The sequence below is a fragment of the Cuculus canorus genome, chromosome 4 (genome assembly GCF_017976375.1).
Source record: "Cuculus canorus isolate bCucCan1 chromosome 4, bCucCan1.pri, whole genome shotgun sequence".
Lineage (NCBI taxonomy): Eukaryota > Metazoa > Chordata > Aves > Cuculiformes > Cuculidae > Cuculus > Cuculus canorus.
Genome location: NC_071404.1, coordinates 64,945,694 through 65,234,051, shown reverse-complemented (window position 1 = coordinate 65,234,051; position 288,358 = coordinate 64,945,694). Strand labels below are relative to the sequence as shown.

Below are 288,358 nucleotides of genomic sequence, written 5' to 3'. Positions count from 1 at the left end.
AGCTATAGGTCCATTATGGGACCCACAGGTAGCAGCAGTCTCCCTACAGACAAAGAAAGCCTTAGTCTACCTGTATAAATGCCAAGAAAAAGTACTGAAATGTATAACTTGAAATCAGAGCCGTCGTCACCAAGTTTCTTCAGGAAAACACCTGACTTTAATTCATTCCCTGAATATATGCTTCACAAGTATGCTTTTCACCATGAGGCAGATTTTGAGCTAGAAGTAGCCTACTTTCAGATACAGTTCAGGAATGTTTCAATGCAGTAGAAACCTGCTAAAGAGTGTACAGAGGTTACATCAAAATAAATGTAAAAACTCTTAGGATGGTATTCCAATATAGTCAACTCCTACCTCAATTTTGATGTCAAATTTCATTAATTCAGCCCTATCCTAATCCTAAACTGTATACACCTTTGCCTGGTGCCTCAATAGAGTGTACATTATATGTGAAACACCTGCATATTTAGAAGTCTAAGAGCCAGACATTAGAACCTTTGGCTCTTTCACCTTTAAATATACAAGAGTGTTTTTCAGAGCACTGCTGAACTGCTGTAAATCTTCAGTACAACTAAATCCAGTTACACTTCACTCCTGCTGGTGCACTTGATAACAGGTCACCAGAATCTTCAAATGTGCTGCCAGGACTGTTTACACTAACCTAAGCTCAGGCGCAGTGCCAAAAGCTGAGATCCTACCCTTTCCCAAGGTATGCATTCCACAGCCTCCCTCAGGTTTGACTCTGGCATTTGAGCAACCAGGAGATGTGACAGGTGACAAAACTGATCCGGCTGAAAACTGTGTCACCAGGAGAAAATTATCCATGAGTGGGGTGAGGTAGAACCATTTCTTTAAAAATTTAGATCATTTTAGCACAGTAATGATCCCGTAGGTTGGACCTTCTGTACTTCATGGGTAAGCACTTCCTGCCTTCTTTTTAAGCAGAAGATCTACATATTGAACAAACGTGCTGTCTAATTATTGCAGAAATGGAAGGGCAACTACAGTGCAGAACATACTATACAATAAGTATTTTTAAGCTAGTTGTGCACTGAAAATTTGCATGAGGAGGAAGATTCACATGTGAAAGATTATTTAAGATTCTAATTCAGATGGTCAAAGCTAATGAACTTTTTGCTGTAGCCACTAAGGTTTCTTAACCATGTGGAACAATGAGTAATGGCATGTGAGTAGGTTCTTATTTTGAGAATGTTGTTGCAACATAAATTTGTTTTACATGAATGCTACTGCCTAGCGACCTTTTTAATTGTAAATAAAAGAGCATTATTCAGGGGCCTCTAAAAGCATAATTCACAGGAAAAATATTTCATTTGATCTAATGCAGCAAATAATCTGCTATATTAGGTCATAAATGAAAATTAATGCATAGCGTCTGGTCTCTGACTATTCCCATCACCAGAGTATGAGATACTTTGGCAGAAGCCTATGCAAAGAATAATCTCTCCTCAAAAATTCTCGGGATAGTGATAGTGGGAATCTTACAACTCAACAGTGGGAATAGACTCATCAGTATTTGTGTGGGCACGCACAAAGTCTGTCTGTGCTAAGCTTGGCTGAAGCCACTGCTATGAGTCAGTCTCAAATTTAAACAAAAAGCATTGTGGAAGATTAAACAGAGACTGAATTAGGAGTTCGCAGCCTTCAGCTTGTGTATTTAAGATCTTGTTCATTTTACTTTAGATTCACAAGGGAACAAAACAAGGCAGCATTTAATAAGTGTTGCAAGACAAATGTCTTCAGTGTTCCAGGTTTTTCCTCATTCTCCCTTCTACTCCCCACAGCAATTTGAAGGCATCTGAAATAATTTGTTTAAAATGTATTGTCAGTAAGAGTTTTCTCATCAAAGACTCTCTTCACATTTCAGTGCAGTCAGCTGAGCTTTGTTGGTATAGTTGAGATCAAAGTTTGGGATGAATTTTTTTTCAATGCTTATTGACAAATATTTTGAAACTGTAAGTCTCATTGTGTTTCTTCCTGACTGAGGAAAGCACAGAATTTTGAGAAGGGAATTCTTCATGTTTGTAGGTGGAAAGACAGTGTAAGATGGTGCATTCTGACAACATTATATAAAACAGACAGGTAGAAAGCATCGACAGCTGATACGATGGCTGTATCATTCTGTTACTCTAACAGTAAGTACTGGTAGTTTCTGAAGGGTGTAGAAACACAGGGATTGATTCTTCACTATACTTGTTCTGGTTTTATAGATCTCTGATATTCAAGGCCTGAATATGCGATTTTCCAAAAACAGAGGTTTTCTAGATATCTTTAAAAAATAAGCATAATTTAATATCCTATGAAAAGGATCCTTTTAGGTGCCTTTTAGGTGACTGTCTAGTTAAGTTTGTACTTACCACCATGGATATGTACATATTTGTCAGCTGCCTCTCTGGAAGTAACAAATGCAAGAGATTGTTCCATTATCTTGTAAATTAAATTACATACTAGTTAGCTGAGCTGTGACACCACCAGTGCACTGCAGCACATAACTCAATCCAATTTCATTTTCCTCATCTTTGAGTGCCACTTGTAAAATCCAGATGCATTGCCAAGCTCTTCAAACACATTTCCAGCAGCAACACAAGCTGAACAAGAGCCTCTCATTCCTTGACAGACTCCTCGGGCAGTTGCGGGGGTGGCTTTGGAGTTTCTTTGTGGTCTTTCATGTGGTTGAGTTGCTGATGGGCTGTTTGTCTGCTTTGCCCTTCTGGGTATCAGTTCCCTTTGATTTTGAGGAATTTACACATCTTTATCCATCTGAGTTCTGTGTAAAACTCTTCTAAATTATGCCAAGTGTACTTCTTTATAAGAAAAAAATGTATCTTCTAAACCCATGGCCTGGATTACAGTTGGATTGCATAAAACTTTAAAATGTAACATTGAACATTTGCTTTCAATTATTTATTTATCTGTTTATAATAAGGGATGTCCTTTAAATGCTCAACTTGATTATAGTTTATGGAATATCAATAGAGGAACAAGAAATAGAAATGTTTTCCTGCAAATTTTGTCAAGCTAGATTTTGTGACTGCTGCATTCATACAAATCATATGTACAAGATAACAGTTGTGCAGAAGCAATGGCACCAAATTGTCTTTTTAAACATACTCCCAAATATTTCAAAAGCTGGCAAAATTTTAGGAGTCCTCTTCTCTCTCTTTCATCAGCTGCAGCTCCTGTCTGTGCTCCCAGGAGGGTAGAGGCACTGTTCATTTTTACCTGGTCACTAAATGGTACTATATGTAATCACATCAGCTCTTATATTTGCTTGGAAAAAAATATATACTATTTCCCTATGCATAATAGATAACACACAGCTAAACTGTGTACATAATATGCTAATGAGGATTAAAAAAATAGTTAAGAGTAGTCCCTCCCGGGCTCCTGAAAATCTTTGCTTTGAACTGCTAACATATGACAAACTGTTAGATGTGAAATCTTTGAGTGTTTGTTACCACCTGATAGCCTGTTATCACTGTTACCGAGGTGTGGACATTGACTTCTTCCCTTAGGGTGACTGTTAAAAAGAGGCTTTATCGGGACATGGTTCCTGGCATAACCATGTTTACCCTATAGCAAGAACAAATAAGTGCTCATGGCATCTGCAGATAAATACAGAGAATGTGAACTGTGATGACAGGAGGAGAATATGATATTTATGATAGTTCAGCTAATTACTATGACTAAATTAGAGACAGATGGGATAAACTGCAGCATACAGACTAGTATTTCTTTTGAGTGAGTTATTTTAGTTCAAATGATCTTTTAAGGGAAATGGAAGAAGCATTTGGACTGAACAAAGCACATTGCTGTAGTAAGTAGGATGTCTTAATAAATCTTTTTACCACTGTCTAACTCCTAAGCTACATTGTTCTAAGTCTTTATGATCTAGGGATACAGGGAGCTCTCTGACAATACAAAGGGTAGCATTGAGCTTGAGAATGTTTTTGTTTCTCTCTGATGGACCTGCTTTTGTCTACCACCAAAACTATGGTTTGGAGGCCTATTGCAATTATGATTCAGTAAAGTGGTTTACATTCCAGATATAATTTTTTTACATACTGTTTAAAAAAAGTCAAGCTCACAGTGAATTAAGAAGTCCTAAAGAACTGAATTTGTAAATGTGCACTTAACACAGCTCCATCATAATAATGGCACTCTCGGAGCTAGTTCTGTCCATCCATTAACTGCATAAACTGGGATTTGTTGAAAGGGTTGCAGCAAAAAGGTGGTTTGCAGGGCTGCTTTGATGTGCCAGTGAAACCAAGACTTACCCCTCCCCATCTCACACCATTGAAAGGTTTGTCTGGTTAAGATGACTACAGATGAGAACTGACTAAACATAAGTCTGAGGCAATGCTGGTCCACTGGAACCAGACAAAGGTAGGGTGAGAATTTCATCCATTTCTTTTATGGATGGCATATAGCTGCCACTTGTGTTCTCCGTCTGAATTGTCTGAGATACTGAATGGCAGTACAGCAAAGGCAGTCATTTGCAAAAAGGCTTGTGGTTTGTCTGTATCTAGTCAGAAAACAGGAATTGGCGTGGGCCTGTGTATCTTTAGCTATTCATGGGCAGATTATTGGAATATACAATATAGGAGCTTATTCTACATATCACCACAGCAGTGAAGAACTGATGCAGAAACTGCTTGTGCTGTGTTTTGTTAGGCTGCCTAAGCATTTAACTTGGGTCTGAATTAAAACTACGACAGTTATTGAGTGCTATTTCTCCTCTAGCAGAAGGGGGAAATAAAATAACTGCTAGTTCTGCCTTCTGACCAAATCTATTGACCAAAGCTGGCAGTAAGTACTCTTGAGCTGAGCGTGGTCATTATAATTTGTTGCTTGGTAGGCATGGTCTCTTTTCCTTTCATGGAGTAATGAAAAGGAGGAAAATTGGGGCCCAGAACTCATATCTCTGAGTGAAACTGCCTCTCAGTGCTTCCTTGGATAAATAAATGATTTTCTAATCTGCCCACCCATCTTATTATAGGAAGGCACCTTGAGCCTCTTAATAGGGAAGGCGTGGATGAGAGTAACAAATGCCTCAGCTGCTCTGTCAGAGAATGAAAAGGAATTACTAGAAATTTTATACTATAGCAGTTCTGTCTGTATTGATAATAGCTTCACCATCTAGCAGGCAGACTGTAAGGAGAACCCTTTTTCTAGTAATGGTGCATGGGCAATTGGATTTGGATCTGTGACACTATGGCTATGTGAGATATTCAGACACACTCTCTAAACCTGCATTTTTCAATTTGTTTCAGTGTTGTTTTCAGGCAGATGTTGTAAATTAGCTATAAAAATATTAAAGGCAGGCAAAAATCCCTTCTGGTAGTTTAAGAAAGTGATGTGGAATCCACGCAGACTTGCTTATACAGACAGTGAAACTGATATGACTCAGCAAACATTCTGAAGTGACTTGAAATGATTTTCTGCTGCCATTTGCCCACTTCTTGGCATGCAGCATCAGCCACACATCCTATTAGCTTCCCAGAAATCTGTGAAGTGTTTAGCTCTGATGCTTTCCCTCAGCCACAGAGACTTGAGTACTTTAACCATTAGTCTGCTTTAGCACAACCAAATAAATACAGTCTAGTGAAAGTCACAGGAAACTTGTCAATGTAGTGTTGCAGCACCATGGCAGTCACAGTTTAGAAGAAACATTCCTGTGATGTTTATAAAGTAACTTAAAAGTAATCAAGATTTTCCTCCCTCTGTTAAATAAACTTGACTAATTTACCTGGTAATTCACCAATGAAATATCAGATGTTGCTTATATGGGCAGGGAGGTCCCTGCCCATGGCAGGTGTGTTGGAACTAGATGATCTTTAAGGTCCTTTCCAACCCAAACGATTCTACGATTCTATGATTCTATTTAATACATAAAAGATTGTCTCCAGTTATGTTAAAACATGCACTCTGTTTTGATCAATATTGAAAGCAGCTATTGAAAGGATTTTAGCTGTATCTACTGACAGATAGATGTACATGAATAATGTACACATATAAACTTTTACTGCTCTGTCAACTTTCTCTTCTGTAAGCGTAGATACTGGTAATACCAAGTAGCTGTACAGTAAGCAGATGTTTGCTCCTATTATCCTGAATTGCTTGTACATAGAAGTCTAATAAGCACAGTCCAGATCATGGTCTTCTATTCAGCAGCTACAGCAGTATGGCCAAATTGTTAAGCAATTGAGTTTGAGCTTTGAAATAAAGTAAAACAAGTTTGTTTCCAGCCTTATACCTTACAGCACATGAAGTGTGTGATAGCTAGTGATAATCTGGTATGGACAATTGAATTTCCCTCTCATCTGTCCTCATAGTAAATTGCTGACAGGCTTTCCTGATTATCTCTTTCAAGTGGAAGAGGTGCCAATATTTTTAAAATACCAATTCTTCTGGGAAAAATCGAGTCAGAAAAGCAGGGACTCCATGAGCATAAAGCTACCATTTGAAAGCAGTTTGACTCACCACCTGTGTCAGTCCCAGAAGTGTCAGAAGACTAGAGTACTATGTGTAAGCAGCTTACCTCATCAGAAACCAAATGCTTGGGGCTGTTTATTTGCCTTACTTTCAGAGGAGGGATCAGGACATGAGTCTCAGTACCTTTATGGTTGTGGGTAGAAAGGCAGAGCTGCTGCTGTGAGTGAAGCCCACTACGTATCTCTGAAATTATCTCTAGAAAGTGTCTATTAAAGCTTAAGTTTCAAGAAGGTCAAGATTTTTACACATGAACTCAAGGTAATTTAGTAGTTTTTCTTCTAGCATCAGAGGACAGACTATGTTAGGATAGAGATGTAACTGGAGTCTAGAACAGCGTAAGTCCTTTCATTATTATAGTTGAGGCTTATCGGGTAGGAGAAGGGAACTAGTGGTAGTGCTGCTAACTAAATGTAGCACTCTGAAGGACATCAGTCAAATATTTTTCTTCAAAATTTTCTCGTTTGCTACTGTATTTATGACATACCTTCCAGATCACCTTGACGAAATGGACAATTTCCTTGCTTTCCCTTCCTTCAAGTGTGGTAATTATTGAGATTTCAACATAGCTAGAGATGGAGTTTATTCATGGACTTGGGGCAGCTTATCCTTGCAGAAAACAACAATATTTGAGTTAGCTGGCAACTATATTATAATTGTTTTCAACACACCTTGCAAACTATGAAGTGGGCTACCACATTCCTTGTTTATTGTGTGCTGTTGCTCTTATAAATGACTATGAAAATATCTCTTTAAGGAATTCAGTAATAAAAGTAACTGTCTTATAAGTGGTCAGTTTTGACTAACGGGAAGGAATCAAAAGCTTGCTTTAGTAACTGAGAGAAATAACTGGAATTCATAACACAAGGAGCACTTCTGTTAAGCCAGCAATTGCCATATGTACGTGTTGCTTGGAAGTGATGCCTACATAAACAGTGTTTCTAATAATGTATATCAAACGTTCTGTTATACACAAAGGGATGCTTATTTAGCTATGAAGGCCTAGCTTAGAATTTGCGACACTTAAAAACTAGGTAGTTAGCCCATCAGAATGGCTCAGAATACCTGTGTTAGGTGCCTAGACCTTGGGTAGCATTAGTGGAGAAAAAGACCTGTTTCTGGACATAATCAGATTTCTTTAGTGACAGTATGAGCATAACCTGTGCTTTTGTTATGGGATAGGGAGCATTTGTTCAACTCCTTGCTTAACACCACTGTGTCAAATCCTAAAAAGACCACAAACTGTGCACATTTTGGTTAGTATACCAACTTTCTGTATGGAATTGCACATTTAACTATGACCAGGAAGGGACAACTCTCCATGATCAACTCCCCATGACCAACTCTCCGTGGGACAGCTCTCAATGGGGACAACTGTCTGTGTGGACAACTGTCCTGGGACAGCCATTACAGTTGGGATTAGGCTTAGAGTCAGGCTCAGGGTTAGGGTTACAGGTGTTCCTGTAAAGGGGTGTCTACACGGAGAGTTTTCTCCACTGGAATTGTCTGTGTGGAGAGTTGTCACACAGGAGTTGTCCCATGGAGAGTTGGCTGTGAAGAGTTGCCCTTGAAGAGTTGCCCTAGACTGATGTGGGGAAGCTACCATGGTCATCACAGACCATTAAACATCTACTCTTGTAAATTCTTCCTAAACCTCCAATAAAGGCTGTCTTTGTTAAATATTTAATTTAACATCCTAAAGGCTGCTATTAGTCATGTAGTACCAGAACTGAAATGTATACTTTTAATCAATGTTTTTTCTGCCTTTTTTTTTTTTTCCTGTTATTTGGTCTGCATCTCTTTGATTCTGATTTTCCACTGAGCTTTTTTGTCTTGCAAACATAATGTCAGCAATTGCAATGACTTTTAAGTGCATCATAGATATATGTGTATATTATGCATGGTTGTAAAACCTGTGTCAGCCTTTGTGGGTTTTTTCTTCTGAGTAGAGTGGTGTATCTTTCTTCAGTTCATCTGCTATATAGAAGCTGTGTACATAAGTTCTCTGTTTTTATCAAAGGTTCTACCTTTTCTAGTGTTCTGCATGTCAAGAGATATAGGGAGAACTGGAGGTTGATGAGTTATATAAAATGGAGTAACGTTTATTTCTAGCTCTTCTTTTAGTGGCTTCCAACTCTATCCACATAATCTATGGATACCAAAACTTGTAAAAATATTAACACTGATAGTGTTTTTGAGATTTAGAGCCAATACTCAGCATAGGATGCTCGAGGCAGTAGTACAAACGATTTCTTAGTTACTTTTCCCAGTTAAAGTATCATTTATTAAGGTTAATTTTTACATAATTGCTTAAGAACAATGATATGCTTGCCATAAAATAAAGATCTGAAGTGTTTATTACATAAAAAGAAATATACTGAGGTTATAGCTAAACTGGCATGTCTGGAAACAACTGAAAATACAGAGGACTGTTTCATACTATGGAGATTTTCTTTATAAACAAAATAGCTAGGAATTTTCTTAAAACAGCGCCTAAGTTCTGTAGAGACTGGAATACCACAAGGAGGCTGTGAGAGAGATTTTATTATAATATATTATTAGCAATTGTTAATATATTTCTGTGTTTTCATGAAACTGGAAACAAAGTCTAGTAGCTTTTTAATTAGTTGGGGAAAAAGGTGTGAAGGTATTAACAGGACTGTCTCTTCATATTCTGCAAACAGGCAGTTTCAAAGAATGTTTATCAGTATGAAAATGGCTATTTATGTACATATGTACGAGTTCTGCCTGACAGAGCTAAATTACTTGACAGAGCTAAATGACTTGACAGCTATTTCTGATTCTAGATGCTTGTTTCTGATACCACAACTCACTTTCAATAAATGCACAAATGAAGTTTGAATTATTCTGCAAATGTTTCGCTTCAGTAAAAGGTAAGCTGCAGGCAGGATTTGCATTCATGAAGATTGTATGAACTGTTTGTTTCTCTCCTTTTTTAAACTAAGTCCCTCATTATCAAAAATGCCGTTTCAGAAAACAATATGAACCTAAGTATAAAGTTGAGCATTTTAAATCTCATTAGCTCCAGTAAATCTCATACAGGCTTTTTAAATTATTTGCTGAATAGGAGACAGAATTCTCAGCTGCATTAGGATTAATATGCTTTTCACTCTTAGCCTTTTTAAGCAGTTAATCCTGTGCAAAATCCACCTTCACTCTTCTGATAGCGCTCTATTTCTTTTGCTTGTTTATGGGAGCTTGTTGAGATTTTTTAGAATTCATTTGTGGATCTAAAATTATTGAGATATCTGCTTGGCTATCCCAGGTATAACGTCACTGCTGAGGTTTGGTTATGTGCCATGGGTCATGGAAAAAATGTAGCCATTCCACAGTGTTTTAAAATTAAAGCTTACTACCTTTGAATAGTACCCTAGCTGTCACATTCATATCTACTACTACTTTTTCTGTTTGTCTCATTTTATCAAAACCAGTTCAGACAAATATATGTGCATATTTATGAAAGAGATGAAACTTGTTTATTAGTCACAGAAATTCTGGTGTAAATACAGCTGTGGCCTCTAAGGAGAATATTATTACACACAAATATATATATCTAGGTTGTTTAAGACAGATATTTTTCTGTTTGTTTTATCCCTTCATTCTTGACTTAATCATATGGCTTTTCAAACTTGTTGCCTACATAGCGTTACAAGTTATAAAGAATAAACCCCTTACATTAAAGTCTTGTCTGTTCATTTTCCTGAATAATAAGTAACACTAAAAAATGTTATGTTCCAACTAAAACTAATAACTGCAGTAGTGAAAGCTCTTTAACAATACTGATATTTAAATTGATAGTGATAGGACTCAAGGCTAACACACAACAGTGACTTTGCAAAATTCTCTAGATGTTTCTGTACACGAACTTTGTACAGGCACAGGTGACTCTTCTGTAACTGTTGATAACAGTTTAGACCAGCCTTCGTTCTGCAGATTCACAAAACATTTCTTATGGCTGTGCAGCTGTCTGGCTTACAAACTTCCTTTCCCTGGTTTTCCTTCCTTATCTTTCTGTGACCCCCTGGAAGCAGTTCAGAGACATCTTTAATTCCACGAGTTCCTGCAGTTCTGTGGCTCACGGATTGAAAATTTGTTCTAGGCTCTAGGCCTATTCACAGAACTACTTAAAAAAATTGTCAGAAAGATTAAGTTATCTTTAAATCCCTTGCTGTTTCATACATGTGTGGACACAATCACTTTTGTTTTCAGTATAAAATGTTAACCGAGGTTGATCGAAGTTTGGTTAATTCTTTAGCTAGTTAAAATATGAAGAGGAAAAATCTATTGTTTTCCAGTTTATTTTATCTTGGTTTTAATCTGCATTTAAAACTACTAGATTTTAAGTAGGGAGCTTATGTTTTTAAATAAGCCGAAATAAAATGCTGCTAACATAAGTTAAAAAACTTCATACTGCTCTAGCTACAGACTTGAGGTTTTGCATTGAGATTTAAGAGATTTAAACCATTATCTCCCCCTAGATTTTGAGGTGACCCAGACAACAATAAAACTGCAGATGTCTCTGAAAATAATGCTCCATGCTTGCCCATGTAGCATTGTTGGCTAGAATAGCCGTTCAGGGTAATTGTGCATATATGAACTGTCTTCCAAAATAAATCAATGATTTTGTGGAATAAAAATGTCACAGTGGGGAGTCATTCCAGGCGTACACCATCAAAACTATTCCAGATAGGCTGCACTATTTGCTTTACCCATGCAGTCCTGCAGTGGTGTCCATGCTTTGTCCATGTTTTTTTGGCTTGTCTGATTGAAAGCTTCTATTTGCTGGTATAAACTAGATTTAAAAAATAAGAGAGCTACTACCGGAAACTTTGCTTTACACTAACAACAAATATTAGCTCAAAGGTTAGGTCATTTAAAAACAGTGTCTCTCTGAAAAGGTACTTCTCTCTTAATTGCTACTGTTTATATTCAGTGATGCTTTTTCTCCTAGCACGTATCAATTATGTGTTTCAGGTTGCATGCTCAGTATACATAAGGTGACTTTGCACAAACTGCACTGATGATGTGATTTGAGCAAAAGTCTTTGCTTAAAGCTAAAAGTATTATCTTGCATTATAACAATTCTAGGTATTTTCAAGGTGTGTAATTTCAGTATATTAATTATATTTTTTTGAAGTGTTAACAGAAAAACAGGAGGATATCTCAACACAGAAGCTGTGGAAGGCAATACGTATGGCTTATGACACCATCTCTGGGCAGGTGTGCTAAAATTAGCAGCTGATTAAAACCTTGAAAGACATTTGGAACATAGAATACCTGAGCATAAGAACTACTCACATGAAGACAGAGGAATGCATGTGGAGGGAGGTGATTCTGCCCCTTGTTCTTCTCTTGTGAGACCTCATCTGGAGTACTCTGCCCAGTTCTGGAATTATCAACATGAGAAGGATATGGAGCTGTTGGAACGGGTCCCTACAAGGATCATCAGAGGGCTGGAGCACCTCACCTAGGAAGACAGGCTGAGAGAGTTGCGGTTGTTCAGCCTGGAGAAGGGAAGGCTCCAAAGAGACCTTATAGCGACCTTCCAGTACCTGAAGGGGCTACAGGAAAGCTGTGGAGGGACTTTTTACAAAGTCATGTAGTGATAGGACTAGGGGCAATGGCTTTAAATTGGAGAGGGGCAGATTTAGACTAGACATAAGGAGGAGTTGCTTCACCATGAGAATGGTGAGGCACTGGCACAGGTTGCCCAGGGAAGCTGTGGCTGCCCCATCCCTGGAGGTGTTCAAGGCCAGGCTGGATGGGGCCTTGGGCAGCTGATCTAGTGGGAGGTGTCCCTGCCCATGGCAAGGAGGTTGGAAGTAGATGATCTTTAAGGTTGCTTCCAACCCAAATTATTCTTTGATTCTACATAGCCTAACTTCCATTTTGGAGCAACAGTGGCCAGTCTCAAATGCTCAGGATAAAGACAGTAAGAGTAAGCAAACACACAGTGGTATCTGCTTATTAATCCTCTGAGCCAGTCTGCCATCACATTCAAAACAAGCTGGAAATTCAGGTGACCCTTGCAGCAGTTACTAGAGCATTCTAAATACTTCACCAGTGTTGCCCCACTCAGAGGTTAAGTCAGGGTATGATATGCCAGTACAAACAGAGTCATCACACTGGATTTGGAAATTGATTCAGAAAGCTGATATGCCAAGGCCAAAGGGAGCCCAGTAAGATAAACCTGACTATTCAAAGTCAAAACGCAGGAAAATAATGACCATGTCATTCAGGCCAATTGCTGGAATGAGGTGGGCTGGGCTGGGGGTGTATTTAGCTGAATGCTGGGATTAGTTTTCCTGTCAGTTTGTATCTTGTTGTTTGACACAGTGTCCAAGAATGTGCAAGATCTGATTCAGATTTGTTTTTCTCCTAACTGAAGCAAAGTCCCAGGACAATATCCACAAAGGAAGACCCTGTGGATTCCAAGAGGTGTAATAATTTTGTGCTTCAGCCTTCCCCTGATACATACCCAATAGGCATATACAGAGACATATTTTCAGGTCTTTGTCCTTTGTGCATTCCCTTTCTGCATAAAATTTAGTAGGAATGTAATCACCTTGAGATCTCTGTGCTTTCTCAAACCTAGCTGCAGTTGCCCCATGGATGCAAAAGGTATTCATGTTGGGAGAAAGATATGTGCACAAACACTGTAGTTGTGATGTTTTTGTTTCCATTAGGACAAAGACTAAAGAGAAATTTTATTAGTAATTATTAAGAAGTTCAGGAACTCTTCAGCTTTCAGAAAATCTTACTGATAGAGGAAAAATTTCTTATGTATTAATGCAACATGCCTATCCTTTACCTTTTCTATAGTGGGCTTCATTGCAAAATGATCACAGCTGACATGAGGACAGTGGTTCAGCCTAAACCCAGAATTCCATTATTACAGTAAAAAAAATCTCTCATTCTCAGACTGTGTGCTTAGCTTAGTAACCACACGGAGGGGAGAGATATATTATTGCTGCAGTGGGAGGTATCAAAATTCTAGCAAGTAGCTGCTCGTCTGGAGTATTTTCACCCAGTATCAAATTGATTCCTCTCTTGTACTGAAATCATAAGAGTCGCATAGACAATGGATCTACAGTTAATAAAGAGGGTATGTGCATGCTATGAGTGGCATATAGGGGTGCTGGTAGTGTCTTGCCAGAGGGCAAGTTGTCACCACCAATGCTATTAACTGTATTTGAGAGAAATGGCTACATAGCATGATCTTGAACTCCAACCTGGGAAAGAAAAAGTACACTCTGAAACACAACTCTAGAAAGTTGTTAGTCCTTGTCTTCTTTGAGCCATATAGGTGTCTTTTTCATGTATCATTGATTAGATTATATTGATCTTCAGACTGGATGAGCTGCTGTGGGAGTTTTTGCTTAGAGATAGGATTTAGAAATGGACAGGTACAGCTGGACTTAATGCTATCAAAAGTCTTTTCCAGTCTAGGGATTCTATGATTCTATGATTTTCGATCTGACAGCAAAATCATTTTCACTATCATCACAGTTATTACCTTTGTAAGTAGTCAGAGTAGAAAGATCAAGTATTAACTGGAAGTGGAGGCTAGTATTTTGTAGATTACCAAAGTCTGTGACTGCCTATCTTCTCCAATTTGTAAGGCCTGGAAGATGAAAGAGATTTTAGAGTGTTTGTAGTCTCTCTCATTATGAAAACAGTCTTGAAAATATGGCATGACTTAAAAATAAGAAAATCGCCCACGTGGAAGACTCGTCACAGATTTTTCTGAGAGTTAATATGTTCTTTGCAGTTCTCCATGAGAAATTCAGTTCTGGAAAGAGAAACTTAGCTATGTGTCTCTGGGTTGCAAGGAAGGGATTCTGGGAGGCTATCAATCACAGCATGAGGCTACAGCAAGCTTCCTAATAAATAGCAGGAAGGAGCATCCCAGTAACGCGAGATAGGGTTTGAGCAGGTTGAGCAGACAGCACTGTTGGTAACTATCTGGCTAACCTAACTAATACATTCAAAGGACCTAGAATTGCCTTATGTATGGTATTATGATACTGATTACAAGATTTTCTTGTTCTGAACAGCACTTCAGGATAGGAAAGCTGGATTTTCTTCTACTATGGAAAAATAATTAAGGTTTCAGAACCTGTTTTGTACAGCAGTGTTGCAAATTTTGTAGGCACTGCACTTATAGAAGATTTAGGGCACAAATTAAAAGTGCTTCATTCTGGCAATAGGAAAATACGTTCTATATTGAGCTTTTAGTCTGAAACCAGGTATAGTTACGTTAAGAACAGCTCACCATTTGTGCTGCGCAGGCTCCTTTTTACACACAGATCTTCTTCTGTGTCTGTACAACTCTCCCCTGTGGGTACTCTGACCAACTCCACATTGCTGCTTGTGCACTAACAGGCTGCTCACAGCTGAAACTTGGGTGCAGTTTTAATTCTTAACTGGTATATCTGCAGCTACTAAATGTATATTGACTGGCTGTCCTTCTCTGTCCCTCTTGCCATCAGTCTCCTTACGGTCACTGTATCTTTGCCTGCCTGACTGCTTCTGCAAAAGGTGCTTTTCAATTGGCCAAGTGGACAAACACTAAGAGGCCAAAACCAAAATAGGCACGTTTGAAAATTTAGGCTCTCCATCTTTATCCTATGACAATATCATGGCATCATAGAATCATAGAATCACTAGGTTGGAAGGGACCCACTGGGTCATCAAGTCCAACCATTTCTAACACTCCCTATCAGTGTAATACTGAAAGGTTGCTGAAAGCCCTAAACCATTGCCACTGTTACTTTGTTGTCTCTTGGATTTCTTTAAAGTGCTGTTCATCATTTTCAGCCACTCTTGATGAAATATTTTTCCAGTCAGCAAGGCAACTGTATGTGTACTCCTGCCTGTCTTGCAAGCCAAGATACACAGCAGAATGGAGCTGATGCTACTCCACTAGGAACTGCCTGACATGACTTAGAAGCAAGAGCATAAGCTGAGTGATACAACCAATGCTACATGAAAAATACATGTAGAGGCAGCTCTGAAGACATCTGGGACCCGTTTCAAAACTATTGCTGTCATATGCTAGGGAAAGGGCAGAGCAGAAAAATTAGCTTCTCACATCTAAAGCAACAGCTGAGGATAGATACCAGTACATGCTGTGGAACTGGAAGTACCAAAGTTAGAGGAATGCATTTGTGTTGTGGACAATATCAACTATAAATCTTAATTGTCTATAGTGTTTAATAATGTAGAATTCGGCTGGATATGTAGGCAGCTTCTCTTCAGCTTCCACTGCTGTTAGCTCAGGCTCTGGCTTGTTTGGAGAGTTGTCATCTGAAAATATTATGTATGCTGGCAATTATGCCAGACTGTTCTGTCAGTAAAGTGGATTGAGTAGTCAAAATGATGCACTATTTACAAAGTGCTTAGTTTCTCATTTGCTTATTCCAGAGTATGAATAAACATCAAGCCGTGGTCTACGCTGAAGAAAAACTTTCCCACAAATACCTAACACTTCTAACCTCTATTTGTGGAAGAGATTTCAAAATCGTTGATGGTGTGCAGTTTCAGCTCTGGGGACACCCTACACTTGCAAAGTATTTATTGGGTTAGGAGACCCTTCCTCACACTTTTTCCATTACAGGATGCTAACGTCTCTCAGGCTTTGCTAACAAAAGGGTTTCCTTTCAACCACACTGTGGGAAAAACACAACTACATTTGAATATTGTCTGTATGACAGCTTCCTCAGGCTCTGCAGCTGACAGCTATCCCGATGAAGAGTTACAGGTTCAAAAAATCTCACAGTAGGCAAGACCCTGATGACTTTAATAGAAATTACTCACATGTTTACTAAAAAGTCAACGGTTGCTTTTTCCCATATAAAGACTTGTTTGAAAAAACAGGTTCTGAGGAAGACTTGTTTAAATACAAAACAAGAATTGGATTCAAAACAAGTAGAAGAAACTACTCAATTCACACCAGTACAAAGTCAGAATCATTGATTCAAGGATGTTTTTTTCTTTTCACTAGAACATAAGGTAGATTAGCAAAACAAAAGCATTCAAGGTCCTTTCTGCCTGTTGCAGCTTTTAAACAAACCCATTTCTGAGTTTCCCTTTGCACCTTTTTGCCTAGACTGATTAACCAATGTTTGTTGTCTGCAGTTTTGTAATTTCCACTCCTTGGAAGATATGTAAATTAAGGAAACTTTATTATCTTGGAGCTTTGTTTTTCCCTGAAAAAAAAGCAAAAGGCTTACTGTTAAGGTTATGTGTGAAAAGTCACCTTCTCATATGTAAAGAGCTCAGCCTTCTGTCTTTGTTTTGATGTGGGTGTGGATTAAGCATTTAACAAAAAGTGTTGGTAAAGTTCACACTACTTAATGCTTTTGTGAAGGCTTGCTTAAATTCAAAGTTTCTAAAATAAAATGTAATTCAAGTCTTCTCCATAAAAATATTGTAATTCCTTCTTTAGCTCATTGATACTCACCTGGGAGCCTTTGCTTCATTTAAACACTGTCTACATCAAAAAAGAGTCCTCTCTTTTAGAGTTGAAAGCCTGACATTTTTTCCCATCTCTAACACTTGGTCTATTAAAAGATGTCACTTCTTCCCACAAACCTTGCTTTATTATATTGTAAACAATAACAGAAAAAGAAGCAATTCAAGAGGTTATTACAGAGAGATTTCTGAATGATAGACCAAACTTCTTAAAAGGGGGAGGCCAATTCCTGACAGAGGTCCAACAAATCAAAATAAAGCATCAAGAAAACAAGTTGAGCACACCTGATTACCTCTGGCCCTCTCAGAATGTCAGAATAAAGATTTTACAACTAAACAGTAGATCAAAAATACAAGTGCTTGCACGTCACTGAGGGGAAAAAACCTTTTTTCTATGTTTTTACTTAAAATGTCCCTTGTCCTTACTGCCTATTATCTTCTGGTCTCTGTCACAAGGACAGATGGATTTTAATAATCATGTTTTTGCAAAGAATTTTCTGAGTTCTACAAAGACATTGAATTTATTCTGTCACTCAATGTAGCCTTCCAACTGAATGCTGATTTTATTTTCAGCTGCTCCCTGACATTTGCTCTGAGCCTGGGAGAAGGAGCAGCTTACAGTTTTCAACAGTGATCACTCCAGGAGCTGGCTCAGAAGCAGCACGGAGATGCCATCACCAGTTACATTTGCTGAGAGGAGATTTGTAGTGGGATTTAATATGATTATTCAGTTCTAACAAGCAGCTGCCTCTCTAGGGCATGGCACATCACACCACACATCACAGTGCAAAAAGAGACAGCACCCAACACTCCTTGGGTGCTAGCAGTCCTGCCCATATTTTCAGACATGTACTTATTGCCTTGTGTTCTGTTCTTTTTTATGTAGTCTGTAGGTTTTATCCTAGGTATGAAACTACTTCTTCTAGGCAGAAGAAGCAAAGTATCAATTGGTTTTCCCTTTCGGATAGCACTGAAGTAGCCAAAAATTAAAAGCCTTTTGCATCTCATTGGCCTGGAGATATATCTAGCGAATGCAAGTCTACATAGATCCTTCAGGGTAGACCACTGTCAACTGTACTGATGCCTGACAAGTTCTTTGCTCTGATCTGTTTTCATTGCACCAGTTTATAGCCTGGTGATCAGATTAAGGTTTGTATTTACTGTACTTCTGTTGAGTTGGAAATGCTGTTTGTGTTAATTTTAGCTTGATTTAGTACAGCAGCATCCAGCATTTTCTTTGAAATGTGAGAGATTAAGAGTTTTGTAAGGAAGCTTCTGTGGTTTGAAAACTTCTCAGAGAAAGGTTCACTTTCATTTCTTTCCCAGTCAGATTAAAGCCACTTCCTACATCTGCATGGTTATATCATTCATACTTAATGTACATAGGTAGGTCATCACGATTTGTAATTAGGACATGGTTTTGAGAACCAAGAAGGTCCTATTTTCCAACACCAGCTCTGGCACTGATCTAATGAATGATCGTGGGAAAATAATTTGGTCTTTCAAATTCAGTTGCTGCATTTATAAACAGGAATAACATCTGATGAAGTTGTGCATAAGTCTTGATTAGGAAGGCAGGCATAATTCTTTTCATCTTAAAAATGGTTGAAGTTTGTCTGATAGCTGTTACAGGCAGAATCATTACAGGCTATGAACTTTTTAGGATATCAATGGGCTTAGATTTGGGAATACCTTCCGAACTGTAACACTAAGGGGCTGACAATTTTGCTGTGGGCCTTTTTGTCTTTAATAGGAGGGAGATCCAAGCACATCTTACTCATACTTTTGATATCAATGTGACGGGTGTCTTGTGGCATGGGACCAGTGATTGGCCGAATAGGAGTAGTGAAGTATTGCCCTGTGAGGATAATTTTCTGTAGGGTATAAAGGAATTTTGTAATTTCTAGCAATGCTGCTGGCAACCATGGGGTGAAAAATATTGCACATAGGGCTTTCAAAACAGGAGCACATATTATTCCTTTTTATTTACAGCAACTTTATTAGAAATAAAAGAATTATATCCATAGTTCTTTGCATTAAAAATAGATTTGTAGGGGAAATGGGAATAGCCTGTTCAGGTTTTTCACGTTCACCAGGCTAAACCCGTCTGCCTAATTGCATACCTCAGTATCCAAACTGTAGAATTGTTTAAAACAAAACAAAACAAACCAAAACAAACAACAAACTTCTCATTGGAACTAGCTTATCCTGTGGCATTTAAAACATATCTTTGGAAAGCCTAGTAAAGCAAACACTTCAGCACTTTAGGAGTTATCAGGAATAATTAACTGTTAACAGTGTTCTCAGGAAAAGGGGGACATTTTGTTAATGTTCTATAGGAACATATAAATGTAACCAAGGGAGAAGTTTGTTGTGAACATCACAAAGGTAGGTGGCACAGAAGAACAGGGGTAGGTTGTAATGTGAGAGAAAAAGAAGGAAGGCTAATTACTAATGCATTTCCTGTCTTTCACCTTTATAGTCTCAAATCTTGTGGTAGCTTCCATCTTCCCACCTATGAAGAAATATAGCAGTCCAAGTCCCTTAAATTCAGTGAGTTTGCACTAAAGATTTGTTTAGTGGAAACTATTTTGTGTCAGAATGAGGGAATACTTCTTTTGACTTCTCAGAAGTAATTGCCTTTGCCAGGTGGATGATTTCTCTTTGACTTGCACAGAATTTTTATTTTGCTAGCTTAGGGAAAACTGCAGTAACTGCAAGTAATATTCCCATTTTGGTTTTCTGATACTGACTGTGGCCCATTTTAGAGGATATTCCTCTGCCAAGAAGAGGAGAAGGATTATGACAAAATGATACAAATATAGACAGCTTTTAAGTGCCAGGCCGCTGTCTCGCTAAAGACAACACTGCATATTCCCAGCAGGACACTGATCTTATGTGTATTTTGGTCTTGCAGTTCTGTTGGATAAGGCTATCACCTCCAGTGTGGTCTGCCTAATATTTTAAGAAGCTTTAAAGAGGAGAAAATAATATGCTTCTCCAGGGAGAGGACGAAAGAGAAACGGGAAAAGAGAAGAGGGAAAGGCAAGTGATTGGAGAAGTCATGGCAGTAAACAGAGTAGTAAGTTGAAACTGGTGTATAACATGGCTCATGGAAAAAGCCTTTACTTTCAAGCAGCTGGAGTCAGAGAAAATGGTGACAAATGCTAAATATATCTTAAAATGGTAAGCAAAAAGCTCTGTTGTTACTCTGCCTGTGATGCTAGTAGGTGCTTATGTTGGATGGCGTGGGAAGGAGTAGCTCCCCCAACGAGGATGCAGGAAGGCCACAAATATTCTCTCCAGCCTTTGTCTTTTCTCTCCTCATATTTTCTCTCTCGTTCTCCAACTCCCACGCAAAAATATCCTTCTTTCTGGCACTTTTGCAAAGAGTGTGACATTTCTACCAGCCCCCTCAGGATGACTAGAAAGGAGATGAATGAGAAGAAGAGTTGCAGTTGGGTCTGAGCTGCCTTCTATGCATGCAGCAATGCTAATGGACTGGGAAGAAACTGCCTCATCCCTGCGTGTGCTCTTGCCTCTCCTAGCCCAGGGTAAGTCATGCTGCTGCCATACTGCTGGAGGCCCAGCAGTGCTTCCTCTTCTGCTAGAGCCCAGGCTTACTGGTTTGGGCATGGCAGCTGTGGAACAGAGCAATGAAGAGCAAGGCTGTGGGGCAAGAGGCAGTTGTCTCAGGAGGTGCCTTTGCAAGCCAAAGATGCTGGTATTAGGGAAATGAGGGGAAGATCCTGGAGGCAGTGCTTTGATGAGGTTCTGAGGAGTGCAGAGAACCAGCCAGAGGTGCAAGGGGCCCCTGCTGGAACACAGGGAGTAAGATTTGAAGAGCTTTGCCTGGCTGGAGCCTGCACGTATTTTGCTATATAATTTCACATGCAAGGACTTGGCGCAGGGAGAACAGAAATGTTTCACTTGGAGAACTGAGACACACAGGTTGGCCAGGCAAGAATGTGGAGGTATGAATGAACAGGAACAGAACAAAGAAAGATAACAAAAGCACTGAAAATGTAAGCAATATTTTTGAAGAACTTGCAGGATTTGGAAAACTTCCCAAAGCTGAACCAATCATTATCTAAAGGTTGTATCAGCCTTGAACCCTTTTTTATCTCTAGTTTTCAGCAACAGGTGAAGACTGTTTTGGGAAGGAAGGCTGGACACAAAGAAACCACTGGTCAGTAGCTGGCTTAACTGAAGAAATGGAACAGCTTTCTGGCTAGCCAAGAATAGAAGAAGTAACTTCCCATGTCTTTGTTTCCCTACAGATGATGATTCTAGGACCCAAGTTCCCTTAGCTCAGTGAACAAATGTAGCTTTTCCAAATACCTTGCTGGGCTGATTTTGGTAGCGATAGAGTTAATTTTCTTCATAGAGGCTATTACGGGTCTAAGTTTTGGATTTGTGCTGAAAACAGTGTTGATAATACGAGGATGTTTTAGTTACTGCTAAGCAGTGCTTACAGAGAGTCAAGGACTTTTCCGCTCCTCACACCACCCCACCAGCGAGCAGGCTGGGAGTGCACAAGATAATGAGAGGGGACATAGCCGGGACAGCTGACCCCAACTGACCAAAGGGACATTCCATACCATCTGACATCATGCTCAGCATGTAAAGCTGGAGGAAGAAGGGGGGAAAGGGGGACGCTCAGAGTTATGATGTTTTGCCTTCCCAAGTAACTGTTAGGTGTGATGGAGCCCTGCTTTCCTGGAGATGGCTGAGCACATACCTGCTGATGGAAAGTAGTCTATGAATTCCTTGGTTTGCTTTGCTGTGTGCACGGGTTATGCTTTACATTTTAAACTGTCTTTGCCTCAACCCATGAGTTTTCTCACTTTTACACTTCCAATTCCCTTTCCTTCATCCTGCTGGGGGAGTGGAAGTGAACAAGCAGCTGTGTGGTGCTTAGTTGCAGACTGGTGTTAAACCACGATAGTGCTTTCTGGCTCCAAGTGTGTCCTTGAAGAATTTGATATAATGACATATTTGATTGGGATGTGGTAGATCAATTTATAGCTGTTATAGCTGTTTAGATATTAATCGACAGGCTGCTGTGCTTGCCATAGGGCTTGCTTGCCTTGCTGTATATTAGAGTCTAGTGGTCGTTAGTGGCTGCTTTTTTATTTCACTGCTTGCTGTACTGCTTATCATCTGACTCTGCTCTGCCTGGGAATATTTTGATAACAGCAATGGTGATGTGCCCGGGCTGGCAGATGGCTAGGGCATCGCTGTTGTTTCTGTGCTGCTGTGCTGAGCAGGCTGGAACTCCAGTGTGAACTCAAGTCAAAGGGACTGTGACCTGTGTATGAGTCTGTGTGGGAGCAGGACACTCCAAAGTGGCTGTGTCTGTGGATAAGTCCAGACTCAAGCAGGTATATCTTGAAGCATCTGTGGCCGTGGTTATGTCTCTGAAGCAATTGTGGCCCAATGATAAGTCCAGGCTGCAGCAGGTACACCTTGAAGCATCAGTGGAAGTGCATGAGGTCATGCTGGAGCACCTCAAAGCTATTGGCCATGGATAAATCCATGACAGAGCAAGTACTCTCCTAGCGGACTGCAATCTGTAGATAAGTCCAAGGCGGAGCAGGGGCAACAGGGGTGTTCATTGCAATGTCAGACCCTATAACCTGGCCCAAACAAACCAGGGATAAAGACTGCAATGGAAATACCTTTCAATTGTTGTAACTGGGGATTTGAATTGCTTGTTATGGGAACTGCTATAGCAGGAACCCCTTGTTGCTAGCCAGGCTAGGAGCAAGAGAAGGAATTCATTGCAATGATAAACTATATAACCTGGCCCAAAGGGATGAGTGGTGGCGATTGTAATGGAAATACCCTTAAATTGTTGAAACCCACTATTTGAGTTGCATGTTATAGGAATTACTATAGCAGGAACCATCTGAACTAATGGAGGAGAAGCCTTAGAAGAAGTAGTGCAGGTACACAGTGACCCAGACATGAACTGGCTTTGGTGCCCAGGAAATCCACATAATACATCACCACTTCTGTCCTGAGTGACCACCATAACAGATGGAGCCCAAAGTCATGGACTAAGTGAACTCAGTGGACATCTGTGGACACTTCACAGATGTTTTACAGAGCTGGTCCATAAACTAGGGGAATTATATCAATGGGTGGGAAGAAAGTGGTAGGTAATGAGAATATATTGGATAGTGTGGGACCTGAGCATGATGTAAATGGTATGGAATAAGGGCTGGAGAATGTGCTGGGTTTGGCCGGGACAGAGTTTAGAAGCTAGGATGAGCCTATGTCTTGAATTTGTGTTGAAAACTGTTGATAATACAGGGATGTTTTCGTTCCTGCTGAGCAGTGCTCACACCAAGTCAAGGCCTTTTCTACTCCTCACACCACTCCACCAGTGAGCAGGCTGTGGGTGTACAAGCTAATTGGAGGAGGCACAGCCAGGGGGCACCAGCAAACTCCAACTGACCAAAGGAATATTCCATACCATACGATTGCATGCTCACCACATAAAGCTGGGGAAAGGAGGAGGAAGGGGTGATATACAGAGTTAGAGTGTTTTGTCTTCCCAGGTAAGTGTTAGGTGTGATGAAGCTCCGCTTTCCTGGAGATGGCTGAACACCTACCTGCCAATGGGAAGTAGTGTATGAATTCCTCAGTTTGCTTTGCTTGTGTGAGTGGCATTTGCTTTACACTGTCTTTATCTCAACCCATGAGTTTTCTCACTTTTACCCCCCAATTCTCTTCCCTTCATCCTACTGGGGAGAGGAAGTGAAGAAGCGTCTGTCTGGTGCTTCGTTACTGTCTGGAGTTAAACCCTGACACTTCAAAGACCTGCATTTATATTTCTTAAAATAAATGGAATGTCCCACCTGCCTCAGTGGCTGCTATGTTGTGGGAGCAACAGTCAGTGGCAGGAGCAGAGGAATACTTTATGCCAACATTTCTGCAAAATCCACAGAGTTCTGTGAATCTGTGTGATTAAGGATCCTAAACTACTCTTCCATAGTGGCTAGATTAGAAAGTTCCTCAAAATCTTTCCTTCTTACTGACATCAGTTTCTTTTGAATTTGCAGATTACGTTTCCCACCCTTACTGATCTCTTGCTAATACTGTTTTTCTCATTGACTGTACCTATTTCTAAGCTGGAAACACAGAACCATGATTGAGTGGATCAGCACCTGTTTATAGGTAAAATCAGTACACAAGCCTGCAGAATCTCTCACTCTTTAGATGTGCTTGTCTAGACGTGGATAAAAGATGAATTTATTTGAACATTGAGAACAAAATTTGAGAACATGCTAGCTAGCTTCAACCTAATTTTCTAATCCCATGAACATGCTAATGAAGTTTGCCTTGTCAGTACCAGAAATTTAGACCATAGTTCACTCACCAACAAGTAATAAAATAGTTACTGTATTATTGCACCAAACCCAAAACTGGGCAAGTCTGGGGCGGGTGATATAAAGGAAAGGAAGGAATCTTGAATCTTACTGGGCTCTGAGTAGTAGAAAGATAATTATTGAAAACAATTCCCCACTTCCGTCACCCCAACCATGTGTTCTGCCCTCACTTATGAATCACATCTGATATACGTTGTATGCTTTTACGCTCTTCATTCAGATCACTTGCCCAGTAAAAAACTAGGCAAAACCTCCTTTTTCTCCTGGATCACTTTTCTTCTAGATTAGTGATCTGAACTGGCTCAGGAAACATGTCTGACAGGCTCTGAGGACAGCAGCAGGTAAACAGAGTAATAACACTGCTGGGAAAAGAGCAGGGAGACTAGATGAGCAGCAGTGGGGAGCTGTGAGCTGCTGAATCCTCTGACCTCAGATTGTGTAACTTCATTTCCAGAAAGGTATTGAACATTTTTGGAAGGCTTAACAAAGCAAAGCTGTTCTGACAGCGATGGAGTCCAGAGACTAGTTGATTATTCTCTTTTATGTCCTAGTCACAAAATGAGCCCTGTTCACAGGGATCATGAAAAGGCAATAGGCTGTGTTGCTACTTTGCTTGCTTGGACATCTTGATTTGGCTTGAATATATTTTGAGTTCCACTGAATTTATTTCTTGGGAGGCACAGAAATCAGGGTATCTCCCAAATATCATTTAACTGTGGCACCAGAACACGACATTGCTCATAATTAATTGAGGAGATCTGTGACTTTATCTTCTCTCTAGTGCTGAAATAGTTAACAGTGTTGACATGTAAATTATCCATACTATTTGTTTAATAAAGAGCAGAAATTGTCTCTTGCAAACAGTTCACCCAAGAAACTATTACACAAACACCCAGGACTTGCTCCTAGTTACTTGTTTGGTTAATTATATGCCCCACCTCTTCCTTATCAGGCTAGGAACCCTATTTCATCATCAGGAAAACTATCACAGACACAACAAAGCCAGCAGCGTTTAGCAGATAACTGCAATCCTTTATCTAACATGCACTGTTGGCCAACTCGTCATCAAAGTACACCGTCATACTCGCTGTGGACAGACCAGCCCAATGCAGAACCTGCCAATGTGCAAATTTCACCAGGGGTAAAACATTTGGACCTAGCAGAATTACCATCTCCACAGCTCACGTATTTTCCAGTCACACCTGTAAGCCCAGCAACTCTGCGATCAAAAAGTCTGACAACAGTAATGGGAAAAAAACTCTGACGGTATTTGCAGCTTCTCTATCTGTCCAAGTCAGATGAACAACTACCTGCCTTTGGGCTCCTGAGGTACTTCTGGAGCCTGTTTAACTGGTTTGGATATGCTGGATCTGCTCTGCCAAAGCCAATAATGCCTGAGGCACCCAGGACAGCCTGTTGTGCCTGTTGGTAGTGCAGAGGGTGCTTCACCCTTGCTCAGTAGCTTTTCTTTTCCATGCTGGATGATCTTCTTGAGAAGGTCACTACACTTTCAGAAGCTTTTGACTGTTTTGTGAGTGTTTGGGTGAGTTCTGGGACTGTTTTCAACCATGGCCTGTTTAAAAATACAACATTCCTGCTTAAATAACAAGGTGGATAGGGATTTTCTGCTTCTCAGAGCTGCGTACTATGATAGACTTTAACACAGAAATCAAATTGCCATTTTTCTGTCACAACGCAGGAACAAGCTCAAGGATGGGAATACATCATTGGGAAGTGAAAGAAACAGACGAGATCTCTATAAGGAAAATACCTAGGAATATCTTTTTAACAATGGCCTTGGTCATACTAGCATATCACACTGTGTACCTTTCCTGTGAACCAGAGAAGGGAACTAAACACCTTTAGTTCTTTTTCTTTCCTAAACTACATTACAATTTGGTAGGTCCTCTATTCCCATTCCCAGCACAGCCGTGCACACTGACACAAGGGAAAGGGTGCTGTAAATGAAACATGGGTAGCTATAAAGTGTGTATGTGTGCAGGAGGAGTGGATTACTGTGTTTGCCTATACAATGAGCCAGTATTACTGCTGAAACTACAGCTTGAGGCACTACCTCCCCCCCAAAAATAAAAGGAGACAACTGGGATAGTTTTATTGTGTCCGAGTTTGGTTATCAACTTTGCAGTGTAGCCCCACAAAGTGGCAAAGCTGGAGGGACAGGATGCAGCAGTATGAGGTCAGGACAAACCAAAGGGGGATACTGGGAGTTCCTGCAGCCGGCAGTGTCTGCACAGGGAACCACCACAGTCTTGGACCTCCAGCAAGCTGATGGAGAAATTTATGTGAAGACTTGGACAGTAACTCAACACAAATGAAGCTGTAGGTGTAATGATGTTTTGAATGAAAACAAACTAGTTCAAAATTTAAATCAATAACAAGTCCTTAAAGCTGTCATTCAGGAGAGAACTACTACTGGCATAATGGTCCACATTTTTTAAATGCAGAGCAGCGAACCTCTCTGAAGGCCGTTTGTTAGGCTTCCTGTGGAATTATATGTGGCTCCTGAGATAAGGGTTTAATGCAAAATGTTATCAGCATATTCTTAACTGTAGATATGTGAATTGCTTATTGAAGTCTTGCTTACCTACATGGCTGGAATGAGACACAGGATGTTATTCCACAACACTTTCAGCTGACACACACCAGCACTGCTGCCAAGAACAGTACAAGGGTGAAGTTAGAAGATCCAGTTGAGCCAAACTAAGGGGTCATTGCTGCTGAAAGCGGGTGGTTCTTCTGTCTTCCACCTTATCTGCCTCCCTGCTGTGCACTTTTTACACTTCTCTTGCCCTGGGTCTGCTACTCCTCTGATTCTCCAGTGAGCAGTTCCAGCCCCCACCCAGTTAAAGTATAACAACCATTGTCCCTAGGTTTAAGGAGCTGAGCTGACTCCCTGCAAGGTTGATAGACTTCAGGGCTGCACAGGGAAGGAGGACCTGGCTCCACAGCTGTAGGCAGGTGTAGAGGAGAAGGGAAGGAGGGTGTGAAACTGATGGTTTTAGCAGCAGCAAGCTATTGCCTTGGTTCAGCTGCATCTTTTATCTGCACCCGGAGCTAACTACGCTGCAGTCCCACCTGGCTCTTGTTTTTCCTTCCCCACCACCTCCCTCCTTGTGCCAGCACCAGCATTTACACAGCCAGCTGATAAACTGCACCAGGCATCAAAGCCAAACCCACAAAATCATTGTTTAGCTGTAACTAGGATCACCTTTACAGATGAGTGGCAAGGGGGTACAAAGGAGTGGGCTATGGGAGTGGATGGAAAGACTGTGGGGGGGGTTTTCAGCAGCAGTGACTGCTTCAGGTGTTGGTGAAAGTACATCCCTGGGGGCCTGATAATGTGGTTGAGCCCTAGAAAATGAGACATACGAAATTTCCAGAATGTATTTGCATGAAGCTCAGAGGGGAAAGGCAGTGGATTTCTGTTTCACATATTTTTCGCTGACTTCTTCCAAAGGGTAACTTGACCCAGTTATCCGTCTCAGGCAATCCCAGATTTCTCCTCCTATTAAAATCACCCTGTGATTTAGTAAGGAGCATGTAAATGATTCACCTTGTCAAGCAAGTGGAAAAACATACACTGTTTTTCACTTTTTGAAATACATCTGACCTGTTTGGTTGCTAGATATTTGTTTTAAAACATAATAACTGTTATTACTGCTGAGACAAACACAATATGATGCCAAAAACTAAACTGGATCTTCTGTCAATGTTGCATTTCCAAGTTCCAGTTACCCAGGCTGTCTGTTTTCAGTTCCAAATCATCACAAAACAACCAGATTTAACTTCTCAAGAATTGCTGGATTCACTTGAAAGAACTTTGTAGATATTAAGAGGTTGTTGGATGTGTTTTAATGTTGGCTGTAGTGATTGAAGTTTAAAAGCTTGAATTTTAGATTACATAAGGGTAAGTAGCATAGAGGAAAAAATAGACAAGCTGGACTGGTGATGAGAATGCAGCCTATGCATTGGGTACCCAGCTGAGTAAACAGTAACACTTTTTCTTAAAAATAGCCCCGATGAGTTACTCCTCAAAGAGTGACATGACATGACTGAGGAGGCAGCAGAGGGTGGGAATGGGATGGCGGGGTTGAAGAAGGAATGAGATAGCAGCCAGGCCCCTACAAGAAATATCTGTATGGCTGTAACCTGAGAGGACACCTGACTGGGCTGCAGTCAGAAAGAGAAAACAAGTAGTGATGCATAGGGTGCGAGCGGAAGCAGTGATACATTAAGCCTGACATGAAACACCATGTTCATACAATGGAATGGAATGGAATGGAATGGAATGGAATGAGTTGGAAGGGACCTTAAAGATCGCTGAGTTCTAACCCCCCTGCCCTGGACAGTAACACATTCCACTGGATCAGGTTGCTCAAAGCCTCATCCAGCCCAGCCTTCAATATCTCCAGGGATGGGACATCCATGTCTCTGGGCAACCTGTGCCAGTGCCTCGACACTCTCACAGTAAAACATTTCTTCCTAAGATGTAATCTAAATCTCCCCTCTTTCAGCCTAAAACCATTACCTCTCATTCTGTCCCTGCATTCCCTGTGATAGTCCCTCCCCAGCTTTCCTGTAGGCCCTCTTGAAGCACTAGAAGGCTGCTATAAGGTCTTCCTGAAACTTTCTCTTCAGAGAAACCTTACACCAACTATGTCCTTGTTTATGTATATTTCAGATACCTACTTTTCTATTTAAGGTTGGAGAAAAAAGTCACTTTGCCACATTACCACCTCTTTACTGCAATTCAGTAAAAAGAATGAGACCAACCACAAAAATAAGACCAACTACAGTAGCCTTTTTCTGGTCATGTGTTTTGTTGGTTCATTTCCTCTGACACTGAATTTTTTTTTACAACATTTTATGCACATTTATAAAGCTCTTTGTTGTTTGTCTTATGCCAGTGTTTAGTTGACTCTTATTGCCAAGTGTACTATTTTAATTTGCAGGTATTTTTTTCTGTCATGCATATCCTTGGATATGAAAATAAATTCAGCTTTTGCTGCCATTCCTGCAGGACACTGGAATTTGCTGTCTGTATAAATGTATATACAAATGTATACAAAATGCAGCTTCAGTGTTTATGGGGGAAAACAGAAGGGTCAAGGAAAAGGATGATGAAAATTAATTCTAAAATTTGAATTCACTTTTGGATTTGTATTTTTTTTTCTGCAGTAATCATGCTTCTGTGTTCCCTTGCTCTAAGTAATCTGCTGCATGGGTTGAATTTGTGTGTTTTCAATTTAACCCTTGAAATCACAGACTAGATGAGTTCAGGGTAATTTAAAGATGTATTTTATGATATTTGGAGCTATAGATATCACCAAATGAGATGCAAGAAATTATCAAAGTCAATTAAAACTTGGGCCAAGTAAGCCAAAATCCAAAGTATTCATTTCACGTGGAGTCCTCATCCTTAGCATTAGCTTAAGACAAAGTTGGCCATGAACGTGGATTTTTAGCATACTATAGAATGCTTGTAGGAATAGACTGTCTTTGTGCAAAGTTCAAGCTCTTTAAGAAGCAAGAAGAGAAGAACTTTTTCACTAAGGAAAGAAATATCAAGTGGTAGGCTCATATTACTGCATTACTAATGACAATGATGAAAATGATACTGCACGATATTAGAGCTATTTAGAAAGCATATCCTCCGTCAAAGCAGCTTGCTGGTTTCCTTTGACAAAGCTGTTAGATCCCTTCAGATTCTGCCCGTTCTAGGGAATTTAACTGTGCCATGCTGTCTGCTGCCAAGCACTTCCACTCCCTGTCCTCCGTGGAACTGAGGACACCAGCTCTCTACAGTAGCCTTTTTGTACATGGAAAGGCTTGTTTTTGCAAGACTATGCCCGTGGAGCAATGCTAAGCACTGCTTGCCAAGTAAAGTGCCAGGATGCTGTGGCAGCTCCAGTTTCTATTTGTACCAGTTCCTGATTGTTTCATTGCCCTGTAGAGTGGTCTGAGCCTGAGTGAAGTTTGTGTTCTCAGCAGCAATGTGCTTGCCTGCTTATGTTTTCAAGTGCCCTTTGACTGTCCATTTAGATATTACAGCGTGGGCCAAGTAAATTCCTCCTGAGCTTTTGCCAAGTTCCCTCTGAACTTGAATGTTTGACACACCACCATTGCTTCTGAATGATGGCCTTCTAGCTTATCAGACAGTACTGAAAGCAGGGGCTCCTTTGCCATCCGAACAATCCTGCTGCTGCGTGCTGTCGTTTGTCTGAGCTGTTCCATTTTGTTAATCCAGCAGAAAAGAAATTCAACAGAAAACAGTTTCCTGCCGCATAAGGAGTGTGTTTATTACCTTTCACATGTCACCACTACTTTTGTTTAGATTGTTTCTACAATCCCCTTCTATTCTTCTTCCTCTATGAAAACGTTATTTGCTTGCTAGAAGGTACAAGTTATATTGGTGGCTTTCCAGAGGCAATCACACAGAATCTCTTTACCTTGCCTAATGACTATAAATGGAAGTGGACCTTTTTTTCTTGTTTATGTCTGTGCATGCATGCGTGTTTGTCTGATTTTGGTTCTGCATGGCTTTGTGTCCATAAATCTCTTTGTACATTAAGATTGCATGAATTTGCACTGCCTATTTGAAACTTTTTTTTTTAACCTAAGATGTAGTTTGACAACATAAAGCTATGAAAGAATGCATTTTTTTAAAATAAATTAAAAGTTCAACAGCTCAAAATGAGGGCAGAAGCTATAGCATTTTATTTGGTTGAGGTTTTCTTATACAAGCTGAGACCATAATTTAAGAACAGCTTGCATATTTTGCAATAACATACAAATATCCCACTGGCACCTGAAGATTTAGAACTGTATTATTCAAGACTGTTATATTTTAGGGATTTTAGTAGTTTATGTCATGCCTGCTGATGAAATAAAGGCATGTTACACCTATGCAATTTCATCACCTTGTCATTTAGACTGGACCATAACATAACCTGAGATGATCCAGGCAAGGGAAATACAACATACCACTCATTTCACTAACTCAGAAGCCACATGCTGAAAAATGCTGCTACTCCTGTCGAATAACCCTGTCGTGCCCATTTCTATTAAGGTTTCACAGTTTAGTCTTTGGACGTCACTAGTGATGTTGAAAATGATGAAGGACTAAAATACCATATGAACTAAACTATGAGATTTCTCTCTGTCTTCTCACAGTCTGCGCCCAGCGTTGCTTTTCCTCACACATGGTGTTGTAAGGCAGTTAATATGACTTGAGTTTATTCATTTTGCTCATCCCTGAAGTATGAAGTTTCATGCAAGTATGCCAAACTTATTGTCTCATATACTGTAGTTCTGTTTACCCATGTTTGGAAGTTTCAGAGAGCTCATCAGAGGAAAATAGATATAGTTTTTCCATTGTGTAATGGAACAGGCACAGTGTTAGACCAATATATACCTATCACAAAGAGAGTATTATACCTGTGTCCCATTGTAGTATCTTTGGTAGTTTAAAAACTCCAGCTCCCTCAGGGAGTGTCACAAATCCATATAATGTCCCTTTGTGCGAGATTTTTGTATTTCCATCCCTGATTTAGTGGACAGATGTGAAAAAGCATATGAAGCCAGATAACTCCCTGGTAACTACACAGCTGCAGATGTGGAAGAGAACAAGTTATTCTGGCTAAGGTCAGTATTAATTTATGCTCAAAATTTTCTTTCCAGACATGCAATTTTTTGATGGTATAATATATCTTACAGTTATTTTGGGCTGATCCCTCCCACATTGATCAAACTTCTTCCCCATCTGTGGCCTCTTCTTGCATAAAATTTTGAAGCATGTAGATCCCAGTATTTACTTTTCCTGGGCAAGAAGAATAGTCTTAATTCACAGACAAAAGCAACAGTCGGTTAAGAAAGTCTCACGACAGCAGAATTTCAAGGCTTTATGATATCTTACATCTATGAGACTTTGCAAAAACAGTTTATTCTCTACATTCATTTTTCTGCTCAGAAGGGTAACCAGTCTTTGAGTCTTTTTAACAGAAAAAAATTCTAGTTTGCTTTTCTCACTGTCCAGATTCTGATTATTCATGCCTTTCCCCCCCCCCCTTTTTGATCTGTCTAAAAGTCTTACCGAATTCCCACTCTGCTATGATGCCAGGTTTTGGCACAACCACAAGTTAACTCTGTATAATATAAACAGATAGGACAAAATAAAGTGCTTCTTTATAGTCAATTAGCATTAGCTAATGGTCATTCACTGTATGATAACATGGTTGCCTAATGCTTTAAAATTTGAGGTGGCTTGGGTGACCATGAAGTTTTAAAACCTATTTTTAAACTATAAACTGACCTCATTTAGTTTGGACAACTGCCTTTCCCATCAAGAAGAACATAAGTTTTATTTTTTTAAGTGTATTTTAAAAGATTCTAAGTTAGTGAAGTCCATTCAGAAGTCTTACAGCTTCTTCTAGCATCTCTCTGAGTTATACAGAGGCCTTCCCACTTTTTTTCAAACCTCAGCTGGTCTTTTATGGGAAGGTTTCAAACTCAGCATGGTGCATTGTGGTCATATGCGTTTTTGCTATTAACAAGCCAACAAAGTTAAAGAGCTGCCCTAACTTGGCACCAACCCTAAGCCTTTTATCAGTTTGTGCTAGTTTCAGCTCAGGACCTTGCTAGTGAAACTTGCAGCATGTCTGGGAGCAAATTGTCATCTGCACAAAACGTGTTGTTTAAGTATACCTACAAAAGATTGCCCACATACACATCCTCCAATGCCAAATGAATGTATCACTTTAGGACAGTATCCCAAATATGATGTTATCTACTGGGAGTAGAGCAAGGGGAATTCATGTGGAAAGGAATCAATATAGGTTTGGAAAAAATTGCAAAAGACATGTCATAACCCATTGAAGCAGGCTAAGAATGGTAGCAATGCTACAGTTCTCCTTGGTATTATTTAATAGAAATGAATTATGCTTTGAAAAAAATGTATTTCTTAGGTGTTTATTTAGTCTTTATCTGAGTAAGGACTGTTTGTGCTGGGTTAAACCCTGATTTCTAACTTCTAATGTGACACTGCCAGTTTAAAATCACAAAACAAGAGAAATTTAAAAGGAAAGTTCATTCTGTTCTGTTATTACTCCTGTTTTCCTGTGTTAATATTGTGTTACATAAAGTGTTCAAGCTGCTTCTCCTTTCATATGACCTGTGAGCTTAGATTCCTTCCTTTCTCTAATAACCATTTTAGGCTACATCTCAATAAGGCAGAGGTTACTAAAGTGGGTCTTGGGCAGACCTAAATCTGAAACGTGAAAGCACTGTACATAATCTGCAACTTACTTCGTCCAAGTAAGCCCCAAAAGAATGTACGACAGAGCTGTTCTCCCCTTTGACTGTGTCTAGGCCTCTACCTTGTCATCAGGCAACTCTTCTGCTGGGATTGGGAGGGGGTGAAAGAGAATTTGGAGCATCCTATATGACATCTCTAGCCAGCACGCACGTTGCAGATCGTGAGGACAGCAGCAACAGTAGCATCTCTTCCTCCACTTCCCATCGCAAAATAATGATGCCTATTCAAAGGACTCCAGTTTGTGTGAGTGGAGGGTAGGTGTCTCACTCACAGCCCTGAGTAAATACTACTGAAGAGGAGAGGGATTTTAGAGGCATGCCCCAGCCTCAACATTTTCTAGCGGGGTATCCCAAGAGCATTCCCTAGTAAAAAATCCCGATTGTTTTTGAGGTTCCACTCAAAGGTCCACTCAAAGGTACACAAGGATAACATATACCAGCATAGTTCCTTTTGTTGCTCTACGAGATCAATAGGCATAAGCCAGCTCTGCTTAGTTTTTACCTAGCAAATACTAGCAAGCTCTGCTGAAATGCACGAATATCGGGCATATCCTTGTATTGACATGATTTCCATACCAGAGCTGACCCATAATCTGCTAGTTTGGGCAGGTAAAACATGGAAGTGTTTGTACCTGTCTGTGTAACATATGTCCTAACTCTTCCCTCATAAGGTATAGAAATACCAAGTTCCTCACTGAAGAATCTCAGTGCTGGGCCCATGCCCGCAGCACAGCCCACATTATTGTGGTGTACATGCCTGGTTTTGGGAATAGCTTTTATTTCTGCTGCTTACCAATTTTGCCTGTAGGTTTTCCTCCACAGACACAAAGGTTCAGTGTTTGCATACAAGGCACTGCAAGAGGATTTTTTGTTCCTTGTAACAACTTGCACTGGAAATTAGAAGAAAAAGTCATAAGAAAAATGTATGGTCTCAGGGAAAAAAAAGGTTTGTTTTGGAAAAAGTACGGTAAAATTTGAGCAGACTGTAATTCAGAGTTTGGTTATTTTGGTTTGGGTCATCAACACACAAAATCAAAGTATGTACTTTTTTTGAAATTAAAAATTTCACCTCAAGAAAGCTCTAAATTATCTAGAAAAAAATATAATGTAGCTCTAAAATTGCAATATCCAGCAGTTATAAATTATATCTCTATAAATAAAGCAATTGTATCTCTGTAAAAGTCACTAGAACAATTCACATTGATTCCCACTGAATTAAAGTCAGGGCTTACGGAACACCAACTTTAAGCATCTTAACTTTTAAATATTCCCTGGATTGAAAGCTGCCCTGTGGCATTGAGCAAATAGTAAATAGAAGTTGCTGAAGTAAAAATGGCTGGAGTGACAACTGTGCTCCTGGCCTTCCAGCCTTCTAGACCAGGAGCCTGGCCAAGGCGTGCCATGGTTCTCTCTCAGCTATTGTGCCTGTCTTTCTCTCTCTGCAGTGAAAGACAACATGGGAGCCTGATGAGTGCCTGTGTCTCGCTTGTATGTGAGACTGAAACATAGCTAGGATGCACATTCAGGTGTTTGAGTGTATTGTGGGGGCTCAAATTAAGGTGTAGTTACTGTGATCTTTGGGTACAATACACCGGGATATTAACTGAGTGGGTTTAGTATGGTTGTAGCCTTTTGCATTCTTTGGCCGTTGTTGTTTATTATTTTTGCTATTAATTATACTTTTATGAGAGAGCCTAGGTCCTCCTCAGTTTTAGTATTGTGTCTGCACTGTTTATGCCAGTGGTTTTATTTTATTCTCAGAGGTGTTACTTTGTCAATATACACTGTTCCTTAAAATCACTCTTATTTATTGACTACAACATACATGTAATGCCCATCTCTAATAATTGCAGGTGATCTCTCAAGAATACTGCCAGAATTCCAGGAAAGCTTCAGGATGGTCCCTCCTACTTGTTGGATATACTATATAATGGTGAACCCATTTCATAAATGCTTGCCATGTTTTTTCAGCTGTACACCTGCTTTGGAAAGAAATCTGAAGCGGAGCCTGATGTTGCCTTCACAAGACAGAGCATGCTCACCCCAGGTGCTCTACCTTGCTAGGCAAGCAGAGAGGCAGCAGCAGAAATTCCAGTTACCGTGTTTTGTAGATGCCAGATATTAAGCTTCATCTCTCTAGCTCTGAAGTGCAATGTGCTATGGATCTCATGCCAGAATTCAGGTTGCCTCTCCAGAGCATAGGCTTTCTTTCATGTTTGAAATTATGTCCAAGGAAGAACTGGAGATAAGACAGATTTTGGCACAGGGAGAGAGGAGAAGGGTGTTACTACATTTATTAGTCATGTTATTGAAGAAAGAAGAAAGATTTTATCATGTCTGTCTTGCTGAAAGCAAGGTTCTGGGTTCACAAGATCTGCTGGTAAATGTGCATGGCTGTGTCTACTTTCATACACTTCAGTGCTAGAAGGCTAACGTCACTTTCTTCACAATAAAGAGGACGAAAGTTCTGTCATCGAGGTGTCTGTTGCACGTGTGCCAATATATGCATGACCAGTAGGTGAGAATTAAGATGTCATTTGTTCTAACCTTTAATAAAATGTGACTGGGGGTGGGAAACATGGGGCTAATCTAAGCAGAAATGGGAGGAAAGCAATGTAATATATGCCCTGCTGGCTCAGCCCAATGAAAGGGCTGAAGTCCTCCTAGCTTCCCACTGCTTGCTAAATGTGTACCTGGTGATTAAAGTACTTATCATGAATAAAATAAAGACCAATGATGTGAAGATAGCTACTGATGGCAAGCCCTTTAATGGGGAAAAAAATGGAATTATTAAAGAATGGGTTTTGGGTTTTCCCTAGTGAGAGGAGCACGGTCTCTTTGAAAGTCTTGGCCTCCTTTTCTAAATGTTGTTGCAGAGCTGTGCCTCACCCCTGTTGCAGAAGCAACACCTGCATACCTGCAGGGCACCTTCTTCTTGATAGCTTGTATACCTCGATAATATATGTTGGTGGAGTGGTCTAGATTAGTGATGTTTAGACATCCATTTCATTAATGTAAGGACATTCACCTAACATATGCCAGATCCCCAGTGATGTATTAAATTATAGTGCTTCTCATATCCTTTTTGTGGCATTTGTGTTCTTGGTAGCCACCAGACTGATGAATTTTAAAGGAGAAAAAGACCCTCTCCCCTTCAACACACACAACTGGCAAATCCTAGCCTGAAGAATACAAAACGATTCGGGATAGCTGGACACTGTGGGAGCTATATGCAATAGTCTTCTCAGCAAAGTGATAGTGTTTCAGAGTGGTTTCTCAGTGTTGATTGACTGCTCATGACATATGTTAAGCTGAACTGGGGGTCTGTGCCATTGCTCTGGATACAGAAATGTATATGTCCAGGAATCCTCTAAGTACGGATCCTATGGGATCTGAGGAGGCCTAATGGATTTTAAGGAGGAGTGAGGCATTTAAGAGTGATACAGTCTTCAAGGCTTCCAGAAATCTTTCTTCACCAAGAAAAAGCATGTACGTGTATGGCTTTAAGAAGAAATAGTTAACTCGCAGAAGAAATTGCTGAGGATAATATTCTTTGCCTCTTGATATGCATGCTATCAATGTCATACGAGAGACCAGGCTGCTGCTCTTGGGAGCAGTGAGTTTACTAAAAGGCTTTAGGCTACTTCCAGCCATTTCTGTTTCTCACCATAGCACGGAAAGGGTGTGAGCAGAGCATTACTGCTGCATTATGATGGTTATCTGCTTCTACGAAGATCCACCAGAGCACAGCAGACATCCTCCAACAGCTATTTTGGGTCTTTCAGCACACTCAACACACAGGCAGTATATTGATAGATTAAGGTCCCATTTTCGTTGTTCAGTGGAGAGATGATGAACTGGAGGTCATTGCGTTTTCAGGTTTTTACCCATTTAAAATGTAAATGGAGTAAATAAAATATGCCTTTGAAAAAAATAATGAGATCTTCATTATGTGGGAAGGAGGGAGAGAAAGAACAAAAATCTTAGGAGTGAGACCAGGGAGGTAAACAAGCAGAGCAGAAAAATTATTACAGGCATAGCCACAATGTAGGCTGCAGAGAGAAGCAGAGGAGAAACAAATGTGGGGCTTACTAGGTTAGGACAGCAGGAGGCAGAGACGTGGCTGGCAGTGAAAAAATGAAGGCAAGTGCATGCCCAGCAGAAGGAGCTGCACAAATACGACCTGGGGAGAAGCTGCTCTTCCCATGCTTTACCAGATCAAAGAGCAAGTGCAGTATTTCAGTGTATGTTTAACATTTCTTTTGGTGTGTGTATAACAAAATGCAAATCCAGTCTTGATTAGTATTAAAAGATAGTGTCAACACAATCAAAAATCATCACATACAGGCCTCAGTAGGAAGGACAAGCCAAGGGCTCAGCAAACCACTGGCTGATCTAGTCCATCATTCCTTATTTTGTTCCCATTTATTCATAACAGAGGCAATTAGTGGCATGTTGTGGAACTGAGGTCATTAAGACTTAGATCTCTTTGCATCTTCTTCATCTAATTTTCAAACCAACTAGAGTGTTTTGCTACATTTCCCTTTTGTAAACAATGTCACCAAATTCAACACACACCCTTGCCCTTAATTTTGGCATTTGCACACTGTCACTACCACTAGTAGGGCTTCCTTCCAACACAGCGCAATGGTTGGAGATTTCCCAGCACAGAAGGGCTGCTTTTCTTTTTTATGGACTATAGTCCTTGTCTGGAGTAGCTGGGACCAGTACGAGATTCTGCCCGACATGCCTCACATGAAAAGGACCTCACTTGTTTGTACACTGAGAACTGAGTTGCACTACAGAAAACTTGAAGGATGGCAGACAGCTCTGGAAAAACAAACCAGCTTTAAAGAGCAACACACAGCATTTAGCTGGCTCCACACTGATAGCAAGCATTTACAATGACTAGATCATGAGAACTGCACCATGCAGGGATAATTGTCTGTTATAAATGGCACTGTAGTAAGCAGCAGACCAGCGATCTGTCTTTAACATGATTATATACCACAAATCAACGATAAAGCAGGCATTGCTTTTCTGATTCACTTTCATCAAAGATGAATGATCATAAGGCAAAGAAAAACAAAAATCAGAATAAAGCAAGCACATGGTATGTGGATGCTTTTCAGCCTAAAATAATGTAGAAATTAATTCTTTTGTAGACTGATAGACTGATATATCAGAGCAATATAACAACAGAGAGGATGAGAGGTTTGCAAATTCACTTTGGCCTTAGGATTCACTCTGCAGCATCATGAACCACACAGCACACAGGAGGTTTTACACTGTGAGGAAGATAGGAGAGCAGAGTCCTGACCACTTGCAATTATCAGAATCCTCACCAGCCCTTTCCTCTTTGGCCAGTGGTGTCATTTCCATGTCCTGGCTAAATTACAGTTTGATTAATTACATTCCGACTACTTAATTTCCCAAGAAGCATAGCTGTCATTGTCTCTAATTATTTCGAGATAAAAATTTGCATGGTTTGGGTTTTTTTGAGCATGACAGTTACACATAACATATTACATGCAAACTGTGTTTTACAGGCAAGGAAAAAGATATAGGATTTGAACCAAGGAGGTTAAAGTCAACATAAAGGTGAAACCACATTAGAACAGCATCTAGGGAAATGAGTTGAGGTAAAGGTCAGTAAGTAGGAGTGTGAATGGATGGGAAATGTAAATGTAAAGGAAAAGGAATTTATCTGTAAAGTGGTAGATTATATACTTTGCTTTATTTTGCATACGTCTCAATGGAAAGTTCTCATGATGTGTGCATTCTTAAAGGAATTCAAATGTCTTTCTTTTGGTGCAAGTATTGAAAAGCTTTAAAATGGGACGTTGCAGAGAGAGAGCACTATGAAGTTGTAGCAGGATCATAGAATCCAAACAAGCCCCCTTTGTCCATTTATGTTGCCTCAAAAAATGCCATATTCACAGGCAAAGATAAGACTGATTTATTTAATTAATCACACAGTATGATTGTACTTCTATTTCTCATATGAAAAATGAGAAATAGGGTCCCAGCTGTACAATGCCCATTCTACATGACAGACCGTGTTTTGGGTACCTCAGACACCTGGTAATTTAGCCTAAAACTGGGACAGTGCTGTAGCAGTTCTGTCAGCTGAATTCTAAATCTGAATCCTAAACTGCTTCTTACAGTATCTATGTTTTCTCTAGAGTGTATCTCATCTGAACACTGACCAAGCTTGACCTATTTTGTTCAAGATTTGATGAGATCACAGTGCAAGCCTGTCTAAGTGAAGGCCATAAATTGTTGTACTCCTCCAGCTGGTCCCTCTCTGACAAGTATATACGTTGCTAAAGCAGGGCGATATACTCTATCAGTGCCGACTTTTACACGAGCAGCTCCAGGCTGTGGGTTCACATACTGTTCAACTGGACTTTGCAGAAGGTGGACCAGCTATGCATTGACTGTAAGGCCACTTTCAGACTGCAAGTTTCCAGCTAGACTAAGGCATCGTTGCTGTCTCTTGATATTTGCAGTTTTCTAGGGATCTTCTGTGGTGATATCCATACTAAACATCTGAACGTTGCCTGTAAAGATGAGACTTTTAGACATCTAGATCAAATGCTCCACACGGAAAACAGCTTTATACCTAACTGCCTGCAGAGGCAAATAGGTACTTTCAGTTTTGAGCTGTGTTTTTTTTTCTCTCCCATTTTAAAGAGCCATTGACTGTGGTATTTAGAAAACTGCTTTTTTCCAAGCATTAGCAAGCCATGTAGTTCATTCCATTCTCTCTGACATCTCTGTCAACAGCAGAATCTCTGGATATGCGTAGCACACTTTGGTCCTTTAAACTATATTATTAGTGGGCTGAGGTCATCCCTTGTAATTCAGGTTGCCCAGTACTTCCTACATCGAGACTATGTTGATTTTATGTGTTTAGAACTTCATCAAATGTTAATTGTCCTCAGTGCATGCCTCAGGCAGAATATGTGTAGAAAATGTCAGTGAAACAGTTCAAGTGTTTCTGCAAATGGGATAAGGAATAACAAATTGATTTGCAAGGGCTGAAAATGCTAGAGAACTGATTTTGAGAGGCTCTAGTGATCCTGTCCACTCAGGATGAGAGATGGGATTTGGCAGGGAAAAGAAAGATGAATTTTGTGTCAAAAGATGAGCTATGAGCTGTAAGCCAGCCTCAGTTAAGTCTCAGTTTTGCAACTAAACATTGCAAAACCTGTTTTCATGTTGGCTAGCAGCAACATGAACCTGGAGAGAAAACAAAATCACTATCCATCATTTGACCACTGTTTTTTCTGTGCACTGAATGAGACAGGGGTCTTTAGGAAGGAACATAGGTAAGGATGCAATTAAAGACAGGTACCAGGATGCACCCAAACCGAATACTTAACTAAGATTATACCAGCAACATTAATTTTGATCAGATGCAAATTTTTAGTGCTTAATGTAATTTTTTTTTTTTTTACATTTTTACTTATAATGAGGATTTACAGATGCTATTTGTGCAATAGTATAAGGAGTGTAGAAGGAGGTGGCTTTTAAAGCTGCTCAAACTTGTTTGTCAAAAATTAGGATATTTTTGGTCAAGCAAGAAAATAGAAGAGGTTAAATTTGGTCTACATGCTCCTGTCACATGGGCAACCTTTTTCAACACTTTGTGTGACTGCCAAGATGTTTCAAGGTAATTTCCTCCTGAAAGTGCAAATGGAAATTAATACAATACATGTACTTTTATTGTCAGGGCTATCTGTTATTGAGAACTCACTAAGAACCCAGTGCCTTGGGATGACTAATTAAATACTGACTGACTTACTCTCCAGAGTTCAGTTCCTTCCACGCCTTGAGCAAAGAGCAAAAGAAAACTCTGGAACTGGAGAAGGCAGTAAAGAACAAAACGTGGGAATGCAGGCATACCCAGTGCTCAGGTATCGGCTTCTTTAAGCCAGCTGAGCAGAGTTCTGCCTTTTGAAGAGTCGATTATTAATTTTTGCCAGGATCCTTGTGATGCTTTGCTCTCTGTTGGTTCAAAACAGCAGAAGGACAACTTTTTTTTTTGCCTTTTACCACATAATGCAGTGTCCAACAGCTGCCTTTTCTAAGATGCAGTAGTCACACCAGCTCACTGAATTCCTCAGTCCTGTCCCGCTTTCTCCTACCCTTCTGTTACTCACAAATAAGCCTTCCTCCTACGCTTGGTGTAGCTCTTCTAAAACCATGTTTGCAGTTGTTCTCAAAATGAAATTATTTTGCTTTGGTTAAGAAAAGAAAGCTTACTCTGTCTGCCACATTTTCATACCCATCTTAAACTGGCTGAAGCCAACAACACTGTTGAAAAGATAAGTTTCACCCTTTATCGAGCCTCAGTCCTGCCCCTGCACAGGATCAGCACATGGATTTGGACAACCACACAATGAACCAGATCAGGGAACTGATCCAAATTAAAAATTAGCTTGGCCCCTGTAACATTTGTTTTCCCCAGCCAGATCAATTCCGTAGGCCTGTTCAGCCTGCAGCTGCACCAACAATGTGCCAGCACGGAGCAGGTGGGTGACATGGGGTTAGGGATGAGCAGCCGCTGTAGAGGAGGAAGGGTGGGATTGTTTTACTGTTGAATTATGGAGCCAAGAGTGACGCTGAATTCAGGCAATGTGCCCTGCACCAGTTTAGAAAAATTGAAAAGAGGTTTCTAAATTATACAAGATAATTTATATGGGGAATAAAAATAAGACATGGTGCTCTTTTCTTTTATGTTTTTAATCATTAAATAAAATGGGCTCAGTGTTTTGTCACAAAATATCTACAAAGTGTGGAAGTAATGGGATGCATTTAGATGCATGTTTGATTTTAGTGTAATATGGTGTAATACAGTTGTGTTCTCTTCAGATACACAGGGAATAGAGCCCTGTATCCAGACAGTTACTAGGATTTGCCTAGCCTTCATCCATCGCCGCAATCCAGTTCTACCCCAAGGCCTCTTTATCCCATGGACGCTAATGCAGCTGCATGACCACGGCACTCCCTAGCCCTACGTTCCAAGCTGTGACACACAGCCACCCACATCAGTGTGCTGGTTGTACAGCCAGTGCAACCGACTGACCAAGCTGTAAGAGCTCAGGATTGCCAAACCACCTTTGATTTCTTTTCTCATAGAGTTATTAGCTTTAATTTTCAATCTGCCACCTGTCTGAATAAATTTTAATATATCATTCTCTGGTGGTTTCTGCAACAAGATGTAACTGGGACAAGGACTGTAAGAACTTGAAAACAGTAATTAAAATGGGAGATAAGATTAATCTTAGCGGTGTCTTCCAAGAAACCAGTAATAGAACTAGGTTATTCCAGTTATGTAAATCTTTTTAAGCTTAGTGACTGAAGAGAAATTTAATTTTAAAAGAGCCAATAATGTTTGGTTACATAGACTCCACTATTGCTTAATGAGATGGTGGCCAGGAGAAAGTGAAACTGCCTTCAAAAGCTTCTACACAGAGACAGGCAAGATCGAAAGGAAGAATTTCATTATCTAGAGAGTATAATACTGGTGCAGTACAGTCGGCAAGAAGACTGTGCTTTGTGGCAACATGTGATTAGCCATCAGAACAGAGTGCAACCTCCCTTCTTTACCAGCAATGCCGTACTGCTGGAGCAAAGTCCTTACGTCAGTCTATAGAGGAAACAACCAATAAATGAGATAAGAGAGTGCCTTGCTCAGTGCTTTGTTTTGGCCCAAACCTTTTGGATTCATAACTTTTAATAAGGATCTTGGCAGCTTTAGCTGGGTACATTAATCTTAGGAAAGTAATGAATTTTGGTCTGATTCCCACCATTTCAAGAGTGGAAAGGATGAACAACTTCTCAATCTGACCAAAGCACTTTCTGGCATCTGCAGATAGATCTATGACAGAAGCCTTATTTAATGTAACAGAGGGAAATAAATGCAACAATGTTGTAAAATTATCAGTTCCACATTTATTCTATATAAATTCTATTTAATCCTGGTGGGCCAGTTTAGGAAGAACCTGTAAGAGTGAAATGGCTTCTTTGTTCTTTTGCATGTGAGAGCGAGCCAGGAAACTAAAGCAGGTCCCAAGTAGACATTTGACATTTCACCCTACAAACTCATGAAGAGTTCATTCGAGAAGATGGCTGGACACACCAAAGTGGGAGTATAAAGAGCCCTCACGTCACAGCTTCTGTCTTCAAGGACTTTTACAACTTAGTTCCTCTTTGTTTTTATGTAACCTACACAGTGCAGGCTCAAAGCTTCTCTTCAGTGAGGGAAAACTGAACCTTGGCACTCAAGGCTGAGGACAGATCAACTTCTGGCATAAGATAGCTTACTTTGGTTTCCACTGGGGGATGCAAAAATTACTTTTGTGAAGATGGCATCAGAACAGTTCCCCCAAGCACCAGCTTCTTTAAACAGCTCAAGGTACCACCACCCGTATATTTCTGCATCCTATTAAAGTGCTGGTGATGGGCCTCTGTGCTCAGCCCCTCTCAGTCAGCCCTGGGCAGGTGCTTGGGGCTGCTGAGACACTGTGCTTCTGCTGCTTACAGGGAGATCAGGGGAGCTGTAAGGAAGAGAGGTAGAGGGGAAGGGGAGCAGCCCCTTTACCCCAGCTGCCCATAGCTGCCAGCAGAACACTTGGCAGAGCAGGAGGGCAGCAAAGAGAGTGGACAGAAGGGCCACTGTGCCCTCTTTCATGGGGACGGGGTGTTGGGTGAGCAGCTCTGCTGCTTCTATTGGTTTGCTGCCCCGTTCTGCCTGTCTCCAGAAGCCACAGTTCAGTCAGCCCACGCCACCATACCGCTTCTGCAGTGGTGCAGGACTGAAGTATTTGAACTAGCTCAAATGCCTTTTTCAACAGTGGAAATCAGCTACAAACTCCACGCTACTGTGGTTAGACAGGTCCATGTACGGTTTGGAAAACCACAGGCAGCTCTACACAGTTATGATGACCTCCTAAAAATACTCCTTACCTTCTCCCACATGCTGTCTTCTGCCTGAGGCATCATTCCCAAACAGATTTGTGTAGTTGCTAAACAGTCTGTGTATCCTATTTTAATAACGCTGAGGTGGGAGGCTTGTTTAATACCTCACCTATTCAAAGAAGCATACATGCCGTGAAGGAGAGGGGTTGATAAATTTCACCACCCAGCCCAGGAAAGAAGGAAATAATGAAATCAGGTATCCTTAGAAAGCTATTATTCTGCCTCTTCTCTCTGAAAATACTGTTGGTGTTTTCCCACGCTAGGGCAACACTGTAATGGCCAAAAAGAAAATGACTCCAGGATTTTAATGTAAATAATAAGCTATGTGTTTGATACAATTTAATTATCTGTGAAACTCTACTTTCTGGCAGAAACCTGGTGTACATAAAGGTCAAACAAAGTTACAGAGTTTGAAGCTAAACCGTCTCCAGAAGGCACTCTGAATCCCTGGAACCTCTTGAATAAACCAGGTGAAGCCTGGCTGAGGTTATTAAGAAATACTAGATGATAATCTGCATATAAACTCTGATTTTAGAGGAAGATTGAAATCTCATAGTAGTAGTAGCAGTAGTATTAGTAGTATTTCTTAAATAGTTGTTACACAATATAATAGGATAAAATATGCAGCATAATGAATATCTTTTAGCGCTCTGCTTTCTGATAAGCTGTCTCAGACAGTTTTAAAGGCGATCAGGCAGGTGCTTGGTGAGATGTTAAAAAGTGTCTATGAGATTAAAGTTTCCTTTGAGAATCTTATTAGTTTACCTGTGTAAGTGCGCAAATCCCACTAAAATTCTGTTTTACATGCCTTATGGCTGATGGTGCCATTGGATTATACGCCCAATCTGAGGAAAAGTCAGGCTGTTTACAAAAGGGATGGTTCCTCTCTTTCTTCATTGCCCCAGTCTCATGGCCTGTTTTCCTTGCACCACTCTGGATGGTTATGTAGTCGCAGAGAAAAAAATAGTCTTTTATCTCTTAAGGTAGCAAGGTTATTCAGTCCAATGCACAGGAGAAACACTGTTGTAGGAGTAGCATCAAGCTAGGTACCCGAGTGTACATGAAATTTTTCAATTTCCTTATGTTATTCAGAAAATGAAGCAGATGCTACTGATGTTTACTTGGGGTATATTAAAAGTACCCAATGGAGTTAGAAGTGGTGAATGTACAGGTAAGACACTGCTGATACCAGTCAGACACAGAGGAATGGGTTTGGACAGTTAGCTATGAGTTGAACATCCTAAAGTGGACGGCAAATGTGAAGTTTTGACATGGCTGTGTACCAAAACAGCCTGGCCAGGGAAGCCCCACGGCAGATTGACCATTGCATGCTGTTTCTGCTAGCCCTCTGGTCTTCTCACGCAACTGATCTGTCTGAAGCCGGTTCTAACCAGCTCTCTCCAGAACAACCGTTCTAGTTAGTAAACATCAGTGAAAGGCCACACTAGGCTGTTTTATAACCCTTTTTAGGTAAAGGAGCATATTAATTTGATCCTCCCCAAGCCTCAACGTAAGTAGAAAATAATTTAATTCTCTCATGCCAAAGTGAACCAACCAGTCAATCCTAACAACAACAAAAGCAGTAAAAATGTGGTTCTAACAAGACACCTGACAAACTGCAGTGCTTCCTTAATTATCTTCTTGTCATATCTGGTTAGTGTGAATCATGCGCTGTGTAGATACTCGAGCAACAAGGATCCAGCGGATGGAGCTTGCCACCGGCCCAGTCCTGCCAAGTCAGCCTGCAGAGCAGAGCTCCGGCACATGTAAGGCCACTTCCAAGTATTTCTCTGTGTCAGACTGGATCAAGACTGCCAAGGTCTAGGGGCAGATACTACTGCTGTATCCACCACTCTTGACCCAGGATGCTTGGCCCTGATTTAAGCATTACCACAGTACAAAAAAACAGTGGCAGTCTCATGTTTTTTTATGTACCTTGCTTGCAAATATCTTCATTATATTGACAAAACTTAAAGACATTTTAGTTTGCCTTGAGATAAACCTTTACTGTTTTTTATCTGCAGGCCAGTGTCGCACTACAACTGTGTGTGATAGCACATAAGAAGAAAAGTTTACTTGCTACCTGAAATTGTGTACAGTGCAATCACAAAACGCAAGTTAAAGCTGATTACCAAAGTTCACTCATGTTGAATCCTGTAAGGTTCAAAAGGAGTAAAATACTAATTTTATTCCAGGCTTCTTTCTTCAATATTGTGGCATCATTTGGCATTCCTCACTACACTTCTGTTATAGCACGTTACTTAACAATGTAATATAATTTCCCTGTTTGCAATGTATGTAGTGTTTATCAGACAAAGAAATGGATGAATTTCAGATTTTGAAGTAAGAAAGCAGTGCCAATAGCTTCACAGCCATAAACCTGGCTATTTTTACCACTGCTGTCGTGCTCCTTCTGTGGAACGTGCCATTCCAGTTCTGTATCTTCAGACTCGTAATGCACCTGGGTGGGCAGGTGGGTAAGTCCAGGACTAATGTGCGTATGGCAAAACTCTCAGCGCCTTAACTTCTCTGTGCCTCAGTTTTGCTGGGTTTTAAAATTGAGTTAATGCGATACCTGGAACTTCACAGGCACGGGAATATTTACTGGCATAAGTACAGCAAAACAATTACATCAGTATAGGTGTATCATCATAATGTTTTGCCATGTAGAAATACCTTGCACTTCTTACTTCATATCTCCTTTCAGGAATGATGACTGGGTAAAAGCAAAAGTCTTTGTGGACGCATTAGTTTCAGTTCAACCCTACTCATGCTGTGCTCATCGAAGTCCTGTAACGATTCCTGGAAACACAGCAGGTAGAGAGACTCACCATCCCTCGGGTGGGCTGCAGACTTTCAGCGAGATCGACTTCCAAGCAGACGCTTGCAGATGCAAACACAGTTCACATTCATTTCAGGAGAGCTGTAGGGGTGAGGCTTCATTACTGTATATCTGATTGCACAGGGAACCTCACTACAAGAAGGATGTTGAGGCTCTGGAGTGTGTCCAGAGAAAAGCAGCAACAAAGCTGGTGAAGGGGCTCCAGAACAGCTCCTTGCGAGGAGTGGCTGAGAGAGCTGGGGTTGTTTAGCCTGGAGAAGAGGAGGCTGAGGGGAGACCTTATTGCTCTTTACAACTACCTGAAAGGAGGTTGTGGAGAGGAGGGAGCTGGCCTCTTCTCCTAAGTGACAGGGGACAGGACAAGGGGGAATAGCCTCAAGCTGTGCTACGGGAGGTTCAGACTGGATATCAGAAAAATTTTTTTCACAGAAAGGGTCCTTAGACACTGGCAGAGGCTGCCCAGGGAGGTGGTGGAGTCACCATCCCTGGAGACATTTAAAAGACGAATAGACGAGGTGCTCAGGGACATGGTTTAGTGGCAGATAGGAATGGTTGGACTCGATGATCCAAGAGGTCTTTTCCAACCTGGTGATTCTATGATTCCATGAACATCATGCACTTCAGCAGGTTTACTTGCATAAATTAGGAGTGACTGCAGCAGCTCCTATGGCCGGGATGAGATCTGCATGTACGGTACCTGCGGACAAAGGGTGGTCTGTTATCGGGAGCTATTGCAGCAATTACTTCAAAATTAAGAATAAGACCAAGTCAGGCGGCGAACCGCCTGTAAGCAAGAGGCGGGAAGGAACGCAGTTCAATCACAGCGCTGCAGGAATCAACTTTAATTGCAAATCTTGCAGTACATGCGGAGCTTTCCTTAAAGCCCCGGCAACCGGAGCATCTCGGCCGCTCTCCAGCGGGTAAAGCTGCGCCTTTCAAACCTCCGCCAGCCCCGAGAGCCTCCCAGCAAACGTGGCCGGGCCCTTGGGACTAAGGCACCGGGAAGAGGAGGAAGAGGAGGAGATGGAGGGAGGGGAATAAAACCACTCCGGCTCCGCCGCGCTCCGGGCGCAGCGCTCCTAGCGGGGCGGCGAATTTGGAGAGGATCCCTTGCCGGGCCGGTGCGTGTGTGTGTGTCTCTCTCTCGCTCGCTCTCTTTCTCTCTCTCTCTCTCTCTCTGTGTGTGTGTGTGTGTGTGAGTGAGCGGCGCTGGCAGCGGGGCGAGCGGCGGCTGGGCGGCTCCGACTCGCTGACGCCGCCGAGACCGGATCGATCCAGGCGCGGGGGCTGCTCAGCCGGGATCGGGACCCCCCACCCCCCTTCCTTGCCGCCCGGCACCCGGTAACAACTTTGCATCCCCTCGCTTCTCCCCGCCGTGCCTGCTCCTCCGGACTCCCCTCCCGGCTCCATCGGGGGGGCCCCAGGGGGGTTTGGCTCCCCTTTCCTCCTGCGGGGGCTCAGCTCTCCTTCCCCCCCGGGTCGTCGGCTGCTTTTCCACCCTGGGGGACTCAACTCTCTTTTTTCCGGAGGGGGTCTCAGCTCCCCTTTTCCCGGAGGGGCTCAGCTCTCCTGTTTCCCCCGGAGGGGCTCAGCTGCTTTCTCCCCCGGGGTCTCGGTTCTCCTTCCCCCCGGGGTGCTCGGCTCCCTTTTTCCCCGTGGTTTCGTCTCCCCTTCCCCTCCGGAGGGGCTCAGCTCCCCTTTTTCCTGGGGGGGCTGCTCAGTTCTCCTTTTCCCGGGGTGCTCCGCTCCGCTTTTTCCCCGGGGGCTGCTCAGCTCTCCTTCGCAGGATGCGGGGGGGAGCGCTGCTTTGCTCTCCTATTCCCCGCATGATGGCTTCCCTCCGGCAGCCCCGGGGAGACGCAGGGCTGCTTCCCTGCCGGCCTCTCTCCCCTCCCAAGTTCGTGGGTAGGTGCCTGGTCGGGCCCATGGGAGGGAGAACCCTTCCCTCCGCCACCAGCCCGGTCCCCGTCCAGCTCCCATTTTCCCCCTCGGAGTCCGCCCGACCCCGGGCAAGTCCCCTCTTTTGTTTTTTTTTTTTGGCTTAGGGGGAAAAAAGCCCCTCTCCTCCTCCCTCGGCCCATCCCTCTCCCTGTCCGGTTAGTGTGTGTGTTTTTCTCCCTTTCCTTTCTTCCTGCAGCCCCTTCCCCTCCTTTTTTAATGACAAATCTCTGCTTGGAGGTCAAGGAAAGTTCACTTAATTTTTTTTCTCCTCTTATTAGAAGGTTTGGATGCATGAGATCTTTCCCCTCCTCGATACAGTTTCTTCGTATACTACAGCCAAATAATCTTATCCCGAATATAGATCTTTAAAGCTTATTAAAATTTACTGGTGTGGAAATATTCAGTCATGCATTCAAAAGGATCTGGGCCAAATCCTGATGTTTTTTCTTTCTATAAACTGAAGTCAGTGGGAGTTCTGCCTGGGAAAGGGTTGCTGGGCTTGCTCTTTTGTTAGTAGATCAATCTGAAGAAGATATGCATGCTGACCTTATGGATTGCTTTTACAGTATATGAGTAATTAGACTCTCTTCTGAAAAAGAATTACAATTTTGATGTATTTCAGGGGAAAAAATGATGCTCACTGCATGCAAAAAAAGATATCAGCTTTAGTCGTGGAAGGAGGGGTATTGTTAGATCCAGGTGGGGAGGAGGAGAAGTAAATGTGTATTTCAGATACAGGCAAATGGAAAAGATCATTGTGCGAAACATGTCAGTGTTTAATGGATGTCAATATTTAAAGATACCGCATCTCGAAGCTAACATGCTGAGGAAAAAGCTGTATTTCAAACACATCACAGCGGATTGCGTGCAAAAGAGGTTTGAACCGAGAAGTTGAAAGAGAAAACTTTGATTTTTACCCCCTGAATATGTGTGTTTTTAAGCAGCACTCAAGAATAAGACTGAAGCTGAAGCTAGCCCAGTCCCCAGAGACCACTTCTCTTTGCAGGCGTGTGTCTGTAATTCTGCTGATCTTCATGGGGCTGACTGTCTGCACCTTGTCCTGTCAAACAATAGGAGCAAATCATGTGAGGGAGCCTGGGGTATTAACTCTGACTTAATTTTTCTTTTACTTGTCAGTGGTTACTCTGTCGAATTATGGGATAAGAGTTCGTTAGTTGCAACTGATTAATACTTGTTTCAGTTTTTTGCTTTTGGATGGAAGAGTGGTGTAATGAAGCTTTTTAGAGGTTCTCATTGGATGTTAGTGCACGTTTTGAGTGCTAGCTTGTTTACTGGGACTGGAAGAGCATCAGTGTGAAAATGAAAGATATCTAGCACTTTTTTAAGTTCTTGCTCTGGTCTTTGGGGTGAAATCTTGCGGTTTACTTCAGGCTGTAAGTAGGTGCTTCAGAGAAATTTCCCTTGATTTGGGCGATTCAGAAGGCTTCCTCAGCTACAAGACAGGATCAGTTCAAGGTGTGATCAGGTTACCCTGAGGGTAAGGATTTGTCCTTTCTTCGGTTTTGACCCCATCAACTATTGGGTATGTAATCAAATACATTTTTTCTTACTCTGTCCTGTTCAACTTGCCTTTTTGTGTACCCTTGAAGATGTGATGATCCAATACATTTGAGAAAAGTGACTGAATAAACAAACAAGAGATCTCTCTGTATAAATATTAACTATCAAATCCAGTGTTTGAAAGCTGATGAGTTTAGTGTTTGCTTTTCCTCTGTAGTTTGGACACTAAGTAAAGAGCTGAACATAAAGAAAAGCAATACAAAGGTTAGTGAAAGTACTGCTTGTGTTTCTGAATACTGGGAAATAATTCAGATTAAATGATGAGTTTCTTTGCTCAGTATAAAGATTTAAACTTAAAAAATGAAGAGTTTGCCTATTGCCTATAGCCAGTATTTGCTCTGTGAAGCCCAAGTTGTGTGTGTAAAATAAAAGCTCATTTGAGTAGTCTTACAAGCCTAATGGAGGCATCATCTCAGCTTTATAAATAATGTAAGTTGTGTATAATGTGGAGTCCCCAGAGACTGCAGAGAAAGCATCATTACCAGCCTTTTCAACCTGCTGGAGATCTTAAATTGATTTACAGCACTGAACTGGTGCAAAATGATACATCAGGATGACATGGGGTCAACCTGTAAAAGTCTATGATGTGAGCCCGTTAGTTCAGTCATCATAATTAAACCATACTATAAGGGAAGCAAAGCAAGTGTCTGTGACATGTCCTATTGTGCTTCAGATATGGGTGGTTTAAGAATCAAATAAAAAGAGCACTGTGTTTATTATTTAAGTTATGCAGAGAGTAGTTGAAATTAAAGTTTCTGGCCCCGTGAAGAATAAATACTGAACTAATTCAGGTTGACTCTTAACCTTTTTCGTGCAGTCATTAGCAAGTGAAATAGATGAAGGCATGTGCAGCTTGGAGGCGTGTCTGGGGGAAGTGACTGGGAGTGGATATCTCTGAATTTTATATATCCTTTCTCAAGCCTCAAAATGAGCTAGACTTCACTTGCAGACTGTGCTGTTGCGTATCAAAGGGACAAAAAGGCGAACAAACTAATGGTTTGGTGTGGTTTTTTTTCCTAGTCTTTTTATTCTGCTGAAGTTTGCAATTGCCTGTTGCAGTGTTCCTGCAGATTTGAGTTCTTGAGTAAGACTGAGCATCTTAGTCATATCTTGAAATATATGACCAAACTAATTTTAGAACAGAGACTGTAATTTTGAATATGTGTTGGCATAGGTTGCTCTACTTTTCTTAGGGAAGGCAGCTGTGCCTTCACATTCATGTTTCTGCACTGAATAGCTTAGAAAGTAGCACACCACAAATAGTAAAGCATTTATTATGTATTAAACAACTTAGATCACGCTGGTTCTGCTGATAAAATCACTGCGAAGTGTGCTGGGAAAATCCTGCTGAAAATCCTTTTTATTCCTTCTACTCCTCAGTGTGCTGCTGGGTGATTTGGAGGCTTTGCGTGTATTAGTGGTTAAAACCAACCTCATACCTGGATTGGTGTGAACTCTGCACTGCATCTCCTGAGCTTCTCTCAGGCAAGAAAGAAATACCTCTTATTTTTAGTTACAAATGTAACAAAAAAAAAATAATTCTGAGGGACACAAGATAAGCGAGGAAAATGAATAGTCTGTAGTGGTGAGAGATACATTAGTCTCCAGGTTCAGCTGCTTCTCAACAGAATGGGCTTTAGCACAGGTGCTTTCTGAGTGTGTCAGGTAAAAGAATAAAAAGCTCACTTTGGGGTGCAGTGTCTTATAAAATGTGGATATGGAGCTGTCATGCTGTTCAGTGCATATGAATAAATGAAACTACTGTACTGAAGTGAGCCATAAAATCTATGAAAATGAAAATCAGGTTTCACAAATTGCGTTATGTGAAGCAGTTACACTACTTTTTTTTTTATTTTATTTCTGGTTTAGATTTTAATGAGAAATTTGCCTAGCTGTGCTGTCAGAGTGGGGAAAGGCCTGTCCTGCTTATAAGAGCTTTGCTTGTTTCCCTCTTAATATCTGCAGACTGGTATTCTTCCACTGGCCTTTTTTTCTGGGTTATAACAGCATCTCAAAAAATTGAATGCATATAAGTCTTAATGAAGATATGTGGTTCCTAGAAGTTGTCAAGTGCACTGAACAGAAAATTCAAGTTTAAAACACGACCACTAAATTGACAAATGTGGCTTGAACTGCAGGTGACTTCAAGGCTCATGTGCGCAGGCGTCTTGCACTTCTCTAGTGATTTTGCATGAGCTAAGATGGAGTTACTTTAAAACAACATAGAGGATTTTTAAGTTAGGACAGTGGTTTACACTTGGCATGGGAAATAAGTTATTTTAAATTGATGCTTTTTAATTGATAAGAGTTGTATCTGTGGAGGCTGTTGTACAACTATTTCCATTAGAATGTCACTGTTCTTCAAGATTCAGGAACACCAGGGAAAATGTTAGATTTGGCCTTTTGTGAAGGGTTTTGCAGAGGATGGATTCAGCGGTGAGGAGAAGGATGCTTTTGGCTCCTAATGGCTACCACAAAGATCTGTACCCTCCTCCTCAGATAAATGTTAATTTGTATTACAGAAGCTTTTCAATTTTCTGTGTATTTGAGTTGGAGCATCTTTGTTTTTTAACAGGATAAAGAAGCCAAACATTTTGTAAAATAAGCAGGCTAAATTCAAGGAATGCAAAGCATTTTTCAACATGAACCCAGATTTTAGAGGATCTCTTCCTGCTTCGGTTTTACACCTGCGTGTGTTGGCTTTGGAGGTGCCTCTTAGTTGAACAGGAACAAAAATGGAGCACGCTATTTCTGATTAGACTGGGTGAGGTCAAGTGTTCAGTGCACGTAAGGCTGAACTCTGCTGAGTTGTGTAGCCGAGTCCATTTTTATGTGGTTTTGTGAAGGAGGGAGGATGTGTATAAGGTCCTGTGGCTCTGGAATTGCTTTGGGGGAAGTGTTGCACAGCTGTGTGACCAATGTACTGTCCCCAGTAGTGCCACTTTGTGTGTGACATGGTTGCTGGCTTGAGCCATCATTAAATTATGAAGGATCTTCTATGAGCATGGATCCCTTTGCTCGGCTGTACTCTTGTTGCAAGTGCTGCATCTTGGGAGACAGTGTAAAAGCTGACTTTAGATTAAGAGTTGAAGCTTTTTTTTGCTTTTTTTTTTCCTCTAGACTTCCCAGTGCAGGGAACCCGACCAATACAGCTTTTCTGGACGCTTGCACAATTCAGTCATCCTAACTTAGCTCTGTAATTGTTGTGAACAATATGTCACTTTTAATTCAAATATGGGGTATCCACTTGAGGGAGTGATAATGGAATAGATGTCATCAGTCTTTGTCATTTTGTTCTTCCCTCACCCTTTCCCTAGCATGCACAGGTGAAGTCTGGAGTACGAGGAGGAAACTAAATTATTTTTAAACTTGCCTTTATACACGTTGTCATTACAATTAGGCACTGTTCAAAGCAGTTATCATCCGAAGGCAACTATTATGTCGATTTAGCATGTAAGCAAATCATTAATGTGGTTCACCAGTATTTTCTGAAGCATTTTTTCATATTTCTGTGCTTGTAAAGGGAATGCTCTTCCCAACATGGCAGCAGATGAGACTGTCTGAATAAGTCAGTATAGACAGTCTGAATTATAGCACTTAGTGGTAGTCAGAAGTATTTAGCTTGCAAGTTTTTGTCATTAAAATCATTAAAATGCTAATCCACATCAAAGCGATCTGTGCAGCGTATCAATCCAATATTGGGTTACTTGGAAAGAAGTTACCCGTTAAAAAGGTATTACAGTACTAAAGTGATTATAGACAGAATTGTGAGGGTTTTCAATGTCTCCTTGCTTCTGTCCCCAGCACGGGTATAAGAATCATGTCTGCACTCCAGCTTTGACTGATGGACCTACTTCATGTACTCGCAAATGTGGCTAGAAGGGAAGCTGAAAATGTATCCTCTTAAAACAGATTTTGTGTGTGAGTAGAAGTTGCGTTTCAGGATTTACAGTGTTAGAGTTTCCTCTACAGAGGTTGCAAGACTGATGTTTGAAAACTTGTCTAGCTAGATGAAAGCAAAAAAAGCATGTGTGCACTCAGAACTGACACTTGACACTTATGTAACAGCCTAAAAAGTTTTTTATGAATGCAGGGAAACCTTTACCTTCAGCTTGCTTGGGACGTGCAGTGACTATAGTTTTTTTCCTCACTGTGTTCAGTATTGGGAATCGGTATCTCATTCTTCTCTGTTTACTTGAAAGTTATTTTCTGGTGATATTTTTCTTAAATTCAGGCTTCTGATTGCAAGCATTTTAGGGCATTGACACTAATAGTAGCATTCTCTCTGGCGTAGTGTGATGAAACTGCGGCGTGAGACTCTTAAAGATACTCTGTTCATGCACTGGTGTGTATGTAGAGTTATTCACACTTGACAGGTATGCTGTGTGCGCATGGGCACATAGGAACGCCTACATTAACATTCACTGCTGTTGAAAGTTAAATTATTTGGATCAGATAAAAGTACACTAAACCTATATATAATTGAGAAGTGCCTGTAAATTTATGAAGGTGTGCGCATGTAATAACTATTTATATATAAATACTTAAATGCTTCTTAAATGCTTGAAAGCATGAAATCAATTTTAGTTAAAGATGAAGTAAATAACTGGAGAATCATGTTGCAACAAATTGTGGCTTCCATTTAAATGTGTTTCTGAGGGCGATAGGAGGAGGAAGCATCTGCTGTTTGGTCAGATGCTGTTAATAAGCTGCATATTTGACTTTATTCTACTGATACATTTCACCTTTGTGTCTGTTAGGTTTCATTTGGATATCATTGTGGGAGGAATTAATGCAATGTCCTTGCTGTCTTGCTCTTCTCTTATTAATAAGGACTTCCATTCAGCTGACATGTCGAGTGACAAAATATGTGGCTTGTAATGAGCTGTATTTCCTAAGGCAGCGCAAGAGGGTTCTCAGAAATTTTCTCCTAGATAAATTTAGAAGTATGTGTGAGAGTTCGGAGGTGGCGTGGAACTGACATCTCCTGCTCTTTCCCTTGATGGTTTAATTCTCTGTGGTGTCCCTGTATATTAGAAAGCTGGACAATGGCAAAAGTGCACAGGTTGAGGTTTTTTGTTTTTTTAACTCTTTTTCCTTCTTTTATGTCTGTTCTTCCCAAGATGTTGCAAAACTAACTCTGCTGGTGTTTTGTAGGACAAAATTGTTGCTTGCTGTTGGCCCACTGTCTTTGTTCCAAGGGTGTCTGAGCTGTGTGGTATAAAACAAGAAAGCTGCTTCCACGTTAGGCCACTGGCATCTGCTTAAGAGTGCTGGTTCTGCTCTCACATCCTGAAAAACTACTTGAACTGCCTCATCAATGAATCACAGTTCTGTTTAATGAAAGATCTGTCGCTTGATATCTAAATGCTCCATTGTGAAATTTGATGTATTTTTACCACTGTTGTGGTTTCCTGACCAAGATCTAGTTTGGGGAAGGTGGTTTTGGTTTGGTTTTATTTTAACCTACGTAGGACTTTCTCTCTTCAGGTTCGTACAACCACAAGTTGTCTCATTTTTTTTTTCCTGTTGACCTTACTCAATGTAGACTAAAATAAGTCCATCCATCTTGGTTTTGCAAGGCTGGGAGACAAACACTAGGTGAATGTGACAAAGGTTAGTCGTGGTTGCTTAAGCTGTCCAGTGCTATAGTGGTAAGCATGGTATGAGAACCTCTGTAGATCAGATTCTTTCAGTAGCCCACAAGCAGTGAAAAAAGAGGTGGAAAAGTGGCTTCGTCACCAGGGCTGTGTGTGAAGCAAGGTGACACTGATGAGGATGAATGACTTGCATTTTAATGGAAGGGAGCCATACATGAAGCCAAACTTCAAGAGTAGAAGCAGTGAAGGAAGGATGAGTGAGGCAACTTTGAAAATTTGCAGAGGGATTATTTCTCATAGTGTTTTTCTATGATTTGCTTTCTGCTTTCCCTGATTTGGATTTGAAATTCTTAAAAGAAGTGTAGTAAGATCACAGACTATTTTAAATAGGACTTGGTGAAGTGATCAAAGTCAGGGAAACAGTGATCTGATTAAGATTTTCCTCATAGTTTCATATGAGAGTCTCTTCCTTGTAGAATTCTCCACAAATCTGTCCTCTGTTGAAATGTATGTGTTTTTTATTAACATCACTGAATCTCTTCAGTTTGACACTTTAAAAATTTAAACAGTTCTCTCGAGACTCTGCCTATGCAGAGTAGTGCTCGGTCCCTACCTCTGTCTCCTAGCACTTGATGTAATTTTGTGTTTGTGCTGAGGCAAGCAGAGCTCTATCCAGTTTTCCTGACCCAGTTGATTTTCTGATGTGGACCAAAATCTTCTTTTCAAATGATTAGCAGGTGGTTGTTTTGAGAACTTTACATCACAGGATGGTTGAGATTGGAAGGAACCTCTGGAGGTCATCTGGTCCAACCCCTTGCTCAGGCAGGGCCACCTAGACTGGCCAGGACCATCTCCAGACAGCTTCTTTTTTTCCAGTTGTATGAAAACAGCATTATTGTTTTGTCACAGCAATGATGAAAGTAGATTTGAAATTTACCTACACCTTCTTATAGACCTGACAACATGTAGGTGATGGCTTTAGGGATTGTTAGATGCATAATATGATTACACTGGTTTAACTTCAAATGTGTAGTTTTTCAGGAATCTCAAGCACAGCTAAAGCGTGTGTTTCCCTGCACTGGAAGGGAAGAGGGGGATGAGGGAGACAAAGACTTGACTTGTGTAAATTTACTGAGGTCTTACCATGAATCTCCAATGTTCAGGACTGGAGTTTCATCTCCCTTCATGCAGTCTCTTGATCTTTTGTCCTTTCATCAGACACTTATCCCTTTTAATCAGAGAGGACAGGGAGAGAGAGAGAGAGGGAGGGATGGATGGATAGATAGATAGATAGATAGATAAAGCAGACATTGGTTATGCCTTCATGCCTGTTAAATGCAGTGACAAAGTATACTATTTTGAGAAATGTGAGTTTTGAACTTGCTGAATGTCTTGGAAAACCTGGCTTACATGTAGATTGCTGTCTTGGCTATTATGTTTTCCTGTTTTGCATATTTGCCCACTGCTGGCATACTTAATAACAGGCTTTTTATTATCCTAGCATCAGTGTCAAGTGCTTCCACTTGGATTTAGTAGCTAAACAAAAACTCTTTGTCTTTATTAACTTAAAAACTTAAGATAATGTAGTTACAGTTTCTGTAATGTGTAATTTCATCTGGAAAATCTTGTATAAATATTCTTAGTTTATAACTCTATTGTGTACGGTATTTTGGGGCAGATAGATATGAAATCATTGGGTGTTTTTGTGAACGAAAACTGCTGTCTAGTTATCTGGAGCAGAAGATGGGTAGCAGAGGGGGATCGAAGTGCTTGCAGAAACACTCGGTTATTCAGTACTGGCTGGGGCAGAGCTCATTGCTCTGGGGATGAGATGAGGTTCTGCAAATTGAAGTACTCATCTCTAGCTGTTAGCAATCCTTGTCCTGGGTGTAATTTAAAATTAGGAGAATGGAAGCTCTGCAAGATGGAGAGAACTCTTTTAAAACAGTCTGGCTCCTCTCAACCCCAGCTGCAGATTTCTTCGCAGATGCTGGGTGGTTGACTCTTGTGCTCGTCCTGCTCTGAGCTGATCCAGCTGTTCTGCAGAACAGTTTTTTTGTTGTTGGTTTTGCCACGGTAGGAAGGTGAATTGGCTGACAGAGCGTAAGCAGAGAGGAAGGGTTGTTGGAGTATCAAAGCTGGCACGAAGGAGTAAAGGAAAATTTTTTCTCTTTGGGTGGGAGCAAGCTGCTAGAGCTACTCATCTGCTTGTGGACCTCTAGCAGCTGGCCCAAGGCAGCTGCTGGAGGTAGCCAGTTGTAAACTGTACTGTAGTCCTCCCAGATGAAGGCTTCCTTAACATGCTTGCCAAGGAAAGGTCTGATTTACAGGTCTTTTCCCAGATACTTCTGTTGGTGATTAGCATGGTGAGGTTTGACTGCCAACAGTCACGTCAATCACAAAGCCCCAGTGTAGTTACATTGCCAGCAAAACGACAATGATTAATGATACACCATATCTTACAGGGGTGAGGGAGGATTGGGTGGGAAGGAACACTTAGACAAGGTTTTCTGGTCAAGTGCTGTTTTGCTGGTATAAACTGCAAGCTATATTAAAAATGTTTTTCTAGTTTAATCCAGCCGTAAGAGCAGAGCACATCTAATATCTATATGCACGTTCTGTATGAGACAGGACAAATGTTTTTCCTCATGGGGAAAGGAATGTCCTCCAAGTTTACCTTCCTTTCTTCTTTAGAGGATGAAATTGAAACAACTGGCAGACCATGTACTGTTAGCAGCATTATCAAGAAATTAGTGAAAAGTTAAATATTTAATCCATTAAAATCTCTCCTGTAAAAGCAGGCTGGTGTTATGAGAAGTTGTTGCCAGTGAGTGCAGTTAGGGCACCTGAAGCTAATAGGTGTGGGAAACCTAATGCACTGCTTTCCTGGGTTCTGCAGTACTGCTGATGTCACTTGACATTTTTGACTTTCCGTCTGCTTTTCCCAAAAGAAATTTGGAAAGCACTTGTTTTAGTGGTATATGGTAAATGTGCTTCAAACCTCTTTTTTTGTGTTACTGCTAGGTATTTAACATCTTCAAGCATCTGTCATAGTGATAGATTTCTTAACTTAAAGGAATTAGACTATCTACAAGTTTTAAGTATAAGCTTTAGGTATTTTCCCTAGTGGCAGTGCTGGAGCGAGGTTCTCGCTGAATTCCCTTCCTAGCCTTCTGCAATGCCAAGGAACTACCCGGACCCTTGGACCCTCGGGAACCCGAATGTATTTTTTTTTTTTTTTTTTTTTCCTTCTGCCTTGCCTACAGACCTCTGAAATTTTGTTCTATGTGGAAAACATCACCTAAAATAACTGGCATAAACACTCCAGGGCAATTTACTACAGTTTCCTGGATAACTGTTCCCTTTGCCCTTGTCCCTGCTAGTTTATCAGCTGCGACTCTGGCTTATGGTCAGACTCACTGCATCTCTTGTGGTTTGTGAACTGGGAGCAGTTGAGAACTGGGAATGCTGGCGGCAGGCTGCTTTGGCTGAAGTCTGGTAATGCTGAATGAAGGCAGGTTTCCATCAGAGCTTTGCCTAGCTTCGTGCCTGTCCTGACTTAGGACACAAGGGCTCACAGTCTTCAAGGCCAGCCAGTAGTCAGGGTCCTTAGAGCCTAAAGGCTTATTATCATGAGAATCGGGGAGTACTGGTTTCAGCCCCACAATCAAAGGCTTCTAGATTGCCAGCTTAAAGACAAGGAGTCTGAAATCTTTGTGTGCCTTTTTTGTGTGCTGGCTTTCAGCCTAGAAGTAAGTAGTCTTGGAAAGCTTCAAGTCCTGGAAGCTCATCCTTGCAGTCTTACTTTGTGATGTATTTGGGGCTTGGAGTCCTTCTGTCCTCTGTGCTAGGACAGCTATCACTGTTTTGCCCAGTAGCAGGCAGCAGTGGAAAATTTGGGAAGCTTTCTGGCTGTTTTAGCTAGCCTGCTGCTGACCCAGCAGAGCATGTGGTGTTCGGGAAATACTGTGTTTGGGTGTCTCAGTACTGGTTTTAGTGTCTCATACTGTGTTTTGGTGTCTCAGTACTGGAATTTTGTAAAACCTCAATTTTGAAACTTTAAACTGGTCTTGGAAAATAATGGTGGAGTGAATAAAAAGTTGCCTTGATACCCTGTGCAGACTCATATCGGCTGTGTTAATAAAAAAGAGATTGCAGATAAGGAAAGGGTACTGAGTAATCGTTTGAGGCTTGATGTCTCTTCCAAAATCATAAAATCCTTACAAATAACCAGAGGATCAGATAAATAGATCACAGCCATTTACTCATTTTAAAACTTCCGTATTCCCAGTAAGCAATGTAGGAGGATATCTCTCACTTCCTTTCAAGCTATGTGGTTCCCAAGTGCTGTATGAGTTATCGATTCCTATCTGTGGGTTGAAGCCTTTGTACTAAACCCTCCAAAGCCTTGATCTCAGGAATATGAGAAACAAGTTTGATGTGAGATTCTGCAGATGTTCTGGCGCAGGGCTGTGACAGCAGCTTTTACCTCATCCCACAGGTTTTTTGGATCTCTCTGCCTCCTCACATATAGGCACATCCTTGTTGTGTGCTTTTAGAAGGGGAAAATGGTGTCTGTGACTTCTGGTCTGTGCTCTGCTGTTCCCTGTTGGCAGTAGTTAGGAGGCACTTCTGTTGGCTGTGATGAGTGGACTGGTGCTGGCACGTGCCCTAGTCTCAGCCCCGGTGCCTTGATCCTCTGGGCTCTCGCAGTGGTCATTGGTTCTTGCTTATGGCGGGCTGCCTCTGGCCAAGTGTCTTACTGTCCTCTTCCTCCGTATCGTGGAAGTGTTGCCTGGCATAATGGCACATTCTCTCACTGAGCTGTGTTGATGCCGTCTTGCCAGCAAAAGTTTTGTGCCGGGGGTCACTTCTCTGGCTTCCTTTGTCTAATACTTGCCTCTTAATCAGTAGCTTTCAAGAGTCTTGTTCTCTACTTGTTAGCAGAAGAAGCTGAGGCTCGGCATGAGGACGCAGCTTGCCCAAGGGAAATGGGAGTTGTGTCTCCTGAGCAGCAACCTCAAGACTCTTCGTCACAGTGCTCCTTCGGTTGACAAGGTTTTACAGGCTTACGTATGGCAGGGAAAAATTGCACTGACAGCAAATTCAGTCACAGTTAGTAGATGTCTTTGGGTTAAAATGCTCTTGACAACAGAGCTTTTGGTCTTCGTTGGTGAGCTGACTGTCACCTGGAAGGCTGTTGGTTTCCAACCACAATAACATTCAATACCTGTTTTGTTTCAAGTATGCCTGCCAGTTCAGGGGAAAGCTAGTGCTCCTAATGCCTGGTCTTCAGCTGAAACAAGAATTGTTCCTTTGGTTCTGTTGAACAATTGGATGAAAACGCTTTTAAAAGCAAGAGACCGTGTAAACACCTTTGTAGTTGTGTGTCAAAATTTATTCTTCCACCAGTACAGTTTTTAATATTGGTGAAATTGTACTCTGTTCTAGGATTACATTGTGGTATAGCTGAAGGCAGTTCAAGTTTTGTGTAGGCAAGCTCAGACTTGTACCTCACATGGCCTTGATCAACCTAGATCTGTGTTTCCTGGTATGTTTTAAACACAAACCCAAAGCTTTCTTGACCTGATCTTGGGAAGATTGCTATAAATTTGTGTTTGCCTGTAAGTTGTAATCTTTAAATAGTCTCATTTTCTTGTGTGTAATTTGAAAGAGCATATCTAAACACTGTGATCTTGGCTCCCTCCATTTGTAAAGAGTCTGGTGAGTACGGGTGGCTTGACAAATATCAAGATCCTGTCAGGGAATTTCTCCTCTGATGTGGTAGCAGAGCTGCTGCTCACTGTCCTGGGGACCAGGAGGACTGGGTTTTTGTGTCATCTGAAGTCCACTCCTGGTTGTCAGAAGGCCTCTAATGGCTTGCTGTAATTAAATGATGTTTCATTGGACAGTGGAAATCTGGCACATCTTGATGTTTGTTTCTGGCTTGTATAAACTTGGCTTGGAAAGCTGCATCATCTCTGAACACTTTCTCTGTCCAGGATGGTAGTTGTGAATTGCAGGACACTTCACATAATTTAACATCGAACTTTTGCTCTGCCTTTTGACATTTTAAAGACGTGATGAAGATGCAGTCTTTTAAAGGTCCTCTAATGGCAAAAAAAAAATACCTCCTTAGTTTTTGCAAATAAGGCAAAAATGAGGAAAGCTAGAGGAATCCTTTAAAAAGTGTGCATCTCATGAAATCCATTTAAATATCTTAAGTATTGGCAAACTGAGGAGTCTATTCTTATTTTAAGTGTATAAATGGTAGGTGGGGACTAATCTGTTTAAAGATTTATTTATTTTAATGACATTCCTTTCTTCTGGATTAATTTTCATTAGTTTATTCTGCTTTGCTGAGGCTTGACCTAATAACACTTTTACTAGCGAATAAGTAATTTTTCTTCCTCAGTTTTTGTTGTCTCGTGCTTTGGTGAAACATTCTGCTTTAAAGCTGGGGATCTTGAGCTGTAATTTAACATCTTTACTTAATTTCTGATAAATGAGGTCTGGGTCGCAGTCTTTAGAAGTGGTTTAATGCAGCTGATGTAACTGCACTGGTGCATGCTCTTGGTAGAATGAATCATTTGTAGGAGCAGTGGCTGCATAAGCTGAGCGTAAAGGGAGTGCACGTAGTGGGGTTCTCCCCTTAAAAATACAGAGCACTACTCTGGCTGGGGCTGACAAACCCCTTTCTATTATAAATCCATGCCGTCTCTGCCAGGCTGTGCTGTTCTGTGAAGACAAAACACATCTTGCATTTTGTGAGCTTTACCCAAAAATTTTGATGGCTGAGTGGTGATGGACATTTTTCTTTTTGTTTTTAAAGGTCTTCCTGTATGCTGCAGATGTTAAGTTGTAACTATGTTTTTTGGGTTTTTTTAAATCCCTGAAAGTGACCTGTGAGTAAATTTTTCCCGTCTCACCTGTGGAGGAAGTTTCTCCCGCCCTGTGCTGATGAATTGGAGGGAAATGCTTTTTTCAGCTGATAAAAAGAAATAAAATTCTGTGCCCTTCCCAAAGGAGGAATTCAACAATTGGACAAGTGGCCTGAGACCATGTGTTGGTTTGTAAAAGGATATAGTTTGTAAAGATGTTTCCTTTGATGCCTGTGATGAATATGGATGTGTTTCCGTTGGAGAGGGTTTTGATTAAATTATGCAATTAAAGCTGACCAGACAGATCTAAATATAGGAAGAGGTTTCAGTTATCCTGCCTTTGTGTGTATTAACACACCCACACAGATGGGTGTTTGTTATTGTTGTAAACAACACCTGTTTTCTAAAGACAGTTCAAAAAGTCAGGGAAGGGAATGGTCTTTGTGGAAAAAAGGGAATTATACAGAAGTTTTATGATGAAAGGGGAAAAAAAACCCCTGTTTTCCCTAGCTTTTTGACCTTTTAGAAAAGGACTTTAAGCTTACTTTAGTAGCTGGACTTGTCATAGCATCTTTATGAACATGCAATATCCACAGAGCCACGTAACCAGTTCTCTGAACTGGTCTCTAGGTTGTTCTGTATTTTTTGGGACTTGGCCCATGTCATCTAACAATGCCGACAGAGCTCCTTGAGCACCCCAGTGCTTCTAGTGTGTGGTGGACGATGTGTGGAGCTTAAATACCCCACAGAAAAAGTTAAGTGCATAAACCTTCCCCAAAGATGTACAATGAAATGCCCACTGGGATGGCTGGTAATTCATTCTGACTCGATCACGGTTTGGTTATTTCTTTTCTTTTGAATATTTTGTCTTAATTTGAGGACTTCTGTTAGAGCCTTACAGCTTGGAGAGAGTGTGAAAAATGAAGTCTCTCCTCCTTCATAGTATTTAGAAAAGAAGGCACCTCGTGAACGCTATTCTGGCAAGTTTTTTGTTTCACAGCATTGTATTAATCTTATAGGCTATTTTAGTGAAGTTCATCATTTTGTAATCCCAGCTGTGCGTGAGTTTTGTCTGAATCATCAAGTTACAGTTCCTTCCTGACTTCAGTTAAAATATTAAGTTGTGGTTTTAGAGGTAGTCTATGATAATGCATCCAATTCAGTCCAACTGCTTGCTCACACCACATCTGGGTGTACGTTTTGACATGTCTTACTTGCACTAGCCCGGGTGTGCACCAGGCTGATCTAACTTCCTGACAAAGTAAATTGTAAAACTTAGGGTTTTTTTTTTTTTTGTAGTCTTGGAAAGTCAAATGAGCATGGTGTGGGGAACAGCAGGCATTGAAGGAAGAGCTGGCAGTTTGTGACTTTGTGGAGTCTTACGTGCATCTGAATGAGGAATGAGTAAAATTCAGCAGTGCAAGCTAGAATCATAGAATGGTTTGACTTGGAAGCGACCTTAAAGATCATCCAGTTCCAACCCCCCTGCCGTGGGCAGGGACACCTTTCACCAGACCAGGCTGCCCAAGGCTCCATCCAACATGACCTTGAACACCTCCAGTGAAGTTCTCTGGGCAACCTGTGCCAGTGCCTCACCACCTTCATCATAAAGAATTTCTTCCTAATGTCTTCTAAATCTTCCCCTTCCAATTTAAAGCCATTCATCCCTCATCCTACCCCTACATTCCCTTGTAAAAAGCCCCTCCTCGGCTTTCTTGTAGGCCCTCTTCAGGTACTGGAAGGCTGCTATAAGATCTCTCTTCTCCAGGCTGAACAACCCAAGCTCTCTCAGTCTGCTCTCATAGCAGAGGTGCTCCAGCTCTCTGATTGTTTCTCAACTTTGGTGAAAAATGCACAGTTTGAGAATCTGATGATCATTTAAGAGGCTGTATGTGTTAGTGCTTCTCGTAAACAGGGAAGAGCTTTATTAAAGTTGTAGATTAGACTTTGCAAGGTGCGTTGTTCAAATTGTTTTTCAGAGGGCAGTTTTTAATCTGTCAAAAGATTTGTGATGGCATTGGGAAGAAGTGTTCTTAATCAGAAGAAGGGCAGATTTTGTTCATTCATATCTGTTAAAACTGGGAAAGAACCGTTGCTGTGTTCTTTTCTCACTATTATGTATTTGCTTAGAAAGACGTTTGTGCCGTTTTAGTTGTATTGTAACATAGGATTCAGTGTCAAATGTTTATGGAAATGGGGTATTTTCTATGGAGAAACAACACGGAGGTTACCGTAAGTCTTAAAAATCTAGTAAATGTCATTTTAGAAGGCAAAGTACAACCCAGAAAACCTCTAAGAATTTGCTGTCATTTTATTCTTGTAATCCTGATAATCGAGGCTTCAAGGGCAAAGATCAGTGCCTTGTCTTCAAGAAGCTGTGTGGGTAGGCGGGTGGAGGAAAAGCTGCGTTTCATTGTAGAAACTGGCTGTACGCTGTGTTCTTGGTTTGAGCTGTGGTGAGCATTGGGAAGGAGCTGGCAGATATTGATAGTATCAGGTTCTTTCTTCATGCAGTGTGAGGTTTGTTGTTTGGGTTGCTGTTGCCCTCCTCCCCTCTGTTGGTAATGCAGACGTTGGCCTTACTGTCTCATTTTGAGCAAGTGGTCAACCTGTTCTTTGGTGCTTAGGTCACACTCGGAACTCATGGGTCTGATTTGGATTATCAAATAAGTTAGAAGTTGTGCACGTTCTCCTTGTAAAGGCAATTACTGCCCTGTTGAGAACAGCTAGATGTTTCGTACAAGAAGCTGCAGGGGCTGCTGTTACAGTTTGCCAGGGTGCGGTCAGTACCTGCTCTCTATGTGACACGCTCACCTACTTTCTGCTGAGCTAAAGGATATGCGTACGTATCTAAAAGGATTTGCTCTGTAAGCTGAACAATGATATATAGGAAGGATCCTTGGATGGATCCCTCAGCCAGATAGCGTGAGCAGTGATCCTAAAGAGGTTTCACAGACCAAATGGTTTGGTCAAGATCCAAGGCAGAGGCTGCTTCACAGACCAGGCTGGAAGTATCCTTGCCCTTGCTGGGCCTAAGCAAGGGAGTCTGATGTGTGTCAGGAACAAAGCTACCTATTCCCTTTGAGTATGTTGAAGTATTTTCAACACCAGTGTGGTGCTCTTTCCTTGAACAATATGATATGTATTGGAAATTAACACGGGATTGCGTATTTAATTGCTTTCTTGAATTCTTTCTACCATGCCAAGAAGATGAAGAGTTTGGGTTTTTTTTCCTTTCTTTCTCCTTGCCCTTCTCAGAAATACAAGGGAAGCCAAGCCAGGTTCTGTATAAGCTCTCTAATGAGTTCTGCAGCATTCTGAAATGAAACTTGCTTTCTTTTTTGCGTGTTTACTGCAATGCCACCGAGGCTTCTAATGGGTTTCCATGTATTTTTCCAAGATGGGCAAGATCTGATCTTCTACCATAAGAAGGTGCAAAGAAAGAATTCTTTGATTAAAGCCAGAGTAATTCAGCAGAAGATTGTGGACTTTGTTTCACAAGTCACACAGCTTGAAGAAAGGAATTGAAACTTTTTGCTGCTTGCTCCAAGAACAGGGAGCGAGAGGAAGTTGGTGCACAATCTGTTGTAACACATTCTAGCATTACAGCTGCTTAGACTGTATGCTTTTTGGTAATACATGGAAATAGTTCTTGTAGCAGTAAAGTGACAGCTCCCTAGCTTCTATGCCAAAATCTGATCTTTTTTCTTTTTTCTAAAATAGTTCTAAATACTGTAGTGAGTGCATGAGTCGCAGAAATGTGTCTTTCGGAGATGGTACATTACAAAATGTTTTTAAGAAGAAAATTGAAATCTCTCTGTTATTTATTTTTATTGTCAATAACAGATGCTTCGAGGAGATATGTTGAATAAAATAAGATAAATTGAATTTAAAAAATGTAAAAGACTTGACAGTTTTCTCCATTAACAATTATGTAGATTCTCTTCATTGTGGTTCCTGTCCTTTTTATGTCTGTCTGTGCTGGGTATATATTAAAAAAAATTAATAGGATCCTTTTTGCCTGCATCACTGAGCCTGTAATACAAATAATGAAATTAGGAGAAGAATTAGAGCTGCTTCTTGTTTGCCTGAAACTTGGGCTGGGAGTTGTTTCACTTCCCCCTCCCCCTTCTTCCCAGGAGAGGATCATCTAATTGTCCTAAGTCTACCCTTTCTCCACCCATCAAAAACGGTCATTTATGCAAAGTGGGACAGTTTCCTATGGGATCTCCTGTGGGAATTTGAAAACGGTCTCATTGAATATTTTACTGTCTACTTAGTGTTGCTGACAGAGTAACTATCTCTTCTTTGAGGGTTAGAAAAGTAGAACTTTACTGTTGGGCATTTTGCCTAAATACGTTAATTTAAATACAAAGCTGGCTGAACAGGTGTGTATACACACACACACATATATATATATATATATAATGCTCACTCTTTTTTAATAGGCTTTTCACAAGCTCCGTGCAGGTTCATATGTTAGTCCAAGGATTATACAAAAGAAGCAGTAGTGAAGGAAGACAAATAAAGCAGCATTGGGATTTAAAAAGTTTGTTGATTCCAACTCATTCATCAGCAGACAGAATGCATAATAAAAAGTGTGGGGGTTTTGATGTGTACAGAGTGGCTGATAAGTGAGTAGTAACTCGATTTCCTTTAAACTGATTCTAGGCTTCTTTTTGGAAAGTGTCCTGTTTGGCTGAAGTCTCTGTTTCACCCCTACCTTGTGAATAAACATACCCGTCAAAAGCTGGTAGTCACCCAGCTATTGGAAATACTAACTCCCACTTTCCCAGAAGGGCACGTGTATTTGGGGAAGAAAGGTGCAGACCATGTCATCTGCTGACTGGTGGTTTAATCTTTATTTTGCACTTCCAGCTGATAAGACTACTTTGTGCAAAAGTAATACAGGAAGTGATGCACTGCAAAAACCAAGAGTGGCAGAAAGGGAAACGGAATGTACTGGCAAGGGCTCAGCGCTGCGGATGCACTCGCTGCTTCTTGGAAACGAAAAACTCCACCTACGCTGCCTGGTGGGTTTTGTTTGGGTTTTTTTTTTGTTTTTTTTTTTTGTTTTTTTTTTTTTTTTTTAGCTTAATGCTGGTATTGGAACTTAGTGAGTGTAGTACACAGCAGCCTGTGGGTTTTCTCCCCCTTTATCCTGTGGTGTGTTTCGGTCTTAGAGCGTGTTTAGAGTTTACTTGGGCAGGCAAGACTTCAGCAGCCATCCCTGGGCTGGATGCTGGTGGCTGTGCTGAGCTGCTTTACTTCCAAGCAAATCTACAAGTCCTGAACCTAGCACTACTTGCCTCACTCCCAGCATATTTCTTGCCATGGCTGTTGCTACAAAGATGCTGGCTATTAGGATAATGCCTTTGATTCTGATGGTGAAGTATGTTTTGGAGTGTATGACTGTGTGAGTGGGATGTGTCTGTTGCACGATTTGATGCAAAAACTTTGGAAAACCTGTTCTTATGGTCTGACTGCTTGGGGCTGCATCTCAAAGTTGTCTTAGTCTTTGCTGAGCTTGTTTGCTAGCTCATGTTAGAGTTGTATTTTCAGGCACTCTTATAAACATACAGACTTAATAGGTAGGAGTTTTTGTTTTTCTTTTGCACAGCAGGTAGTTTGGTGGAAATGGGTCAGGCTGGGGTAGAAGAAATTCATTATCAAGGTTGAAAGAAGTTGGGGTCGAGTTTTAGATTTTGTGCTTTCTTTTATTAGAATTGTAACATGTCTTTTAAGTGTTTTGTATTTAATTCAAATAGATGTGAAGTGGAAAGCTTGACTTGATTACTTGGCAACATACCACTGGAACTTGTAACTTGTGTGTGAAACTTGTATCTGTTATTTGAAAGATACAGGAAAAAAGATATTTAGAATATTGATTGAGATACAGACTATATATTGGTTGAGAGTAACTCTTATTTACAAACATCTGAAGTGCATATACTGGGGTTCTGGTTATACGGTTCTTAAATTAGCACAGCATTTTAATAGAACACTTTACAACGCATGTAAGGATAAATTATACCTGGGGTACGGTCAATGACAGTAATGGAGTTTCAGTTCATTTAACAGTATAGCACATGCCCAGGTAACAAAATAAGCTCTTTAATTTGCCCCAGGCTCATGCAAATCTTCCATTGCATTGACATTATTATTTCAAATACAATTCTTAGCACAAACGGAACGGGAAGTTACAGTACAAAGTGCAGGAAGACATGGTCTGTGTCTTAGTCCATAATCATTATTCACATAAATGTAGTTTGTGCATTCAGCATAATAAAGCTGAACCTTTTCAATTAGATAATTGTTTTAGTGACAAATTGGTTTGAATCAAGTGGGTAGTTTTCAACTTCAGGTATTCCAAGTATAGTGGTACACTGTGAAACCATTACAGTGCATGGCAGTCAAGAGGGCAGGTGCGGCACAGTATCTACAGTTTTAAGACCTGCAATCTTTTCTTAGTGTAACTGTGAAAGTCTGACTGACACAGGTGTGCTGACACCTTCTATTCCAGCGGGGGCGGTATAAATTGTTGGGGACTTTTAGTGTCTTTCTGATGGCAACAAAAACATTCATATCCTTTTCCCCTTCCCTCTTCCTCTGCAACCTGTTGGTATCCAGTCCAGGATATGTTTCCTGCCTGTCCTCGTGCTCTATTTGAAATCAGTGGTTTAGTGCTCTTTGTCTCTTTTTACCCTCCCTACCAGTGCAGGATCTCTCCGTCCCCTGGCAGAGCTTTTTTGCCTGCTCCCAACCTGGGCAAGTCCAAAACTTGCTGCTTACAGCAGGGGTTTCCTCATTTGTGAAGTTCCTCTGCCACTTCACCCATTGCTTCATCTCCACTCCATGTCTCCCAGCTTGAGGACCACTGTGACATCTAAAATCCTTCTTCGAGACTTCCTCCTCCTTCCCCCTCCTTTTTGTGTCCTTGAGTACAGCAGGCAGGCATTTGCTGGGGAGGGTCAGGATGTAATTGGTGAAGTAAGTTCATGATATCTTTTGTGAGGTGGGGCGGAGAGATAGTTTTCTTTCTTGTGTGAACTGAGTAAGGGCAAGGATCTTTCTAATGTCTTTTTTTCTTTTTTGGCTTGTTCCTCAAAGTAAGTTGGAGGTGAAGCTGAACTATTTTGGTTTCAGATCGTGGTATGCACAAGTCTAGTGCTGTGATTTTTGAGCTGCATCAGTGGCAGTTTGGAGAGAGATGGGTAGCCCAGTGCTGTTTGGCTGTATTGCTTCCAACTGTTCTCTAGAATGAATTAAAATCTTGCACTGGTTCCTTAGCACGTTTTACTGCTTAAGCTTGCAACAGCCCTTCACACTTAACAGAGACAGGTGAATTCTGAGGGACTGTTTTAGGCTAGATTTAACATAAACTACATTTCTAATACAAGACCCTTACTCCTTCTGTGGAGTATGTGTGGGAATACAGCCGCGTCTTCTTGTGTTTTGGCTTTTTCTATTTAGCTTTTCATGGTACTAACCGAGGCCATGCTTGGGCACTGAGCAGAAGTATTGTTTGAAGCTGGCAAATGCAGTTGCTGTCTCCCTTGCTGCGTGGCACAAAGATGACTGAGGCTACACAGCAAATCGTATGAGGGAAGTGAGCTGATGGAGAACTGTCCCACCAGCTACCTCTGCCTCTTGCCCATTCCTCCCAGTAACTCCTCCTCCCAAACCTCTCTTGGTTTTGTTATTCTCTGTCATTTTGTAGGGTGATTACCTCATGTATTCAGGGCTGGTTTGGTGATAGGGATATACTGGGTTCATTAGCAGGCCCTTCTGTTTTAAACTCTTAATCAGATATGTCTTTTTGTTGTTGGTTAGTTTTTGGTCACACCACTCTTGTGGGTGTTTTTCCCTGCTGTATGTTAATTTAAAAGGTAAAATCTTTTTTCTCTTTCCATCTGATATTCTCTTGCAGGTTCTCTACTGGAAAGGTTTAGAGTAATGAGAAGGTTGCGTTCATCAAGAGGGGATGTCAGCGCTGCCTTCCTGGGACTGGAGCACTGAAAAGGAGAAAGGACCGGAAATATTTGATGCAAGCTGCTTTTGACTGCTGACAGAATCTGCCGTACCCTGGTGGTGGCTGAACAACAGGATTATCTCCTGCTTGCTTCTTGGGTATCACCACAGTGGGGTCACCATGAATGTGACCAGTTTATTCTCCTTCACCAGCCCAGCAGTGAAGAGGCTCTTGGGATGGAAGCAGGGGGATGAAGAAGAAAAATGGGCAGAGAAAGCTGTTGATGCATTAGTGAAAAAACTGAAGAAGAAAAAAGGTGCTATGGAGGAGCTGGAAAAGGCATTAAGCTGTCCTGGTCAGCCCAGCAACTGTGTCACAATTCCTCGTTCCTTGGATGGCAGGCTTCAGGTTTCGCACCGGAAAGGGCTACCGCATGTAATTTACTGTAGAGTGTGGCGCTGGCCGGACCTGCAGAGCCATCATGAACTGAAACCACTGGAATGCTGCGAGTTTCCCTTTGGTTCAAAACAGAAGGAGGTTTGCATCAATCCCTACCACTACAAGCGGGTAGAGAGTCCTGGTAGGTTCTTCTGTGTTCGTACCTTAACACCTTATCTGAACAAGCCAAAGTCTGGTGATTAATCGTGACTCATCCACTTAAATAAGCAAAAGTGGCTGTTCGCACATGTCAGATTCTTCCTTTGCTATTTACCTGGATGTAAGCATCAATTAGCAGTTCTGCCTTTCGTGGCAAATGCTTTGCTTATGTAAATCTTCTATTGCTGTACAGAGGCATAGTCTTGGTGTGTGCCTCAGGCTACTGGGCCTGGTATCACCTGGTTTTGTTCGTGACCACTATTCCTCAATTAATTGGTTTTTTTATTGCATCTATATGCAACATTGAAAGCTGACATAAAGCTAACGTATTGCAGTCTGTGCATGAGAACCATTCTGACGTTTTGTGGTAGTGTATTTCCAAATTATTTTTTCATTTCTATCATTTTTGTTTCTTCATCCCCCAGACATGAATGTTGTCTTTAAGATGTCCCACAGTTTTGGCCTTTTGAAAAGACTGTGATTTTAGAAAGCATAATGTAATCCCCTCAACTAAAAGCTTTGATAGCAATATTTTGTTGTACGTGAATCTTTACTGTGGGCTGTTCTGTAAGTGCAGTTGCCTACCTGTGACCCACTTCCCCACTTCTTTCTTTAAGGTACAACCTATTCTCTCTGTCTCCTCTTTAAAGGCCAAACCTCTTTTTGATGAATCTGTGCTTCGTTTCACTTATTCAAGTTTATTATAAGGGAATACTTCTGGGACAAAGTTGAAATATGTTTGGAATTATCTACGCTAGTCTGCAGCTCCTTGTGAGGTTGTACAAGGACATCTACAGAAATGCATTGCAGGCATGGGTGGACTTCCCTGGTTTAAATTTGGGAAGTGCATCTGTGTTAGGTATTTCATAAACTGTGAAGCTGTCTCTGTAGATGGCATCGACAGCTTAAGAACTACAGTGGAAATAAGATTGTTGGAAGTATGTTTTTCTGTGGATGGAAATTGCATTTGTCTGGGACCTGCAAAAGATAGTGCATATCTAGATATTAAATATTTCGCTTTGGTGTGTTAGTATTGACTTGCAAATCATGTGAGTGGGAGAGGTAATACCCATGTATGTATTTATGTAGCAGAAGCTTGAACAAATGAGCTCTATGCTGCAAAAAGAGTTCTTAAAAAACCCTAAAATTAAAAAAGGTGTTAAAATTCTTAACAATTCCATGCTAAGCAGAAGTGGGATAGTAAAACAGTTGTGTCTTTGTACTGCGAGCTGTTTGCATATGTCTGCGCTTGTTGCTTGCATTTGATATCCCAAAATACTGAAAATTAAGATTGCTGAAAGACATCTGTTTCCATCAGACTGAGCAACAGCTAGGCTCTTGCCGTTACTGCAGTGTCAAATGACATGTTTTAACTCATTTTGCTTTCATCTTGGAAACAGTTATTGAGTTTGAGAATGTATTTTTAAATATGGTATAAATGGTCCAGATGAGAACAATGTCCTGTTGCTTCAATAAGATAAGCAAGAATTGAATAACACTTTCAAAAGGTGTCTCATGATAATGTACATTTCAGCTGAGTGCTGCTAAGTAGTTTAAGTGGTTGGAAAGCTGGGGTTTGGGTGTTAAATCCATCTTATTAATTTTGTATTTGGGAAATGATGCAAAAAGTTACTAATGGTAAACCTGAATTCTTGTTTGTTCTTTAGTTGTTTTTATGGATTTTTTTTGGATGAAATCTCTACATTCATGTAGCTACAGAATTTTTACTGGGAAAACCCCCAAATCAGTAACTTTATTAAGTTGAAAATGGTAGCAATAAAATGCTTCGCTTTTTGTCCAGAGAGTGCCCTTCTTTGGAAAAAAATAGGTATTCTTAGTCAATTGCTTAATAGGCAACTGGGCAGTTTTCTTGTAGACATTAGGGCTGTAGTCAGTTTGACAGAGCTGACAGAAATATTCAGTCTTTTGGGCTCGATGTTCTGCTTACCCACTTAGATATTCTGGAGGTGGCTGCTGACCAGGAGCTAGCGTTCACATCTCCTGGGGTGCTCTGTTAAATCTTGAACATTTAACAGCTTGCCAAAGTGTGAGATAGGGTTTTAAGCCCAGTGTGGTTTTACTGAGGTCTATTTTTGGGGATGTAAAGGGGTTTTATATCCTTTTCACCTGGCAGAAAAGGGCCTGGGGGTGTTCGTCAACAGCAGGTTGAACGTGAGCCGGGAGTGTGCCCAGATGGCTGAGAATGCAAATGGCATCCTGGTTTGTATCAGAAACAGCATGGCCAGTAGGACTAGGGAAGTCATCCTTATCCTGTACTAAGCATTGGTGAGGCCGCATCTCGAATACCGTGGTCAGTTTTGGGCCCTTCACTACAAGAAAGACATTGAGGTACTGAAGCATGTCCAGAGAAGGGCGAGGAAACTGGTGAAGGGACTGGAGCACAAGTCTTTCGAGAAGCGGCTAAGGGAACTGGGGTTGTTAAGCCTAGAAAACAGGAGGCTGAGGGGAGGCCTTATTGCTCTCTACGACGAAAGGAGGTTGTAGTTAGATGGGTCGGTGCTGGTCTCTTCTCCCAAGTAACAAGTGATAGGATGACAGGAAATGGCCTCTAGTTGCACCAAGGGAAGTTTAGACTGGATATCAGGAAAGATTTCTCCACTACAAGTGTTGTCAAGCATTGGAACAGGCTGTTCAGGGAGGTGGTTGAGTCACCATCCCTGGAGGTGTTTAAAAGATGGGTAGACAGGTGTTTGGCTGTATGATTTAGTAGTGGACAGGTACTGTTGGACTAGATGATCTCAAAAGTCTTTTCCAACCAAAAGTTTCTTTGATTTTATGTTTAGTTAGTTTAGAGGGTATATTGCATGGAGATGAGTGGGGAAAATGTGGCTTTTGAAAACAGGTACTACCTGAACTCCCGTTTGGCTTGGAGAGCTATGCTTCATAACTTATGACTTCTTTTTTCCTTGTTCTTGTCCACATGTCGTCTTTATCTTCATTTCCTGACAGTCACTCCCAAATTCTGCTAACCATTTTTTCCCCATTTTTGCCAGGACATTAAAACACCATTATTGCTGCATAAGTGCTTACGCTTTGAGATTAATGGGTAGTGGGAATTCATGCATGAGTCACTGTTTCCAGCAGTCTCAAGCAGATATCAAGGTTTGTGTTTCCAAGGCTATTATTGCAAGGTTTCTGTTTCCAAGGCTATTATTGCAGCCAGGAGGGTTAGAAATCTACTTTCTCTTGACAAAACAAAATTGGAAGCTCAGATTGTGTACAATATGCATTTTGTGTGCAAGGTACATGGTAAAATTGTGGCTGTGCTTGGCAGTGTGGTCTATATTTACTGCTTTTTGCAGGTCTGGTTACTGGAGATCTGAAGCATACGGTGCATGTATGTGATGGCATCTGTACGCTCACTCTTCTGCTGGTTGTCATGTGATATGTTTCAGTGTTCTGTAAGTTTTGAGCGAAGGATTAGTGGTAAATCCTCAAATACATAAAACCAGGTAATGCTCTATGTTGGGAAGTGAGTGTTATGGATGCGTCTCAGTTTTCACAGTGCCAGAGAGATGCATGTATCTCTTGATACCTTATTCCATCCTTGCTGTTTAGCTGGAGAAGATAAGCTTTGAAAATGAGAACTGGTACACTACGGTGTGTCTGCCAGCTGCAAAGCTACACCTGGGTCCAAATGAGATTCTTCTGTTAGTCAGGCTAGATAGGAACTGTTATTAAACAGTTGAGAGCAGGTGGAAAACTGTCAGCAGTCCCAGCAAGGAGCCTCCCAGGTGTCCCTGAGTGCAGGCTGTGCTGTCTGGCCTGTGCAAGGAGAGGAATGTGGCATCTGAGAGGCATGTGGGTGTGGTCTGGTGGTACTGTGTTCATGCTTGAACTGACCTGGAGGCTTTGCACAGGCACCGGTGTCCATCTGATCCTGTGGCAAGTTGATCAAGAAAACTGAACAGGCAGAAACTACTTTTTGGCACAGTGAGCTTGGCAAGCTTGGTGCCCTCAGCTGGCTTGCTGCGGAGTCAGATGGGGACAAGGCATCGTGGAGGCGTGGGATGGAGGTGAGGAAGGATGGCCTTCCTGTGATTGTGTGACCCTCTATCCACCTGGTATCTGCATGCTGCCCCCCAGGCAATCGAGACCCGATCCGATCCGTGGTGGGGAGCATGAACAGCCCCTGCTTGCTGTTTTGTGCCAGCACAGCTGTGTGCGTGGCCTCGCACTGAACCAGATCACAGTCACTTTTTCCCTCCCCTGCTGTGTTATCTTCCAGGCTGATCGGAGCAGCGCTGGGGCTTACTGTGTGGCTGCAAGAACATCTGCACCAACACAGCCCTGCAGATGGTGTGTGGAAAGGAGTGGAGATGGTGGGAAATGAGAGGAGAAAGTAGAGGCTGTTTTGTTGCTGGGGATGGGAATGCAACCTTGAACTCAACTGCCAGGAAGAAATACCTCTTGTAGACGTGTTACAGTAGCTCACTGCTGCTGTTGCATACCTCTGTTGTGTGCGGAATTATTTCTGGTGCAGGATAGTTAATGGCTGACAAATTTCTCCCTTGGCAAGGCAAAGCAAAGCTTTTAATTAAGGAGGGCAGGGTCTGCATTTAATGCCTTTTGAATCTGGCAGGCTCAGCTGAATTGCTCTGCTTTTACTCCTCAGTTTTCTTTTTTGGTTTAGAGAGAGCTGGAAATCAGGCTTATATCTGAGAAAATAATCTGAGATTATTAAGATCTGAGAAATAATTAGGGGTAGAGCATACATAGAGGCTGTGCAGAAAAAGTGAACACAATGTTCTTTGTGTATTGCTGAAAATACCACAAATGACCTCTGAGGTTTTGCCTGAGAGTGTGTGACAGGACAGTTGGAAGTCCTTCCCAAGAAACTTTCTTGCCTTCTATTATTACTTTGGTTTCTGTGGAGATATAGCCTCTGTCATCTGCCTACGTCAATGGGATCAGGTGAAAGATGTCATCCAGAATTTAGGGGAAAAAGATTTAGTTTCAAGCCTGGATCCTATTTGCTTTAACAGCAAAGCGAAAGGAATGGGATAGGGAGCAGGGAGGATAAATAGGTCCCTAAATTGATGCTGCTGTTAAAAAAATAATAATAAATCACACCTCTTTGTGTGATTGGGGAGGCTTGGTGGCTTTAGGAGAGGAGGTTCAGTTCTTTTTGCCTTGGTTAAAGCGAAGGAAGATGAAGAAACAGAATATTTCATTTTCTTAAACTACTAGTGGGCGCTAACTTTGGGTTCTATATGAAGCAGAACTCTGTTAGTTTGTCTCTACTAAGTGCCTGCTACCTTAAAGAAGATTTGAGTTTATAATATGTTACAAAGGAGACAAAAGAGGAATTAACTTCTCTTTTATGCTTCATGTTTGGAAGTGGTTGAAGGTGCAGAGTATTTATGCAGATGGCTCCCATGCGCCCCACAACTGAGTGCTATCTCCTGAGTGTGTCTAGAATCTGCTGATAACCTCCTTGGGTCAGGCTTGGGAGAAACCTGCTCTTCGTTGAACCGAGTGAGCTTAAACTTGCCTTGGGAAATGCAGTTGCTAACTTTTTGGTATTCATTTCTGCATGTGCTTACTGATGGTCCATTGTGCTTGAAGCATGCAATGCCAGGGGATACTAAAACCCAGCAGTCTAGAAGCAGTTGATCTGTCCTCTGAAATGTTTCTAGTTGCATGGATCAACCCATTAGAGCTGCAACTTGGAGGCAGAAAATAGACTTGTTCAGGGTTTTTTGCAATTACTAATAAAGCACAGATAAAAAAGATTGGATGATTTTCTGGCTGCAGTCTGCTCTACATCAAGGGACTTAGTGAAGTGGATGGTGCCCATGTTCCACCCAAATTGTGGGATAGGCAGCTGTTGCCTTTTTATGACTTGGACAAATACACTGTCAGAAAGGTTAAATTTTCAATTCTGCCTAAAGATAGTGATGTTCCTTTCCATAATAACCACGAATTCAAAGTGGATGTCTGCTTCAGCAAGCTTGGTTTTGGCAAGGAACGTTTTACCTAGATGTACAGCTGCTTTTTGCTACAAGAACAGGCCAGGTCCCCAGGCTCTGAGGAGAGCAGTAGGTGTGCTGTGCTGTTTTTGCTCCCGGCACAGACTCCTTGCCTATGACTGTAACTTGATTGTTTTCATATTTGTCTTTGATCTCCTCTGCTATTTGCTCTAAGTGAATCTCCATAAGGCTGTACACCTACTGCCAGCACCAGGAGTGCAGAAAAAAACTTGAAATGGTGGAAATCCTGGATAAAGGCAGGTTTAGACTCATGCAGTCCTGGAAGTAGATGCTCCTTGAATGCTCCTCTGTACAGTGCTGCAGCTCTGGTTGTCAGTGAGAGGAAAATATAGTAAGTTTAAAGGACTTTCTAAATGCCATTTGAAATCACACAGATCATAGACTCATAGAATAGTTTGGGTCTGAAGGGACCTTAAAGATCATGCAGTTCCAACCACCATGCCATGGCCAGGGACACCTTCCATGTTGTGTATATTGATCTGGTCATGCTTGTGAGCTTGCCCTCTCTCTAGGTACTTCACAGAAGAAAGAAGTGAGTCATCAGTTAGTCATCCCCATCTCATCCCTCTGTACTTGACCAGCCTAGGATCAGTGCTACATATAGAATTAATATTCCCAGACTGTTTCTAAAGGGTAAGTTGGGAAGAGAGTCTTTAAAACCCTGTCACAGCGTGGTCTGCCTGTGCGCCAAACCTGACACAGCCTATTGTGGCAGGTCGCCTGTTGGATTGCCATTGTCACTTTCAGCAAGCAGCAGGGTTCAAATGCAGCTGCAGGGACTATCAAGTTGGCACGTGCTGCCAGTATGTCCAGATCAAATTTGGAGCCAGGAGAGAAAAGTTGGGAGTAAGCAATAGGTCCTTTTTGGGATGACAAGTTTGCCTGGCTGGGCTTTTGGGGATCTTGGGGCTTGGTTGGTAGCTCTCACCCTCCAGCAGGGATCAGTGGGAGAGCTTGTGCTTGGTTTCCAGCCAGATGGAAGAGCTTTGATGGCCCAAGCTGGAGGGAGCCCAACTGCTGGTGTGATTTCCACAGCACCAGGGCTGGTGGAAGGTAATGTCAGCAGTGCCTAGCATGAAGGGAGAGTGGCCAGGGAAGAGCTGAAAGGAAAGTTGCTCTGGGAGGGGTAAACTGGTGCAGCCCTTCAGAGTTAATATGTAGAACCAAGTCAGAAAAATCCTTGTTCCAGGGTGATTTCCGTAGCAGGATTTCTGCCCCTCTGCAGGCTGTGGCTGAAGGAGCAGAAAGTGAAGTTTTACCATATTGCTCTGTAACACTGCTGTTGGGCGTAACTTTAAAAATAGCATGCTGCAACAGGTGGGCACAATTATAGGATGGTTCTCCGAAATAGCCAGCAACTGTCAGTTTGCTTGGAAAGTAAGATAAAACTTTCTTCATTTCAGTTTTGCAGAATTTCGTCCTAAAATTCCCCACCAGAACCAATCTGAGGGAGAGGAATTGAAACAGTGAGGCAGAAAGGAGGGAGTGGTTTAACAGCAGGGTTTTCCTTGTCTAACCTCACCATGTGTCAGAAAAATGAGCTGCAATAAAAGGATAAAAGTTGTCAAGAAAGATATGTTTGTGTCCTTTTTTCTTTCTTTAAAATTAACCAGATTCAGATGTTTCTTCTGACTTAAATACCAGACTTCCAAGTTTTAACCTACTCAGTAGGCTGGTGACTGTGGCTTTCATAAAGGTAATTAGAACTCTGGTCTGTGTAAAAGTCTGAGTTAATATACACTATCACACTGTAACTTTCTCCTGTATCAGGACTGCTTCTCCCCCCCCCAAATCCACTTACAAGAACTCCTTCACTAATGTGCATACAGTTGGTACTAAATTGTGAAATTGGCCTTGACAAATGTCAGTTTAATCAAACCGTTAGCTTATCAGAGCATCCGCAAATAAAATCTAATGTGAGCTGAATATTTTAGTGCAGGAAATGTACTAATATTACTTGCCAAATGCATTTAGACCAGATGTCTGATGTAAAGTAAAGTCAGTAAAGCAAGTCGTTAGTTGTAACTGTGTAAAATGACAAATCTAGCTGTGTGGTCTACTGAAACTGCAAAATAAAATTAAGAGTTGAGAAAACAAGACAGCTCTCCACTTTCTCCTGGAATAGAAAGTCTGGCATGATTGTCTGTCACCCAAACCAGACTCTGAGTAGCTATTATTGAACCTTTTTGCTTGCAATTACTAGAATATAGGTTTGGAGCAAAAGTCTAGAAGCCTGGCATTTCTTCTTTTGGGAAAAACTTAAAGCAGAGCCGTGCTACCACAGCCAGCAGCACAGCCTTGCTTAAGCTAGGTGGTATTGGAACAACATAAAGCATCCTGAACCTCAGACATTGCTTTTGCCACAACACTGTTAATTTCTTTTTTAAACCAAGAGTAAACTCTATTTAAGTGTAGACATGTAAGTGTCTTTGTATGTGAGAATTTGTCCTCTGGTCAAAGAATATTCAGTTCTGCCAGGTCTTTTTTTAGGCAACATGGGAAAGCCTAATGACATTAAAACTTCTCTTTCTACTTGGTGTTTTATTGTTTACAACAAGCCCTTGGCAAGCCCTTTCAGTCAGCATGCTTCGATGCCTCTCTACAACTACAGCCAGCAAGCAACCCTAAGCCTGCTCAGCTGAGCCTACACTGGTTCCTGCTCTGTTCCCACTGTGGGACTGGGCTGCTCACCAGGATGCCATAGCCAGCTTCAGCTGCTGTGGCCCCCAAGACCAGAAGTTAACCTAGGACCCTCTAGGAGGGCTGAAATTTGTTAGTTCAACATTGCTGCTCTGTTTTGATTTTATTTTTTGGGGGGGTATCTTTCTTTTTTCCCTCCCAACTCTTCGTTTTTCTTAGGATTTTCTACCTAGAGCATGGAGTACAAGCCACAAGTTCCTCCTGCCCCGCCTCATGTTTTCATACCCATTTCCAGATAGGACAAACTGGTGTGTGAGGATTTCCCTCCTTCCCAACTGGCAGTTCTGTTTTTCTAGTAAAACACAAGTGGCTTTGCATAAATTCATATGAAAATACAGTTACATGATGCTTGGAAATCAAAGTGCACTGTCTAATGATAGTGCCCTCAGGTCTTCATTAGGGCTGAGGGCCCTGTTGTGGTATAATAAGCCTGTACAAACCCTTCTACGGAACATTTATCAACCAAGTCATCATGATTTTTAAAAGAAAAAAGTGCAGCAGCAATTGCTCATCTTTTTTCTTTATTTTTTTTAATAGTTTTATTTTATAAAGCTCACAGAAGTGTTATAGAATCTACTTTTGCAAGGAAAGATAATCAAAGTCTGCTTTCTTACGTGTAACCCCTTGTATTTCTTTGTTTGGTCTTTCAGTTTCCAGACATGGAAAGAGATACCTACCCAAATCTTCATGTAACATGCAAAGCGGGGGGGAAGGGGAATGAGCCCTTAAGGGAAAGTAGCTGTCATCTAAACTTGTGTAAGGTAACTGAAACCCATCTGGATAGAAAACATGCTACTTTGAAAGTACAGTAGGTTCTTTGGCTTGGATTAGATTTTTTTTTTACTAAAGAAACTTTAAAAGAAAAAAGTTATATTCATAAATTGGAGACTTTCTGTGTTTGCTAACATTATTTCTGGAATGTGAAAATAGAACAAAAAAAGAGAAAAAAAAAGAAAATTTTTATTTTAGGACAGTTTTCTAAAGAACAGGGTGACATGCTGGAGATACAAAGAGTAGAGATCAGTAGCTTTCTTCAAAGGCCACCATTACATTTTCATAAAAGCATTTCTTTCTTGGTGTGGTAGTTGAAACATTTATCTGAACAACCAGGTTAGGTTGTCTTTGGTCTAACTTCTATATTGTTGGCATTCTTGGCTCTTGGATGAAATAGCCCTGTGGGTGAAATTGCCCTGTAGCTGTAATTTCTTTAATACAGCTCCACTTGTTTGGTGCAGGCATACTCTGGGAATTATTTGCATGGTAAAGACAAGCTTACTAATTCCCAGGCTGTCTTGACAGATAGAGGATCTCTCCTTAGCTACAGTTCTGCAGACATACCCAGCCTGGCTTCCAGGTGGTTTATGTTCTTCTTCAACCATTACTAGTAGTGTTATTGCTAGTAGTCATGTATGAACTCTCAACTCCATGTCCACATCAACGCAAAATCTTGCAGCAAAATTTGTCTGTAGTATAGCCCATAAAGCCTTTTAATCTGGTGTTTGAGAAAGCACAGAAATCAAGCTGTCAGATGACTTGTGGTTCTACTCCATTGACAGGTTTTAACGGTTTTAATGAGTTTGGATTTGCAAATCTGTTGCAGCAGCTTTTTAAGTCAACAGTGTATTTAATAGGGTTTCCTTTAAACATATACATAGCTACTGAATAGAAACAATGATAATTTTTAAAAAATGTGATCTCATTTTTTTTTTGTATCTGTGTTCCCTTCTGCTGAAGAAAGTAAAGAGGAAGGGAGAAATTCTGTATGCAGACTGTTAGCTCAGCATCCTGTGGAGATTTGCACAGCATAGATGTGTGCCGCTTCATTATTTTATAGCAACAGGTGTGCTGGCTTAGAGCAGGCTGATTCTCTCATGCCTTCTCCTCTTCAATTGAACCTCTTCCTGGAGCTGGCAGCTGCAGCAATCAGCCTCCTTCCCTGCTGTACTGAGCCTCAGTAATTTGTTATTCCATATGGTTGAGGGCTGCAACCTGACCAGAAGTTCAGCACCTTATGCAGGAGTGAGGGGATAAAGACTGGTACATGCCTCCCTTTAAGTTTTGAACTCCTGGCACCCTTCCATGCTTGTGAAGGTCCTGGTCCCTCCTCATGTCTTCTCCTCTGTGGCTCTGATGGGAACTGCTAGCCTGCAAAAAAACCCGTGAGCCGAAGAGAGATCAGTTTATGGCAGTGAGTTACTGTCCTGGAGTTGGACTAATTGGAGCACTGCAGTCTCTCTCCCACTTGGTGTGACATTTCAGGGCATTTCTTCCTCATTTAAGGTTGTATGTATTCAGGGAGGATGTGAATTAGGAGCATCACTCAAAGTAAATTCTGCAATATTTTTGAGAGTTTGTGCTGTATCATAGAATCATAGAATGGTTTGAGTTGGAAGGGACCTTAAAGATCATCTAGTTTCAAACCCCTGCCATGGGCAGGGACATCCCACTAGATCAGCTGCCCAAGGCGCCATCCAACCTGGCCTTGAACACCTCCAGGGATGGGGCAGCCACAGCTTCCCTGGGCAACCTGTTCCAGTGCCTCACCACTCTCATAGTGAAGAAATTCTTCCTTAGGTCTAGTCTAAATCTGCCCCTCTCCAGTTTACAGACGTTTCCCCTAGTCCTGTCACTACAACCTTTTATAAACACTCCCTCCCCAGCTTTCTTGTAGCCCTTTCAGGTACTGGAAGGTCACTATAAGATCTCCTCTGAGCCTTCTCTTCTCCAGGCTGAACAACCCCATCTCTCTCAGCCAGACCTCATATGGAAGCTGCTCCAGCCCTGTGAGCATCCTTGTAGCCCTCCTCTGGACCCGTTCCAACAGCTCCATATCCTTCTTACGTTGAGGATTCCAGAACTGGACACAATACTCTAGATGAGGTCTCACAAGAGAGGACTAGAGGGGCAGAATCCCCTCCCTCACCCTGGTGGCCATGCTTCTTTTGATGCAGCCCAGCATGCGGTTGGCTGCCTGGGCTGCAAGCATATATTGCTGGCTCATGTTGAACTTCTCATCGTCCAGCACCCCAAGTCCTCCTCTGCAGGGCTGCTCTCAATCACATCATTCCCCATCCTGCATTGAAATTAGGGATTGCTCCTACCCAGGTGTAGGACCTTGCACTTGGCCTTGTTGAACCTGATGAGGTTCTCAGAGGCCTACTTTTCCAGCTTGTCCAGGTCCCCCTGGATGACATCCCATCCTTCCGGTGTGGCAACTACAGCACTCAGCTTGGTGTCATCTGCAAACTTGCTGCGAGTGCACTCAATCTTGCTGTCTATATCATTGATGAAGATATTAAACAGCACTGTTACCAGTATGGAGTATCAATACCAGTTGTATTCTTTTCTCCCTTTTCCACATGTATTTTGAAGAAGTTGGCATTTAATCATTTGAGGTTTAAGCAGCTGGACAAAAAGTGTGGTTTTACGTGAGAGATCTGTGAAGAAGAGACTTGTTCTTATTTCCAGTCCTTCTAAACTCCACCAATAGTTCTGCCTCAGGAGAAAATGTGTCTGTATACCTTGGGAAAATCTGACACTGCTTTATTTGAATTACAGACAACATACAGAAAATATCCTGTTCTCCTGCTATTTTAAAACACTATAAATTGTGTGGCTTCCTGTGATGTAGTGTGTGTCATTGTTTAATGTGAGGTAGGGGATGGGAAAGGCAGGTGATGTACTTTCTGCACAAATTAACTTCAGAAAAGTTAATGGCTTGACCTTCATCCACAGGAAAGGAAGAGATAGGAAAGCTGTGTTTTTAATGCTCAGAAAAGTAAGGAAGAATCATAAAGACAGGAAAGGGAAAATACTTTTTAACACATGATCTCATTGTTAGTTTTTTCACTGGTAATTTATTAGCTCAGCAAATGTTGACTATGAATTAAATAGTGCTTGACCTCACTGTAAAAGGATTGCTTGGTTCGACAGAACATGCTTAATTCTGAGAGATCCTGATATTCTGGGAGACTGGGTTTGACATTTGCTGTGTTGTGAATAAGAGGATTTGAGATGCCCACCTGAATGTTGAGTAACTTCTTTTTTTTTAAAGGCTTATGGCAGTGATGTGTGAGAATGATTGCATTAGAGGCAAGGCACAGTCTGCACAGCCGAGGGAGATGCAGCTTCCTGGGGTGTTTTGCAATTGAGAGCTTCCAGAGACTGGTAGATGAATGTGTATTGTGTCAGAAAATGCTGTAATAAGGAACTTCATGCATTCCTTGTAAAGTAGAATTGATTAGAGTTTTCACATCTAAATGAACCTTTGTAGTGACATCTACCTCAGATTAGAGATCTGTTGTAATCTCAGTGAGACTACTCTAAGAAAGTGAGGCATCAGATTAAATCTTTAAAACCTGCTTATGGCTCTTAACAGGCAGCCTTAGTGTCAGTAGTGAGGTTTGGTTTGGTTTTTTTTTTTCCCCCAGTGTATGTTCAAGGAAAATTCCAGGGATTAAACTTTTTATGCATTACTGCCACTGGCGGGCAAAAATCCGGTGGCTTAATTTCTCTCTGAGGCATATGCCAAAAAAAAGAGCAATGGAAACCTGCTTTTTTTGTTTTCTAGTTAATCTGAGACGTGTTTTAGGAATAGAGTGAGTTTTGTGTGTGGCATCCTTTTGTATCCATTTTAAACGTGGACCTAGACATCAGGCTTGGTCTGTGCGTCAAACTATGTCCTGGTACTCTTGGACTCCCGGACACTCAGATAAGTATCCAAGTGTTTCTGTGTGAGCAAAATGCTGGGAGAGTGAAAATGTCCCAGTGTCTTGGAAGAGCCTGTTTTCTTGGCAAGAAGATGGTTTTTTTTGCGGTTAAGTTTGTAATTCAGCCTTTTGGTGAAGCAGCTGTCTCCAAACAGTTTTCTTAACCTGAGTGATAGTTATGTCCGTATAGGTTTGTGATGAACACATGCTCCTGTTCCTCTTCTGTGTGCTCACCAGGTGTTGGGGACAGGGCAGGAGACTTGGGAAGAAGGGATGGTAGCCTGCCTTGCTTTCACTATTTTTTGTGGGGTTTTGGCACCTTCTCTTTGAAGGAGACTATCCTGGGGTGGTTCTTCAGTGCTGCTCGACCGTGGAGCTGGAAAAAGAAGGTGCTGAAGGGGGGCAGATGTGCAGAGGAATAACTTGTTTGTGCACAAAGATGTGGAAGTGAAATAGAACTCTCTTTCCCTGCCCTTGCTTCTCCTCTTCCCCCATAACCCAAAAATCTCAATCTGTAACAAGATTAGCTTTTAAGCCTTTGAGTAGCATGGGCTGTGAGGTATTAAAAGGTAGAAGCTGAAGCACTGGAAGAAGAACTGATTCTTTTATCTTAATGTATCTAGTATCATGTTCATATTCTCCGTCAAAAAGAGACCTTTGTTTTCTGCTGGTGAGGAGGCCTTGAGAGTGTGGTGAGACAAGTACTTTCTGATGTGTGTTTCTCTAACCCCATAGTAGCGCATAGTTTGGAGCTCGACTGCTGCTCGGTTGGGGTTTTTTTAACTACATAATTTTGTCTAAATTGCACATTTTGTAAACTGACTTAAAGAGTTAATTGTTCTAATACTAACTTGCAAGAACATAGTCTAGGTTAAAAATAAAATCACAGCTGTTGGGACTAGGCTGAATTCAAGGCATATTAGTGTTAGTATTGTCTTCAGAAAAAATATCTGTCCTTATTCACAAGGTTTGGGGCTACAGGCTGTTATGTGATTAGCAGGATCACAAGTGCAGCTAAACAAACTGCATGTCAGCATTATAATGCACCTACTTCCCAGCATTTCTTTGTGTGAACAAAACTAAAAGGCAGAATTGTAGTTTTTTCTTGGTGTTTTTTCCCTGGCCCTCTGTGATACCAAGTTCCCATCTGGCAAACCAGCACTATCACTATGAATTCAAGCTATGCAATAACCAGGTGTAAGAAAAAGAGTTCTTGCTTAGACATGCACTCTTCGATTTGACTACCTTGTTTTTAAGACAGATGTGAATTTGCCCTGGGGGAGGAAGAATGTATTTTTCCTCCTGTATAGCCTACTTCTTTAGAACTGAGTTTCTAATGCTGTGGCTTTTCACTCTTTCTCCCTTTCTAGTCCTTCCTCCGGTGCTGGTTCCAAGGCACAGCGAGTACAACCCTCAGCACAGCCTCTTGGCCCAATTCCGCAACCTGGGACAAAATGAGCCCCACATGCCGCACAACGCTACTTTCCCGGACTCTTTTCAGCAACCCAATAGCCACCCGTTCCCCCACTCGCCCAACAGCAGCTATCCAAACTCACCTGGAAGCAGCAGTAGCACCTACCCGCATTCTCCAGCCAGCTCAGATCCGGGAAGTCCTTTCCAGATGCCAGGTATGGTCAACTTATTGTTCCCCTTCAGAAGGGAGAAGGTAGTTGGATGTCACGGTCTTTTTGCTTAGTAATACCAAGTTATCAGCCAACGCTTGTGATCAATAGCGAGCTGAGAAATGAAATGTAATAAAGACTATGTAATTGCTTTGTCTGGTGATTGTGTTAAGGGTTTTAATGTTGTGCCTCTTTCAAACAGTTAAAGCATTGTAAAACTCTTCTAGACTAGCAAGCGGGATTCAAACTGTTTTGAGAACCAGTTAAACAGTTTCAAAGCAGGTTCATTGTGCAAGAAGTGGAACACTATAGATCATCCTTGCTCAGGAAAGAGAGCATCATAAACACAAGGCTTTCGTTCTGCAGAAGAAGGATGTTTCTCAAGGGGATCATGCTACTGCTACTTGATGATGAAACTTCTTCACATAATGATGTAATTTCATGAAACAAATATACTACATCTGAAACGTAGTTCCTTAAGGACCTGAAAAGAAATCTACTGGCTATTTTACTTCCTAAAATCCAAGCAATAACAACCTTTCTTTGACTGATGTCTGTAGAAAATTCTATGAAGCTGTCTGGTTTTGGTCTTCACATGCAGATGGAAAAAATACTGCAGAAGCCGTCTGACAGACTTCTTCATCTAAATTCTAGGAGGACTCCATATAAATGCTTACTGATGTTCTGTTTGCATGTGTTCCTTGGGGGCTGGGGATAGGGTGTGTGTAAACAAAGTGGCAGACTTGTGAAAATCTGTTTTCTATTACATTAACTTCCATAGATTTCTGCTGCTGATAGTGGCTTCTCTTTAAATTTTTTCTCTCATGAGTGAAGGCTACTAGATTTGTAGAGACAGAAGGAAAGGAAAGAGAGTTTGTATTTGTTTTTCTAAAAAAATGTGAAGTTACTGCAGAACCAGCTGTCTTTCCTTCCCATTTCATAAAAAAAAATGTGATTGGTGTGGTTGTAGCTGTTGCAGTGGAGATAAAGGCTTCTCTAACAAAGTCCTCCTGAACACTGGCTTGTGGAAGTTCACTTGACCTTTCAGGGGTCTGTTCTGCCTCGCATGCCTGTAGAGACAAGTCAGCAGCTGCAGTTAAAAAATTGAATTAGAGGAGAGGTCAAGATACTGATGTCCTTGATGCTTAGCTCTGAACAGTTGTCTGTCTTGCACTAATGGGGTAAGAGGCTGACTTCTGGAAAATGCTAAAAAAAGGAGCAAAGCAGTTATCCAGAGATCCTGAAACCTTCCTAGGTACTGACTGGCTTGTTGCCGGTGGCCTTACGATTTCTTTTCCTGTCTATGCATCACCAACATCACGTTTGCTCACACACAAACATTTAAAACTTAGCAAAACATAAGACTTAAACTCCAGTGCAGACTATTAAGCTTTTAATGCAGTCCTGTTGTCATCTCTATCTTTCTCTGCTGTTCTTGGATACCAGCTGAGGGTATCCAAGTAAAGGAATTAGCAATGTACCTGTCAGCATTAGATGTAAAGCTCTCAACAGAATATCACTTAAACAATAAACAGGTATGGATTTCATGAACATGTTTTCTTAAAACAAAACATGACATCCCCCTCCTCACTCCCCCAAAAAACCCCTCCACCCAACAAAAAACAGCATTTACAAAGCAGTGGTGTGATTTGCCTGCCTTTTGTTGATGCTAATTTGGTTTTCAGGATTTTGGAGGCCCCTGTGATTATTTGCTATGGTGGTTTGCAATCCATGTTCTTGGTAATGGAAGTAAACGTAGGATGAGCAGCAGCCGTGTTCACCAGAGATAGCAGACTGGCAATCTAATCTCAGGTGTTGCAGTGAAAGATTGCAGGGATCAGGCAGAGGTTTCTCTTTTCCTTATACCTCTGTGCAATTTGTTTGGAGGAGAGTGTTGTCTGTTGTATTGGGAAATGGTGATACTGGCAACTTCCTGCACCTTCTAAGAAGCTATTTGGGAAGCTTTCCCAGAAGAGAAATAGGCAGCTGAAGGGCAACATAAGAGCCTGTCTGGGATGCTTCAAACAGGGCTGAAAGCAGTGTGTGAGTGAGTATGGTCGTTGTGTGTGGGCTAGTTTCATGCTAGTGATTCAATCCTGAACAGGGCAGTACAGCCAGTAAGATATTTGACAGATAAATTCCAGGCCCACATGACGACTTCTGTAGAATTTGTGTTCACAAGCATTTTCTAGTGTTCCCAATCTAAGGAAATAAAGCTAATACTTCACAATGAGAACAGTAAGTTCCTGGATGTAACTGGGATGTTTGCATACTTTACTGATAGAATCATGTTGCAAACAGAAAAATTAGAACTGAAAATTTTCTGCTTCAGCTTCTGTTCATGTTTACCTTATTCCATATCTATGCCTGGCCTGGTCCTCAAACCTATTTGTGCCTTAATGTCTATATGGTATTTCCAACCTGCAAAAAACATGGGCTGGAAACATGGCTGAGCTTTCTTCTGTGCCTTGATTGAGGGGGGAAATGACTTGGTTTTATGGCAGTTGTGCTTAATATGCACGGTAATTCTTTGCTTTCCTGCTTCAAGGTCCATGATTGCTTTCTCAGATTTCTGGTGGGTGGAAGTTTATAGCTGAGTCAGGCTGGAAGCATTTCCAGGCTAAAACTGTTTATGTGGGTATGTGTATATACTTTAAAGAGAAGAAAGGACTAGTGTATCTTTGCCTTTTCTATATTTAGCTGATACTCCCCCTCCTGCTTACCTGCCTCCGGAAGAGCAGATGACACACGATACTTCCCAGCCAATGGATACCAACATGATGGCACCCACAATTCCTCATGACATACACCGGGGAGGTAAAAACATTTTCTTCTTATCTTCTGCTTTGCTTCTCAAGAGTAAAGAATTTTCAGAACTTACTTTTAATAACTGAGTTTTTGTTTTGAAAGTATGTTGCTTATGGAAAATGTTTAGCTGTAGAAAATTAAAAAAAAACAACAGCCATGTAATTTCTTTCTGTTGTTGTAAGGGATGGAATAGTAAATCTGGATATAAAAATTTATAATTGTAAATATTGATTTAGGACAAGAGGCTATCACATGACTCTTTAAAAACCCCCATACATTTCACATTTTTACTTTGTTACTCCTAAGCAACTCAGAGGACCAAAGTAATTTTACATTTTGTATCTGGCACTTCCACTAGTCACTGAACAGAAAGAATTCTTATGATGCTGCACTCTTATGTGCATGATGCTGAAATTACATGTGTGCAAAGAAAGGAATCTCTTTCTTATGATTACATTGATTTATTGGAACAATGCAGTTAATACTATATGAAGTCTACTGAACTGTGGATGACATTACTGTTGGTCAAGTACCATTGCTCTCCAAGCAAAGACTTGATCAGAGGATGAATGCTGATACTGTTAGTTATGTAAATGCCCAGAGACATTTTTACATAGGCAGCTGGAATGTATGTATTTTTTCCTCTGAGACAGCACATCTCATAAGATTGTCTTTTCTTGTTATGTTTTTGTCCTGAGTTCTAAATTTTGGTTCTTAAAGAGTATGCTTTGCTTTTAATAACTTACTCTTCTTGTGGCCATAAGGGCATTTGAGTTTTTTTTGTATTTTGTGTTTTTTCCGCTCTTTCTTCCCATTTTTGTTTTATCTCTGAGTCATGTAGTGATAGCACTTGATTCAGAATTTCGAGCTGTCTGCCTGAGGTGTGGCATTGTTACAGACTTGAAAATCTGTATTAAAAAAACCACAACAACCCTATTGCTTTATGTCCTGTGACACAGACATCTTCTTACACGTTGCTTTTTAAAAGCCTTTGCAGCCAGCCATGACTGCTGAGTAAAGGATTTAGTGCATTCATCACGTTGTGAGAAATAGCTCTTTTAGAGAACATAAGCTTACACAGTTGTGACCCATGCCAAGAAAGAGCAGCAAGCTGGATGCTGTGCCAGAATGATTATCAAGATCACAGGCATACGAACAATTTAACTGTTGTTTGAATTTATTTATTTATTTTTACTTGTTTTGTTGCTAAGCTTAATGTCTGGTTTCAGGAAATGTATTTGCCCTCTTAAAACAATTAAGGATAGCTTTTGTGCTAACCTATTTACTCTCTGTGTGGAATGAGTTTTGCATGTGATAAACCCCATCTGTAGCATTTCCACTTTTTGCTGATCCCATACACTCCTATGGAGAGTCCTTGTTGGGCCAATGTACATTTATCAATGTTTATGCCTAACTGCAGATTTTGTCCCTCTCACAAAATACACGAGTACTCTAGAATTCCTCTATTACATGAGAGCTGATAAAGTGAAAAGTGTCTACATTTTGCTTCTTGCTTTTTAACACTCAACTTTTTAAAAGTAAAAATTGTGTCTATTAGTATTCTTCTCTCCTAACAGTTTAGTACAGTGGATTTTCATCTCTTTCAGTGGATTTAAAAAAAAAAAAAAAAACTAAACCAAAAAACCTTGCTTCCGTGTGCCTTCGTGTGTTTATTATTCTTATATCAGAGTTGCACTGCTTTTACAACCTGCAGCAGATTATTTTTTCTAAAGAAGAGTTTTTTACTGTGAGCTTGCTGCAGCACTTTTTGTCAAACTTTTTAGAAGCATGTTCTTTGTGGTGATTTGTTACTCTTGAGAGATTTGATTTAACAAGCTGCATCCTGTCAATGAAGTTGGGTAATTTCCATTGTTGGCCCATGCTGGGAATAGAGAGACCAAACGCACCTGCTCTGCATTACTTAAAGCAAATGTAAGGAAGTTAGTATGAAATCTGTGTGAGAGAGATATGATTCATTCTGGAAGAATGGCCAGCTGGCAAGATTTCTTCCTGACTTTGAGAACTGGGGCAAAGCTGCAGCTTTGATAATCGCTGGCATCTTCATGGGAATTAAAAGTGTGGTAACCTCTTACTAATAATTAATGATTGCTTCTTTTTTTTTTTTTTTTGGAGGGGAGGCTTACAGTGACGTAAAAGGATAGAAAGTGCTAGGAAAATATTAGCTCCTTTTTACTGGTGTTTTAAGCAAGTCATTGGTCAGCAGTAAACACTGCGCTCCAAAGTTTTGACCAGTGATGTAGGATGTGTTATCTTGCTTTTGATTATTTGCCACCTTTTGTATCCGCTATGTGCTGCTGGACAAGGGGGGGCACTTTTTGTTTTGTGCTTTGCACATGTCAGAGAACTCAATAGTGATATGATCTGTGAACAAAGGAAAATATGAACAGTGGTCATAGTTGGCTGATTTCAGTAAAGACTTGGAGCTGATGGAAGGAAGCCTCTGGCCAGAGAAACAAGTTTTTCTGTAATACCAGCCTGATTCTCATTTTAGCACTTTGACCTGTTGTTGGAGCTTTAATCTGCAAAGTTGGTATCTTAGCAGTATATCCAACTGTGCTAGGCTTAGCAGTGAAAGAGTCTCCGTCATTTAAAAGAAACCACATAAAGCAACCACATCCCTTCACTAGCCTCCTTTATTTGGAGGCAGTTTAATAATTTGTAGCTGTATTTGGCACTTGAAAGAATGTGCAGTGGGTGCAGATATCTGAAGAAGACTATGCTGTTATTGGACACCCACTGGGAAGCCCTTTGGTAAAGATTTTCAATGTCATCTGAAGAAATTTTTCCCTGTGCACAGTCACAACTGTTACCTCAAGCCTTCCATGTGTTTCTAGAGCCTGATGGGTAGAAGTTATGAACCAGGAATTTCCTGTTGGCATTCTGTGCAATTCCTAGCTTCAGTTAGGAGCTGCTGAGGAGAAGCTTCTTGTTACCAGTCTGGAAAATAATGTTCTAAGCAATCCTTGCTATTACTCAACAAGAAATTTTTTTTGTAATGAACAGTAGCAGATTTTGCATTCTGTAGCCCTTAGTGGATAAAAGATTCTTATTAAATAATATCTTCCTCATTTCATCTGCTCTTTGGCCCAGCATAACAGTTAGGATCCTGTGCATTATGCCCTTGTTCAGCCTCCAGTCCCAAGCAGTATCTATTGATATGGAAGATGTGCTTCATTCGTGTTCTGCAAATAAACATCAATCTCTCTTAGTTTTTAAAGTCTCCTGCCCTTCCCTGAAGAAGCCCAGGAGAAAGATTTGTGCACTCCTTGAGTGCTGAAAGATTGATCTGCTGACTGTGTACTTAAGCTACCTTGCTATACTTCTTGGTATCCAACTTTACAAATGGTCTTTTGCGCATTCATGTGATGCCCTTTCTCCCTGTCACTATACAACTTTGCGGTAAGCACAGAGGTGACCTGTAATTTGGTAGCTCAGTAAAATGAACTGAAGTACAAGTTCATTTACTAAATCGGGAAGAAAGCTGAGCTGTATAATAACGCAGCGTTTCTCTTCTGTCTGAGCCCACATCGTAGCATGTTGTAGAAAGTGCGGCAGGGATATTAGGGCATTGCTTGGTAGGTACCCGGGACCTTCCTGTGCTTTTCTGTTGGTATCTAGCTTTGACCTTTGTCTCTTGTGAGTCTTGTGGAAGTAAAGTTGAGGTGAAATTATTCTGTTTGATGTCTGTGGCCATGAAAAGCTAAAAAATAACTGATGATAGAAGAGCCTTCATTTAGCTGCAGTTGCTTATCCAGCTCATCTTTCAGTCATCTTTGGCCAAAATCTGCAGTTTTATGAATCTTTGCATCTCAAACATTCCAGTGCCATTAGATTGTCACTTTTCCATTATTGATTTCTAGATGTTCAGGCAGTTGCTTATGAAGAGCCGAAGCACTGGTGCTCCATTGTCTACTATGAGCTGAATAATCGCGTTGGGGAGGCATTCCACGCTTCTTCCACCAGCATCCTGGTGGATGGCTTCACTGATCCTTCAAACAACAAGAACAGATTTTGCCTGGGGCTGCTCTCGAATGTTAACCGCAACTCCACCATTGAGAACACCAGGCGGCATATTGGCAAAGGTGAGTTTTGGACCTTTGCCTGCATTTGTTGTGAGGGACATTTTCCCTAGATGTGACAACATGGGCCACTTGCCTCAAGAGCAGGCTGGTCTTCCCAAGTGCATGTGATAAGTGCTTGTGTTGGTAAATATATAATATTCTGGCCAGGTCTTACAAGCAAAGTATTGTTCTTACCTGGTGTGTAATTACAGGAAACTTTTACCCTTAATCAATTTTTAATTGCCCAAAGGCTATCATAATCTTAATTAGAAAGAGAGCTTAAGGCAGTTTGTCTAATGAAATGTCTTGATTTATTTTGATTATTGGTGTATGTGAAAACCCAAATTATAGTTCTTGGCACCAGATTTTTAGCTAGCCTCAGTTCCAACATAAATTAGCTATCCTAACATGTATTTAGAGAGACAACCTACTAAAACAGTTCCAAATGCATTTTTCAGGCTGGTGTTGATTCCTTCAGTGGGAATTTTATGCTTCTCATCTATAGCTGTGTCAGTGTCCTGCAGAACAGAAAAGCTTCTGGTTTTTGTCTGACTTAATATAGTGCTTTTTTTCTGAAAACTCGCCTATAATGCAAATGACAGGTAAAAACTACTGTTACCCTGCAAGTGGGGCATTCCCAACAGACATATTTTCTAGGTGTTTATGTTATTAGTAAACTTTAAATTTTCTGTGACATTTGAGCATTCAGCATGCCCAAACAGTAGCGTGTATGTTGTAAGTGCCAATTGATGAAGTATATTCCTCCTCCTTAGAGGAGAAAAGAATTGAAACTGAAGAGAACTGTCAGGTCTTCAAGACTGAGTCCTTGGTCTGGAGAGCCTTTCTCTACGTGAGGGATTGTGCAGCTCTCAGCATTACATCACACCTATGCTGTGCCACTCAAGTCCTAATACTTCTTCCTTCTTTTACTCCCCATCCATCTTACCATGTATCAGGATATTTATTTAACACCTCATTCGTTTTTGTGTTAAAAGTAACGCAGCTGCAAGCAGAGTTCTGCTGAAGCACTTAACTGAAGCATGTGTACCAAAGCAGAGGGTAGAAGAGACAAGGATGCTGTGGAATAAGTAAATATGTATAACTGATGATGATGCAGAACTGTTAGACTTTGAAGAGTAAATCCCAAACTTGAAGGCATAGCCATGAATGTTTTGAAAGTTAAGGTGGGAGTATATATTTGCCCACACAGGTACAGGCATAGTCAGTGACAAAATCTGACAAGACAGACCACAGTCAAGGATTTCTGGTTGGACTTCAGTTTAGTTTTTAAGTTCTGTCTGTTTGCTTCTCTGGCTCGTGGCATTGTGGGAGGTGAAAGGTTTAAACAGTGCATAATCCTTTTAAATACAAAAGGCACATATTCTTGCTTTTTCAAAGCCTTTGGGATTGAGTTCTACTTACTGACAGCAAATCTCCACAAAGGATCCCTTGTCTGTGTTGCTCTTCAGGGCTTTCTTCCATCGGGGGGAGCAGGCAGTAGAAGGGGAAAGGACTACAAAATTGGTGTGTACCCTCATTTGACAGATAGATCTGAGGAATATAAGGGTCATTTTCTGTTCCTAGCTTTCTGGAATTAAAGCAAGCTGAAAAAACTCATACTACCCGAAACAGCTTTCAGAACTTTTCCAGATAATCCAGCTCAGGGCTACTTTCTTATCTACAAATCAGTAGGTTTCTACTCTCTCCTCTTGCATTCCCAATTATTGGTTTACATAAATAATGAGAAAAAGTTCAAGTGGGCAAGCCATGTGATGTACTGCAGTGCTTGCTGCTTTATAGTTGTTGAATACACATGTTAAAATGCAGAAATTACTCATTTTCCATATTTATACATACGTACGCACCTTTCAAATTGCTTGCTGATGAAACAGAGAGGTAAAAATCAAGTTTCAATACAGATAGGTGATGGTCTGATATGCAGTTAATGTTTATCTCTAAGCAGAAACATCACTGTGAAGACAAGAGCATAAAAATTGATACGTAATGTGAATTAATCCAATCTCCTTATGTCATCCTTCTCCTCACAGGTGTTCATCTCTATTATGTTGGTGGGGAAGTGTATGCTGAATGTCTTAGTGACAGCAGTATTTTTGTGCAAAGTCGGAATTGCAACTACCATCATGGGTTCCATCCCACCACGGTCTGCAAAATCCCCAGTGGCTGCAGTCTGAAGATTTTCAATAATCAAGAGTTTGCTCAGCTTTTGGCTCAGTCAGTGAACCATGGCTTTGAGACAGTGTATGAGCTTACCAAGATGTGCACTCTCCGTATGAGTTTTGTAAAGGTATGTGAAGACTTCCTTGAGATTATTTTGCAAGGATAATACTTTTTTTTCTTAATGTAGTGATTTTGAATGGTCCAGTGCCTCCCTCCACTGACCTGTACAGAATAAAGTTTAAGTGTAAGACAGGTGTTAAAGAAACAAAGTTGTCTTTGTGGACAAAAAATCCATCTGATGCACGTACTTTGAGAGCTTGAGGTGACTTGCAGAAGGTGTTTCTTCACATAAGTCTATAGTAATTTGTGAAGCATCTCTATCATGTCTTAAGTATTTTAATTTCATTTTTAGTGTTTCAGTTGAATTCTTCTATTTAACGTGTGTGTAGATAGTCTGTGTGTATATATATAGAATTATTTGCATAATTACTCTGGAATTACAGGGCTTGTCTTTCTAATTTTGTGCAGTATGGCAAAATACAATACAAGTAAGTTTTGAAAATAATCGAATAATTAATTACTTAGCCGAAAAGTGGAAAAGCCACCAATTCACTGGGTAGCATCAGCTTTTGCCCCTTTATTTTGCCAAACCGTTGTGGTCTGTGCTATCTCCTGTCCTGTAAGAGGCCCAGCTGAACTTCACGCTCATGTTCCCAGCTGAGCTGGGACAGCAGTGTAGTCATTATAGCAGTTGTAGGATTGTAGATAGCATAGTCCTTTAAACCTGTCCTGATCAGCAGCTCCCAAATTAGGAGCTGCAGTAATTATTTAGAATAATGCACCCCTTCCTATTCTAGGGGTGCATGCAAAGTCAAGATCTGTGATGTGGCTGTGAGTGTCACCATGGGTACTGATGTAGAAGGGCTGGTGACATATATGAAGGCAGTCAAATGCAAATGGTAGTATGCTGGAGTGCTGTTCTTGATAGAAGGGTAGCAACTTCCAGATGTGCTAGGACAGACTTTCCTAAAATGGAATAGGTTATTTGTAGCTCTGCAGCCTGTAGTTTTACAGCAGTGTGGCCTGAACAGTTGCACAGGACCTCCTGTATATAGGATGTTGCACTGCACAGTGTTTAGAGCTGCTGCCACCTGTGTTGAGAGCTGGGTAGTTCCTTCACTAGGGGTTAACACAGAGCAGAGCAAACTGTACCTGCAGTTGTCTTAGACTTTTCTCCGGACCTGCCACAAAAGTGGTTCACTTACAAAATGATTTTGAATGCTGTTTAAAGGTTTTTAATGCTTATATCTTTGGTAATTACTGTAATGGAATCAGGTATGAGCTGAAACAAAACCTGCTTTCTCTTAACCTGAAAATAACCTGCTGGGGAATGATCATGCCCTTCTTATCCAAAGAGACATGTTTCTGACTTACTGCTCAGTTTATTGTGTCCATCCTGCAAAAGATACTTTGGTTCTTGACAGACAGATGCCTCACCCTCACTTCCATAATGTCAGCCTATAACCTCATTTTTTAATTTGTTGATCTGTTTGGTAGCATTTCTCCCTAGTTTGTTCTGGTTTTGGTCTTGGCAGAAAAGACTTGATTATCCCCCTTTTTAGAGGCTTTATTGGGACATCATCTGGCTGCGTGGTGTGGGGAAATTTTGCACTGCCACAGGTTATGTCTGTAAGGGTTTAAAGACTTCCATTCCAGTAGATCAAGAGATCTCAAAATGACACTTCCTCAGAATTTAATCTTTTTTTTTTTAAGTTCGTATTTGTTTCTTGAAATGTGATGATAGTTGTTGCATCAAGGCTGTTATGCTACCATGCTGATAATGACTGTTGAAAACTAAAGTATTTTGGTAAGAAAAACAGTGATTGAAGTATGCTTCTCATGTACTTGATATTATAAAACAAGGTGATTTTCTTCTTTCCCAACTTATAATTCTGTTTCCAGGGTTGGGGAGCCGAATATCACCGTCAGGATGTAACAAGCACTCCATGCTGGATAGAGATACACCTTCATGGTCCCCTTCAGTGGCTGGATAAAGTACTTACTCAGATGGGCTCTCCTCATAATCCTATTTCTTCAGTGTCTTAAAAGGTCCCAAGATCGTGCATTTTGGAAACAACTGAGCCTTGCATGTACTTGAAGGACGTATGAGTCAGACACACACATTTTTACTCCCCCCTCCCCTTACCCTGAACTGGCAACAGCTGAAAAAGAGCCATGAAAATACTTGACTTCTGTGACCAACTGTTGGATTCAGAAAATAAACCAACCCCACAACCCTCTTTGACATACTGTTGGTATTAAGAATTTTAGTTTACATTGTAACGTACTCTTGTAAAGTTGATTTGCAGGGCTTAGTGCAACAACAATGACTGAGCCAAACCTACAATCTGTTGGACCGACTTCCCAAAGGATCTTCCTGTAGCTGGCACTCTGAGATTCTCTTTCTTCCTTACATTCAGTGCTCTCTGTTTTCCCCTGTGTCCTCTGGGGCTGAGCGCCGATGTTGGTGAAGCCTGCTTTTTGCAGGCTCTCTGGAGTACATTTTAAACCGTTTGTCTAAGCTGATGGTTGCTGTTCTCTTTGAAAGAAAAAAACAGTCATAAGATTTAATCTCAATAACTGTGTAGTAATCTTTGAAATCGTGTCCTGACCATACTGCTGTAAGAATGTTAGGTATGTTTTTTGCTAAATGTATGTACGGTGTATTTGAAAGTCTAGAAATTAATTAGATTTAGACCATAAAGGAATTGGGACTACTTGAATGGGGGGAGGTGGGAATGGGAAGGCAATATGACAACTGAAATGTAGAATATATTGTACACATAGCTTGTTAGTTTAAACTGAGGTCTGAGTTTTGCTGTGCATTTCATTTTTATAGTGGCTTCATCTTGTTAATTCTGACTATTTTTGCCTCTTTGTTTTCCCTGAAAACAATTGCGCAGGTGGTTAATCCTTTTACCCGTGAAGAGGACAAAATGATTAATTCCTGCAGTTTGATGGCTGCAGCTCTATGTATTTCAAGGCAAAATTGTACAGAGTGCTCTTTAACTATTGACCGGTTTTATACAGTTTATGTAGCAGAAGGCGGCTTTTAATTTTTTAAGAGAATCTTGTTTTGCCAAACCGAGGAACTGTTAATTGTTTGGAGGACTTTGAAATCCCTGTGTGGGTCTGTTTCAAAATTAAAAAAAAATATATTTTTAATTTTTATTTTTTTTTACTGCTTGGTTTATTTTCTTCTCTTTGATCTTTTATATTCACGTTAAGCTGTAATACTAAGTACCTTTATTCCAAAACTAGTCAGTCCTCTTTACTGGAAGTTTTGAATAAAACCTGTTGTTATTGCTTACATTTGATTAAAACTTTGTCTTGTCCACTTTTTAGTAGACTCTTAACAAACCAGAGAAGAGATATGGTCTTGGAGGAGGAACAGCTAGAAATGAAGATGTGCTGAGCTTAGACATTTATGATTAGTACAGGTTAGTAACCCTACTAAACTAAGTATGTGAGATAAATGAGTAGTCTAGGCAGAAGGATTGTTTTAGCCAGGCAAGATTAGAATGGATGCAGTAACACTGAAGTATCCTAGATGCTTAGCTAAGTTTCTGTGAGATTTCAACCTATGACACCTGTATGAGAAGAGATTTTGCTCAGGTTGCATTGCCAGTGAGCTCTTGCTGCTCTTTGCTGTGTCTACAGTGAGGAGCCTCCATGCTCCCTTTCCCACACATCTGCTTTTGCCCTGGGGAGAGGTGAGAAAGGACTGTCCCTTGGCAGCTGCCAGAGGTCTGTCAGGTGCTGGGATGGTGGAGTTTGAGAGACTGGGGGTTGACTGGAGATCCAGTGCCTGTGCCTGCAGACCATGCAACACTAATAGGAGCATGAGGGAAAGATGAGCAACAGAGATGAGTGTGTGTTCAGCCAGATGTATGCATGTGTGTCACTGTAATGAATAACAGCCCTTTTTAGAGAATTAGTCAATCCCATATATTTTTTTTAAGTTTATTCCATTGTTTGGTTCAGTATACATTTTTAAAACTATCCCTTCTTCCTCTGCTAAGGGGGAGAAATCCATAATGTTCAAGTATTTAGTAGAACTCAGTGACTTTTTGTATTTTTAAGTTCCAAAAACATTTTTTTTAAATTCATTTTAATACATATTTTTCATAAAGAAGCAGTCATAGCAGAAATGTAAGTCTTAAAAATAAGTAACATTTAAAGATGACCGAAAAGAAGAAAGCTGTTTGCTGTTCAGTCACTGTCTCTGTTTTTATCATCTTCAGCCCCTGCTACATTAATTCTCAGCTGTTCCCACAGTTTCTTTCCTTTTTTTTGGAATGCAGCACTGAGGCAGTGACTTTTTTTATCAGTGCTGTAACCATCCATCATGCAAGTCTTAAGAGTGTTTTTATTTGAGTGTTTTCTTATTTGGATGATCCTGTGCAAGCTTTGGTAAACTTGGATATAGCTTTGGAATAAGAAGAGACAGTTTTATGTTGTGACTGCTTTTGGATGTTAGTGTCTTGTATGCTTTGGGCTATACTGCCTCTCTGTTTTTCCTAAACAGGGATTAAAATCAAAATACTAGCTCTGTAGTGTCTCAGAAACTTTTAGTGGGATTTCTGCACGGTTCCAGTTTTAGTGAGTTCCTCCTGTTGTGAATTTTTCTATGCTATTGATACTGTTGAAGTGCAGGGTACATAATATTTTCTTTGTCTGTTATCTGGCTTTTTGTTTATATTGAGGAAACATTAGGTGTAAGGAACAAGTGAACCTTCATGTGATGGCACAAGGTGTCCCAGCTGCACTTTATTAAATAAGCTGAGTGGATTGGAGTAACACCTGAGACTAATAGGCAGAAAAAATGGAAGGTAGGACAGAAGTTACCTTGGAGGAGGCAACTGCTAGCTTGAGGCTCTTTGAAGACTTTTTTTTGAGCATCTTGGAGAAGATTTCTTACTGATTTGCCCCACTGCAGAGAGCTGGAGTCATAAACCTGCAGAAGTCACAGGACAAGACAGAAGGAAAAGCTTCTTGCTGAACTTTCACAATACAGAGAATGGTAACAGCTAGAAGCTGGGAGGGAGCCTGCAGTGTCAACTGTGTAACCAGGTGAGCCCCTGCTGCCTATTTGGATTTGTAGTTTCCTGGGTCTAGTCTTCTGAACAAAACCCATAGTTTCCTGGGTTTAGTCTTCTGAACAACAGGGTTAAACACAGAAGACACCGCTTCAAGGTAAAAAGCCAAGATTGTCCCTGTTTGGAGAAACTGAAAAGATATGGGTTACTGTTTTGGAAAAAGAATTGAGGAAGAACAGTGAACAGTAGATGTGGAGACAAATACTTCCATGGACCTGAATGTGTTTTGGAATCTGTGCTCTGGCTTTTAAGTGCCAGAAAGAAAATAACTTGCCCCAGGTGGAGATGACTTTTTAACCATTTGAAATTCTCTGGTGAACCTTTAAAAGACTTGATGAAAGATAAGACAGGTAGTCATGGTTACTTTTGTGGTTTTAGGAAGGTTTGGAGAGAAATAATTCATGTTTCAACATATCCTGAGTCAAAATCATGGTCCTGATCTTCTTATGCTCACTAACCTGGTTTTGCTATCTAGTTTGATAAAGCCATTCCCTTACTAAATCACTTCTCTTGCTACTGTAGCTGTGTTTTCACAACTGGAATTTTCTTTCTAGCCTCAAAGAATGTGGTTCTGTGACTATCACTGTTTGAAGACAATAAATCAGTGCAGAAATATCTGAAATTTATATGGCCCTTTCTTGGTGTGCCTTTCTCCTTCATTTTTCCTTTGTTGCCATACTTTAAATCCTTGATCGACGTCTTGGAAGTTAGCTGTGTTTTGATGGTCTCTTTATTAATTGCTGCTGGTCTGTTCTGTTCAGCACACTGTAGCCTCTTATTCTGCTCTTGAGATACATGATTCATAACCGTGAACTGGCAGTCACCTTTTTCTGGATGCATGCCTAAATATACAACATAACTCTACCATCACCAGTCATGGTAAAGCAATATATTTTTTACATGCATCATCTCACAGTTCATTTTCTTCAAATACATTTGTAATTCTATGCAGGAGAGAAGTGAAAATGGCTCTTATTTTCCTCTGTTCCCTTTTGTCCTTGACTTAAACAGCTCAACAAAGAGAGACAGCCATGTTATCCTTTTAGGGGACATTCTTTTTTGTTTCCTAAGCCTCCCTCCCTGACTCCTATATTCTTGATTACTTTTTTTTTTTCATATTTTGCAAATAGCTGTTTGTTTTATTCTTTTCTCATACATGCTGGACACTGGATGTTTTAGTTTGACAGAAAGCCCTCTACTGAATGCTTGAAGAAAGGCAAATAAGAATTATGAATTGCTGGAGGCACTGGAACCCACCCATAAAGATATGCATGCTTCACAGGCACCACTATCTCACCTCTTGCTGTCTCAAACGCTTTTTGGAAGAGGAAGGTGAATTGAGACAAGTTCATGCTATTGGATTTCTCTTTTGGTTGGGATTACTGTTTTAAAGGTTTTTAGTTAACATTCCCTTCCTTCCTCTCTATAGTAGTATGTCACTTGGTTTAACATCTGACTGAAAGGGCAGAAATTGTCAGCCAGGGTGCTCATGCTTTGTATTAATGGTTGTGTTCCCTGACTGCCATCTTCAGCTTCACAAGCAAGCCCTGCACTGGTTCTCGTCATATCTCTCTCTCTCTCTCTCTCTCCCAGCAGGCTTGTGTCATTTGTAGAACGAAGAGCCTGTACTCACCGTTTGCCTTGGTGATTTGTTCAGAGGTGAAACCTCTGCAGGACAAATGAAGCTGTGTGGTTGGGGCCTGGCTTTCATTTGTATGACTCCTATTTCACTCATCCCAGCTGTGGGAGATGTTGATCTCTTCAGCTGCAACAGCTACGTCTTCCGGGGATGTATGGTGAATTGGTTTTCATGAAGCAATTGCAATGGAGAGACAGCCTCCTAATCATGCCTGTTGTAAGCACAGAAGCAACACCAATAATGTTTATAATGTAAGCATCCCCTGGGCTTGATGTGTGTACAAAGATGAGAAGGTCTGCTGCAGTGAATGGACAAGATGGGAGTTTTTACTTTGGCGTGATACAGCTAAAAATGGCATATGGGTCCTCGGTGTATGTTAACTCGTCATATGTAGCTGAGGTCATTAAAACTAATACTAAACAATCCCCTCAAATTTTACAAACAGTCCAATAATCTGGGATTTAATTCACTCATCTTTCAGGAATGTAAGAATTTTTTTTCTAAGGGGTGCAGATTCCTATTTTTCCCTTAGGAACTGGTTTGTAATTTCCACTTTTCATCCTTCCGCTAAGATATGAGTTGAAAACTCTGTATTATCTTTTCATGATCTTGCTATTTCATCAGAGACTTGAAATCTTTAAAGCTTAGGGGAGTTTGCTGTAGGTAAATCTTGAAGAAGTGAGCACCTTCATGTGCTTCAGATTGCAGACAGGACTTAAGATCTCTCCTCCTAGTAGGTCTCTCGTTGTACTGTTAGAAACCTGCCACTTACAACTCTGTATTGTAGTAAATATAAAATGTGCTATAACTGAATCACAGAGAGGAGTCTGCACCTGCCAAGCAGGCTTTCCTTGCTCAAAGACTTTGGTTTAAGTGGAGGGGTCACTTGCTAAGACGTGGTGGGAATGCCACAGTTTGCCTTGTTAAAAACTATTCCGATTTTCCTGTTGCGTCTTCTTTCCCCCGTATCCCTGTAAATGTAAAAAAAAAAACAAAAAACCCACCTATTTTATATATGAAGAAAACTGGTCTAACTTTTTCTTTCCTTATCCTTCCTTATGTTATGACTTCGAGCTTCCTGATTTTATATTCCTTTATATTACTGAGTTGAATTTAGAACGAGTCAAACAGGAGAATGAGACTCGATTTGTGTAGTGCTGCAGTAAGAGTTCATGTTTTCCCAGAGCACTTCGTTCTTGGCAGGAGAGCGGGGTCTGCCTCATCTCTGAGCCCTTCGCTTCTGCCTTCTGTTGATACTTTTGGGATTGGTGATCCTGAGCATTTTCAGACATATATGTGGAGACTGGAAGATGGCTGTTGTCCCATCAGATATTTCTTCAAGCTCGTGGACCAGTCTCCTCAAGTCAGAATCACCATAGGCCGTAGTGCTGGCAACAGCACTATTTAAAAACTGGATCCAACCATGGCTTCATTTTGAACATGGCTCGGGCAGTGGTTTGACTACAAACAAACTTTACAAATGTCTCAAAACCAGCTTGATCCTTGTGTGTTTTGGATTTGGTCCATGCTGTTTCCTAAAGCACTACAGAAAGAAGCTACCTTGATCTGCATGCTCTGAAGACTTATGGTTCCAGGAGCTGGATTTTTATCTTGTGCCAAGAGAGAAGCTTTGTAAATACTCTTTCATGGGGTAGCTTTTAATTTGGGTGTGGAGTTTCTTTGTAACCCTACTGGTAATGATTGATTTGGCGCTAATTCGAAATACATTCTGGGCATTGTGCTCCATCTGTTTTTTGACCCACTGTATTGCTTTTGGTCTTTCAGGAATAATGCCATTGTGCTAAGTGTTCCTGTGATTTCCCCAAGTCACAGGAGCAAGTTTGAACAGATAGAGTAATAGGGCTTAGTTTGAGCTTATGTTGATAGAAAGCAGCTATTTCAGAGCAGCCTGATCTAGTGGGACGTGTCCCTGCCCATGGCAGGGGAATTGGAACTAGATTATCTTTAAGGTCCCTTCCAACCCAAACTATTCTGTGATTGTATGATTCTATGATTCTGTTTGTGCTCTTGCAATAAAAATATTAAACCATTAAACTTAATAGAAACTGATCATCTTTAAACAGTTCCTAGAAAGGCACTGGGATGTCTGCATGTTGCCATGGGCACATGTGGCAATTTAAGCAGTTGCCGCCTCAAGTTTAAGGAGTCATAATTCAGCAGAGCATACTTGGAGTAAGGGGCCACTCATTCTGGCTCTTGAAATATGTTAGCACCGCACAAGCCCTAGATTGATTTGTATTTTGAGTAATCAATTGAAGCAAAGCAAAAGAAGATGTGTGTACAGTGGCAAGAAAAGATTCATTGAACTTGGTGAATTTTTAATTTTTTTTTACAGACCGTGCTGTTAGGCGTGCACAACGGCAATGGATTTCCTCAGCTTCTTTCAGAGGTAGATTTAATGTAGTGGCTTCAAATATTTTCCCCCCACCACCTCCCCTCCTGCAACTGGCCATGTGCATGATGTTGCTTTTATGATAAACAAAACTGGTTAGGGTGATGAAGAGACCTGAAAACTGTTCTTAGTCTAATTTCTTTCATTTCTCTGCCCCAGTCACCCTAAGAAACAAACTCAAGCCAGCACGGCATCGGCAACTGCCTTGTTGGGGGGAGCGAGAGGGGCAGCAGTGGTGACAGAGCTGAGCCAGTGAGGAGCAGGTACAGGAAGAGCAGCTGGCTGAGGAAGTACCAAGGGGGTGTGTTCACAGCCAGATTTTCTTACTGTCACTTGAGAAAGTATAGGGGAATGTTCTTTTCCATGCCAACAGCTGTAGGTGGGTGACAGGGGTATGGCTTTTACATGGAGCGATCCCAAATGTGTTGGTCAGACCTGGATCTTCACAGCTGAAATGCATGAAGGCTGTCTTGCATGTGAGCACTGCATTGGAGTAGCGTGGGGGTGAGGATTGCCTGATCACTGTGTGAGTGATCTCATTGTGCGTGGTGCTTATTTTCAGTGTTGTTTCAGAGCTCCCTGGGTGCTCTTGCACTGTTTTTCCTTCAATAGTAAGGCAGATGGAAGCATATGCAGAGTATGTGGCCTTTGCTTTGGTTTTCTCCATGCTCTGGTCACCCCTTGTGTTTTGTAAAACATTACTGTGTCTCCTTGCACTGGAAATCACCATAGCCTCACGCAGAATCCATGTGCAAAAAGCCCAGTCAAAATTCATTATTTCTACGACTGTATATGGCATGCCTGAAAAATGTGACATGCCTGTCACATAAACGGGAAACAGCCCTTGTAGGAGACTGAGTTAGCTGAACGCATAATCCGAATAACACTGTTAGTCATCTCCATATGGTGCCTTTCAGTGCCACGCAAGTTTGGAAAACATGGTTGTGACTGGCTTCCACATGCTGGATGAATGCGTAGATACCAGATGTTGCCTTACATGTTTAAGTCTTTTTCTCAAATCCATCCGAAACACAAATATTTTACAGTTGTGGGTGAAAGCTTGCATGCGTGGAGGTTATTATTTACACAGGAGTAATGGGTTGGACGTGCAGCACTAGAAGCAAGGTTGAGGTTTCTCTGATCATCTGAAGTTTCTGATGATGATAAGTAGTAAAAAACAGAGATGTAGCATACATTATTGAAGACGTAGTTGCCAGAGATGGAATGCAATATACTTTTAAGTGCTAGGTAGTATGTCAGTAAAAGCTGGCTTAATTTCCTCAAGAATACTATGTAAAGTAATGATAGACCAATGATATCCTCTTTAGGCTCATACCTGCTAGGCACTTTTAATTTCCAGAATTTCACATATATAATCTATGGATTATGTTCTGTGTCTGCTTTTGGTATTTCAAATGGCAGAACCAGAACACTCTTTGTGACGTTCCTACTTCTCCTTCCCTGTAGCCTGTGCCTACTTTCCAAAACCTTTCTTACTCTGAGCTCTTACAGAGGTTTTTGAGAGCATATTAGAAGGGCTGGTTAACGAAAGAGGCTACAAGTTTTTGTGGCACCATGAGAAGGTATTTAGTGCATACCTGGTAAAAGGAATAGTTGTGTGTGTTTGGGATTGTTTAGGGTTTTTTTAAGTATCCTGTTTATGGATTGTTGGGAGTGTAGCTTTCAGACTGCAAGTCTGATATGGTTAACCTGGCATGGCTGGTTCATGACTAAGATACAAATTCTGCAATTGGAATTAAATTTTAAATTTCTTTTCTTTAGAGAAGGCAGATTCTATAAGACCTCATTTTTAAGGCACAGGTGAGGATAGAAAATAGTGGTTTACTTTGCTCATTGTGTGTGTTGTGCATGGCAGTTACACCCTTTGGTCACTTTTCAAAGGAGCGCAGGGCTGAGGATAACAGCCAAACAAATGAGGCTGTTTATAGGAGCTGACTGTGCTCACTGCTGTTTCTAGCAGCATCTGCTGTGAGCTGTGTATGTGTTTTCTCTGAATATCAGAATAGTGGAGTACCTGAAATAACTGTACTTGAAAAGAGCTCTGTCCCATTTTTATAGTACCCAATAGCTGCTAACTGGCACAACGTTATGCTTATGCTCATTAGATACAGCTCCTCTCATAGTGATAATGGACTAAGTGTATGAGAAGCTGTGGTGTCTGACAAAATTAAACAGGCATAGTGTGTAGAATCAAACCCAGGCTAGACTGGAAGTAATAATTGCATGGTACAATGATCTGGAAATACACAATGTTAATAATGGGACCAAACTTGGGGTGCCCCACTTCGTTTCTTTTGTCTCATCAAATGTGCTTATGATCTCTGGTGCATTTAGGATTTATCGTCTTTGGTTTTTGTTAGTTAGTTTGGTTTTGTTTTCCTTGGAAAGCTGGATGAAAAGAGGTGAGAAATTATAGACCTAATATTTGGGGAGGGGGAGTGCAGGCATCTGCTTCACTTCCTTCCCTGACATCTCCTGCAGATGAATTCTGCCTCTGGAGATATTATAGGAGAAAAGGGAAAAATTTGCAGGGATTTGCTCCATGTGGCTTCCTTCTGGCTAAAGCTGACCCAGCAACAGGGGAAGATCTCACAGTGGAACAGATCCTCTGTTCTTCAGAGGAGGTATGGATTTTGGCCTCTAAAAATATCAGTCTAAAAGCCTGAGTGCTATGAGGGGAGGGAAAATACTTTAAAAACCCAAACCAGCACTTTGGGTGCATAAATATTTGAGAGAAATTCTTTTAGGAATGCTGCATCTGAAGCCTATTTGAGCCTTGTATACGTTATCCGTGTGCAGAAGTGCAGTAAATTCCAGTCAGGTGATGGACATCACACGTGCTTTCAGGCATTATATAGTATGGACAGAAGGAATTTGGGTAGGCATTGAGTAAATTTCAAATGGAAAGTATCTCACAGTATCTGTATGTACCCTGTTCCAGTCCTTTGTTGTTAGAATGTTGCTTCTATGATTTGGTTTAAATTCACCTTTCTACAAGTGAAATCGATTACTTCTTGGAATCATAAAATGGTTTGGGTTGGAAGGGACCTTAAAGATCATCCAGTTCTGCCCCCCCTGCCATGGGCAGGGACACCTCCCACTGGATCAGGTTGCTCAAAGCTGAGTCTGCTTTTGATGTTGATGAAGCAAATCATTCACCGTCATCTTCGTAACACCTTACGCCTTGAAGAAATGTATGTTCCCACACCTTCTACTTTCCCAGTTCTCCTCTTCTAAAGAAAAAAAAAAACACCTCAGTTTTAATTTTTTTTTACTTTTCTTCACTTTATTATACTTGGTGAATTTTTCCTTTGAGTTCCCGTTTGCTTACACCTCTTCTGGTAAGATGCCTGAAACAGCACCGTAGGGTTCTTGAGGCCTCACCAGTACTTCAGAGCTATTGAGTGGAAAGCTTAGTAAAGTAATTACTTCATTTCTTGCTTGTAACACTTCTCTATAATACATCTTAGAATTGCATTTTGCAACAGCATTTCCAGTCTGTGTCCCTGCCCATGGCAGGGGGTTTGGAACTGTATGATCCCAAGCCATTCTTTGACTCTATGATAAGCACACAGCCAAATGGTTTTGTTTGGTAGATGTTTATCTATTTATTTTATACAAAATGCTGTCTCTTGTGCTTGCCTTTAGTGATTGTATCCCCACTAGAAGTACACTGGGGTTCGATTGTGTTTTCCTGTGAATCCTGGTGCATTCATAATCTCATGATGCTTTCATATGGCTCCTGTGAAAGTGAGCAATGAAGGGAGAAAAAAGGGTCTAATTCCAGGACTCCTATGCACACAGTTGAGTCAAAGTCTTAAATTGTGTATCACCTGGAAAGGGATCATGGGGAATGTCTAGATTAGTTCTCAGAAAAGATTAATTAAGCTGATTGGCAAAGACGGTTCTTGGATGAAACATTTTTGTGTTCCTGCCTTTTCTTTTTTGACTCTACTTCTCTGATACCTTTTAAAATAAAAACTTTAAAAAAAAAAAGTGAGGTTTTTAGTTAGTGTTTACGGTTCTTTATTTATTTAACAAGCACCTGGGAGTCCCAGTTTTATTTGCTTTTTAAAAAAAAAGGAAGATGATGACCCTTCAACAGCTGCATTACAGTGAAGAAGGGAAGGCAAAAGATACATTTTTTTTTTTCTTTTCCTCTTATTTCAGTGGAAAAAATACATGTCCTGTCATCTTTTTCATATATCATAAGGAGCAACAAGAGTTTTCTTTTACAGGTCTGACTATAAACGTGGTCTTTGTTATTTAGAATGTATGATTTAAGAAAGTGTGTGGTTAGATAACCAGCATTAGGTCTGTACTCATAGTCTTCTTCCAGAAAGGCTGACCATAAACTTTTCAGAAATAACCTTCACTAAAATACATGCTGCCCTTGTGTCTGAGCTTCTGAGGCACTGCAGCCATCATTAAGTAATTTAGGAGTGTTTGTGTGCATGGGGAAGAATCAAGTGAGAGAACTGCCTATCAGAGCTCACAATACTCATGTTATTACTATCATTATTAATGAAAAGTTTTGTTCTCAAATATAATGTAAATAAATATGATTCAACTGAACAGGTCAGAGGAATAGATTTGTGATATTTAAACAAGGTTTGATTTCTGCCACCCTGCCCCAGTGCAGTTCTGCTCTGCTTGCTAAAGAATATCAGATTGGGATTGTACTTGTTTAGTTGGAAGCGTTTAAAGATTCTGGCCAGTTGCCTCTGGTCAGTAGTGTCTGTCTCTGCTCTTAACTGAAGATTAATATGAATGGGGATTTTATATTTCATGGTCATGGAGCTTTTTCTGCCACTTGCCTTGGCATTTAATGCTATGTTAACAAAACCAAACTGGATTTAACTGTGTAAATACACAGTTATGTTTGTGGTCTGCCCTATTAATTTTACGTAGACTGCTGGAATGTCCCTGTCCCGTAAAATAAGAGCTCTGACCAGTGAAATTTTGCAGGTTTCTCAGACAAAATATGGGCAATTTCTCATGTGAAAAGTAAATAGAAATTTGCAGAGGGGGAGAAGATAAAAAAGCTTTGTTGTTATTTTGATTTTGTTTTGTGGTATTTTTTTATTTTTAATTAGTTGTAGCTAAGACCAGAAAACTGAGAAACGAAGAAGGCAAATTTCCTTCTACTTGCATTGATTCCTAAAGCCCTTGAGGTACTGAGATGAGTAACTGCATAGCTAAAAAAAAATAATCTTGCTATTTAATAGGGACAAATGTGATATCCAACACTGCAACAAGAATAAACTCTGTGAATATAGGGACTAGATAGGAAAGAACATCTTTAGTGGTTCTAGTTGATCTGTTTGACTTGTACTCATGTTTTGGCAACAAACCTGGAGTCTTGAAACATCCATAGAAAGCTGCTCTGAGCAGGAAGAGTTCAATCACTTTTCTCTGCTTCAGGGAGAACAGGGCAAGAGATAGAAGGCTTAATTGCGGAGAATAGAATTAGTTTAGTACTGAGGGCAGGTGTGAGAATTTTCTATCAGTAAATAGAGTAGAACGCTGTAACAAGTTATCTGGACAGGTTTTGGAGAATTGGTCATTGGAGACTGCATTTTTCTAACCTGTCACGAACATTTTGGGAATAGCATGTATGCCCTTGATCGAAAGGATGCTTTCCTTCAATTTCCTTGAATGCTTTCCTGCTCTACGCTGTGGCTGAGTGTTCATGGCTTGGTCTGAACGTTTAAGAACTGAATTCTCTCAGAGGTGCTGACATTGAGGATCTCTGTGTCACTTCAGCATATTTTCCTGCCTATTGAGACATACTGGCTTAATATAAAACAGGCAAAAATATGTTTCCCCTCTCTCCTCATTCCATATGCGAGTGTAGTTAAAGCGAAGATGACTTACAGCTGAAAAATTTAGTGAGTGGCAGAGCTATTCTAGTGACAAACCTCAGTCTCTGCTTGAGAGTGTCTTCTACTAATAGCATTTAACCTTCCTTGGGAATGGCTGGAGTATTCATGCCTCATATGAGACTATCTGGAAAAGAACATCTCCTGAGGCTTATCAATATTCCTAACAGGAACTTACCCAAAGTCTTTGCCCTCAGAGCAGCAAGACTAGAGGAGCAGTAACAGGTCTAATAGCAGGGCACTAATAGCTTCGAACGAATGTTACTTTTGTAGTTGGAAATGATACAAACAGTGTCATTAGAACAAATTGTTAATGCCATTTTTATTCTTGTCATAGACTTAGTTATAAGAAGGGATTCATTCTAAGGAGATGACATCAGAATTTTTATGCTTTCCACAATTAGATGGACAGATCATGAGGCTTTAACTCATTAAATGTTGTTTTTCCAGAGCCCCAGCTAAAGTGAGGATTTGAATGATTCCTTCAGCTGAACAGTAGCACAGCAGAGGTCAAACTGCATTGACATGGGATTCTGAAATGTGGCTTGAGAGCTGAGAGCTGTGACTTCAGTTCTGATTTTCTTGTATGTTTTGGGGTCTTCTTGGTTAAGGATGTTGCTCTTTAACAAAAAGATCTTTATAGCCCCGTGTGTGGTATATAATATGGGAAGCTTTATTTAAAGACAAAATCAAGGTCCCTCCCCTTCAAGAAACTTTTCACTCCCCAAATAACTCTGCTGTTCTAAACCTTCAAGTCTCCACTCATTCTGTCTTTCTTTTAGAATAAGAAGGTACAAAAAACAGCAGAAAGGGATGGTGGCGGGGAAGAGATGCATCCAAAAAAGGAGGCCTCCTTGAATACTTTTAATGCAGCAGTATCAATTTTTGCTTACCCTATAATTTTATGTCATTTCTAAGATCTAATGGGCATATAAGGCCTTCTGTCAGACCTCCACTGTTGGTGACCGGCATCCTCATTGAAGTACTCAGCATCTGTTTATCATGTTCTAGCATCAGTCTTGTTACATGGGAAGGAAATAGCACCAGGACTATTTTTTCCTGGAAAAAGCAGCAAGCAAGGAATGTGTGTGTGCGCGCGCATGTAACACAACCTTGTATTTGTGTGTTTCTCTGTTCTTTTAAAGTTGCATCCACAGACAATGTGAATAGTCAGCCTTCTGCTGAGTAGAGAGTTGAGAGTTGGAGCACTCTTGGAAGCTGCTAGCAGAAATGGGCAGAAAGTCTGAGTCTAGGCCAGATTAGGGACAGGCAGATAGATACCAAACTAGAACATTTGTGAAGAACCAAGACAGCTTTTGACATCTGACTGCTGGTGTTTTCTGTCCACTGCACTGTGAGAAAGGCAATCTAACGTGGCCGACAGATTAGTTTTAATCAAATAAACAGCTGTTTGTTTAATGTCGAGAAGCTGAAATAGAATAGTTAATCAGAAAGAAAAAAAACTTCAGTCTGTCTTTCTATACTAAAAATGCAAAACATCAAATAAAGTACAATGTGGTCTGAAAAGGATGACAGATGCTGATGACTGTGAGTCATCTAAGAATAATATTGCAGGTTTCTCTTTTTCATTCTCAACAATAAAACAGAAAGACCTTTAACACTACTTTGTGCAGCAAGGCAGCTCTTCATACCTTCCATGTGAAGTTTTTGGTTTGTTCCCCACACTAATGCTCTGCATTAAGTGTCTGAACAGTGAAACAGAACTAGTGGTTAAAATTTATGCTTTGTATTTTGTTTCTGGTTTAGGTGGGAAATAAGATGACATTCCTACATAAGCCCTATGTTACGTAGAGATCCTGGACTTACTGCAACAACCCTAGAGAGGGAGGCAACAGCAAAATTCTGCTTGAAAGTCAGAGACTCACTGTAAAAAAACCCTAAATAGGGTTACAGCCACTTGCTGCTAGTCTGTTGCAAGTAACTCTCCAAAACAAAACGGAGATGGAATTCATGCTGGCAGAGGTGTGACTTTTATATTTTACATTCTGAATGCCCTCTGAATAAATGTTCAATGTGTTTAAGTTCCTCAGGGTGTTAAAAGTCTGCCATGGCAAAACAGGGTAGATTTATGATTGTGATGATGAAGTAATAGTGAATTCCTCTGTGTTTATAATACATCCAGGCTGCATGAATGAAATACATAGCGCTAGCTTCCCCTTCTGGCCAGAACTAGTAAGTGATCCCGAAGGCAAGAGTCACACAAATTATTTCTTAATTTTATTCCTATGTGCTGATAACAAACACTAGTTTTCAGATAACAAGTTAAGCATTAACTGTGACTGAGATAGGGAAAAAACCTACTCGTGGAACATCCTTGCTTCTTGCAACATCATGTAAGGATGTATTGAGATGGAGTTGCTGTTGGAACACAGCATTTTTTTTCTAAACATGAGCCTAATTTGGAAAGCAATTAGATAAAAATACCAACTTCTGTACAGAAAGATCCCCAGTGTGCCTTCTAGAGCCCCATTAGCTGGTACTAGAATAACTATTTTACTGTTTTTCATAATCTGGATGCTAATTTCCCACATGCATCTGCGTCAGTTATGATTGGTTTTGTTTGGAATTTGTGTTTTTTTGCTTGCCTCTTTGTCTCATTTAAAGAGTCTTCTTTCATTTTAATTCTATGGCACAATATTTTGTAACATCAGCATAAATGTAGGGTGTTATAGCATAAAGGCATTTATTTTGTGGTACAAAGAAACAGTCAAAATATGTTCCAAAGTGCTTTTTAACAAAGCCTTTCTAAGTTAGTTTCCCAGCCTCTTACAGTGTTGTATTACTACATTTCTGGATGGGTTGATCATATAACTGAATCTTGCCAGGATCTTTCCTCTTGGCCTCTCCCATCTGCCAGAGATGCCTGAAAAAGTGGGACATTTAAATCACTAAACAATTTTGCATCATAAGAAGGCCATAGTTTTGCTTTTGTGAGCATGTTGGAGAGTGAGCAAGGAAAATGCACGCACATATGTACATACCAGAGAAAAAGGAACTCCTTGCATCATAAATGATAGACTCATGTTTAAGATGCTTAAGTGGACTGCAGGGAACAGGCTTCCCTGTTCATACCACGGGTTTGGTCTGACTTTGATACACTTTGGTTTTCCTATATCTCAATTATCAGATTTATCACGAGCTTGGGCATCCTCTTCATCTTGGCTGTAAGTGTGAGCCTGGAACTGAATATGTGTCTTGATATGTTTTGCTGCAACATTATGTTGCTATGGACAATCCTACCCACTATCTCACTTCCACCAATTGTGGTTTTCACCTGCTTGTGAAGCACTCAACATAGGGATGTTGAGAGATCGACCTCTGAGTGCCAATGTTCTTGTAGATGCAGGGAAAAACACTTGAATGCATGAAAGACTGTGTCTCCACACTTAATGTTCAAGTTGTAAACTGAGTTATGTATTCATCATTTGTTCCTTGCCCCTTACTTTACCCTGTGAACTAAGGCATTCACTTTTTGCTGTATAAGATCATATGAATCTAATAAAAGCACACTGGGGAGGATTGCATTTAGTCGCTTGAAATTGTCAGCCCTTTGCCTCCTGTCTTTGTCATCTCCTACAGAACTTAGAAATTGCAGCTGATCAGATCTTTTCTTAAGCAAAAAGTAGCTGGAAATGAGGGTGTCTTGTCAAAGTCAAGTGTCAGATTGTATTATACTTATGTTTACTAATATACTTGCTATGGTTTCATTGCTGCATTGAAGATAACCAGGAGGAGGCAATTAATTATTTCCTTTTCAGCTGTGCCATAATGAACTACATGAGAATTATTTTGATATCATGAGTCATTGGTGGCCATGGAGAAAAACATACTCTTTAGCCAAGCTTTTAAATTCTTCCCTAACTGAAAGAAAAAAAAAAAAAGTAGTGTTTTACTGGCAAGTGACTTGCCCTTCCAGGTTCATAAATTTAACAGTGAATCAGTCTTGGAAAACATTATTTAACTTGCTTTTGCAACCAGTAGTCTATGTGAATAATGTTTGGGGTATTTTTTTTCCCATATAGTAATTTTTATTTTCTAAGAAGTATGAGCATTTACAGAAAAGATAATTGCTTTTATAAGAAAATACTTTTTATCTGTCCCCTTTATATATCAGGCAGTTCATCATGAACAATTATAAAACTTGTGCATCATCAGCAGAAAAGTTTCCTGTAATGGTTGATGTAATTTCCCACTAATGTGGAATTATAGTTCAGTCAGTTCAGCAAGAAAATTTTGAAACTGCAGCTATAAGGTGAAGAAATGTCTGCTATGTTGTTCATAAAAATGAACTGTAGTTGTTTAAGACGATTTTTTTTCCTTCTCTTTCTTCAGATACTCTCTTGTAGGTCTCAGCCAAAGCTCAAAAGAGCAATTTTCTTTCTCCAACTTTCTCTGGCAGCTCTGAGAGCTCTGACAACTTTACAGCTCCTCACCAGCACAAGTACAGTGAATCTGCTCAGCTGTTGCAGTCGTCTCCTCTTTGTAGGTTGCTGAACCTGGAAAGACGTGGTAAGGCTTTTGTCTCCAGCCCCAGCCAGGGAGCTGACTTGCTGCTCTGGCCTGGCCGTTGAACGAATGCCTGTACGTGGCAGCACAGACGTGTTTGTATGGCTGTTAATGAACCTTTGCGGGGATTGGGTTCTTTTGTGCTGTTTCCTTGTCCGAGTCAAGAATGCAAAATCTGAGGCCTGGGCTCATGTTGCATTTAAATGGGCAAACTTTCAGCTGTGAATATGCTTCCTATTGTTTTTATTTCAGGTGTCCAGTTATCTTGTAAGATGAGGCAGAAGGAATATTTTGTTTGAAGTGCTGAGACTGTTCTTCTTAAAAGAGTAGTGCTCTTTAAGGAAAATAAGGCTGTAATCAGCAGTTATCTTCCTTAGTGTTGTGCTGCAAAGAGGACATTGATTCAGTCTTGTCTGCTTGTGTGAGAACTGAAATGGATTGTGGGTTGTCCTCTAAAATAAAGGATAAGTAGTCATTCAGTTGCCACTACAATTTCAGTTTGTACCATGGCAGGAACTGTAGTTATTCCATAACTTGGCTAAACCTAATATACAGGTAAGGTTTAACCCTCACCACAAATGGACACTTGTTTGTTGCTCCAGTCAGCTGTTGTAGGTTGCAATGGAAGGGACTCCTCATTTCTCCTCTGTGTCGTGAGGCAGTGGGTCTGGTTCGTAGCCACAAAAGGGGAAGCACAACAATGCTGGTTCCTGGGGGCTGGGAGACAAGCAGGCACTGTTTGCAGGATGGACCCTGATAGAGTTTGGGTGCTGAACTGTGTTATGTTCAGTCTGTGTTATGTCAGTCAGTGTTTCTGATGTAATTTAAGGAATACCTTGTTTTTTTTTCTTGGACTGCTTGTAATAGCAGAAAGCCTTCTTGACTAGTTGCAATCATACTAGCCAAGAACATGCATTGGTTGGACTGTTACATGGAGAAAGGAGAAATAGTGGAAGAAGAGAGAGAGAGAGTGAAGGCAACCAGGTGCTACGCTGCATAGGAATTGCCATTCTATTTGTGTTCCTGAGTGAGAAGTTCATTTTGGAATAAGACATAGTGGAGAAATGGATTTGGGAGCATGGCAGAGCCTTCTTAGACCCCCTTCCCAGCCTCACAGGAGGAGAAAGAGCTGATATAATCTCAACTCTAAGAGGTAAGAACTTCTTGTAAGTGGTGTGTATTTCATAATTCTGTAACCATAACCAGTAGTAGACGTGCCTGAACTTTCAGCGTGCAGAGGGAGGGACCAATAGAGTTCCTAACAGAAGTACATCTTTATACATTCAGGGAAAAGCTGGTGAGTTTCAAGCTGATGCTATTTAGTTTCATCAATTATTTGTCCTGTTGTAATTTCATTTAGAGAGTTAGTTTCAGGTTTGCTTTTGCAGCACACTGCTTTATAGCTATGTCTGTGAACCTATTAAATATTGTTGTAATAATAAGAAGCACAAAGATTATTTCATGATTTCTTAAAGAGGAGGTGAACAGAGCAGGGAAATCAGAGTGCTGCCAGAGAAAGGAAGAACGAAGGAATCCAACTAAAACTGCAAGGGGAAGCCAGTTAGACGGAATGTAAATTTGCATGGTGGAATTTGGCAAAGATGCTAATGGTAATACTGTTTTTTCTGTGAGGAACTACAGAAGGCCCTTTTTCTTTTATTTTATAATGATTTGGATCAGTTTGCACATTTTGTTGAAGATTTATGCCTCCCCACACCCTTACTTTACGGCACAATACTTTATAACGCTTTACAGGATGTTTGATTTAGTATTGGCTCAGAAGAAGAGTGCCATTTCATGAGTAACCTTCAGTACCATTTTCTTCAACATCTGGGGTATATTTACAGCAAGGAGTTAAAACAGATAATTTCCTTAAATCTTGGACAAGTTTGCAGACTGTGATGTAGTAATTATGGGATTCACATTTTTATTCTTCTGACACACCTTGGGAAAAGCAGAGAGAACACAGAAAGGAAGATTACTTAAATTTGATATAAAAACACCCCAAACAACACAAAAAAATCCCTCTTCCTCCCCAAAATTAAAAAAAAAAAAAAAGAAAAATAACAAAAAGAAAAAAAAAAGAGAGAGAGAGAGAAGCAAAGAGGCTGATGTGCAAAACTACTGAAATACCCTCCAGAACACCTCACCTAGAATGTTAAGTGAATTAATAATGACTGAGTAAAGGAAAAGGTCCAGCTTCTAAGAAAATATTTTGCCTATTTTGGATGAGGTTAGAGTAACAAAAAATCAGAGATGATAGAAGAGAGTGCTGTTCTAGGAAACCTATGTAATTGCTATTCCAGAATATTGAAGGAAGGTATGTATAAAATTGGCAATGCAATAGGAAGTCTTCCTGTCATAACTGACATTTGGGGAACTATAGGTTCTGAATGGAGTAAAGTAAACTTGTTAAACAACAGAGCTGAGGGGAAAGAGGAGAAAAAGAGGCAACCTGAACAATTTGGTTTTCCATACCTCACCAGTGTACAAGGTCTCAAAAACGATTCTTGTATGAAGACTACTCTAAAACACAAATGTGCTTGTTCATGGTCATATCAGGTTAGCAATGCAACTGGTGAACTGTATAAAACAGCAGAAGTTTTGTTCTTCACTGCTGAATGCACAATTTAATCTCATTCCAATTATTCCAGTCCACAAGATTATCATAGACGGAGAACTGAACTCTCCTCTTCGGCATTGACAAAACATGCAATTTTGTGTACCCATTCATCTAGTTCTTGCAACAAGGTCAATGACAAAAGTATTCAAGATGAAAGCACACAAAGTGGAATAAAACGCAGGATCAATGATCTGTGATGAAACCATAGCAGAATGGCTTTTTTTGTTATCGCTGCTGTTAATAATAGTGGAGATGCTAATATAATGGGGACGTGCTACCTTGATTTAAGCAGAGAGACTTAGAAAGCTTGTTTAAGGAAGTGATAATAGTGATACATGCTAGCTCTGATGAATAAAGATCTGGTGAAACAGAAAGACTCTACAAGGCTATTTTGAAATGGGAATTTTTGACTCTGCTGCAGTTTCATCAGGCTGACAGGGACACAAAGTTACATGTTTTCTCAGCTCTGATGAATGGATTGTTCAGTTCTATGTCTATGATAATCTTGTGAACTGGAAAAATAGGAATGAGATTAAATCTTGCAATCGGCAGTTAAGAACAAAACTTCTGTTATTTTATACAGTCCACCAGTTGCACTGCCCAGCCAATAGAACTGTGAACAACTCTAATGCATTCTAGAAAAGTGCTGGTATCATTCTAAGGCACTAACAAAGGCTCAGCCAGCAGATTGTGTGCATTCCTCTTTGATGGAAATATGTGTACTTTAACAAGAGGTGCAGAAAAGAGATGGCAAGATGACTAGAGAAATAATAACAATTAAAAAGCCAAAACCAACAGCGCACCATACCAACATTCCATGAGAGGAAATTTTTAAAATCAGGTTTCATCAGCAGGGCAAAATGAAGACTGAAAAGCAATATGACTTAATATTAAATCATGCTTTGGGGGTTTAAGCATTTCTTCTCCTTTCCTGGTATCTGAAATTGAATCTGTGAATAATAAATTGTTGTGCATGAATTCACATTGGATATTTTTAAGACTTTGGACCCAGAAAGAAATAATGATTTGCAACTTCCTTCCTTATAAGGAGTGAGCAAATAAACTTATTATAATACATCAGCATGGAAGTTTATGTACTTGTGAAAGGACCAGAACTGAGTCTTGAGTCTGTTCCCAAAGTAAGGTTGCCACTGTTGTGCACTTGGGTTTATTTCAATAATCTTTACCATTCCTCCAGAGAAAGTTTGGTTTTACACTGAGTTCATTAGTTGGTTTCTGAGACCACCAGGATACGTGAGTAGACAGCATAGGAATTGCCACTGTATTTATATTCCTGAGTGAGACATTTATTTTACAATCAGGCATAGTGGAGAAATGGATTTGGGAGCGTGGCAGAGCCTTCTTAAAACACCCTTCCCAGCCTCACAAGAGAAAGAGCTGGTGTAATCTCATCTCTAAGAGAAGAATTTCTCCTTGTAAGTGGTGCGTATTTCATAGTTCTGTAACCATAACCAGTAGTAGGAGTGCCAGAACTTCAGGCATAGAGGGACCAACAGAGTTCCTAACAGAAGGACATCTTTAAACCAATACAGGAAGTGGTTCCTATTACAAAAAGTGGAATATTGTTTGATTTAAGGTAAAGCAGAGTTCAGTTTAATCTATACAATTGTATTTTTTTTTCTGAAAGTTTGACAGAATACCTCTCTGACAGAATGTTTTTCTTTCAAGTAGTGTTTTTTTCCAGACAGTGCTCATTCTCTGGAGATGATCCCGCCTTGTGTGCAGTGTGATCTGTGCTGAACAGGTGTCTCTGCTGCCATCCCCTCTGTTTGCAGCCGTTCCCCCTCTCAGAGGCAAGGGCAGCTGAGCTGCCTCCAGAGCTCCCATCAGCCAGAGGCTTGACTCTGGGGAAGGTCATAATAACATTAGACTTTGGAAAGTAATAGAATATGCATAAGATTTCTGGGAAAATTTATCCCTATGGATTGAAGTGGGAAATCCATTCTGTCCCAGCTGTTGTCTGGTGGCACAGGGTGGATGGAGATCACTCCCTCGTGTTGCCCAAGCCATGACAAAGCATGCTCGCTTTCTAGAACTCCAAAGCGAGCCTTAGAAATTTGATTTGCCCGCATTTTCGGCATCAATACATCGAGGACAAAGCTGGCGAGTCCCACGGGACTTGATGCAGTTTCCCACCCCGTGCATCCCGCCCTCGCCCGCCCTGTCCCAGCATCCCTGCCCATCCCGGGGCCCGGGTTCCGTCCCAGGGCGATGTCGCCACTTCCGCGGGGAGGAGCCGCAGCGGGTGGTGCTGGGGCCGGCGGGGAGAGGCTGAGGTGGGGAACCGTGTGATCCCCGTCCCCCCCCCCGCCCCGTGACCATCGCCCCGGGGATGATGGGGTTGGGGGTTGGGGGGGGGGGGGGGGAGTTGCGCATCCTCGCAGCCCCGCGGGTGCCCGGGCCCCACGTTGCCTGGCTTTAAATTGGAAGGGGAAAGGCTTAGATGAGACATAAGGAAGAAATTCTTCGCGCTGAGAGTGGTGAGGCACTGGCACAGGTTGCCCAGGGAAGCTGTGGATGCCCCATCCCTGGAGGTGTTCAAGGACAAGTTGGATGGCGCCTTGGGCGTCCCTACCCATGGAACTGGATGGTCTTTAAGGTCCTGTCCAACCCAAACTATTCTATGGTTCTGTGATGGTGGTGGATGGGGGGAGCTTCTCCTGTGCAAGGGTGGCTTTTGCGAGGGTTTGGAGACCCCCCCGAGAGCCTTTGCCATGCTGAGAAGGTGGATGCGCCCGGTGCTGCGGCTTCGTGTCACGAGTCCCCACTCCTTGAGCTGCTTCTTAATGTTCTTGTGCTGTGACTGCTTCCTCCGCACTCCTCTGCTTGCGTTTTTCCCCTCCTGGAAATAAGGGCTAAAAAGTTTATCATGGATAACTAACCCCCCCAAACTGCAGCTATAAAAGTGGACTTTACAGCTGTTTGAGTAAGCATAAGGGTTGGTTTGTTCCTGGATATTCAGGATACTTTGTGCTCTTACAGGCTGTCATGTGAAAAGTGCTTTTTACTTATTTTCTTACTTAATATGTTTTTTTTGTAATCATAGGGTGGTTTGGGTTGGAAGGTGCCATGAAGTTAATCCAGTCCAACCCCCTTGTAGTAAGCAGTAACATCTTCAACTACATCAGGTTGCTCAGACCCCCATCCACGCTGACCTTGGATGTTTCCAGGGATAGGGTATCTACAACCTCTCAGGGCAACCTGTGCCAGTGTTTCACCACCCTCAGTGTAAATAATTTCTTCCTAATATCTAATCTAAACCTCTCCTTTTTTTAGTTTGAAAGCATTACTCTTTGTCCTTTTGGTACAGGCCCTGCTAAACTGTTTTTGTCATCTTTCTTATAAGCCCTCTTTAAGTATTGAAAGGCCACGGTAAGATCTCCGTGGAGCTGCCTTTTCTCCAAACTGAACTACCCCATTTCTCTCAGCCTGTCTTCACAGGGGAGATGTTCCAGGCCTTTGATAATTTCTGTGGCCCTCCAGACCCACTCCAACAGGTCCATATCCCTCCTGTGCTGAAGACTCCAGAGCTGGAGGTGGTGTTTCAGGTTTAATTTCACCAGAGCAGAGTATGATAACAAAGAGGTGTTTTGCTATTGAAGATCTGTAGCTTTATGTTCTGGTATTGTTTTGTTTTTTTCCAGTGGGAACAGCATCTTTTTTGTTTAAAACAGTAGGTATGGATAAAATAAAATCTGGTAATTTCCTGCAGGATTCTTTAGAGTCTTTACAAGTGCTTTGAAAGAAGTAAATATCTTTTTCTTTCTCTTTAGATTGTCTGCAAACCGAAGTGAGCTAATACTTCTTGGTACTTTGAAATCCAGACAAGATGAAGATCCCCTCTTTTCTGCTGAGATTCCCTCATTGTTATTTTTCTAGAAGAACTTACCTCACAAACTTTCAATCCACCTCCAGAGCAGATTTCTTGTGCATTGAATCTTGTACACCAGTGTATCACTATCGTACAAAATGGATATGTTCATCGGCCAGTTTGAGGAGAGAGCTGTGTCAACAAGTAGCCCCTGACCAGCAGATAGAGGAGCTTTCTGACAGAGAACAAAGACTCATAGACAGACTTTACAGTGGACTGATCCAAGGTCATAGAGCCTGTTTAGCAGAAGCCATTACACTTGTAGAATCAACTCAGACCAGGAAGAAGAAAATAGCCCAGGTGCTCCTTCAGAAGGTATTATCCTACCACAGGGACCAAGAAAAGTTAAATCAAGGAAAACCACTTGCCTTTAGAGTTGGTTAGTCCTTTTATGTCTGTCTGGTAGTTGCTTTGATGGAATTACAGTCCTCACCTTTCATTGTCACTGTTGCTCTTGAAACATCATGGCCTGTAGTCTTGGATCATTGGTTTCTTGTGGTTTGTAACCAGTCTAGATCACTTCTGTTGTCCAGCAGAATTGTGGCTTGATCTGGAAAATGCTTCTTAAAAAGCTGTAAAAATAATTGTTGCTTCTTGGCAGGGCTGCGGGGGGAGTTATTTGAGGTTTTTTTAATAACTAGTACAAGCTGAAGTGTTAGGTAGTTTGCACATTGATACAGTGATTATCTATGCTTAGATCGGGAGGGACATGGTTAAGCACACCTGTTCTTTTTGAAAACAAAGTGTTTTCTTGAATGCTTCCTGAATCCCTTCATTAATCCATAAAAAGAAAAATGGGTGCCTTCCTGTTTTATGGCCTTATTTTAAAGGAGCCTGCTTTTCAGCTCACGAGACGTGAACTTGCTTACCTTGTTAACAATGAAATATTTTTCCTTTTTGAAGACGTGGACTGCTAAAGTACATCATGTGTGTACAAAGGTAGTAAGAACAAGATCATGGGCATGGGAGTGAGAAATATTTGGTGGAGGCTAACAAGCTGATCTTAGTGTGGATGCTTTCACATCTAAATAAATCACCCGATTGTTTTTGAAATAACAGCTCTTCAAGGTAAGGGCTCTTGCTTTTAGAATGTGTCTTTTATAAATAGTAAATCTGAAAAACACATATTTAGGACATGCTGTTTTAAAAGTGCTGAAGTACAAGTTAGTAAAGATAAATTTAATTGAGGAAATTAGGCTGGGTAAACCTAATATTATGTTGATACAGGTAGGATGAGGGGCCTTGACGTGAGCGTTGCTGTGTTGGATGAACCAAGGTTGTGTATTTCAAATCAATAACAACTGTTTAGTTGGGTGTATCACTTGTGGCATAGCTTTCATTTGCCTTTATTGTGGTATTGTGCTAAAGTATAAATTGTTATCACCTTAGATGGTGTCTGTGTTCATGTGATGCGTTATTTATTTACTTAACCTTTTTTTTTTTTTTTTTTTTGTCTTCCTGATATGATTATTTAGGATTATCTGGTCCTCCTGGTGCTGGGAAATCAACTTTCATAGAATGCTTTGGGAAAATGCTTACAGAAAGAAAATACAAAGTGTCTGTGTTGGCTGTAGACCCTTCCTCTAGTACAAGTGGTGGTGAGTGAATTATACTCTGTGTCAGGTGTCTAATACCTTGTCAACTATAGGATTATCTCTTTGGGCCAAATCAAGGAAAATCTGGGGTCCTGTAAAAGTAAAAGTTTAAAAATAAGTGTTGGATTAAGTTTTCATTGTTTTTCCATGTCATATGAAATTGGGAAACATGTATCAGTGTCCTAATTTTCTCAGGTTTCCTCTTCTAGTGTTTGAATGTTGCTTTACAACTTTTTTTCCTGAAATTTCAGATAACTGCGTTTTTCTCTCTCTAGTTGTATCTATGTATTTATTTCCCTGTGAATAAATAAGTAGGAGGGCATTTTTTTCTGCTTAAATTTCAGCAGCAGTTATGCTGGTCACTAGGCAGGAAGCACATGCTGATTTAAGAACTATTTAGTGGATGCTGCAATCCAGGCATGTAGATCAGGCTGAGTGTTAGAACATTCTTTGTTTTTTCCCTTCAGGAATTTTTGGATTTCTCTTGACTAAGATCTTCTGATGCAGTATCACTGGCCATTTGTCTGAGCTGTAACATGATTTTTTTGCTTTCTAAATCTGAAATTCTTCAAAGTTGTATGGCTGTTGTCTGCCTTTCTGCAATGAAAAATCTTAGGGAAATTACAGGCTGACTATATTTGATTAATGGTATCTCTGACATAAATAATGGAACCTTCATTTTGATCTTTTTCTAATGAGTAGCTACTAGGGAATGTAATTCGTTTTCCAGCTTCTACACTGTCAGAGAAGATGTTGCAATGTCTAACTATTTAAAAAGAAAAGAAATTTTAGCATTGCTATGGCCTGAAGCTAAGAAAGACTGTACTCTTGAATGCATACATTCAAGGCATATCAATAGAATAGCAAAATGTGGTAGCACAGCAGCAAGACTCCATCAATTAAAAGTATTGAGCATCTCTCCTCTTTCAGAATGTGCATCATGCATGTAGATCTCACTGAATTGGATTTAAATTTTGTGTGGAAGGCAGGGATGCATGTTAGATTTCCTAAAAAGAAAACAAAAAATCTAGTAGAATCAGAAGGCAAACATTTGTCCCTTTGGACAGAAACAACAAAGATTTAATTGTATGGCCTGCTGTGTATAGGCCTCAAAAAGCCATTTGGGAATTGCAGAATTCATTCTGACCTAGAAAAAATTATTTGTGTTTGGTAGCACTAAGGTCTGTTTATCAGGCTTTTCCATCTCCTGGTAGACAGAAAAAATAGGAAGCTTCCTAGTCCTTTGCCAAGTCCTGAGCAACTATTATTGGGATAGTCTTGCTTGACTGAATTCATCTGAGAATGTGTTTTCTCACTCATTTATTGGTGAGGGAGAGGGGGAGTTTGGCTGTTTTGCACTTTCGAAATAATTTAACGGTAAACGTTTAAGGTTCTCTGTTGGGTGATAAAACGAGGATGACTGAGTTGTCAAGAGACATGAATGCATACATCAGACCATCTCCAACCAGAGGGACACTGGGAGGTGTAACAAGGACCACAAATGAAGCCATTCTGCTGTGTGAAGGAGGAGGCTACAATGTTGTTCTTGTGGAAACTGTAGGTATGTGCTTAAGGTTTTCTTTGAATTGTCTTGTGTTATTTAGATAAGTTGTGTTACTAATGCATACTTTCATCCTTGATTTTGCACATGCTTTCATACGTGGTTATTGGCTAAAAGTGAATGCCCATTCTATCAATTTTCTAGTCCTGTACATTTTGTAAAAACAGTTTTGTAAAAAGTGTTGTGATTCATGTTGCCCTTGTTACTGGGATTTGTTAATGGTGAAACATAATTACTGTCATAATTAGTGTCATTAACGTCCTGAAAGTTTGCAATGAACAACTCTGGATTTAATTTTGTAGGTGTGGGACAGTCAGAATTTGCTGTGGCTGATATGGTTGATATGTTTATATTACTGCTTCCACCTGCGGGTGGAGATGAATTACAGGTATTTTTCAGTTTATCTTATTAAATATTACCTAGGACTAGAAAGAGAAAAACAAGATGTAGTATCTATCTGTGCGGAGAGTCCATATCAATAGTGGTTTTGAAACTCACACTGCTACTGTTTAAGTCTTTTCTGTATCTTGTCAGCTGATCGCACAGTTAGGATATGATGTCCCCCCCGAGAAGTATTAGTATGTAAAATTTTTATGGTGACTTATTTTGGCCTATTTACTAGTTATAAATAATTTTGAGGAGTGGCATTGCATTGTAGGAAAACAGAAATTAATAGATTTGCAAACTTGGTCATGTCATGGTTAAGCTTAAGTCCCTACACATGTAGTAGGTTATCATGTAAACTCTGATATCCATATTTAGTTTTCTCATGTCAAAGTAGAGTAATAACTAGTAATGACAGAGGCTGTTGGTACTACTCTTGCATGACTAGCACATACACACATGTACACACAAAAGAGTTGGCAACAGCCACCAGAAACTAGAAAAGCACTTAGACCTGCTTTTTGTCATAAATAGGCATGTCACAGTTCTAGGTATTGATGATCTCTCTCCATGTTCCATTTAGGGTATCAAACGGGGTATAATTGAGATGGCAGATCTAGTTGCTATAAATAAAGCTGATGGTGATTTAATTGTGCCTGCACGGAGAATACAGGCTGAATATGTTAGTGCTCTGAAGCTGCTTCGCAAACGTTCAAAGGTTTGGAGACCACAGGTTTGTGTACTTCACTATGGTTTTGGGGGGTGGGTGTGTTTTGTTTTGTTTGGGTCTTGTTTGTGCATTTGGGTTTTTTGTTTGTTCTCCCACTCTCCTCCTCCCCAAAAAGGTGCTGAATGAGTTAGGATTGTTACCGTCTCATCTAGCTGTAGTAGACTCCCTAGCCTCCTTTATAAAAATATCAGTTCTATTTAGTTTTACACTGTGCTAGAAAGTTGATTGCTGCTGTTTCTCTTTCACCTCTGATCTCAAGGTGTGCTGCATGAAACATTGTGAAAGCCAGTCCTGCTCCCTGTGGTTTCAGTCTCAGCACTAGTAGACCTGTTACAAACATTAGTAGGGGTACAAACTTGTTTTGCTTTTTACAAACTATGTGTAAATGTCCCATAAGCTGTTTTTTCCACTTGTGTAACTCTAAAGCCTATGATTGTCTTTGGTCTTTCACTTGTTCATGTGTTTCCTTAACTGCTTTACTTTTTTTTAATTGCTCATGTAATAAAAGATCATGGGCAAGAACCTCATCTATCTGTGTGTGCCTGTCTATGTCTAGATTATTGGAATTCTCATCATGTGGGCCTTCAGTTTTAATGCAGTATCCTGTCTATTAAAAGGCTATGGTAAATTAGTATGGAAAAGATTAGGTACTTTAATATGTATATATAAAGTAAGTGTGCAGACACACTCTCGCTCCCTTTATTTATATATGTGTATATATAAAGGAGGTTTGCTGCACCCTGGTATTAAAATTGACCCATTGAATTAAGTTTAAATTAGCTGGGCCGCTTAAGGCTTAGCCATAATTTTGTAATTTTTGATTCTAGATCTGATGAGAGGTCTTATCCGATAAACATGACTGAAAAGAACTGTTTGAGACCAGTGAATTAAACAAGTTATCAGAAATCTCTCTCTTTCAGTGGTGGTACTATCTGACATCTGGAAGAAAGAAAATATTGATGTGTAGGAGCTGTATCCTGTCAATTAGATTGTGGAAAGAGAGGCTTTAAGAAAAAAAACTGTTCCGTTTGAAAGACCACATTGAATGCCTGAAATATTTTTGGCAGAATGAATTCCTAATGTGGAAATCAAATCCAAAAAATAGTCAAAATACCTCCTTTCTGGAATATTTTAAGTTCAAAAGAGCAGCTACCAGAGGAAATCTACCATAATATGTCATCAACTCCACACTGAAGTAAAATGGCAACTCTGTAGCTTTTAGCTAAAGGATTTATTGAAAATTATTCTCAGTCATCGTACAAGTGGCTGGACTAGGCCTATTTGTCCCAAATACTGTGAATCTTAGGGTCCACTTATGGTTGGTAGAATCCCAATTTAAAAAAAAAAAAAAAGAGAGATAGCACTGCTTAGAGCTTCATGAAGTTTATTGAAGTAAGCTCACCTTACTCATTTCTTAATTTTTGTGCAGTCTACCTGATGCAGTAGTTGAATCCTCAAGCCCAGTAGTTATTTCGCGATAAAAATTCTTTTTTCAACAGGTCGTGCGCATCTCTGCCAAAACTGGAGAAGGTATCTCAGATATGTGGGATAAAATGACAGAATTTCGTGACCTCATGCTCACCAGTGGTGAGTTGATTGCCAAACGACGGAAACAGCAGAAAGTGTGGATGTGGAATCTCATCCAAGAAAATATGTTGGAACATTTCCGGAGTCACTTAGCAGTCAAGGATAAGATTCCACTTCTAGAAGAGAAAGTTCTTAGCGGTGTCTTGTCTCCTGGGCTGGCAGCTGACCTGCTACTGAAAGCATTCAAAGATGGTCTCTAAGCGTTAGATTCTACTTTGTTCTTGTTAAGTGCTTTATGTAAACATAAGCATTAAATACAGTTTTTCTGTGTGTGGATTTGAATGTTTTACTACAGCAGACATAAATAGAACACCTGTCCAGTACTGTGCAAAAAAAAAAATACTGCAGGATTCTGTATATCTGAAGAACATGAAAAATCCACTCACTCAGAGATTGCTACAGACTATATTGGAAAAAAGTACATTTGTAAGTCTTCTATTTGTACATGCTGTAGATCTGTTGGTCAAATATGCATGCCTGTCTCAAAAGTGAGCAATTTGGGGAGGGTGGGAGAGAAAGGTTTGCAGTGGTGCAGAGTTCTGTTCCAATTATGGGACCATCTTAGAGCAGTTGATACTGCAGCTTTCTATTCTAATATAGTATCAGCTGTTGGATTGCTTTTTCTTTATACACCTTGAGTGACAGCAGGAACATTGGACCCCCTGGCAGGACCTAACCACAGTCTTAGTTTAAATAAATTGTATGCGTATAAATAGAATATAGTGATGTTTGGTCCCTGTTTGGAAGCTATACTTAGTTATTACATGCTGTATACTAGGACAATGGAGTTTTAACCATCCCAATTTCTATGTTTAATACAAAAGCAAAATTTAGTCAAGACTTCTTTTTAAATGCAGACATCAAATGGAACAGATGTTATCCATGACATATATGACATCTGTGATGACGTACAGTAGTAAATGTCTTTATACTAGAATAATTGATTCCTATTAATAATGGTTTGAGGTTTTCTGATCTGATTTATGGTTTTTGGATTAAAACAAAAAGTCCAGTTGTGTTTGGGTTTGTTTCCACCCCTTCCACCTTGTAGAAAATGTGACTGCTTACAACCAAAACTGCTTCTTTTTTTAAAATTTCCTTTGAGTACAAATCTAGAGGATGCATTTACCCAAGCTGCGATCAAGAAAGTAGAGCTTATCTGGTACCTACTAAATATGAGGGATAAAGTGGAAAAATGCTGATTTTTGGAAGCCTGGAAGAAACCCAGTAAAATAGCAGGAGATCTTGTGAGTCCTCTTGTTTGCTTACATGAATTGACTTTAAAAAAAAACAAAACATTGGAAGTGATGGGTTTTGTAGTATTGATATTCTAGACACAGACAAAATGACACAGTGTCTTTAATCTTTATTTTAGCTCAGTTTCATCTCTTTGTCTTCCCAAGATTTGTATATATTTCACAGCATTTGAATTCTGGCAACCCGAGTCTGAATTTTTGAGACAATTCTGAGATAGCAGTGAATTATTTTACTTAGATCTACTCTTCTTTTTTCTTTGTTTTTTTTTTTTGTTTTGTTTTTTTTTTTTAAATCCAAGGTGATTTATTTCCTCTTCCTTCCTCTCATCCTGGTTGTTATAATGTGTTCCCAATTAAGTTTACTTTTTCCTGCCAGACCTCTGTGCTTCAGAATTTTCATTCCTGTGTAAGAGTAATTTGGCAGCTGTCAGAAAGATGAATGATTGTTGAAAATGCTGAGGATTTTGTATCCCTTGGTTTGTCAAAGTGGTGCAAATTAAACAATGCAGAAGAAACCTCCATCCACAGTTCTAGCATTTCAGTTATTTTTCACACTGTATGATGATGTCTATATAGTTGTCTGTGTACTCTAAAAATATGAAGTATGACCAGAAAGTAAAAGGCAAACTGCAAGGCAAAGTAGAAATACTTTGCAATTAAAAGCAATGATCCCTATGTGTATTTGTAGTGAAATATTAACAAGGACCATTGTAGTGTTTTGTGAGACACAGCCAAAGCATTTATTAAGAAATTTTGTACCAGTATAGCTGGTTTCCGCCACATAAATTATTAGAACTTCAATGCTCTGACTTCTTTATTTCTGTTTATAAACTTTGTATCCCAAATGAGTAAGTTGGGTTTGCTGCAACCTGTTATGCAGAAGTAGCTGAAGGAATGTTAGGGGGTGGTAGAATCACAGACACTTCATTAAGACCATGCTGAAAAAATGTAGCATTTATATATATTTTTTTCCTATTGAAAAAACAGTCTTTATTGAATATGACAGAAAGTGCCCCAAACCAAAAGCAATGTCTTCTATCCTTTCTGCTTTAAAAATTAACTGTGTTTTGATGGTACCTAATAGAAGAAATGACAGTCAGGTGGAAAATGAATTAATGAGAGCAGCAGAATTTTAACTGGTGAGTTCTCAGTTATTTGATAGTCCATTTATTTCAGGTGACAGTTTTTCAGGGGACTTGATTTGTGCTTATTTGTTAGCTCAAACCCTTATTATTGTCATTACCTTTGTCAGGGGCTGCTATTTTCCTTGTCTGTTGTACGTGAGCTGTCAAGCAAGTAAAACAGCACCTGCAGCTTTGTGTAAATGATGCCTACTCAAGCAGGATACGGTTTACCACTTCTTCAGGATGTTTAATGGATGCAAATCTGTCCATCCACCTAGGCCACTGGCCATCATTGTTTTCTCATTTTGCTGCTTCTTCTCAAGTGTCATTAATTTACTAATGAACACTTTGCAGAAGAGAGTACAATGGCTTAAGCTATTTCTACTTTTCATTCGGCTGCATTTTCTTCTGAAAGTAGAGCATTGATGAAAATTAGTTTGCTTTCTTTGTGTATTCATTTGTGCCTCATACTTCAATAGATAGAGAAGTACACTTATACTGAAAAGGGTCTTTGGAAATGGCACAGTATGTAGGGGCCCTGCTTTGTTTTTCAGTGAGTCCCCAACCCAACTGAAAAGCTGTACTGCGCAAACTATAACCTGAGCCTCACACGCGAGACTGTATCGTTCTGTTATAATGTGTTGCTTTAAGTGGCAGAAAGCTTTTCCTTGATATCTAATCTGGCCTCACCTTTTGTAAGTGAATTACTTCCTGTTATGCACACCTGTTCAGTCTTGAATATTCTTTTTGCATATATTGTTTCTTTATTTGTGAAATCTGCAGTGTCTTGTCTCTCTGTTGGTGGGTCTTGAGATTTTTGGACTGGAGACTGAGCTAAGGAATACTAATGAACTCTTTTATTTTTCAACCTCATGCAGTTTCCTGAAGTTTTCTTTCTTAATGTGGCAAAAGACTATTGACTTGCTCTGTACTGGTGTAAAAATACTTCTTTCCCCTTTTTCCCTTGTGCAGAGTGCTCTGTTGCTTCCCTCTTGGATGCACAGTCAAGAAGTAACATTATCCCTGAGTTAAAATGAGAAACATTTTACAGAGCTTAGTCCTTCCACAAGTATTTCCGCTGGACTGTTCTAAAACAGATATCATTTGAAGAATGATCGAACAGAAGTTGATAAAACATGTATTTAAAGAAAAATCTGTGTTCCTCTGGAACTTATGATTTGGACAATCAACAGTGCAGGCAACAAACAACAGGGTTCCTCTTCCAAAACCTAGTTCGGATACTCCATAGTCACATTCCTTGCAGTTAATTTAAAATAGCCCACCCGCCTCATATTAGAACATTAACACAATTTAGGGATTGAGAATAAAAAAATTCAAATGAAACACTCTTAAGCAATTGTAGTACATATTTAGGATGAAAATATGATAGGCATGCTAGTTTCCCTGCTGCCACACCAAGGTATGGTTCAGCTGGTGAACAAACAGGGTAAAGAGCAGCTGACATTCATGGTGGTCTATGGAGAAGGCAGATTATGGGGCAGCAAAAAGAATGTCTATTTTTCTCTTTTTCTTACATGGGAGCGTAAGAATTATCTTAGACAATTTAGTGGTGAGCCACAGAAATTGATTTGATCCATAGTATTTGCTGAATGAAGTTAAAAAAATGATTAATTCAATTCACTTTTCTGTCTTTTGGATTTTTATGTTACAAGGGACTAGTCTAATACAGACACTTGTCCTTTGGGACTTGGTGGTTTTGTTTATAATAATGCTGTAAGTCGGAGGAAATCTAGAAGTCCTTGTAGTCTGAGTAGATGATTGTTCATTTCTAACAAAGAAGTCACAAGCTTCACTTTTCTGAATGTGTGATGAGATTCCTATATTTTTCCTTAAAATATAATGGCAAAGTGAGTTCCTGCTGTGTGTTACTGTGTCTTCGTTTTCTCTTCAGTTTAGATCTCTTTAACTGTCAGTGTAAAAAAACTGTAGTATAGTTATACACTTTTTCTAATTAATCAAATATTCATAAAGTTAATCAGGGATTAACAATATTTTACTTTGTTTCTTCTATTGCAAGTGACTATTGTAACCTGAAGATTATGACCTATTATAACCTAAAGGCTATTAGAACTTCAGGTGAATGAGCTGACCTGTACCGTAGCAGACTGCAATGGCTGGGGATGTGCAATGTACATATAATAAGATATGCATTGACTGCATGGCTCATAGCATTATAAAGCTGCTCTGCTAAAGGTTTCTCTCAGCCCTAAATCTCTGACACAAAGATCCCATTTGTAGTTTTCGAATTGAAGCCAGCAGAAGACAAGAGTAATGTCAGTTTTTATAATTTGTTGCTTAGCAGCACTGATCAACAGAAGTACAACCTTTTTCTGTAACTTTGGTGAACCCGGGCTGGGACAGAGTTCATCAGCAGAAGACAAGGATTCCTAAAGTTGTGTGAAACTGTTGTTCAGTGTCTGTTAGCAGCACCTGTAGCAAACTGTCTTCTTGACCCCTTCACTACCTTTGCCCTTTAATCTTCTTTCTTTCTCTCATCAGGTCTTAGAAGGAAACAGGCACCATCCTAGGGGTGTGTGGATGGAAAGGTTAGAGACAAGGCAACTGTGCCGAGATGTATTCTGCTGCTTATGGGGAAAAGTTGTTGAGCTGGTTCCCAGGCTGTGATGTCAGACTTTCCTCTCATGGCAGGAGAAACAGACTTTAGCTACCACTGTAAAGATTATTCTTATTTAGAGAAGCGTTTCCAGTATTTTGGAAATTTGATTATAATATTATTTTGGAAATATTATTAGGCAAAATAATCTGTAGGGGAAAGGGAAATTAGGGTGCTAAGATTTCCCTTTACGTCTTTTAAGAGGGATTTTTCAAACTGAATTAGAAGGCGTATTGAATGTGATTGAAAATTATTAGGGATCTGCAGTGAATGTAGCTACAAAGACAATTCCCTTCTCTCTCTTCCGCTTCCCCCTTCTCTTCTATCTGATCAAATCTGCAAGGCCTGTAAAATAAGTGCAAAGAGTAAGTTGCTTGTTTCACCTTACTTCTAAACTGTTAGTTGTTAGTCTAACCAGACAAAGGATCTTTGGTAACATCACAAACTGCATCAATATGCCTTATAATGCCAGAAGCTTAGACTAGGAGTAAAGCTCCTAGTTACTGAGCTCGTTGTCTTTTTACTTCTAGATCAAAGTAAGAAACAGCTGAGTATTTGTATACTTTCTCTGCCAAAAATGTTACAATCCTGAGACATCCATAAAGGTGTGGAAAATAATGCCTTGTCAGTCTGCTGTTTTTCTCCTTCCTCCCCTCTTGCCTCCACTGCTGACTTCTCCTCTCTATCCACACTTAAAGATTTGTTGATAGCTGTTAACAGCAGTATGAGTCAACATATTAAAAGGTCAGCATATGTGTGACGAGTTATGCTCTCGTGTCCCTTCTCTTCTGAAGTTTAAAAACAAACTCTGCTGTTCAGCTATCCTGGTCTCAAAAAGTTAGTGGAGAGGACTAACATTGTGGTAATTGCAAAATTGAGATCCGAATAGTCATTCCAGAAAAGGCAGCGACACAGAAGACTGGTTTCTGTCCTATGTGTCATGTCAAAAGCATGGCAAGTTTATATCTGGCAGAGCTCAATCAGGTAAAATAAACAGCAAACTGGAATGGGAATTACATAACAAATACTACTATTATTTTTTTTTTCAATTGCACAAATCTTAACAAAGCGATCTATCTAGAAGTCTTGACTGCTTCCTGAGACTAAGGAGAATGATTTTCCATGCGCTTGCTTGCTGAACAAAGCAAATTTTGTTACCAAAACAGGATTTCTTTTTTTTTGAGCTGTAAATACAATTTGTCTTCCCAGTGAACAACAGCTGCTAATATTTGATACCTACAGGGTTCAAACCAAGCAGATGAAGCCACGTCCTTAACTTCTGGTTTACAGGAGAAGGAGGGAACTTAAGTCAAAATCAATAAGCTTTTAAAACCAGTTTCAGTAAAACCAAAAAACTTTTTTTGTTATTTGTCAGTGGTGTGATGCAGAATACCTGACTGTGCAGTGGCAATTGGACATGAGTAGTTTTGAAAAGGAATGTTTTAAACTTTTGCTAATTAAGATAATGTTATCTTTCACCTTTCTTTTTAGTTATCCATTAAAATGTGGCATTCTGTTATAAGCAAAAAAGCGTTTTTATCGTGGGACTCTTTAGTGCTGTCATTTCCACATCTGCAACAACCAGGCAGAACATGCCCACTGTGCAGCACTAGCACAACTAAAAGCCACTGAATGTTTTATTTCTGAACCAAGATTAGTCAGTTATTTTGAATTGTGATGTGTTAAATAGGGAAGCCTTAGTTTTGTGTCTGCAGGATGCATGTGGCTTTCAGTTCAGCTACAGATACTGCTGCACACACCCGTTCCCAACACACACAATTCCTTGCTGTGCACTTGCTTATATTAAGAGTGCTACTGTTTCTCCATACCCTGGCATCGGGAAAGGATGGTATTTGAGCATGTGCCCAAGGATGATTGAATAGTGGTCCTAGAATACAGGCTGCCTGAGTTTGTTCCCATTAGGTGAGCCAGTTTTCCAGTTTGGGGGCAGTAAATTTCCTATGCAACGAGACAGGAAATTTCAGGGGGAAACTGGAATAATTAAAATAATCTTGTTTGGTCCATTGCCATCTCTTTCATCTTAGAAAACATTGCTCTGGAGACACACACAGATCCTGTAAATGAGTCTAGTCTGGATAGCTCTCATCTAACACTTTGAACGCGTAGTCCTTAGTGAGCTTTAAAAGTGCAAGGACATTTCTGTGGGACAGTTTGGATGGTTTTGGTTTAATAATTTTTTTTCCTTCGTTGGCTGCTGGTTGAGATTAAGGCTGAACTAAGTGGATCCTCAGGTTAGCGTGGCATTTCTTCACGTAGATTGCATCACAAAATCACCCCAAAAGAAAAGATTTTTGTAAACAATACTCATATAACTTATGAAGAAAAATAAGCATTGCAAATTTGAAATAGAAATTTAAATATTGCACAAGATGGATGGAATTAAGTCTACTCTTTTTTTTTTTCAGTTTCTAAATCTAAAAGCTGTAACATTTTCTCTCCTCCTTAATCCTGCTTCATCTAGAGCGTTTGTAGCAAACCGTCTTGTTTGCATGCCAAGAAATTGCAACGGAGACAAACAAATGACTACAAATGACAAAGGTAAATCCTTTTATTCTGAAAACTTCCTCGCCATCTTCTCGATAACTTCTTGTTCTAGATGATTTTTGATGAAGCGGTGACAGTTTCACAATCGCTTAGAAAGTTTTCTTAAGGATGGCAGTGCTGGAAGGGCAGCAGATGTGACCGGGAACCTGCAGGCTGGCTGCATCCCATCCTTCTCCATGCAATACTGCTGGAGAGCCCTTAGATGGTGCCGTGTAGCAGCTCTCAGCCCTTCAAGACTCGGTTTTTCAGCCTCGCTCCTCCACGGGGTTAAACTCCATCAGGGATGCTTTTGTCCTAGCTGAGAGGTTGCTTTAATAAGCTGGGAAAAGGCTTCCTTAGCCACCGCCGAATTTCTTGACCCACTGATCTTGGGCTACTGATGAAATTTAAACTTTTTTTATATGAAATTGTTGAGCAAAAGAAAATTAATTCCAGGGTGTTGAGTAAATAAGTTGTAGAACCAAAAGTGACCGTTAGGGCCTGTGTGTTTGAATGTTTGTTGGGCACAAGTCAAAGTTTTTGCCCAGGAGAGAAGATGCCCCATTTTGTTTCCTAAGTTTTATACCCAAGCACTTGCTAAGTAATGCACGTTCCTGTCCTTTGTTTTCCACATATACCTGTGGATCCATAGGCCAGGTCTAAAATTTTGCCATAGTTTCATCTGGAGAACATGGATAAGCTGTCTCTGGGCACTGTTAATTAAGATTGGTAAATAAAATACATCAATAGAGATGTAGTAAATATTAAATTCAAACATGGACTTCAATAACTGCTACAATTTAATTCTTATGAGACTTGAATCATGCAAAGCTTAAATATGTGTCAAATATATTGCTGTCTGTCTGTAAAACAAAGTGCTTTTAAACAATAGCTGAAGAATTTTTGAGGGCATATGAGGATCATTGTGGCGGAAGAACAGTGTTCACCCTGGGAAGTTTCTTACATAAATATGGGTGTGGTGGTGTGGCTTTCAGGTTAAATCTTCCATGCTGTGAAACTCGCTTTATTTCTGAAGAATTGAGGATGCAGATTTAGGAATTTGAGTTTTGCTGTCAGTGACAAAGGAATTGCAATGGAATTTCCTCCAGCAGGATGGGTCCCAAGCCATGAAGTAAGTTTTATTTGGAAGCTGTTGGTGACATTATTAATATGAAAGGAGTTATTAGACAACTTTCAAGTACTGTATCGGTATCTAGTCTTTTGTAGTTGAGGCAGAAGAGAAGTGAGATTCTGAACATAAATTGATCTTTGCCCTTTGGAAAAGCGTTAAGTGATTTTTTGTTTTTTGGAATTGGGAGTATAGTCTTTTTTTTTTTTTTTTAATTGTGTGCTTATGCATGTTCCTGTAATCTGTAAATGGATTAGATTGTTTCTCACCTTTTACCACAATTTGAGGTGGTTAAGCCTGGGAATTTTCTGCCAAAGCAAATGAAATAATTCATGTTTTCAGAATGACTTCATTTAGTCATGACTTGTATTTATTTAGAGAGAGTGAGAGAAAGAGCTGGTGTTGTTACAGTCTCTGCTATATTTTTTTAATCTCTGTAACTTCCTATAACCCAACTTTTTTTTTAACCTTTGAAATGTACCAGACTGCATAAACCGAATATCCATTGTGCATTCTGCTTGTGCCAGTAATTTTCATCCTATGGTCTCTGTATGCTGTTGTTTTAGGTGCGTCCTTTGCCATTATGTGAGTTGTTAACATTACCCCGAATTCTGCTGGCATGGAGGTGGGAACAAGTATTGAGGTTTTCTTTCTTATGTGTGGAGAAACTCTGTAGCTGAAATCACTTATAAGTTAAACGTTACTCGGTTGTGACTTGTAAGTTCTTACCTGTGAAAAGGGAATCTTGTAGCTCTGCTTAATGTGTTCCTCCAGCTGCAGCTGAATTTCTGTCGTGTTAAAATACTTAAGCAGCTGCAGCAATGTGTCACCCCGATCTGGCATTTTGCATCATCAAAACTGTGCTCAAATATTTGAACTGAGTAACACACTCCATGAAGCTGAAAGATAGGTGAGCGTCACTACAACTTTACAGAAAAAGAAACAGCACCTGAGAGGTTAAAGAGACTCTGTTATCACGCAGCAAGTCAATGGTGAAGCTGGAATTACAGCTCGGGAGGTTCCTGGCTCATGCTGCACTACAATGCTGTGGAGAAAGGTCATTTCCCAAAATAGTACAGAAGGATCCGTTTGTTATTGATAACAGGGCAACAAAGGGCTCTAAATGTATTAATAGGTCACTGTATAATGTCCTTAATAATACATAATTAGCAACTTTGCAAAGTTGGCTGTACCGCATTTTTCTGGGGCAGCATCACTTCCACAGTTAGTTTTGTCTACTATGCTCTTGATAGGTATTTTTGATTTGGCTCTTCTAACACAACTTTATTTAAAGTACATAGGGGCATTTACAAAGTAGGCATAAATATCCTCCCCATTAATGATCACATTAAACTGTATATTCAACTCGCCTCTCAAAGCAGTACAACACCTCTCCTGCAATCAGTTCGTTTTGTAGAGCAAAGCTCTGTCTGTCTAGGGTGAAAACAGAGGTGATAGAGGATTTTGGTGGCAATGTTTTCCCTGTGTTGTAGGAGGCAGAGCCAGTACTAGAATAACTGGGCAGCTCAGGAGCTGAGGTGCAAGCGTGGGAGCCCACAGAGGTACCAGGTTTGGTGATGGTCTTTAGGCCTTCCAGGGAGGAAGACAAAAACCCCATCCTCACCCAGTGGGACAGGGGAGAGGATGCTGAATCCTTGTGAAGGGTTTTTCGTTGAGATTTGGCCCCAGCCACTTCTCAAATGTCCACAGAGCTGGGGTATCTGGTATGTACTCTGGTGCTTGTAGATAGATTTTTTTTTTTTTTTTTTTTTTCAATACGCCTTTTATAAAATGGTGTTGATCCCCTTTGAACTTACTGGTTTCCTTAGTATACTTACTGAAGCTTTCTGTTTCTTGTTTTTCCTCTAAATGCATTATTTGAACTGCTAGGTTACCTAGCAAATTCAAAATAGTCACTGAGTAGTAAGTATGAAGCTTGAGTTTAGCAAAAAAATAAACGCCTAGATTATCTGCAATTGAAAGAAGAACAAAATGGTGTTTTCTCTCAACCAAGCCTGAAATATTGCAGTGAATAATGGTGGAAAGAAGGACATTCACAGAGCAAATAGTTACCAAATCAGTTTACTCAGCCCTGTTTTGGTTTGCGTTTGGGTGAAGTGCTTCCAAACAGAAAAACACTGGGGGTGTGTTTGCATGAAGTGGAAAACAAAATGTGTGAGGAAAGTTAGGAAACCAGAGCATGTATGGCATACAGAAATGGTGAGGGTGCTGGTCTCTCATCTTTATATCTGCAGATATGTATATTTGAATTAAGAAAGCAATAGGAGCTTTATGTGCTGCATTTGCTTTTTAATGCTTGTTGGTTGAAGTAATTGGATCTATTGTTGTGGGCATTGGGAATGCCAGCTTGGCTCTTGCAGTCACTGACTTGTGAACGTGACCTTCTGGAGGTCAAAACATTGGAGGTCTGGCTCTGTTTAATTCTCAGAGGTACAGTCGTGCTAGTTATTGCTTTGAAATAACAATGTAGATGTTCCCTGCACTTATCTAGTTTGTTATTTGCACTGAATTGTGGGGTGAGTTTTTGTTTTTCTTTTTTTTACTAATTAATCACTTTAACTATTTTCAAGCGACTTCAGTTTCATTGAAGGTTGTTTTTGTTTAAACTGCGATTGAGTTTTCACAACTGAAGTTGGTTAAACAACTGATCAGAGATTGAACTGTAAATGTTAGTCAGTGTTTTTAAGTGATGTTTTGGTACTTCATCGGGCATCCTGCTTTTGTTCCTCCTGGTGATCAAGTCAGCCAGATGCAATCAAACAGTGCCATGTAGGAAAAATGGTGTAGTTTCAGCAGGAGAGACAAAAATAATCTCTTGCAATTGATGCCAAATGATTCAAGGTAGACGCTGATGGCCACATAATTTCAGCTTTGAGCACTTCTGCCTTCCCTCTTAGGCAACTCCAGAGAGACCCAAAGTAAAACATTGTGCAAAAAAGAGACAAATACCTCTTTAGAGTCTCTTAGTTCATTCTCCTGGTCTCGCCATTTGGGCAGTGGGAAGCTTGAGTCCTTGTGGCAGAAAGGGAGGTTTCAGCGTCTGTGTGGCAGACAGACTGCCAGCTTTCTGGCATCAGATGGCTTAGTGGTTTCTCTTGGTATGAATCTTTTCCAGGAGCAAGGGGAGTTGCTGTCAAACCTTAACTTTTGTCCTACAGACCTGTCAAAACATATAGTATTTTAACACCAAGCATGACGTGAAACAACCCGTAGATTTTTGTGACCCATCACCAGATCCTGCTTGATTTATAGCAAAGCAGTCATGGCACTGGTGATTAGATTGCCTCCTGTAAGGTTCCTGGTTGGTTTGGATGGGGATAGTTGAACTTCCTCAGAACCTCTTTATCTCTCCCTAAAGCTCCACTAAGATATAGCTACCACGTTGCCCCTACCAAAAGTTCAATTTGAGCTGATTTAAATGGCACTTTTTTTTTTTTATTTCTGTTGTTGTTATTGTTGGGCTTTTAGTGAATAGCTTTCTTGCCCCACACTACTCCTTAAAATGTTCACATTTCCAGCTGAAATCTGCATCTTTTTGGGTTCTGTGGGTAGGCATACCCTGTCCAGGCAGCGGTGATGTTTTCTGGAATTAGGAGAGTTTAGATGTCCTTAAAACTGGACTTATATTTACAGCAGATTTGAGTGTTTTTATGTCTCGCTAGAGGCCTTATTTTTTCTCTGCTGCTCTGTGGCTTGGTCAGGGCAAGCAACATGCTGTATATCTGCCTGCACTTGTTTGGAATTGATGCGGTGCATTGTGTGTTGTACTCAGATTTACAGCCAGGGTAAAAAGAACAACCACTTGTTACCGTCTTTTTTTTTTTCCCTTCCTCAGTATGTCAAACTGCTCTCTGTTCCTTCAGAAGTGTACTGGACTACTCAGAACCAGGGGAAATGTGCTAAAGAAAACAGTGAGTCTTAAATCAATTGCCACAGGTTTTGTTTTCTTCTGGGTTTTGCATGTCTGACTTGTTTTTGACCAGGGCTTTTTCACTGCTTTATGATAGGTATGAACAACTTGGGTTATAAAAGGTTCTGCAGCTGGAGGGGAGAAGATACAGGGCTGGCAAGATCAAGACTCCCAGCTGTTGTTTAAATAACTTTAAGGGCATAACTCTTTTTTTGAGAGGCCTGTTTGTGGTTAAGTAGTTCAAGGCATTGCTATTAGTCAGGAAACTGGGGTTCCATAGCCCCAACAAAACAAAAATTTAAATTCCTTTACAAATTATCAAATTGTATTTCCCAAAAGCTGAAGAATCCACAGTCAGTCCATTAACTCTAGAGTTAGTGAGTGGGTCTGAGTCTCTAGAAAGAGCACCTTCTATTCAGAAAGACTCGTTTCTTTTAATCTGGATGCTGACACGGGTTGTCTGCAGTTGCTTTTTGTGCTTTTTGTGGAAAAAAAATAATGCTGCTGTTAAAGTGTTAAAAAACCCAGAAGGTCACTGTCCTTACTGTGATATTTAGTGTGTTTGCATTATTTTGTATTTTTAGTAAAGGAAACCCTGTATAGTTGAGCAGACTTATGATAACATATGATAATATAGCAACAGCACAGACAAAATGTGCAGTCAGGGGATGCTGATGGATAATTACTTAAGTAAGGTGTTCATGTTTTGACATTATTTGTGTAAGGAAGAGGGTGGCTCATTGGAAGCGGTGCCCTGAGCACCCTTCCAAGATGTGGGCTTGAATTATGCTGTACTGTTTGATGATAAACAGAAAAAAAAAAGAACCGTATTTTGAACTGGAATTACCTCAAGGTTAACTTCCACACCTTATAAGTTAAGAAAATATGATTGTTTTTCTACAGCCTGCAAACCACGGTGAATGCATTCTCCATTTCCTAGTTAGTTGGCATTAATCTATTTTTGGATCCCTCTCATGTCCAAAATAACCTCAGGCTCTGTCAGGGCACAGCCATATTGAGCTTGTTGGTGAGAAAGTGTTGGTTTGGGGTCCTGCTATAGCTCATTGATTAAAGCCTCAAGCTCCTGCCTCTCCATTCCTGGAGAGTTTTATTGCCAAACTCGGGTGTTGCCACCGGCGTCTCAGGTCCTCCCTTTAATGGCCTGAAACCCAGATGGGGTCATTCAAGTGCTTGATTGTCCATTAATAAGCAAAACTGTGCTCATTATCAAGAATGCCATGGGATGTATCAGTACGGGCAAATGTATGTTGTGCAGACAGGCTGCTGTCCTCGCTTGGGCTGTATCTGCCCAGTGTTCCAGGCTGCCTGCTGGAATTTAAAAGGGTGAGACTTTCTTCCCTCCAGGTTCAGAACAGCTGTCTCTGGATGGGAAGTTTCTCTGTGTTCTCCCACCTTCCCAAGAGATCTTTCAAAGACCGTTAAATAGGTGGGAGAGGATCTTTCATTTAATGTAGATTTCTTCATTTGCTGTCCTATTTATTGCCAGGAAGGAAAGGGGAAACAAGGTTATCATCAGAATTCAAGTTGAATGCTTCCTTGGGATGGTGTGAGATTTTAGATTTCACTTGACTAACATTATTAATTGCATTATTGGGTGTTGCAAGTACTCTTTCTTTTATATTAACAGGAAAGAAGTCTTCAGAAAGTCCCCTTGCGTTACTGGGCCTGTGATGAGAAGATTTGAGGGACTTAGCAGCATTACAGTAGAAGCAGGATAATTGATTTGAGTTTGTTATGACACTGCAACTTGTTACAAGTGGACCACCCTCTGCCAGAATAGAGCGAGAGAAGACAAGGTATGTGCACTTCTGTGAGTACTGTTGGAGTGGAAGTTCTCTGGCTTTCAGTGTTTGCACAGTAAATTCATTGTCAACATACATACAGACAGCAGATCTCAGAGGACTTAGAGGTAAGTACCCTTTCTTTTTTGAGGTTTCTAGAAAGAGCTGCAGAGCTAAGAGATTTTTTGGCCTATCATGAATCAGCAGATGACTTGGGAGGATGTAGTTCCTGGTTGTTTGCCGGTGCCAAGAGTGAGCTCTGAAACCATGCATGCTTTTGGCAGCTAGGGAACATTCACTCTAGAGACTTCAGAGTCTTGATCTCTCTTGGGCTGCCACTGACAGGTTTTGATGGTCTACATTATTTTTATTTGTTTATTAGAAGTAAAAGTTAGGTGTTTCAGTTCCTCTGTTAGTCTAGGCCAGGAAGCTGAAACAGTCCTGTGGGAAACAAGTTTTCTGAACAATACAAAAAACACCCTACCTATTTTGTTTTGGCTCCCTAAACATGGTCTCTAGCACCAAAGAGGAGCCTGGATCTTGCCAAGGTATTGATTGGGTGACAAAATACTAATGACAGCATTCATATGACTTGTGCTGCCGATTGCAAATATAAAAGTTTAGGAACTGGCTATTACAGTGACAGAATCAAAAATCCTGATGGAAGACATCCAGTTTCTAAAAAGCTCAGGAAACCCTCTTTGCGTAAAGGCTTTTTGGGAATCTGATCCAAAGGCATTTGGTCAGAACATGGGGAGTAGCACTCATCGTCAGGAACCACAAATTCTGCTCCACAGGAAATTCTTGTTATTTTAAACTTGTCTAACAGTGAAACATTCCACTGGAAGAAACCTTTGAGCAATCCCAATTTCTGGGTTTTTTTTTTAATTTTTTCTTCTGAAGTGTCGGTCAGTAGCATTGACCCTGAGAATAGGGTATGCTGAAATGAACAGGCCATTCTAGCAGGTTTAGCCCTTTGGAAGTGAACTGCTAAGAGGGTGAGCTTTTCATGTAAGTAGGGAGGACCAGAAGAAGGTATGAGTGATGGTCCCAGGTATGAAGGGGCCTCTGCTTGTGGTGAGAGCAGAGTGAGACTGTCCAACTCAAGGGCCTGCAGCAGGCAGCCCTAAAATAGCTTGGGGACGGCTAATCAGGAACTGGTTTTGCAACACAAGTGGTAAGGGAGGATTTTAGTGTATCACAGCAGCAAACAAAGTACTTTTTAACCTAACAGTTCCACATGTAACTTGTGGAACAATGTGGTGCTGGAGATATGAAGAGGTTTAAGGAAAGGCCAGGTTTGGTGACAACAGGTCAGTCCTGCTCTGTATCATAAGTATTTATGTCTCAGGCAGTCATGTTAGAAATATGTCAAGTGTGATTTACTATGACAGCACCAAAGGGACATAAGTTACCTAAACAGAGCAGAGAAGAAAGCATGGGTGGATTGTCTTTTTGCTGTTGAATTCCTTGTTGTAGGAGTTGAGCTGGGCCAGAATATTGGGAATGTGGTGGAGGGTAGGTCTTGCCAGGTACATGTTCTTCCGTGACTGCAGCATGCCCAGTGCCCGTGAAGCAGCTGGAGTTCAGCACCAGATGAGCGTTGGGCCATTAAGTGGAGTGTGGGGCTGTTGAGTGTGCCAAGACCATCCCCCTGGAGCTGGATACTGCCAAACCTGTACGCTCCGATGAGCTCACAGTCATAAAACAGAACTGCTGCAACCAAGTTAAATAAGGTCCTTTTCAGAGCTTTAGATGATAGGTATGCACATATAAATATATGTAATAACCTTTTGCTGTGCACACGGCATTGTTTTCCTGTTAAAATTGGATGTGAATTAAATTCTATTATGCAGTTATTAGCTTTAATAGACGAGCTATGGGAAAGTAACAATGTGTTTATCCCAAAATGTGTTTATCCATGAAACATGATATCCCAATTTTGGGAAGTGATTAAGTGTACCCTTAATTATACTTTCCTGGTTGGAGGGACTGTTTTTCCGGGCTTTTTCTGTCTTTGAGAAATCTATCACTTTGGACAAGAATGAAATTTGACTGGTAAAAATACAATCTTATCACGTATCACCATATTACCGAATCTTATTTATTTTTAATTGAAATGTCAATGTAAAAGATGCAGTGCATATTTTAAAAACACATTAACATTGTATTTGACTCTTTTCACTAAGTTCCAGGTGTGCATCTCATTAAAAATAGGTAAGTAGGTGTAAAAACATATACCTTAAGACCAGACTTAAGGCTTGCTTCCTAAATATTCCAAGTGTAAGTGGGCATTGCTCTGATAACACCAATTCTGGTACGTTTTAAAAGTGTCACTGGCATTAGTGATAGCCACCAATGTAGGCATATTATTTCAGAATCACACTGTTGGAGGGAGCACTCCTGCAAATGTTTATCTTTACTTATATTCCCATGCTATTTCTAAATATTTTCTCTAATTCAGGAAAAGAAGATACTGTAATTTTATTGCTGAAATGCTTACTGCTTCTAACTGTAATGGAAAGTTAGATAGCGGGAAAGTGTTAATCCCTGCAATACAAGATGTGTATAGTTTATCATAATTTGTTTTGCTGGTTCTAGCAAGAAAATCTGCATTAACCTATCCACACAGTTTTAGAGAAGTTCATCCTGGAAGGAAGCCAAATGACTTTTTGCTTTCTCCTCAAGCAAGACTTGCTCTCAGTCCCCAGCCAACCTCTGTGTGTATGGTGCCTGCACAGCATAAGATATGTGATGGCGTGGAGATGCCCAAGCCTGGCATCAGCCCTTGGGTCTGGCTTTTTGGTAAATTAGTCAGCATTGGACACTGTGCTACTAGTGCTACTTTTGTGGGTGTTCAGGCAGAGCGGAACAGCAAGCCTTTTCTGGGTAGGGGCTATACCAGGCTTGTGTGGTTATTTGTGGCAAAATGGTTAAGGAGGCAGTGAGAGCAAGCCAGGGAAAACATGCTCATATTCATTGATGCAGTTATGCATAAATAGGTTCTGAAGTCCTACTCAGCTATGCGTGACCACGTTAATTACGGCTTTGACCCTCCCAAATGGCTTCCTGTAAAATCCGTTAAATAGCAAATTCTTCAGTATAGCACGTGAATGAACATTCCAGTCTTAAATAACAGGGAATGAATCAAGAAAGTATTTGATATTTTTTTGACCAGCCAGAAAGCGAGAGCTATTTTTGGTTTTGGTCACGTTAGGCTGTGCTGTGAACATTGGCATGAAGGTCTAGGGGCTCAGCGATAGAGAGCATTTTTCTGTTCTTTATTTGAACAGGCACCTTCCCAGAAGAGTAACAATTCAAAACTTGCAGTTCTAGTGAAATGCTGTCTGAGAAGTGCTGGAAAAAAAAGGTATGTGGTGGAAAGTAGAGGACTGAAAAGTAAAGTAGAGCAAAAATACATGCAAACAACAGAGGATACTGCAGGATCTTGAAGTCTTTTTTTCATTAACTGTAGCCTACATTGGAAGAACTGTTGGTTTTGCAGTGTTTTTCGAGTTGTGCTGTATGTTGCATTTTAATCATAGTTGAGGGGGAGGAAAATGGAACAATTAAAAAAAAGAACAAAAAAAACCCAAAGGAAAGCCATCTCCAAGCACGGAATGCCCTCCTTCCCATCTTAAAGAAGGGAAATAGACCATAGAGGCTGCATAAGGCTGCAAAGAAGGGCCATAGCATCACTTTGTGCTCTTGTGCTGTACAGTTGTTGCATTTTTTAGGGGAATTTGGATTTTTTCTGTTTCTTTTTTTTAACGTAATGAAATATTTCCTGTTTCTTTCCACTCCACTACCGCTCAGCTCCAGCTGGAAATTATATTTTCCTTTTTTTCTTAATTTTCTTTTTTCAAATGGTGAGCTCTTAAAAGAGTCGTACATGTAAATGTAGCCACTGCTGGGCTGGGCAAAGACAGCTGTTGTGCACATGTGGAAGCACAACAGCTGCATTTCTGGTGTATTGCCTGGTATCTGGCAACTGGATGGCTTCCTAGTATACACACCATGACATTCCCAAGACTTCAACAACAGGCTCACAAGCCAAGTAAAATTCTGGTCTTTGGTTCAAATGTAACCTGTTAAACAGCGTAGATTTGCCAAGATACGTGTGGCATCCTGACCGGCTTGATGGCAGCAGTGCGATACTCCAGCCGGTGTGTGTTCCTGGGGAAATGGGTAGCCGGCTGCTCCTCGCAACCTCCCACCAGAATTTTTAGACCAAGATTTTTTCAGGGTGTGTGGTGGTAGGATGAGCGGTAACGGTTTTAAGCGGAAAGAGGGAGGATTCAGATTAGACATTAGGATGAAATTCTTCACTACGAGGATTGTGAGGCACTGAAACAGATTTCCCAGAGAACTCATGGATGTCCCATCCCTGGAGGTGTTCAAGGCCAGGTTGGATGGGGCTTTGAGCAACCTGATCCAGTGGGAAGTGTCCCTGCCCATGGTAGGGGGGATTGGTACTGGATGATCTTTAAGGTCCTTTCCAACCCAAACCATTATATGATGATTCTACAATATTTAAAAGCAGCAGGTGGATTTGTTTGGTCAAGATGAATCACCTTGAAGACGCTCACCTTTCTGGGGGTATTGAACTTGGGGCACTAAACCCACTCCCATCCCTTTTCCAGGGGCTCCTGCTGGACACTCAGGCCATGGTACCCCACATCCAAGGTTCACTGTCACTTCTGAGATTTTCAGGTGCCTCGCTGTCTTTTCTAAAACTTTGGAACAAAAAGACTATGCTTCTTTCCATGCAGATTATTTGGGTGCCTCTGCAATGAAAAGAGGACCACTTATTGCAGCAACCCAGGCACTCTAGTGCTCGGCAGTCCTCTGGCAGGAGTGCTTGTGCTAATGTTTTATTAGCTCTCAGAAAACATATAGCAGGAAAGAGGCTGCTGCAGGGTCTGCCTGAGCTCTGACCCCTCGGGCAAGAGGCTGGATTGCTTTTACAGCCAGTACTTAACCTTGCTCCCGAGACTTGTCAACAAGGAGACCAATTAGCAGCAGATATGATGGCAGATGATATAATGCAGGTGTCTGTCTGTTAGAAACACAACTGATATATTTTTAACGACACTCATATTTTAAAATATGTCTCTGCATAAATGATGCCATCCCTGCAAGAAAGCAGAACAGTCAAGTGTTTCAGAAAATGTTAGTGTTTTGGGTTTTGGGTTTTTTTTTTTTTCCCCCTGAAGTCTCTCTTCTAATCCTTATACTGCTGGGCTCATGACTATGGCCAGTGTAGTATTATAAGCAATAATTCTGCTTGAAAATGTCCTATTTTAAGGTAATTATTATTTTTCATTAACATATACAGCATATTAAAAATATATGTAGATGCAGAATGAAAACAGGGCAGTTCATGCTTGTCCTGAGTGGATCAGTACACGAACTGGGATGTTGTCTATCATCACACATGTATATTGGTGTATATATCAGAAGAGACAGGGAAGGTTGAGTTAATTGATTTGAAATTGTGCAGGTCTACAAGCATATTATAGCCACCTCCTGCAAGGGACAGTGGCTCTTTATCATCAGCAGCATGTGACACTCATACCCCTACTGGGGTGCACATAAGGTTCCTCTATCAGATGTATCATCTGATACATCTCCAGCTTTGATAAAGCTGGAGCGGCTGACTGCAAGAGGACAGTTATGTTTTGGTTGAGCTTACACCTGAGCTTTTAAAGAAAATTTGAGCTCTTGAGAGACTTGCACTCAGCTGCTGGCTGACTGCTTGCACAGGTGGGATAATTCAGCCCCCTGCTCAGCCCCCTCCTAGAGACACTGAGACACTGTGAAATAATACAGAAGATTCTTCTTCTAGAGACAGCCTTGCCCCCTTACTCCCTGTGCCTTCTCTGCTTCTTTTAACTAAACACTTGAACCTACATCTTAAACCACTGTCTCTATTAAATGAGCAGTTATAATACTTCAGAACAGAACTGTAGCAATTTGCGCAAGTAGAGGTCTGCTTTGAAACCATCGAGGGCTTGGTAGATCAATCTCTCAAATACCTTTCAAAATTAAGAGAATTTGCATGATTTAATTGCTGGGACAACAACTTATGTGTAGCGGAAAAACAGTCTACATATAATATCATTGTATATTTTCTATTTTAGATATTGTGGAAGAGGAGAGGAAGACCACCTCTTCTTGATCATGGCTTACCACCCCTATGTCAAAGCCAGAGACGCCTTCCCTTCACCTAACTAGTCATTACCAAAAGGAGGAGCAGTGGATTCAACACACGAGCTGTTAACAGCACCATGAACTCTAACAAGGTACTAATAGAGACCCTGCAAATTAGTATCCACACCCTGGTAGAAATAACCATAAGAATTTTTCAGTTGCTTAGACCTTAACACTGCCCTAATGGAGGTCAAAGGGCGATCCACTTGTATTTAATGTTAACATTAATTTATCTGAAGATAATTTTTATCTAATGAGTACCCATTTTTGTTTTGTTTCCTTGTTTAGTGTTTAACTTTGGTTTTGGATGTTCAGTATCTTTTCTTGTTCATTGGAGCCACTAATATCTTTGCCTGTTAGAATTTGTCTGTTCTTAAGAGTTTCCTTCTTTAGCCTCTTCTGTGCATTTTAATTATTTCATTGATCTTCAGTGAAAATAAAAAGCTTTTTCTAAAATGCTGACTAAGCACATACAGGGTGTTTTTACAATAAAAAAAGATTTCCACTACAATCTTCTAATGCACAGTGTTTACGCGCTGCATAGCTCCTCTTTAAGAATCATAGAGTAGTTTGGGTTGGAAGGGACTTTAAAGATCATGTAGTTCCAACCCCTCTGCTTTCATTTGGGCTACCAAAAGTTCACCGAACTACAGCTTAAGGATCTGATTTTTAAGCTGCAGGGCTGAGGAGGGTAAGGCCTGAGTGCTCCATCATCCTCCTGACGGAGCAGACTCCTCCGAAGAGGCATTATCCCAGAATTGACCTGGCAGGTTGATACAAGTACAGAGCCCACAAAGAGAATTCCTGTAGTAATCCTAGAAATATTTGCTGTATTTCATCAGCAGTAATAACCAGAGCGTTCCTTTTCAATTTCAACCATTCATAACATCTTACCTTTTATTTCTTCATATCTTCTTGTCTTGTAGGAGAATCCTTTCACCCCAAATCAAGCCTAAATATATTTAAGGTGAAAAAGAGAGGAAGGGAAACCAAAAAGAAACAAGAATGTAGCCAACCTTTTTAATTAGAGTATATTGTACTTCCAAACTGGATACACTAGAAATTGGCAATGCAACATAAGATGCAAAGGAATATACCAGTTACTGTCAAAATGACCCTGTACAGCCTTATAATGCAAAAAGCTTTATACAATACAAATTTTTATTAATGTACACAAACCTTGACAGAATGATATTTGAATGTAATACAACACGTAAAAAAAAAAAAAAAAAAAAAGACAGGAGAAAGAAAAAAGTGCTGAGAACTTGAACTGAATTACCAAATGGAAAACCACGCTAGCTTTCGTTAAAGAATGCATAGTGAAAACCAGTATGAAATTACCTTTACGGTGGGGGGAATTTATCAGAACTGTTGGTCACTAGTCAGTAGGGGGAACCTCTGGAGAACATTCCTTTCTTTAGCCTTGAACTGCAAACCAATTATTTTAATATGCATGAGCTCTGATAAATACTGTATTTTTTTTCCTTAAAAAAATAAAAACTTCCTAACACACTTTTCCTTACAGAGAAAACTTCTGTAACTTGCCAGAAAGAATTAATTTATCCTTTCCAAAGTGCTAAACAAATTTCCCAGGTACGTTAAACATTACTAGGTCAGATACCAGTACAGTGGAACGTTGTTGAACATGTGGCGTTCTCATGCTGGCAGCTCATTCTTGGAAATTCCAGCCCTATTTAAACTGCTGTTTGGTTTACATAAAGCGTCCTAATCCTATTCCTACTTCTTCCTCCTAGACAGCTGTACTTCACCTGTCGGTTTGTAAAATAAGCTTTGGATTTGGAAGTGTTTGCTCTTCTATGGTGGGGTCAGAGATAGATATGGTGAGTGTATTTTAAAGAACTGGTAGTGTTTCTGAATGCAGATTGCATATTTCATGCTGTTGAGATACTCATTTTTTTCTTGTTTTGAGCATCTTCTATTCTGCCTGGACTTTGGGTGGGGGGTGGAGTGTCCGTGTGTGTTACCAGGAGTTGTGATGGAGTAAAGCATGGCAAACAGGGCCCTGAGTTACGTAGGCTGTTTACAAAGGTTTATACATACTTTGGAACAGATGGCTTTTCTTTACTGTGTAGACAGACAGAACTGCCACATGCTCCTTAGAACCAAAACTGTCTGCTGGAATGTAAACAAAATGGTGGGACTTCTCTATCCTTGAATTAATAATTCCAAATGATAACCTATTATGGATATTCCCCCTTGTAAATAGCTTTCAGTATGTTAACAGGAGTGCACAGATTAGAATGTCCTCCCCAAACAGGAAGAGTTTGGTCATGACAGTGGAGAATGTTTGGCCATCTCAGTGCGAAACTGTAGGAATCTTGCAAACAGGTTAAATGATGCAAATTTTGCAGCAAAAAACTGTTTCTACCTAAGCGTCATTTAAGAGCTGATGAAGATTGAGTTACGTTTCTAGTTGTGCATATGGCTAAGAGCCCTTGTGGAGCAGAAATGCCTCCCTGAACTGGGGCATTGCTTTAGTACTGTCACCAACAAGGGGTTGGCTCCAACTGGCCTGTTGGGTCCCCCCTAATCCCACAATAACCTGCAGAAGTTGTTCCTTCAGAACACCATGAGGGTGAGTGGATAAAACATTAGATGTGACTCAGGGCACCTCCTACAGTGGCTTAGCCAAGGGACAAAGAGGGGATTCTTGACAAAAGCTAGGTCACACATTTCTAACAGCTGGTAAAAGACAGTGAGATCCGTATCCAAGAGACACCACGGAAAACAATAATTCAGTAAGAAAGCATTCCTGTAAGTCAGATGATAATTTTGAAATGTTTCATATTTTATACTTCCAATTTTAATGCAGAGTATTTTTAATCCTAATCTTTCTTCCTGGATATTAAGTTGTCTAAGAAACACAAATCAATTAACAGTCAGTTAGCTTCTCTTAAATTAAGATCACTCTTTGCATTTTGAGATTAATAAAGGTTATTCAACCAATCCACATTTGCTTCTTCCTGCAATAAAGTGCTACATATAACATGTCATTTTAATGACCACAAGTAGGAGCGTTAAATAAGTATAAAGTTAGCTTCCTAGCGGTGTACACTCTATCCGCCATTAACAAAAAGGAATAAAGTATTACTAATATCATGGAGGGTATCAATAGGACTGTAGAATTTGCAAGTACAATTGAAATACTGAGGGTATAAAAGAGAACTGCATGGTTTAAACAGCATCTTTTTTATAGCTTTATATTTCAAAGTTGTTACCGGTACCGTTTCAAATAAACAGTCATCTTACCTTCAGCCCACAGATATTTTTTTTTTGCAAGTGAGAAACAAACTAGTGCAAGACTAAAGCACTGTGCAAAACTGCCTTTTTTTTTTTTAGTCTGAGTATTTATACCCAGAATTTATCCATACCCTTTTTTAAATCCCCTTGCTGGATTTTTTCCACCATAGAATTCTAGTTATACAAGTTGTTCCTGCAAACTAAAAGGTAACCACTGCATAATACAGTATATATATATATATATATATGTAATATTTATATGCCCTTTTAAAACAAAAGATGTATGCTATGGCCCAGGCGCAGGTGTTTGTTACAGCTGTGTAAGAGTTAAGAATTGGGCCTGCTGTGTAAGTGCGTAGACTGCACACGCATCACGTACTGCATGTGTGTGCATACACACACACACGCTTTTCATTGTCATACTCTCATCCTGCAGTGCTGAAAGCAACTTTTTCCTCCTCAGTTCTACCCCAAATCTTCAAACCTTGACAACTGAGTACAAGGCATCAAACAACTAAATAAAGAGCATGGAAATAATACACCCTGAACTACACGTGAATCCTTCCACAATGCAGCAGTTCAGGGGGAGATGGAGGGAAGGGAGGGAGAGCAAGTGTGTGAAAAGAGGGAAAGAATAATAATTAAACAAGCCAATACAAGGGATGTGCAAAAGCAATGTCATGGCACACTACAGGCAGACTCTCTTTCACACAGCCGCACGCATACAAAGCCCCAAAATAAAATGCAATATGTAATTACAAGTGCTGATTGCCATTAAGGACACTCTTTTTCAGCTTAACAAGATAAAATAGTTTCTTAGATAAGAGTACTGGGAACATGCCTCTGAAGGTAGAAGTATGCAGTAGGTCACCTCTTGAAGATTTAATAAAGCAGCTTTCATGTCAATGCAATAAGTATACACACAGAGCCATTTTCTAAACCTTACTAATGGTATAGTACAAGTGTTCGTTACCTCTTCGGTCTACGTTTTGCAGCAATGTATACCTGTGGGGTTTGCTGGGGGATTTTTGGTACAGAATGTAACTGCCCTCAGACAGTTTCTGCCCTTTCTGTTAGTCCAAGGTAGGCGAGGAAGGAGTGTTTAGGTGAAGAGGCACCTCCTGGTGCAGTCTGAGGTCTGGATGGATGGAATGTGAGATCGTAGTGGTTTTTGGGGAAAAACATTGTTAAAGGAATAAGGTGGGCAAACTCTGAGTTCCAGTATTTATCAAAGCACAGGGAAGTGCCATTGATGGCCAAGGCTTTCACCGCCAAGTTTGGCTCTGCCCCGCTGCCCTGTGCAGCTGACATAGCCACTGTTTGCAGAGCCTGGGAGGCAGACATAACTGAGAGGGGAGACAGGAGGTTTCTGGAGCTGTTCACTGGGAGGAGTGGACTGGCTTCCTTGGAGGTTGAATACTGGCCCTTCTTCTCCTCTTCAGAGCAGTCCCCATTCTGGTGCTTCTTCACGTGGCGGCTGAAGACAAAAGGGTGGGTAGTCTTGAACAGGCACTCATCGCAGCTGAAAGTCTGGCGTGGAGCATGCTTCAGTTTCTTGTGCAAGTTGAGATTGTCTTTGCGTTTGCAGCTGTAGCTGCACTGGTCACAGTGAAAAGGGCGCTCACCGGTGTGGACACGCACGTGTTCAATCAGCTTGTTGGCGGTCTTGGATAGGTAGCCACACTGGTCACACTTGTAATGGTTGCCAAGGCGGTGTTCTCGGATGTGCATCTCCAGCTCCAGCTGATTTGCTTTCACTGTCTGGCAGATCCGACACTTGTATTCCATCTTGTAGTGAGTCTTCAGGTGGCACTCCATCGCTGCGGGGCGGTTAGTGGAGTAGATGCAGAATGGGCACCTGGCAACACAGCAAGGAAAGGCAGGGACAGAGAAAAGAGAAATCACTCAGCTTGAAGACCTGCATTCCTGGTTTAACCCTGTCACTCAGCCCCTCTCTGACCTACGAAAGAGGAGAAAAAGGCACTTAATTCTCTCTGTAAAGCCTCTTTTGAATAATTGGTTTACCTTGACATGCCTCTACTTAGAGGAGGTTTGCCCATTTAATGGCAGTAGAGCTCACGCATTCCTAGGAAAACACTGATTCACTCTGAAGGAGCATCTCTTTAATCTTCTGGCTTACCTTGATGGGGAAGATTCTGCAAAGCAGGCCAGGTAGTGCAGAGTGGGTGACTGATTCACCAGTGCTTTGTGTAATGGCATTTCTAGTGTTTGCACGAAGTCACTTTGGCCATTTTTTTTCCATAAAGAAGTGGTTTAAAGTGAGTGTTTACAGATGAGAATGAAAGCAGCTGTTTAAGTAAAGATGGAATAAACTCGTAACACCACGTGTACAACAAAAGTTTAGGAAATTCCTTTTATGTGACCTTGAACAATGAGCTTGCTGGGTATCCTGCTAGAAACAGCTGGCAGCCAGTCTGCTAGAATGATTTGTAGGGATTTCCATTTCTGGGAGATGAGCTAGCCATGCTCAAAGTGGGGTGTGTGTTTGGCACTGTTCACCTACAGCTGCCTCTGCCACGGCAGGAATTGTTCCTGTGTGGGAACAGGATGTGGGCTCTGCTTACTCACAGCAGCAAGCGTCCGGACCGGGGTGGATGTGGCAAAGGGCCTCACCCCTGGTTCCTGGACCAGGAAGGGCTGAGAAGGCTGCAGGAGGGAATCTTGAAAGCTTGGAAAGGAAGCGTGAGCTGAACCAGCAAACCCCAAACACACCCGCTCTTTCTTTATGTAGCTGCGAGGAAGCTGGTGAGGAAAGCTACCTGCCAGGGATCTCTGCTATATTAAACAAAGCATGCTACCTTCCAGAGCCAACCAGTGAGCTAGAAGCAGGTCTAAGGAAAAGAATACAACTAAGGCACCTGTCTACTCTCTTACAGATGTTTCCACCTGCTGCTGGTCTGCGTCACTGTTTAGTGGGTCTGCCAATTGTGTTCTAGCATTTCAGATCATTTCTAAGCAGAGATCCTCCCTCTGTGTGTCTGTGTGCTTTCCCTTGCCACAACTGGTTGCACATAAATGTTTAATATTAATCTACCTGCTAATTGAGAGACTTTTGAGCACAGTTGGTAATACAGGAGGACAAACAGATACTAAAACATGCGGACACTTCTCCAGATGCACATCAAGTACTCTGATCCAGAGAGGGAGCCTGGCATTGAGGCTGCTAACGTGATTAGCTCTATTGCAACGGAGGACTCAGCTGTCTATGCACACATACCTCTCCTGGGCTGGGTGCTCTCTGGATCAGAATCTCAGATATTGACCTGGAGCTGGAGGAATCATGATTTTTTCTCTTCCCCCACAGCAAACAGGAGACAGAAAAATACAATTTACTTAGATCTCTTCAGGCTCTTCTGGATGCCTTAAAAAAAAAAATAAATCAGAGCTTTTTCTTAGATGCAGCTTTCAAGGTGCCTAATTATTACTTCAGTTGGGCAGGAATAATTTATGTAGATTGAGAAGCCCATTCTGTCAGGAAGGTCTGAGTCATAGGTCATGGTTTTTCCTTGGTAAATAGAACAGATTCTTTGCAGCTTAAACCCAAAGTGCATTAGACAACTGGTCTGTACATCCAAGAGAGACATCCCATCCTTCTGGCACTACTTGTTTCTCAGTCTGGTCTTCTTCCCAGATTCAGTCATCACATCTCCAGTGACTACAGATCCCAGTCCATGGAACTACTGAGCTGGAGACCAGACGCTGCCTGGCAAACAGAACCAGTTTTCAAAAAACTGCAGTGCAAACTGAGAGAGTGACTCCTGGTAACATTAAACGTGGCGTTGTTTGGCACGTGACAGCTACAGTGCACCGAAAACATTAGTTCACTTAGCAAGAGCAATGGTAGCAGCAAGTCCTGTGCTGAACCCTAGCTGGGCTCAAAGTGGTTCCAGCCTCTTTTCCTGCAGCAGCTGGAACAGAGACCAGGGACATGCATCTTGCATAACATCACATTGCCTGCCCACTGAGAGCAAGCATATGGCCCCAGCAGTCGCTCCTTCCCTCAGGGGTCCAACTTTGACATAAGGGCATGCTCATGCTCTAGTAACATTGCTCTGCACGAACAGACTTTAAAGGGCACCACCTTAGCCAAAACCAAAGGGCTTTTTTTTCTTAAGACAGTGAATTACTTGTTACATGTTAATTTATACAGTGATCATTCTGGGACATGCAAACCAAAGCAGAAGAAATCATCAAAGTTAATTCTTGGAGAGGACTGACTTTGCATTAGAGTCTACAAAAGTTACAACATTTAAGGTTACAACTTCATTGCAGAGACTGTACAGGGTTTAGGTTTTTTGAGCCAGGTGCAGAATAGAGCCTGTGCTGCGTGCTCTCCTTTGCTCTGATGCTTTGAAAAATCCCCTCCTAGTCTGCCAACACCTCTCTGTGGTGCTGCCTCGTTCTCTGCAGAACCCATCGCATACTGTCTCTTATTTGACTTGAAAAGGGAGAGGACCATCGTTCATTACAGCTCTAAGACCAGTGGATATTATGCCCACTGCAAGGTTACCCATCTGTTATAATGATGCAAGCCTACACTGAAGGACTGGGCTTGGGCCATCTAAATAAAAGGAAGCCCCAAAGCTGGATTATCAGACATTTAATTAACCCCTTCTAACTGACTTCCTTTTGTCCTATCCCCATAGTATTAGAGGTGCTTAACACAGTAAAAATTTGTGTACTTGCTTTCCTTACTTGAGCCCACCGGTGGGGACAGTGTGGCATTTCTTGTGCTCCAGTAATTGTTCAGGTGTCTTCATGAACTTGTGGCACACATCACACTCGAACATCCGTGTGATGAGGTGGATTTGCAGATGGCGCTCAAACATATTTTTTGTTTTGCAGACAAAGTTACAGAAAACACATTCAAAGCCTGAAAAATAAACCAGGAAAATATATTCCTTACATTGTGGTCAGATATTGACTGCACAGAAGGTGACAGTTTGTAGTTGTTTTATCAGTGTTTTACCTTTTTCTGACTTCTCTTCAGTGTTCACTGAGGTCTGACTACCAGGCACTACAGAAATGACTAGCAGGTTGTTTGAACCCTTGTTTTTTGGAGTTATATCTGCATCTTCCTTGCTGTTGGCAGAATCGCTCAGTGCTGACAACGAAGATGAAGATGGACTGTTAGATTCACTGGGTGTCTTCCTCTCTTCAGCTGAAAACCAGGAATAAATAGCAATAACTAGTACAAGCAGATTAGATGTAATCTTAATGTTTTAAATTTCAGGAGATATATATATAGATATAAAAAGTTAATTCAAACATGCTTATCAACAAATCTGAAGTTAATTGATCTGTTAAGTTGCACCTTCTTCCTTTTTAATGAACACTTATAACAGTACATCTCAGTTTATCCTAGAACTGAGTCTGTCTGTAGTGGGAGGGAAGCATGTAACGCTACCTCATTACCAGGCTGAAAAAATCCCAAGAAAACATTTTGATTAGCTCAGTTTCAAAAACAATTAAGAACTTGTCCCTTAGAAAGGAAACAGAGTAGGTTTGGGGTGCAGAAACCCAAAGTGCCTACTGGTCCAAGCTAAATTTCCCCCAGCTTTCCAGTGGGTAAATTTGGGAGAAAGGACAAAGAAGACTAATTTCACGCATGTATGGACTGAGGACATGGTTGCAAGATATCTGTTTATATTAGGACCTCTTATTGAAGAGAATTAATTAAAATAAAACATTATTTAACAGGATCTAGAGCTGAAATCCTTATGTGTGCAATAAACGTATGAAGTTCAAATCCCCTATCACACAGAGAAATGAACCAGAGTGAGAGTTCTCATATGAGAACTGCTGTGAGCCAATGAGGCAAGGATGGGCAAATTATCTCCCACCTCTGTCTTGGTTTAATCAGAGCTGTGATAGAAAGAGACTTTACTAAAACTTCATTTTCTTTATGTGATAAGTGCCCCTAATTCAAGGCCTCTGCAAACTCCAAGTACCTATGTGCCTGGCTTCAAACTGATGAGCGGCACCTTTAAGTCCAAGATAAAAATGTAGGAATGCACTAATGAAATCTGATGACCCGAGCTGTCAATAGGGAGGATGACTGGGATATCGTACAGAAATATTCTCTGACCTTGGGGACCGGAGTAATAGAAATGGAATGAAATTTAATAGTAGAGAGTACAAGGTTATGACCTGAAGGGCCAGCAACAAGAATTTTTGCTACAAATGAGGAGTGTTTAAGTTGGAAACAGTCAAGGAAAACAAAAGAAGAATTTGAGCAGAACACAAGAGGAATATGAGCAATCAGTGGGGGAGCCTTCAAGGAAGGTGAATATGATCACAGAATGTTATTGTGTGAGCTATTCCCAGTAGCTGCTGCTGTTTTACATTGCCACCACTACCTATTTCATTTCACCATGTACAGCTGTGATTGCATATGTTGAGAGCAGGTGTTCTAACAAGAACATGTGCAGTGAGGGATTGTTACAGCGAGAAAACTGTTTCATATAAGAAAAGGCTCAATGTACATTTAGAGGGGAGAGGGTTGTTCTCCGTAAATATAATAGGGGAATAAATACTGTGGAAGGAGGGAAGAAAGGTGCTTGGAGCAAGAGTTGAACTGCTGTTTCTGATAAAGGACAGCTCTGGCACAAGAACAACTTACGTGTGTTCTGATTATCAATAAGAAACAAGCTGGAAATTTTAAAAAGGTCCCTACTCTTTAATGCAGGAAAATCTGCTGCTGCCTGGCTGTAGAAGTAGTTGGTTTAAAACAATTATACTTAAGTTTGAGACATATGCCTGCATCCTTCCAAACAGCCCTTTTATGACTTGGTAACATCACAGGATAAGGGCCTGGAGTCAAGTGACCCAGAAAATCCATTCTATTTTCTATTCTCTGTATTTGCCATATGTGTAAGCATGTAGCTGCATCACCAGCCGAACGGCTCAGTTTGACAGGGTGAAGGAAGAACAAGGGGGGGTTTGTCTTTCTTCAAAACATAAGCAGCAGCTCCAATCTTTTAGCCACAATGGGAAGATAAAGTAGAGTAAAGCTCAGTTTTGAGCTCCAATGCAAGATTTTCACATGGCTGCAAGTGGTGTTTCTAACGTGCCTTGACTTCTTATGTATGAAGTGGAGCAACCTCCTCAGGTAACAGGGAGTAGCACTGAGAGCTATCCTGGCATAAAACCCCTCGAGGACTTTCCAGTAGTTTGTATTTCTGTTGTGACATTTAACTTATGTATATGTGAGCAGACAACTGCATTTTTCTCTCCGTTATCCACCCCTCCTTTTTTCCCCCAATTTTTTTTCCTAGTAGAGAAATTAATTAAAAGGGATTGTAATTTTCTTCTCCTTGTATTATGCCAGACCTCATTAGTTGGATTAAGCATATGGAACTTGTTTGAAAACTGCTACTGCTCTTATGTTTGGCTACGAAGTGAACGGGACCAGGGAGAGAACATATGACTTGTTCTGTTCTTTAATATAAAGTTACATTTATGGTATCGCTGAATCACAGTGTCAACTAAATATCAGTGTGAAATTCCAAACTGATAGCCTGTGGAGGCAAACACACCGGAGAGCAAAGCTCAACATATTGTGTATTTCAAACTTACAGCCAGGTATGCACAATTAGCACTCAAAGTCACCTTATTGTCACTGAAGTCAAACCAGGATTTTGATGAAATAGTAAACCAGTCAGAAAAACCAACGAAGTATGCTGACTTCAACAGGGGAGAGAATTTGGGGGATAAGGGTATGAATTCCTATTCATAGGAAGGAGGGCTAAATAATCCTTCATTTATTTTGCTAAGCTTGAAAATTGATCTGCACTACCAGATTATTTGCCTGGCTGGAGTCCAGTTCACTTCAACTTTGAGAGATCAGGCCTTAATTAGCAAGTGTTTCAGTGAAAGTAGAGTGCTAATGGGAAGTGTGAAGGTTGCACCAAAAAAGCAAAGAAGAGAGAGATTACTGCAGCAGGGAAGGAGGGATCATCACCTGTGTGCTTGCTGTTGACATGAGCCTTCATATCTGCCTCTTCCATAGTGACAAAGTCGCACGCTGTGCAGCAAATGGAGAACATCCACTGCTCTTTATCCACATGGAGGGACATATGACTGACAAACTGGACATTCATCTCCGTCTCAAACCCACACACGTGACAGCTGCAGGCAGGAGGGAATTCAAGAGTAAGAGACATTATAAAACAAACAACAAACATAAGCATATTGCCTCTCTCTGAATTTGCTCAAAAAACTCACTGCACAGATTTCTTCTCTTCCTCACTGTTGAACGTTCACTGCAGAATTCTTTTGTCTGCTGGACTGCCTTTTGAACGGATGGCCATGCCAGTGTGATTAAGGGCAGGCACAATGCAACAATCCTGTACATGCTATAATCATGCTAAATAATCAAAGTTAATTAAAAACTACAGATTCCAGATGCTGCGCATCACCTAGCTGATTCCTTTGGGCAATATAGAGGCACTGCAGCTCTGCCAAGATGTTTAGTACGGTTGATACACTGACAAACAGAGAGCTTGCTGCACACTCCAGGAGTTATTTTCAAGCTCTGGAATGGTTCCCATGCCAAACTGGGATCTTGTGCAAAACTGCTTGGCAGTTTCAGTGTAAGCAAGTAAAAATGGGTTCAAACATTTCTTATGCTTGACTGGAAAACAGCAGTCATCAGCTATGCAAATAATTAGCAGGGATACAGATTTCACAGCCAGTGCATAAACAAAGTGATATTGAGAGGCAGTGGAAAGAACCCTTTAATTTAACTTTCTTTGTGGAGTCCTCCTCTTGCTTTGATTAGGCCATTAACAGTTAAATCAAGCCAAAAAGACATATACTCTGGGGCACTATTTTGCTTTCCCAGGGGGATGGACTAGATAATCTAATCCAGCAGGTCTCATTTACTTCTTACTTCTATGATTTTGTAATTAAATCTGCTCTTAGCGCTTTGAATAAGAGAGATCTGGTAATCTGCTTGGCCACTAGAGTGCATATCACAGTTTGCAGAGCGCACAGCAGTGCATATAACAAGGAGAATGTCCAAATATCCATTTTATCTGGGCAATTCCTTTTATTTTTTTCAAGCAAATACTCCTGAAGGTTGTTTTTCTTCCATCATGTTGGTAACTGAACGTATATACCTCTACCAAATGGAGGAAATGTGTACATTGATATAATGATTCTTATTATACTTCATTATTTGATTTCATAGATTTGGCTGAAAACAACGGAGCTGTCAAGGCACTGGAAGCAAGTGCTTTAGATTTGCTGTGAATCGGTGTACATGATAGAATGTTTCCAAACACAAAACTTAAATGAACACTGCATAAAAAGTTAAAGAGGCTTCTAAGAGCCCATCTGCCTCACAAAGCCATTTAAAGAAACCAAACCCACATGCAACCCCAGAGCCTCTCCCACTGGCTAGCCAAGGCAAATAGCATGAGGCAGCCAGCTGGGTTTTTGCTGCTTAGCCTAAGTCAGATAAGCGTGAGATCAATACTTTCATCACAGTTCCACCCTGCAACACCAAAAGGGTCACCCTGTAATGCATCCTTAGCGGGCAGATAAGACCCCCAGCGTCTTGTGCACAGCCCTGGTCTGGGTCCTCACCTGTAGTAATAAGGGTGCTTCTTTCCATCGCTGCCTTCAGAAGTGACAGCGCTGACAATGTCCTCAGTGTCTGTACTCACCAGCTTCACGGAATGGACGGTCAGGTGCTGATTCAGATTAGCACGGCACTTAGCAGCATAGGGGCACAAGTGGCATTTGTATTTTCTCTCTTCTAAAAAAAAAAAAAAAAAAGAAAACCTTAACTGTATACTTCATTTTGAAGCAAGCTATTTTTAAAGCTGCCAATAACTAAGTATGCATTCCTTTGGGTTTCTCCAAGCAGCTTTCAGAATGAAGTACTTTGGAAGCTCGACACTTCGGAAACTTATAGGAGTTCACAGCAATTACTCAGAAAAAACCTCTAATTTGGAGGTAGTTTAGGGTTAGTTTTTTAACTTGTTCTACCATTTGTAATCAGATAATATAAAACTTTATAAACTGGAAAACTGGGGCAACTGCTGCTCTGAGAGTTGCAGCAGAGCCAGTAGAGAAACAGGTCAGTAATCTACAACTACTTCTGTTACTTAGCATCTTTTATTTGATTTTGGGGTCCAGTTACTCTTGAGGTTGCTCCTGCAATCACTTGCACAAAGTTGATGGCTGATGATTTTGTATTAAAATCTGAGGGTAGGGAGGAAAGGGAACACAGTATCATGAGGCCAGTTCTGAACACAAAATAATGAAACAAACTCACTCAAAGAACAGTAGAAGAAATCAACCAAATTCTGATGCTTCACAACTTGAACAATTTAAAATAAAAACTATTTTCTTTTAAATCAAACGTTTCTAAATCCTGGCAGCATACTTTTTGTACATGGCAGGCTTTATTTTGCAAGGATTAAAATAACCACACCTTACACCAGCTTTTACAGCTTTCCCCTTTAAGGGTCTGCTGCTCTAAATTTGAAATATAATGCTACAAGTGTTAGGGGAAAGGCATTCAACAGCTTGGGACTAAGAAAAAAACCCATGGAACAGAGCATTTGAAACTTTTCAGTGTGGCTCTACTAAGTGGTACAGCATAAGCTGGCATCGTAGCAAAAATATTTACCAGCACTGCATCAGAAATTCTTGCTTTCAAGTCTTATTTTATGCAGTGCACCTCAGCAGGCTGACAAGATGTTCCATATAGGAACGCTGTTAGTCTCAGCTGATTTGTAGTTGATTCCCTTTATGAAAGTTGGTATGGGGCAAAACAGTCCTTGTTCCTCTCAGAAGATGAATGACAGATATTAAATCCTTTTAGTTTCACCAGAAATGAAACACCAAGGTCAAATGTTTTGTTGTTCAGTGATATTTTAAAAGTTCATCAGGTGAATGTAAGAAACGCTGTGCCTTCTCTTCAGAGCTCCACTAATAGGCTTGGATATCCAGCTGATATCTACAAGTTGGTCATTGGAACCTGGACACACTTAAATTGACACATTTTGTAAAGATAAATTACAACTAGGCTGTAGAGAAAGAAAATGTTTGTTCGAGTTCCTGAACACCACTCTGACATTCTGTCCTGCTTCTGCACTTGGCTCTGCTCTAAGTGCAAGGAGCTGAGGATGGCTCATGTGCTTACGTTCTTCTCCCACACTTAAACAAACCATTATGAGAACACAGATTTCCTCAGTGCTTTAATAACCAACCACAAAGCATAGCTTACCTGTGTGCAGCGAGAGATGCCGGGACAGAGTCTGCTGTCGACCAAAGACTTTTCCACACACGTCACAGGGAAAGAGCTGGTCATTAAATTTCCAAGATGGCAATCCATTTCCCACCTCCAGCCCCAGCTTTTCTGTTTCTATGCCAAAAAAATCACATAAACAGTCATATTTTAAGAGCTCTGAAGACTTGCAGATTTCATTCAGCAGAGTCCTGTAGGTGTCATATAAAATGCAACACCTCGGCTGCACGCTGTGTGATCTGGCACGAGTTCATGTAAAAAGGAAACTCCCAATGATGGAAAAGAAGTTAATATTTTATATGGCATCTTTCATACATACTCTAACGCATAACACTTATTCAAAGTTTTCTAGACACAGGCATAGTCAAAGAGTTAAACCAGGTTACATAAAAGAGAAAGTCAAGAGTGAGCAGAGCAAAGCATTAACCTCTGACTCTGTTTTTGTGAAGAGATTCCTCCTTTGGCTTTTTCAAATCACCCACACCTTTGCCTGGTGCATAAAGAAGGCCTGGTCTGAGAAGGTGGTCTATTTTACATTGGGTTATTATTTATGGCTAAAGGAAGATTTCCAAACCTTTTCATTTCTACTGACCCAGGAAGTTTTGCTACATGAGAAGTCTGACAATGAAGGAGAACAGAAGATTGTTCAGACAAAAGTTAAACCGAAAGTACACAGCACGCCAGTGAGTAGGTGGCATCCAGGGTAAGCTCTGCTGTGCTGTCCTCAGGCAGCAAAATCCCCAGCAGCTTAGAGGGCCATCCATTGAAAATCTGAGACCCAGAGCTGGCCGTTACCTTTAAAGACATATTTTTAATTGTTTCAGGAACAGACAGAGCGTGCCATACAAAAAAGAAACTCCACAGCATAAAGCACAGACATGAAGGTACTCTGTAAGACAGTAGAGAGAAAAGGACTGGGAATGAGGATAAGAAAAAAGGATGAACAGTGCTTCAAGAAGTGAAAAGCATGGCCACTTTTGATCTGGACTGAAGGGAGCAGAGAGCCACGGGCATAGCAGCAACACTCCTTAGCTCAAGAAGAGAAACAGTAGCCGCACGCCTTACATAAAGAAATGTTCCCTGCAAGGGTCCTGTTTCCTGAGGAGAAGAGACTGTAAGAGGTGCACAAAACTGCAAGGGTACTCAGCAACTTTCCAAATACAACAGCCAGCGGCAAGGGGGCTTGGTTTAAGACTTACTTCAGGTAAAAGATGTTTCTCTAAAGCCACACCACCTGCGGGGTTGCTGCCCAGAACAGCTCTACCAGTGCATGTTGCATGCCATGATAGAGCAAAACCATTTGGCTGGGATTTTCAGGTACACAGGAGAACAGCTAGGGACAAGAGTATAAAACCATCTTACTGAGTGTAAGTTACTGTTGTGGAGGTTGGCACAAACCAGCAAAATCTTCAGCTGATGAAGGACTGAGGAATAAACACCTGCCTTATACAGGCAACCCCTCACTGACGGAGTCACCTACCACTGCAAATGTGACTTGTATGTCTGAAAGTCTCTTATTCACAGATAGGTGTCCAGAGACTCCACTGTGGTTTAGGCAGAGAGCTGTCAAATACTGTAGTTAATTTAAGCAATAATAAAACAATGCCTTATTTGGGGCAGAGATTCCACACAGCAATCCCAGCAAGTTTAGCGATGGTCATACTTGGCAGCTTCTTTTCAGCTGCTGTTACTTTCTCCTGTGACCCTGTAATATGTACAATATTCAACACACCAGAGGAATTATGAGGCACTTCTGAGTGCTACCAGCCAACAACACATATTTCTTAGAAGAATTTCTAGTTAGAGTCTGCCTAAGAAGCCTGCTCCATCCCCCGAAAGCTCTAAGTAACCCATAACTTCCAAGAGCTTCAATAAAGAATGATTCTTTTTGTAACTATCCTTGAGTTCAAAACAATGGGAAAATCTGACTCTGTACTAATGCTACAGATATTTTAGCAGAGTTTTTCGAGTACTTAATCAACAGTACTTCAAAAAAGGAATATGGTAATAATTAGAAGAGAAGGTCACAAGAGTATAGGTTGCTTCAATATGGTCACAACAAAAATGAATTAATTGGGACATATACCAAACAAGCAGGCTCAATGAAGTAAATAAGTCTCTTAACAATTCACTTCAGCATTAGTCATCATCCCTTGGTTATCTCTTAAGAAGAAATATAATATCTATGGTGAATTTATAGCTGTCATTTCTAGGAAGTTTGTAGAAAGATGGAAAGATATCAGTTTTCTGATTATCTTGAGCTGGTGAAAACTAGTCTCTTGCAAAGAAGCTGCATATTTTCATTGATGCAAAAGAGGATACTGTAGCTGTTTTGAAAGTACTTCTATTTACTTTAAAGATTTATTCTTGAAGTCCTAACTACAGCTCTTTTTTCTTTGCTTTTCACTGAATCTCCTCTCTATAGCAAAGTCTTTTTTTTTTTGTTCAGCAAGCTTCTTAGTTGGTCTCTGGCACAACAGGACGCTCAGCACTTCATGGACTATTTCTCAGCTCTAAGGGAAATCACCTACTTCCACCCACCTTACCCTCTGGGCAGCTTTGTCTGCATCCTGGAAACTGGAGCTGTGTCCATACGGTGGTCCAGAAGTCTCCCCAGAGCATACCCAGCAACTGATCTCACCAGTGACATGAAAAATCAAGTGAGTCAACACTGAATCCACACTGAATCCCTGGGATCTGTCTCTAATGCTGGGGAATGGTGTTTTCTGTGAGTTGAGCACAAGTCCAGCTGGTTTGTGCACAGTGTTCTCTTTGTATCCCAAAGCACTCTACCAAGACAGTCAGCATCATTATCCTTTAAGAATACCTTACACAGTGGCCAAGAAGAAGATAGAGTGAGACCAACTACTGTTAAATAATAAATCAGCATTGTGAGAGATGTCCCAGAGAAATGCATCTTACGCTATGGCATCCCTATACTAATGAAAACAAAATTTAAAAAAGAAGGGGGGGGGGGGAGGGGGATGACCTGATATAAGATTTCTTCTTTAAATGAATACTCTAGAGCAAATTCCAAAACTTCTGTATTAGAAAAGCATACATGACAAAATAATATTGAAATTAAGTAATAGACTGCATTTCTGCATGGGATTTGGAGTTTAAAACAAAATATACTTATAAAATGGAAGGCCTCCAAGTTCTTCAGAACACCATTAAAAAGTAACAGAAAGATTAAGACTCAGTATAATACAATATGTAATATAATTCAAATGATTTTGAAACAATTTTGCATAGAAGTCTTAAGAGTTAAAACTTCTATGTAAATGTAAAACTTAATTCTCAGTGAAATTTAGTGAAATACATCTTTACAGACACCTTTCCTGCCCTTCTGCTCGACCTGGTATCATTTCTCTACTAATTCCAAGTCAACTTTAAGTATAGCTGTGTAAAGCTCATCATCTAGATGGGGCTAGAAACTACTGGGACTTTCACTATCTGTATTTCCCCCGAGGTGCGGATAAGGTGGACATTAGCTGCAGATATATTGTCCTGTCCCTCCTCTTGCCCCTCCAACCACATTAATTTCTGGCAAACAAAGGCCAGCAGCTTGAGAGACTACATACTCCTTTCCTAAGGCATAATTCTGAAGATGTATTTTCAGCTTTCACTTTTGGTTATTAATCTTATCCTCAAACTGGCAATATCAATATGGAGAGTGCATTAACCACACCTTCTGGAAAGCCTTTAGCCTGACTTTTGTCAAGATGTGCTGAGAGAGGATACCATATCTGGTTGAGGCTGTAACTGAAGAACAGAACAAAGTGTGACCTGAATACATAAGTAACTGTCTAGAGTCACCAAATCAGCCTTGTAGCTGTCACGCACAAGAAGTTCCCCAGGGACTGGCTTTGTACTCTGATATGGGGTACTTTGATTACTTATTTTCTTCTACTTAGCTTATGTATTTTTCAATCACTACTTCAGTGTTTTATACTACATTATGTTTTAACTTGTTGTTCAACACCATGCGTACCCTTCTATCTTTATACTTGTAACTGAAAGACTGAAACCACTATTTAATTGAAAAAGACAGAGCTAAGAAACCAAACAAAAAGTATGCCAAAGTGTCACTCAAAGAAGACAAATTCATATTTATAACCTTTGCTGGTTTACTGTCTGCTCTGACATCCTTCAACTCACTTAAACAGCTGCCTCTCTGTTTCATCTTCACACCTCCGTAGACCTTGGAAGCAAAAAAATCCACAAGGGCAGGTCCTTATGGTCACGTGGAATCCTACAGATATAAATTTAATAGACAGCCCTTTTGCAATAAGTATTCCTTAAAGAGGTGGAAGTGAGAGGTGCTGACGAGTCTTAACAAGGAAGATCAAAATGTATTCTCTCTCCATTCTTCTGGAGGTGTATGTCATATTTATACTTCAGGTTATTCCGACAGTTTGATACCACACAGATGGTCAAGAAGAAATCAGGTTAGTAATTTTGAAAATGAAATGAACAGAAATCCTGTGAAGGAAGAAATTAGAGAGTAGTGGTTAGGCTACTTTCAATCAATCCTGCTCGCAAGTCAAATGCGATGAAGAAAAAAAAGTTTGATGTCTAAAGGATCTACTGACAGAATAGCCAGCCAGGGTGATGCTGAGAGATAGGAGGGAGAGATGGCCAAACTCGTAACAGGATGTGAACTGGGAAAAGGCAGATGATAGCTGATACAGAAAAAGAGGAAAGGAAGCGTGCATTACCTCCCTTCTCATGCTCCTGGGGATAAAACTTGATGCAAAGTATATGAGATGCAAAAGACAGCTCTCATGGGAGAATGCATTTAAAAAATTCCACCAAACCAGAAAATTAATAAACTGACTGAGAAACAGTGCTGGACAAGTTAATCAGGTTTCTGAGTTCATGGCAAAAGGATGAACACTACCAGTAGTGCACATGTCCCACAGCAAGGCATCTCACTTTTGATCTGACAGACTTAAGACATTAAACACAGCTTTTGCTTACTACCAGCCTGAAGTGGATTGCTGCTAGCCTGGCCTTTGCGATCTTCAAAGTACCCCAAGTTTACTCAAAAGGTAAATATATTGTATGCAGCGATATACAAATGTCACAAATGCTTGTTCCATTTGTAAGGTTGTTTATATTTCGATAGGTCAAAAAGACAAAAAGTTCAAGAAATAGATTTATTCTGAAACAAGTTGCAGGTCAGGCAACCATGCAAACACTGCTTTAAATTAATTTGGTCAAAGAAATTTTCTTTCCTTCTTCTGTCTGCATTCATCTATGTTATTAATAATGTCTTCCTACTTTCTGCAGCATCCCCATCATCAAAGATGTGTTTTATTGCTTTGGAGCCTTCCACTTACATGTTCATCTATTACCTCTGGCAAGCACGTTGTATTTGAAACTAAAAACTCCTTTTGAGAAATATGTAGCTAAGTCTCTGCTGCAAGCCTGTTTGCCAAAAGCCTGCAGACAGGCTCACAAGTTCAAAAATATATTGACTATATGAAACTGCAGCACTCCAAAGACTATATATCTTCGTCCCTTCCCAACTTACTCCCACAAAGGTTTTATCTGTAGCACCAGAGTTCTTTTTTCTAATAAGTCAGTTAGAATAAACAGTGGAACCCTTCCATATACTGCATTTCCCAAGTAAGATACATTTTGTTATCTAAGGTACCTGTGATGCTGAGTGGTCCTGCAGTCTTCAGTCGTCACCGCTAGGATAGTAGCAACCTGTATGGTTTTAATTTAGGACGTATATTTTACTGTGAGCATACTCATCTGCTATTAGCCAGAGATAAGCAACCACTTCTTTGGCATAAAAATTTTCTGTATTCCCCACAGAAATAAAAAGAAGAAAACTTTTTTCTTTTTTAAACTTAAGGTCCAGCTGAAATTGCAAGCTGGTTTGCCTCATCCCCTTGTGGTGTTTTTTTAACATCTTGTTGTAGCTATTAAAAGCAGTCAGTGCGGTCCCCTCTAATAGCAATTCAGGGGCATCTGTACAGACAAAGCCAAGTCCCTTTGTGTGTGTTGTGGGCTGGCCAGAGGTGAGCTTGCATCACCCTGGAAGCCATCCAGCACTGGCAGCAGAGCTCTGTGCTCAAGGTAGCATGCTGGAAGCAGGATAGCTTTTGCAACTATCTAACTGTGGTGTAACATAGTAAAAAGCACGTAAAAAGCACTAACATTACAATAATTTAAAATCCTTGATATGGAAGAAAATATAACTCAAGTGATTTTATCTATCAGTAGCATGGTGCTGAAGTTGTTCTTTCTAAAAACATCAACCATGAAAGCTGGAAGTATTCCAATAAAAAGCTTGTATGAGCCACAAAAAGAAACAATATTGTGCACAGAAGTATTCCAAATGCCCAGTGATAGGCAACAACACTTGAAAAGGTCACTGAGAAGTGATAGAGATGTCAAGGTTTGTGAAAAGAATAAAAACAAATAGAAGATGAACTTTAAAGATGTCTCCATAGAGGAACATGGGAAAACAGTGAAGCCCACCACTTCACTGCTCAGACTAAGCTCAAAAATGGACAGTTGGAAGCAGGGTGAGGAAAACAAAATGTGAGTCAGGGCAAAGACACACTGACTTCAGAACACATGGCCACTCCTCACCTTCTACCTTTGTGTCAAAACTAACACAAAACTGCTTATTTTAACCTCACTTACACATCAGAAAACTTCTGAGTAAACAGTGAGGTTTATATCAATCATCTGCATTATAAAGCTTCGAGATTTGTTTCTATTGTCTGTATTATGCTTAAAAGATAAGAAACAACGAAGAAGAGAGAAAATCCCCAGTTCAAAACTTCAATCAGTCTATGTCAAGGTGGCTGCAGTGGCAGATTTTCAAGGAACCCTAAAGCTGCAATGATGTTGCAGTCATTTTTTTGAAAATTATTTTTATGCTATGACACCAAGCTGAGGATAACACAAGACAACACCCTCTGTTCGTTCCCCCAGCTTTAGCATAAACAGGATGGTCTTGGTGGTAGCTTCATTCCTTACACAATAAGAACAGAACAATGTAAAATTCCTGACATATGCAAAGTAAGGCCCTGAACTATGAATTTACTGGCCAAAAAGTAGCAGTGATGGAAGAGTCCCTCTAGCCCACCACACAGGCTCCAGTTCTCCAATCATTCAGTTATCACATCGTGAAGGAGGTCAGTTTGGTTTCATGACTATACATGAGGTAACACAAGATAGCCCAGACGGAAACTGGTTAATTTTTTTCACAGAGGGAGCTGAGACATTGCAAGAAAGGGATAGGAAGCCTCAACAAATCTGCTCCGTCAAAAGTGTTTTAAAAGCTTACCTGAACAGTGCCAGCCAACAATCAGTCCTTTCAGTAGTGAAAAGCTCCACCATCATAACTTGACTTTTTTTGCTTGTTTAGAAATAATAGCTATTGTAAATAAAAGTTAAATTCTGCATCTGTTGCTAGAGAAAAAACTGATAATGTGCTTTCTTTGCATGATATATTCATTTCAAAATAATGCTAGAATATTGTCCTGATAATATTTTCATAATAACTCTAGGATGTGCCATAATGAATTTACATAAGCTCCCTCTAATTCTCTCCAAAGCAGGTGGCCCTCACATTTGCCTTAACCATTTACACTGCTTGTAACATTTATTTTGGGTGCTACAACACTGAGTTTGTGTGAACTTACAAAAGTGTAATTTGCTCCAATTGTTATTTTTAAACCACAATTAATTAATTTCCATAATGCCAAAAGGTTTCCACCCTTTTAATTTCTTTCCTACAATTCTGCTTAAGACATACTTCCTAAGAAACCCTTTTAAAAATCACTCAGAGACATCTATGCATATTTAAGACCATTATGACACACATACAAACTCACCTTCCCCCCCCCCCTTGTGTTTTTGTCACTGCACCAATTTCCACTTGCAAGTCCACCTGAAACAGGGGCCTTTCTTTCATAGAGAGAAGGCAATAACACATCTCGGGCTTTTTGCAGAGGCTAACACTAATGCTCTGCATCCAGAATTCAGCTACAAATAAAGATAAACTGGCCTTTAGACTACATTTTTCTTTTCAGCCTTCTGCATCTTTTTGAGCAAAGTAAAAGCTGCTGTACTAGAGGAAACTAAGCTGGTGACCGGAAATCCCAGTGGGGCAATGCCAAATCAAGCCCCAAATGCAGACAGTCCCTCTTGCTGAGCTGACTTAATTAACACACAAGAGTCAAACCTAGATGAAAGTAACTGCAAACAGTTGGGCAGATCCACCTTTCTATGTTTCCAAACTGCCAGGGAAAAACAACACCCTTCACCTTACGTGGCTGCAGCTATAAAAGAAAATGTTCTTCCTGCTTTTATTGCAGATTCCCCAAGTGATTAACAATGAATCTGCCACTTCCTTGAAGCCCTTAACTCACTCTTCGAGGAGATTTACCTGTCTCCTTGCTCCCACTTCTCATAAGCGCATGCCTTTCTCTACAAACCATCTCCTCCTCCCTTCTGCACTACCCCTCCATCTGCTTTCTGCTCGGGTTGTATTTGCAGGGCACTAGTCAGCACCATGACTGCCTGAAATGCAACTAAAACACCCAGCAACGGGAAGGGCAAATTTGTACTCGGACTGAAATTGCGCTGTAGCAGAAAAAAACCTTCTCAACTTTGCTTAGATTATTTTTAAACAATTCTTTTTATATATAGACAGATGTCCAGGTAGCCTGATGAATTTTGCATTTTGGTCACTCTTAGGCAGACAAATATTGTAGAAGACAACCTTGTACAAGATAAGATAGGTGAGGACTGAAAAGACCTAAGGTAACCCTGCGAAGTAATGTCAGGAATGATGTGTCCCAATTCCTTTTGCACAGCGAGAGAAGCAATTTTAAAACCTGTCTTTCTATTTCATGTTGAGCTTATTTGGAAAAGTTTCATATTCAATGAAATATGAACTCAGTGCTGATGTTCACTTTTACAAAAGATTCTGATATTAAGACAAAAGGGGACGGGTTGGAATAAAATGCAGTCTAAAACACAGCATGCTGACTATTTATAAACCAAAAGCCTGTTTTATCAAGTCTCTTTCAAGAGGTTATTTAGTCATCATTATAGCTTTGCTACTGAATTTGTATCACAGAATTAGAGCTGGAAGGGACCTCAGGAGGCTGTCTTTCTCTCCCTCGCCTGAAGGCACACCAGCCACACACCAAACACACCCCGTCAGTCCCGACAGGTGCTTGTCTAACTTATTTTTTGAAAAGCCCTCCCGTGACAGAGCTTCCACAGCCTCCTGTGACAGCTGTGCCAGTGCAAAACCACTTCACTGCTACAAAGTTTTACTTGATGTTTAACCTCAATCTCCTCTGCTCTCATTTAAGCCTGTTATTCCTTATTCTGCTCACATGAACATAGGCAAGGCTTATTCTTTTTCTCTCAAAGCTGTCATTTTACGTATTTGAATACCATTATCATGTCTCTCCCCTTTTTTCTTCTCCAGGCTAAATAAACACAGATTCTTCAGCTTTTACGCACAGCTCATGTTTTCTATACTTCTGACCACCACTGTCCTCCACATCGTTATTGGATTACAGAGCCCAAAACTGAATTTAGGACTCCAGCTGTAGAGCAGAATTACCACATACACCTTACAGACAACATTCCTGACATCTCAGCTGGATGTTCGACAACCCTTTCTGCAATGCGTATGACATCAGCTCTACATGCGGTGTCTGGCCAAGACTACTGCAGAACCTCCCCCCTTAAGTTGCACTGCCTTGGCATCCATCCCTCCCCACTTCTTTGTGGCACTCATCATTCCCCCAAGCACAGTATTTTGTCCTCAATGAATTTGGCTACTGTTTTGCAGTCAATTTCTTCAGTTCCTCAAGATAAGATTAACTCTAATTCTGTCCTCTGAAGTGCTTACAGTACTTCCACGCATGGTGTCACCAGGACATTTAATAAACAAGCTTTCTCTTCCATCATCCACCACATTAATAAAAGGACTGATTAATACCAGAGCAAGCACAGACCCTCACAGAATAGCACATGGACCCTGGAGTTTGACAGCTACATAAAACCCACTCAATTATAGTTGAACCTACTCTTGGATTCTCTGCTTACTATGAGCATGTTGTGGGAGGCAGCGCCAAAGCCTCACTCAACTCAAGAGGTCAAATTTCCTCAAGGACCTGGCAAGAATTGTTGTTGAGCTTCTTTCCATACTAATCCCTAAGCTGGATACAGTTGTGAAGCTAGCTACTGTTTCCTAAAAACCATATTTCATGGTTGTTCTTCATGAAGTTGTCTTCTGTCACCTGCATCAAAACACAGGTCCCCAGGACTTGCTGGACGGCCTTACGTTGTCCTAAATTCACTTGCCAGCAGAAGAGAAGGTAGGCAAAATCCCACATTTTTCATTCTGTAGTTTGGGTGAGCGTAGCTGCTCAGAAAGCCCTTCCCAAATTTTACCTCCACGTGTGTTACATATTTATTTAAAATTATTGATAGTGACCATTATTTTACTTTAAAAGAAGTAAAATAAAGTAAAAAACTTGTTCTTGAAAAACTGTTAGAGATTCAGAAAACATATTAAGAAATGATAAGAGATGCCAAAATCTGTCCTGTTGTGAAATGGTAAAAAACACAGTTGCCAAGATTTATTATTTCTTGTGGGATGAAACAGTTATCTTTGGCCATTTTGCGTTGGATTTGATGTTGGTGTTATTTTTTAACAGCTTTTGGTTTGTGGGGCTTAATGAATGAGGCCTAGTTCATGTTTATTCTGAATGAAACCAGACAGTATTTGTTCTGAGTAAAATTACTTTGTTCTTCTGTCCTTTATCATGGGACTGATCCTGCTTTAGGAGGAACAACCATAAAAGGGAATTGAAATAAAAATATTTTTGCCTCAATGAGAAGACTGCGTAGTATTAGAGGGGAAAAAAGTTACCCCATATAAAGGGAGTCCATAATAAAACAAGGATCACAAATTTTCAAATACATGTCAAGTGCCCTTTGAGACAGCCAGACTTTTTTAATCATCTTGAAGGTCCTGTAAATAATTGGGAAAATAATTAGTGCAGTGACTTCACATGGAAAAGAAGTGCACTCTGTCTGCCTAACTCATGCAAAGTCTTCCTATTTAGCATGTTTTGTACTGAGAGACAGACCGGCCGATTCACCAGGAGTTTCAGGTGTTCCTTGGAAGTGTCTGATCACATTCCCCTCAGTTGTTGTGGGAATAGCCAATAAATACTGATCGCTGAGAAAAATTAAAACATGCACAACCTATGCACACGCTACACACCTCACTTGTCCTATTTTAGCCAAAGAACGCACCATACATGTTTGAGCGATAATAGCATTTTCAGTTCTGAAAGGGATTTTGTTGGTGATGAAGACTGTGATGGCTGCTCAGGACACAGTCGCTGTTACTGTATCACATCCACTAGATGCAAACTTGTTTGGCAGGAGAGCCAGAAAAAGCTGCAAGGAAAATGGAATGCTGTAATCAGTTGCAGCCGCCTCGGTTATGATCCCATTAAATGAACCAGAAATTTGGAACCTTCTGCTCGATGACTGTAGTGCAAAGCGCTTGTCAAGGCAGTTGGGTGCACACTGAAAGAAGGCTGCACCCAGGCAGACAATCATGGGAATCTGAAGACAGGATGCGATAGATCAAAACCACGCTAGAGCCAGAACCACTGTCACACAGTTTAGCACTGAATTATGTTGAACAAATTCTGCAAAATCTGTCTTGCTTTGGAGAACTATGCCAAGCACAGCCCACTTCTATAGCAGTTCAAATATCTCACCTTCCTAGAATCACTTCCATGACTTGCCAGCTATCTGTCTCTTGCTCTCAGACTTCAGAGAGTAACCACAATGCCTGACAGTCCCAGTGTACACCAGTCAATGTGCCCCTCAAAGATATTCTTTTTGTGTGAAGGATGAAAGGAAAATGCATGTTGAAGTTAAGGAACTAAAATCAGTTACTCAAATCAATCTGCCATCTCTGAAGCTGTCATACAGGTTGGATTTGTCAGAGGGATCTCTCCAGTACTCTTTTTATACATCTGCATGGATTTTTACACAAAATACACTCGCACACACATGCATACATGCACACAAAAAGAAGAATACCTTGCCGAACCTTACCCAGACAAGCACCAGAAGAGGAATAAAATTAAATGGGTGCTTTTGAGGACTGAGAGAACTTTGCAAGGCTCAGTGAGTACCTACCATTGTGTTCTGCAGGCAGTAATGACAGCAGCGTGGCATCTACCTCCAGCACCATTTTCAAGAAGCACATTTCACAGAAATACTGAGACAGAAATGAACAACAGGACCAAGTGCCTGATGAAGCATGTCTTGTGTAGTGAATTAAGTGCCACTCTACACTTTTCCACCCTGCCAGGAAGCCAATAGGGGTCAGGCACTCTCATCATCAAGAAACTGAAGCGGATATCTAATGTCCTGGGCAGACACAGGCAGCAGACCTGCCATAACTCAGACCAAAACTGAAGGCAAATAAGATGACCATAAGCGCTAATAATGGGATAAAGCAGAAGAAAAAAATGCACTATGTAAGTCAATTCACGTGCACGCGCACTCCCTCTTCAACTATACTAGCAATAAAAACTGCTGTTCCATCACAGGGCAGAAACCACTGCCAGGATCTTGAAATATTCTTTTAGACTTTCAAAGAAGTCTGAACTCTGGCAAATATGATTAAGGGACTGGAGTATCTGTCATACAAGGACGCCTGAGAGAGCTGTTCAGCCTGGAGAAGTGAAGGCTTGATGGGATCTTTCCAATCTGTATAAATACCTGATGGAAGGGAATAAGAAGACAAAGCCAGGATCTTCTCAGTAATGTTCCATAGAGAAGAAGCAAGGACACAAATTAAAACACAGGAAATTACATTTAAACATAAGAAAATGCTTTTTTTACTGTGACCATGGCCAAACACTGACATACGTTGTTCAAAGATTGCCCAGAGAGTCTCCATTCTGGGAGACATTAAAAACCTGACTGGACACAGTCATGAGCAACAAGCTGACTCTGCTCTGAGGAAGGCAGTGGAACTAAGTCTTCCTACCTCAACCATTCTGTGATTCTCTCAATAATAATAATAATAATAATAATAATAATAATAATAATAATAATAATAATAATAATAATAATAATAATCCACAGGTTCTGCTGTCCTGAATGAATTAATAATCAATTGCTTGGAATTGTGCTCTTAACCCCTAGCTTTCCTTTACTAATTCTAGCATTTAGGGCTGTGAAGAAAGCCTTCCTAAAGTAAACAGAGGGTTACCCACACTCTGAAATTAGAGATATAAACATCTTTTTAGCAGATGTAAGCAAGCAGCAACCACCATAAGAAGGTGTGAATTACTGTAATTAACTCCATGGTACATAGCTGGGAAGCTCTACAAGGGCAATTTTAATGCCAACATTTCATTGTTGATCACTAGCAGAAATCCTCAGGGCTTGTGGGTTTCACAGTCCCCTAAGACTTAAGGACACTTGCCAGCTTGTGTCTGAAAGTCAAAAGTCCCCTACACAAAATCTAACCCTCAAGGTGTTCTTCAGTGCAGTTACAGTGGTCTCAGGGACAATGTAAGTTAAAAGTGGGAAGTCTGGCAGCAGGCAAAAACAGACCAGGAAGGAAAACTGTCACTGGCAACTTCTGAAGAAATGGAAACTACACTGGGATTTGCTCTAACCTCACATTCACTTTACTGAGGTCTGATTTTCTTAACTAACCTAGTGATGACCCAAAATTCAGAGCTGGTTGCTGTAGATGGTTGCAGAAGTTTAGTTTGCTCCAGAGCACAGGAGATCAGAATCAAGCACAAATACTGCTGGAGAACAGTATATGAATGAGCAAGCCTGCAGGTTGGACCAAAAGAACTCTGGCTATCTGTTTTCTAGACTCTTTAAGCCACACAAAATTGCAACATCAAGAGGTATATTGACCTTGAAGAGTATTTTTAAAAGAGTTAGGTAGGAAGACACAACGTAAAATAATTCATAGTAAAGAATGTGGTATCATTTCAATATGAACAGCTTGGTTATTTGTCACGTTCAAGTATAAACTCACAGGAGGTCTTTTTCAACTACAGTCACAGGAGAAAGTAAACAAGATTAAGTGTGGCCACAGCCACATCATTCTCACACAAATGCTGAAATTTAACACGGCTGAAAGATATGGCTTTGCCTTCACCCTGCTCACATCCCAACATTCCCACAAACTATTAGGGAAAAAAAGCAGATTAGTTCCCTACATCCCCTGATCTGGCTTACAATGTGGCTGCACAAATGTTAGCACTGCTGTGTTAGAGAATGTGCGAAGATGAGCCTCGGAGAGCAGGCAGATTTTCCCTTGTAAGTATATTAAAGTTACAGTGGAATTACTGTTGTAGAGAAAAGAAATAGAGGCAGGGCGTGAGTATGAACAGTAACGGGAGAAATGTGTACATCTCCTGAATAGTCCTGTAGTTCTAAACATATCAGAACCTTTGTTACACATATTAACTTATTCAATAAACATAAATATGGGATAATGCCACTAATTACATCATCAATAAAAATACCACTGACAGTATCAAAATCCAAAATTTTTGCCTTGTATTTCCAATTTTCTCCTGAACTATGTATCACACTACTGATTCAGTATTGGCTTCTGGACATTTCTGAAGAGGAAGCATGGCCTATCTGTCATCTTACAGGTCAGTAAAAAGTATGTCTGGAGACACAGTGACAAAAGAGGCTCTGATGCATTTTCAAAACAGTATTTGAGGGCAGAAACTTTATTGGCTTTATTTCATTAAAATAAATAACACTAGTAAATTCAGCTCTGGCACCAATGGAGAAAATTTTAAAAGCCAGGGCTCTTCATGGGCTACAACTCCCCAAAACCTACCTTCTCTAGTTCCAAAAATCTATTTTAGTCATGTGAAATTCACTTACCAGAGTCAAAACTACAGTTTTGAAAGGAGTAGTGAATTTTCACAAAAAGATTTTTTTTTTTTCCTAAATTTAATCCTCTACAGATGAGAGTGTTTCAATATTTGGCACTGTAAAAGTAAATGAAGGAGAATACCGAGTCCTTGGTGAGTAGGAGAGAAAATAATGAAATATTATTATATTACACTCAGACACACATGCAGGAAAAAATACTCCCCAAAACCCAGGGATGGAGCCCTTGCCAATATTAATGAACTGATCAGAAAAGGAATAGTGAATATCACTCATCTGGATTTCATGAAGGCAGGTTTGATTTACAGAATGAGTCAGTGAGATAGTGTAAAAGTATTAAAACACATTAAAGATTGGCCAAGGGTCAGGAACACCAGCATAAGATCAAGTTTTTGATTAATCTAGTGATCTGGTCTGAACTGTGTAGTCTGACATAAAATTAAACTCTATTCTGTCAAAAGAGGAGTCTTCTAAAACAGATAAAAAATGCCCTTTTAAAGCAACTGTTAGAAATGAAAATTTTCATTTCTCCTCCCTCCCTTTTGCTAGGCCAAAAAGGGTCATTTTGCTATTCTTTTAGGGGAAAGCTGAAATTATTGAATTGTTTTGGATACAATTTTGCATTACACGTGACGTTGATACTACGGTAAATTTTGAGTGAAGAGTGTTTGATTGATGTGGACATTAATGACATTTTATTTCGATTTTTAGCAAAAATTAGCTAATTTGTAATACAGAAAAGTGTACTGTAACTACAACTAACTTTGTATGGTTATTAACATATGAAATACCTTAAGAAGGAAGTGAAGTATTTCCCCAGATCTATCCAATACTTTTGAACTACACACTATAAGTAAATACTTTCTTTCCTTCTCAGAATATTAAGAATTCACCAGAGATTACGAGGGAGTTACCACGACTTCTGCAGGGCTCCCTTCTGACAGCTGTTGGAGATTTCATTGTCATTTCTTTGGCTACTTGACTTAAAAGCTGCTGCTCAAGAACCATTTCTCCTGTCTGCAATACTGCTGCTGATCAGGATTACTTCACCTTTATTTCAGGCCAAATCCACTACTATGTCATTATTTATTTAGGTGTTGGGGTTTTTTTCCTCCAGTAAATACCCTGATCAGTGTATTGAACTCACACATCTTTTAATACGTCTTTCCTAATTATTTCATTCTCCTTAGGGATCTTACATACTCAATGCCCTACAAAGAGTACTCTTCCTTTTAAATACCCGATCTGGCAATTTTCTTATAAACTCTCTACTACTTTTGCTGCCAGAAGAGAAGTGGTTTGCACTGAAGAGGCCAATAAGATGAAGTCTCAAGAACTGAACTTTGGACCAACCATACTTAAAAATCCTTTTTAATAGCTTCAACATAAAAAAAAACCCAGCATAGCATGAACAAAAGAAATATCATCAATATTCAGAAACTTCAGAATATTAAAGAAATAATCTTGAGAGCTATAGCAACAAGTGAAACAATTCAAATTACAAGGTCATATGCCTATGAAGCAGGAGCAAGAAATTGTGCTGCATGCTGAAATCATCAGCTGAAATTGCAAAGGAAAAAGAAAAACATGCTACTATTAGATTATCAAATGCACTGAGAGTAATCAGCATGTTATAATTACAAAGACTGTGATTAATCAGGACAGGTATTTCCAATATACGTATAGAAGATTGCATGCCACCAAAAATGTTATTGGGAAAACCTCCTGTAAAATAGCATATATAGTTCTGGCTACTCGTATTTGCAGAAATTAATTTCCCTAAACGGAGGCAGAAAAAAGCTACGATATCAGTCAAGAAAAAGAAACCCTATCATACTAAAGGAGACTAAAAGATATTGTCTGGCCTACTTTTCCAAAATTAAGACAGTATTAGGGTGATGTCAGATGGCACATTGGATGGCAAATATATCACGAGGGAGAAAAATTATCGAAGTTGAAGGGCAGCATTGGTGAAACAACGAAAGCAGAACATGCTGTGAATAAATCCAGGCTGAAAAGAGTGTTCTAGACCTTCAAAGGAGTGAGCTTCTGAAACAGTGTCCTCATACAAATAGTAAGGACGACAGGTTTAAGATGGATCTTGATAATGAATAAGATTACATAATGTTGTTACCTATTTTAGAAAAGTACTGAATTTGACACATGACAGATCTTACTGTCCTATCTTCCTGTCACTTTTCCCAATTCCTCTTCAGCAAGGGTGCCAAGAAGTCTGCAGACAGAAAATTGGCAGGAGACTATTTCTTCTTCCAAGGCTGAAACTAGTAGGAAAGCTACCTGTGGGTATTCTGCTGTTCTTTTACATGAGTACCACACATTTGTAATTAATTAAAAATTTAAATCACATTCCTAGTGCTACTGTGAAGTTGCACTTCAGGTCCAAGAATTTCTTATGAAGCTGAGAAAAATCAAGAGATTTGGAATGATAGGGTTGTTCCAAAAATAAAAATGAAGCAGAAACTGGCATTTTTGATTTTCAGTTACATGTTGCTATTACATATCTGTGTCTTTTAATACACAGACCTATCAAAGTAATACTTATATTCCATAAGGCAGAATATGGAGCAGCATAAACATACAAACCCCAGTTCCTCAGAAGACATTCTAGCCCTTCAGGAGGTCCTATCCAACTAGATAATATGTAGCAGAAGATTAAACTTGTCATCAAAACCAATTCACAATTTTAGTGGCCTCACTTAAAATAAAGCCTTACAGAGAATTGAAATTCTTATACATTCACCTTGGTATGATGCAAGAGTATTGCTGCTAAAGGTCATGTCCTCTGAGGTATCAAGCACTGCCTGAGGAGTCAAAGAGTTCTCGTCTTTCACCTGGGTATATGAATATTCCATGTTATGCCAAGGTCAAAAGCCAGGACTGAAGCGCTAACTTGGTTTATGTTTTAACACTTAAAAGCACCACATCTGATCTGGTTCTCCTCACCTCAAGTTACAAAATCCAGTACTTCCTTGCAAATGTGCGGCTGAGGCTAGCGTGAAGACCTTGTCTACAAATCTTCCTCCTGCTATGCATATGTACCTTAGACAACATCTACCTCCTAACCTCATCTGCCACTTCACAAGCTGTCAAATGACTATTCAAGCATTAAAAAAAATGAAGGGTCTGTTAAGTTGTAAATTAAATGACAGTCTATAGCTGAAAATTAGCAGTAATGTGCCCAAAACTTTATTGATTGCTAAGAAAAGGTGAATAACCCCCACTATGGCTGGCTGTGTAATTACTGACCTTTAGAACCCAAAAGCTATTAATTTAAGAACAGATAGCAGTGAACTAGCAAATGAGTTATTTGGCAACAGGACAGTAAAGGCACGTATCAAGTTCTTGCATGTGTTCAGCGCCACCGTGAATAGTATTGTTACATGCCTAAATTTTCCATTTTAATACAGGATGTAGCCCAAGCTATATCTGGCCATAACATGCTTGTCAGCTAGTTCAGAAGATCAGTATCCACAGATATTTTCAGCACGTTTTAAGAACTCAAAATCCTTCCAAAACAGTTTCTAAATTACTGTTAAAGGCAGGAAAATTGTATTGCCAAGATCCTCTACTCTGATACATGTGCTGCATACATTTCATTTGTACTTCGAGAGATGGAAAGGGTCAGTTACAGGAGAATAGGAGACAGAAATCTGACATCGGTGAAGTTCCTTTACATATAGGAAACACATGCGACCCCCCCATATTAATACTGCAGAGCTTAATATGTTACAGACTTTTGCAGAGTTCACAGAAATAGTTTAAGGTCTAGTAATATAAATATTTCAGTAATATTTAGCTTTTTCCTTCTTAATAACAACAACAACAACTACTACTTATTGTGATGGAGAGATCACTGCCTTTTGACAAAGCAAACAACATCAGGTGGTGGAGTTCACAGTAAGAAAATTTTAAAAAGATGTATTAACTGGAAGCAATGAAAGAAAAAAGTTTCTGACCTGGTGCAGATGTCCTTCCATGAAGAGTAGGTTCATTAGGCAGAAGATCTTTTGAGTTAGAAGTGAATGGTGATTGTCTAAATGTGTCTTCAGAAAAGAAAGGGCTACAGGAAAAAATAAAATGTCTTTTTGTAAACAAAATAGCAGTTAATACAAGAAATAAACATTATTTTTTACCCTAACATCTTAATATTCTAAAAAATACCATCTTGTTAGAAGCCTTGTTTTATTTGCAGAATTCATGCTGAAAGATATGCAAACTCCGATACGGAGTGTGGAGAAGAGGCATGCTTTAGTAAAATTGCATCTCAGAGGGAAAACTGAAGTCCTCCCAAAAGGCTTTTAACTACACTTCAACATCTCAGATTTACTATAGCACAATAACATATGGATCATTTAAATCAACATTTCAAAAATTTGTATTCTACTGTCATATCCAGAGAGGACAATTAGGAGATGTGGGAAATACTGTTTTCTAATAATCTAAGGTATAAAGTAATTATTTTTAAACCAAAACTTTTCAAATTTTAGGTTGAGATGCCAAATAGTTCTCTTTTAACACAAAGTTCCATAAATTAAATTATCTCTATGCATTTGATTTTTAAAGCAGGAAACAATTCGTATAAGCTAACTGAAAGGATACTTCCCAAAGAGTATTGAGGGGAAAAATTATCAGGTACTTGAATTCAAAAACCATAGCATGCTTTGGTTTTAATTAACAGGCAGTAGAAAGTAAGTTTCAATAGTAAATTGGCATTTCTGTCTAAGTATTTTGTTTTCTTCTCAATTAAAGATCATTACAGAAACAAGGATTCCTTGTCTACAGCACAGACATCAGTAAGAGGTACATCAGACAAACAAAACAGGAAAAAGGACAGTCTTTCTTAGAAAACTGCTTTCTAAAGCAGTGTTTTCCACCCATGTGCAAACTTATCAATTTCTTCTAAGCAAAATGGAAATTAGATTAAATCTGATTTCTCTCACGTTGACAATCTTTAACAGGCTGTTGTACAGTAGATGTTTTAAAGGTACAAGACAGGAGACCAGCTCATTTCTGCAGCCTGTTCGCATTCAGTAATAAAATCCAAGAACCTTTTTGGGAGTGTTCGGAAGTGTTGGACAGCAGGTGGTCCAGACCCAGAAAGTGTGCCAGCAGCACCAATCCAATTGACCGCACCAGTCCAGATACCCAAGGTGTCGATCTAAACAGTGGGACTTGCATAATTTTTCCCTGATACGTTTTTTCTGCAAAGAGTGAACAAGGTGTTCTCCACTAAGACACTTGTATTCTTAGTCATATCCCTTCAGCCTTTGGGCAACTTGTTGGTAAAATAGTTAATTTGATCATGTAATACTTCCAGAAATCACACTACTTACTTTCCCATTAAGTTTTTTTGGCCATTATTCATTTTATGCTTTTCCATAAGTGACAGTTAATAGGATATTTTGGTATTTCTATGGATATTTGAATATAACCATGAACACAGTCAACATTAGGTTATGCTGAAGAGTAAGGCATGAATCTGCCCTGAACTTGAGCAGTTCCGCCCTGAACTTGAGCAGTTCCAGTGTATGCAGGTAGCTAAACAATCCATCATACTTGAGAAAACAAGTGATCAGGATAAAGCAGAACAGCTCCAGCTCACACGTGTAAAACTTAACTTTTTCCAAGACTCACACTCTCATTCAGGGGTGACATAATATAAACCAGACTGACGCGTAGAAAAATATGGCATCATTTATTGCAACATTCCTCACACTGGTTTAATAATGATTTGAAAGAAAACCACCAACAAAAAACCACCGTATTATTACTGTTGTAACTCTTCAAAATCTTGTAATCCGCTCAGGTTTCCATGTTGGACTGCCTGCTTGTGCCTCAGATTCAATCGCTGGGACACTGCTTATTGCTAGTTCTAAGCAACATGAGATGATGTAGAGCCTATCTCTTTCAAGCTAGGCTACATATAATGAGCAGGTTGCTGTTGGAAGACTGCATCATGTTCTGTCACAAGGACTTCCCTCTCCACCACGGGTTGTCAGTGAATTACAGAACCATCCTTGGATACCTTTTTCTGCCTTCCTCTAGAACGGCAGCTGAGTCTCTTCAGTGCTGCCCCTATTATTATTTTTATTTCAGTAGATATGCCCTTCAATTCCCAGTGCAAAGTATGGAGTGATGAGCTCCTGCTTCATAGTAAAAAACTACATCAACTGTTCTCAATCATGAAGTCCCTTCTGATGAAGTTTAAGCTTTAGGATTTTTTTTTTTTCCTGGCTGTACTTTTCCAGTTTTACGGCTACACAGTTCTCTAGATGAAAGAAACTTATCTTGGCATCTTACGCTGGTGTACTCACTTCCAGATCATTTGCTTCTCCACTTTCTGTCTTCATATCACAGATGGCAGGCTTTACCATCTCACTCAGTCATTGAACTGTGAGGAATCCTTGCCAGTTTCGGCTGCTTAAGCAAAGTCATATGGAAGTATAAGCTCACAAAGTCGAGGAATACTCACAGAAGGAATAGCAACAGATAGGTAACAGTTAGAAATGTTAACACGGCATAAGACAGCAAGAAGTGTTTGTGTACCCCATCTTGCTGAGCTTTGCCAATTCAAGACACTCACCAACGATGCAGATTAATCTCTTTGCTCCCCAGCTACTCACAGGTGGACAACACTGACCCCACCTTGGCTCTCTGCAGCTGTCAGCAAACTTCACGTAATAACTGTGATTCAAATGCTTTTCTGTCATTTCTCCAGATGTAGGCTGGTGAGCCAAACTGCAACACCACATGTTTCCTTAATGCAGTCCAAGTCTCTCTATCCTTCACTGGCTGCTCCACCACATTCTGTTTTTGAGAAGGCATCATACCTTACCAGCAAAGACTTCCAGCTGTTTGTCTGGTTTTGGGTGGGTTTTTTTTTTTGGCAAGGTCTTTCAAGTCAATCTATTTGAACTTGAAGGATTTAGCAGACTGACTCAATTCCCCTTAAGAAGCTCTTCTCATTCATGTCATCTTCTGTTGATAGACAGGGAAGTAAGAAAAGCACCCAGAACTGAATCAGGCACTCAAGCATTCCATGCCCTACTGGGTAGCAGCCATTATTAGGACTTCTCAGCAAAGCTCAATGCAAGTTTCACCAAAGCCAACCATGTCACCTCCATAAAAGCTGGCAGCCAGAAGAAGGGGAAGTTATCTTTGAACTGTCCTCAACCTTTCCACTTTGAGTTATCTTTGATAGATCCAAAAGCAGCTCGAGATTCTCACACCAGTCCTGCCAGTAACATCACGAGACACTGAAATCTATTTCACCTCCTCCCTGCAATGCACACTGGATGGTTAATGAGTACTTGGACAATATTGCATTTGTCTCCATGTGTATCTCTAAGATTTATGCTTTTTAAGTAGTCACAGGAAGGCTATGCAGGCTGCATATGCCACAAATTCCCAAACTAGCAAATATGGGAAGCATTCACAGCAGCCAGAAGTTAAAGGCTCAATTTAATTATCTTTCAACTTGTAATACCAGAAACTCCCTAACATACTTTTACTAAGCTGGTCAATTTATTAAAAACACATTATTTATTTGTCACCATGAATGACTGGGATAGGCCTAGGAACTTTAGAACAACATATTTTAGCGATCATTTCTTTCAGAACTGAAATGTGTTTTAATTTCTGTCTGGACAAAGTTGTCTTAGCAGGCACTGAACATGCTGGGAACTTCTGTAGAAAAGGCTGCAGAGGCACAAAGGTCTTAGTCTATCTTTGAAGGAACTCTTTGTCCTTTCAGTGTGCTCAGTCTCCAAACCATCCACATTGATTAGGGAACTTTCATGTGGGAAATAAACATACCCATGCCAATTCCTGCCTACTGTTCACCATGGGCTCCTAAGTTTTTATCAATTCTAGCTACCACTTATTATATAAGAGCTTTCAGTTTTCCCATAGGGATACCTTACTTCACTGCTCATGCATATGTAAACAACTCACAGGTTTGTTCCCAGCCACAACACTGTGAAGTTCTTTAATAGCACGTGCTATAATTGGATCATGTTTCTGGTTCCTGGATAATTTCATTTATTGTATCAATGTGACTGTAATCATTAACAAATGTTTCGTTAGCATTGTCTTACAGTCTGACCTCTACAAATTCACCTCTAGTAGGTACGAGATGATAGAAATAATAAACTGAAATTTTATTAAAGAAATCCAAATTTGACAGAAGAATCAAAATCACCCCTTCTTACATTGGTCCATGTCTTAAAATCCAGTTGTCAGCCTGTTCTTCCCTCAAGCGCTACATGTATGATGCAGTTTCTTTTAAGTTTCAGTTTTTGTAGAAAAAAGTAGAAAAAATAATTCTTAAAATGATGTGTGAATACTTGATCAGAGAACAGTCACTTTGGACTAAAGGCCTTTTGTTTCATGAACTCAAAGCAATCAGATCTATAGGTGTAATTTTTCAGATTATAGGTATAATGTAAATATCTTATACTTGTAATATCAGGTCACATTTGCAGGAGACAGATACATTTGTTCATAAAGCAAAATGAAGCAAGGCCATTTACACTATAGCTTTGCAGATAACGATGGACTGTACTTACCTGGTTGTAGTTCTGATGGCATTATCTTTATTGTGGTTGTGCTCTTTGCTCACCTTTTCTGCAGAGGAACATACACGTTTTTTTTGCAATTAGCATGTATCATACTTTCCCTGTCAGGTTTTATTCAGCAGAACTATTTTAATGTTTTCTGATAACAGCATAATCCAGAGTAATTTAGGGTAAATGGTTACGGCATGATTAGAGGATGGACATGACTTTATTTAAACTAATACCCAACACATTTTTTCAGCTTCATATTTCAGTGTTAGTGTTCCATGCAAAGCATGCAATACAAACATTAAACACAGCGCTGATATCGTTGCCTTTATGCAAGAGCTGAGGTTTACCTTCTTTGTGAAGAGAAATGGACAGTGCAGCCTCAGGCACACTGTGTGCTGCAGTCACGGCCACTTATTCCAGTAACTGCCATCTATAGGTTCCTGTGTACTCAAAGGCCTGGATCAACCAGTTGTCACAAATTATTTAATTAGCTTTCAAAAACACAGGAGCTGAACTCCGGCTTTTCCAATTCAGTTCAAATATCGTGAACTTGACCTGACTGTCACAGTGCTCTAAAGCATATGCTAACTATGAGGGACATTTGGCAAGGCTTATGCATTCCAAATGTGAAGGCAGAAAGGCTCTGACTCTTAGAGTTTTTCAGCCTTGGCGATCTCACACTTCCATAGCACCTTCATGGTTGTACACAATCTCTTTTCGCTCTTTCATTCAACTACGGACTATTTCCACTGCTTTTACCTGATAACTGGAAGAGCAGCTCAGATGCCATCTTCACTGATATATCTTGGCTGAACAGATTTCTTTCTGGGAGCACACGACCTTCTGGTGCCTTCTGTATGTGTTCACTAATGTCTCGCCCTAATAAAGTGCTGTAGCCAACAGTTTGGCTGGGTTGGCTGGGTGATACTGAAGCCTGTGAATCATGAATGTCAACTTCCATTGGTTCTTCCTTTATCTTTACCATCTGGGTTTCCTTGTAACTCTCAGCTGCAAATACGTATTTAAAAAAAATAAACAGCTGCCACAATTATTTAATTAGGCTACAATTTTTCAGAGTACTTAAAGCAGGAATCACAATTAAGTTATAATTTTGTATACCGTATCACTGCAAATGGTAAAAGAAGCAAGCAGCTGACTACTACAGTATTCTTCTGCAGGTTATAAATAGAAGCAACCTCTTGAAAATAATTTTTCAAACTACAGAGCAGAAAATAATTGCATATTTGTAAATATCAGAGTTATATCACTTTCTATGAATACTCGGTGATCACACACCAGTTAGTGAAGCTTTGGTTTTATTCATTAAACGAAGTTGCAGCTACACACCAGCTCTCCAAAAGCAGGCACTGAAGACCAAGAGGTCTAAATTACTCTTTATCAGCAGAAGTACCAGCATGGTCAGTCAGAAGTACTGAATAGGGATGGAGGAGGAAACCTCATCTGCTCCTCTGGTTTATTATATCTGCATATGCTTTCAAAAGAAGAGGAGTATTCTGGGGCCCATGCTTTTCTAAAGTCTGGTTTTGTAAGAAGTAACATACATTACAAGATCCAATAACCTTAATGACAGGTTTCCATAAGCTCATGTCCTTCCCTCCTTGCCACCTTCTCCAGTGTCCTTGGTCTACCAAACAAAACCATAGTCTAGAAGCCAATTTATAGTTCACTTTCTACACTTGAGATTCCCTGATTGTTGCTGAATGCTCTGGTTTGGCTGCAAGGCAAGTGCTCTTTTTTTTTCCTTCAGAATAAAAGCTCTGAAATCTCAAAATCAATGCTACAAGGCAATTTGCCTACCACAACCCAAATAACTATGCAGCCCTCCTGATTGAGACTTTCAGCAGGGAAAGAGAAGTTGATGGCCTGTAGAATTTATTTTCAATTTAGTTTCAGAGAAAGATGACGATTTTTTTAAATGATCTTCATTCAGAGTGTTCCCAAAAGGACACTGGTATCACGGCAGAACGGCCCAACTAGATGCTGCCTCTGCCAACTGCATGCTGACCAGACAAACCAGAAACAGGCAGCTGTCTAAGACAGGCAATACGTCAGGGAGAATCAAGAAAATAAATGCATGAACACAATTAAATACCAGAATCATAGAATCGTAGAATGGTGTGAATTGGAAGGGACTTTAAAGATAATCTAATTCCAACTCCCCTGCCATGGGCAGGGACACCTCCCACCAGATCAGGCTGCTCAAGGCCTCATCCAATGTGGCCTTGAACACCTCCAGGGATGGGGCAGTCACAGCTTCCCTGGGCAACCTGTGCCAGTACCTCACCGCTCTCAGCCAGGTAAGGAATAATTTCAACAATAAAATGTACATGGGATTATTTATTTTGCCCAAACCTGTGCATGGTACTTCTGGAACGAGCCAAGATACTGAAAACCTTAAGGAAAATCTGCTTTCAGTTACTCATCATCAACACACGCCCTAAATTGTTGCCTATGTAGCCTCCACAGCTGGAGTCAAAGGAAAACATGAATTTGAATTGCTCAGACTGCATGAGCCGAAGGAGGACAAGGCAACCCTTGCACACAGTGAAAGAAAGAGGCTGTGGTAAAGGGTAGGGACAGGCACACTGCAGCACACAGAGCCATAGAAGCAGAGAGCTTAGATGCTGAGTGGATTAGAATTTGAGAGAGTAGTCTGGCCCTTGCCCAGAGTAGGGGGACGTGACCAATTCTACAACTGTGGGCCAGCATGTTAGCTGGTGCAGACAGGGCTGGCCATCCCGACGATAGCATCAGGTCGCTAATGGAGGCACTATGCACAACAAGTTTCCTCCCGTGGAATTTCCCTTGTCATCTGTCAAATTTACTACTTAGAAGGCTCTGATATTAAAAAACACTAATTAATACCAATTCCTAAGAAAAAGCCCAAACACAAACTGTATTTTCTATTAACTTTGAGTCAGAGAGAAGAAAAGGCAGGGGGAAGGGGAGTGGAATCCACTAACTTCACTTGATAAATCTATGTGCTGCTGCTCTCTCTGTTTTTCCTCTCCTTTCTAACTCACATCTGATTGTGTCAGCCTAGGATTTTATTCCAAATGCAAATGTTTCAAACACCACCAGGCCTTTTGTTTTCAATTATTTAATATTACAATGAATCTCAGAGGTACCAGAACTGTTTAAACTGACTTTTTTGGTCATCCCTGATAACATCCTCAAGCTGATCCTCTGCTTGGTGTCATTTTGTAGTCTCTAGCCAAGGACAAACAGAATCTTTTTAGTGTGAAGGCATACGCATTCTACCTAAAATTTAGCTGATGTGTGCTACCAAGTTCTTTTTCATTGTTCTGGTTTCTCCCTCTCCCCACATTCCTGTTGTTCTTAAGTGGGGAAAAAAAGTGTCTTAGACGCTTACAGCTCTTTAAAAAAAATAATGTCAAAACCAAGAGATAAAAGCCACTTGGATGTGTTCCAGGAATAATTTACATGAAGTGCTTTCAGTCTTTTCTTATGACATTTCTCGACCTTTAAAAGAAACATATAAACATTGCTAAAAATCTTCACCCTCTACTATTCACCAGATCCATTGCAGACTTTGGAAATTTTCACAGTGAGTTCTCAAATGAAGATAAGTTAGAAATACCATATGATGCCTTTTTTGTCCTGTTAAGTACTCTGTTTGTTTTTCTTTTTATTTAAAGCTTCCATTAGCCTCTTATTATAAAACCACAGAACATTGCATCTGTGTTGGAAAGTATAAAAATAGCATGCTGTGCATTGAAAATGAACACAGAACAGCAAAGGAATGCATCAGGTAACACTGTCAATCAAAAGCTCAGGTAACTCTGCAAACAAATGAGTTCTTCAGATGTCTGACAGACCAAGCTCTGCACCCAGCTGCCAAATTTAGGTGCGGAGTTAAGCTGACCTTTGCTGATCTCTCTACTTTTAAAATATTCTTTCTATTTCTGTTCCTGCTCCACACGGTTTAATTCCTTGCCCTGCATTTGAATCAGACAAACCGATATGACCCCAAACTAAGGCAAGAGCCAAGCAATACCAATGATGTTCTCTCTCTCACAATCAGCTAGCACTCAAAATGCGCTACCTAAATTTGCATATTTGATCATTTCCTTTGACCTTTATCTTCCCAGCTGCACTCTTTTGATCTGACAGAATGTCCCTGCCAAATATGAATCCTGTCATACTCCAATTCCCAAATGCAACCGCACGTAGAAGACTGAAGGAGGGTTTCTATGATAACTCTACAAGAGCCAATGAAAGAGAAACAGTCTGCCCCATGAGCACCAATCACACGCATACTGCACTAGATATCTTGTGAAGGCAAAAGACTGTAATTAAGGTTATGCCCATATCCATCTCATCATAAAGGCAGTCAAACTAACTTCTTGAAGATTATTTTCCCTTCTGTGCTATAGTGAGTTTATTTGTGGAGTAAGTTGATATCCCTTATTTCCTTACAAAGGTATCTCAAATAGCGCAGCTGAAGTTTTTCAAGGACTGGTATATCCAAAGGTCTCCTGGTTAAAATAATTAAAATCGTGATAGCTTTGGCTTTTTTACCCTTTCACATTTCTCCGTGAGTAAATGGGCTAGGTTAAATGAACTGTAATGTATCAGAATCCAAAGTTAGTTTACAAGAGTAATTTTCTTCATGCCAGATTTTTATAGAATTACAGATGTCTGACTCCTAGCAAAACATGGCAGCTTTACCCAGACAGTGATCTCCTAAGTATGGTCTGCTACTCATTCAAAACTAAACTGGATGAAACTCAGAATAAGAGCACAGCAGTGAACATTGCTTATCTGACAGAGATGAACTAAGTCACCAAATACAACTTTTTCTGACCTTAACTTTGTGATGTGGAAACAGTCTAACAGATAAGAGAAAACTATTGGATACACTGAGCTGCAAAGATGCAGAAGGTCCAATATGCCAGACAAACCTTGCTCCTAGGGAAGTCTGGTGTCCCCCTGGGTCCTGGGTTAAGGACATGACTAGGAAACTTCCTAGGCTGCTATAGCCCTCACACTGTTACCTACTACTGCTCTTCCATGTAGGTGGGCATGAAGCCACAATGCACAGTCTAAGATCAATCAAAAGAGACTTTGGGGCCTTGGGATGTTTGGTAAGGGAGTATGAATTACATGTTATTTCTTTTGTCTCTCGTTCCAGTTGTGGGCAGTGACCTTGGAAGAAACAGATGCACCCAGTCTATTAATACATGGCTCCATGGCTGGTGTCACCACCACAATCTTGGCATTTTTAATAACAGCATGGCCTGCACAACACCAGGCATGTTGGCATCAGATGGGATTCTCTTTTCTCAAACAGACAAGAGGGTCTTTGCTCACGAGGTAGCAGGGCTCATTGAGAAAGATTTAAACTAGCCTTGAAGGGGGAGAGAGAGATGCAGTGATGGAGTTGACAATCTTGAGGGATATTGGTCAGGCAAACAGTAAAGTCAGGACCCTGAATTTCCAGCTCTTCAAGGAGATAGTCAGTAGGACCCCCTGGGAAACTGCCCTCAGGGATAAGGGAGTAGAAGAGAGCTGGCATATCCTTAAGGATGCTTACCATAGAGTGCAAGAGCTCTCAGTTCCCAGGTGTAAGAAATCAGGAAAGGAAAGCAAGAGACTGGCATGGGCGAGTGGGGACCTGCTGGCCAGAACAGGGGACAAGAAGGAAATGCACAGGCGGAGGAAGCAGAGCCAGGTACCCTGGAAAGATTACAGGGATGCTGCCTGGTTGTGTAGGGATGGGGTCAGGAAGGCCAAGGCACAGCTGGAGGTGAATTTTGCAAGGAATGCAAAGAATAATAAGAAAGGTTTCTATAGATAAGTCAGCCAGAAGAGGAAGGTCGAAGAAAGTGTACCCCCATGATGAAAAAGACTGGCAAACTGGTAAAAACATATGAGGAGAAGGCTGAGGTACTAAGCTAGTTTTGGCTGGGATGGAGTAAACTTTCTTCCTAGTAAGGCAGGAAGTGCACAAGAAGCTGGAAGGTGACACAGTTTGGAGAGCCAACCCAAACTGGCCAAAGCAATATTCAACACCATATGATGTCACCCTCAGTATTTAACAGAGGGGAGCTGGCTGGGGGAGGTATCACTGCTCAGGAGCAGGGTGGGCATTGATTTTTCTCGGCAGTAAGCAGTTGTGCTGTGTGTCATTTACTTTGTAGATTCTTTTATTGTTGTCATTTTTCTCTTCCTGTGCTGTTCTATACTAAACTGTCTTTATCCCAATCAACGAGTTTTACCCCTTCTTTTCAATTCTTCTCCCCATCCCATTGTAAAGTGGGATGGGAAGGAGGGGGCAGCAGGGAAGGAGTGAGCAAGCAGCCAGGTGGGGCTTTGCTGCCACCTGGGGCTAAACCAGGACAGGTAATCAATAACTTTTTTGCCTCAGTCTTCATTGACAACCACTCTTCCCACACCTCTCGAGTGGATGGACCAGAACACGGTGACTGGGGGAGCAAAGACCCTCACACTGTAAGAGAAGATCAGGTGTGTGACCACCTTCGAAACCTGAACACACATGGGACCATGGACCTGATGAGATCCATCTGTGGGTCCTGTGATCACCGGCTGACGTAGTTGTCAGGACACTCTCCATGATATTTGAAAAGTCATGGCAGTCAGGTTAATTCCTCGGTGACTGGAAAACCTGTAGAAAGGAGGACCTTAGGAACCACTGACCTGTCAGCCTCATTTCTGTGCCTAGAAAGATCATAGAACAGATCTTCCTAGAAACCATGCTAAGGTACAGGAAGGATGGGGAAGTGATTTGAGACAGCCAGCATAGCTTTAACAAGGGCAACTCCTGCCTGACCAGCCTAGTGGTCTTCTGTGATGGAGTGATTACCTCAGTGGACAATGAAAGACCTATGGATGTCACCTACCTAGACTTCTGTAAGGTCCTTCTTTCTAAATGGGAGACATATGGATTTGATGGGTGGACTGTTCAGTGTATGAGGAACTGGTTGGACAGTCGCACCCAGAGGGTAGCGGTGAACTGGTCGACATCCCAATGAAGATAGGTGACAGGTGGTGTCCCTCAGGGGTCTGTATTGGGACCAGTACTGTTCAATATCTTCATCACTGATATAAACAGCAGGACTGAGTGCATCTTCAGCAAATTTGCAAGATGACACCAAGCTGACTAGTGTGCTTGACACTCCTGAGAGATGGGATGAATTGAGAAGTGGGCCCACATAAGCCTCATGAGGTTCAAGAAGGCCAAGTGCAAGGTTCTGTACCTCTGGGTCGAGGCAAATGCTGGTATCAATATGGGCTGGGAGGTGAAGGGGTTGAGAGCAGCCCTGCTGAGAAGGGCTTGAAGGTACTGGTGGATGAAAAGCTGGACACGAGCCAACAATACGTGCTCTCAGCCCAGAAAGCCAACCATACTCTGGGCTGTGTTAAAAGAAGCATGGCCAGCAGATTGATCTTGTGAAACCTCATCAAGAGGACTGCACCCAGTTCTGGAGTCCTCAGCACAGGAAAGACACGGACTCATTGTAGCAGGTCCAAAGAAGGGCAGATCAGAAGGATGGAACACATCTCCTATGAAGAAAGGCTGAGAAAGCTGGGGTTGTTCAGCCCGGAGAAGAGAAGGCTCCAGGTAGATCGGCAGCCTTTTAGTACTTATAGGGAACTTACAGGAAATATGGGGAAAAACTTTTTAGCAGGGGTTGTTGTGATAAGACAAGTTTTGAGCTAAAAGAAGGCAGATTTAGATTAAGTATGAGGAAGACATATTTTACAAAGAAGGCAGTGAAATACTGGAACTGGTTGCCCAGATTGGTGGTAGATGCCCCATCCCTGGAAACACTCAAGGTCAGGTTGGATGGGGCACTCCGAGCAACCTGATCTAGTTGAAGATATCCTTGCTCATTGTAGAGGGGTTGAACTAGATGACCTTCATGGTCCCTTCCAATCCAAACTATTCTATCATTCTGTGCAGCACTAGCCTGCTCTAGAGGGGACACACAGACATGCTCTTCTAATGTAGCACAGTGTGCTTTTCACTTTGAGATGAAAGTCAAAATCAAGTGCAGATTTAATAAAAAACACAAGTCATATAGTAAATATTGCTTTTGCTGATACAATAACTATCCAATGACTTTCCATAGCTGAAATCAAATGAATCCTTGTTAAATCATTCATGCTTCTTTCTACCTTTTTATTTAAAACCTCATCCTGCAACCACAATTCCAAGTTGCTCATATTTGCTGAAACGCCCATCAGCTTTACAAATCAACCTTATGAATCAACTCAAAAAAGAAAGCCTTTCCCATATGCCTTATAAATTGAACTCATCTACTAGTTTTGACAATCAAAAAGACAGGGGTAACTAGTGGGTCAACTTGTACCAACTTCAAAATCTTCCAGTAAGGAGAATCAGGCATTTTGTTATGCTAATTGTTCTGATTTGCTAGAGATAAACATGCCCTAAAACAGCTTAGATAAAACCTCAGAGGTAGGGAACAGTTGGTGAGCCCTGAAGGTTCCACTACAGAGACACAAAAAGTAACATCTGACATTCCCTAGGGCGCTGTGCTTGATGCTTTATTTTGCTAGTATTTTTTTCAAACTGCTGTTTTATATAAGACAATGTCAATGGGCCTTGAATTAATGTAAGAAGAGCCTGCATTAAAAAAAAAATAAAATCATAAAATGGCTCACATTTGTTCAAGTAGAACCTCTGAACTCCCATGCTATAGAACTTTGCAACTACAGGCTTACTTTCACAACAATGCAAAGCAAGAAAAATAAAAAAAGAGCAAATTAAAGCAAAAGACTAATTTCAGTTGTGATATACACCTGCTGCTCCTTCCACTTAAATGGTAGTATTATGTTGCCTACCTGCTCTAATCGCAGAATACAGCCAACCCCTCAAAACTTAGATCAAGAAGAATTTGATAAAAAGTCTACATGTGCAGTGCATTGTTATTTTACAACATATTTCAATCTCTGCAAGTCTCCCAATTCAAGAAAACTCTAGCCTAGTATTCCTGCAGCAAGGTGTCCCTTTGCAAAAAGCCTGGCTCCAGTTCTCCTGTCTTTACGAGTTGACTCTCCAAAGGCAAGAGGGACTGCAAGAGGCCCTTCTGTAAATACAGTGCATCCACAATCCCCTGACAATTTGAAAAAGAACTGACATGCCCACTTCCCTTAGCTTTGTGATCACTCCCACCTGGCTGAGCACCATCAAGGAACAGCAGTAAAGCAAAGGATCAGGATGGTTGTTTAACCCCTTTAGTGACAATCCCTAAAAAATAAAACAAACCAAAACAAAAACAATAAAAACCCCAAACCAAAATAAAATAAAATCAAATCCAGAGCACCAAAAGAAACACACTTGTACCACAGATATTATGATTTCTTATTATTCCAAATTACCTAATCTTTTAAATTAACACGGTTTTCATTGAATGTCAAGATTACCCTGACATGGAGAAAAGGAAGAAGATGAAGTGTAATAACTTAAAGGCATAGTGTGGCATTTACTCTACTGAAAGCTAGGCTCTGTTAAAAGGTACTTGTTTTTTTTGTGACTTTTGTTGTTTTGTGAGGTTTTTAAAGATCTGGGGGGGGACCTTAGACTTTGCAGCCTTCCCATGCTAGACTTTCCTGCAAATGGGCAGAATTTTTTCATATTTTTCCTTCTTTCCGGTTTAGACATTAATATTGTCATGAAACAAAGCAAAATCTATCAATAGGTAAGAAACAACTGCTAGGTGAGCTTCTTTGGGATTATGTTATTATGCGGATGTCGTGAAAAAGCTTATTAAACTGCATGGCTGGATATGAACTTCATGTAGTATAGCACTGACCCGAGAGTCTCAAAATCTTGAAAAAACCACAGTCTGGAACCTGACACATTGCTACAGTAAATCTAGCTATCTAGGAACTTGTAGCTGTGTTTTAATTACAGTATAGAAAAAGATACACTTTAACCATTCACAATCAATTTCACATTTCTGTTGGTTAGAAAAAAAAGACCAAACACAACAGAAAAACCTTGGCTGGGAGTGGGACTTCATCTGGTGATGTGAATTGCCATGATTTGCCATCTCTCTAGTTCTCATCAAAAGAAAGTCTTATTTTGGGTCATATATTCTCCCATTTACTTTTGTGGGCTTCTACAGAAGCGTCTGCTGCTGGCCAGACCTTTCTAATGAACTATTCAGAGATCAAGGAACAAAGGACTTCACTCTGTTTTCACCCCTCTGTCCATTATTGAGGCTCCCTAAGCAGGGATGAAAGCACTCTTGACAGCATCCCTGCAATCTACGTATGGAGACTCTTACGAGGTCCCGACAACAGCTCTCCCTCCAAAGACCACAGCTGAGCTCCAACAAGTGCTTCCCAGAACAGGCCATGAAGTTATGAAAAAGAAATATAGAGGAACGTTAGTTCCTCTGTCCCCTACCTTCACCCAAAGAATGCAGTAATGTACGTTTTCTTCATCATAGTAACAATAAACCTGAAGACTGTCAACACAACCCAATAAACCTGGAAAGATTTTATGACTGCTAAGAATAACAGCATCCTAGCCATGGACTCGGTTTTATTGTCAATTCACATTGCTGATGACAGCCAAGCATAAAGCCACCCAAACCCTAAAATGAGGTAAATCTGATACCAGTTGTCCAGCCACACACACATCGAAAGCAATCCTAGTTAGCAAACTTTTAAACTAATATTGTTTAGTTCCTCTGGAAGTCTGTGCTGTTGTGACTGGACTGGTTTTGGGATAAGATTATTTAAAGCCTTCTCTGACAGTCCTTCACCTTGCTGTGGCCTAATGCACTACGTGTCATTTTCGGAATGGGAGTAACATTGAGATGTTCTAGCCTTCATCTTACGCTACAATCGTATTAGCATTCTTTTTTCTTTTCATTCCTCTTTCTAAATAGAAGTTCTCATCCCTGTGCTTTCAGTTAAATGTAAGATAGTGTAAAAAAAATTAACTGCAAGGCATGAAATAGGGAATTGACATAAACATTTTCAAGCGGATAAAGACAATTAAAAAAAGGAAAAATACCACCAACCCTCTGCAATAACCAGCTGTGCCGAAAGAAGAACTGTCATGTAATTATGTGATAATAAATGGAGTTGATCAAGAATGCTTTTGGAATCAATTGTATGCACCATTTTGCTTCATGACCTTGGCACAAAATGTATGTATGCACTAATTGCATCTGCTGCTAACCCAAAATGATGACACATTGTTGGTACTGGGGAATTGGTGTATTATAAGAAGCACTGTGTGACCTGTAGACTGAAGCACAAAAAAAATCTAAAGGAACTGAATAGTACAAAGGTCGTGCATTCGCTAGTGAGAACAAGGAGATGTGCAATTGTGCTATGCACAGGGAATTGATCCACTGAAATAAAAGACAGAGGAGAACAACCTGAGTTACTACTGAAATAGAAAATTACTACATTTCACAAATAAGATACAGCTGAAATAAAAGCAAATGTGATTCAGACAACATTTCTAGGAAAGATGGGGACATACTAATGCCATAGTTTGAGGCACACAGGTAAAATATTACTTATAAAATGTTGGTACCTGAAAAAGATTTTATACATCTCCAGCTCCGCATTCATTTTTGGACAAGAAGTCAAAACCCTGTACGCTTCTGAAAGATAATACATCCCCAGAACATATTAGCAGCATGACTATTCGAACAGAAAAATGAGGTTTTAGGCTCAAATATTAGCATGTAAATGCTAACATTTATTTTAAATTTCAGTCTCCTCTGGAATCTAACTTTCAATTTATAAAATTCAGTGTATAACACTGACCAAGGTTCACTGGGCTGTACCACTTTATTAAACATTTTGAGAAAAAAATTAGCTTTTCCACGACAAAGAACTCATAAGACTGCTGAAAACTGGTTAAGATGTACTATTCCATTTCTTATATGTGATTTTTGCAACATTTAATAGGATTTAAAATCTGGTAGTGATGGCACCCTTCCAAACAGAGACAAGAGCGATTTGCCCCACTACACTACTTCCTCAAATCTTTCTGCTTATCGTTGGATCTAGTCTCTGCCAAGACCTAATAATGGACAGAGTTCACAGCCAACTTTTGTACATTTGTATAAATCACAGGACTTTTATGCTCTTCTGTAAAACATAGGTTGAAAGTCTGCACTGAGGCTCCAATTTTGCCTGTTAACACCCCTAAAGACCATTTTTTCCAAACGGGCATTTCATTTGCTTTTAAATAGCAAATCGGTTGGTAAGAAGTTTTCTTTAGACTGTCTGGATGGAAATGAGTTCTGCCTAGACAGGCCCAGGAGACGTTAACTTTCTTAGCTTAAATAATCCTTTGGAAGAAGTGTGACTAGATATGAAGTGACTAAGTATCATGGTTTTGAACTGTGAAGTAGAAGAGCTGAATCTAAGTAGAAGACAGTGGAGAAAAAAACTGGTATAAAAGGGCAGGTCACCTCCAAGTAAGGTCCAGCTCCACAAAAGTAATATGCAGTAAGGGCCTGATCTTAAATACTGATTGTGTGCTGCAAGAAGCATGCCAGTGTCCTGATAGCTTTAGCTTAATAAGAAAAAAGAGTGCCTTGTGTAGAAGAACTAAACCAGACAGCTGCTTTTGATTTTGTCTTGTTTCTGTACATCTACCTCCACACAATAGTAAATGTTCTGTTAATGTCCTCCTACAGTAAAATATGTTTATACTTCTAACTTTTCCTAGCTTTAGAGTAGTTTCTGAATGGCTGACAAGTCCCTCCATCATAAGGGCTGGTGATTTGCAGACTCTCTTACCAGTCCAAACTAGGTTCCACAGCTGGGAAGGCCTGCCACCACACTGCACAAGATGAGCTAAAAGCTAGCAACACAGCATCTCTGGGAAAGAGGTTCCCCAGTGAAAAATATAAACCAGCGTATCCTTCACATGAAAAGAGACAGCAAGGACTGTGCCTAAATCCCAAGAGGCACCCACAAAGCTGCAAAAATCAGCAATATTATTGCTCAGGGGATGACAGAAGCATGTATGTCAGGAATACAGGAAGCAAAATACTATTATACCTGAAATCCCTTGCTGAATTTGTATGCAGTGCAAGTTTTGGTAATTAGTGTTACACAGAAGAAAGCAAAAAGAAAAAAAAAATCCAAGGATATAATCCATTCAATCTTTAGCAAGAATATATAGAGCCCGGAAGGACCTGACTTAAACCCAATTACATAATATATTAAATCTAATAACAGCACTTGACTGAAGATTTCTCACAGACAGTAGAACATGCAGATATACCTATTCTTTCCCCACCTTTTTTTCTTTCACTCCTTCCAGTACCACAAAAAAGCAAGAAGTTTGTTTTGTTTTCACTTTACCCTGAAGAAGTGGCTTAATTGTTTAAGTTCTAAACTCACCAAAACCAGAGTGCAGAATTGTTTACAATAAGCTGGGAAGTCATCAGGGATCTCAGAGTATTGTACATAAAGTAAATACTAAAAACTCACTAATGACAGTACTGTATATTTGCCCTATATTAAACTGCATCTTAGTATTTTCTTTCTTTACAGTCTCTGCCTTAGATGGCAATTCAGAAAGAAGTACAAGTTGAGAACACTGTAAGCGGTAAAACTGGATAACCCCACCCACTGGCTGATTCAGGAATACCAACCGCAGCAACACTGAGTAAATCCTAGAGCAATTTTTTACCTTCTAATCTACGGCTTAACCAAAAACACCACTATCAGCAAAAACGTCTCAATTTCTAGGAGATCATAAGACAAATGTCAAAACTAGTGTATTTTTTACTACAGCCTTTAAAGACTAGGAGTTCCCAACAGAACTCAAGAATTTGCTCATATAAACATGTTTAAGACAAAAGTATTCTAATAGCCTGTAATAAAACTATTTAAACACAGCCTGCTAGTGCCACATTCAAGATACACAATCAAGAACCCTAGTGACTCCAAAGTACTTGAGAAATCATTAAGTTGCACAGCTCTTTCTATATGAAAATAGTTATAAATATTCAAGAAAAATAAAGTCACACATTAAGATTCATTAGACTCTAAAGTTCTGTTACCAGAATACCATATTCAAACCAATTATCAGCAGCAACAGTGCACTACATCAATAATCAAATGTTTAGTAAGCGGGAAGCTGTGAAAAATTGGGAAACGTCTGCTCAGATTAACTTTTACACCTGGAAAGCACTTTTTGCACTATTAACAAGGAAGGCTTGCAAACCTAGGAGTCAAACTCTTCTCCAAATTAGAGTGTGCAGGTATGAACAGAAGTGAATCGATTACATGTTAGAATTTATGAGGGAGATCCTAGTCAAAGTCTTTCTGATATAAATTTGAGCTCAAATTCAATGCTGACAGTATCCAGTTAAGCCAAATAACTTCAGATAGCTTGAGTAGGGATCTCAGAAGTTACTAAACTTGTAAGCATTTTCACCGGCACCTCGTGATTTTGGCATACTTCAAAAAAAAAAAAAAGTCTTATCCAGTTTTGGAGCAGACTTAAAAACTGACTCGTCCAGTTCAGGTGCAGAAGTATGAAACAGCCTTCCAGACTGACTTTCACATCTTAGTCCTGAAAACTGAAGTCTACTAGAAGTTCAAAGCCTTTTTGTCATTCACTTAACCTGTTCCCAGCAGGGAGAATCCAATCCTTTTACTTTCCCTTAAAGTTAAACCTTGATTCTGACAGTTAGACAAAGCATAGTTAGCAGAATGTACATTTTTATTGGACTCTCCAGCTATAATGGTACATATGTGTACACACGTGCATACTGTCTACTTGTCTGGCAGAAGGATGTATCACTAAGGCAACATAGGCAAGTTTGAGTGGTCTCCCTACAGCAGTAAGCTGGCTCAGTTAACATTATTTTTTTTAACATTATTTTTTTTAACAGGGTATCTTATAATTTTGAACACAAGATACTGTGAGAAAAACCAAAAAGCTTTATGGTATATAAGATATAGTTCAGTACAGATGCATTCTTATGATATTAATGAAGTGACGTGAATAAATTGTTATTAAAATGTTTTGGTACATTTTAAAAATTACAGCATCTAAAAGCATTAAGGCATCGTTTCTTTTGACTTATCCCATAGTCATTAATTTGTAAACCAGAGCACAGATAATGAGATACTGTGGCGACAAACCAAACTGAGATGTCTTATGTATATGAACCTGCACTGACAGACCTTTTCAGTTGTTCCTTCATTTGCTACTAAAGCTAAATATTCCTTCTGCAAGGTAACCTGCCAGCATACATTAAAAATACCCAACAAAGTTGAATATTATTAAATTAAGTATCTACCTGAAAGCTTCATGAGGAGCTCAGATGCTGCCTTGACTGACATGTCCGGCCTCATCACATTTGCCTGTGCTTCCTGCGGCTTAATTTTCTCCTCAGGGACGTTTGGAGCTGAGGCTTCCGATTCCTGGCTGAACACATAGCTGGACTGAGACAAGGTTGAACTTGCAGTTTCTTCATCCTTTGGCTCCTCTTTCACTTTAAACTGGGGAGTCAGGGGTTCTTTTTGATTTGCAGCTGTCAAGAGAAGGAAAGAAGTGAGAGTTAATGAGGTATGTAATCACAGAGCAGCTAGTAACAGGAAGAAATCATAACCTGATAAATGCTAGAGCAGGTACTGGAAGCAACCACGTCAAGCAGTGTTCAAACATGCGTCAAGAGTTGAACAAACTTCTGCATCTTTTGTAGAAGGCGACAGTTTTGAAATACAAAGCCTGCCATGTACCAGAGCTCAAGAAACCATCCTTGTCCTCCTACTTTATTGCCCCTATTCCTAAAAGCATTTATAAGTCTTCTACAGGTTTGATGGAAGTTTAAAACATCATTTCATGCAAGGGCAACTTTGTCCAAGTCCCTGGATACTACATGTTGAGTTCCTAGTGCATGGAAGAAGGAAGAGATGAAGAGTAGAAAGTCAGGGAAACAAAGAGATTAGCAGGGAAAAGAACAGCAAATTCTTAGGTCCTAAAATTTGGTATGTGCTAAGAAAGAGAACACAGGGCCTTCCAGAAGACAGCTCTGCACCAGAATATGCTGTAAGAGCACTGTTCCAGATTCTACATCCATAAAAAAGAAAGCAAATATTCACAACAATCCTTTCAAATACTCCATGTAATCAGCTGCAGTCTCAGGAAAGGGTACAGAGACCTTAGGGCTACTTAAAATCTGCTCACTGAACACTGCTGTTCTTGAAGAGGTCTTTTTGATACCCCTTGACAGCAGTAGATCCTTTGCACTACATTTGGTTGAAGGGATAAAACCAAGAGCATCTCTTAAACAATACTTCCAAATCCAAGCAATATAAATTCACAGGCAGACTGCATGACAAATGGGAGGCTAAAGAATTTGCGCTATTTTTCAGCAGCTTTTCTTATAATTCTTTATGTTTGTCCACTAAAAGATACTTCCTTCTCTGCTTCTTAGTGAATTTTTCTTGTTCAAAATTTCACTTTAAATTCCCAGTAATGCACAGCAGATGCCTTGTTCAGTGTCCCAAACTTTGATGAATTTACTTTTTTCTCACCTCTCTAAACCTCTGCCTCCACAAATATGAAAGAGCACTGTCCCTGTTTTTTATTTTTCTAAGCTCTCTCATCATTTACCTCACTACCTCTCTTACCTATTTTCCTCCTTCCATAAGACAATCCCTTGCCTACCCTATGACTCTTGCAGACAAGCTCTGTCAAATCTCACTTGGACCATGTAAGAAAGATTTACTCCACCATCCCTTTCACAGGTTGCAGCAGGGCATTAGAAGCCAACGTGCATCACTCTGCTGCAGAGTTGTTACTACGCAAGCTCATCACATGAACAGGAAAAGCTGAGGAACTGGCATAGCACATAGCTTTTTACAAACTCTCTGGCTCCTCAGCTTCCTGCCTTATTTCCTCAGATATTCTACTCCTCGGCACTTCCCCCAAAATCTGACTCCTAGAGAATCTGAATTCCTGCATCCCCCTGGGAAGCGCTTGCAATCTCCCAGAGACTTCAGCCCTAAAATACAGGGTATGATTGCCATCTTTATTGCAAACAGACATTTCCATTCGCTACTTTGAGCTTTGTTCATTGTTACGCTCCATTCTGCTGTGGTTTTCTTTGTTTAGGTCTTATTTTATTTTTAAAGTTACTACATTATCCTGTAAACAAAACAAATCTTTTCAGTTTATGTTCCAGGTTTGTTTGATTTTTCTCCTTCCTTATTCGTTGGCAAGCCATTATCAAAGAACAAACTTAAAGCAAACAGTATAAACAGTGTACACATGTACAGCATGTACATACACATGTAGGAAATTAAATTACCTTACATGTGTAATTTTTAATAGCTTTTTAATCAGTATAAGGAATTGCTTTTTCCTTTTTTAAAAGGAGCAAAAGTGGAAGTATGAAACATTAAAGCAGGCTTTAATTAATCAAAATACAGGTTAAGGCTCTCAAGCTAATCTTATCTTTACCAAGATACTTACCAAAAAAATCATCTATCTTCTTTATCCAGGCCTACATTTTTCTAGCTCAGTCTGTTCTGGGATTTGACCTGGGGTGATGAACGGTCACCACAATAAAAAAAAATATTAAAAAATAATAAAAAAAAGGACGCGAACCTTCTATGCCACACTACCTTCTGCATTCCTTCTCTTTTAAAACAAGTCACTCCAGCTGCTACCAACATGAAAAATACCTTCACCAGAAGCTGAGTGCAATTGATAAGGGGCATTCTGCCTGAGCTTTCAGAGAACTGGGAGAGAAAAGAAATGGTTTTTTTCCTATTTTATTCATTTCAAGAAAGTATTAATTCAAATTGTCCCAGAAAATAAAGGAAACATGAGTCTGAGCAAAGAGGTAAAGATGACCTACTGAGAACCATCATTACCTTTGAAGCGAGCTATGTTGCTGGCCATTTTCTCCCCATGAACTAGGGCAGAAAATGGACCAGGCAGAGGCAGTGCTATAGATCAGGTCAGCACACACTTTTACCATTTAAAATACTGAGGTGATATTAAAATCACATACACAGATCAGTTTCCAACAATATACTGTGGTCCAATACAAGCCAGGTTAAGAACAGTGTAAAAACATCAATACACCAATAGAAGCACTGCAACAGAATTCATATAAAATCACAGCCTTGAACTAGGAACATTTTTCAGAGTCATGTGCTATAGGATGTGGTGGCAGGTGCCTTATGGATTCCTTTACCACAAGGAGGAGGAGGAACAAGGAGGGTGCTTTTAGAAGAAATTAGCATTTATTCAGCCTAGAGAAGAGAAGGCTCAGGGGCACCTTATAGCAGCCTTCCAGTACCTAAAGGGGGCTACAGGAAAGCTGGGGAGGGGCTCTTTATCAGGGAGTGCAGTGACAGAATGAGGGGTAATAGTTTGAAGCTGAAAAAGGGGAGATTTGGATTAGATATTGGGAAGAAATGTTTCTCTGTGAGAGTGGTGATGCACTGGCACAAGTTTCCCAGAGAAGTAGTGCATGCCCCATCCTTGGAGATATTCAAGGTCAGGCTGGATGAGGCTAAGAGTAACCTGGTCTAGTGGAAGGTGTCCTTGCCCATGGCACGGAGGTTGGGACTGGATGATCTTTAAGGTTACTTCCAACACAAACCATTCTATGATTAAACCCTCTTATCACCAAGCCAAAACTTAGCAGCTGTTTTGACCCAATCCAAGAGCAGGTGTCAAGTGGTACCTCTATGTTTTTCATCCTAGGCTATTTTGAAACTCTACTAAGATGAAGCCAAGTTCTAATAACTCGGAGAAACAAAAATTCCAGGTAGGTCACATCAGAGTTTAAGCAGTTTCAATAGTGACACACCCAGAATGACTTGAGCAGGTGATCTATCAAGTTTCCCTACTCTCCTATGTCTCACTTTCCCTTTCTTTTCCTACCCCACACGTCAGCTCTTCCACTGTGACAGCACATGCTGCTATAAGCCACTGCTCCCTCGCATTTCTGAGCCACCACTTGGGATAACAACGATAGAACTATGTTCACAGCAAATCTACCAGCACATCAGCCATCATCTAAACAAGCTCTTCATGACATCTGCATACTCGGTTTCTCCCCATGCGTCTACATCACTTATGAGAAACATAAAACATGGTCAGTGTCCCAAAATCCAGAGGAAGTCCTGATGATGTGCATTTGGCAGTATCTTGTGAAGAGGAAAACAAAGCCAGACTATTGTTCTTATCTATGTTGCTGGTTTGGCTCACTCTAGCTCCTCTGCTAGAGTAGCAGAGTTTGCTCTGCACAAGGCAAAAGACAGAATTAATAAATTAGCGAAGAAATAGGGTTTTATTTCTTTAATTATCTGACAGCACATTTCTTGAACTGACTACACTTTCCAAAAATCAAACATATGAAATGTTGACAAATCACAAAAATAGAATAATTATTTACTTCATTTTTCTTCCCCTAGAAAACAAAACCAAATAAAATCAGACAACTATTGGGTTGGTTTCAATGCAATTGCTTCAATTACCGGGGTTTTTGCTTCAATTAATAGGGCATTTGCTCTTTCTTGAAACATACTAAAGAAGATTCTAGTGTCAGTGAAGTGTAAATAGAAAGACAAAAAAAAAGGGAGAGGTTGCCCAGTCCACACGTTAAAACAAGATGGGAAAAAAATCCACCTGAAACCAAAAAAAAACCCAAATGACACCAAAACCAACAAAAATCCGCAGCATTCTTGCCTCTGTTCCATCGTGGATCCACATTTATGGTCAAAACTGCTAACACATAGGAAACAGCAAGTGTGATGCAGCCACTAGTCATATGAGGGAAAACAAGAAACATATGTAAGAAAATGCACTGCAAATAGGGAAATAAAAGTTGACTGAGATCAGTTTTTAAAAAAACTATGAGGAATCTTTTAAAAATCAGAACTAGACAAGAATTAAAAAGATGATGTTGAATTCTAATAAATATTATTTGAACAAGAAAGTTATTACTCCCTAGAAGGAATAACATCGTCTAACTACATAAAAAAATAGATACACATCCATATACTTAATTTGTATTTAATTTACATTAATTCTGAACTACAATGAGAACAGACTGAAGGATGTGTTGCCTGCAGACTGAATCCAAAAACTTCAGCAATTTAATTTTCAAATACACAGTGAGTAAAAAAAAACCAACCCACCTAGCAAATGCAGTGGCATAGGCAGCAATCTTTCAAGTACGGTTGATAATTCTCCATTTGTCCCATTCTATAGCCAGAAAAAAAAAGATCAAAGAATATTCCAGACTGCTGATTTAGATCTTCCGGGCAACTGGAATTATTTGATCCATTTGGCAAAAGAAGATGATGAAAGTTGTAATGCTTCCCCCAAACTGCCAAATGCTACCAGAAAAGCTTTGAGGATCTGCCACTAATATGAAACACTACGACAGAAGATGCTAATTGTATCAGTCCAGTTATGAGGATTTCTAAGTGCTCAAAATGATTATAATTTAAACAGGAAAAATGGGTTGATTTCTTCAAGCCAGGCTTAATGTTACAAGTCACAATCAGCAAGAAGTTGGTCACTGTTGCATCGGTCTGCACAAAGAACATGAGAAAGAGAAAAGAATCCACAACAAAATGCTGTCACAGAAGAGGCCATGAGAAAAAGCATCTACAGAGTCTGGGTTGAAAGGAACTGTGATGAAAACGCCACTGCACCATCACGTTATTTTAAAAGAGATGCCTGACTACAGTTACAAAGAGCAGAGCCAGCAGGACAGTCATAGCTAAGGGAAAAGGGGAAAGTGAGGACACTTTCCAAAAGGCACTGCAAAACTGAACTGGTCTCCTTCAGATCTTGCAAGAAAACTTCCTCTTGTGAATTTCCTCAGAGCCACCATGGCAAAAGGACCATGGCATGACTTTTACCTGAGGAAGGAAGGACAACAGGACAGTGTAACTAGTCTCTCATTTCTTTTCAGTGCCTTCTGCCCTGGAGTATTAATCTGTCCCAGAGCACCTCATGGTACCCAACCCTCTTGGGAGTGCTAAGCCAACTACATTTCATTTTCAACGCATTCAACTCTGCCCTCAGCCAAATAAACTAACCAACAGGGCTCAAAGGAAGAGGATAGGAATTATCAATGAAAAATGCTACTTATGACTTAAGGCTGCTCAGCATTAAAACGTTTCTTTTTACCTAAACAGTAGAAAGGCAGAATAGAAAATCACAAGAAGTATTATGCAAAACCTTGCCACCACAGGGCTTCCAGAGACCACTTCAAATACAAGGTCTTCTTGCTTAAGTATGTAGAAAATGCGAAAGCAGAAGTTAAGAAAAGGCCAGCTAACTATCCTGATTTTCTGTGAAGCTGCTTTGCATTTAAGGAGCCGTAGTCAAGCAAAATGAGATACGGCACTGGGGAACAACCAGTCCTGTTACTGTCCCCTCAAAATTTCACAATATTCTAGTCCACGTGGAATAGAAGATTTAGGCAAATTTCTAAGGCAGCTGTAGAACCATACACGCCTCATGGCCCAAGATGTCTCATACAGCCAAAGTCCCACTTGCTGAACAAAGGTGTAATATCTGCCAAGACCATCTTCTCCTTCCTGGGTTAAAATCAAAATAACAGCAGAATACGTAAAATTCTGGACAACGGGGCGGAGAAGAGTGAAAGGAGCAAAGAAAAATTTGTTGCTGACAGGAAAGAATTGTTTGCAGTATGGAAATTTCTTCTCTCTACAAAGGAACAGAGAAGGGGAAAAACACCAGACTGACTTCTGTATTTGTTTAAGAAAACAAAACCCAAAACAAACAATCAGAGATGACTGAACCAACAATGTCTTCAATTCCCATTTTGGACAGATGTGACAGAAAGGCTCGTGAGCTAGGAATTCTGCCCACAGTAATGGTGTAATCAGTAAAACAAAAGAGCCATCAGCCTAGTCTAGTCTTATACTCCAAGTGTAAGAGCTTGTGTAGATATTAACATTAAATTGTAAGCAGAGCTGGTTCATAATTATATTCATGTCTTCTTTTAAGTTGTATAGGGCTGAGTACACAAAAAAGCAGTTTGTTGTCTTGCATTTTAAATGACTGAATTAGAACAAGAGTCTACACTGCTTTATCTTGCTAAATTCCATATATTCCTTCAAAGTGTAAACCACAATGAGTACGATTTTTAGGATGCCCGGAAATTGTGGATGTAAGACTAGCAATTGCTGAATAGAGATTATAAGGGTGGCAATATATCAGTGGCAAAGATTAGTGCAAGCTTTTATTTGCCCCATTTTTAATTAGCCATGTTATTGCCCTTTTTCAGTTCTATTTTAAATTAGAGGTCTATACAGAAATTATGAAAATATGAATCTGGAGAGACACTTCAAAGAGAAATCTTGATGACATCAAGGGTATTTACACTGACAGCATCATTATGGAATTCACAGTATTTTTAAATTAAGGATATGGCTCAATTATTGCCAGTCCTGTACGCTTACATATTCTAATTGAAACTTCACATGCAGGCATAAACTCTGAATCCTAAACATAGGCAGCATGGTTCTTTTCTTTGGAACTTGCTACCCAAATACATCAATTATGACAATTTAATTGGACGTGCCTTTATTTTATTAAAAATAGCTGTTTGAAGAGTTCAAGCCAGTCGGTTCAGTTCTGCCAATGGCAAATGCTAAAACATTTCAAATTATTTGTGTTACCTTTTAAGCAATGCAGTAATTTTTAAGAGCCAAACAGAACAAATAATTTAAGCGATTACTTAGCTTATGTACTAATATTTTGTATGTAGCCATCTGATGATTTACTATTTCACTATTCCATTAATGGAATCAGCTAATAAAACATCAATGTGAAGTCCAAGTACTTTGGACAGCCATCAAAATCCCATGGAAGTATTATTTTCCAAAATAAAGATTTGACTCCTTACATGATACTGACAGCAGATGTAACTTAACTGTGAGAAACCAGAGTTTCTCATTTGTTTTACACAGCCACCCCCAAGCCCTCAGTGTGTTATCTCTCCTTCTTCCTCACTATTTTGAAGTTTTTTCCATGGAAGTAGCTTGGGGAACATAAAAAGAACTACAGAGGCAGACGTACTTGATAATACACATCATCACAAGACGAAGAGACATGCTTTCTAGAGCAATGCACTTGGTGAGCACAGAGAGGTGGGGGAGAGAGGCCAGCAATGAAGTATGCTTTACAATTACTGTTTCCACACAGAATTCCTTTGAGATCAATCGTGGAAGAAACCCATTCATTTTGATGGGATTCATTTATTTTTTAACGTTATGAAAAGTAACTGCAGGACATAATACCGGCACAGTAATAACTTCACTAGAGTACACGGGCTATTGTAATTTGGATCACTGTGAAAGCCGGTTTTTATTACAAAAGAAAACAAGCCGTAGAAGTGGGTGGAAGGACACGAGTATTTAAAGAGATGTGTTGTATAGAGTCTACCACTGAAACCTTTGAAACAGGAAAAGCAAGTACTCTGCAAATTAAGATATGATGCAGTTACAGTCTCAATGTGGAATTAACGCACTGGGGGAAGGAAGCGTTTCGGCAAAGCACCTCAGCAACTTAGAGCACACAAGCAGTCCTATTGAAACAAGAGGAGGAAGATCTGAAGATAAACACATGCCCATTCTTAAACATTCTTCTATTTATATGTTGAGTCATCTGCTAATTCTCTTTACAAACAATAACCCTTTCAAAATTTAAATAAAATTTCAGAGAACACTTTTAAATTTCTTGTAAATTTAAAGCTTCTCCTACTTTAAACTAGGACCTGGAGAATGGAATCTGGAAAAAAAATAATCAAGATTTGTTCTTATTTTTAGATTCACATTTGGCAATTTGTGGTATGCCTTATTTCATAACACACTTAAGTAAAAATCTTTCTGGCACACAATGGCACAGAATTAGGGCTGAAGGGATCTCAAAAGATCACCCACACCAATATTTCTCAACCTCTATAAATTTAAAGCTCCCCTAAGTCTTTCTGAAAAAAAATCAGAGGACATTTTGAGCACTGTCATCACAATTCATTTCTGGCCTACTTGAAGTCAGGTCTAACATTGAATATTTAAGTTTTTTTCCAACTTTACTTCTCTACAGCTTGCTGTTTGTTTTTGCTCAGCTGAAATTTCTTGCAACTTCTTCTGATGTCCTATGGTTCACTGACTGTGATACACAGACCTAGTCCATTCTACTGCCCAATACATGACCAACCACAACTAACAGGTAGTTATCTAACCCGTTTTTTAAATTCTCCAGAGATGCCACAATCTCTTCAGCCAAACTATCACAGAGGTTTAACTACTTTAAGTTTTGGAAAGATTTACCTAATGCCAACTTGAACAGCAATACAAACCTGTTAATTTTCTGTCCTAACTATGATGAATCACCAACAGATTATTTGCTTCTCCCCACAAGAAACTTTTTAATGCATTGAAAGTTTGTTAATGACTCCCCTTAGTCTTCTCTATAGGTTTCACAAACTCACTCCCTTTCATCCATCGTCTCTGGGGATGTTTCTAAACCTCCAGGCATTCCTCCAGCTCTCCTTTGAAGCCTTCCCAACTGTCTGCACCCTTCATAAACTACAGTGCCACAATTTCGGACTTCAGTGAGACTGAGAAGAGCAGGACTGTTTCACAGAATAGTTTGGGTTGGAAGGGAGCTTAAAGATCATCTAATTCCAATCCCCCTGCCATGGGCAGGGACATCCCACTAGATCACGCTGCCCAAGGCCCCATCCAACCTAGCCTTGAACACCTCCAGGGATGGGGCATCCACAGCTTCCCTTGGCAACATGTTCCAGTGTCTCATCACTCTCATGGTGAAGAAATTCTTCCTAATGTGTAGTCTAAATCTGTCCTTCTCCAGTTTGTACTCGTTCCCTCACGAGTTTGTACCCGTTTCCCTTGTCTTTGAGGCTGTTTCTGTATACAATCCCATACCACAACTGCCTTTTTAGCACCAGTATGACATTGTTAACTCCTTCTCCCACAGAACTGTCACCTAGCTAGTTGTTCCTGGGTTTGTATTTCTGCAACTGTTTGTTGAACAGCTGCACGTTTATCACAGACCTCTTTAGACTGCAACTCTTCTGCAAACTACTTTCAATGTACTGTTTTCCAGCCATCCAATATCCACTTCATCTAGAATAGAACGGTTCTGCATTGTACAACCAGAAATAATACTGAGTCAAGTTATATACATGCGTGTTAAGATTCAATTTTAAAATTCATAATAGTTAATAAACATAAAATTCGTACCATCTTTCACCCCAGGTGCACCAGCTAAACTTCTGTACCTCCAGAAGTTTAACTCTTAAGCATGAAGGGAGACAAGAACTCTGAGTCACATGCTTGGAATAAGAAGAGGCTAAGCCTGCACAGAAATGAAAACCAACAGGCCCTGAGGTCTCACATGAAACTGGAGGCATACAAACAGACATCAACCAAAAAGAAAAGGAGTAATAAACACTGGCAAGTGAAAAATACACGTTCATTTAAACCATCAATATTCAACAAGATTAAATGCCAAATTCAAGATATCTACTTATCTACCTACTGCCTCTTCTTAGCCACAAGGCCTGTCAGAGAAGAAAATTAAATTGTTTTGACATAATTTGGTCTCGACAAATCTGTGTTGGCTGTTAAAATTGGCATATACAATTTGAGATGTCAGAAGATTTATATCATTGAAAAGGTAGGGCCAATTATTGAAGTTTTGATAGGCCTAACAAGAATGTCGTAATAAAGAAATCACTCAAAAGAACTTGGTTCAGTACAGCAAGCAGTCAAAAAAATGCAGCTAATACTTAGCCAACTTGCTAAATGAGAACTACTTCTACTTCAATTCTAAATTTATGCACGCTGTATGGAGGAAAGAATGAGCTAAATGTATATAACACAATATAAATCTCAGGAGAAAAGAAATTCCTTTCCTTCCAACATTGCTCTTCTTCTGTAGTAAACTTGGTGACTGGCAGTACATTTTCATCCAGATATGCACACATACAAAATTACAGATACATCTCATTCCCCCAGTGACTTTATAACATGTTGCTAGGTAACAGTGCATACAAGTCAGGTTTCAAGACCTTTAGTAAGTCACCATAAAATAACTGCATAGGCCTTTTGCATTAGTAATGTGCATTTGTATCCTTTTTCTGAAGCCAATAGATCAGACATTGAAAACAAGACTGTCTGCCAAACTGTAAACAGCTCCCCATCAACCGCTACATGAAAAACAACACATTGAAATGTATGTTTTGTCAGCTTTCAGGCTTTCCCCCCTTCTCCTGCTTTCTGCTTTCATTCTTGCTACATGCAGCCATCAGTGAGCACTATCGTCCACAGGTCAGTACAGTTGATTGGTAGAGCCGCTTAGTGCACAGCAACACAGATTTAAGATCAACATTGGAAGGACAACATGTATGGGACAGCTGTCAGACAACATGGAAAAAGGATTTCATACAGAGTCCAGATCTGAAACTCAATTAAAAAAATTTATAAGCAAATAAAAAAGCCCTCATCCTCACTCTTTTCTTGGTCATAATAAATTATATGAACAGATTCTTATTTTAAAGGGGAGGTTTCTGTGACTTCTATAACCCACACAGCAAAACATTTGTGCCAACCCAAATTCACCTCCTGTTTCTCCTCACCTCTCTTCCATTTTCCTGGTTGGCTCCATGAAGCCTTATGTGTGATTTCTTATGTTTATCCACTCAATACAACCCAAATTCACCTCCTGTTTCTCTTCACCTCTCTTCCATTTTCCTGGTTGGCTCCATGAAGCCTTATGTGTGATTTCTTACGTTTATCCACTCAATACAATTCCCCACAGAATTACAATCCCAGAGGCACAATGGTCTGGAGAGATCAGGACAGCAAGCCTTTTCAAAACAAATGGCTGTGGTTTCACCAAGGCAATGGCATTGGGACAGAGTTAATTCCTTAGTTTCCCTGACAATAAAATTTGCTAAAATGCAACTTACGTTCCACTTAAAGGAAAAAGGTAACCAATTTTTCTCTGTTGAAAGGCATATTTTCTGCCTCCAAAGTCTAAAACTTGCCATAGGGATTCACATCTCCTTGTGAAACATAAGTTTCTTGACATTTTTCCTGAATTCTTTCTCTTTAAAAATTAAAGCCTAATTTTGAAAACATTTAGTATAGAACATCTTCCTAGCATGTCCACAATTCTGAAGCATTCAGTCAAATGAATAGAAGAGCACATAAAATATAATAACTTCACATTCTCCACCTCAGTCTCACAAAAGAATATCATTCTTACAGTAATAATCTGACAGCAAAAGAAACCACAATAAACACAAGTCTTGCATTACATATGGATTTCAATTAAAAGATTAAAAAAAAAAAAGTTGCTCAATAATCTTTAGAACTGTCTTTTTAAAAAATGTTAATAATCAGAAAGTGCAGCAACATTCATACTTCACACGTATTTACTAGTTAGACCTCAAGTACTACTCTGAAAAGGAAGGCTTTATTGGTTCTATTTAACAGATGGGTAAAGGCAGAGAACTTAAGAGCTGAGTTTTCTAACACACTGGGCACTTGTGACCCTTGATGATTTCAAACCAGAACTACAGGGATTCAACATGCCTGAAAAACACACCACATCAGATTTGCCAAGGTACTTGTCAATGAACACGAAAACCAGGATAACGAGTTCTCACTCCCAATCTCAGCAATTAAAAAGCAAAATCCCTCTCTTCTCCCACTGTTTCCCCTCTTTTCTCCATCACGCATCTCTCCTTATTAAAACAAACAAAAAATTCTGTTAAGAAGTTGCAATGTTTCACTCTCTGCAACTTCACAACTTAGCAAACCAAGGCAAAGCATTTCTTAGCCCATAACAGAGCAGCTGATGCTGCCACTTGCTGCTCAATTACCTGACAGCTTCATCAAAAAATCTGATGCCATCTTGACAGAGATGTCTTGGCTGAATAGTGCTGATGCTGTATTAGCCACAAAGTCTGAGGAGTCTTTCAGCTTTGTATTGTTGGGTCCTCTGTCAACAGTGCTAAGAGCAAAAGGTGCAGCTGAGATGCCATTGTCATCTTTGGGCTCTTCTTTCACTAGTAAAGGTGGAATACCTCCACTAGGCTGCCCAGACACATCTGGTGTTTTAGATATAGATGCTGATCCCGTAAGGTCAGGTCCACCTCCTTCCCTCTGTGGTCCCAGGCAGGAGTCACTATTTAGCTGTGGTGACCCCTTCACCTCAGTTTCTGGTATTTCCTCCTTCACTTTGGATTCTGTCCTGAGGAAATGTTGATGGCAACGCATATGGAGTTTCAGGCTGAAGTGGCGAGAGGAGGTAAAAGGGCATAGCTGGCATTGAAATGTTTCACCCCTGTCTTGGTGCTGATGAACCTAGTTCAAGAGGTGAAAGACAAAAGCGTGTATTAAGCAAAACAGTTTACTAGCATTACAGAAATCTCAAATCCACACTTCTCACATCATTTAAAAAAAAAGTTAACTAATGGGTGAACTCTTCATTCTGAGCACTTGGAAAGAGGTCATGCACTAAGAACGGTAGGATTCTTTCACACATAAGTCAAAAAACATAAACATCAGACTGAACTGAAAAAAAAAATCAGGAACATCTGTTTCTGCAGCATGGAAATTATGAAGTCTGCTTTGGATCAAACAGTCCTTAAAACTGGATCCTGAATACCTGTCAGGGCATAAAAAGACTTGCAAACTATAAACGGTAACTTTCTTGATCAAAAAAACACTAACAAACAATAAACCCCCCTATCTATTACATGTTCGACTAAGAATGATCATTCCGTGCAATCTCATAAATAGCAATAGTTCAGAGCAACCCAGCAAAACACCAGCGTGCACAGCAATATCCATCATCGATTCATATATTGTTACAGTAAAAACACAGCACCCTGGCAATACCAAGGCACCATTCAAAGTTTGTTGCAAATTAATTCTACCAGGAAACAAACAGCTCTGCTATGATAAAATACAAATATGAGAGATGGGGTTTGCCATTTATTCTACTTTATCAGTCAATTAACAATCACAGTTAACCTCAGTGTCCTCATATTTTGACTGCAGGCTCTTTCTCATAGAGACTGCATGCCCTACTATGACTACAATGCCTAGTATCCTCAGGCCCAATCCTGATTACCTTTTAGAGAAATCCAACCATCCATCCATCCATCCATCCATCCATAAGGTTTTATGTATTATTTGAACAGACACTCATTAGTAGAAACTATATACCTATAATTATACAAATTCTTGTTTAACACAGTATTCAGAAAAGGGAAGGAATAGTTGAGCCCAGTACTACAGCGGCAGGTATATTGAGAAGTTTTTTTCCTCCTATATCTTCACAAATAAATGTTAAATCCTGACAGTAGCACTCCAGGCTACTGCCAACAGAAAGACTAGCAAACACATACATTTCTTCCTCGCTCATTGATGAACATGTGATTGGGACAAACTGGCACCAGACTGAGCTCCACACATTCGTTTTCACTTGTGAATCGAGTTGGTTGGAAACATTTCAGTGTGACAGATTTTTGTTGGAAAATGGCAATTTGTTGAACGCAAAATATTTCACCTGCAACATGAAGAGGTTTGATGAACTCTTGGCAAACGAGGCGTGATTCCCCCACCCTACTGAGTGAGAAGGTACCCTCCACTCCTTGGGCTTGGTTCAGAAACAGCCAGCTCTGCCAGAGATCCAAGACTTGCTGCTGTAGCCTGGGAGTCCAAAGGCCCTGAGAGCTCTAGCTCTAATGAAAGCTCAGCTCCACACCAGGGAGACCTGGAAAATCAAGTTTTAGCTAGGGCTTCAGCAGTTTCCAGTTTTCTGCAGATCTAGATCCCAAAAGTCCTGCTGCAGACATTGCAGAGTTCAGAGTTAACAGCAGCATTTCCCAAACACAGCAGTCAAAATGCAGGTTTCTCATGGTTGTACATTTGGCCCGATTTTCTACACAGTAAGAGGAATCGAGTCACTAGCTCCTATCCAGCATTCCCAGCTCTACGTGCCCAGGACCTGAATCTGGGTCTGCCAAAATGTGAAGCTGAGAGACATCCCTCTTTTAGCCCTTTTCGCTTTCAGTGAAGACATATTTCATTAGTGTTGCATAACAGTTTTTCAAGGGCTCCAGAGATTAGACACTAAACAGATAGTAAGAGAGAACTACACTTGTCCAGCTGCTTTACAGAATTACATTCTCAGTGTTGCAGAAACATGACATTTACAGACAAATTAATTCTGGATCTCAAAAATGCACCTGACAACAAAAAATATCAGAAGCTAAAGCTAACCTAAGAGAGTTTTAAAGCAACAACCCGGCAGAACATTAGCAGCACAATAAATGCTAAATATTGACAGGTTACAACAGAAATGCCAACTAGATTGCTAGTCTACCCCACTGGAAACAGGATGGTCTGTGAGCGCAGCAGCATGCAAGTACTCTTCGACATGAAGAGCATCTGAGATGTACTAATGGTAGCAAGCACTCTCACCATGGCAACTTTATCTCTTACACCCACTGAGATTCTGAGTGCTAGGGTTTCTCTCCAGGATCCCCTTCAATCAACATTTCCCTGCCTACATATTTAACCACTTCTTCCAGAGGCCCCTTATCACAGTCATCAATTTGATGCCTTCTGAAGGCTGTCACTGCAGCAGTCACATGGCAGCAAAGCATGTGGGAGCCCACCTTCTCTTCCCAGGATTGTGGCATGCCACCCCTGCAATACCTTTTGAGAATGGATGAGAACAGAGGAGACTGATTCATCTGACTTGGATTTTTCTCCTGCCCAAAGACAACAGCAGCATCCCCAATGGATTTCTCATAAAATAAATTACATTTATAACTTGCAGCAAAGGAATGACAGAATTCAAACCCTAATATTTAGAGTTGTGAACGGAAGAATTTAAATCTACAAAAATCACACATGAAACAACACCAAGCCAAATATTCACCTCCCAAAGTCCTGGGTTCAGTCCCACCATAAAACTTCTAATTCTCAAAACTAATTAATAATATTTAGTTAAGACTGAATGCTACTTGAACACTATTAGCAACAGAAGTTGTGAATAAAATTTCCTTTGAAGGAAAAGCTATCCCTTATTTTCTCACTTGACAGTAGCTAGAAGAGCCAAGAATTGCCATTCTATGTCATTCCGAGGGAAAAGTCAAGGCAGCAACTACTTGCTGAAGAATAAGAAATAAGAAACTCTGTAGAGCTACACAGAAAGCCACAGGGGAGATAGAGGTCATGCAATGTTATAGTCCAAAAAGCTGCCTTCTTCCTCCATGAGACAAGGAATGGCTCTTACACTGTGCTAACGCTACCCAAACCATCAGATCTCCTCTTTAGACTCAACTAGTCTGCTGCTGCAAGAACCACGGGCAGGAAGAGACAAGAGGGCAGCTGACAGGTTTTCTCCAAAGTCCCACTCTAAGGCCAGCTGCTGCCAGATTTGGATTTCTGAATTAGGCTGCAACAAACCACAGTGTACAAGCTGCTCATAGAGAATGGTTCTTCCACAATCCCATAAAACTGCTGTTTGACTTACGTCAGGAACACTTAAGTACTTCTACCTGCCGAGTTTATTTCATTTAACCCTGGGTATTCTCCTGGACTGTGCCAAATGATTGCATCATCTTTATTTTAACCCTTTAGTCCTCCCAATCTCAAAAGATATTTCATGGTTCAACATTTTTTTTCAGTCTGCTTAATATGATGTACACAATAATTTTCAACAGAGCTGTAGGCTCTTTACAACCTCTAGGCCTACTTTGAGGACTTGGGTACAGATTATCTATAGGTCAATCTTCTTTTTTACCTATTTCTTCCAGTTTCTCTTGCTGCCTCCTCATTGTCCCATTGCAAGAAAGAAAAAAAGAAAAGCCATTCAACTTAACTGCTCTGGTCACACGCATTATTTTGACCACACATCCTTTCTGTAACTGGCAGTCTCATTCTTTTCAGCTTCTTTCTTTCAAGGGAGCTCTTGCTATCCCACTAATCATTTTCATTGCCAGCTTTTACATCACTTCATTTGCTGAAACATCTTTTTGATGGAGTGACCAGAACTGAATACCGTAAGTGGCAGCATACCATATGTTAATAGTGGCATTGTAATATTTTCCATTTTATTCTACAGACATTCAAATGTCTAATGTACTTTTTAACCACCGCTGTGCATGCCAGGAAAAGGTTTTCAATGAACCGTCTAGAGCAATGCTCAGATATTTGCCCTGAGTAGTTACAGTTCATTATATCAGACAGCCAGGTGCATGATTAGACTCTTGTTTCCAAGGTACAGTACCTTGTATTTGTCAACAATAACTTCATTTGTTTATCTGTCAGCCATCCTCTTTTTACTTCCTTTCAAGTTTTACCTTTTTCAATCTTGATTCATACACATAAGTTTGTATTGTCTACAATTCTCTTATTCACAGTCATCATGTTGTGCAGATGACATCTGCTAAAATATGCACAATTCCACGCTTAGTAATGGAACACCCCTCTGTTAGCCTTTTGTCATGCTTAAAATTGCTAATTCCTTCCTTCTCTTTGTTTTACTGTCTCTTGGTGAATTTCTAATTTGCCATAGTACATCACATTGCTTAATTTATTTGGCAGCTTCTCAGTGAGAAGCTTTGCCAAAGGCTTTTTTAAAGACCAAATAAATTTCAACTGATTCTTAAGTCCATGATTTTCCTGACATACTCAAAACATCTTAGTAGAAGAACACATTATCTTCTTTTACAGAAACCACAAGTCCCTATCACATCACATCACATCACATCATTCATTTCATTGTATTTTTTTCTATTAGTTTTTGTTGACATGCTAACATTTCTGGTATCAGAAGTAGTTTCTTAAATCATCTTTCCATACTTAAAAGCGACACTCCTGCTGATTTACCACCCTATTTAAGTCATGGCAAGTACACAATGGCTCATATACTTGTACCACAGTTGCAAATACACGTGATCCTACCTAACAGGGTACAGTGGGGAGTAGGGGTGAGGAATACAGTGACACAGACACATTCTGCAATTTCATACTACTGGTGAGGTAGATCTCTTCTTTACTTCTTCCTTGAAGTCAGGGTAGTGCTTTGCACAAACTCTCCCTTCTAGTTATGAGGCACAGGAATGGAAGAATTGGCATTCAACTTTCTTTTGTGGGACTTAACAGCTTTTTTTTGGTTATTATTTTTTAAACAAGATGCAATATTTTTCCCGAGAACCTTCATCAGCAAGCAAAATCAGAACATAAGGGGGTTGAGGTCTTAATCTATTCACTGCTATATTGGCTTTTTGGCACTTAGTCTTTACTTACTTTCTATGCCCTAATTAACTTTTTTTCCCCCCTGGCCTACTATAGATTTTATTTTTCTCACCAGCTTTCATTTGTATTAATATTTTCATGAGGGGCAGCTGTTTAAGCAACTAATACAATCAACAACTACTACAATCAACAACTACTATAACCTGGCCATTTAGCCAAACCTGCTTACCCACTGTTTTTTTCTGTCTGGGTTTGTTTGTTGGCTTGTTTTAAAAATCTCTTTTAGTAAAATGCCTCCTTCTGCAGGGGTCTAGAGTTGTCCCTTTCCACTTCTGTGGCTGCATTTCAGCACACCTGAGAGGTCTCCATTTTGCATCTATCATGTACCCTCTGTTTTTTCATTTCATGCTCTTTTCTGATGAGTTCCCTCATTTTTTAAATACTGCACTTTAAAAAGTTTAGTGCTACAGTGCTGGGTTTGATATGAACCTTCCCCTTAGGACACATACATTATTTATATAGTATTTCTTTTTGAAACTATTTCCCTGCTTTGCTTGAAAGCAAAGAAAATAAAAAGCCTCTCTGCAGGGCTGGACTGGACTAGGTTTTCCAAAAAACCTACTACTTTTTTCTGCTTTTTTTTAAGATTTAAGATAACAATGCATTTCCTGACTTATTCTTGTCTCATATGCAAAAAGTGACAAGATTAACAGGCAGATATTTGAAGATACTTGTGGTACCTATCGGAGACTGAGAGCATAGATTGCACTTGTTGAAAAGCTGCACGTTTGCATTACCTTCTCTCAGCCGAGGGGAGGTAATGGAATCACAGGCACCTCCCAGGGTTCTTCAAGGTTAGCTAAAACCAAACTAACCAAAAAACTCTCCCATAAAACATAATCAACCTCCACCACACAATACGGTGAGGATACTGTAAAGTAACCTGTTCTATAGTTCATCAAAATGGATTAGGAATGCCAACTCCGTTATCTGATCTTAGCTGAGGAAGAAAGAGGGAAAAGCAAATCACTAAGGGGTAAGAACCACCTGGATACATTCCTCAAGGCCTTCATTTATTCCCAGCATCATGTAAATAAAAGCCTCTCCCTAACCAGGAGGCCAATTATAACCCTCTTCATATTACACAGGAATATTAATCTGAGATCTTGCTACGTGGTCCCTCTTCATAAGCATCAGAAGCAGGAAGATCCCGTGGTTGAGCATCAGATGACCTGCCTGCACTGCATCCAACTTTTCTGTTAAGCTTAACCCTCCCTTTCCTCATTTTCTGTCATACTATCATGTTTCAGCATGTGTTCACAATGCTAACCTTCTTTTCCACTGCTAGAAGAGCTGTCTCACCCATTTCTGCCTTATGTCTATATAGCAGCATAAGGAACATTTATAGATATTATTTTTGGCCATATGCTTCTCTTCCTCATTCCTCATTCCAAGTGTTCAATGCTAATATCCTGTTGCTTTCTTGGAACATATCTGTATGATCTCACAGCCTGTCTGTCCACCAATTGCTGAGGAAGATATGTACATGATCCAAAGACACCAATTGGCCAAAGTCTGACTGATGCTTGTGGTATTGTTCTGAGACAAATTTAATCCCTACCTCCCTACCAGGAAAAACAGAAAAGCCTGAACACATCTTGCTGAATTACACCACCCCTTTCCATCGCTTTCTGCAGAAGCAGTATATAAGATTTTATATATAAGTATATAAGTATATATAAGAAAATGTCATATTCCAACTGAATACATGTTTAAATAAACAGAGAGGACTCAAGTACAACCCTTGCTGCCTGCTTAGACAAGACACCTCTCTCAGTTAATGCATTCATTATGTCCAGTTTCATTTTAAGTATTCTTGGCACCTTGGAAACCACACTATGATACTGGAATCAAGTCCCGTGACACTATCCCCAAATTCCTGGGAATAAAGGCCAAAGCTAGTGGTTATGAATATACTACAATTTGTCTCCAGAACACACTAATAAAATTCCATACTGGGTCTATTTTAGGATTTTTCTAAGGTGCCAGTTGCTGTGGAACCTAAATACCATATAACAATCACAGATAACACTGTGTGCCTTAAAATGCAGTCTACTCAGCCTCCCTTGTTCATTGCCTGTCTGTTTGGAAACTTAACTTTCTGTTTCCCTTCTTGCTTTTCACTTCCTTGCCTCCAGTTGTGAGTTGGTCCTGGCACAGTGCCCTTACTGTAAGAACACTTCATCAACACAATGGATAGCATATGTAGATCTGAATATGGTCAGGGCTGGAATCAGTCCAGCTCTCAAGGTTTTGTCTAGCAGGAGATAAGACACCAAAAGTCTTGGCACTGTTGTATTCTGGGCCAATCAGTCTGACATGCTATAATTACCATAAAATTACAAAGTATTTATATTACATAGTTATTCATTAACCTAAAGATACACGAAATAAGGAATGCCCATATGGAGATACACACAAACCACTCATGGATATCAAATCTCTAAATGACAAGTTTCAATGGAAAATGCCTACAAGAATCTAATAAAAAAGCAGAGGTGCTTCAGTACAGGACTACGCTGCGTAGGAGGAAACAAAGACAACACTATTAGATGCTAAAGACTGCAGCTGAACAGAACAACTCCACAGGTTTTGTCTGTCACCCTTATCAATAGGACATCCAACTTGAAAACTGAAGAGCAGCATAAAGAAAGAATGGCTTGTGATAGCGTCTTAGAGTAAAAATTGACTTATAATGAATGACAAACATCAGCCTAGTATCCTAAATCTGAGTAAGCCTTTTTGGTTTGGAAAAATGTGTCTTCACCTGCTGCCACAGCTGACTCATGAGGAGGGAAAGAGGGATGGAGAGCTAGAGGCAGCTGTGCCTTCATGTGTTGCCTGCCAGGAAAGAGATAAGACCAGGTAGCTCCCAAAGGATCCTAGGACAATGAAGACAACTGAAACATCCAACTGGCATAGCCAGCATGCTGCATCCCAAGTAGCTCCTAGCTGTGTTTTATAATTTCTGATGTGTATTCACTACAGTTTTCAACACTGTTGGTTTGTATATGTGTCAGTTACTATCATCTTACACAGACATTTAAAACCAGCACTTTTTAATGAGAAAAGAAATCTGTTGTTTTTAATTTTTATTCTTGTTATCAACCTATACCTTCACCAAAGGGAATTTAAATTAGGTTTGACACTGTTGGACACATGACTAACACACGCCTACCTCCTCACCTGCTTTAATTTTGCTGTGATAGAAAATATTTTTACAAATGGTCTACTCAACTGAGAAAAGTGTACGAAATCCCCTGAAATTAAAGTAAAATACTATCTTCCAGATTCTTGCACTTGTGATTCTTTATACCTACACATAAGACTGTAACAAGGACAAAACACCAAGGACAGGCTATCTAGTTTTCCAAAATAATTGCCATAATCTTAAATAGGGAGCATTTTTACCAGCAAAGACCACTGGGTCCATCATGACTGGACTGCACTGACTGAGGAGACTTCAGATCTTATCTCCATAGTAAGGCTAAAGGAGGCTGTAATCTCTTAGACTGGTTCAAAGCAGCTCTGGGCCTGACTCTGACCCCAATGATGTCTAAATGAGCATTACTTGGCAATAATTACTACATTACCAAATAATTAACACTACATGTTACATGTCTGTACAACCAGTCTGTTTTAAGGGCTCAGTGAATGAAGGAGTTTGTGTCAGGTGGGTGGCAGAAAAAGCACCGAGGCTTCAGATAGCCATTGATTTGACAGCACACAGATGCAGTGAAAAAGTCTCTGATATTCACCAGCATGCTACCTGTGACCCCCTATGGAAATCACCATGCCAAAAAGAAAGGGATGGGCCCTCAATCTGTAAATAATAATTGCAAAAAGGCCAAAAAAAAAAAAAGCAGAGAACAAGAATTTCTGCAAGGAATAATCAGGATGTCCTTTACAAAAAGGAAGAGACAACAACAGGTCTTTGCCAGAGAACAGCAAGCTTTTAGGTGATGCATGCTTCTGCGCAGATTGTTAACAACCGAAAACAAAAATCCTTTCTTATCATGCTGTTTTCCCATTCTTTCTGCTCATCATCTACTTGGGACGGCCATCTGAGCCCTCTAGTCAACATGGAACACCAAGTCCTAAAAGAAAGAGCCACAAACACCAAATCTACTTGTACTTGATAAGGATTAGCACGATTCACCAAGGATGCCAGGGAATAGTGCATAATCCACCGCAGAAGAGTTAAGGGATGAACCTTCAGACTTTAGGGGGATGATTTCAGACCTAGCAAGAACACAAAATACAGCAAGATCTGCTGTTGCGAACAGTGGAATCATTTGACTCATTTACACTGATGTGAACAGTTACTGGGGTGAAAGCAAGGTTAGACTCCTGCCTAGCAATCTCAGATTCAGCAATAGCATATATATAAAGAGCTCAACAGGCATTTCTGTCCCCCTCTACAGCAGCCTGGTACTCTGCTACACACATTTGTCTAAACCAGACAAAATAATAACTTTCATAAAGCATTTCACTGTCATTATAAAACTCAACTGCATCAACAAGGGAAACATTATGCACTTCAGCTTCTTCCATGGGCTAGTGGGACAGGTACCATTTTTACTTCACCATGTATGTTCAACATCTGGCAAGACAAGATGCTTTGCATATTGCAACTGTGTAGTAGCTCACATAAGCTGACACAAAGTTTCTTCACATTTTTCATATTTAAACACAGATGTCACTTCCTTCAAAAGGTCATCTTCAGTTTCAGCTTAAACTTAGGCTGAGTTAAAAGCACACTTTAAACTTAATGGAAACATTTGAATGCAAAATATTACAGTATAACCTGTCACTCATTTTGTTTCAGATCCCTCACTCCTGAAATGCCTGCAGTTAAAAACTACAGCGAGAAAAACATTAAAACTTCATGCCTGTCAACAGAAAGTAATGGGGAGAACCCTTGCAGTGCTGGCCAAGCTAGGATGCCCATTGCTATGCAATGACAGATGAGATACCAGCTAGCATCCCAAAAAGCAGCACTGCTGTGTTTGCATGGGGTCACACCTCAGCTAAAATCCCTCCTTCTGGTGGTTCCAGGTCCAGAACTAAATCCATCACAGTTTGTGCTATACCAAGCTGGCATAATGCAAGGCAGTTTCCACAGTGTAAGAAAAAAAATGGAAAGACAAGTAAAGGGGAAAAAGTTATTTCTTTCTCTTTTTATGGTCTCTCTATTTAAGTAAAGACATCATTAGCAGTACAGCTAATGCAAATGCAAATGAAACAGGCTTAATTGATGATTCAAGTGTTTTGATTGTCAGTAAACATTTCGCTTACCTTCATGTGTGATTTGAGATTGTCCTTGCGTGCACAGCGAAATGGACAGAGTGGACACTGATGACTTTTCAAACCTGTATGAATCACCATGTGCCGTTTCCAGTAACTCTTCCTCTTGATAACCAAACCACAGATAGGACACTGGAAAGGTTTTCCTCCTTCTTCTTCTGAGGCTTAGCAGAAGGGGGAAGAAAAAGAGAGGATTCCTTTACAGCCACTTGTCGAATACTTTCCCCTTGTAAACATACTCAAGATACCATTTTTCAATGCTAGAATTTCATCTGCAAAGAGACACATGAGTTAAACAACAACATGTACCAGAAATTCCAGTTCCTCCCCCCCTGCATATCTCTTTTCCCCTTAATCTAGTTATCCTCTCTCTAAGAAAGGTCAGCATAATTTATAAAGGTTAATGCCCCAAACATCCTTTGGCTAATCAGCAGGGGATGCTACTCTATCTCACCTGGTCCTAATGTTCCTTATAATTTAAGTGAACTGAGATAGATGTTTCCCACAATCATTACTTTGCAGCTTCATTTCCTATCAAAGGCCAGTTGGAAAATAGGCTTAACTGTTAAAAAATGATCCGTTTCCATATCTGATAGTTAGCCAGCAGAGGAGTAGGATATAAAGCACAGAACGATCCAGCTCTTAACTGAAAAGCCTGTTGGTATTGCATATCAGATATATTTAACTCCAGAAGTGGATGACTTCAGAACCTCCACCACCAAACTTGTTTAATTACGGCTTGAGCAGATGCTACTGCAACCTCAGCCATCAGGGGTCTTTGAGTTGTGGGCTTCCTTCTGCTTCCCTAGTTGCCAGGGCTTAAAATCTACTGCCTTCCTAAATATTTGCACTCTGCTCTACTGCCCAATTCACCTAAGATAAATGCCACCAAATCCTTTTCTCATCAGGCAAATATGGTTAGTCTACTGAATGCGGAACCATCTCAAGGTTGAAGGAATGAGAAATTCCTGCTGCTGACTTTACGCAAGCAACCATCCATTCATACTTGCACCATGTTTTCTTCTGCTTATTATAAAGAAAGGTCTAGTATTACTGTGGAATTGGAAGTATTTTTCCTCACTGTAAAAAACTGACTATCTTCAAATACCCAGAGCTCAGCAATGTGCATCCTGCTATTTGGAATTTCTCTCAGAATATTTAACCTCATTATTATCAGTTATTTCCTACTGATAAGGATATACCAAACATGACATTCTCTTGATGAGGAACTAAGTGATAAAAACCTCCAGAAAGATTTGTCGTATCCTAAAATACAATTCTTGCTATTAGGTAGGAAACAAAACCACTAATTCAACTGATTAGGTAGTCACTACATACAAACAGAAAAGGCCACATTGTCAAAGCATGCACTTTGGCAAGATCAGAAATTCTCCTTGTGAAATATTCTATCACGCTCAACATATTATCAAATTGTTCCTCTCTCTGCACCTCTAAAAAGTAAGTGAAAGCCAATCCTATAATTTTTCGTGTTTCAGTTTTTAAATAGCTTTACTTGCTTCTTCACAAAAGGCAGGAAAAATACAAACCACAGAAAAAATATATTGGTACCGCTTTTACTTATCATTTCTCTTCCTTCTATCGATCTTTTCTCCAGTCTCTGGTTATCATCACAAAGGATCCACAAAAGAAATGTGCAATGAGCTACTACTTGTTTTCCACCCCGTTAAAAATAAATCTGCAAACAAGATGGATCAAGAGTAATCTAGGATATTACAAAATGCATAAAGAACTGGACTGAATGCTTGTGAGCATCAATAACATGACAATTAACCGAGCACAGGGATTATGTCAATACTCTCCAAAACTGAACCATGCTAGCTCTTCACTACAGAAACCTCAGCACACAAAAAATAACAGTGGGCTTCAGCTTTCCTTCATTTGTATTGATGTCCATTTCATGTCACACAGTGTCGATTAGTTGGAAAGAGTGAGCAATTGGACAGTGTTTCACGAAGAAGCTTCAGGAACAAAACTGCAAGTATTGCAGGCAAAAAGTTGCACCAAACAAGCATCCGGCCAGGAAAAGAAGGGTCTGCCTCCGACATTCTTCCAAAATGTCATCAGAACTTTAACAGAGATTCCAGCTTTCCTTTTAAATTTCATCCCAAACGCATGAGCAATTTATAAAATTGGCAATATTAACTGATTGATAGAAAAGTCAGGCTTCTCTGTACCAGATCCACCAAACCTGACAGGCAGTTTCAAAAGTGACTGTGGTCCGATAAGTCACGGCTCTAGCTTCTAGCTTCTGGTTAGAATTCTGAGAAAATAGCTCAACATGGTGAATGAAAGAGCAGCAGGCACACTCTTGTTATTAACATATTCCCTTCTAAATAGCCTCCATCTTTGCTGTTCCTTATTTGTCGACATCTAATTAATCTCACTGAGTATTGATCTCATAGCCAAAGCTAGATGTTGCTGATGGGTAAGTGAATCAGATTGATAACAGTAAAGCAAACCCACTAGTGCCTTAAATGTTCAAAGCATGAGAGAGGGAAAAAAATACCTCTCAAACTATGCCTAATGGGAAAAGACGTCTCTCTGGGAGCAAGACAAAAGAAACCCCATGCCTCAAGGAGCAGACTGAAAAAGATAAAGCATTATAAAACTAAATATTCTTTTTTTGCTTTTTGTGCCATACGATTGTAGGTGCAAAAGGGATCAGGAATGTGTGACATTTATTTTCATGACTAATACACATGCTCAGCTGCCACACTCAACTTTAGCAGAAGAGAAGTCTTCAACCAAAGGTCACTAAACAGTGACCTCTCTTTGCCAGCTGCATTTCTCCATGGCAGAAGGAATCAAGGAGTCTGTCTGTCCATAATCAACATAGGCTAATCAACCACTTGCTTTTTATTTTCAGTCCGTTAATTATTTACAAAGGAAAAACTTAATAGCATATCAGAAAATGGACTTAAAGAACTTTTCTTATGAACACTGCACTACAAAGTTCACTTGGATGCCAACTGGCATTGGCTCAGTGCATATGAACTGAAAGGAAACACCCTTACTCTTGGGATACTAGTCCCATATATTATAAAAAATGAGTAGTTGTTCCTTGGTTACCAAGGACCTAAGGCAGTTGGCCCTCATTGTTATCTTTTTGTACTTGGACCTTCAGCAAAGAGTATAGTTGCCAGGAATTTGCTGCATCATAACTAGTTTTTAAGTGTCAGCAGTACCAGCACACTCACGCGCTGGGAGAGAGCACTCCCCTAATATAAGCTGCACAGAAAAATCCCACAGTTCATTGGTCAAACACAGAACCTGGATTTTACTACAACCACTTACTTTCCCCCAGTAAAAACTCTGGATGTGAACAACGTTTTCTCCAGCAGGAAATAAACTACTAACTTTAAATAAGTTTTAACCTTATTCCTTTTCTATACATCGCTGCATTTCTTATATGAAGGCCAGGCTCCATGGGAAAAGTTACATTAAATTAATGCCCTCAACCACACTGTATAGCCAATGTGAGTACTCCTATTCCCACAAAAAAAAAAAATAACAACCACCTTTTCTTGGTTTAGCTTATGTTACTCCAAAAAGGACTTACTCTAAACTAGTGCAAACCTTAGGCCAGATCCACACCAAGAATAGTTTTCCCCTTTAATTGCCTTGGAAAAATACACCAGCAAAGCATTTGTAGAACGTGTGTAACTCACAGCAAAAAAAACTGGCACTGGCTGCACCTCATAGCATTCCTACCCTGCCTCTTCCAAGGCAGGAATGGGCCTTGCTCTCTATCCAATTGCTTCTACCTTACGAGTTTTTACCAGAAGCTGCACAGGAAAAAATCAGATCTCACAACATCCCTGAAGAAAAAGGTTAGGTCAGAAAGACGACAGTGCAATTATACAATGTCCATGTCAGGCTTCATGCCTGTAAACTAGCTTGCTGCACCCGTACAGTCAAGCTACTGTTCCTGACAAAACTCAGCCTGGTAAAGCTCTGATACACTAAACCACTTTGTGCATCTTGTGAAGTATAGTTGACTTGCTTCCTTCCCCTCTGCAGTGGAATGCCACTTCAGGAATAACAGTGATGACACCTGAAGCTGTGTGTTCCTCCAGAAATATGCATCCACAATGTGAACTTTTTATAGAAAGAGGTGAAAGAAACTTTATTTCTCCTTATTTTTAAGATGGATCATTTAAATTTCTCTGCATGGCTTGCCAATTCTTGAAATCTTTTGTTACCAAGACTGTTTCTTCTTATTCCCTGTAAGCCTGATTCCTTGACTGCTGACAGCTGGAACGGGTAGAGGGAAGTCAGAAGCGTAAAATGGTTCTTGTTGAGCAAATTAGAGAAATGCAATTCACTTTATTTTTATTTAATGACAAAGGACTGTAAAATACCAAACTGCTGCAAAAAAATGTTAATGAAAAGTGGCAACATAATAACATACTCTGGTAAATTAGGACAGGGTAGTAAGTGATTATACAAAAGTCCATTTGTGACGGAGACAGCAGGAGGGAGAATTCTTCCTTGTCCAGTATTTCAAAAGCACTAGTTTTGTCCATGCTCACTGATACCGTGAGCTGCCTAACAGGGATTCTTTGATCTCCATTAAATATTTTTGTGGACTTATTCTGAAGTTGGTCAGAGAGGACAATACCAATGTATGGAATAAAAAAAAAGTACTGAACTGTACACTCCTATACGGAAACACTTGTGACAGTCTGGTCTTCAAGTGATACTTTAAAAAGCTTTTCTATTGTTTACCTAAAGTACCTATTCCTTACTCTCATAATACATGAAATGAAATCAAATCAAATCCAGACCCACTGGAGAGAGAGCAAAGCAGATACATTCTACTCAGTGGCGCAAACTGTATTCATACCTGTACTAGTGGGTTTGGATGCTCTTCCCTTAGGGACTGGCAGTAACAATAATTCCAAAGACTGTGGTGGAGTTGATTTCTCTTGCTTCATCTCTGAAAGCTGCAGGGGATCCTCAGCAACCAGCGATTTCTTCTTCTCAGCCAAGAGGGTGCCTGCAGCCCTTGCAGCAACCTCCTTGAGAAGGGCAGCCGAAGAGGTCATGGAAGCCAGAGAAAGGAAAGAACTAGCTGGAGGCGGGTGCTCCTGCCCAGGAGTCATGTTTCTTTCACTCACTTTCTTAGATAAAGCTGCTAAGGTAGAGCTGGCTGACTGAGAACTAAAAGGTGAGGAAAAGGATTCGAATCTTATTGGGTCTTCAGTCCTTGAAAGAGATTTGTCCTGCAGAACGGCATTGGCTGCAGCTTTCAGTTTCAGGATAGCTGAATCAGGGGACAAACCACAGGTGGTGGTTGAGTTTGGCAACCACTTACCTTGATTCCATATAAAGTGACTACTTGCATTGTATTTGTCACTTTGTTCCTGTTTCTCAGCAAGCTTTCTGGCAAGAACACTTAGCTGCTGGGCATGATGAGCAGGTGGAGAGAAGGAAAGATTTGAGCCCAGATTTGTGGGGGACTCAACTCTGCCATTGACTGTGACAGCAGCATCCAGCTTGAGGGAGCCAGCCTCCAGCAGTCGCCTCAGGTTACTACTCAGTGGCTTATTTGGACCAGGAGGTTCTTCTTCACACAGAGATGACACATCTGGAGAAAGGTGCTCTTTGCTCTGTAACGTGTCTCTTAGTGCCTCATTTTCAATGGATCCCAGCTCTGCTGTGTTGCTGCTAGGAGTTGCACTTCCCAAAGAGGTATCCGGGGAAGTAGACTGTTCTTGGATTCTGTCCTCAAGAGACAACTTAAAGTTCTCCTGGACTTCTCCATATGACGCTTCTGAAGGAGTTTCTGAAGAATTTCCAAACCAGTGTTCTTCTTCACTGAGTTCACCTTCTACTTCTTCCTGTCTGGTACCATCTGTGCAGAACCAAAAACAACTGTATTATTCCCAAATCTGCATAAAAATAACTTCATAGCATGAAGTATGCCTGTCCTCTGCACAGCCCTCCTAAAGAGTCACCTAGCATCCCCTACTAAAGTGCATGGGCTTGAAATCAGCCTGGAATGAGTGATCAGGATGTTTTTTGAAGATGAATAAGCCTTTGAAGATAAAATCAAGACAAGCCTGTCATCTTGCAGTCAACATAACTAAAACAACCAAAAATGCAACAATTACAAATATACACTATACATATTTATTGCAAATATTTTGTTATTGGTACAGGCTGTACATCCTGCAAAATACTACTAACTCAGAGGTATAAAGCAGGAATTTAACAGGTCCTAAACCAGGAATTACTGGATACTTGTGTCTTTCTACAGCTAGTACAGGTGTGCCTTCAAAAGCAGATCACGTGTGCATCTACCTAAAGTAGTTGCTTCTTTTACTTTTACTTTAAAGTTTTTTCACTTTAAATCTCAGCCCAATCTTGCAGTGATCCCTATCTAAAACAAAATAAGATAAAATTTGTACCCCTAATACACAATTAATCCCTGAATAGCTGAAATGACTAATCCACGAGTGCAGGCTAAAGCTCTCATCCCTCCAACTCTCTGGGAGAGGAACATCATACACACAAAACTAATCTTTGGGATTTTTTCTTCTTGTATAGACACTACTTGCTTATCATTTGCTTGTCACTCTTCATTAATCTTAAAGCTTTACAGACCATCCTAAACTGAACTTAGTTTAGCTGAAAAGAAAATAAAAAAAAAAAAAAGGAGAAAAACCCAAGCATTAGTCTCAATGCAGTTATTTAAATTTTCTCCTCGCCAGTAACTGCAAGGCATCTGGCCTCTCCTGAGACCTAACCAGCAGTGTTTTAAAGCACTGTGACCCTGGATTGCTCTTCCTCCTGATAGGTATTCAAAGTCATACAGACATGACCAAGACTTTTTTTGCGGATCTTGCTGGCCAATCAGAATGTAGTTAAGAACAACAGCAATGCTAGAATTAAATTCATGTTATCTTCTCTTGCCAGATACCTCTCACATTTCTTGCTTTTAGACTGAAGTCCCAAGCTACAAAAGAACCTTTGTAATCACACTACAGCAAAACAAAAGGATTTAATATAACCCTCCACTGACATTCTGGAAATAAGCCTGTGTGATATATACTGTATCTATGATCATATATTATTCCCAGATTCCCTATTTAATTCCAGCAAATTACAAAACTTCGAGAGAAGTTGATGAATAAAAGCTTAGATTTATATTATTGCTTTTATTCAATGAATTTAAGGAGGAAAACCCCAGCCAACTGTATCATGAGTGCAGGGATACAAACATACACTCTGAAAGAAAATACTTTCTTTTTTTGTGTGTTATACAGAATATGAGGAATAGAGTCTCACAGTAAGTTCGTTTTACTTGAAATCTATTGGAAAAAAAATCAATGTTTTAAAAGTCCTCAATAAAACCACTCCATCACTTTAGATAACCAATTCAAGGAGAAGAAGGCCAACATCTTTCCTATTCAAAACAAAAAAAAAAGTCAAGGAAAATCCAAAGCACTTACCTAAAATTATTTTGATATTATCAAAGTTAACATCACAGGCACAGCAAGATTGAGAGTGCTGTGCACATAAAAGCAAATACCATGCACATCCAAGTAAAGAAGATAGATGCTAAGCAGTTGAACTAGCGTTCATGCAGGTTAGAGAACTGAATGTATTCTCTTTTCACCCTGGGAACACTAAAAAGTAACTTGAGGTATGTCTGTACAGTTGGGGGCAGTCAGATGAGGTATCTGTTCACTCATCCCAGATGCAATGTTCTGGATTGGAAGCCACAAAAGTATTTTACTGGCACTGAACCGATACACCAAGGACATGGTATACCTTCTGGGACACAGCCTAGAGTTGACACCACTGCATAGCTTCTGAAACAGCCAGCCTCTATCATTCCACTTACATCCATACGTCTTCTTACCTCTGTCTATGTTAGAATTTCTCTTCTCCTTTGCAAACCCTACTCTCCCCATGTCTCTGCTCCCGATCCACAAACATAGAGGGAGAACAGCATTTCCCTTCACTCAAGAAGCCATCCAAAAATTACAATTTGAGAGAAACTGAAGTGTAAATAGTTACAAGAGGAAGTGGATTTCTTTTTTAGAAAAATCTCCAGCTTACTAAATCTCCAAACGTCTCTGGTCCTTGCTTGGGACCTCAATTTCTTAATGTTGATCTGTTTCTTAGTCACAATCAGCCTTGGAAATTAATTATTCCCTCTCAACTGTACCAGGTTTTGCTCTTACTGCAAAAGTAACATCCCACGTGTATATTCACTACCTATCCCTCCTCTCTAAAGCTGAGGTCTCAGTGGACACTCACAGTAGCTGAGGAACAGGATTCTGGAATTCAAAGCTGACTGTATGGATGGGGGGGAAGGAACTACGTCTGCTATGGAACAGCTGCAACACAGCTTTCTTTGACAGTAACACAACTACATGATGACTAGAACCAAAAAAAAGTAAGAAGGCAATAGCAGGAGTGACAGGAACCTGACATGGATTGCCTTGCTTTTCCCAGACACACACGCTGTCCCTCAGTCTTGCCTGTATGAAGAGCAGCCACCAAAAATTCATTCACAGGGCAGCTGCAGACTGCAGTACTCTTCATCTAAAGGCTTGCTATCAAGTGCAGATCTTTGGGTAAAGCAGTGAGAGCTCCCCCTCCTGTTGCTCATCTACCTGTAACCACTTAAACACTCCCATCTCCAAGCGGTCTCTGTAACAAAAGGCAATTTTCCTTTGCAGCATCTCTATCCCAAAAGCCAGCTGGATTTTCTTTTTTTTCCAACCAGTGCAGTTTCTTTCTGTACCCAGACCTGTAACTACTGACACAGTTCTAATTTTCCTCTTCTCAGCAATTTCCTCAGTTGCTGCAGCATCGAGTCCACTGTATTTTAAGGCTGTAAGGTCAATGCTGAAAAAGCCAGCATCAGTGTCTTATCAAGAGCTAAGTCAAGCCTCCTTTAAACAGTAGAGAACTGGTTTTGGAGCATAACGCTGAAGCCTGGCCAACTCATTTCTAAGCCATGTTGCCATTCAAGGCCTTCAGGGCAGGATTTTAATTCACACTGATTTGCAAGCCCGTGAGTTTGAACATACCTGAAAACTCCAGGGGAAATCAGCCTAATCCACCAACCTTCCAATGATTTCAAATTGAAGTACACCTTCCCTCACAACACGAAGTGTTCCTGGAACACCCAGAACAGGTTTGTCTGAAACAGGAGCCAACCTCCACGTGTCTGTCAAGAAACTTCAGCTCTATTTCCTATCTGTGGCAGAAGATCTGCACCACGTGTTTTTCCCTTCTCTCACAATACAGCTAAGAAGCTCCAGTGAGAAGTCCTTGAAAGCTGGGAATAGCAATATTATAACACATTTAAATTTCTTCTCTCCACCATAAACATATAGTTTGTTATTACAGAATTACTTATGAATGTTAAACTATTAGTATTTCATTTCTGTTGCAGCCTGGAATGCTGGACATGAGTAAGAAAAAACATGGAAGCTGCAAAGCAGGAAAAGGTAACTTCAGAGATAGAGGCAAATTCTCACTGACTTCATTTGGAACAAGACCTGGCTGGGAATCTCACAAACCTTTACCGAGTAATTGCTCCTCAGATTCACAGAATCATAGAATGGTTTGAGTTCGAAGGAACCTTAAAGACCATCCAGTTCCAACCCCCCTGCCATGGGCAGAGACACCTCCCACCAGATCAGGCTGCTCAAGGCCCATCCAACCTGGCCTTGCGCACTTGCAGATTGCCTCTCCTCGACATGATTCAAGAGTAAAGACCTGTCAATGCTTCTCTTTCCTGATTTCCATGGCAGTTTTGGAAGAAGAACTGCTTCCCAAGCCATTTGCCACTGGTAGACACTAGTGGAAATGTGTCCTGCACGCTTCAGGACTACTCCATCACACAGCACTCGCGAGTCTCACACAAGTACCTCCCACTCCTGTCAGCGATGATAAAAGACAAAGTACCATTGGGCAACTGCTGCCATTGATATAGCGTGAATATCAAACAATCTCTGGCAAAGTCACAAATGTGTGCAGAAGCACTGTTTGAAGAAGTGCCAGTTTCCTTTGCTCACCCACTCATCTGCTCATTTTCAAATACACACAAGTTCTGTTTCCACTTTAAGAGATCAGTTTGACAGACAAATCTTATTGATCCCAGTCACTTTGTAAGCATCTGCCCTTTTCCTTGAGCGGTGGTTTGCATTTGACCCTGCTATGAATATATATGTAAATATTAACTTGCCCAAAATATTTAAATCTGAAAACTGAAAAAGACAAACATTGTTTGTTGATGTATACACTGAGCCACTAATTCAAATAATTGAAACTTTAACTGTACTCAATGTGATGTACACACTGAAAGTGGCAAGCGTGAGATGATCCACAGTTCCACCTTGTAGGACTTGGGAGTCTAGAAATATGAATGCAGCAGTCAAAATGTAGAAACAGTCTGTGCAGCACAGGGAAAAGAGTCCCCAAGTTGTAAAAACATGGGCAGTAAAAACATGACTGAGAGAACATCATTTTGACCACCACAGATTATCTAAGAAGAAGCTAAGGCTAAGGAACCCACCCTAAAGAGACTGAATTTCATGCTAAGGAGGACAAAATTTCACATTAATCATTCAGAGCAATGAGTAAGTTAAAGAACTTCAATACAGAATTAACATTGCAAATCCATATGCTAGAGTGATATAAAACATATGGAAATTATAATTATGGGATTACAGAATGAAAATTAAAGAAAATATAAAAGCAGGTAGAAGTCAAATAATTTCAAAGAAATGCACACAGGAAAATTGGTGATGAGATAAATGAGGTAAAATTGCCCTAATTTCAAGAAAAACATGGGAATCTACAGGACCAGCACTGAAAGAGACAGGAGAGCAAAATTAAGTTTTATTATCTTGCTATCAAATCTCTTGATCTATATAGGGATTTCAGATATGATCATTCAAGTCTGTGTCAATCTAAGTAAAGTTAAAATTGCACTTGTTGGCTATTTGGCACCCAGGTAATCTTCCTAATTTGCTGCCCCAACAGCTTATCTTATTCCATCTCTAATACCCATCATAAACCCTTCTCTGTATTATCTTATACTAAACACTATACCTAGGCCTACTGAAAGAGCAAGGATTAAGTGATAGGTTTACACTAGGGAACTGAGGAGTTCTGCAAAGATACCTAAAGAATTTAAAAGGATGCATTAAACTTAAATGAAGCAGTAAGCCATCCGTAAGGGGTTTTGAGGAAACACATTCTGACTGAGATGAGCAATCATTTTAAGGCCAAGTAAACAGGCAGATGCATCAAAAATAAGGCAGAGACAACACCCATGTAACCTAGAACCTAGCCTCGTGTTACTTTCATCATGAACAGCAAGAATAAGGGAGTGAATGGAGATGCAACAGCTGACAACCAAGAAGGCATGTCCAACTGTAAAGGCGTTTAGTCATTGACAAGAAAGGTTGGAGAGAGTATGCTCATGTGCTCACATTCAGCCTCTAGGATGGCTTTCCACATCCTATTCCCTCCTACCTGCTTTCTTAGAATCCTCAGGTAAGGATTAGGGATCAGGCCACAGGCCAAAATTTACTCTTCTGGCAGTTCATTTCAGAATACCCTCTCTTTACAAGTGCTGCAACTCAGGTTCCATCGTGACTGTCACCATTAGCATCCTATGCAAATAAGATGAGTTTCCCATCACATGATGGCTGCACACTCAAGAGGACGCAGGCTCACAATGGCTCCAACTTAGTTCTTTGACAGTCAGCCAGCATATGCCCTCTAAAACTGGAATACAGAAGGATGCTCACTTCCTTCAGCCAAACCCAGTAAGTACCACTGGCACAGAAGCCTTGGAATCTGCCAGAGACTGGTTACTAGCCACCCTGGGCAGAACAGATTTATTGGAACAAGGAAAGTAGAAGCCATACTGGAGAAGGTCAAGGTTAAAATTAGAGGAGAGGAACTTGAAGTCTTAACTGCAAACAGCACATTCAGTAAGTACTATCAGCCACAAAAGTATCACATCAAAAATCTAGTGCAGACCAGATAATATAGAAAAGAATGAAGGAACTAAGGACTGAATGCAGTGGATACATAAGGCGCAGTTTACCTAAATGTAAATGCATCGTTTTAGTAATGGTGAAAATTAATTAAGAGAGATCACTTACTAATATCACTTCCCAATTCACAATGTCACTGGGTGTCGGCTGCACATAAACCCTTGCTGATTTTACATAGATTTTAGACATATCTGGAAAGTCTGCTCTGTGGTATCCTATATAAATTGCTCAGTCTAGCTGCCTACGAACTTTGCTTTTTGTATTCAAGCTGTTTTATAAGCATTTCAAATAAAATGTCATTTCCTTGAGTTGAACAACCTTTGTGGGTCCCCACACCCACCAGACCATGTAGATGCATGAGCTGTAGGACTGCATCAGAGGAGTTGGGCACTGAGAACTGACACCCCACAGGCTCCACCTCTAAAAAGCACTTACTGATTAGACTATACATCCAGGACAGCAGCTATGTTGATTTTCCCATAGGGATGCTTGCAAGAAAATCATGATTTTAATAACGACACAAAGGCCTGTCTTAACTCCTTTTATTGTAGCAACAGCAGCAAATAAATTTAAAAGACACAGTTACATAAACAGTCATGTGCTAGAGTGCCCTCAGTCCCCCCCATTCCCTTCATGATTTCTGTGACCTATAATAGGTAAGTGGCACAGGAAGTCACTGTCCTCTTTGAATGGAATTTCTGGCTCGCTCACTTATCAACGGGATGATTATTCAACTCTTGACCTCATCACAAAATGGTTTAGCAGTGTTGCTGGTGCTTGAACCAAATCTCTCTACTGCAGGCTGACCTAGAGAGAGCAGCACAGTTGCAAGAAGGAACTGTTAAAAAGCCATAGCTCTTATGTTCTGTTCTTCTCCCCTGTGCTTAAGATGTGTGAAAATACTGACACAATTAGACAGGAAAAGAAGCCCTAGGTAGGACTTTCTATTGCTTCTCCACATCTTCTAAAATAATGATTTTCCTAATCGGAGGGAGGGAGGAGTGGGGAAAAGAAAGGCACAGCTTTTAAAGACGAATTATGTATCCTCTACTTTTATCCTTAACTTGAAGTGGCTTTGAAAAAACCCACTTCCAAGAAAATCCCAGAAGATGCACCTAGCAACTTCTCTAGCACTGCTCTTTTAGAAAAGGGCTCCAAGATGAACAAGATTAGAGAAAGTTCATTAACTTGCAGTAACTGGGAATCTTCAAGATGCTTTGCTCATATTCACAAACAACAGTGAATATGCAGAAGTGCTATGCATTCAGGTTGCTAGAAAACCACTGAAGGTCAAAACGCACATACAGCACATCACTGTCCTCTGAAAGGCAGAATACAGGTGTGATGGACTCTATTGAGGAAGAAGGGAAGCAGGATGGATTACTGAAAAAGCTTGTCATAGACAACATAAAATCGCCTTTATTTGCTTTCCCTCAAACAATAATAATATTATGGTAGATGGGAAACAGAGATAGTGGCCTTTTATTTTTAGCCACAAGCCCCAGAATAAATGTGTCAAGTGGTTTCATTACCTGCCAAAAAGATCCTTCTTTTACCAGCTGAGTATCCATGGAAGAGGACAGAAATACATGGTTCACCTGAGGTGAACTCTCACAACTCGATGAGAGTTCTCAGGGCTGTTGACAGACCACAAGACAAGACCTTAGAGTAACAAGTCTGATCTCCCCCAAAACAAGTTCTTCAGAAGGTAACTTCTAGTACAATGGATGTCTGACATCTTGCCTCCAAGAAAGATTAACTATTTTTCTGTTCTGTGCAAGAGATTATAGTTAGTAGCTGTGGGATCAGTGTTTGAGAAGTGTTGCTTCCACTGGGACTTACAGACTTGAAGCACCAAACGAACAGGCGTTGCCTTAGAGTGCAGTTCGAAGAAACTATTAAGGTGGCAAAAGCTCAAGACCAACAGAAGTGGTGGTGTTGTGCCATCCTTTACATTTACTCTGTTGTTTGACTGTTTGGTGAGCCAATTTCAACTCACTAAACTGGCAGAAAACTACTCACTCTGCCAAGAAATCAAAACAAAACTGATGCAAAGAAGGAAGAATGTGGAAGCAGAATGAGTCAACAATCTGAGCAACCTATGTCCAGAGGTATTATAGGGTGCAAGGCATATCACATCTTGTCAGCGAAAGATGGCAGAGGATACTCCCTTCCATCTCAAAGCTCAACAATGTACTACCTACCTCAGGGAGGAGTTGACCCATGCAGTCAGTGTGGCCACTGCAGCCAGTACCGTGCAGGCTGCTTTAGAAGTCTTATCTGGGACATCTACAGCCACATTGGCCACTATCAACTCTTCTGATACTAATTTAAAAACCTTTTCTCTAGGATTTTTTGGCACCATCTTCCTGGGAAAAGAAAAGTCATGAAGATCCAGAAATAATATCTTAAGTCAGATCCAGTAATCAGCAGCCCTGAAAAGCCCATTGCAGAGCACTACGTCTTACAGTGTAATATAGAGGTATAACGATGGCACATACATATGTACATATTTATAATATGTGTGTATAATAATATATGTACAATATCTTTCTCACTAGAATTTAGAATTAATTTGTTCTAGCTGGATCTTGCCCCTATTTGAGGCTCAGTGAGCAAAAGTACTCGAGGTGTGTGCATGGAACAGGACAGGACACACAGTCTTAGAGGAGGGGAACATTTTTAAAGACCATTTCTCAAGCAGTACACCACGTAAGAGCATGCTACACAAAAAGATTTAATTGCCTGACTTGGCCAATAACTAGAACTCCTGGAAAGAAGGTGGACAAAGACAGTTGCTTTTTATGATTGCAATTCTCAGAATAAAAAAAGTACTTCTGAAGTCAGCTTACACTGAAAAGGCTGGCTAGTAGCCCCAAGACAGATTCATAACGCACAAAAAGTGTCAGTACAACAGAAAATCATGTTCCTTACAAAACACGCTCTTCTTTTTAACACTGATGGAGTTGGAGCAAAATACCACTGCCGGCCCTACTGAAAGTTTCTTTCAAAAGCCATCACGAGCAACCTATAATAACCCACAGCTGAGTTTGGACACACCTTTCATAAAGTGCAAGACAGTGATCAGTCTGATTTATATACTGAAGAAATATGGCCAGCTGAAAACCTGAAGTCGGTATATTAACATATCAAAGAAATACACCTCTTGGGCCAGATGAAAACAGATAATATGGCAAACCATTTGCTATAAAATACTTTTTTAGGCAGCAGCTTCTCAGTCATATTCAAGTCCCTTACCAGGAATTTTAGGCTTCCCTTGGTCTTTTAAAACCAGCTACGATACCAGAATAGGACTCTGATAGAATACTATAAATCTGAGGACAAACTAAATATGCAGTAGATCAGCTGTTATTCTCACTGCTCTATTTGAAATGGGAATCAGCTTTAACAATCTTTGATGGTTCAAGTGGTCCAAGTGCAAGCCTACCCAGAGAGATTCCCTGTACCTGGAGTGGCAGTACATCATTTACATGAGTGCACATTTACCATTGTAGGCTCACTTGCATGTTAAGTTCAGTACAGTGATTAGAATTCTACATTTTCTTAGTTATAAGGAAGTTTAAAAACTCCTTAAAATTATTCCTAGTTAGCCAAAATTCACTTGCTCGTTCATTTGTTTTGCTCTAGATAGGTGACTATGACAATAGACTGTTGCAGTGAAAAAGTGTCAAATACCAAACGGTAATAGGGATGCTGGCACCTCAAAAATAAGAAGAGTTCAAAATTACTCTCAAGTCTTCTATTATCCTTAGCATACAGAGACAAGACCTATCATCTCAGGTTACCTCGTGAAGGAGGGAAAATATTTTAGTATTTTCCTCCATGGGCCTTCATTAGAGATGAAACACCAAACACTTCCAGCAAACAATCTGGAAAAGTTGGCTACAACCAGGAGCTCTCTAAATGAGGGAACTTAGTTTCCACTCTAGATCAAATGATTGTGGGAGATAATCACATGAATGCCATATGGTTAATATAAGGATTCATAATGTTTTAAAACTATCCTTAACTACTTGAATGAAAAGAGATTCTATTCCTTTGGTAGGTTATTAATGAAATCTTCTTTGAAAAGTGGCTTATGGAACACAGGACTAGTGTCTCTATTAGGAAATTCTAAGCAGAAACACAAAACTGCCTTATCTTAAACACAAACTAGAAGCTCAGTTACTCATTTCCAAATGGCTACTTGCTTTGTAGTAGTTCGATTCTAGGTCATAGAATCATAGAATAGTTTGGGTTGGAAGGGACCTTAAAGATCATCTAATTCCAACCCTCCTGCCATGGGCAAGGACACCTCACACTAGATCAGCTGCCCAAGACCCCATCTAACCTGGCCCTGAACACCTCCAGGGATGAGGCAGCCACAACTTCCCTGGGCAACCTGTGCCAGTGCCTCACCACTCTCATAGTGAAGAAATTCTTCCTAATGTCCAGTCTAAATCTGCCCCTCTCCAGTTTATACCTGTTCCCCTGGTCCTATCCCCACAAGCCTTTATGAATAGCCCCTCCCCAGTTTTCTTGTAAGCCCCCTTCAGATACCTGAAGGCTGCTATAAGATCTTCTCTGAGATCATAGTCTTCTATTGTATATTTGAGGTAAAAGACATGAAAATACAGATTTTTTTTTCCAATGATATCTCAGGCTGCAGTTTCCCCTGACTTACAAAAGAAAAAGAGACAGAATGAAGAAAAACCATAGTCACACTAGAAAATCACTATGAGCTCAAGCAGTGTAGTAACTTGGCACTCTCAATCTATCATCATACAGTTCCGTTCAGGTGTTACAGAGGACAAGATCCATTCATTTGGACAATTCTGCTTGAGAATATGGAAAGATCACAATATGTTATTAAGATATTTAAAAAAAAAAAAACAGAATAACAACCTCAGTTCTTTACACTTTTCAACCCTTAAAAGGCAATGGCTTTCAAGAAAGGAGGTGGACCCACATGAATGATCATGTAACTAGACAAAAACTTGACCTATGACCTGGAATGAAAGGCTCAGAAACAAAGAAAATTCACTCATTTTCAGAGAGGTAAAGCTCTGCCTTGAACAGCTCGACTAAGACTAGTAGAATTTCTTTCTGCATACCCTACAGTGCTTTTTGGTGCTGTGATGATCAGTCTCCAAGACAAAGACTAAGCATGAGACACTGCTTAGGAAATCTATCTGCTGACTCGATGGCTCAAGGCATTTTAAAGTGACTATATTCTTCTTGGCTGTCAGCGATATCAACGAGGCTTTGGCAAACACCAGAAGAAAACTCGGAGCAGCACCCCTAACAGTATCACTTTTACGTAGGAAGAACGTCGCAGGAAAATAATCCACCATAGTAAAACTGTCGTAAGCTATTAAACATGAATAGCACAGTTTCTTATATCGCATTTTTTATGATCTTGATGCCAAAAAAGGCAAGAAAGCCTTGCTTTCTAATTTTCATTTAACTTGGTAACAAATAAAATTGGTGGTCTGCTCCATTCTACATACACATACTCTCTGTTTTTTTGATACATCTATAAAATGCCAGCTCTTACTCAGTGCCTTCATCAGCTAACAATTCATCTTAATTAAGGCGTGCACCTGACCTGCCACCTACCCAAGAACCGGCTGCAGTCATAGCTGTCTCAACTCTTTACAGCGACAAAATGCATCTTCATCACCTGAAATGCAATGCAAGCCTCAGCACAGTCGCAAGTCCAACAGTAAAAAGCACCCACAAGAATCCTCACATTCATGACAATTTACAGCAGCCAAGGATAAAGTGATATGTTTATTCTATAGATTATTATAACACTGATTTACCCTCAATACACACAGCTCATTTCAGTGTGGCTAGTCATTTAAAACTGATGGGGTCACCACAGCAACATGGTTTTAGTTACCCTTACAGCTGGAAAAGAAGCGAACGAGAAGTTCTAAGTGTCAATTCAGTTGGCAAAAGGGGCTGGCTGAAGTGAGGGAAGTATTCGAACATGCCACTTTGTTGCATACAAATAATTTGAAATGAAAATATATAAACTCCCTGATCACAATTGCAATTTAGCATTAAGGCCTGAGAACAGACATCAGTTTACAAAATGTTCTCACAATGTCTGAAAGACTAAAATTGATCTAAAATCTCCAGGCAAAAGCTGTAAATCACCTGTGCTCTGGGCTGTGCTGTGCAGGGCAATTCCAAACTTTCCTAGGGGACAACCCATTGACCAAAACACTAATCGAGGCACTGAAATCACACTGGCTGATTACCTGCTCCTTCACCCATTCCCTTCAAGGAGTTGCCCTCATGTGTTGCACACACCATATAGGATCGTGCCCTTAAGCAATCCAGAGTAAATTTACCATAGCTACCATGATGTCTCAGAAAACATTGTCTGCTAAGGTTGATAAATCGGTCAATTACCTGCTTCCTCGACTTTTATTCTTGTGCAAATGTTTTCATCTTTACATTACCAGTACCTATGAGAAGACCATACACATACTGCCAAAACCAACTATTTAAATTACTAGCAAATCCTTAATTACTATGAACAAGATTACAACAGGCTTATTTAAAAAAAAAAAAAAAAAAGGTTTCTAAACACCAAGTAATAGCTCCACAAAAATAAAGCTCTGTTGCCGTTATTATTTGAGGCCACTGCTTCCACGTTTATTCTTGCTCTGTGCAAGACCCTCAGTGCTCCCTCAGCCCATATGACTGCCACAGCAGGAGAACCTGCTGTCTTTCTATCAATACCCCCTGCATGGCTGAGCATATACAGAAGGCATGAAGCTCCCAGTTTCCCCCCAGCTCCTCTTGCAAAGTCCAAATCATGTTCCTCCCCAAACCACACACTCACCCCACCCACAGAAAATAGGAAGAAATCAATAACATACAGAGGAAGGCAAAGACAAGCAAATACTACTGAAGCACTGCAGTTACTGACTCAATCTTCAAGGCAGAGCTGCTTCAAAGCCCCTGGTAGGAATCTAAAGAACAGTCCAACCCTCACCAGTGCCAGGAGAGTATGGCAAAACCACAGAAGGTCATTGTCCTTGCCAGTGCTGGTTTGAGTTCAAAATTCAGCATTTTATCTACAGCAAGGTAGATGTGCATGATCTCAGGTAAAATTTCCCTTTCCATACTTCCCCTCTCACTGGTAATAGAAACAGATTTGCAGAAAAGGCGAACAGAAAATACTTGACTAAGGACAAAGAAGCTGATATCAAAAGAACAACAATGTATTATCTTTCTTCCTCTACACACATGTTGTTAAATACAAAGGACGGTGCAATAGATCAGGTTTCCTGTATCTCTTAAAAAGCATAGTCAAATTTTGGAATTGAGAAGCACGAACTCCCACCAGAGTTTGTTCAGGGACAGACTAATGTAAGCCCAGCACAGCCTCAGACTTTAAAGAAAGCTTTTTAGAAGGTCTCGGCAGCACTGTGAAAGCACACGGCAACATCCAGAACATATCTAGTCATTTCAAGAAGCACACGCCTAGGACAGCAGGTTCACTTCCCTGGTTTGTACTCCTATGCACTACACAAAAATGACAAAGGAGAAGGAAACAACATCGTCCTGTCTCTTTCACGAGCAAGGCAATCCTTCAGAGCACTTTCTGATGTCTAAGCACTACCACAGAAAACAGAAGTCTGGGAGACAGTTGAAAGAGTAATCAGAAGTCCTACAGAAGAACATGGTATTTCTGGTCTGCGTTCTCCATGACTACTGGCTCTGATTTGCCAACCTAGGACAACGGTGTCGGGGATAATACAAATGACAACCTTCACTTTTCTTCTTCTCTCCAGTGGATTAAGGGCATGCTGTGACTTCTCCTGAACCAGTTCCAAATAACTCCTCATTCTATTAACTTCTAAATCTGCCAGTAGTCTTCAGGGAGTGACACTGATAAAGTACTGATATTACCAAAATGAAAAATGGATATTTCTCAGCTTTCACACCTTTCCTGACAAATCTCCTCCAACTTGTCTAGAAAGCTTACCATAAATATTGACTAGCAAATGTTGAAAAAACCAAAGAATTACCAGCGATAAAAGCAGTGATTATATCATAAGTGGTTTTGGAGAAAGAGAGAAAGGAAGAAAACCAGGCCTTATCAATGTGGTATTACCACACAAGGATTAAAGCTGAAAAAAACCCTGTCTCTCCCAATACATGTGAAGAATCTCCGAGGAGAGCTTCCTGTTGAGCCACAGAAAAAAATAAAAAGCAAGAACTCAAAAAAAAAAATAGCTGGAGATTTCATGTCTGTAAACTGTCCTGCTGAACCTCCAAACACCCTCACAAGCAACTGACAGCCCCGTAGCTCTGTCATTGCAGTCTAGAAGTCTTGGGCCCAGAAAAAGTTGCAGGGAGCACAGTTAGAAGTTACAGCACGGGTAAAATAGCAAGAGAAAAATCCATGCTTGCCAAAGGGAGGTTTTCATCTCCTGAACACAAAGTTAAGCCAGCCAGCTTCTAAGGAAGGAAGAAGAGCACAGCCTCTCTCTTTATCTCTCTGTCTCTTTACTGCTGCAGGAGGCTGGCTGGCTGCTCTTCATAAAACGGACACATCGAAGTCTGAAAAACTGTCCAAGAGGTGGTTGCATTTGCCTGTCTTGATGATACAATGTACTATTGTACATTCTGACCTATGCTTACTCTGACTTTTTTGGTCAGCTCATTATCTCCTTCTCTGAGCACGAATAAAACATCTCAACTTCCCAACACCCTCAGTGGCACTCTAGCAGAAGTAATTCATTCCACTCAATCTGGAAGAATCACTACCACTACATATTCAATAATCCACACACTTCTGTTCAGTTTACACTTAGGGCCAGGTTCTCTCACGAGTACATGCGAGTATCTGGCAAAGGATGAACACAGCGAGCCTTTACAGTGCTCCAATTTTCCCTTGTGTTTTCCAACCTAGACTCAGCCCGGAGCCTAGGAGGCTTGTCAACAGCAGCTGAAAATGGCTGTTAACTAGCAATAAGTAGATGCAAGCCCATTCCAGCTGTGGCTTCATCTCTGATTCACCGTCTAGTCTAAGTTGCAGTGATACAAAGATGTATGAAACAACAGTATCATTTCTCTCCAAGGAACATCCCCATGCAATGAGAATCCTCATCTGGGAAGGCCAAGGCAACTTCCATAACATTTGCATCACGAGGGAGATGAGAGGAAGGCTGTAAAGCTGCCCCATTGCTGATGATACATACTAAGTCCTAGTTTAACAATAATGTTAACTGGAACTTCATAAAGTCATCTTAAAATACTTTAAATATTGAAGCTAGAAAGATAGCGACAGCAACTACTGTGAGAAGAAAGAGAAAACTACATGAAAAAAGAGAAAACTACAGAAAGAGTAAACACATGCTAACCACTCAAAACACTGACTCTTTTAGAAAAAGACTTTTAAAACATATGGAATCGGTTCTTTAGAATACATTTATGAAGGTTGTCCCAGCAATCAATAAAGTAAAAGGAACAACAAAATCAACTAGAAATCTCTACATCACCTTAATGTGTAGACTGCATTAAAAAAAAAAACAACGGGAAGCCTCAGCTCAAGCTGCTGCAGCGCTCTTAATTGTTACTATCATGTTTATGATCTCTATCAAGGGGTCATAAAGTGAAGGGAGGAGCTCACGAACCATATATATAAGGCAGTATTCAACCAGAGCAGGTGACATCAGTCAGGTGTACCCGCTTCACCCAAGACCTCCCTTGTTTCTAACTAGTTTTTGTTTATTTTTGTTATATGTAGCTTCTTCTGCTCTATTTTTAGTAAACAATGTGCTCCTGATTTACCATTTTACTCTGCCCCATTAATCACCTGAGGTGCTTTATGCACATTAGCTTTCCAACTGGTTCAGAAACAAAAGGTTTAGGTTTCAGATACTGAAATTATTCCTTCTTCTAAGTGTCACAGGAACCTCGTTCCCTGTAATTTATTTCTTCTCTCCCAAATTCAGATTAGAACATGGCAAATTATATTCCCTGTATTTCTAATTCCTCCCACAAGGATGATGTTACGGCAACATATCTTCAAGAAGTGTTTGTTTTGTCGTGCTGTGTTTGCTACCAAAGACAGCTGCTTTCTCTGTCCCTGAGAGGATTGCTTGGGGTTAACAAGCAAAGCCAAATAAGAGAGGATTAGGAAGCTACTGGTATTGGTAGGCGAACACACAGAAGCAGACCTTTCTGTGGAAATAGGCACCCCTCACTCCTAGACACAGTTTAAGGCTCTGCCTCAGCTTTCAACCTTAAGAAAAGTAAGAGGTTAGATAATTAACGTGTAAGCACTGAATAAAAAGTGGACATTCCTCAAACCCCTTCTTATTTTAAGGAGATTTGGGATTCTGTGCCAAGCTCCTGGTACAAGAAACTACTGCTATGGCTACTTCAGGCACAAACACAGAATAAATGGCAGCAACCTGTTTCTACCTTCTGCCTAAAATTCCACCTAAAATTCAGATGCAGAGGAAGAGCCAAAAGCTCATGTTTATGTCCATTCCATGGCTGGCTTTTCTGCTGAGCAAACAAACATACGCATCTGCCAATGGCAGTGGGATTAGATTTTATTTTTTCAAAGTGCCTATTTTTTGGCTGAAAACTCTGTAGGCTTTACCAACACTTTTTATGCAGGCCAGTAAATGCCTTCAAAGACAACAACTCTGATTCTCATGAGAGTATATCTATACTAAACAACACAGCACTACGTAGTGATATCTGAGCCAGCTTGAGTATGCCCACAAGTATTATAGCTGAATTAACCTGGGTAGACTGCTGAGATAACTGCCTCCCGTACACAAGGTAGCTTATTTAGAGCTTGCTTTGTTATCTCAATGTGGCATAGCACTGTGCAAGAAGACAATATAAACAATTACGGTGAAGTCTATTTAGACCTTATGGGCAATGTAAAAGTACCTCAAGGTGGGCAGAAGAGCCCCCTTCAGAGTTATTCACTGTGCAAAGAACTCCCCTCAGCAATGCAGAATTGACAAAAGGATTATGTCAGCCCTTCCCTTCCGAACCAAGGAGCAGGGCTAGAGCCTGGGAGCAGCAGAAATTAGAGCAGCTCTAGGCTGTTATGATTACAGTGGTGCCCAAGAAGGGCTCTTCATGGCCTGAGAGTGCTACAAATACAGAGGTAGACAAGAAGAAATTCTGCTCCGAACATGGATAAAGAAATAAGTCCTTAGTTGCCAGGTCTAGACTTGGCATGGTGATCTATAAGGGGAGAGACTGGCTGTGCTTCAGGAAAGCAAGTAAACACAGCTACACCACCAGCTGCTACCTAAATCCACTCGCATACCACCCTCTCTATTCTTTAACTACTTCTCACTGCATGATCATCTACCTGTGGAAGATGTGTTCTTATTTTATTTTTTGAGATTTTTTTCCTTGATAATTATTTGTATTACTACACAAGCAAAAGTGAAGTCTAGAAGTAGCTTGCAAAGAATTTGTGTTCATTACAAGTCACATATGGGGATCACCCATTAAGCTAAATACACGCTTGTTAAAGCCATCAATCCTTTTAACACATTTTTCTGTGTTACGTGGCATTTATTTTTAAAAATTCACCTGTAGTTCTCATTTTTGCCCTGACACAGCATCTTGCAAATTCTAACAAGCACTGAGATCCAGGATACATGCAAAACATTCACTTAACATAGGAAGATGTAATTTTAAAGTAAGCTTGTGCCAAATCTTCTCCTTTACAGAAACTTTCAGATAAAACTTTAGACCACACAGAGAAGAATTTTTTGTACCTGCATAGAAAGCCCTCCAACAGAGGAAAAAAACACATCCAAGCAGCAAACCCCAGATGAGGGCCAGCAGAACTAAAAACCTTTTTTGAGGAAGGGAATCCCTAGAGGTAGAATGCAGAATTCAAAGGGATCATGACAGTAGCTTGCTTTGAGTTGCTTCAAAAATTTTATTTCTACACTAGTGAGAGCATCCCAAATAAAAGAAATGGAACAGTGCAGATGTTTGGAACCTAATTTCACTTTCAGAACCTCCTGATTAAACCATTCGTTACAAGACCTATACCACTTGGTAACCCTTTCATTTTTAATGTAATTTATTCTAAACAGCAGCTAATTCATCAGTCTTCTATTAAAACTTCTCTCTCAATCTATTGTACTATTAGCACCAATTGTTCTTTCCCCTCCAGCCTCCATATACTGTGTAAGTACTGAAGTGAACAAAAGAAAGGATTATTTATGCAGCTCCATTTTTCTCACTTTACTACATATTTCTCAAAACAAAATAAAATAAAAAAATCCCCCATAACTCTTTCAGGATTCTGGGTGAATTCTTAGCCTGCAAAACGGAACAGGTTTGTCTTAGTGTTAGGCTTAACTTGGGATTCCACTACCCAGTGTAATTACACCACAAGCAGGAAATCCCTTGAAAGGCAGGAGAAACTTTAGGGAACAGAACTAACTACTAAGCCAAGTAGTTCAGACTAAGTATTCAAAATATTTGGAGTCTAGACCAAAGAGGATACCAGCCTGTAAATGCTCATCTATGCAAGGAAAAGAGAAATTGTCTTTGGGAGCATAATGCTTTCATAATTGTAAGCCGAAGTTAAGTCTGTAAAAACAGGAAAACTAAAAGACAAGCTCTGAGGTGAGCTTATGGATACATGCTGCTGATTCCTTCACTGAAGTCTACACAAGGTAGTGTGTGTGCGCACAGAAACAATGCTGACTGCACCCTGCAACATGCAGCCTTTCAACTCAAGTATAGGTCAAGCCTGTGTTTTATTATTTAACTACATTTGGGGGGGGGGGGAATAAAACCTTGGGGAAAGAGGTATTATCCACCTTTTTGAGGGGTTTTTCCCCTTCTTTCACCTCAATATAATTTACTATTCTTCATAGGAAACAATTTCTTTTACAGTGGAACAAAAATAAGAATTTTTACTTTGGAGGCCAGAAAGACAGATTACTAACACACAACACATTCTGAAAACTGAATTCTACTATATACTGCTACTTACTTTGTAGTCCAGATTTTTTGCATATTATTATTTTTGTAAAACGCACAATACTTCAACCTCCATACATCCTGAAGGGTTTCGTACTTGTAAACCTAGACGATAAAACTCACATACTACCAATAGCAAACTAGGCAACAAAAAAAAAAAGGCATACTAGAAATCAGGCCATAATATTATTTAGAAGATAAACTAGTCCAGAGTCATGCTTGAGTGTAACAGCTGTAATAGTAAAAGGATTCCAGGCATAAGCAATATTAGCTCTCCCTTAACCATCTGAACTAATGTTTATATTACGATTTCTTTGCAATGTGAAAGAAAAAAGTCCTCTACACAGTGCTTCATGACAAATCACATGCCTTGTGAAGCTTCATGTTAGAAACCCTTTTAACTTCCAAAAAGTCCTCTTTTGTAGGTCATGCTCTCATTATCTTGCTCTGGGATCTGGTCTGATTAAATTATAGGAAATTACTAATACTTCACTTTGAACAGCCAGCTCCTCCTGGCTCCTCTTCTTTTTTTTTTCCCTCTAAACTTAATTCCTGCTACTCCTGCCTTCTAGTACATGAAAATATTTCTACCAGAGTGATTGTTGTCCTTAAATCATAGTTTCTTTTTTAAAATTTAGAAGTAAAAATGCATCCCATCTGCATGTCCTTACATTTCCCATTCCACTGCTCTACTTGTAGGTTTTCCTGTTCGGCCAACTAAAAAGTTTGTGGTTTTGTTCCACTGCCCCCCTATCTCCTAAGAGCCTAAAGCTTAATGAGCACAACGCTGACTCTTTGGTAGCCCAATTTATACTCCAGTGTGATTTACTCATATTTTGTACAATTAGACAACCCTAAGACATAATCTACCATTGCACGACTTTTCAACATTGATCACTGAATGATTTCGTACAAGTGACTTAGTAGGTATAATGAAAAAAAAGCATAAAAATTTAAAGAGACAGAGACTTCACACATCAGAAAGAATCCCCATAAAGGTAGAAGGCATTTCTGAAAAGTCTATGACAACTTCATTTTCATGAGAGGGACAAAATAAGAACAGTGGAGTGATGCAAGATGTTACTCCATCCACCAAAAGGCTGCTGTTCACTTGCAAGGTGCACTACAGCACCACCAGGACAACCATCATGATAGTAACGAAATTATTAAGCTAATCATACCAAGACTAATAATTTTCCCTACATGGATCCTCTTGTCACCAATGAATTAATCACGTTTTTGAGGAACTAGTACAAGTTCAAACTTCTCAAGGTAGCATCTAATTCTGCCCTATGCTCTGTAACAAACATAAGCTTTGTATAAACAGTACTGTGGCATTCATTCACAAACTGCACTGCTTACAAGCCTTTGAGATAGAATCAAATCCCAAGGAGTATCGATCGCTACACTCGAAGCAACGTAGCGGTCTAGATCTTATACATTTACTGGAGCGCCTCAGAACTTCTTCTTTTCAGGCTGAACTCTTCCAAGTCAGAGGAAACGGACTTTTCTGGTATTCTCAGAAAAGAAAACAGTGTGATAGCAAGAGAAGCCAAAATATCACAGAGAGGTACAGTAAGATGCTACATCGCTTAGGTGTCCTGGAGAGACTTCATGCAGCAGTAGCATCCTCTAACATAACTTAGGAGTGAATCATACTGTAATCCCCACAACGGGACAGAGTTAAGGTTGAAGACAGTATTAGCCATCTTCTTTCCAGATGCACATGGCACACTTTACATTCTACTGACATTATTAATACTTCAAAATGAAATACACACACCGGCTCCTCTAAGAATGGATGGCTAAACCCAGCAGGTATTGTAGAATAAAAATGTATTTTACACCGAGTACCCATTAGACCAACACGTTGCTACAAAAAAAAAAATACATATATCACCATTTATAACATTTGCACACCGAATGCAATGGATTCCAAAACGTTTTCTGAGACTGCAGGATGGAATAGTATGTCTAATATTTATATTTCTGAATTATCTAACATACTATTATTACTATTGGCAAATAATAGGTTTTGATCTGGCACAATCTAGTCACAAAAAGAATTAGAATAAATAAATGTAGGATGTCCCTGACCACAGCAGGGCGGTTGGCACTAGATGATCTTTAAGGTCCCTTCCAACCCTAACTATTCTATGATTCTAGGATAGATCCCATTAAAAAGTAGCATCCACACGGGACGCATCGGGAGAAAAACTCCCAGGAATCAAACTAAAAAAAAAGAAATATAAATTTATCCGAAACAACCGCAAATGAGGCCGTGCGTTTAGGAAAAAAAAATAAACCCCACAACACACCAATAAGTAAGACAGGGGGACGAGCGCATTCGCACAATGCAGGCGATTGTTCGGTGGCCCCAGGAGGAGCCGCCGCTTCCCCCGGGCGGGGGGTCGGGGCTGGGGGGAGCCCCAGCCGCACCCCGGGGGCACGGGCAGCGCCGGGAGCGGCGCAGGGGAGCGGCAGACAGCCCCAGCGAACTAAAATGGAGCCCAGGTTTGATGTCAGCCCGAGAGACAGGCGGAGAGGGCAGCCGCACCGGGGCGGGGGCGAGGGCAAGGTCAGCCCGGCTGCAGCGCCCGCCCCGCCACCTCCCCCTGGGCTCGCCTCCCATTCAAAGCGCTCGCCCCTCCGCCCCTTCCCAACGCCCCTCCACGGCCAGGCAGGGCCCTGCACGCCCGGGCTTGGCCCCTGCAGAGGCGGTCCCTCCCCCGTGCCAGCCGCCCCGGCTGCCGCTTCGCTCCGCCAGCGGGGAGCGGGTGGGAAGGAAAAAAATAAAAAGCCCAACAAAAACACACCAAAAAGCCCACCCTGGCACAACCCCAGCGCTTGACCCCTCTCTCCTCGTCCTTTCCGCTGGGGTGAAAGGTCTGGGGGGGGGCCGCAAGTGCACCCCACTCGTCGCCTCCCCCCCACGCCAATCCCATCCTGGAAGGGGGGGCAGCGCTGCCCCAGCCCCTCCGCCCGCATAGCGAAGGCACGGGGAGGGGGGGGGGGGGGGGGGAAACGGGCTGAGCTCCGCCTGCAACCCCCCCCCCCCCCCGTCTCCTTCCCCGAGCAGGGCAGGGGCCGCCCCGGTGAACTCCCGGTGACCGAGCTCGGCTCCGGCACCGGCGGCTCCGGTCTCGCTGCAGGGACGCTCGGAGCAGATGTGCCGGAGGCAGACAAATGACCCTTCCATCCACCATTCACCCCCCCTCCCTCTCGCTCTCTCTCCTTAAACCAACCCTGGGGCCAAGCAGGGGCAGGGTATTTTTAGGTCCCTTCCCCTCCCCTCCGCCTGGCTCTCAATGAGCCGCCGAGCGCTTCGTACGGGGAGAGCGAGCGGGAGGGAGAGGGGGGAAAAAAAGTTAACTGTTTTGCAAAGAGGGGAGAAAATAGGCTGGGAGGGGGGAAGGGAAGGAGAAGGAGCAGGGCAGGGTGAGCCGTGTCAGGCTGCGGTGCCCGCAGGCGGAGGATCGGGATGCACTTTAGCCCCGTGCTCTGCTGCTCTCGTCTGGGGCAGCAGCGCCGCCGGAGCCCCGGAGCCTCTCCTGGCTCGCCCTGACCCTTCATTTCACTGCGGCCAGGAGGAGCCCGCGGTCGCCGCCGCCTCTCCCTGCTCTGCAGGGACCTCTCCTGCCACGCTCTTGCCTTTCCCCCTCCCTCCCCGCTCGCCCCCTTACGGGGGTGCCGGTGGGGTCGGTGCGGGGTGCAGTCCCCTCTCCATCCTTTCTCCGTATCCCCCCCCTTTTTTCGCCGGTCTGCCCAAGCCCTGCCGCAACCTTTAGCCGGGGACAGACCTCTCGGCTGGTTCCGCACAAGACGCCAGCAGCCGCTCCCCCCACCACCCCCCCTTTTGCCAACCCCAATAAAACACCACCACCCCCCCTTTCCCCTTCCTTCCAGCCCCAAAAGAAACCCACACCGTGGTCCCGTTCCACCCCCCCCCGACACAAATGCACAATCACGGGCGAGAGGAGGGAGAGGGGAGGAAAGGGCGAGAGACGCGAAGAAAGAAGGGGGGGGAAAGGAGAGGGAGAGGAAAAATTAAAAGGGCACAAGGCTGTTCATCACCAACATGGCTGCCTTAGCTCAGACCTAAAAGAGGAATAACCCTGGCTGTGTCTTTGTCAGTTTCACCTCTGTAACCCTAAACTAACGCACCGAACGACGGAGGCGGCTGCGGAGGGAGAAGGAGACGGGGAGAAGAGGAAGGAGAAAATGGCAAAAAAGAGGGGGCACTTACGTGAAGAGAGGCGCTTGGGCTGCTCCTGCTTCCTCCTGGGCATTTTCCCCCTTTTTTTTTTTTTTCACATTCTCTTCCTTGGTTTAACGGGAGATCAAATAAGACCGGGATGGGGGGGAGCGGGGGGGGCACAGCCAGGCACAAAAGCCGGGGCCCCCGGGGGAGCCGCGAACCGGGGCGGCTTTTCCCTCTTCGCCAGGGGGGAAAGGGGGCTGAAGCCGGTTTTCCCGGCTTCACCGTGGTTCCCTCTCCCCCTTCTCCCTTTTCTTTTTCCTCTCTCTCTCTCTCTCTTCCCCCTCTCCCTCCCTCCTTTCTCCCACCCCCCCCACCCCCCCTCGCCTCCAACCCGGTCGTGCACCTGGCTTGTCCCCCCGGTCGCAGTTATCCCTGGAGCGCCCGGGGATGTTGTTCCCGGCGGGCACCGTGCCGGGGCGAAGGGCTGGCGGTGCCCGAGGGCTTGCGGATCCCGGTCCCCGTCTTCCCCCCCCACCCCCCCTTAACTAACACTAACGCCGGGATCAAAGGGCAGCGGCGGCGGCGCTCACGGCTCGCCCGCGGGCGGCAGGCGGCGAGAGGCAGGCAGGGACACACACACACACACACACACACACACACACACAGAGCACAGAGAGAGCACAGAGCACACACACAGCGCACACACGCCCGGGCAGAGCAAAGGGGAAGGTGTCCCCGCTGCGCTCGGGCGGAGGATGCGCTGCCCCGGCTCCCGCTCCTGGAAAAAAAAAGAGAAAGGAGGGGGGGATTGGTGGGTGTCAGGCTGTAATTCTCTCGTTTCTGGTGGGGGAAAGAAAATAATAGCAATCGCTCTTTACAAAACATCTGCCCTTTTTTAAAAAAAAATTAAGACATTTTGTCTTCCTGTGTTAGAAAAGAAAAACTGTACCAGTGCAAAGCTCACCCCACAGAATTCCTTGGATGTATTGAGCTATTCCTTTCTAAAGCACAAGGGTTCATTGGAACTGAACTTAAGTACCAGGGGGATGTTGATTAGATATAACTCTTTCTGGGCCAAATTAAGTAACAGGGAAGAAAGGAAGGTGGGCAAGTCAGTAGGTGGATACACTGTCCCAGTATCCAGTTTTAACCAGGTTTTTAAAAAGTGGAAAGAATACAAGCAGCATGAATATCACAACTTCTTGAGATGGGGGGGATTTGTGGGTCTCGCATTGTAATTTATGTGTTTCTGATGGGGAAACAACTACCAGCTTTCTCTTTTTTTTTTTATATTGAAACATTTTGTCTTCTTGCATTAGAAAAGAAAAATTGTACTGGTGCAAAGCTCACCCCACAGAATTCCTTGGATGTGTTGAGCTACTCCTTCCCAAAACTCAGGGGCTCATTGGAACTAAAGTTTGGTACCAGGGGGACAGTGATTAGATACAACTTCTGGGCCAGATTAAAAAGCAAGAAAGGAAGGTGAGCAAGTCAATATGTGGATACGCTGTCCCAGTATCCAGTTTTGACAATTTCTAATGTAGGTTTTATAAACCGCAAAGAATAGAAGCAGCATGAAAATCACAACTCCATGAGATGGGGGGATTTGTGCATCTCATGCTGTAATTCCATTGTTTCTGGCAGATAAAGAAAATAATAACAACAACTCTTAATAACAACTACTCTTTTCTATAAAAATTAAGACATTATGTCTTAGAATCACAGAATCATAGAATAGTTTGGGTTGGAAGGGACTTTAAAGACCATCCAGTTCCAACCCCCCTGCAACAGGCAGGGACACCTTCCACTAGATCAGGCTGCCCTGATCCTTCCTGTCTTAGAAAAGAAAAATTGTACCAGTGCAAAGCTCACCCCACAGAATTCTTTGGATGTGTTGAGCTATTCCTTCCCAAAGCACAGGGTCTCACTTGAACTGAACTTCGGTACCAGGGGGACGATTATTAGATACAACTCCTTCTGGGCCAAATTAAGTAATGAGCAAGAAAGGAAGGTGGGCAAGTGAGTATGTGAATACGCTGTTCCAGTACCCAGTGTTGACCTTTTCTAGTGCAGGCTTTAAGAAGGGGAAAGAATACAAACAGCATGAAAATCGCAACTCCTTGAGATGAGGGGCTGAGGGGAATCAAGATTAGGTCACCCCTAATGGTTGATTTCACTGCTACATGTTACTTTTACAGTGCTCACAGCAACCTGGACTTCTGCAATTTGCTTTTTTTCATGCTCTAATACAGGTATATGAAGCTTTATCCTGAAGCAATTCCAGCGTGCATTATGACGCCAGGATAGCAGTTTTCATTAACCGATACATACTTTCATTACTTCACAAATCACACATCTTTCTTCAAAGACAGACATGAAGGTGGGGGAAAAAAAAACACAGAAGAGGGATTGGGTCTCACTAAAGCACAAAAGGTACTTCGTGAAAGAGAAGTGCTGTCTTTGTGACTTGCAGTCATTTGGATAAAAGTTCACACGGAGGTTGTTAATGATTTAAACTCTAAAACCTGTTACTACAATTGAAGTAAAACGGTTTGAAGCATGGTTGTTTCATATAGTTCTCTCTTTGTACAAGGAAACTTTGAACTTGGCAGAATACATAATTGAAATCATGAGTCAGATGTTGCAAAAATTTAAAAATGCTTCATTCTAGCACGTATACAGCGTTAGAAATTTTGGTTTTGACAACCTGACTCATCATTTTTTATCCTAACTTGAATATATATATATATTTAATGAACAACTGTCTAGGAAAACACAAAACAGCAGATTTGCAACCTAAATCTTTTAAATTTACACTCTTAATTACCTCAAGTTAGAATAGTTTCCAATAATATTACATCCATTTTACAGCCATAATTATCTTTTCTACAGGGAAAATACCTGAATAAGATATTAAAGATTATATATATGAGAATCTCAAGTTCACTAGCATGCATGTGCAATTCTGACATTTAAAACCACATGTAGAGAGTACACTTCTACAGAGACAAAACAGACTCCTCCTGACTCAGCTCGTTTACCATCACGCAATACAGTTAAAATACTTTTTCATGGAGAGGTTTACTTGTTTTTAATCCAGAAATAAAATCCAAAGTGTACAGCTGACAGAAACGGGGCTGGAGATTAATCCAAACAGCCACCTTACACTTACTCTGGATTGAAAGTACCAGAGTCAGAATTCCCTCAGAATATTTAGGGTTTGTATTTTCCTTCAGTTCTCCAGATTTTGTTGGTTTGGGAGGCTTGTAATAGTATTAGTAATAACAAAGAATACCAGAAACTTTCTTTGCTATTGCTCACAAACCTCGATTTTGACATGCCTTGGACTAGCAATAGTACTTTTTTCCCTAGTAAGAGTTGAAGTGCTAAACCCTTCTTCAATACTTTTTTTTTCACATCTCTAATGGAAACTGTGTTGAACTAAGCCAGCTTTGTGAGCAGTGGCTTTCTGTCCATCCAAATGATCCTGTGTCACAGGAGGCCGCAGAGTAGCCATTTCAGAAAGGGAGAGGGTACTGGCTCTGTGCTATGATCCACTGCTGCTGTGGCATCCGTTCCTCAGGTGCTCTAGGAGAACAGCATGTAGCAAATACTCCGTTCTGCACCATCACTCTTTCCACCCTCTATTCCTTATGCATTTCTGGCAGAAATTAATGTTGACATTGTCAGCATTAATTTACAATGTGCTGTGTGCATTTTTTTCTCCTCCATCATCTGAAACCCCCTTTAGGGGACTTGAGGTGGCTGCAGCAAAGACACTATGGGAACACAGCTCTTTGAAAGGGCCACAGGGACTGGCAAGTAATAGAGCAGCTCTAAATCTCTCTGAGGGTGACCTTGGCTTCGATAGACATCCCAACACTTTGCCTAAGAGTTTGGCGTTGGCCAAGTCTTAAGCCTGTTCTGCAGTGAAAAAAATCTCAATGGTTGAATGAATTATTAGGGAGAAGCTTTATATACTCTAGCTTTGAAGAGTTCCTAACCCCACACCTGGGTATAATGGGAATAACCTGGTTCTTCATATCTATCCTGGCTAATTGTGTTACTTCACATATTGTCCTGGTCAATAGATCATATCCAGCCATCACATCAACATCAAAGACACATCACTCCTGACTTTACGTTCTTTTATACATTGGTTTAAGGAAGATGACTAAGGGCATAATGCCATTTAAAAAAATAATCTTCCCTTTTATGTTCAGTCGTACAGTAGGAAAAAGAATTATCAGCTGACCATACGTTTGAGCATTTCTAGTCCAAACACAAGAAAATAGTTGCAAGTCTCCCACAGATAACATAATATAAATAATGCATTGCTTCTGCAGGTCCTGCTATTAATACGTAATGATTGTATGGCACCTTCCAAACACCAAACCTAGTTACACATATGAATTAAGTTCAGCCTCAGAAATGCTTTTGAACAAAGTAAATATTTTCTTCACTTACACATGAGAAAAATGAAACAAATTGAGTAAATAAGATTTTACACAGTAATAAATGATAGAACATTCTTTAAACCTTTGCAGAGTGTCTAGCATCCAAACTATCTTTATCTAATGTAACAAATACTTGAAAAGGTTGCTAAACAGAAATTTTAAATTTAGCTGAAATCCTTGCTTTATTTTTTGAAACTGTAAAGAGTTCTTTTTCCCAGGCTCATATATTTTTAAAAAAAGCATACTGAGGGGAAAAATGGGACCATTGTAACCAGCTCTTGGGCTCTAAAGCCAAGTAATGGTTCTACATCACCTTTGCTTAACCAAAATGATGGTCAAGTCAGCTGCTTACTCAGGCTCCATGGGCCCTCTTTAATGGTACTCCTATTTTTAGATTAATTTCCTGTTGAACAGAGATGATATTTGCCTATAGCTTCTGAATCTTCAATATCTAATATGAAGCACACTGTTTTTCATTGAAATTACCCTCTTTCCCCACACCTCTTGGAGGGATATCCTCAGTGGCCTGAACTACTCCTCTATTTTAATTGATGTCACTATTTCTATGCTCAGCAATAACTATGAATAAATCCTGCAAACAAGATTTGATTACTAACTTCTCTTTGCTCTAAAGCATTTAAGAGGCAAACACAGGGGGATGAACAAATCCATAGGGTAACAGCTTATGGATGCCATCATCCATGCTTGCAGATACTCTGTAAACAAATAGCATTGAGAAATGGATTTGTAATAATAATAAATAATGACAAGTTAGTGACTGGCAAGGCCACCAATCACTTTCACAATGGCTAAGAAACAATGATCAGAAGTCATTACTATCTGATGATTATTACTTTGGGACAGATAATAAACAGTTACAAAGTGGGAGGTTGAATCACACAACCAGTCGATCCTAAAGGGCAGAGAGGCTCTAGCTTTTGTAAAAGGCAACCAAGTTCTCCTTTCCCAAAGTTTTTAACCTCTTCTTTCTTAACATGAAGGATCCGCAGTCAGTGCACTATCAAAGCAACCTAGACAAAAAGTCTTTTTGCAACGCTTGACATCACTAGCAGTGCTCTCCCACGTCTTTGGCTGCCTATGTCATGCTTATGAACGGAGAGCAAATTGAATCAGGAATGTTCTTCAAGACCAGGATTCTCGTGAATTCCACAACAATCTTGCAGCCTCAGAGTGGAGAGGCATCAAGAAGGAAGATGCAGTATGTCCTGCATGTCTTCACTAAACTACAACTGCTTTACTTAGAATCTTGTCTAAATCCTGGCAAACAAACTAGCCATAATCCTGGAGAAGGATTTATTAGTGTCCACATCTTTTTGTTGCTACTCAAATACTATGGAATGTTTCTTCATGTTTACCCAGGAGGTCTCGTGATTCTTATCAATTCCATAATTTACTATATTACCTCTTCACACCCCTTTGCTGTAAGTTCATCTTGCAACAAACCTCACTCAAGTCTAATAGTCATAGACTTAAGTCTACAGATACTTGAAATGCAGAATTTCTCCCCCAAATCTGAGCAGGCAACATCTTACCCAGCATAGATTAAATATAGAGAAAATAAATTAATAATTTACAACATAAAATACCAAGCAACTTCTGAACTGATGAGAAGAATTTGTTTAGTCAACTGGGGACTGGAACCACTTAGCTCAGGGCTATTACAGTTATGAATACACAGATAAAAAAGGATAAATATCTGCTCCAGTCCTGACCTTTTTGCACCATTTTCTATTTTCCATTTAAATGCACTGAAATAACTTTACCCCATCCTAAGAACGGCTCAAGTTAAATCAAAGCAAGACCCAGAGCACTCTGTCTGATTTTTCTTCTGCTTAACATTGTTAGTCACTGGTAAATTGAAGGTTTAGGCACATGTTCATTAGTAAACACCTGCCATGGTTTAAGACGTTACCATCCTCCTGGAGAAGCTAACTCTTTACATCCCCAAAACAGAAAGCATTTGCCTCCTCATCTGCTTTATCAGCATGAAGTCTCTCAGCTTAGTTAAGTAGCAAGGCAACAGCATTTCAAGCTACAGCTGTTTGCTAAATGAAAGTGTGTCTAAGTTCTTAAACACCTTGTTACATATACCTTAAGAGGAAGAGTCTCCACTGCACCAGCGAGGTGGCAAATTCCTCAGGGAAATCAGTTTTGGTTTCTCAATTCAGTAGCTAGTTTTCTGTTAAAACACTAGAGTAATATCAAGACTGCTCTGGATCCCAAGAACTGGCAAGATTCCAAGAAGCTCATCTAGGACTGTGCACACCAAACTTGCCTCTCTCCCTGTCATAGCACATTACCAGAAATACAGCAGGAGGAAGGCAGGCACAGGAGTGGACTTAGCGGTCCTGATGCTAACTATGCCCTCTTTGCGATACCTTAACAGCTTAAAGAAAAGTGAGATGGAGTAGAAGGGCAAACATGAAACAAGAAAACATGGTGGAGTTGAGATCTTTTGTTCAGTGGGAAAAGAAACACATCAAGGTAAGGGACAGGAGGAGTACAGGGAGATCAAGCTTCTAGCAGACTTCACCTGCCTGGTGTGATGAATTTCACATGGCATTCAGCTATGCTTCACCATGCTGCACGTCCTCAGTAATCAGCCCTCACCAACTGGAAGGCAGAAGGGTTTGGGCTGCAAGTCAGCCCGCTGTCACCACTGCCTGCCAAGCATGAAGTCATGTGGCCAGTCCCCTCCTGTAGGGAATATCTCCTTGCACTGGCACTTTCCCATCCTACCAAACAGCACAGAGGAAAAGGTTATTTGTCTTTTGAGATACTAGGGATAAAGTCTAGTCACCTCAACTCCTGCTGACACAGTTGGATGAAAATACTGGCTTTAGTCCCTGCTTTTCAGCAACATTAGGGTCACTCAGTGTTTTCATGTCTGTAGTTCACGGTAAGATGCAATTTATTTGTCCATAAGAAGTAGACTAATAATAGAGAAAAATAACATATAGTAGTACAAAACTTCATGAGCAGGAAGAAAGAAGAGGTAGTGCCTGGAAGGAAGCAGCTTACAATTCCACACAAAAAAGCTGAGGAGCTCACCCTCAGCAAGTTTGGAGGTTATATAAAACCATAAGGAGTGCCCGATACAACAGATGGTTGTGCCACCTTTCAAGAATTATGAGCTTAACAGGCTGGAGAAGGGGGCAGAAGGAAACCTCATGAAGTTCAAAAGGGGAAATGCAAAGTCCTTCATCTGGGGAGGAATAGCCCCAGCCACCAGCACATCCTGGAGGCCTACCAGCTGGAAAGCAGCTTTGCCAAGAAGGACTTTGGGATCCTGGTAGGCAACAAGCTGACCACAAGCCAGCAATGCACCCTTGCAACCAAGGTAGGCAATATTAGGAAGACTGTTGCCAGCAGGCCTAGGGAGGAGAACCTGCAGCTCTACTCAGCACTGGTGAGGCTGCATCTGGAGTGCTGCATCTCACACAGGGCTCCCTGGCACAGAGAGATCTGGACTTAACTGGAGCAAGTCCAGCACAGTGCCACAGAGATGATTAAGGGACTGGAGCATCTGTCATATAAGGAGAGGTTGAAAGAGCTGAGACTGTCTAGCCTGGAGAAGAGAAGGCTTAGGGAGGATCTTATCTGTTAGTACAAGTGTCTGATGGGTGGGAGTGAAGTTGAAGAAGACAGACTCTTCTCAGCAGTGCTCATTGACAGAATAAGAGGCAATTGGCACAAATTAACAAAGAAATGAACAAAAAGAAAAAGAAACAACAACAACAACAAAACCCACACACCAGACACACCCAAACCCCCTGAAATCCCAGAAAATTCAATCTGAACACAAGAAAACATTTTTTTACTGATAGGTTGGCCAAACACTGGCATAGGTTGCCTGAACAGCCTGCGCTAGCTGACCTAGCCTGCGCTAGCTGTTTGAAGAGTGAGGTTGGACTAGATGATCTCAAGAGGACCCTCTCAACTTAAATTGTCCTCTGGAAGTATTGTAACATGATCATTTACTGTTTCCTAAACATGGTATCCATGTCTGGTTTCAGGGCAGTAGTTTACAGAATACAGGTATTCCACTCTGCTTTTGTAGTTACTAGGACACTTCATGGACAAATCCCTTATGATATCCAGGATTCTTTAATGTCCAAATACCTAATTTTAAAATTCCTACTGGTTTATGAACTACTTCCTAATAGAAAAGGTTTACTAATCATTCCAAAATCACAGTTGGTGTTTTACTCCTTTGCTCTTCCACACCCAATACAGTTCCTAGCCGGAAAACTTTACAAACTAAGTGAAGCTATAAGGTAACTGCAGAGCAGGTGGAAGACAGACCATATTTTTAACCCTTCTAACATGCATGCACTGGAAGTTTGCTGTCTTTTTACTTAGACATTTACAAAGCATCACTACCTCCACTTTTCAGCTGGGGCATGCACATGATAATTTGCTAACAAAGCTAAATGTAGACTTTTAAGGGTGCTGTTCCCAGCAAACCATTATAGAATCATAGAAACATAGAATAGTTAGGGTTGGAAGGGACCTTAAAGATCATCTAGTTCCAAGTCCCCTGCCATGGGCAGGGACATCCCACTAGATCAGGCTGTCCAAGGCCCCATCCAACCTGGTCTTGAACACCTCCAGGGATGGGGCATCCACATCTTCCCTGAGCAACCTGTGCCAGCACCTCACCACTCTCATGGTGAAGAAATTCTTCCTAATATCTGGTCTAAATCTGCCCCTCTCCAGTTTATCACCAACACATATCTGATGTGGCCACAGGATTTAACTGCTTTTCTTGATAACCTGCACCTCTGCTTCCTTGTGCAATTCTCTTCTTTTACCAGTAAGCATAGAGTTTACTCATCTAGCCCCTCATATATGTTAGCTGCTTGCCCTAAAGGTTCCTATGTCATGGAAGTAAAATTCATGAGGCACTCGTATGATCTGGCTTCTTGTTACTCTTATTCTCATTCGAATTTGGGGATGACGCAGTTACTGCTGTACACTGAGTAACACTGGTTGATCCCAGCAGCATTGTTCCAGACCCAAGGCGCTTCAACACTGCATTGAGGTGATTGATGGTGGCTCTCGGCAAAGAGTATGTGCTCTTGCCTGCAGAGGGAGGCACGGTCCCATGCAATGCGTTCTCGCACACCTCTTTCCCCTAGCTGGAGCAACAAACAAACAAACAGAATGAAGGAGTTGCGGGACAGGGGTTTTGCCCCTCTGTGTGCTTCCCTCCTTGAAAAGCAACTGTATGAATAAAGAACTGAGGGTAAGAAATTGGAAGAATATACTAGAAAGCAGCTGAGAGAGTCTGTTTATCTTTTGGGGTATGTCCCATAAAAAAAAACCCAAAGCCCAACCTCACAATTTTGTAGTAAGGGAGAAAGTGGGGGAAAGAGAAGATGAAGTGCTCTTACAGTAAAGAGAGGAGTACTTTTTCCATATTTCCCACATGGGGAGGATTTTGCACAAGCCGAATCGATGTAAGCTGGTAGGAGCCTGAACAGTAAGTATTCCCTGCCTAACTAGAGAAGGTACAGATCTCGCACTTGGTATTGTGAAGGTCATCGAGCAGAGGATGAAAGGGAAATATCAAAGTGAATTACTATTAGAGAAGAGGTCTGGCAAGGCAGTTGACTTGCGCAAGGCCTGTCTGATTTAAGATGTTTTTGTTGGGTTTTCTTGGAAATCTTCATTATATTTGTGAGGTTTTATTCATGTATTGAATGACAGCTACTGAGAACACAAGCAAGCCTTCTTGGTCTCAATAACCATTAAGTTAGGTGGCCTCTAACCCACAGTGCCAAGAATGGTAGCTGTTAGAGACAAAACATTTTGGCTGCCCCATGGACCCTACAAGAGGTGTATCAAGTCACCTCAGGAGAGAGGTCCTGGGACGCTTTCATTTACATGGGGGAAAAAAGTAAACTCAGTGGCTTTTAAATCATCAGCAGAGTAGCAAAATAATTAGGAATGGGGCCAAGAAGGTATTCAAGTGTAGCTTTCCAAGAGAAAACAGCATTGGAGTAGGTACTGCAGTGAGGCTGAGATGAGGAAGAGACAGCATGGAACATCTTTTTGATATTCTAGTCTGAAAAAAAAAAGGAAGTGCTCAGTGGAGAAGAGTGAAACAGAAAATGTGACAGGAACTCTCCTGTTCAGGACTTAGCAGTTTTATATGATTCACTCAACCCTCCAGTCCCCACAGCTGTGATACGATGTCAGACATAATTACTTCTGCTGCCCAACTGGGTATAAAGGAAGCTGGGTCAAGTCTGACCCCCACTTACTTCCCTCCCTTCCCTAGCTTTTAATCAACTTATTAATAAGGTTGAGAGCTCATCACACTTCACTGGAGACTATAAAAATATGCAGACTGTCATCCTCCATTGCTGACATCGTTGGAGATCTTCACAACACATGGTCCTGCTTTATGCTCTCAGTGCCTATATATTATTAAAAATAATGAAGTCCAACAAGTTACTTGGAGCTAGATACCTCAGGTTCCAAAATACAAAACAAAAAATCAAAATTAAAACATCACCCACAAACCACCCTAAAAACCCATGCTAAAAAGATGAAGATATTTAAAGTTGCAAGGAAAGTTTTGACGCTTTCTGGCTTGACGGCACAAACATTTCAGCTGACTGAAATTGTCACTCATCATGTCATAAGAGACAATATTTAACTTGTAAATGTTTTAAACTTATGGGCCCTCTCTCTTCTCCAAGTTTCCTCTGAACTGTTGCCTCATCCACTTATTCACTCCTCTGTTTCTCCCATCTTGTCTTTACAACCGAGGCGAAACCCTTCCCTTCAACCTGCCTCAGAACGTTCTTCTAACCTACACAAACACCTGAACTTTATATTCTTCCTATGATCAACCATCCTAACCAATTTAAAGCCAAGATCTTAATTTGTTGCTAAAAATCAACCATCCTTATCAAACTTTCCCACCTCCAAATTCTTGCGGCTTCCACAACTTCCTGTATTATGAAGACTTCTCTATCCAGTGTCTTTCAAAATGGGCTGCCTATACTTTTGAAACTGATCTTCTCTGACCAACTGATCATCTCCAGGCCTCGTTAAATTCTCCTGTTGTCTCAGTGACATTGACCCAGTGAGGCTTCCCATACTGAGTGTTTTATTCTTTTTAGCTGTTCCTTGTACTACCAGCACATTAAAGCCATCTTAGATACAAACTGGTAATGTGATTTTGCCACATAGTTAGGAGGGGAAGCATGGCTGGAAAGCTGTCTAGCAGACAAGGACCTAGGGGTACTGATCTACAGCCAGCTGAACATGAGCCAGCAGTGTGCTCAGGTGGCCAAGGAGGTCAATAACATCGTGGCTTGTATCAGAAATGGTGTGGCCAGCAGGACCAGGGAAGTGATCGTCCTCTTGTACTTGGTGCTGGTGAGGCTGCGCCTCAAGTACTGTGTTCAGTTTTGCACCCCTCAGTACAGGAAAGACATCGAGGTGCAGGAGCATCTCCAGAGGAGGGCAACAAAGCTGCTGAAGGACTGCAGCACAAGTCTTAGGAGGAGCAGCTGAGGGATCTGGGATTGCTTAGCCTGGAGAAGAGGAAGCTGAGGGGAGACTTTATCGCTTTTTACAACTACGTGAAAGGAGGTTGTGGTGAGGTGGTCTTGGTCTCTCCTCTTAAGTAACAAGTGATATCATGAGAGGAAAATGGCCTCAAGTTGAACCAGGGGAGGTTTAGACTGGATATTAGAAGAAATTTCTTTGCCACAAGAGTGGTTTCAAGCATTGGAACAGGCTGCCCAGGGAAGTGGTTGAGCCACCATCCCTGGAGGTGTTCAGAAAACACAGAGACACGGCACTTGGTATTACGGTTTAGTAGGCACAGTGGTGTCGGGCTGATGGTTGGACTGGATGATCTTAGAAGTCTTTTCCAACCTTAATGATTCTATGAAAAATATTAATGATATTAAAGAAACTTGAAAGGCCTTTAGAGCTCTGTCATAAGAGACTGGACCTCAGACCTCAGATTGAGGCAGCTATGCTAGGAGACACTTGGTGCAAAAGTACATCTTTCTTGGCCCACGTGCAAGCACCAAGCAACTCTTCAGGCCTCACTCACCTGTCCTTTAAGACAGGCAACATCCTAACTCCTATGTTCAAAATCCTTTTTGCAAAAGGAGGAAAGTTTGCTGAGGGAAAAGGCTGTGTCAATATACAAAGGATGACAAAGTCATAAATGCAGAAAGATTAGGTTACAGGCCAATGCTTGTTTCCTAGTGATAAGGTTAAGAATACTGAAGATAAGATAGTGACTCATTTACGGGTGCAGGAATAAAAATCCTACATGAATTTAAGTGACTTCGCATCTTACTAAGCGAGGACAAGCCCATCATTCAATCAGCCCAGGACGTGGGTACCTTCTGAAACCCACCACTCCTTTCTGATGTGTTTGGATGGAAGGAAACTACCATCAGACCTTATAGCTCTTGAAGGGGGCTACAAGAAAGCTGGGGAGGGACTTTTTACAAGGGAATGTAGGGACAGGATGAGGGGGAGTGGCTTTAAATTGGAAGAGGGAAGATTTAGATTAAACATTAGGAAGAAATTCTTCACGATGAGGGTGGTGAGGCAGTGGCACTGGTTCCCAGGGAAGCCGCGGCTGCCCCATCCCTGGAGGTGATGAATGAGCCTTTGAGCAGCCTGATCTGGTGGGAGGTATCCCTGCCCATGGCAGGGGGAGCGGAACTGGATGGGCTTTATGGTCCCTTCCACCCCAAACCATTCCAGGATTCTATGATCCAGCGGCTCAGCTCCTCCCAAGCTCTCCTGCGGGTCTCTTTCCCGAGGTGTGGGGGGAGGCACGGAGCCGGGGCAGCTCCTGCCTTCGCCTTTAAGAGCAGGGAAGGCCGGGCTCCCCTCTCGCCCCCGGGCGCGCTCCGGGCATGCTCGGCAGGGCTGGACCTGCCCCAGCGCCGCGAGGCTGCGGTGACCGTCAGGGAGGAGCGGGACCGCATCCCTGGGAGCCCTCCCCGGGTGAGGGATGGCGGGGGGAATAAATCATCTCGTCAGCACGCACCACAGGCAGCGTTTTTTAAGACACGAGTTAAGGATGTGCCCCGTTGTGTTGCGATATTAGAGGCTGTTGGGGCGATTCCAGCCCTAACTTAAGGTTTCCTTTTTATCCAGAGCGGTGCTTAACGTGGTTTTGTTGGAAACACACTCTTATTAAAAGGAAATGTTTTGTTTCCTTTTTTTTTTTATCACAAAGTGCCATTAAAAAAAAAAAAAACCAACAAAAAATCAAGTCCCCTGGAAACACATGCAAGGGTCTGTTAACATTACTATTCCTGCTCCGTAAGTATGCTGAATCATTGAAAATTAGATGATTAACAAGACCAGATGACTGATGAGAAGCTCGACATGAGCTGGCAATGTGCGCTTACATCCCAGAAGGCCAACCATATCCTGGGTTGCATCCAAAGAAATGTGGCCAGCAGGTCGAGGGAGGTGATTCTGCTCCTCTGTTCCTCTCTTGTGAGACATCATCTAGAGTACTGTGTCCAGTTCTGGAATCCTCAACATAAGAAGGATATGGAGCTGTTGGAATAGGTCCTGAGGAGGGCTACAAAGATGATCAGAGGGCTGGAGCACCTCCCATAAGAGGACAGGCTGAGATTTGGGGTTGTTCAGCCTGGAGAAGAGAAGGCTCCAAGGAGACCTTATAGCGACCTTACAGTACCTGAAGGGGCTACAAGAAAGCTGGGGAGGGACGATTCATAAAGGTTTGTGGTGATACAATGAGGAGGAATGGGTATAAACTGGAGAGGGGCAGATTTAGACTAGACACAATGAGGAATTCCTTCACTATGAGAGTGGTGAGGCACTGGCACAGGTTGCCCCGGGAAGTTGTTGGTGCCCCATCCCTGGAGGTATTCAAGGCCATGTTGGATGTGGCCTTGGGCAGCCTGACTTAGTGGAAGGTGTCCCTCCCCATGGCAGAGGGGCTGGAACTAGATCATCTTTAAGGTCCCTTACAACCCAAATTATTTTAGGATTCTATGATTAAAGCAAAATTTCAGGCAGGCTTTTAGCTACCACGTTGTGGAAACTGTAGTAATGTCAGCTTTTGAGTAAATTAACATAAGAATTAAGAAAAAAAAAAAAACCCAAAAACCAAAAAACCCCAACAACGCAGCTGAGAAGAATTCATCAATGCTATCTCAAAAATAATTCAAGCTGGCTGGTAGTTTGCATGGCTCAATTTGTGCCACACCATGTGCTCAAAGATGCTCTATTTAGCAGCCAGCTTCTCCCTTTTGCTTAATTAAAACTACAAAATGAGTAGCGATGTTTTAAAGAAAATGACATAGTAGAACAGCACATCCACATGCACTTTTAAAGTCTTCCCATACACTACACTAGATTCCCGGTGAACCAAAGCTGTTGTCTCTGTCTCTTAAATACTTCCCCACCTTGCAGGCTTTCCTAATCCAATATCATATCGCATCTGACACTGGACTTAAGTAGCAGCTTTCATTTGGGCCATTTTCATGTGGGTTTAGCTGTGGAACTGCTTGTTATTAATGCAAGAGATGTGAATTAACACAGAAGATGCAAATGAGACTCTATAGGGGTTATGAATTTCACTCATTCATCTCAAACCAGTCAGTTGTGCAAATACTGACGCTGTTAACTGTTCAACTTGTGAAAAAGTTTTCTAGTACTTCAATTTCTACCCCAGACCTTTCTTTATGCGGTATTTATGAATGTTATTATCCACCAGGAAAACACAGAGCAACTGCTGCTAGAACAGACACACTCAGTAGTAGCATCAGAGAAAGAATTAGTCATAAGATTTAGGATATAGACAATCCCACATGGTAAGTTACTGTGGTTTAATAAATTGCTGCTCATCAGCTGAGCTTCCCCGACTGCTCTTGTGCACCCTCTTAGACTGTTATAATAGCAAGTACAGTGTGTTAGACTGAAATACCTTTGTTTCACTTCAAACATGCCAGAGATGAGAAGAGCGTGCAGTCAGCTACCTCATTATGCAATTGGAACTCAATAGCGTGCGATAGTCAGTACAATCCTAAACCACTGGGTTTTTAAAGTTCACATACTGGAAATAAAGGAGTCACTCTGAATGCGCCAGCTCATCCTGGATTCAAGAGACAAGTTTTCAGTTATCACTACTAACCTTTTTAGTTCTACCATTTTTATCATCTTTTTGATGACCATTTGCTGAGCATCTAGGAAATTGCTATTTTTACCATTGAAAACTAGGAGTGATTTCCTCAGGTCTGCAACTTATATTTCTTCGTATATAGTTTGGAGTATTCAGCTGATCAGCTAAGTCAATGCTGCTAGAGAAAATTGACTTTTGATAAGTCAATAGTCCTCTGCCCACTTTTCCCAAAGAGTATTTTTTTTTTCCAAATGAAAACCAGCTTTTCCTCAGCCTTCTTAATAGGCATAACCTCAACTTTTAACAGTGTCTTTTCAATAGTCCCAATGAAGCCACCAGTTCTGTGAACTTGTTTTCTAGGCTTAGATGTCTTTTACAGACTGGCACAGCTCTCTGGAGACCTGCTAGACTGGAAACAGAAGAGAGCTCTTCTTGAAAAAGATTCTCCCCCAGAAGTATCTCTAAACATGAGATGAGAATGCTTGTTTTATCACTGACAGAGTACCTGCATTTTACAGAAAGACCCTTTTCTGCTACGAGTTCCTCCTTGAAAAAAGAAAAAAAAAAAGAGATTTTCCTATTCTACCTGAATACATATCCACAAATATTTTATGCAGTTATTTAACACACTTAGGTCAGAAAGCAGTGCCTATGTGGCTGAAAGAACTCACCACTCATTTCTTTGAATGGTCCTTCCATGCATCCATCCTCATCAACCAACTCCTACTTTTTAGATCACATATTTTAAAAAGAAGTAGCCCAGGGATTTATGAGCCTTGCTTCCCATGCTGAAAAGCTGAGAGAGGGAAGGAACCAGCTTCTATCATTGAAGAAACCAGAAACACACAGAAGTAAACAGTTCAGCTCTAAGTGGCAGCACAACTGTTGCATATCTGCCATAATTAGTAATTAGAGTGAAATCCCAATTCAATCAATGACAAAATCCTCACTGATCTGTTCATAGCTGGGGTTTTGCTTGTAGAGGCTAATGATTCCAGCTTTCATGTACCAAAGCAAATTGTCCCAAGGCTTGAGCTGCTTTACTGCCCCCAAATGCTCTTTCCATCCCTTTGTCAGAAGTCAATTTTCCCATAATAGACTCAGCAGAATTAATCATATACCTTCACCTTAGCCACTACATTTTGCAGTCCAGATGTTAAGACACAGTTAGGCAAGCTCAGCTAGCTGCTACTCATCCATATTAAGTGGTGGCTGACCCATTTCTGATGCCCTGGGACCCTTCCTTCTGCTTCTGTTCTGTTGATTTCACTTTCTGCCTTACCGTTTTCCAGTTCAGATTTAGGGGCCTTCCCCCCCCCCCCCCCCCATTTTAAGAAGCACAAAACATAAGATGATATACTAAGATTTTGCCAGAGACTGTGCTATGCACATGGAAGCCTGTACCAGAGGAACATGGGTAAGGTGTCAGAGGTTGTGTGTCACCTCACAGTTGTTCCCTCACAAATCAGTTCCAGCTAATCTAACCACTTTGTTGTTGACAGAGTTTCGGACAGCCAGTCGTGTCAAGTTTTGTTTCAAAGCTCTCTGAAATTAATGGAAGATATTGGCCTTGGGAAGTTTTAGGTGGTAGATGCCAGATGCAAATTCTTCTAGTCTTCACTGTGATAGAGAGACAGTAATTTATGTAACTTAGATTTCTGTTTACTTGTTAGCAAGAGAGTTAAGGTAGGATGAATTTCTCTCGAGAAGCCCTACTCTGTCCATGGACTACAGAGGGAACTGAAAGGTTGCTTCTACTCCAAACATCAAATTTCTAGGTACCTAAAACCTAGCTTAAAGGCAGACTCCAACTCTTAAAAATCACTTATAATTTAATGATTCATTTAACTAAAAGTAATTCCATTTAACTAACAGGAATGCAGTGTCCTAAGCCACCACACACAAACTGACACAGCCTCATAACATGGCATGGTTTGACATTCAGTGGCAGTACAGTTTGAGCAAATGTAAGCAATTGCCACCCACCTTGCCTATCATTCCTCCTTTTCTGTACCACACTAGCAAAAGCATTTGTGTAGCACACAGTGAACAAGATTGGACAACAGATGTTGCTAAAATTAACTCAGAAAAACAAAAAACCTAAAGTCACTCATCATTCAGACGGGTTCCCAAAGACCCCACAAACTGTACCTCTAAAGTCGAAAACAAGGGCTGCCTATGACTGAATGGCCATTAAAGCCAGGTCGGGTAAGACCACACACTTTGCCTGCAGTCCCCTAGGCTGTTGTACCCTTTTAAGCATTTCACTCTATTCTCTTTCTCCATGCAGATCCCCATCTCTTAAAAAAAGACTAACACCCCTCCCACTTTACTAGGCTGTTGTGACCTAAGTATATTACATATAATGAGCTGTTAACATGTATGTTATTGCATAAGCTCTGTAAGTAGTACACAAGAAGAGCAATAGTATCAGAAGCCCACCTGCTAGTCTCTCTTCCCATATCTAATTTGTCCCTTCCAATTGCTCAGCACACAAGGCAAGTTACACAAAGGTCCATTTGTTCAACTGCACTTTATCAAAATTAACAGTTACTGTGTTTGCTAATAATGCTTTAGAAGGCTCCTGCCGTGGACCACACTTCCACAAGGAACGTAGCAGCCCCACCTCAACCAGGAGGCCAACACTACAGAAACTTCAGCTGCCACAACTAGTAGATTTACAGGACTGATGGATTCTAGTAAATACTCAGTGGAAGAACCAGTTTCCTCACGTAAGAAGAACAGGAAAGGTTGCAAATATCCTAGTAGAATGACTTCAGCAAGTATACTTGCAGGTGAAATATTAATTTCTGGCCTGGCTCTGGAGGTGATTCCTATTGAAGTTTAAGGTTTCTCAGGCCAGGTAAAGAGGATGCCTTCCACCCCCTCCCCCCTGGATGCATTTAGGTAACTTGCAGGTCTCTTGATGAGGATAAACCTGTCACTATTTCTTGCTGAAGTACCCACTTTTCCCTGCAGCTGTACATCCTGCATTGCTGTGCTAGCAAGCTGCTTCCACCTCTGACTGAAATCAGATAGCAGAGCCTCACCCATGAGTTCCCAGATTATAAATGAGACTATAGAACAAAAAGAAAGACCCCCCCCCCATTTTTTTTCGTATGATAATGACTGGAACCTTCAGCTATAGCAACCTCATGTCAGATCCTGATGCTTTATGAAGCAAGGCTTCGTTTGGCTGTGATAAGCCTTCTGATTGATAGAAAGGGCCCCACTGGCGCCACTGCCACTTGCTGCCCTGGAAGCTCTGCACAGATCCGTATCTTGCTGCCACTTTTGCACTGCCACAGTGCCACTGCCACTGCCACCTCACCCTCTGCTGTAACCTGTTACGCCACCTTCTGCTTTAACCGTTCCATAACACTTACACAAGCTGTTCTACTCCGTCTTGCTCTACCTACAAGAGCAGTTTACTTCTTGCATCCGACCCTTACAATGCCAGCTTCTTCTCCTTCATCCCCTCAGCAGGGCAGGAGAAAGATCTGGGTCAGCAGCTGCCAGACTGAAAGGTCACAGCTCAGCTGAGTGACCTTGGAGGAGCAGGAATGTAAAGATTAGGCTGTTCTGTGTCTATCATACTGTATCTCCATTTCCAGCTTCTGTGAATTCAGTTTGCCACCCAACTAAATACGTTCCCAAAAGTTGCTTTACAACTCTCTCTGCAAATTGAAATGATACCTGTCAGTAGCAATGAAGCTGAAGATAACAGACGAGAAAGTAAAGATGCAAAAACCAAATCCAGTGTTTACAAACTATAAATACTCTGCCTGTCCTTTTCTCCCTCACTGTGTTACTAATTGTTTTGTGTTGGATTATTTGGCAAAATTTCTAGAGATACCTACACCCTCCCTCTGATGAACTGAAACAAGTTGGAGGCCTTAGTGTTCTAACAAGCAATGTTCTTTGTGCTTGTTGTAAACCATCATTACAGGAAACGTAAATAAACTAATCAATACTTTATACTTCAGTTAAATTACCACAAGCCAAAATGTCATTCTAATTCTCTTTCTTTTTAGCTTGGACTCAATTAGTGAGGATGTTAAGGCAGAGGTTATAAAGCTTTAAGCTTTTCATATTATTGGTTTACATTTTTTACCCTGCTTTACAGTGAAAGTTTAAAAAAATAGAAAGTAGACCCTGGTTTTTTTGCCACATTCTTTGGATGGTGTTTAGAAATGTTTAATTAGCATACTACACAAAACAATGTAAATCAGACTGACTTAATCTGTTTTTCAGTAGCTAAAGTAATGTAAAAAATGTAATGGTAAAGAAAATGAAGGTTGAGATTAAAGAGGCTTACATTTAATGACAGGCTGAAGTTCAACTGTCATGTAATCGAAAATGTTTGAGAATGGACAATAATTAAAGTCAAGCAAAGGATGAAGCCCAGATTATTATAATGAGATATGATATGTTCTTCAGACTATTTGGAGGTTAATGTTACTTGGTTTCATATGGTTATGGATAAGTAACTACTGTACTACTATACAGTAAAAATAATGTAACTGGATACAGTCTGCTTCACAGTGACCCAAGGTTAATGGTAGTTGCTCTTGGTATATTTAAAAGGTTTAAAAGAGATGTAACAACCTCAGCATTACAAATCTACTGCAATGGCAGTAGAAAATGGCACCAAATGGGGTAGCATAATAGTGGTGTTCTTGGTTACATGAAAGCAGCTTCCAGCATAATATACATTGCCTTTTATCTGTATAATTATCCTGAATATGTCCATGAATTCTTTCATTCCTGAATGGCACCACCTTTTGAGTAATACATCATTGGTATGCATCACTCTGATAAGGTATTACACTAATATATCATTAGAGCAACAGATGTATTAGTGTAATACATTACTGGGACAAAGCACTCTGATGATGATGTATTCCTGAAAAGATGGCACCATACAGAGTAGACGAGGCCCAGGAGAAGACTTTTGCTCAGTTTAATAGAACAAAAGGTATGCCTGCCTGGCATAAAAAGGTGATGTTCCCTATGAAGATATGGCACCACTATTAATTGTATTCCCATTTGTATTGGTAATTTGAGGATCATATGGCTTGGAAAAAATTTACTCTGGTTGAGAAAAAGATATAATTTAAGAATATAACCTGTCAGACTATTTAACAGTCTTTTCCCAGAATCCAAGCTCCTCAGCCCTCCAAACACCTCATCACGAATCTCGCTGCGTTGAAAGTCTCAAGATGCCTATCCTGTTTTGGAGCAGTGAGGTTATGGGAACAGTTCAGAGAAGTTGGTGATGATATGGCTGTGCAGAGTTCACACAAGGAACTCTGGGCTGAGGCTCAGCTAGACAGACAGGCAGAGGCCAGGGAAATCCACTAAAATTGGCCTTGGAGGCTCTTGCTGACTCACTGCTTCTGAGAGCAAGGATTATGCCACAACTCCCATGGAAGCCAGGATAGGAGTTGTATTTAAATTTTTAGAGAGCCACATGCTACTCAAGAGGCACAAGACTAAATGAGATCTGTTCCAGCCCCTGTGTGTCAGCCTGCCTTAGGCCAATGAATTGCATTCAAGTTTCGGTAAAACCAAGGTGATTTTAGGGATGAGTCAAATAAAAGGATATGTACTCTGAAAAAGGGCTCGGAAAGCTAAATAGTAGCAACCGAGTCAGTAGCACGTCCCAAAACACCTCTCTGGATTCCAGAAGTCCCAGATTATGTCACTTACCAGGACGTGTATCTGGGATGTACACCCTGCCCATGTTATTTCAAAGGAATTTCACATATTGAATTACAAAAGGTGCATGCTGATGTATGAAAAAAAGGTAAGGGCTGTGAACAATTAGTCCTCTGAAGAGTCATCCTTCATGTTTTAACCATTTGCCATCTATAATTTTTCTCACACAAAATACAATTGAAATGATAAATGAGTTAATCTGAAAAATAATAGTTTAAACACAAAGGTCCAGATTACAATACTTTAGTCACGCAGAGTTGTTGCTGCATACCTTAGCCCTCATAAGCCAAGGGAGTGTTCAGATCAGCGGTGGTCATAATTGGGTCCTAAATGAAATTGATCTAAGATGTTATAGTACGTGTATTGGCCATTTTCAAAATAACATTGAATAACTGCAATATTAAGGGGTAAGAGCAGGAGAGTGATAGAGAAAGAAAAAAAGGAAAAGAAAAATAAGCAAAGAGAGTGAATATAAAAGCGATGGAAAGAAAGGAAACAAAAGAGCTAAGAGATGAGTTGGAGAGGCAAGATAGAAGGAAAAAGAATTGCTACAATGTTGCTTTCAATATTCAAAGTTTGACTGTATCCGTTATAGGTGTACATAACACACAAAAGCACCCGCTTTTCAATGAGTAATAGAAGCAAATGGACCCACTGTATCTGATTTTACCATCTTATCTTGGTGGGGATAGTAACACTTATACAAAGGTGGTATAGAGTTTTAACAGACTAACATCATCAAGTTTTGCAGGGCCAAAAATTACTACAGAAGGGATGAGGCAGATTGGAATCAGGATAATGAAGTTTTGCTTCTCTTAAAAGTTTTTAAGTTCAGAAGTATAAAGTGATAAGGCAGTGGTATTAAGATGAAAAAATAGCCTAACTGGATCTCTTTTTCAGAGAAAGGAAACAGATGCATTCAGTATTTCAGTGCAATAGGACCTAGGAGTCACAAAGAAAGATAAGGATAGTTATCCTTATAAGACCCTGAGGAAACAAACCCCTCCAAAATACTTCCTGATACATAAGGCTCACCATCTAGGATTTTGTTTGGGTTTGCAACTCACTTTCACAAATGACGACAACCCAGTGCCTTGCATGTCTGAGCTGAACAGATGCCCCGTGATGGCAGATCATTTGTGGCATTTGGAGCCTTCCCCCTGCTTTCCTAAAGAGATGAGCATCTGCCTAAAAACTTAAGCCATGAAGTAGACTTTGCATTGCAAAATTACTCAACTCTACAAAAGAAATATTACTATAGTGTGATTATTGGTATGATAATCTGTTCAGTCTCCATGCAGATTTGCTCTTACTTCACAGAAAGAATCTAGAAATCAGTCATTTCCAAGATGATATCTTTTCTGCAATGGTTATCAACCTGCAGTCTGCAAAACTCAAGGAGAGATAAGAGATCTGCAAAAGGAAATTCAAAGAAGCAAACTTATTCTAGTAGGTTAAATTTTCCATACACCTACACTGGAAATAAAAAAGGATTAAAAAGGACTGATTTATGTGAGTTATAGATTTACATTCCTATATCCAACCTAACTATTTCCGTTAGCAGTTTCTTTCCTTACTTGTCTTCTATCCAATAATCTATACTTTTCTTTCAGCTGGAAACTAAGACTGGACTTTAAAGTTTTTTCAACACAGACAGAAATTATGCAGCAAGTCTCTGTAGAACCTGTCACAAGTCTTTCCTCAAATTCTAGGATTGCCAAGAATGTCTCCAATGTTAGACCATTTGAACATAAGAAACAACTTCTGGGGTAAAACCAATGATCCACCCAGACTGATATTGTGTTTCCAGCATCAGGAAAAATAATAGGAGGGGGTGATCTAGCAACTGTTTCAATTTTTTCATCCCTGGAGTTTTCCTCTGTGTTTCCCTCCACTTCTTTATAGATATATTATTGACACTTTTACCGCTTCCTGTTTTTCAGTTGTTGCATCTTGAGTTGATTTTGCATCCTCAAACAACTTTGGTTTTTTTCTCCTTTATTTTCTTTTCCCTTATGTCTTTCACCCTGGGAAGTTTTGTGGGAGTTTGGCTGATGCCTGGCCTGCAATGGAATAGCCAGTGAGGATAACAACAATAGGAAAAGCTACTTAGGGAGAGCATGTGAGTTTGGTAGTATTGGCAATGCATGTCCCTTGTACTGCTCCAGCCTCCAACGGCTGTAGCAATTTCAGACGTTACCTTCCCTTTTAATCATTCTAGAATTAGCTAATCCATCATATCTGTGATTTTGTGAATCTTCATCACCTCTTCCCTCACTCTTCTCCCAAACTGAAGAATACCAGCCTTCTTTAGTTTCTCCTCGCAAGGCTATTGCTCATCATCACAAACATTTTGACTGTTCTTCTCTGTATCTTCTTTAATTCCACTGTCCGCTTCTTGAGATGTGGAAACCAGAACTGTACATAATACTGAATACATAGGTGATTCACAGCTTTGTATGGTAAAAAAGTGCCATCTCTTTTGTGTACTCAGTGCTTTCCTTGGGCTTTTTGTTTATTTGATTTGGGTATATTTTGTTTGGTGTTGGCTTTGGTTGGTTGGGCTTTTTTTTTTTTGTTTCGTTGTTTTTTTTGCTGTCACAGCACCTTGAGCTCATAATTTCAGAGAAGTGACAACAATGGCTTCAAGATCTCTTTCCTGAATTCAAGATTTCAGCACCTCAGTTCTGAGTTCAACATCATGTATGCAGGGATTTGATTATTTTTATTATCTCACATTTATCTACACTAAAACCTGTAATGCAAAATCAGTTAATATCACCTACAAAACTGGGGCCTTCACTGTTCACTACCTTCTCCAGCTCTTTGATGAAGATACCGAATGAAACTGGTCCCAGGACCAATTCCTGGGGGACCTTAATGCTGACTGTTGTCCATTCTGAGATATATCCATTAATCCTTACTCTTTCCTTCCTATCCTTCATCTAGTTCTCAGTCCATTCAGGGATCCTTCCTCCAATCTCACTGCAATTTACTTTCTTTAATAACCTTAGGCAGCTGGACTAGATGATGCAAGTCCCTTTCCAACTGGAATTCAACAGCAAAGACATTTTAAAAATCCAAATGTATTGTGTATGGATTCCCTTTATTCCTATTCTTATTGTCATCATCAGAGAACTTCAGCTTAATGAGGCAGGATTTCCCATGCAGAAGCGAACCTGAGTCCTTCTCAACACACCAAGTTTATCCATTTCCTCACTGATCTTATTTCTTCTTATTATTAGAGAAGATACTCTACCATTAATGACATTAAGGCTCACCGGTCTGTTGTTCTCAAAATCCCATCCAGAGCCGAGCCCTTTTGATAGGCAGAAGTTGGCAATTTTGGAGATTGCCCTGCACGCACCCTCCAGCACAGTGGATCTTTGTTACTATATTGTGCATTATGGCCAGCAGTTCTGCTATTTCATGTTTGAATTCCTTCAGGATTCTTGAGTAGATGTTATGCAGTCCTGGTGACTTACTGATATCTGACTTGTCTATTTGGACCAATACATCCTGTACATTTACTTCAAACTGTTTGATGTTTACTGACTTATTGCTACAATGAATGCATCAGAACTGGGAATCAGACAGCTTCTGCTGTAGAAAGCAGTTCAAAGAGTTCACTGAGCTTCTTTCATCTGCTGCAGCCTCTTCTACACCTCAGCCACTGTGTTGTCCCACTAATCCTCAGCTGGCTCCCTGCTTTTGGTGCGTTTACAGCATTCTCTACTATTAGCTTCAGCATTCTATAGCAAGGCTCTCTCCAAATTCTTTTTAGCTTTCTTAATTTCTTGTTTGAAATTGATCTGCCATTTTAATAGGTGTTCCTGTTCTCATCTGAGCAAGATTTCCATTTCTTAGAAGTCTGCCTCTCCCTTTTGATGGACTACATCATTTTCATATTGAGCCATGAAGTGGATTTTTGGACTGCTTTGTTTTCTTTTTGAATGGTGGCACAGTAACTTTTAACAGCCTTTTGGGTGCTTTTAGGTCTCTTGCTTTCCAGGCTGTTGCACATAAAGTGAATGGGTATTTTTTGTTTGTTTTGAGAATGTTCCTCATTTTTATGTAGTTCTCCCCTCCTTAAATTGAAAGTCTATGTACTAAATTTATTTAGCTTCTTCTAAATAAATTATGATTATATTGTGGCTGCAGCTCATATTCAGCTTCATAGAACTTACCCAAATGATAAGTGATTGAGCTGAAATTTTCCATGTGGATGGATGCCTCATCCAGCTCTTTCTGAGAATGAGACTTGCAAAATTGTATTACAAAATATGGTTAAGACTTTTGGTTTGAAATAGTCTATATCCCCAGGCCCTGGAACAGAAATCATTACTTGCAAGACAGAACTGATAGAAACACTTAAAACCTCAGAATATTCCATCCTCATTGCATGTGTGAACTTAGAGGGCCGACTAGACAACTCATGCTATGGAGTGTATGATCACCCTTGCAGGCCCAACACCTATGGCAGCTCAAAAGGACGTTTGTTATAATGGCCACTCTCAGCTTGCTGGACACCAGGAATGAAAACAGGGTCCTGGTCACATCAGTGACTTGTAGGAATCTATGCAGTAGAGGAGAGAAAACTGTCAAAGTAAAACAGACAGAAGCAGTCTCTGAAAGGAGACCCAGAAGACAAGCTACGTCTGGCTTGACGAAGAGTCTGTGAGTAGGATGAGAAACCTCAGGAGTTAAGGTTAAGCAAAAAGAACAGGAAAGGAGGCCATGAATGGAAAAGTGACAGGACTGGTACAGGGACAATTTACAAAGGGCCAGAGAACCAGGGGCTGAAGTTTGCTAAAGACAAGCGAGAGTACCTGTGTGCACTTTGGTATGCTGCTGACCACTGCCAGGAGCGGAAGCTGAGTTTTCACTGGTTTCCACTGAAACATTGGTGCTCCTTTGCTGCATCTCACTGCAAAAAAACAACAATCGTATCACTGAAGATTATCATAAAGCATACATGCCCATGGGACTGCGATAAGGTTGTATTGCAGGAATTGGTACTTCCTAAGTACTGCAGACTTAATACTAGCATCTAACTGAGCATGCTTTTAATATAGCTTTCTGCCTGTTGCAGCAGTGGAGGCTGAAGAAAGGTAAGGTTGTACTGCTCTACCTACTGAAATGAGCCAGACCAAGCTGGTGGTAAAGGACCAGCTCTAGTTGCTGTTGAGCAATCTGGCATTTGAAGGACTGGACAGCACCTACTCTGAAAGGGTCACTCCCAGTCTGAAAGAGAAGTAAAAATTTTAAGGAACAATTAGACTTCTTGCCAAAGTTGCAGAGTAACTAGTGGACTTCAAACAGCGGAGAAGAAAATCCTGTAACTACGCCAGTGTTTGCAATCTTGTTCGAGTTTTTTTCTCCTCCTATCTGTCTTAAACTAACTGTTTTCTGCATGCTTAGATTAATTTACTTCTTTTCAATTATTAATTTTATTTTTAAATAAAACTACATTATTAATATAAATTGCCACCTTTTATCTTCTTTTGGCACAATAAGTGAATAATAGCATGGATATGATCAGAGATCTTATATTATGGAGATCTTAAGTAATCTGTTGGAGGCTTTTCTTTTCTCATTTTTATCTTTGTATCACAAATAAAGTGAATTAAAGTTAGAAACCTCCAGAGGTAAGTTACATCATTTTGAGGATTCATATACATGCACATACTGTTAACTAGCATATAACGACTAATACTACTAACACTAACTTTGTAAATTCTGCCATAAATGCAGTGCAAAGACGTATGTAATGTTTCAGTGATTTATACTTCAGGAATATGTATATATTTAAGACAATGCACATTAAAATGGGAACCTCCTTGGTGAAGAGTTGAGAGAAATAAAACCATGGTTCCTTGACCTTTTTTCTTATGTAAAGATTAAATAGGAACTATATTGCTCTTTTGGAAGCCTCTCTACATCTTTCCCAGTGGCACAAGAGGTCAGTACAATCACCAGAACTCTGACATCCCTTCCTGTGTAATGAAAAATCCTTAATGATATGTATAGTTAATAAAATCTAATTGCGTAATTCAACTGTAATTTCAGTCATGGTACTTTGTAAAATACATCTTTCATAATATATACTTCTACAACATACCCCCCCACTCTATTCAGCTTCCTCATGAATAAGAGTACACACTTTTAAGTATTCAGTAATTGTAGGTTCTTGTCTAAATCCAGCCAAATTTGGCACAGTGTAATAATGTGAAAGGTCATTTCTCAGCTGCTGCTTCTCTGAAGGTGACATTTCTTTGGTTGAGCTTCCTGACACTGTGTAATTCCTTCTTCTGTTTATTTTACCACTTTGGAACCTCATTAGCCATTGCAGAAATGGGATTTCTTTGATTGTGGTTTGCACAGAGGACAGAATGTATCGATATGCACTTGAAGAGTGTTAAAATGCAGACTATGCAAAAGCCAGTGTTTAGGGACAACCTGTAAATGTAACTTAATGAACCAACAGACCATAGCAGCTTCAAAGCACTGAAAATATAAGAACAAAATCAATATTGCGGCGCAGGATTGTTAGTAGGTTACTTTCATTCTTCTGCAAGGAATGCAGTTGATTTCATTATTCCTGAATTATTCTTACTATAGAGATAGCAAATCTTACCTCAACCATACCTAAGACACTCATTTCCACACTCCCTTGACAACCTTTTCTAGTCCTACAGAAATAAAGTGCCAGAATCAAACCATACCTGCCAGCTCTGCTGAAAACTGTCTCCATTTCCTGTGAATTCAGAAGAAGGAAAGCCAGTTAGCTGGATTTTGCTGGTTAGGGATAACTTTGGGGTAGCAGCCCAAAAAAGCCATGGCATGAGTATTTTTCTTCTCCCCTCTCCATCCTCACCCCAACCAGCTGGACTCCCAGTGCCCTCCTTCACCAAGTTGAGTTGAAAGACAGAAGGTGACTGTCTGCCACCACAGAACTTCTCAGCCCAACATCCAGTCTTTTACCTGTTCTGTTCTGGCACAACCCTCAGACAGAGCTGGCCTCAACATACCACCTACATTTCACCTAAATCTACAGTTTAGACTGGACTTGTCCTGTTCTTCTTCACTGGTGAGACTGAGCCCTCTTTTCCTTATAACATCCCTTTTTAGTTGTTTTAAAAAATATTATGTTTCCCTCCAGTCTTGTTTTTTCTAACTGGATCATGCCAAAATTTCTTAGCCTCTCTTCATAGGCCACATTTTTCAACTTTTTGGTATTTTTGTTGCTGTCACTTGAACTCTTTCCAACATACTGAGGTAATTTTCAAACCTGGTGTCCGCAACTGGACTAAACCTTGCAAATGAGGCTTGCACAGGACTGTCAAATAGAATAATCACCTTGCTTGTCTCTGTGTATAATTAATTATCAGAACTTGTATAATATTGGGCTTCTAACAACAATGTCTTCTTTTTAATTTGTGGTTAGGCTGTGTCATGCAAGCGGCATACAAGACCTATAGTTTGCCTTTGCTTAAGTAAACTTTTAAAAGCTGAGGAGGTAGCAGTAACACTTCCCTGTGAAAAGTTATGGATCTCAGGGGGTTGAAAATGTGGGCCAGGATTAGACGTGACTTGTCTGCTTCAGCAATGTCAAGAAATGAAGCTGGTGAAGGAATATGGAATTGAGGCAGCAGACACTAGCCAAGCCAAAGCTGTGAAGCTGGAGATGCCAAAACCCTGGGGAGAAGAGGAGCAAGGAGGCCTCCAGTGAGGTCTGGCAGAACCACAGCAGCGGTGGCAGACAGCAAAAGCTGGAGCGGAGAGGTTGGCACTCAGATCTGGTCTGAGAGGCCCTGAGGCTGCAGGGGAGGACAGTCAACAGGACCGCTGTGTAAGCAGCCACAAAGTGAATTAATCAAAAGTCGGGGTTCCTCAGTTCCAGCCCAGTCTAATGTTTGACTTGTTAGATGCGAGGGGACTCGGATGCAGCTGGCATGAAGCTGGCCACTGCCTGACATACATCGTATAGCCTCCTGCAGGAAAAGGCAGAGTTTTTACACTAGGGGATGTCTATTTATAACAAATACTCTGCATTTTTCAATTTAGCATAAATTTTCATTTAATTGTATCCTATATTTTTTGTCCCAAGTTCTTTCCAAGACATATCAAACAGTAACAAAACAATTACGTCTTTAGCTCTTTCCCTCGATGATTTTCTTTTCCTCTTTTTCTACTCTCATCTGTTGCCCCCCCCCGTTAAGCCTCCCACATGTCTAACACTTCATCTCTACATTAATTTCACCTCCTAACAATGTGCTATGTCACATGTAGAGACTTCAGTGAAAAACATTGAAAAGGGAAGGAAAGCACAGCGGATAGAGTGGAAGAAAAAGAACTATAATTTCCTGTAAAATGGAAACTTTCTTTTATATTTCAAAATTGAGCAGGAGGGATAATTGGAGAAAAAAAAAGTGATTCTTTTACTTATACTTGTTTTTATTCAGAAAAGCAGCCTTTTCATACGTCTCCAGTAGAAGAAAAAGCTATAGACCCAAACAAAACACAGAACAATAGGGTTAAAAAAAATTTGTTGTTTTCATTAGAGAGAAACTCACAACACAAAATTTGAAACTAGAAACTAATAACTTGGATTTTTTTTTCAACTTTCAAGTCATAGTACAAAGAAAATAAAAAGTTTTCCTCATATACACCTTTTTCCTTTCTAAAAAGGATACAGCAAAAAAAAACCCAAATGAATGAAAAAACAGACGAGGCCTGTTAAATTTGCAGCTGGCAATTTTCTTTTTTTATTAAACGTTACAAAATTTCTATGTTTGTTAAGAGATATTAATTTAGACTTTCTGAGAGGGATGCAAATAGAAAATGTAAAAAAAAAAACCAAAAAAACCCAAAACACTTTAGTGGTAAAAGAGAACAACCAACTGCAGGTTTTTGTTATTCCACAGAACAGCTTCCAGTGAAATGGAACTGCTGATGAACGACTGGAGATTTATCTTATACTGGTCTGATTCCTCCACTGCAGGTCAAAGCTGAAGTCTACTGCATATTGCTGCCTTTGAAAGCCAAATGAGTCCTATAAAAATACATTGTAATTAGCAGGCTCAGCTCTACCTATCTTGACTACCACGCCACGTCTATCTATGCAGACATCAATGGAAAGGCTCAAATGAGGCATACCACCTCAGAGACTCTCCTATTGCTTTTTGTGGTTTGTAATAAGTAAAGGTTAATTGCTATCCTTTGTCTTTCCCAAGAGAGACCAAAGAAATGTAGAGAATTTCAGGTGTCTAAACACAGAAGTGTTTGGTAACCTGTGGCAAAGGTGGTTATTTTGCTAGCCATACCCTTTGTGTCCTGTAGTTCTCAGCACTGTCCTTCTGACAACATCCCCTGAAGTATTCATAAAATTATTTTACAGTCCGACGGAGTGTCACGAAGGCTAATTGACTTGTGCTGCTGTGATGATCCATAGCTGTATATACAGAGACAGTATTGTTTCCTGCCAAATGCATACATGCATCTGCAAGTGGAAACTGGGATTTGAATTCATAACCTTTAGCTCCCCAAATTCAGGTCTTTATCTAGAGAGTAAAAAGAGCAGCTGTAGTCACATGAAAATACTGCTATTCGTGAGCATGTTTGAGGTAAAGAGTAGCAATGCATTTTCACTTTGGGTAAAGTGACATATTTCCCAGGGAAATCTAATTCTGGAAAAATGCCACAGTTCTTTTATGTTCTTTTGGGCATCTGAGCCTCTTTTGGGTACTGAACACCAGGTACCAGAGTCAGATTGAACTGTCTCAGTGGGTTTTGCCTTTGTGCCTCAGTTCCTAGTCTTCTCCTTGTACACCCTTTCCTTCACCACCCTGCCGGCTCCCCACCCCATGTTTTGTCTGGCTTGTCTACTAGCCAGAAATACAGTTTACAAGTGTATTAAATCTGTTTAAATTCACGTACAAAATGCACTACTCTCAGTGCCATTACTGACATTTAGTTAATGAAGACAGCATGTTCATAATTGTTGTAATGGATCAGGCCCTGGTAGCAATTCATTTGTAAGCTTTCTATCTAGTGTAATACTCCAGGCTAAAGAGATATTTTAGGATTTAAATATGTGTTAAGAAGGATTTTCAATGTTTATACTTCTTAATTATATAATTAGGGATGTTGAGGACGCGTTCGCAAAAACTTCCTGAAGGATTATATGAACATACTCCCTGTTGAGGCAAGATAGCCTCACCTGCCACACTGCCTGAATAAGAAAACCCTTCTAGTTACAGAAGCAATGCTGGTTACCTTCAGTATCTTTTTCAGAAACCAGGAATGCTATTTCTACAGGGCAATAAATACATAAGAGGTGTTTCAAGTTCCTTTGAAGAACCATTCAAAGCATTTATTCTAATTTTAGTGTACCTTTTCTGTAGTTTCGGGGAGAAACAGTTACCATAAAAACACCTTACAGGATTAAATGGCTGATGTCCAAAGATTCAGGTCTTCATTCCAGGAGCAAACAAGAGGCATCCTGCTTATACATTCACTCATTTAAACTCATTTTCAGCTCTGTGCACAGCCCAGGACTTCCTTGAAAACAAGATGTCCCCATTTACTCACATGGAGGCACAGAGATGCCTGCTTTTAATGACCTCAATGACATTTCTTGCGGTGACATGACACAAGGTAAAACAAAATCCTACAGCCAGTGTAGGAGAAGTGGTAACATTTCCTTTAAGATTTCCTCAATAAAGTAGTTAGAGACACAGCAGGAAAGAAAAAGATTTCATGTGTCTTTCTGGTGTGGAATACTGCATAACCAAACCAAAACATAGGTTATGACACTGTAACAAGACACAGAGATGTCAGAAATGATACATGCACCCACATCTTATGAATACTGCAAATATAGATAGAGTTACGCAAGACTAGAGTGATAGAAGAAAATGAGAAAGGTAAAAATCAGCATAAATACAGAGCCATCCCAAATAATCAAATCCTTTCAACATAAAAAATGCATTGTATACTGATTTTTATATTTTGCAAACACAGAACAGCTACAGTTCTTTTAAAAGCACGGAAGGACATAACCCAGATCCCTTCAAATTGTCGTTATACCTATTTTTAATAAAAATGCCACAGTGAGAACTGCATATATCTTAGTTTCACTTTTTCATAGTATAAGTGCAGAATAACTATCATGAAATTAAATTGTGCTTTCTACCTTTTATTGCCTTTCATTTCTAAGTAACCCAAAGCATTTTATACATCAGAATGGTCAGTTAGACTCGGAACTCAGCAACTGTCAGTGTGAAGCTGCAGGTAGTGACACTAAGCTGCTCAGGACAGAAAGCATGAATGCCATAGCCAACTGATACTGATATTTATGAAGATAGAATTTAATTACTTAAAAAGCCCTGAGATGAGGTAGAACTGCAACTCTTACAAAAAACCTTATCTGCCCAAAATGATACCCTTAACAGCACAACCCACTTCATGGCTAAGACTGCCAGACATTTGTTAACTCCATTTATTTCCTGTTGCACACACAAACGAGTATGTTGTGATGATTTACGACTCAAATACGACCCTTTTCCAGCATCCAGATTGGTCACAGCACCAAGATGGTACCAGCACATAAAATATAACTTTGGTTCTTTTTTCTTCAAATAAAGGGCAAAAGACTCTACTCATACCTAACACCAAATACTGTATTCAGTACTGGATCAATTATTTTACTGAGGTATTTTCTGAATGCAATGCTTGTTCCCATTAAGCTGTGATTTTGACCCTTGAACATCTGTTGTTTGCAAGTAATGGTACTAATGGGTTGTATAAGTCTCCTTATACACTGGGAAGTGTAGCTAAATACCAGCATAAAGGATGTGACAGAGGAACTTAGAAATGTGGAGAAGGAGTAGGGGGAATAAATTGCAAAAAGAAAAAATAATCAATTTTAATAATAGCTTGACAGTTACAATTAAATAATCCAAAGCTCAAGCTGAGCATTTTTGTTACACACCACATGAATGATGTTTG

General features: G+C 40.5%; 3 protein-coding genes across 16 annotated transcripts; 2 read left to right on the top strand and 1 right to left on the bottom strand.

Annotated features, from left to right (window-relative positions):
• The first annotated feature begins 48,435 nt into the window (after positions 1-48,435).
• Positions 48,436-105,053, top strand: SMAD1 (SMAD family member 1). Of its 4 annotated transcripts, XM_054065140.1 has the most exons (8): positions 48,745-48,909; positions 68,450-68,604; positions 71,502-72,123; positions 86,934-87,191; positions 89,886-90,002; positions 93,875-94,096; positions 96,124-96,380; positions 98,216-103,295. In XM_054065140.1, exons 3-8 carry the CDS (start codon positions 71,724-71,726, stop codon positions 98,357-98,359), a joined length of 1,398 nt encoding a protein of 465 aa, XP_053921115.1. In that variant the 5' UTR covers positions 48,745-48,909; positions 68,450-68,604; positions 71,502-71,723; the 3' UTR covers positions 98,360-103,295. The 4 variants fall into 4 exon arrangements, with proteins under 4 accessions (XP_053921117.1, XP_053921115.1, XP_053921116.1 ...); XM_054065142.1 differs by lacking the exons at positions 48,745-48,909; positions 68,450-68,604 and adding an exon at positions 48,436-48,689; XM_054065141.1 differs by lacking the exon at positions 68,450-68,604 and having other exon boundaries at positions 98,216-105,053.
• Positions 105,054-116,780: 11,727 nt separating this feature from the next.
• MMAA (metabolism of cobalamin associated A) lies at positions 116,781-149,430 on the top strand. Of its 4 annotated transcripts, XR_008449622.1 has the most exons (10): positions 120,705-120,814; positions 122,312-122,788; positions 123,885-124,007; positions 125,395-125,565; positions 125,868-125,953; positions 126,533-126,682; positions 128,179-135,840; positions 140,811-140,886; positions 142,534-142,702; positions 148,831-149,430. XR_008449622.1 is itself a non-coding variant. In XM_054065144.1 (7 exons), the coding sequence occupies exons 2-7, from the start codon at positions 122,368-122,370 to the stop codon at positions 128,464-128,466; spliced, it is 1,239 nt and encodes a 412-aa protein (XP_053921119.1). In that variant the 5' UTR covers positions 116,781-117,047; positions 122,312-122,367; the 3' UTR covers positions 128,467-135,840. The 4 variants fall into 4 exon arrangements, 3 of the variants coding, with proteins under 3 accessions (XP_053921119.1, XP_053921120.1, XP_053921121.1); XM_054065144.1 differs by lacking the exons at positions 120,705-120,814; positions 140,811-140,886; positions 142,534-142,702; positions 148,831-149,430 and adding an exon at positions 116,781-117,047; XM_054065145.1 differs by lacking the exons at positions 120,705-120,814; positions 140,811-140,886; positions 142,534-142,702; positions 148,831-149,430 and adding an exon at positions 120,944-121,137.
• A 701-nt stretch (positions 149,431-150,131) lies between these two features.
• ZNF827 (zinc finger protein 827) lies at positions 150,132-255,228 on the bottom strand. Of its 8 annotated transcripts, XR_008449621.1 has the most exons (15): positions 255,041-255,227; positions 230,592-231,602; positions 225,716-225,888; positions 214,960-215,443; positions 202,336-202,569; positions 187,766-188,014; positions 187,007-187,064; positions 182,396-182,499; positions 163,425-163,562; positions 161,774-161,945; positions 160,146-160,312; positions 157,152-157,343; positions 156,878-157,055; positions 155,400-155,543; positions 153,882-154,019 (listed from the first exon to the last, which is right to left on the bottom strand). XR_008449621.1 is itself a non-coding variant. In XM_054065134.1 (14 exons), the coding sequence occupies exons 1-14, from the start codon at positions 255,081-255,083 to the stop codon at positions 153,212-153,214; spliced, it is 4,005 nt and encodes a 1,334-aa protein (XP_053921109.1). In that variant the 5' UTR covers positions 255,084-255,222; the 3' UTR covers positions 150,132-153,211. The 8 variants fall into 8 exon arrangements, 7 of the variants coding, with proteins under 7 accessions (XP_053921109.1, XP_053921111.1, XP_053921108.1 ...); XM_054065134.1 differs by lacking the exon at positions 155,400-155,543 and having other exon boundaries at positions 150,132-154,019; positions 225,716-225,882; positions 255,041-255,222; XM_054065133.1 differs by lacking the exon at positions 155,400-155,543 and having other exon boundaries at positions 150,133-154,019; positions 255,041-255,222.
• Between the last annotated feature and the right edge of the window lie 33,130 nt (positions 255,229-288,358).

Excerpts from the sequence above, each read along its gene's own strand:
- MMAA (XM_054065144.1), top strand. The coding sequence starts at position 122,368 with ATGAAGATCCCCTCTTTTCTGCTGAGATTCCCTCATTGTTATTTTTCT. Across the intron at positions 122,789-123,884 it reads ACCACTTGCCTTTAGAGTTG|GATTATCTGGTCCTCCTGGT; the intron begins GTTAGTCCTTTT and ends ATGATTATTTAG. Across the intron at positions 126,683-128,178 it reads CAAAGGTTTGGAGACCACAG|GTCGTGCGCATCTCTGCCAA; the intron begins GTTTGTGTACTT and ends TTTTTTCAACAG.
- ZNF827 (XM_054065133.1), bottom strand. The coding sequence starts at position 255,083 with ATGCCCAGGAGGAAGCAGGAGCAGCCCAAGCGCCTCTCTTCAC. Across the intron at positions 202,570-214,959 it reads TTTTTTGATGAAGCTGTCAG|CTGCAAATCAAAAAGAACCC; the intron begins GTAATTGAGCAG and ends TTCTCTTGACAG. Across the intron at positions 187,065-187,765 it reads GCTGCTCTTCCAGTTATCAG|AAAAGGTGAGCAAAGAGCAC; the intron begins GTAAAAGCAGTG and ends GTTCCTCTGCAG.
- SMAD1 (XM_054065141.1), top strand. The coding sequence starts at position 71,724 with ATGAATGTGACCAGTTTATTCTCCTTCACCAGCCCAGCAGTGAAGAGG. Across the intron at positions 87,192-89,885 it reads AAGTCCTTTCCAGATGCCAG|CTGATACTCCCCCTCCTGCT; the intron begins GTATGGTCAACT and ends TTCTATATTTAG. Across the intron at positions 94,097-96,123 it reads CAGGCGGCATATTGGCAAAG|GTGTTCATCTCTATTATGTT; the intron begins GTGAGTTTTGGA and ends TTCTCCTCACAG.